Source organism: Chiloscyllium punctatum, chromosome 7, assembly GCF_047496795.1.
Source record: "Chiloscyllium punctatum isolate Juve2018m chromosome 7, sChiPun1.3, whole genome shotgun sequence".
Taxonomy (NCBI): domain Eukaryota; kingdom Metazoa; phylum Chordata; class Chondrichthyes; order Orectolobiformes; family Hemiscylliidae; genus Chiloscyllium; species Chiloscyllium punctatum.
Window position 1 is genome coordinate 86,329,865 of NC_092745.1, and position 288,358 is coordinate 86,618,222.

At 40.4% G+C, this 288,358-nt stretch overlaps 2 long non-coding RNA genes across 4 annotated transcripts; one reads left to right on the plus strand and one right to left on the minus strand.

Annotated features, from left to right (window-relative positions):
- The first annotated feature begins 55,249 nt into the window (after window positions 1–55,249).
- Window positions 55,250–92,047, plus strand: LOC140479470 (uncharacterized). Of its 2 annotated transcripts, none has more exons than XR_011961051.1 (3): window positions 55,250–55,333; window positions 82,402–82,498; window positions 91,984–92,047. It is a non-coding gene; the product is annotated as an uncharacterized lncRNA (long non-coding RNA). The 2 variants fall into 2 exon arrangements; XR_011961050.1 differs by lacking the exon at window positions 55,250–55,333 and adding an exon at window positions 57,448–57,622.
- Window positions 92,048–101,409: 9,362 nt separating this feature from the next.
- On the minus strand, window positions 101,410–209,605 carry LOC140479894 (uncharacterized). 2 transcript variants are annotated; one of them, XR_011961154.1, is made up of 5 exons: window positions 209,246–209,605; window positions 181,942–182,030; window positions 126,440–126,675; window positions 108,065–108,253; window positions 101,410–106,083 (listed from the first exon to the last, which is right to left on the minus strand). It is a non-coding gene; the product is annotated as an uncharacterized lncRNA (long non-coding RNA). The 2 variants fall into 2 exon arrangements; XR_011961155.1 differs by lacking the exon at window positions 181,942–182,030.
- Between the last annotated feature and the right edge of the window lie 78,753 nt (window positions 209,606–288,358).

Consider the following 288,358-nt stretch of genomic DNA (forward strand, 5'->3'; position numbering starts at 1 on the left):
CTCCTTTGTCAGGTAGCTAGTGGAGCAGGATCGTAGGTCCCAGGATTTATAATAAAAGATCCAAGTATCATACAATTGATGCGATGAATAAAACTAGATTGCTGTAAAGTCTTTAATCACTTAGAATGGGTTGCAAGCTCTAACCTCACACCTTTAATGCATCATTTGAGCTGACATGTCACTTTATTTTATGAAAACTTAAGTTATCTCGGGACTTGAAATGTCTTGAAAGGACAATGTGATTTGAAAGAAGTTCTGGGATTTACATATTAATGAATCAAAACTTGCACCCCCATTCTAAGTGATTGAAGACTTAACAGCAATCTCAGTTTGTTCAATACATTGCATCAGTTGTATGAATTCTATGTCCAATGGTCCTGCCCCCGCTAGCTACCTGATGAAGGGGCAGCGTTCCAAATGCTTACTTGGAAATTAAACCTGCTGGACTATAACCTGGTGTTGTCTGATTTTTACATTTTGAAATGTAAAGGTCCAGAGTCACAGACAGCCACTTTGACAGCTCCTATTAAGTATGCAAGGTAAGAATGAGGCTAGACTGCTGGGAGGGTAGGGTGTCACAAGTGCAAGAGGCACCATGCAGAACAGGGTGCCAGAGAAAGGGTCGGAGTAAGGTGGCCAGGTAACCTATGCAATGTTTAGATCAGGGAAGGTGGGAAACATTAAGCCAAATGTGGAGTAGGAGAGGGTGGGTTTCAGATTTTGGGGTTGGGGTAGAGGGATGGGGCTCTGAAGATATTCTCACTAGGGAGTGGCCTATCAGCATGCATTAGCATCTCATTCTTATCTAATCTCACCTCATTAATATGCAGTTTCCCATTCTCCCACCTGCTAATTAGAAACTGGACAGTCACAATTGCTGATATACAGGTAAACATCAAAGTGGTTGTCCTATGATCCAGCTCTCCACTTGCTGCTCTGGAATTCCATCCTGAACACCAACATCTCAGGACACTGTCAATGGCAGTGACCACACCCACTCCTCCATCCACAGACCATGGCATTGGACACCAGCCTCACCCACCCTCATGGCATATCTTTGATCCACTTGCAACATGATTCTGTACTTCTATGCTGCACTTTGGAGAACAACAGTACGTTCAATTAGAATGCTGCTGTCATAACACTTTATATGCAGGGACAGGCAACCAATTCAGATTTAATTAGGGAATGCAGGGATCCTCGCTTCATCTCTCTTAGTGCCCATTCACTTTCCACCTGTTTTGGATTTACACATCATCAGTGCTGTGACATTTGCACTTCACCCCCTTAGCTAGAGCTTACATGCTCATATTTCTTCTGGCTTGCCTTGCTGTTTAGCACAGACACAAAATCAAGCAGCTTGACAGCGATGATGATCAGTCAAGGAGGTGGACATGTTGCTCTATGGCACTATGCTGTATCAATCTCACACCTACACCATGTGCCATTCATGTATGCGGTAAACATATGCATCAACCAAATGGCCATGTCCCCAAGTCTAAAGGGAATAGTCCTCAGTCAAGTCAAGGGACACAATCTTTAGTCAAGGACCCCTAGTACAGCAAGTCAAGGACAGTGTCCAATATCAGCTGAAGGGCCTTTGCCCGAAACGTTAATTCACTTGCACCTCAGATGCTGCCTGACCTGCTGTGCTTTTCCAGCACCACACTCTCAAGTCTCTGATATCAGTCCAGGAACTTGAGCACAATCAATCTGAAATTTTATTGCTGGAGACAAGATTGTAGTGTTATTACCTATTTCTTGGGAAGCATTAAAAGGAATGTTCAATGCGCATTATAAAATCAACAAAAAAAAACTCAATGATGTGAATTTTTCTAATGAGTACTCAAGACAGAATAAAGTGTAAAATGATAACATGTTGAAAAGATATTATAAAAAGGATGAGACTCAGGTGAAAAGTGTACTTCTAGCAGTGAAAGAAGGAGGGAGTGAAATAGAAGTATCAGAATAATTGGAGAATGAATAGAAAATGAAAATTCAAATGTTAGCCTTACAATAGTAATATTGAATATAATTGATTAGTCTGAAAGATTAAATAGCATCATCTTCTATCTCCTAGAAAGCTATTGAGGTGACTCACAGTAGCTATTACAGAATCATAACAAACAAATAGGCCAGGAAAAATGGTTTTGACTGTTGCTGATTGTAACATGGGCAATATGTTACTTATAAAACAATATCCTTACAGACTCAATCCAGAGAGATTAGCTGATGTGAGGGACGATGTTAAATAGGTCCACACCCCCCACCAACCTAACCTCCACTCCCGGCACCTTCCTCTGCAACCGCAAGAAATGCAAAACTTGCGCCCACACCTCCCCTCTTACTTCCCTCCAAGGGCCCAAGGGATCCTTCCATATCCACCACAAATTCACCTGCACCCCAACACACATCATTTACTGCATCCGCTGCACCCGATGTGGCCTCCTCTATTTTGGGGAGACAGGCTGCCTACTTGCGGAACGTTTCAGAGAACACCTCTGGGACACCCGGACCAACCAACCCAACCACCCCGTGGCTCAACACTTCAACTCCCCCTCCCACTCCACCAAAGACATGCAGGTCCTTGGACGACTCCATCACCAGACCATAGCAACACAACGGCTGGAAGAAGAGCACCTCATCTTCCGCCTAAGAACCCTCCAACCACAAAGGATGAACTCAGATTTCTCCAGTTTCCTCATTTCCCCTCCCCCACCTTGTCTCAGTCCCAACCCTCAAACTCAGCACCACCTTCCTAACCTGCAATTTTCTTCCTGACCTCTCCGCCCCCACCCCCACTCTGGCCTATCACCCTCACCTTAACCTCCTTCCACCTATCGCATTTCCAATGCCCCTCCCCCAAGTCCCTCCTCCCTACCTTTTATCTTAGCCTGCTTGGCACACTTTCCTCATTCCTGAAGCAGGGCTCATGCCCGAAACGTCGATTCTCCTGCTCCTTGGATGCTGCCTGACCTGCTGCGCTTTTGCAGCAACACATTTTCAGCTCTGATCGTCAGCATTCTGCAGTCCTCACTTTCTCCTAGTGACATTATTGAATCAAGTCATAGTAACTGGAGTTTTATTTACTGTGGTGGTGCCAAAAGTGAATGCATCACAAAGATTCTATATCACCTATGAGAAAGTCAATGTGGTAACAAAAACAGGATCATATCTTATTCTAAGACAGGACAACTACATTTGATGAATTATCATATACAATTTGTCAGGGAGGAGTCGAGAGTGTGTTGCTGGAAAAGCACAGCAGGTCAGGCAGCATGCGAGGAGCAGGAGAATCGAAGTTTCGGGCAAGAGCCCTTCATCAGGAATATACAATTTGTCACGCAAATTGACTTCCTAAAAGGATATTGGCAAGTTCCGTTGACTGACTGCGGCAAAGAAATATTTGCTTTTCTATCACTGGATGGACTTTATCAATATAAAGTCATGCTGTTTGGAGTGAGAAATCCTCCAGCAATATTTTAATGGTTAACCAATAAAGTAATTGAAGGATCATGGCATGTGTTGCTCACATCAATGATTTAGTTGCATTTTGGCCAAACCTAGGAAGGACACTTACACCAATTAATTGAGCTGTTTGATTGCTACAAAAAAATAACAATTTGGTTATAAATCTGGCTAACAGTAAATTTGCAAAGGCAAAGATGATTTAATTTGGACACGCTGTGGGGCAAGGTTAAGTATCACCTTTGAGATGTGAATGTATGGCTATTTTGGATCTTACCATGCTTATTTCAGAAAGTGAAATATTGTGTTAAATTGGCATGGATAGATTTTATTGCAAGTTTGTTCTGAAATTCAGCATTGTTAATGCACCTTGAGCAAAATTGTTGAAAAAAGGCAGAAAACCTGATTGAATGCAAGAGTATTGGAGTGTTTCTGATAACTTGGAAGCTACACTGACAACTGCCCCAGTTTTGCCTGTGCCTAATTATTAGAGGTCATTCAAACTGACTGTAGATGCCAGTGACATCAGTGTGCAGGCTGTTTTATTGCACCATGGCAAGACAGGCATTCAACAGTCTGTCAGTTATTTTTCTAAAAAGCCAAACACATGTTAGCAAAAATATTCTATGGTGGAAAAGAAAACATTGAATTTTGTAATGGCTCTACATCATTTTAAGTTTTACATCACCAATATCTTGGAAGAAAATGTAACTTCTATGGGTCACAATTCTTTGATTTTCTTAGAGAAAGTTTGGGCATGAATTTACAATAGTTTTAATAGAGCTTAATTCTCCAACTGTATAATTTGAAAGTAATTTGTATGCCTGGAAAATAAAATGCTATTACATACCCTTTATCACAAACATATTATAGGGGAATTAAGTGATGTGGCAGCCATGAATTAATGTAAAATCAAGTTGCTGTGGAACTCACTATGCATTTGATGTAAACATGCTACTATGGTTAATGTGACATGGAAATAATTAATTTTTGATGAGCCATAAATGTCTGTTAAAGATATATATTGATTATTCTTCGGGGTTTGTTATACAGTTTGTGACTTATATAGTTTTTCATCCATTTATTTTGAATTTTTTGAAATTTTAACATATTGGATGTGATTTTTCTCTGATGGTTCAATTATTAACTTGTAGGCATTACTGTAGGTAAGGTGATTTCTTAAAAACAGTCTGAATGAGCGATTTCAGGGAAGATAATTGAAATTTGTTGGCCTGGCAGAGTTTATGAGTAAACAAATTCAACTGCATCAAGCATTCGATTTTCACATAGAAGATTCTGTATTTTTTGAGGAGGCTTAGGGGGAAAACCCACAGCTTGAAAAAAATGCTTTTTAGTGGCATTTTTTGCAGATATCTTGATTGATGCTTGATGTGTAAACAATTGGTCCTGAGAAATGGAGATAGTTTAGAACTGTCCAGAAAGAGATAAGCTCAGAGCTATGATTTAGCTTAAATGTTCCAGAATATAAATGTTTGGTTAAAATCTTGAAGAGGTTATTTGAAGCAGAGAACATCTAAGCTCAGTGGTTTGAAGACACCTGGAAGAAACCATCAGTTTTGTAAGATAGGGCATTGAAGTCAGAGTTAAATTAAACTTTATAGATGTGTAACAGAAGGGAATGTTCTTTAGATTAATAACTAGGCATCTTGGGATTAATGAGTTTGCATCTTACCATGTATTTCAAAATATTTAAATTTGTGTTATCTGCAAATAGTTTATTTACTTTGACTTCAATTCTTTTGCATAACAAACGCATATCTTATTGTTAAACCATGCAGCATTGTGTGTTTGCTTTCAGTGAAAGAGAGTGTTAAAACCACAACGAAGAACAATATTGTCTTTCTGGCCAAGTTACAGTCTAAGATCTGACTTGCTCAGTGACAGCCTCTGCTGGGATCATAATATTACAGACTGATTATGTCAGCCCCGTAGACCCATTGTAACCAGTCCAGGAAATCATAGGAAGTCAGTCAGGCAGCTGGTTAGGACAGTGTGTCCAAGTCAGTCAAGGGCCTGGGCCATGGTCAGTTCTGACAATCATCCACGAAAAGCCAATGAAGGTAGCACTGCTAAGGGGAGCAAGCTGGGGGGTGCAGTTCAGGGCACTGAAGGCAACATGCAGGGATACAAGGGGATAATAAATGTGAAGGGATGGCAACTCAATATGTAAGAGGTGAAGACAGTACAGTATGGATGGAAAGGGCAAATGCAGGAGTGGGATGGGTACAATCGATAGTTCATAACACACTGGCTTCAATGGGAGACTCACTGTATGAAGCATGACCATTGTTGCATGGTGCAAGAACAGATGCTCAGTTCATATCTCACACCACCAAACAGTGTGTAGCTCTCAAGATGGCTATGCTGTGTATCTTCATTTTTGCAGTTGCAGCTAGACATACATGTGCTCATATAATTGATGCTGAAAAGTGAACACTTATTTATACATGTCCCTGTGCATGCAAAGCATGCAAAAGGCTGTTTTTTTTACGTCTAAAGGATTTGGCTCTTTTAAAGGCCACCATGGATTGTGGAGACTGGCATGAAAAGGATGTTCAGAGAATATAGCCAGTTGGTCAGAGGCAGTTGAAGTAGAAGGTTGCTCCTATCAGGCTGCTGGCCACTCAGGTGCTTAGAAGGACATGGAAGGGTCTAGTGCCAGCAGAGGTGCTTTGTTAGCAGCCTCCAAATAATCAGGGTTCAGAAGAAGACCTGAAGAACTGAGAATGTGGCAAAGATTATTGGTTCTGTGTTAGAGGGGGGTAGGGCTCAGAAGAGGTGCAGGTGAAGGATGGGGTTTGGCTGAGAGGATGATCACAAACAGAATTTGTTCCGGTGCAGTTGAGAAGGAGTTAAGATGTGGATAAACCCAGTGGCTGTGCCAGCTTGGTAAAGCTACCTATCTGCAGAAAACATGGAATCATTCCTGTGTGTAGCATGGGTTTGCAGCCTTGGGAATTTTGGGAAATTCATCTCAGAAAAAGGAACTGAACTACCAAGGCAAAGTCAGTCATTGAGGCAGTGTGTCACTGAGCAGCTTTGAAAGAGCTTCAAAGCTAAATAGTCAAAACCAAAAAATTGGTTTTCCCTTATAACAAACAAGGTTTTCATGAAGTTTGGTGACCCACATTGTTATCACCTTCTGGATGAGTTGCTGAGAAATCCACTGTATCTATCTTGACTGCATCTATCATTTAATGTGCCCTGTGGAATAATTGATTACAGTTTGTCTATTAGCTTAATGTGTCTCTCATTATTTCTGCATGTTCAAACATAGTTGTACATGTTCCTACTGTAATTTGTTTTCCTTTTCTAATCTTATAAAGAATAAAGAACATTTTGTTTGTATAAATGATGGAATCTTAAGGCTTTATTCTCTTTGTGAGTAATTGGGATCTCAAACTTTGCCTTCCTTTAAACAGATAAAAATCTTATTGTCCCTTACCAGATCATAACACATTTCGACAGTGTCATCTAGGATCAGAACAGTGGGAATTAGGCACAGGAGTGCCCACTGACAGGCAGACCTGTGCCCTTGCTTTCAGCTACACACCCCATCTCCCCCATCTTCCAGCACAAAGCACTTAACAAAACACTTAACTTACAACTTGGACTTTGCAATCTTTGTCCAGACTGTAAGCTGCTTGATTGGAAGAAGAAACAATAAGCCTTCCTTGGAAGTGTCAGTCTTGTCACTATTTAAGTAAGTGAATGAGACAAAAGTGGAAGATGTATGTTAAGCTAAGGAATTTTGGATAAATTTACTTGTAAAAAGTGTAAAGTCTGTTTGGATTACATTGAGATTGTTGAGTCTGCATTTAATAAAGATAGCAACAGATAAGCTGAGGCAAGGGCAGACATGGGTGATCATGCAGAGGTAATAATCTCAAAAGTTTGCAGATGGTACTAAGCTGGAGAAAATAGTGAATTGACTTCTGAGCTACTTTAGAGGGACATTGATAAGTTGGCCAACTGGGCAAACTCTGGCAGATGAACTGCAATGGAGAGATATGTGAGGTAATGCATTTTGGTGGAAGAAAAATAGAAAGACAATATTGGCTCGTTGGTACAACTTTTTGGGAGTACAGGAGCAGAGAACTTTGTGGTTCACATGCATGCTTCACTGTAGATGGCCAGACAAGTTGAAATAGCTGTTAAGGAGGCTTATAGGATCCTTAGGTTTATAAATAGGGGCAAAGATTATTGAAAGTTTATGGGTTCTGAATCTTTGCCCTGTGTAAGTTCAGGCTGTTGCATACTGTTTGTTTAAGCCTGAAACAATAGTCAGGGTTGAGTGACAAAAGACCATAGTTTGGTTGGGGGTTTGAAAGCAATAGTTTAGGTATTCCCAACATTTAAGTTTAGAAAATTGTAGCTTGTCTAGGAACAAAGGTTGGACAAACAGCCTGACAACACAAACAGAGGTAGAAAGTTGAGACAGAACTGGATGTTATTAACATTCATTAACAACCTGTAGTCTTCAGATAATGTCAATATGGCTGCAGGTAGATAAGAAATCTGAGGTAATGAAATAATAGAGAACAAGTACCAACCCAAATCTGTCATTTTATTTTTTTAAAAATTCATGAGGTATGGACAACACTGGCCATGTAAGCATTTATTACCAATCTCTAATTGCTTAGAGGGTATTTAAGAGTTAATTAAATTTCTTAGGTCAGACCAGGTAAGAATGGCAAATTTCCTTCCCTAAAGAGTATCGGTGAAACAGATTGGTTTTCATAACAATCAACAGTGGTCACTATTAGGTTAGATTTTCCTTTTTTCAGATTTTTATTAAATTCAAACTTCACCATCTGTGATGGTGAGATTTAAACCCTTGTCTCCAAAACGTTGGGATTTTAGATTGCTAGTCCAGTGACTTGCTGCTATGCAACTGCCTATGTGTATTTGAATGTGGATAGCTCATGGTAGCGTTCATAATAGGTGTTTGTCTGTCAATATTAAATTTACATTGCTCATTTTTTTACAATATCCTCCTTGCAGATTTTTGTCAGGTCTCATGATTGTCTTGCCTCAAATCCACAACTGATACCACTAAGGAGCAACTTGTGGTCAATTACCAATGATGCAAAGTTGTTTGTACATTTGAGATCTTGACATTCAAATTATAGATATTTAATGGAGATGCCAACCTATTTGTTTTAAATTGGTCAATGCAGCAATAGTGCAAAACTTTTAAAGGACAGACAGGCTAGTGGAATGGGTGAACAAGCTATAAGATTAAATTTAATGCGGATAAGTGTGAAGTGATTCATTTTGTTTGGAAGAGTACAGAGAGACAATACAAAATAAAGGGGACAATTCTGAAGGGGGTGCAGGTAAAAAGGGAGTGATTACAAACATGCATAAATGATTGAAAGTGGCAGAACAAGTTAGAGCATTACAATATCTTTGACTTTATCAAAGAAGCATAGAGTACAAAGGCAAGTAAGTTATGTTAACTTGTATAAATGAGTGGTTTGGCCTCAACTGTAGTACCCAGTTTGGGCATCATACTATAGAATGGATGTGAAAGCATTAGGAAAAGGGCAGGTGGAGGAGTCGAAACTATATATTTTGAATAGAGTTTGGATTGTTCTCCTTTGAGATAATTAGGTTGAGAGATTTGATAGAGGTTTTCAAAATCATGATGGGTCTGGATATAGTAGATAGAGAAATATAGCTCCCACTGTTGGCAAGGTCAAGAATTAGAGGGCACAGATTTAAGATATTGGCAACAGGAATAATGGAAACATGAGCGAGTGGTTAAGATTGGGAATGTGCAGTTTGAGAGTGTGATCAAGGAAGGGTTAATCAAGGCTTTTAAAGATGAAATTTGACTATTACCTGGAAAGAAAAATCATTAAGGGTTATGGAGAGAGGATGGATGAGCGGTACTAGATGAATGGCTCCTTCGGAGAGACAGCACAGACACAATGGGCCAAGTGACCCCATTGTGCCATAACGTGGTTCTTAGTGCTTCGATTAAATTGTTGCATTGAGCTAAACCCAGAAAATGGTAGAAGTCGCTCAAAGAACTATAGTGAGAAATATTCTATTTCTCTCCTCATAGATACTGCCTCTTCTGTTGAGTATTTTCAGCATTTTCGATTTTTGCTTTAGATTTCTAATATCCACAGTATATTGTTTTTGTGGTCAGATGAAGTAATACATGTTTTTTTGATAATATATTGTACTTGTGAACATGCACCCAAAAAGCAGTATGTGTGCAGTCACTTAGCATCCTGTACAAAGGGGAAACTTGGTATCTTAGTGAAACCACATGTCAGGCTCCACATACTTCTATCTGGATAGAGGCAAGTGAAAATATTCCCCCTTTTTTGCATACAGCACATTAGTTGTTTCCTTTCGACAACCCCAGACTGCAAACAGCAAGATATTGGGAATGGTACCTAGGAGCCATTGTGAATATGTTCATGGCCACAGTTATCTTCTCAGCCACCAACAGCAGCATCTGCCCCCTGCTCTGAGGTTGCAATCTGCCTAAAACAGGTTTGTAGATTTCAGGGACAACACTTTTTAGTGAAATGGAGCATCTAATCCACAGTTCATTGCTGAGTTTAGGGAAGACAACTGCTCCTTAAAAACTGAGTGGATATGGCCTTCTGTTCAGAGCCCATTTCACCCTCTTCAGGCATCTTTTCCTCTGTGTCCCCTTTACTCACTCTCTCTGTAATGCCTGTGCTATAAACAAGTGGTCTGAACAGAATTCTTGAATTTAGAAACAGGATTTTTTTTTACCAAATACTACATTACTAACTTTAGCCTTCACCAATTTTAAAAGAGAGGACAAGTCACCAAACACTTTTGCAAACTCAGCTGAAACCAATAGAAATCAGTCAGTAACCATCCTGAAAGTAGTTTCTGATCTTGTTAAATAGAACTGGTGGTGGGTGGGACTGCTGAACACATTTCCAGCTGTATGAGATTAAGAGAGGTGATTAGCTGGAGCACTGAGGTTGCAAATAGTACCACAAGAGTCAAATAACGCACTTTGACTGACATAATGATTTGCCTACTTGGCATACTTCCAACACATACTCCTAATGCTGTAACAACTGACTAGGCAAAATGGCATTAGATGCAGCATGCACCAGAGATATGTGTGTGGTACTGCAGATTTCCCTTTGGATGTAGAGCACTGAACATATGGGAGCTAGGGAGGCAGCTTTTGTGGCCTTTACATGTTAACCCTTTTTTGTGGTATATATGCATTATTTCTTTTCAAATGAAATTATGCTCTTTGCTACTTTAATGAAGGTTTTAACTTTTTGAATAAATGGGGTGGTAAGATATTAGCAATCATACAACAGTTACAATCTTTCATCCATATTTGTGTGACATGGCTTCCACTGTTTACATCAGAATAAGGTCCACTATGTCAGAGGTCCATGTACATCTATGTTGGAGTCCTCCATTTCACATTGTATTAAGGACAATACTCATATCTCACTGATGCTAATGCTGACTGCTATTCTGTTTCATGTATCCCCCATACAGATTCATTGAAACTGTGACCATTGGACAAGCCACAACAGAGGGCATTCATAGCTATGGCTGTGATGCAAAGAAGGAGCAGAGAAATTGAGAAAGAACAGATGAACCACGTGATAATGTTGCAGCTGGAAATCCCCTCATGTTGCAGAGGAGATTCAGGAGGCCCAGAATCCATCATCCTCAATTCCATTTCTTCAAGATGACTGAGGTGTAGTGCCACCAAAGACTCTGGATATCCCAGGACATCTTCAGCATGATACAGTAAAGCAGCATCAAGCGAAACGAACAAGATACCCAATTCTAATAGATGTGAGCAAAGTGTACAATCCCTGTACACCCACGACTGCAAAGCCAAATCCAAACGAATACTATTTACAAGCTTGCTGATGACGCCACTGTGATAGGGCGATATCAAACAACTAGGAGAAAGTGAGGACTGCAGATGCTGGAGACCAGAGTTGAAAAGTGTGGTGTGGTGCTGGAAAAGTGCAGCAGGTCAGTCAGCATCTGAGGAGCAGGAAAATCGAAGTTTCGGGCATAAGCTCTTCTTCGGGGCTTATGCCCAAAACTTCGATTTTCCTGCTCCTCGGATGCTGACTGACCTGCTGTGCTTTTCCAGCACCACACTTTTCAACTACGATATCAAACAACGATGAGTCAAAATACAGACAGGAGATAGAGGGCTTGGTGTCGTGGTATAACGATAACAACCTCTCTCCCAAATTTAGCAAAACAGAAGAACTGTTCATTGACTTCAGAAAGAAGGTTGGACAATACTACATCAACAGAGCTGATATTGAAAGTGTTGAGAGCATCAAGTTCCTAGGAGTGATGATAAGTGACAACCTGTCCTGGATTTCCCACATAGATACAACATCAAGAAGGCACAACAATACCTCTTCTTCCTCAGGCAGCTTAGGAAATCTGGCAAGTCCATGGGACCTCTCACCAACTTTCACAGATGCTCCATTGAAAGCATACTGTCTAAGGGCATAACAGCCTGATATTAACTGATCTGCCCGGGATCAGAAGAAACTACAGAAGGTGCACAGCCCAGACCAAAATCAAAAACCAACCTTCCATCCATGGACTCCAATTTCATGACTTGTTGCTGTGGAAAGACTGCCAACATCATCAAAGACCCATCACACCATTAATGTTCTCCTACAACCTCTTCCATCAGGGAGAGGATACAGAAGTTTGAACACATGCCCCAAAAGGTTCAAAATCACTTCTCTGCCATTATTAGACTGATGAATGGACTCCTTAACTTCAAATAATGTTGATCTCATTAATGTTGATGTTGCTTCATGCACCTCCTGTGCAGTGTAACCTGTATGCCTCACTCTGTCCAAGCACCCTATGATCTGTACATCCTTGTTTATTATGATTGGCCGGTATTGCTTGCAAACAAAGCTTTTCACTATATTTAGATACACATGATAATGAAACAAATCAAATCAAATCAAGTGCAGTAATCTTTCTTTGATTGTATATCTGTTATTCCTCTAAAGGCAAGCCTGTATGTTCCAAAAGAAATGCGGTTTTGTTTTGTTTTTTTCTTCACTTTTTCTGTTGAATAAAAGAGAATATTTTCAATCATTTGAAAGCTTTCCATTATCTCATGCTCCCACATTGAACAGTAAAAGATGTGATGCTGTCATGGGCATTAGCAAATGGACACCACTTTGATAAGACAGGGCACTAAGCTGGGATGATGCCAAGGCTGGGTAAGCTACGCAGTTTGATTCTTGTAGCTGCAGTTGATCAGACAGTGAGATATAAAGTAGCAGTACTTTTATGAATGTGAGTTTGTATTTGCAATGAGGTGTCTCCTGCATCACCTGTGTGCCCTCAGGAGCTTTTCTTTTCCATTCCCCTCCCACTTTGCGTCTGTGAAAGGCAGCTCCTTATTGGCAATGCATGACCTGGTGCACGCTAGGTTTTAAATATGGCACTGGTGCTAGGAATCCTTGGAGGGTCCACCACTGGTGAGCTCACAGAAGCACATGTGGGGCACTATAGAGGCGTTGTGCAGAGAGAACTGGCTGAGCTGTGGAGAATTACGTGAGATAACTTGCTAGAGCTCACAGAGAGAAACCCTCCATGAAACTCCCATGAAATAGACATCTAACAGATTTTTGGTAAAACAGCCCATGATTTTGAGACCAAGTATTAAACATTTCGGCAATACTATTAAATAGTAAATAATAAATGACATTCAATAGATTACACATGATTTGAGGTTGTTTACAAATTTGAAGTGATTGCCTCGCAATGTTAGACAGTGTACAAAGCAACATAAGCTTGAATGTGAGCATGTTGTGTGATTTTTTAAAAAATTCTTTGCTTTTATGCTCTCAGGAATTGTATTTTCAAGCCATTATGTAATCTAATCACAGACTGAGCTAACTGCATTCTTTGCAGCCTCAAGAGATGAACATGTATTTCTGGCAGCTGTTTTTACTGGAAATTCAGCTTTCAAAACCACTTGGTTGGATGTTGGAAGCATGTTCAATCAGACATCGGGCAACTGATGTTCTTGGCAGTTTGGAACTTATCGTCCTTTGACTGCCAACAGAAACCTGTGGCAATCTCACGCATAAAATTTGTTTTCCTTTAATTCCTGCAGGGACGTTATAATTGCTTTGATCCTAAAATATTTAAAGGACAATTCTCAAATTCTCAAATGTTCCTCCCCAGACGAATCATTAAATGATATCCTGAAGCTCTAATGGGCAATGGCAGTGGAATATTGAGCTATAGGACAAAACTACATCTAATTTGTCTCTCTAATTTAGCCAGAAGTATGGCAGGGAACCCAGGTATACATGTAATGAAGGTTTCCATTACAAATATCTGGTAGTGGAATAGGAGAAGCTCTAAGGGAAGACCACTTGACAGAATGACCCCAGGCTTGAAAACCAATGTTTGTTCACTCACTTGAGCATAGTCACATAGGTTTTAGGAGCAGGACTAGGCCATTCACCACACAGTAATATCATAACTGATATGGGTGTGGTCTCAACTCCACTTTCCTGTTTCCACACTCCCACTTCTGCCAACTTCATTACACATGACCACTTGTCCATCAAAAACTTAGTTAGCCTTTGGTAAATTCAATGAGCCAGTCCCCACTACTTTTTGTGGAAGAGCTTTAAAGGGCTTCTTTGGAGAGTTCCAAAGGATTATCCATTGGAATTTTTAACATCCTAGACAATCTCCTTGGAAACAATTGCATCAAGGTTTCCATATGGTCCTGATGCACAACTCCAGTTTATGCCAGAAAAACAACTGCCTGGGCATCAGAATATCTGGGCCTACATATTTCTCATACAAGCATTCCAAGTTCTGCAATCTCTCTCTATTTAAATAATGCAGGATATCCCTGGTTTACAATGTCTGATATATGAACACTTATACTTTTGAATGTGATCCCGTACAAGGATGTACTAGTAATAATTTCAAAGATCCGACATACAAATGTTTCCTTGTACTACAAATGGCTATTTCATATTATCCTCCATTGTGACTGAAGAACCGAACCCAGCCACAACCTAGGGACTATCTATATGCTACATTTCTCTTTTTCCACTGAAATGAACAAATTCACATTTTCCAACATTGTATTCTATCTGTCAAATGTTAAATATGATTATTCTTCGCAAAGTCATGTTAACTGCCGAATCGCATTGTGATGTTCTCTGTGTGCGCTATAAGCTCTTTAATAGTGAATTCTAGCAATTCCTTTATGGTACTGTGAAGGATAACCAGCCTATTGATTCCTGCTTCCTGTCTCCCTCCTTTCTTAAATGAAGCTATTACATTGGTTATTTTCCATTCAACTGGGAGCAGTTCACAATCTAAAGAATTTTAGCTGAATATAACAATGCTTCTCTTATATCTGCAGCCTATTCTTTTACGATCCTGGGATACATATTAACTGGTCCTGGCAATTTGTCAGACTTTAGGCCTTTTTTTTTCCTGAACTGGTGATTTATAAAATCACAGAATTATAGAATTCCTACAGTGTAGAAGCAGGCTATTCTGACCACCGACCATCTGAAGAGCACTCCACCCAGATCCACCTCCCAACCTACCTCCCATAACCCTGCATTTCCCATGGCTAACCCACCTAGCCTGCACATCCCTGGACACTATGAGTAAAGTAGCATGGCCAATCCACCTAACTTGCACATCTTTGGACTGTAGGATGAAATCAGCTAAAGGAAACCCACACAGACACGGAGAGCATTAGCAAACTCCACACAGACAGTGACCCGAGGGTGGAAGTGAACCTCGGTACTTGGCGCTGTAAGGCTGGAGTGCCAACCACTGAACCACTGTGCCACTCAAAGGGGGACACAACGTGCATATCATCCACATCCTCCTCTTAGCATTATGGCCTGAATTTAGGGGATGTGCAGCAGCTATCATATCTGGAGCCTACTAGGTTTTAGGAGTTACTGGAAGGCACTTGCTTGAATAGTTACATGTTAAGCGTTTAAGTACAGTTGTTTAATCTACAACTTCTGGCTAGTTAACTGGGAAGAAGATCTCTACATCCAGTACACAGCCTCTGCTGGACCAAGAATTCCAGTAGGTAAAAACAAGGACTGTAGATGCTGGAAACCAGAGTCTAGATTAGAGTGGTGCTGGAAAAGCACAGCAGGTCAGGCAACATCCGAGGAGCAGGAAAATTGTCATTTCGGGAAAAAGCCCTTCATCAGGAATAGAGATTCCTGATGAAGGACTTTTGCCCGAAATGTCGATTTTCCTGCTCGTCGGATGCTGCCTGATCTGCTGTGTTTTTCCAGCATCACTCTAATCTAGCCACAAGAATTCCTGTAATTCTACCTTGCAATTACACTAGCAAGTAGGCATCCTAGGGCCCTACCCTGAACTGCGAGGCATCTCAAGCCATCTTAGTCACCTGAGATGTGATACGTGGGTCCATTGCCAGGTAGACATACCCTGACATCAAATAATATCTACTACCTTGTGGGTCAAACTCAGGAAAATCAAAGGCAGTAGGGTTGAGTCCTGCAGTCAACTTAGATCGTCTCTTCTTTTTTAATTATTCATTTAAAGCAACATGACATATTGATTTAATTTGAATTACCAGTGTTATGACTTCCTTATATTTCAAAGTGGCAACAATCTATGCCAAATCTATTAGATCATATTTTATATTTGGTGTATAGGTTGAGACACATTTCTGGAAGGACAATTTGAAGATTCAAAGCTCAATTTAATCACCAGTGTCTATAATATATGCCAGTGCTCTCACTGCAGTTCAGTACAACCCATTTGGCAAGTGCCACTGCTTTTCAAACTTGTGAATGGGGATAAAGATTCTATTGTAGCACTGGTAGATTTTGTACCTGAATGAAATCTTTATCTCTGTTTAATCATGTAAAACTCTCCAGCACAAAGGATGGATGACAAAATATCTACATGTTATTTCGGACCAAGTTGGAATGCACTGCAGTTACAACAGTTACATCTTAAAGACATACTTCTGTGTGCTTTTTCCTAGCAATTTCCATTATTGGATCTGTTCCTTTCTTCAATCACCTTTGACCTGGAAGCTGTAGCCTCCCTTCTAAATCTGCTTTTATATTCACTGAAACTTAAGGTTTTCATAAAAAATTATTTTGCCCCATAATCAAAATTCGACAAGTCTCATGAGCAGAAAAGGTGGCCTTAGATTAAAATAAAGGAATGAACAGGAAGTCTTGCTTACCCTCCTAATCATTGTTTCCTCGTGATTATTTACTGGTAATGGGCAAGAGCATCACGTTCCGAGGAGTGATGATCATCAATAGTCTAACCTGGTCCACTCATGTCATGCAATGGTCAAGAGAGCATAATAATGCCTCCACTTCCTCAGGAGGCTAAGGAAATTCAGCAAGTCTGGAAGAGCTATTGCCAATTTTTATTGATATACAATAGAAAGTATCCCTATCTGGATGTGTCAGAGTGTGGTTTTGGCAACTACTCTTCCCAAGACCACAAGAAATTACAGAGTCGTGAACACAGCCTAGTACATCACCAAAACCAGCCCAGTCCATCCACTGACTCCATCTATACTTCCTGCCACCTCAAGAAAAGCAACCAACATAATTAAAGTCCTCTCCCACCCCACTTACACTATCTTTCACCCTCTTCCATCAGGTAGAAGACATAAATGTTTGAAGACATGTACAAATTCAAGATTCAATAACAACTTCTTCCCAACTGTTATCAGCATTTTGAATCAACCTCTCAAATGTTAATTCTAATCTCTCTCTCTCTCTGCACTATAACACTGTATTCTGCATTCTGTTCTACTACTCTTTTGCACTTTGTATGGTACATCCTGCTTGTATAGCACGCAAGACAACATTTTTCACTGTATTTCAGTACATGTGACAACAATAATCAATCAATCTCATGTCTGTGTCTGTGTTTGTGCGTTGGTGTGTGTATTGGTGTGTGTAGGAAGGGGTTTGGGGGCAATAGCCTATACTTGCATTGGATTGATGGTTTCTTTCAAAATTACGTTTCCCTATGATATGATTATTGGTAAAGTACATAGCTTCCCATAAATTATCATGTGACCTGATTGATTGGGAGAAAAGAATACAGTAATAAAAAGGTCAACAGAAATTAATATACAGTTTTCTGTGTTCAAACAGTTTAGGATTTAAGTTTAAGAACAAGCTGGCTTCATAAGAGAACACATCACTGTTAAACAGAGTCCAGTTTAATATTTTATGTTGGCTAAGAGAGTTTAGGATCTTGTAACTAAAGGACTCTTAATCATGAGCTAAACTTCTTGGATCAACAATGAGAGAAAGAAAAAAGAGAAACAGCAAGAAAAGGAGAGAAGTTAAAAGAAGAGGGAGGAAAAGAGAAAGGGGAAAAGGAAAGAAAAGAAAGATAGAGAAAGAAAAGAGGGTAGAAAATGGTCACAATACTTGAGACACTTATGGTGAATGAGGATTTTGCAACCAGAGGACATTTGAAGTAGATTTGAAAGGAAATCTTGCTAGAAGTCCACGAAAGGCATAAGAAATCTCAATCCTCCAAACTATTAATCTTTTCAAGTAACTTACTTCAGTTTATTGAGCGTGCAAGTCCAATGGGTCTAGAAGGTAATGTAAGTGAAGGTGTTTGGATTTGTTTATAAGTGACTGAGTTAATTATACTTCCATTATCCTGAATATAACTGACTATTTAAGTTTTTATTCTTTGATTTTTGTCGAGTAAAACAATTTTAATTAAACTGAAAACCATTTGGTTTCACTCTTTTAGAAAATACTTGCATTCTCAGACCCTAAAGAAAAGGTGAAAAAATTACTGGCCTCAACAGAGATAATTACATTTGTATCTTCCTGGCGATCATAATGATGTAAATGTTGAGGGTGATGATTTGGATGATGAGGGAAATAGTATTGAACACTGTACAATCAGTGAGTTCCGAAAAATTAATGATAACCTCTGTTCATCTCACAGGGGGCCTTTATTTTATTAGTTGCATGGTTCTTTTTCACTGCTGGCTTCATCTCAGATAGTCACCTGGGAGGAATTCAGAAATGTTGCAAAACGTGAGGCAAAGGATTCACACAGTTCAAGGAAATTGAAGGAATGAATGAAAATGTGTCACCTTTCCAGTGTAGACCAAGAACAAGGCTGCCAATAACTGGAATTATGTGACCCGGCACTCATGGACACCTACCTGCAAAGTAACATATTAAGGGAATGTCATATCATTGGCTTCAAGAGGGGCTTGAGTGTTCAATATATTTAAATTCTAAGATTTTCTTTGGTTTATCTTTGTAATGTTGTCCAGGCGTGGATCATTTTGAATAGCAGGACAAAGTAACAATCATCCTGCAGTCACCTTACAGAAAAATGTATTAAAAAGGAGAAAGACTTCAGCACTTTGAACCTGTTCCATCTCCTAATAAATCAGGGTCAATTCTGACCCCAAACTTCACCTTCCTAAACTATCTCCACTGCCTTAATTTTGAAAAAAAAATAGCTATCTCTGTTTTGAATATATTTACAACTGAATGTCTACCGCTCTCTAAGGCAGATATCCCAAAAAAAACTCTTTAAGTGAAGAAACTTCTCTCAATTTTTGGTCGAAGAAAGTTTACCCTAGTACTAGATTTCATTATACAGTTAAGGGAAATATCTTCCAAACACCTACTGTTTCAAAGCCCTTAAGAATTTTACGTATTATTCACTTTGCCTCTCACTCTTTTAAGTTCTCAGAAATATCAACTTAGTTTACTTAATATCACTTTGTAGGACACCCCCATTCCAGAAATCAGTCCAATGAATCTACCCTGTCCAAGATATATAAATCTTTCCTGAGGTAGGGAATTCAAACTTTTAAGTAGCACTGGCAAAGGCTCCTCATTTTGTTCCTACACCATTACCTCAGATGTTCTGTATGGATCAATGCTTGCCCCCTCCTTTCTGATCTTCATGCTGCTTTTTAGTAACATCATCTGACGGGAGAGCTCTAGTTTTCACATGTAGGTTGGCAACACTTAGCTTGATCACGCTATCACTGCTTCTCAACTCCTCCACTGTTATGAATTTATCAGGTTGGTTATCTGACATCTAGTACTGGATAAATAGAAAGTTCCTCCAATTAAATGTTAGAAAGATTGAAACCATTGCCTTTGGTCCTTGCTGCTAGCTCCATGTCCTATCCACTGAACTTATCTCCCTTGACAATTGTTTCCGATTAAGCCATTCTGTTTGTAACGTTGATGTCACCTTTAATCCTGAGATAAACTTCTGAACTCATTTTCATGCCATGGCAAATACCACCCACTTCCATCTCTGTAAGATTTCTCAACTTTTCCCCTATCTCAGCTACATTGCCGAAATAATACACACTCCTGGCTATATTTTGCCCTCCATAAGTCTGGGGTCACCCAAACCTGTACTACCTGCATCTTAATTTGCACCAAGACATACTTCCTTATTTCCCAGTGCTTGCTGAGCTTCATTGGCTCCAGGCATGCAATGTCATGATTTGAAAATTCTCATCCTCATCTTCAAATCCCTCCAGAGTCTTGTCTCTCCCTATTTCTATGATCTCCTGCAATCCCACAGTTCTGATATATCTATACTCCTCTAATTCTGACCTCTTATGCATTCTCTATCAGAATCAGTCTATCATTAATGACTGGACCTTCAGTCGCCTAGGTCTCAAGCTCTGGAATTCCTTCGCCATGCCTCTTTGCCACTTTAGTTTGCTTTCCACTTTTAACACACTTCATAAAATCTAACATTTTAGCCAAGCTTTTGGTTATTTGACCTAATATCATTTTGTGTCATACGTTGTATGCTCCTGAGAAATGCCTTAGGAGTCTCCATAAAGGTACTATATAAATATAAGTTGTTGTAGTTGGAGTTTTTATTGCTTAAAGAAATGTAGATTTGTTCAAAATTATAAAACTTTTTAAAAAATTGGTCCTCTACTTTCATTCATTTAAAAGAGTATCCTTTCCACTGACTGCTTTACTATTTACTTTTATATAAATTCAATAATCTCACTCTCAAATGCAATGTGAGCTTCATATCTTGATCATTCTTTCCCAAAGGATTATTTTCTGTAATATTCCCTGATCTTTGATTGTAATGTTTGAGGAAACTGTCTCAAATGTGTTCCATGAACTCAACCTCCAAATTCCAATTTAGTTTGCACAATCTGCATAAAGATCGATATGAATCTGTATGAAGAGATTACCATGATTATAATGTAGGAGTAAGTTATTGCAGATGCTGAAAGAGGAGTCATCTAGGATCGAAAAATTAGCTTGCTCTCTCTCTCTGCAGATGCTGCCTGACCTGCTGTGATTTACAGCACTTTTGTTTTCACTCTGATTATTACATTGAACATAGAACATAGAACATAGAACATTACAGCGCAGTACAGGCCCTTCAGCCCTCGATGTTGGGCCGACCTGTCATACCAATCTGAAGCCCATCTAACCTACACTATTCCATTGATTTTATAACTCATGTTGTTTCTTAATTAATGCTCTGTTCAATGGCATATCTATAGTTAAGGGACCAATAAACTACTTAATAGTGTTTCCTGACACTTGTTCTTAACTCCATCCATACTGATTCTATTTCCTGCTGTTCCAGGTCAAGGTTCTTCTTCATTACTGTCCTCACATATTCTTTGTTATTAGGATACTATCCCTTTTTTTCCATTTATCTATATTTGTGAAACGTCAAGATTATTCTCATACATTTAGTTCCCAATTTTATGCAAACACCTCTATAGATCAAACACAATTGTTTGTACGTGTAACATGAATTGCAACACCTCTGTCTCTGCACTCAATTCCCAGCTGAAACAAACTTGAGTCTTTAGTGCATTTTTGCAATTTACTCTATTTGAGATGACACTTTAGATCAACAAGCATGGTTTACTTTTATGCACTTTCAGGATCCACATCCAAGTTGCAATTACTAACACAGCTTCCTGCTCAAAGGTATTAATTTCTCACAGATGATGGATTAACTGTGACTGATAAGCAGTATCTGTTAAGTTTGGCAAATTAGCAGTGTCTTTTACAATTTTCAATTATCTAAATTGAATTTGAAAATATAAACTAAATCTCAATTAAACGTAGCTTTCCACAACAGCTTACCAAAGATACAAAAACAGAAATTGCTGGAAAAGCTCAGCAGGTCTGGCAGCATTTGTGGAGAGAAAGCAGAGATAACATTTTGGGTCCAGTGATTCTTTTGCAGAAGTCTCCACAGATGCTGCCAGACTGAGTTTTTCTAGCAATTTCCATTTTGTTTCTGATTTCCAGCTTCCATAGTTCTCTTTTATTTTATCTTAACAAAGATCCTTCCGCACCACATTGTCAACTTGAGCATTATTTCCAAAGCTCTCTGTTATTGACCACATTGTGCTGACTACCAGTGAGCCAAATATTTTTCAATTTATATTCTGCTGCAACTTTCAGCCAGATATGACATTTTAAAGCATGCTGTCTAATTTGCAAGAACTGCTGGCACAATTCCCCTGCTCTACATGGGACTTATGCTATCGTAAAATCACTGGAAATATAAGTGAGCTGACTGCACAAGTTCTGATTTGTCCAGTTCTGCAATGGAAAAAGTTCTAAATTCACTGGTGCAAATCCACTGCAATTAGCTGCTTGAAACTTTGGAGTCCTTATCTCAGGAACAAAATTGGAGAAATTGATTTCATCTTCAAAAATGAAGGAATGTTGCCAGTACAAGTAAACATTGCTCAGTTAGTTAAAAAAAAGAAGCAACTCTATTTCAAATATAAATTATTGGAACCTCTTCACTCTTTGAAAGGTTTTGGGACCTTTCCAATTTTAAAAGCATTGAACCCTTCAGAATGTTGTAAAAAAGTCTACTGATTCACTGAAAAACCAGAGGTATTTTGTTGTTTTGGAAAATGGAGATCCTCCAAGGTATTTATTCATCATCCCCTTCTTGCAATAAGGTATTTTAGCACTCAATCCTTCACAGATGAACTTAACTTTTCCAAAACCTCCTCCCAAATCAGATGCTCACCACAAAGCCTGTCCCACTGGGGTACCTTTTAAAGCCTGTCCCACTCAGATACATTCACCAAAAACAGCTGAGTGAGCTATTTTCAACAACGATTCCTCCACTGTGATACTAACCCCATTATCCCTGCCTCCACAATAATGATAATCCTATATTCTTCTACACTGAGATACTAACCCAATACCCTCCTTCACTGCAACATTAACTCCTTATCCTCCTCCACTGCAATACTTAATCAATACCCTTGTCCATTCATATATTTACTTCAACCTCCTGTCTACTCCAGTTCTGAGTCATTTATGGCTGGCTGAATCTTCCCAAATCTTTCTGCTGAGGGATGTTTCCAATTCACTAGTTGATCCAGCTTCTTCACTTTTATTTGCATTCTACTCCTCTCTTAAATCCTAAATCTCTCCTCCTCTTACATATCATTTTTCTTGTCCGATCATGCTCTTTCTCCAATTGTTCCCTGCTCTTGCCCTTTCCAGTTTCTCTGCTGGCTAATTCAACGTCAGCTGAGGGCATCTTATCTTGACTGTCCATGTTCAATTCTGTGGGATATTATTTGGCATTCATTTAAAAATAAAAGTTTCATTCAGTTTTCTTTATCATCACCTGGAGATGCTAAACTATGATAGATGAGTTGGTGAACCTTTAAATATCTCACATGAAGAGCATAATTCAATTCCCTTCCCAACACTTGGCAGGGAGCAATAGACTCAAGTGTGACATTAATGGGTATTAATGACTGCCATTTTTTTCCTAATTAAATCAGAGTGGGGAAAGTCAACCTCTCTATCCATACTTAAGGGTGTCCGCCCATAACCACTGGTATTCTGGTGAAGGGGCATACACCATTCGGGAAGATTTCCCAGGAAAGGCAAGTGCTAAACTGAGTTAAGTGATCCCACAACCAATGGATCAGATCAAAGCTCTGCAGTCCTGCCATATCCAATTCTGAATGGTGGTGGACAACGAAACAACCCACTGGAGGAGAAGGCTACACAAATAGTCCCATCTTCACTGATGGGAGAGCCCAGCACATCAGTGCAAAGATAAGGCTGAAGCATAGATTCATAGAGTCAGAGAGATATACAGCATGGAAACAGACCCTTCAGTCCAACTCGTCCATGCTGACCAGATATTTAAAATAAATAAATAAATCCAGTCCCATTTCTAGTATTTAGCCCATATCCCTCTAAACTATTCCTAATAATATACCTGTCCAAATACCTTTTAAATGTTGTAATTGTACTGGCCTCCGCCACTTCCTCTGGCAGCTAATTCCATAGATGTATCACCTTCTGCTTGAAAGGTTGTCCCTGAGGTCCCTTTTAACTCTTTCCCCTCTCACCTTAAATATGTCTTCTAGTTTTGGACACCCCCACCCCGTGGAAACGACCTTGTTTATTTACCATATTCATACCCCTCATGATTTTATAAACCCCTATAAGGTCACCCCTCAGCCTCCGACATTCCAGGGAAAACAGACCCAGTCTATTCAGCCTCTCCCTACAGCTCAAACCCTCCAACCATGGCAACATCTTTGTAAATCTTTTCTGAACCTTTTCAAGTTTCACAATATCCTTCCTATAGGAGGTAGACTAGAATTGCATGCAGTATTCCAACAGTGGCCTAACCAATGTCTTGAACAGCCACAACATGACTCCCCAACTCTTATCCGCAGCAATCGTCAGACAGAGGTACCAAGTGGATGATCCATCTTGGCCTCCTCCAATGGTCCCCAGCATCACAGATACCAGTCTTTAGCCAATTCAATTCACTCTATGTCATATCAAGAAATTGTTGGAGATACTGGATACAGCAAAGGCTATGGGCCCTGACAACATTCTGGCAATATTATTGAAGACTTGTGCTCCAGAACTTGCTATTCCTCTAGCCAAGCTGTTCCAGTACAGTTATAACACTGGTGGAAAATTGCCCATGGTTGTCCTATACATAAAACTCAGTATAAATCCAACCCAGCTAATTACCGCCCCATCAGTCTACTCTCGATCATGAGTAAAGTAATCAACAGTGTTATCAAGCAGCATCTGCTCAGCAATAACCGACTTGGTGACACACAGTTTGGGTTCCACCAGAGCCAATTAGCTCCTGACCTCATTACAGCCTTGGTTCAAACATGGACACAAGAGCTGAATTCTAGAGGTGAGGTGCAAGTGACAGCTCTTCACATCAAGACTGCATTCAACTGAGTATGGCATCAAGGAGCCCTAGCAAAACTGGAATCAAAGGTAACAGGGGGAAAACTGTCTGGTGGTTAGAATCAGACCTGACACATAGGAAGATGGTCGTGGTTGTTGGAGGTAGGTCATCTCAGCTCCAGGACATCTCCACAGGAGTTATTCAGGGTAGTGCCGTAGGCTCAATCATCTTCAGCTGCTTCAATAATGACCTTCCATCCATGATAAGGTCAGAATTAGGATGTTTGCTGATGATTGCACAATGGTCAGCACCATTCACGACTCCTCAGACACTGATGCAGATCATGTCCAACTGCAACAGGGTCTGGACAATATCGAGTCCAGACATTCATGCCACACAAATGCTAGGCTATGCCCAGTATCAATGAGAGACAATAGAAGCATGGCCTCTTGACATTCAGTTACCATCACTGAATCCCCCACTATCAATATCATGGGAGTTATCATTAATCAGAAATTCAACTGGACTCACCACATAAACACAGTGGATACAAGAGCAGGTCAGAGGCTAGGAATACTGTGGCCAGTAACTCACCTTCTGACTCCCTAGAATCTGTCCACCATTCACAAGGTACAAGTCAGGAATGTGATGTAGTTGTCACCACTTGCCCCATCAGCACTCAAGAAGCTTGACACAATGCAGGACAAAGCAGCCCATTTGGTTGGCATTACATCCATATGCATCCACTCCCTCCACCACCGACGCTCAGTGGCAGCAATGTGTACTAGCTACATAATGCACTGCAGAAATTCACCAAAGATACTAAGATAGCACCTTCCAAATCCATGACCACTTCCACCTAGAAGGACAAGGGCAGCAGATATATGGGGACACTACCACATTCAAGTACCCCTCCAAGCCACTGACCAACCTGAATTGGAAATATATTGCCGTTCCTTCAGTGTTGCTGAGTCAAAATTCTGGAATTCCCTCCCTAAGGGCATTGTGAGTCAACACACAGCAGGTGAACTGTAGCAGCTCAAGAAGACAGCTCACATGACTTTCTCAAGGACAACTAGGGATGGGCAATAAATGCCCAGCCAGCGAAGGCCACATACCACAAGATGAATAAATTTTAAAAAGCCTCCCGACAAATTTGGGTCGCCAATCTGTGGCATCCTGTGGTAAATAACTACTTTAAATGGGTGGCATGGTGGCTCAGTGGTTAGCATTGCTGCCTCACAGCACCAGGGACCTGGGTTCGATTCCATCCTTGGGTGACTGTGTGAAATTTGCACATTCTCCTGGTGCCTGCATGGGTGTGCTCCGGTTTCCTCCCAAAATCCAAAGATGTGCATGTTAGGTGAATTGGCCATGCTAAATTGCCCATAGTGTTCAGGGATATGTAGGTTAGGTACATTAGTCAGGTGTAAATGTTGGGGGGAATGGGTCTGGGTGGATTACTCTTCGGAGGGTCGGTGTGGACTTGTTGGGTTGAATGGCCTGTTTCTACACTGTAGGGGTTCTATGTTCTAAATCTTGTGCTTACCCAATATCTTTAGCTGCACCTTTGCAGCATGTCTCGGCATCCACAAAGCAAACCTCTGCAATCTCTCATGACTTTATTCCACTTTTCATTTTATTCTTGTGCCAGCAGATTTATTTATATAGATACATAGAGGTATATTATTATCTGCAAGTCCAAAGAGGGGCATGTAGTTGATGCCAAAGAAAGTCTGCAGACAATACATCTTACTCATTCACCAGGATATTTCACATTTGGTTAATGTTTTAGCACCTATTGATTTTCATGGGTACTATAATTAATTCATTGTACATAATCATCTAGTGTGAACAGGCTGATTAATGATGTAATTTATACATGGTTTAAAGGAAAACATTTAGTGGAAGAGTTTCTTGTTGAAAACCATAGGTTTCAGGAATGAAAACAATCTTGTATATTTTGCAACTGATTTTATAGGAACTTGAGCCACAATTAACATATGCAAATCTCAGTGGTAGCCCTAGTTAAAACCTAAACAAACGAAAAAAGGTAACATTTGGAAAATAATGTAACATTCAGTAAAATGGAACATTCTGAAATCTGATTTAGCAGCTGGTCTAACTCTCTCTGTGGTGATTCAATAGGAAATAATTTTCCACAGTGTTGTCTAAATTATAACTTGAGTTTTGACAGTTAACACATAAGCTGGGCAAAAGATTTGGAAGCTGTCACAGATTGACTTAAAATGGAACAATTTTAATTCTAACCAGTAAAATTCTTTTCTCTAGCTCTTTCAGTCGTGCCAGTATAACACTTCATACACACTGAGAACACATTACAGCCAACAATGTGAAGTAATAAAGAAATGAGGCTGATTGAGTGAAATTCTAATGAAATATGGATGTTTATATTATCTTAAGTTGTTAGCAGTGGCCTGCTCAACATTTAGCTCTTTTTTGTGTGTAGTTTTTTTGCTCTGTTTTGATTTGAATGCTCTATATGCTACAATGAAAATGAAAACAAATCTCACTCTTATACTGGAACCTTTACTTTCCCGTTGATGCCCAGGAGGGAGCAGGAGGCAATAGGTCTGACTCATTTCTCTTCTTTTCTGGAGAACTGATACAATTTCTAATTAACATTTTCTCTTCTGGTAAAAGCCTACAAAATTATTTTGTAGCTTTACGCTGTACTACAGTTGGTGTGAAAGCCAAGAGGAGTGATACTCCATCCTGGAGGGAGTCTTATAAGTATATGCTCCTTGTTTTAATGCACTTTGGTAACTTTGCGATCAAATTATGGTTTATACTAATGCAAAACTGAGACTTCTTCACATCAGAATGACTTACAGTTTAACTGAATTGTTGAAGAGTTATCAAATTGGAGAAATCATTAATCCTCTAGACCATGAAACATATTGGTTACTGAATTTCTCAAAACTGATCAAGTATTTATTTATCAATATCAACATATTTATTTCCAATCCAGAAATAACACTTTTTAGGGTGTATGTAATGATGGACACAATTTTTCATTTCCTCGAGCGATGTGGGCAATAATGAGGATGTTGAGCACCTATGGCAAAAATGAAAAAAATCAGGACCTATACGTAAAGAAAAAGATCTCCAATATTCCCATTCAGTTATAAATAGTGACATCAGAATCTCATTAGTTTTCCTCACACTGGGTCAAATTTCCTGAAATTCCCTCTGAAAGGTATTGTGAGTCCACCTATGGTGGACTGCAGTGGTTCAAGAAAATAGTTCACCACAACTTTCTCAAGGGCAACTCAGGATGGCAATAAATTCTGAACAGCCAGGGATGCCCACATCCCATGAATGAATGTTTAAAAACTCCTTCCAGAGGTGAGAGGAGTTGGATCTACATGGGAACATGTTCTGGGACTATCACTAAAAGGCTAAGTCTTGCAGGCTTACATACAGCTTCTCGAAATGAGGGGAAAGGGGGCATAATGGGAGTATGTTCCAGCACTGTGAATATCAACAGACCAATGCTTGGGACCTGTCACTTAACCTTTGGAGGTTAAGAGGGAGTTAGAGGTTTGTGGGAACCCTGTCCGGAGCTTGAAAACTGAGTTTGAAAACAGAGTGAGAGTAGCCTCATTAGGAAGTTGTGAGTTGATTGTTTGTTGAGCAGCTGCTATGACTATTGTGTTTCAAGGCCAGATATTTAGAATAATATATGTTCCTAAACTAAAATCAGAGAAACAAAAAAAATTATAGGCACAGGAGAAGGGGCTGTAAGAAATGGCAAAGAATTTCTACTTTCTACTAATCTACAAGAAATGTAAATATTTTTTCTACTTGGCTTAAATGTTGTTGAAGAATAATTTAACTTAGGTGTGACTGGGGAGCTCAGTATCATGCGTTGCATATCTTTCAGGTTGTGGAAAGCATGGACGCTCCTGGCAATCTGAATGACCATTTCACAGGAAAGACCATTGGCTTGATAAGCTTAGGTGTCGGGCTTTGGTGCTTGAGTGCTGTTTGGAGATGGTGCAATGCATTCGTAAAACCGAGAACTACATCGACAATGCGTTTTTAGATGCAGCTTAAGGAATTGCAGTCAGGGAAGGAATGGAGTGACCACACTTCAGAAAAAAGGGAGATAGATAGGTAGTCAGGGAAGTCCCAGAGTCTATTTCACTCAAGAACAATTTTACTGTATTGTAAGATTATAAGAGTGATGGATCAGCCTGGAAGTGTAGCTGCACGAGGTGGGAAAAGAAAGAGGAAAAGCAACAGCGGTAAGGGACTCAATAGAGAGCAGTAGACATAGGCATTTCTGCAGCCATGGACGCAACTCCAAGGTTGCATGTTGCCACACTGGGACCAGGGTCAAGGATATCACTGGATGGATACAGGGTATTCTGAAGAGGGAGGGCAAACAGTCAGAGATTGTGGTTCATATGGCTACCAACAGCAGAGGTAGAAAGACGGGTGAGATACTGGAGCAAGAATTTAGAGAATTAGGTTAATGGAATACAGGGAGAACTAGCCTTTTGGATACAGAACTGGCTCGAAGGTAGAGGACAGATGGTTTTGGTGGAGGGTTGCCTTTCAGACTGGAGGTGTGTGACCAGTGTTATACCTCAAGGATAGGTTCTGGGTCCAATGTTTTTCATTACTTATACAAATGATTTGGATGTGCTTATAGGAGGTATGTTAATAAGTTTGCAGACAACACCAAAATTGGAGGTGTAGTGGACAGCAAAGAAGGTTACCTCAAGTACAAAGGGTCCTTGATCAGATGGACCAATCTGCTCAGGAGTGGCAGAAGAGTTTAATTTTGATAATTGTGAGGTGCTGCATTTTAGAAAGGCAAATCAGGGCAGGCCTTATACACTTAATGGTAAGGTCCTGGGGAATGTTGCTGAACAAAGACACCTTGGAGTGCACGTTCATAGGTCCTTGAAAATTGAGTCACAGGTAAATAGGGTAGTGAAGAAGGCTTTTGGTATGCTTTCCTTTATTGGTTAGTGCATCGAGTATAGCGGTTGGGAGGTCATGTTGCAGTTGTACAGACATTGGTTAGGCCACGTTTGGAATATTGTGTGCAGTTCTGGTCTCCCTCCTAGAGGAAGGATATTTTGAAACTTGAAAGGGTTCAGAAAAGATTTCTAAAGGATGTTGCCAGGGTTGGAGGATTTGAGTTATAGGGAGGGGCTGACTAGGCTGGGACTGTTTTCCCTGAAGCTTTGGAGTCTGAGGGGTGACCTTATAGAGGTTTATGTAATCATGAGGGGCATGGATAGTGCAAATAGACAAGATATTTTCCCTGGGATGAGGGAGTCCAGAACTAGAGGGCATATGTTTAGGGTGAGAGGGGAAAAATTTAGAAGGGACTTTAGGGACAACTTTTCATGCAGAGGGTGGTGCAAGTATGGAATAAACTGTTAGAGGAAGCGGTGGAGAGTGGTACAATTACAACATTTAAAGGTATCTGGATGGGTATATGAATAGGAAGGGTTTAGTGGGATATGGGCCAAGTGCTGGCAAATGGGACTAGATTAGGTTAGGATATCTGGTCGGCATGGATGAGTCAGACCAAAGGGTTTGTTTCTGTGCTGTACAACTGTATGATTGTATGACCCTATCAAAAAACAAGACCTCAAAGTTTACGATCTCTGGATCACTCCCAGTGCCATGCAATAGAGTGTTCAAGAATAGGCAGATACAGCAGATAAATGTGTGACTGAAGGGTTGTTGCAGGAGTTAGGGCTGAGCTTCCTGAATCACTGGGTCCATTTCTGCAGAAGGTGAGATCTGTACAAGTCCAAGGGGTAGCATTTGAACCACAATAAGATGAACATCATTGTGGAGGGTTTTGCTACTGCTGTTTTTGAGAGTTTAAACTAATTTGGCAGGGGTAGTCGATACAGAATGGAGGTACATTATAGTGTGAAGCACAGGCAAATACAGAAAATAAATCAAATCAGAGGAATATATAGTCAGGTTAAGGCACAGAGGAGAACAACAAGGCTGGTTGGCATTTATTTTAATACGAGGAGATTTGTGAGTATGGCAGAATGCTAATTAACACATTGACAATACATGTGATATCACTGAGTCATAGTTGACAAAGGTCAGGATTGGCAATTTAGTATTCTGGAATATAGAATTTTCAGGCAAGACTGGGAGGGAGTATAAAAAAGGAGATAGTGTCACAATACCAACCAAGGAGTCAACTACTGCAATAATGAGTTATGATATCTTAGACAGTTCCTCATTTGTGGTCGTATGGGTAGAAATTAAAAACAAAAAGGAGCCAATAATATTGTTGAGAATGTATTATAGACCCCTAAATAGTAAGAGAGAGATAAAGGGGCAGATATGTAGACAAGTTTCAGAGAATTATAAAAATGATAGGGTATTAATAGTGATAGATTTCAGCTTTCCTAATATTTACTGGGATAGTCAAAGTGTGAAAGGCTTATGTCTGCTGAATCTGTGCTTATTTGGAGTGTGCCATACTCTATGGCTTCGTGCATAGGGACTGGCAGGCAGCTTGACACATTGGGGAGGACTGAACAGTCAAGAGAGAGTGGTTATATCACCGGACAGCACCAAGCTACTTCATTGTCACACTTGCAGCATATGCCAGTTGCTGATTCAACAAGCACAGCATGTCCTTTAAGCAAATGGCCAAGTCTGTAAGTCAATCAGGAGCAGTCTTTTGTGGAGTCTACAGGGTCTGTGGTCAGTCAGGGATATTGTTACAGTTAATCAAGGGACTCGTCCGATTTCAATTCGGGGTTTGGCCATAGTCATTCAGCTGCTAGACTCTGCCAGAGTCTGGGGATCTATGTCCGTGTAGTCTAGGAATTAGGCCACAGACAGTCCTGCAGGTCAACTAGGGATATAGGTAGATCAGTCAGTGTTCTGGAGAGACATTGAAACTGGGGCTGGGTCATGGTTAGTCAAGGTTGTCTTGCTATATCAGTCCAAGCATGAGCCACAGTTAGTTCTGGGGATTTGCTCAATAATGGTCAGTGGCTTATTAGGTAGCATCCCATGAGTTTTGGGAAAAGTTGGCATCTCATGTCTGGCGTGAGTTTGTTACACTGGATCATTGAGGGAATGATCAAAATGAAAGGGCCACTCTAAATAAAAGGCTGAGATGTGGACCTGTTGGACCAAATGACCTGTTTCCACACTGTAGGGATTGTATGATCTATTCTATGATCCCTTAGGCCATAGAAGCAGACATGGAGATTTGGGAGGGTGGGTTTGTACAGTTCAAGGTTACTCTAATCTCGTTACTGGGAGCATGAAGGGTGAAAAAGATCATTGCAATACGTGGGCTCTGGCGGCGGTGGGGGCAGAGGAGAATGGGAATATTTATCGCAACAAAAAAGTAGACATGAAAGATGCGGGGGATCATCCTGTGAAATTTAATTCTGCAATAACTGCATATATAAAGTAGGTTGAGTAAGTTCATGTTTTCTGCTTCCGGGGTGAAGTAAAACAATTGGAATTTCAGGCCTTGCGAGGAGTAATTTCAATAAATGTGAAAAAGGTGATTCAGTAATGTCATCCATCTGGCTTCGATTTGCACTTTATCAGGAGGTCAATCATTGTCCAAGAATACATATTGAGTATTTTGTTTTCAAATAATCATGACTGTTACATTATGCATACAAAATGGCTTTTTGTCATGTTAGCTAAGTGAATGTAAACAGACAGTTAAAGATGTTAGGTAAAAACAATGACTGCAGATGCTGGAAATCAGATTCTGGATTAGTGGTGCTGGAAGAGCACAGCAGTTCAGGCAGCATCCAAGGAGCAGCGAAATCGACATTTCAGGGCTTTTGCCCGAAACATCGATTTTGCTACTCCTTGGATGCTGCCTGAACTGTTGTGCTCTTCCAGCACCATTAATCCAGAATTTAAAGATTATATCTGAGCTTTTCATCTCAGAAATACATGCCATAGCTAACAGTGGAACACAGTTTCATAGCTGTCACATTAGCACACTGAATTGTAAGTGTGCAAGGACATGATCTATGATGCCCAACAATGCCTTTCTTTGTTAGTGATGGGGATCAGGCTTGCATGTGGCTTACCAACAGAATTCAACTCCTTTAATGCTGCACGGAAGCTTTGTTTGTACAACGTACATTTAAATAGGGAACATAGCTCTTTATGGAGGAATGGCAGTAAGCCCTTGTGAAGCCTCCATGTTATATTGTGTGAGGGCATGTGATGACATGTCACTGTGATGGATGTAAGGGCTCAGGAGTTCCTTCAATGCAACGGCATTACTTTTCTAAATTTCCTCATACATTACGTTTTAACACAGCTGTCATGGATGTTACCATGCCTGGAGTCTTTGTGGCCTTTCTTCAAATACAAAACCAACACCAAAGAAGAAAGCAATTGCAACATCATCAGCAAGAACAAACTCCAAAGGCTGCTGCATAGCCTCCAGAGAAAATGAAAATTGAATTCCCCCAAGAAGGCAAAGGACAATGATGGGACCCCAGTATTAAGAGTCTGTTGATTTCTTCAAAAGTGTGAAAAATAGTGTAGGTCCTAAGCCATCAACGCCAAAGTGTGCCATCTGCAGGATAGGGTGACCATCACACACGAATGGTTGCCATGGTTACAGCTGTCCTGAATTTTTATTCCAATGGCTTGTTTCAAGGTAGAACTGTAACCTATATGGCACCTCAGTGTCTAGATTAGAGTGGTGCTGGAAAAGCACAGAAGGTCAGGCAGCATCTGAGAGGCATGAAAATCAACCTTTCAGGCAAAAGCCCTTCATCAGAAATCAATTCGACAAGGTTCCCCATGGGAGGCTACTTAGCAAGGTTAGATCTCATGGAATACAAAGAGAACTCACCATTTGGATACAGAACTGGCTCAACGGTAGAAGACAGAGGGTGGTGGTGGAGAGTTGCTTTTCAGACTGGAGGCCTGTGACCAGTGGAGTGCCACATGGATCGGTGATGGGTCCACTACATTTTGTCATTTATATAAATGATTTGAATGTGAGTATAAGAGGTATAGTTAGTAGGTTTGCTGATGACACCAAAATTGGAGGTGTAGCAGATGGCAAAGAAGGTTACCTCAGATTACAACAGGATCTTTATCAGATGGGCCAATGGGCTGAGAAATGGCAGATGGAGTTTAATATAGATAAATGTGAGGTGCTGCATTTTGGAGAAAACAAATCTTAGCAGGACTTATACACTTAGTGGTAAGGTCCTTGGGAATATTGCTGAACAAAGAGACCTTGGAGTGCAGATTCATAGCTCCTTCAAAGTAGAATTGCAGATAGATAAGATAGTGAAGAAGGCGTTTGGTCAAAGTATTGAGTACAGGAGTTGGGAGGTCATGTTGTGGCTGTAGAGGACATTGGTGAGGCCACCGTTGGAATATTGCATGCAATTCTGGTCTCCTTCCTATCGGAAAGATGTTGTGAACCTTTAAAGGGTTCAGAAAAGAGTTACAAGGATGTTGCCTGGATTGGAGGAGTTGAGCTATAGGGAAAGGCTGAACAGGCTGGGGCTGTTATCCCTGGAGCGGCAGAGGCGGAGGGGTGTCCTTATAGAGGTTTATAAAGTCATGAGGGAAATGGATAGGATAAATAGACAAAGTATTTTCCCTGGAGTTGGGGGGATCCAGAACTGGAGGGCATAGGTTTAGGATGAGAGGGGAAAGATATAAAAGAGACCTGCGGGGCAACTTTTTCACTCAGAGGGTGGTACGTGTACGGAATGAGCTGCCAGAGGAAGTGGTGGAGGCTAGTACAATTGCAACATATGAAAGGCATTTGGATGGGTATATGAATAGGAAGGGTTTGGAGGGATATGGGCCTGGTGCCGGCAGGTTGGACTAGATTGGGTTGGGATATCTGGTCGGCATGGACAAGTTGGACCGAAGAGTCTGTTTCTGTGCTGTACATCTCTATGACTCTATGACTCTGTGACAAATGCATCTAGGATGTCACTGATGCCATTTTCTCCCTGTTTATATTATTCTCCCATGCTGACCACAGTCAAGCAGCTTGGGCAGTGGAATTCTCCAACAGTGTTAATTCCTGCCAGGTGTAGGATACTATTAACTGCTTTCATATTGCTTGGAGAGTGCCCTATCAAATACTATTTCACCATCAATGCAAATTTGTAGGTCTGCACAGAAATTGTGGGAGCTACCATGTATCTGCTATACTGGAGATCTCCCAGGTACTGTATATGTGCAATGTTCTTGGGCCAAATAGTAACGGTTGCAGGAAGACATGGGATGCGCCCTGCGAATATGAGTCATGACATCTTTACTAAACATGGAAACATAGAAATTGCGAACACAAGAATGGTCTGTTTCCATGCTGTACATCTCTATGACTTTATGAGTTGGTCATTTGGACCTTCAAGCCTAATCTGCCATTCAATATGATCATGGCTAACCTTTCAGCTCACTACCCCATTACCACTTTCACCCCATAACATTTGATCCATTTAGCATTAAAATCTATATCTAATTACTTCTTGAAAACATTCAATGTTTTGGTCTCAACTGCTTTTGGTGACAGATAATTCCACAGGCTCAGTATTTTCTGGGTGAAAAAACTTCTCCTCAACTCATTCCTAAATGGCCTACCTTGTTACCTTAGATTATGACCCCTGGTCTGGACTCCTCAATTATTGGGAACATCTTTCCTGCATTTACCTTGTCTGGTCCTGTCAGAATTTTATAAGCTGTTATGAGATCTCCTTTCATCGTTCTAAACTCCAGTGACTATCATCCTAACTAATCCAGTCTCCTTTCATTTGCCTTCATTCTGCCATCATAGATAAATCTGTGTGCACTTCTTCCACAGCCAGGTGAGGAACAAAATCTGTACACCATCCTCCAGGTGTAGTCCACCAAGACCCTGTGCAATTGCAGCAAGATGTCCCCCCACTCCTGTGCTTGAATTTTCTCATTTTGAAGGTCAACATACCATTTGCATTCTTCACTGCCCATTGCACCTGCATGTTTACTTTCAGCAACTGGTGTAGAAGGACAATCAGGTCTCATTGCTCATCCCCCTTTCCCAATCTATCATTTGCTATTCAGGTAATAATCTGACTTCCTGATTTTGCTACCAAAGTGGAAAACCTTATATTTATTTCTCTTGTATTCACCCACTCAATTTGTCCAAATAACACTGAAGCATCTCTGCGTCCTCCTCACAGTTCACCCTCCAGTCCAGCTTTGTCATTTAGTTCCCTCATTTAAATCATTAATACTTGTGAACTCCCTGGCTGCTAACTAAACTGCTTATGCTTCCATCTGGTCAATAGTAGAATAGACTATAAGTCTCCTTAAGATGAAATTTTGATGCCTAAACTGCTGTGGTGTAAATAACATTTCCGCAGACATTTTAAGGATGTAAGTGCAGATATATTAACAGGAGTGCAAGGCTACTTACAATTATGTGCAATCATTGGCAAACATACCATTTCTGATCTTATATTGAAGGGAAGGTCATTGATGAAGCAACTAAAGGTAGCTGGGCCTTGGGCACTATCCTTCAGAGATGGCCTGGACCTGAGATGACTGACCTCTAACAACCACAAACATCTTCCTTTGTGCCAGATATGACTCCAGTCAGCAGAGAGTTTGCCCCTGATACCCATTGATTCCAGTTTTTCTGGAACTCCTTGATACCACATTCACTCCAATGCAGCCTTGATGTCAGAGGCTATCACTCTCAAGTTACTTCTAGAATGAGGACTGTAATGAGATCAGGAGCTGAGTGAACCTCATGGAACCCAAACTGGGCATCACTGAGGAGGTTATTGCTGAGGAGGTGCTACTTGATAGCACTGTTGATGACACTTTTCATCACTTTACTGATGATTGAGAGCAGAATCATGTGGCAGTAATTGGCCAGCTTGTATTTGTCCTGTTTTTTGTATACAGGACATACCTGGGCAATTTTCCACATTGCCGGGTAGATGTCAGTGTTGTAACTGTACTGTAATAGCTTGGCTAGGAGAGCAGCAAGTTCTGAAGCACAAATCTTCAGTATTATTGCTGGAATGTTGTCAGGGCCATGGCATTTGAAGCATCCAATGATGCCAACCATTTCATGATAACATATGGAGTGAATTGAATTGGGTGAAGACTGGTATCTGTGATGCTGGGGACCTCTGAAGGAGGCCAAGATGGATCATCCACATGGCACTTCTAGCTAAAGATTGCTCTGAATGTTTCAGCCTTACTTTGCGGGGCTTTTGCATCATTGAAGTTGAAGATTTTGTGGACTCTCCTCCTCCACATGACTTGTTTAATTCATAACTTGCTAGATCTGTTCACAATCTGTCAAATTTAGCATAGTAATAGTGCTACACAACAATGTGAAGGTGAAACTTTGTCTTCACAAGGATAAGTAGCATTCACACCACACAAATGTCAGGCAACGACCATCACCAATAAGAGACAATCTAACCAATGCTCCTTGACACTCAATGGTGTTACCATCACTGAATCCCCCACTAGCAACATCCTGGGGATTACCATTGATCAGAAACTTGACTGAACCTGCCACATAAACATGCTGACTACAACAGCAGATCAGAGGCTAGGAATACAATGGCAAGTAATTTACCTCCCGACTCCCCAAAGCCTGTCCGCCTTCCAAGAGGCCTAGTGTCAAGAGGTTGATAGAATACTTCCCACTTGCTTGGATGGGTACAGTTCCAACAATATTCAAGAAACTTGACACCATTCAGGAGAAAGCAGCTTACTTGATTGGCATTACATCCATAAAAGTGGATCCATTCTCTCCACGATTGATGCACAGTAACAGCAGTGTGTACTTTTTACAAGATGCACTTCAGAAATTCACCAAAGATCCTTAGACAACACCTTTCAAACCTATGACCATTTCCATCTAGAAGGATAAGGGCAGCAGATACATGGGAACATCACCACCTGCAAGTTTCCCTCTCGGCCACTCACCAACCTGACTTGGAAATATATCACCATTCCTTCACTGTCAAAGTGTCAAAGTCCTGGAATTCTCTCCCATTGTGTGTCTACCCACAGCATGTGGACTGCCATGGTTCAAGAACGCAGCTTACCACAACCTTCTCAGGGACAATTAAGGATGAGCTATAAATGCTGACCATCCAGTGACGGCCACATCTCACAAGTGATTAGAAAAAATGTGTTTCTCATATGCTGCCTTTGCACCCTCCATACGCTTTGTTCTTTCTTGCCCACTTACTATATCTAAGTGTGGTCCAAACCTCTGGGGTGGCTAGGGTGGACAGAACTTAATCTGGCCTGGAAGTATTGGAGAGTTGGTCTCAGAGACAGTGAACCTACAGGGTGCAGACCTGCTGATGGTACCCTGTCTAGATGTAGACTCACCCTCCTTGGTCTGGACTTCTGAAGGCTTTAGAAATACAGCTCAGGGAAAGGAAGAGGGACCAGAATGCAGTGTTCTGAGAAGAGGCTTCTGAAGGTGCTAAGTGCCACTCTTCCTCCTTTTGGGTGCCTGCTCACAATATCCTATCACCCTGAGAGGAAGGGGCAGGTGGAGTGAGCTCAAAGTCCATCATCTACCTCATGTCTGGTTATTATGTTGAACAGCTATGGCTACAGTAATGGAGCTTCACGGACTGGCCCTACCTCACCATGGCTTCACCAGCCTCTCCATGGATACAGCCAAACAATTGCATGCTGGTGCCAGCATGGCACAGCTAACATTAGTGGACTCCTCCAATCTGCAATACAGCTTACTGAGTCCCTCTGACAAACCTGTCTGCTGTTCCTCAGCCTATTTTCATGTATTGACAATGCCGTTAAAAGCTGAGTCTGTGAGACAGTGTTCTGCCTGGGCAAAACAATTACCATCATGCTGGCAATTGCAAGACCTGGGAGGAAATATCTCACAAAGGGAGAGGCTTTCTGTGCAGTCCTCAAATCATACAGGCACTGAGTTCTGGAGCATTGTCCAGGTACAGACACTGCATAAGAAATAAACAAAAATTGCTGGAGAAATTCAGCAGGCCTGGCACCATCTGTGAAGAGAAAACAGGGTTCATGCTTTGAGTTCAGTGACCTTTGTTCAGAACAGGATCACTGGACTCGAAACATTAACTCTGTTTGCTCTCCACAAATGCTGCCAGACCTGTTATGTTTCTCCAGTGATTTCTGTTTTTTTTTGTTTTAGATCTACAGTTTGCACCATTCTTTATTTTACTTTCTAAAAACCTAGTCCTAATTTGTATGTTTTAGTACCAGTGTACTAAAGCATAGTAGTTTAGCACAGATGTGTGAGTGACAAGCATATCTATATAGTGTTGTTGTGAGACACACATCAGATGCGGTGCAGACATCCGACCTCAGTGCCCTGTAATTAAGAACACTAGTACCCTTTATACAGTTGCAGAACTACCACTGAAAATCACAATATTTGTTCACATTCAACAGAGTTTCTAATTGTAAATCACTTGTTAGTAATTAGAAATTCATCTGTCCCTACTAAAATTAACTAGCTTAGCAGAGATCATTCCTAGAATCTTTATGAAATCAAAGTCCCACCACTGGTGTACTTACTCACACAGCCAGAAGACCTCATTCACTGGATACAGTAGTTAGTTCAGTTTTAATTGTTAAATTTGGCATACATCAAATGTCCCTTTTTTACTAATATAAGGATAGAATTCTGAATGCTGAAAGCCTGAACAGAGATTATCTGACTGAAGCACTTCTATTTCTTGCATTAAAAAGAGTTTTTTCAACAAATTCCAACATAATAATTTGAAATATCCATTATTAACAAATCAGTATTTTGAAAATTATTGCTCTGCAGTGAAGCATGTTCGATATGAATTCTTGTTAAATATCTATTTCAGAGAAGTAATTAAACATTCTGAAAGATAGGTTGTAGACAACTTTTTAAAAAAATAATAATTGAAAACTTTTGACCTGCATCTCATATTGACAGTGTATAACCACCTATTGTTTTTAAATAAACAAACACAGCTGCAAGTGGATAACACAAAGTTGAGCCTGGTCTCTAACAAGTCTAAAATGTTAGTAATATTCAGAGTATTGCTTAATGGCATCCAAATGCTAGTGATATTTTTAAAGTCAGAAAAACAATTGACTATCTTGTCAATATTTTTTTTCCATAATAAATCCGCTGATGTTAAATATTAAGGCAATTTCTGGAATGTCTGAAAAGATTCAGATTGCATATTTGCAGTAATTGGTATTACAATAAAACCGTGTGAGAAGTCTACATTCAGGTTGTGTCTTTTTGCTTATGATGTCGTTATTATCTTATGATTTAAAAAAATACTGATTTAGAGATTGCTCCAAGCTAGTTGCCCCATATATCTTCATGATTGACATCAAGATCAGAATTACAAGATCAGATTGTTTATTTAAAATGGCACTATTACATAATTAATTATGTATAGAATGGTAACTTCATCTACTTCCTCATCTACATTGTCTATCCATATCAAGACAATTGGTCTGCTTATGGTTATTCTTTTGGAATCATCTGGTCCTACAATATATGGCACCATATGCCAGAGTTCCACCACCTGGTCCAAACTTGTACAAATGAGGATTTATTAATCATTCCAGCTCTCCCAATTGGAACAGGGAAGAGTCAAGCTGTGGCAGCTGTAAACCTATCCCACTTAAATAATGTTTTGGTCTACCTTGGCGTTCAAAAGAAAATCTTATTTAAACCTCTGCAACCACCGTGAAAATGGCAAACCTGTGCTTTAAGTGCAATGCTATGATTTAACTCTAACATAAACACACTTAGATACCGTAGAAGAAATGGCACTTTGATGAACCAGTTGTACAGTATCCTGCATGGCAATATTTTAACTTTTAATGGATATAAAATGAACAGCATGACTTATGAGAAATCTTCAAATTGATGGCTCTTTATGTAGTAAGATGAGGCCTACACTCAGGCGAGTGAACTTTGACAAGCTTTATCGAGCATAGCTTTATACAGACCCAGGGTCCAGTTTCACGTGGTCTGATATCATGTCCTCAGTAGCTACTCTGAAAGTGGAGGTATCCTTAATCCTTTGGCAGACCAGTTATATTGCACTTTATACACTGATACATCAACCTCGCATGGATATAAAGTATACAGCCTGACTCGTGACAAGTTATCAATTCTTGGCACTTTCTATGTTAGCAAAGGATTAGATCCTAAATTGAGTGGGTTTAAACTTGTACCAGCTGCAGTGTGGCTATAACAGATGCAAAACAGCTCAAAATATTTACCAACTGGTGCAGACTGTTAAACTTTATTTTCACTTCTGATATTAGCGAATAACTGTGCCTTTAGCTGATTTCCGGTATTAAAAATTCGATTGGTTTATGTAGAGCTCTGCTTTTCCTATTGACTGATCAAATAGAACCAATTGCCAGTGTAACTGGTATATTCAAACAGTACCACTTTAAGTAGCACCTTTAAACACGTTGGAGTGGGTCAATTCACAATGTGCCCCTTTAGTCAGACTTTTTCAAACACTCTTAAGGTCAAAAATGTGTGTGCTGTAATTTGTTGGGAATGTGAGCTGATAATGGAGAAGGCAACAAAGCATCTGGAATCTTCATGAATGATGGGATGAACAATCTGTTACCGTGATTAATGGGATTCATAGATTGAGAAAGAAACAACGAATGACAGAGAAAGAGGGCAAATTGAAGGCAGTTCAAGTACAAAAAGAGAAATTAAGAGAGGGAAAGACAGAGCTGATTCAGAAAGCGACAAATAAATTTGGAGAGCCTGACATTTTTAAAGTTGTAAAATGAATTTGCTACATGCAGATTGAGACCTCAACAGTTTAAACTGTTCCTCTTCTGGGTTGGAGGTACTTATTGGCATTGCATTAATAATGATCACATCATTAAAAGAGTACCCACGCTGCTAAGTGCCAATCCTAATTCCAGTAACAAATTTAATGCCAATTAGTATGCAAATCCAGTCAGAAGGTGAGGTACTATTTGGATGTGTTAATTGGCCATAAAATGTGAGATCTGCAACTTATAACACATCACTTCTTCATTTCAACCTGCATCTATTTTGCATCATTAATAATGACATGCATTGTGAACTCTTCATTATTTTTTTCCTGTAAGATTCGGTGCAGTGATAGCCAATAAAAATAAGTTTTAAAATTAGAGAAGTTTACATTTTTAGGGTTAGAAGATGCCTTACAAAATTATATTCAAGCATAAATGATTTATTCTCGCATTTGAATGTGGGGATGTTTATTGAACTAGTGACTTTGTTGTTAGTGACTTTGCAAATTATGGCTTTAAACAAGTTTTGTGTGAATTAGAGAAAAATATGCAAACACATATGCCAATTTCAGACATTGCTGAACTTGGAGATTTGACAAATGACATCTTGGTAGTTTGAACTACTTCAGAGAAAAAAACCCCAGCAGAAATGTATATAAATGGACATGTTTTGAAAGCTATCCAAAAGTAACAAGCAAATATCTTTCTGGATGTAGCACAAGGGGTTTACCCAACATCCTTGTAGGGTTTTCAACGAGGGTGGCTGAATATGCTATAAGTCTATCGGAAATTTTGTTGCAAATGCACAAATATTAATCTACAGCCATTTCCTCTGGCTTTAAATATGAATGGTTATTTTTGTTTCTCTCTCCATAAATTGCCTGTGGTCACAGGGGCATGCACTGTGTCAAAATTTCAAGCGTCTGGATCAAACAAAAAGGCCTTGTGAGCTCAAAGTGGAGACAAATAAATGGCTATTACCTCAGATTTTGCCTGAAGTCAAAACCATTTCTGTCAACAACGTTAACTTTGTTCAATGTGAAGGAAGCAGAGGGACTCTTAGATGATTCAAAGAAAAACCATTTTGAATGTAAGAATGAGAAAAGGCAGAGGTTACAGGAAATAGTGGACATTTTTTGTTGAATTAAGCCATTTAGGGTGACAAGAGCAAGGCAAGCAAATGCCAGAAAAAAGTAGGAAACAGTTGGACACATTTAGGTCAGCAGTAGAGGCAAGCAGAGGAACTGAAACCAATTAACATCGATGCATGGTTCATTTTTTTTCATGACCACCATACAAGTTCCCACAATTCTTTCTGTCATACCACAGGACCAGATGACAACGGAACCTTGTTGATCTACCTCACCTCCACCCCCAAATTATTACCCTGCATGATGATTTATCGTGAACTAACAAATTTTGAATAGTGCTTCAGTCTTCAGCACCATGCATGTCACCTCTCCCAGGAGTTTGCTTCTGTTTCACTGCACTTTTATCTCAAGTCCTGTAGGAGAAATTACGCTGTAACATGACAGTGGGCCAAAGCCATAAGAAAGTGACTACTTTTCTAAAGATCAAGTTTCCGAATGGAAGTAAAGACAAGAAAATCAAACAGCACGGTTTCTTTTTTATTTAAGCAACCCAACGTAGCTGCCAAGACTCTCCACTAAAAACACAAACAGTCTTCCACATATGTGATGGCTGCTTTGAGGCAAAGCTGATGCCTGGAAAGAAAAAAAAACACACTCACCCAAAAAAAACACGTTAGATGTATAATCAAGTGGATACTGGTTGAGTTGCCTTTGATGTTCTACATGTTGCAAAACGATTAAAGTAAGACTTTCTGCAATATTCCCTCTAATACCGATTGACCTTTTTCCTTAAAAAATATAATTTTCATGATGTCATAATACTTTTGGGGAGAACTCAAAACATTATGGCAACAAACATAGGCAATCCTTTCCTTTGCTGTTATTCCTTTTCAAAACAAAACAAAACCATTTACGACACCATTATTAGTACAAGAAAGAAAAGTTTGCTTCAGTAGAAGAGTATTCCATTCTTGTTCTGATTGTTAAAATCCACATCCACTAATTTCAAAAGAGTTGTGGAAGGTACACAAAAAACCTCCAATTTTTTTAAAAGAGGTGAAGACTAGGTCTTTGCAAGCAGAGATAAATGATGGCTTTATTCATGATGAATTTCATGAAGATTTTCTGCACTAACAAATGAGGGCTAGCAGCAGGGTTGGCTAGGAGTGTAACCAAAAACCCACACAGCTGTTTTCATTTTTCTCCCTGAAATGCAGTGTCTGTGTGGTACTTCAGAGAGAATTATGAGGCTGCTGTGCAGCTCAGGCGAGTAATGCCTTTGCTGCCGCATTGACAAAGGCTGCAGCAGATAGTTGTCAGCAAAGGAAAAAAAATACCTGGAAAGCAAAGTACATCGTGTAGGGAATAATTTGCAGCTGCCACCACTTTTGATCAGCAAAAAAATAATAAGATGCTGGGAGAGTTCATTACATGCACCCTGGTTTTCTTTTCAATTTTTACCTCTGAAAGGAACTAACTCTTTGAAGTCAGCTTTGGCTTTGGGCCAGCCCAATGGCCAACATGCATTCTCCAAATCGGAAACTACTACCCCCACAAACCACCAGCAGCAGCCCCCCTCCCACCCTACCCCCTCATCCTCACCCCTGGCTTTTTGATGCACCATTACCTTTACTGTTGCTGGCTAAGCTGGAAGTGAGTCTGTTTTGATGCCCCATTTGTTACATCAATGGGTTGGAATTTGAAACTACTATATCTAAATGTACGTTTAATCTTAAACTTCATTTTTGTTTTGAAAAACAGAGACAAAACAAAGTAGACCCAACTGTTTGAAAGTGGTGAGAAGAATAACAGTAGGAGGCCATACAGAATCATAAAGCCATACAGCATAGAAACAGACCCTTTGGTCCAACTCATTAGTGCCAATGAGACACTCCAATCTGACCCAGTCTAATTTGCCATCAGTTGGCCCATATCTCTCTAAAAGATTCCTATTCATATACCCATCCAGATGCCTTTTAAATATTGTAATTATACCCACCTCCACCATTTCCTATGTTAGCTTGTTCCATACACGCACCACCCTCTGTGTGAAGAAGTTACCCCTCACTTCTTTTTTTAGATCTTTCCTCTCGTACCTTAAACCTATGCCCTCTAGTTTGGACTCCCCCAACCCTAGGAAAATGACTATTGACCTTATCCATGCCCCTCATGATTTAATAAACCTCTAATAAGATCACCCCTGAGCCATATCTATTCTGATTTGCCAGTAGCAATTCTCCTACTTCAAGCTGAATTAAGAATAGAAGACAATGTATGGAACACCTTTAGTGAAATCTGTCACCTCCTGTGCTGGATTGCAGACTTAGAGTAGAGCCGTGATAGATCATCTGACTGCAGTACCAATGAAGAGAACTACAGTCCCAGATGTTACTCCCTTTCTGTTTCTGACCACAAAGAGTCCTCTAGTCTACATTGCTGAAATAAAAGTAATCATAAAATATTCACTCTAAACCAATTTTATCAATTAAACCATCCAATATTCCATAAAGAATTCAACCAATCACCCTTTTGCATTTCCTTAATGCCTGTTTCCTCCATCCATTTACCTGTCCTAGGCTCTTACAAAGTGTTAGACTCTTACAAGGACTGCAGATGCTGGAAACCAGAGTCTAGATTAGAGTGTGCTGGAAAAGCACAACAGGTCAGGCAGCATCCGAGGAACAGGAAAATCAACGATTTGGGTAAAAGCCCTTTATCAGGAATAGAGGCTATTCCTGATAAGACCATAAGACCATAAGACATAGGAGTGGAAGTAAGGCCATTCGGCCCATCGAGTCCACTCCGCCATTCAATCATGGCTGATGCGCATTTCAGCTCCACTTGCCAGCGTTCTCCCCGTAGCCCTTAATTCCTCTAGACAACAAGAACCTATCAATCTCGGCCTTGAAGACATTTAGCGTCCCGGCTTCCACTGCACTCCGTGGCAATGAATTCCACAGGCCCACCACTCTCTGGCTGAAGAAATGTCTCCGCATTTCCGTTCTGAAATGACCCCCTCTAATTCTAAGGCTGTGTCCACGGGTCCTAGTCTCCTCGCCTAACAGAAACAATTTTCTAGCATCCACCTTTTCAAAGCCATGTATTATTTTGTACGTCTCTATTAGGTCTCCCCTTAATCTTCTAAACTCCAACGAATACAATCCCAGTATCCTCAGCCGTTCCTCATATGCTAGACCTGTCATTCCAGGGATCATCCGTGTGAATCTCCGCTGGACACGTTCCAGTGCCAGTATGTCCTTCCTGAGGTGTGGGGACCAAAACTGGACACAGTACTCCAAATGGGGCCTAACCAGAGCTTTATAAAGTCTTAGTAGTACATCTCTGCTTTTATATTCCAACCCTCTTGAGATAAGAGACAACATTGCATTCGCTTTCTTAATCACAGACTCAACCTGCATGTTTACCTTTAGAGAATCCTCGACTAGCACTCCCAGATCCCTTTGTGCTTTGGCTTTATTAAGTTTCTCACCATTTAGAAAGTAGTCCATTCCTATATTCTTTTTGCCAAAGTGCAAGACCTCGCACTTGCTCACGTTAAATTCCATCAGCCATTTCCTGGACCACTCTCCCAACCTGTCTAGATCCTTCTGTAGCCTCCCCACTTCCTCAGTACTACCTGCCTGTCTACCTAACTTTGTATCATCGGCAAACTTCGCTAGAATGCCCCCGGTTCCCTCATCCAAATCATTAATATATAATGCGAACAGCTGTGGCCCCAGCACCGAACCCTGCGGGACACCGCTCGTCACCGGCTGCCATTCTGAAAAAGAACCTTTTATCCCAACTCTCTGCCTTCTGTTAGATAGCCAATCCTCAATCCATCCCAGCAGCTCACCTCGAACACCATGGGCCCTCACCTTGCTCAGCAGTCTCCCGTGTGGCACCTTATCAAAGGCCTTTTGAAAGTCCAGATAGACCACATCCACTGGGTTCCCCTGGTCTAACCTACTTGTTACCTCTTCAAAAAATTCCAACAGGTTTGTCAGGCATGACCTCCCTTTACTAAATCCATGTTGACTTGTTCTAATCAGACTCTGCTCTTCCAAGAATTTAGAAACCTCATCCTTAATGATGGATTCTAGAATTTTACCAACAACCGAGGTTAAGCTGATTGGCCTATAATTTTCCATCTTTTGCCTTGATCCTTTCTTGAACAAGGGGGTTACTACAGCCATCTTCCAATCGTCCGGGACCTTTCCTGACTCCAGTGACTCTTGAAAGATCTCAACCAATGCCTCTGCTATTTCCTCAGCAACCTCTCTCAGAACTCTAGGGTGTATCCCATCGGGGCCAGGAGATTTATCAATTTTAAGACTTTTTAACTTTTCTAGCACTATCTCTTTCGTAATGGCAACCATACTCAACTCAGCCCCGTGACACCCTTTAATTTTTGGGATATTACTCCTGTCTTCCACTGTGAAAACTGACGCAAAGTACTTGTTAAGTTCTCCTGCTATTTCCTTATCTCCCATCACTAGGCTCCCTGCATCAGTTTGAAGTGGCCCAATGTCTACTTTTGCCTGTCATTTGTTTCTTATGTACTGAAAGAAACTTTTACTATTATTTCTAATATTACTGGCTAGCCTACCTTCATATTTGATCCTCTCATTTCTTATTACACTCTTTGTTATCCTCTGTTTGCTTTTGTATCCTTCCCAATCTTCTGATTTCCCACTGTTCTTAGCCACTTTATAGGATCTCTCTTTTTCTTTAATACATTTCCTGACTTCCTTTGTCAGCCAAGGTTGTCTAATCCCTCCCCGGTTAATCTTTCTTTTCTTGGGAATGAAGGGCTTTTGCCCGAAACATCAATTTTCCTGTTCCTCAGATGCTGCCTGACCTGCTGTGCTCTTACAAGGTGTTACTGCAGTGATTCCAGCATGGCTAGTGGAAGGCTGGTCACATCCAGTAGGGAAGATTGCAGATAAACCTACCAAATGGCCATGAGCAGCTCTGACTACAACTACAGATAAGTCTGCAGTCCAGCCACAAGCAGACATTAAGTTACTTTTATTTGTGTTGCAGTCGAAGTTAAGACATCAACCAGCAGATGCTGCAGTATGGTTTGATCCACAAGACTGGCAAAGTGATTTGCCACAATTCCAAGCTGCAACATCTAGGCTTTGACTCCGTGCAAGCTGTTGTGAGATATTACTGCCTGACTTCTCCATGCTGCTGGATAATGACTATTGGCTTTCTGATGGTATGAACTTTGCACAAAGTATTTTCTGTGCTTACCCATCAGCCGTTTTCTTCCATTGCCCATTATAGTCACATCTGAGTCCATTGAGGCATAACTTAGAGCATACAATCTTTCCCTCTGCCCAAACTGATTCCTATACTTTGCTTTTGTAATGCTCTAATTGCTGGCCAATTATGTCTCATATCTGACTACAGGTAGAACTTATCTCCAAGCAACTTTTAAAAAAATATGTGCAATGTGAATATCTCAGCTGTTGTCTGAGTGTAAAATCAAGTGACAGTTTTTCCTCATAATCAGTCTCTTTGACTTCTTCCACATCTTGTCCCTGCACCACTCCTTTGACAGGTGCTGGTCCTTGAATATTTAAAATGATTGGGAGACAATGAGAGGGTAAATAGAAAGCACTATGTGCACATCTCAAATTTCTGCAACTTTTAAGTGAGAGGTGATTGCAGTATGAGGGGAAGTGGCATATGACTTGGAAAATTAGGTCTGAGCAAACACCACCTTTGATAAATTTCACTCCTGTTTTTAGCCACAATTTTATTACGACCAGTCCAAAGATGTTGAGCACAACTCGTTCATTAGCATGAGGATATAAAATTGTGGCTATTGTACTAATATTCTGAATGCCACACAAAAGAGATACATGGATTCAGTTCACTTTAAGGTCTCTGATAAGGTTTTCATAGCTAACCTAAAAACACAATAGAGTAATCTTCAAACACAGCCTGTGCTTCAAATACTACTGTGCAGAGAGTCTGTGGTCATATGATAACTTGATTCACTTGCATGTTGGGCTCTTAAAAAGACATCATTCCAAAGCTGATAAGACAACCACAAGTCTCCTGTTAAGAGCCATACCTCCACGTCTTGCAAGAGAGAGCAATGTGTATCAACAAATATGGTACAATGTATTTGGCTGATGCTAACTGATTAAATGGTCAGCAAACTATGCAAGCTGTGAGATGTGAGCAACGTCCAAATTCGGCAAGGGTGAAGTTTTGATTGAGATATATAATCTGTGATTAATAGACAGTGTAGTTAGATGAGTGAAGGAGGTGTGGATTAAACGTCTGAAGGAAGATTCTAAACTATGTGTGTAAGATCATTGACTGTCTTGTGGCACTGAATTTATGTTGATATGGCTAGTCTGCCAGTATTGACTGCAATGGCTATCTGCTCCTATTACTTTTGCTGAGTCTGCTAACCTTCCTTGTTCTCTTCATTCTTGTCTACCTCCTGCTTTGCAAACTTGGAGCATGCTTTCTGTCCATTGTTCCTACTTTTCTGGTCTCCATCAACACCACTGCAGCCACATTTTACATTTAAAAGGCTAGCTTTCATTAATATTATTGTTTTACTAACTTTAGCCTCTGCTGAAATATGCAGCCATATTTAGACCTGACTGCCTGCTGTAAATATAAAAATGAGTAGACAGAACAACGCTTATGTGTTGCATGTATTGTCTAGAACAGACAGTGGGAAATGTGTAACTGTAATCTCTGAACGTGTTTTTGGAGCTGAGGGGGCTGCGATCCAATTTTACTCATAACAGGTTTAGGTTTGCGAGGAAGCAATTAAATTTGGAAATTCAAGCAATGTAATTAACAGGGACTCCTTCATCACTTCCAATAATAGAGTAAATAGGAAGTGGCTAATTACACTGACAGGATGATTAATAAACAATTGGTCATAATTGGCAAAGAAATCCAGGGGAAACAAATCTCCAAACTGTCATAATTTTAAATGAATTGCCGAGCTGTACAGAACATTGATTAGGACACTCTTGGAATACCGCATTCAATTCTAGTCTCTCTGCTATAGAAAGGATGTGAAACTTGCAAGGGTTCAGAGAAGATTTACAAGGATGTTGTCACTGTTGGAGGGCTTGAGCTATAGGGAGAGGCTGAATAGGCTGGGGCTACTGTCCCTGGAGCATCAGAGACTTAGGGGTGATCTTAACAGAGGGTTATAAAATCATGAGTGGCATGGATAGGGTGAATAGACAAGATGTTTTCCCAGAGGTGGGGGGAGTCCAGAACTAGAGGGTATAGGCTTCAGGTGAGATGGAGAAGATTTAAAAGAGACTACATAAAGGATGGTAGGTGATGAGCTGCCAGAGGAAGTGGTGCAGGCTGATACAATGAAAACACTTAAAAGGCATCTGGATGGGTATATGAATAGGTAGAGGTAAAAACAATGGCTGCAGATGCTGGAAACCAGATTCTGGATTAGTGGTGCTGGAAGAGCACAGCAGTTCAGGCAGCATCCAAGTAGCTTCGAAATCGACGTTTCGGGCAAAAGCCCTTCATCAGGAACTCTTTTGCCCGAAACGTCGATTTCAAAGCTACTTGGTTGCTGCCTGAACTGCTGTGCTCTTCCAGCACCACTAATCCAGAATATGAATAGGAAGGTTTTGTAGGGATATGGGCCAAAGGCTGACAAATCCCCCTAGATTAATTTAGGATATCTAGTTGACGTGGACAAATTGGACCAAAGGGTCTGTTTCTGTGCTGTACATCTCTCTGACTCTAAATGTAGGTGAAATCTAAAAGAGCCCAGGAGAAATTTACAGGGCAATCATCAATGACTGGGGAGAGGGCTATTAGACAGTTCTTTCAAAAGGGCTGCAACAGAAATGATAGACTGAATGGCCTCCAAGTATGATTCTATGATCTCAGTCACATGCAAAAGAAAAATAGCAGGGAATGTATGCTGAAACATTGGAAGGAAAAGAATATCAGTGGCATTGCCAATCACCTAGGTTGCTAGCTATAAAAAAGCACTTATAGAGTCATAGAGTCATACAGCATGGAAACGGACCCTTTGATCCAACTAGTCCATGCCAACTATGTTCCAAAACTAAATGTCCTACTTGCCTGAACTTGGCCCATATCCCTCCAAACCTTTCCTATTCGTGTACTTATCTAAATGTCTTTCAGATGTTGTAACTGTACCTGCATCCATCACTTCTTCTGGCAGATCATACCACACATGAACCACTCTCTGTGTATAAAGGTTGCCTCTCATATCCTTTTTAAAACTTTCTTCTCTCACCTTAAAAATATGTCCCCAAGTTTTGAACTCCCCCACTCTAGGGGAAAGACCTCTGCTATTCACTTTATCTATGCCCCTCACGATTTGTATAAGGTCACCACTGCTATCCTCCAACAAGAGTCGTCCCAGCCTATCCGGCCTATTTGTATAACTCAAACCCTTCATTCCCAGTAGCATCCTGATAAATCTTTTCTGAACTTTCTCCAATTTGGTAATCCTTCCTATAGCAAGGTGACCAGGATTGCACACAGTATTCCAGAAGAGGTTTCACCAATGTCCTGTACAACCTCAACATAACAACCCAACTCCTGTGCTCAAAGGTCTAATCAATGAAGGCTAGCATGCTAAACGCCTTCTTAAGCACCCCTGTCTATCTGTGACACAAACTTCAAAGAATTATATACCTAAACCCGTGGGTCTCTCTGTTCTACAACACTATCTAGGGCCGACCATTAATCGTGTAAGTCCTACTCTTGTTGGTTTTACCAAAATGCAATACAAACTAATGAACACTGCCTTTCCTCAGCCCATTGACCCAATTGATCAAGATCTCTTTGTAATCTTAGATAAGTTTCTTATCTGTCCACTATACTACCAATTTAGGTGTCATCCATAAACTTATCTACCATGCCTCCTATAGTCTCATCTGAATCGTTTCTATAAATGGCAAACAAAAGTGAGCCAAAAATCTATCCCTTTGAAACACCATTGGTTACAGGTCTCTAGTCCAAAAAACAACCCTTCTCCACCACCCTCTGTCTCCTACTGTCAAATCAATTTTGTATCCAAGTGGCAAAGTTACCCTGAATCCCATGTGATCTAACTTTATGAATTAAACTAGCATGTGGAATCATGTTAAAGGCTTTATTAAAGTCCATATAAACAACATTAGGGCTCTGCCCTCATCAATCTTTTTGGTTTCTTCCTCAAAAACCTCAATCAAGTTTGTGAGATAAGACTTCTCTCGCACAAATCCATGCTGACTATCCCTAATTAGTCCTTGGCTTTCCAAATGCATGTGAATCCTATCTTTCAGAATCACCTCCAACAAATTACCCACCATTGATGTCAAGCTAACAGGTCTGTAGCTCCCAGGCATCACCTTACAACCTTTCTTAAATAAAGGTACAACATTAGCCACCCTCAACATTAGGTACAACATTAGCCTTATGGCACCTGAATGATGGTTATAAATGAAACAAATATTTCTGCAAGGGACCTGTGATTTCTTCACTTACTTCCCACAATGTCCTGGGCTACACTTGATCAGGTCCTGGTGATGTATACACATTTATATTTTCTAGGACTTCCAATACTTTCTCTTCTGTACTGTGAACTGTTTTCAAATAATCAATATTTATTTCCCAGCACCTTCTAGCCTCCATTTCTTTCTCCACAGGAAAAACTGACATGAAATATTAATTTAGTATCTCTCCCATTTCCTGAGGTTCAACACATCGATGACCTTGTTGATCTTTAAGGGGACTTATTCTCTCTCAAATTGCTCTTTTGCTCTTAGTGTATGTCTTTGGATTATCCTTAAGATTATCTGCCAAGGCTATCCCATATCCCTTCTTTGCCTTCCTGATTTCCCTCTTAAGAATGCACTTTCACTCTTTATACTCTTCAAGAGATTCATTTGATCCCAGTTGTCCGTATCTATGATTCTTTCTTATTCTTGAGTAGAACTTTAATGCCTTTCTTCACCCATTGAACCCTATTCTTACCTTTCACTCAAACAGGAAAATAATGCCTCTGAGCTCTCCACGCCAGTCCAACCCTGACACCTCCACATTACACTATAAAGATTATGATTGGTAGTGCTTCGTCATCAGATGATGATTTGTTAAATAAGTAAGTCTGATACATATTACAACCAACACTTACAGTAGTATCTTTAAGGGTCCTCTTGTGGTGTAGGAGTAGTGTCCCTACCTTCTGGACCACAGGCATGAGTGCAAGTCCCACCTGTTCCAGAGGTGTGCAATAACATCCTTGAACAGGTTCTTTAGTAAAATAGGTTAATTTTTTTTAGTATACAGGTTGTTCTGCTATGGCACATGTTTCGTTAACGCAAATTTGCTATTACATGATTGTTGACTTAGGGATAGTGTTTCTAAAGAGCGAACTTTAGAAACACTGTAACGCAATTACATCACCATTACTGTTTCTAATGTGCAATTTTTGTACAACACGTTATTGCACAAGAATGCAATCATTGTGTCATCCAGGAATTACCTGTAGTAGTGTCTCTAAATGTGCAATTAAAGCCTCAAGATACATTTCATAGTTGTAAAGATAAACTGGATGCTCAATCATAGGAGAAGATATAAGTGAGGTAGCCAAAATCTTGCTGGAAAAGCTAAGCTTTAAGAAGAGTTTTATTGGAATAAAGGGAAGTGCAGAGGCAGACAGATTTAGGAAGGCAAATGAAATCTAGACCACTGAAAGCTCAGGCATTCAACGTAGATCAAAGTGAAGGGACAATGCTAAAGAGGCCAGAGTCAATAGGTACTTTTAGGTGTTATATAAGAGTGTTAAAATATGGCAGATGCACAGGAATGTATGTTGGTACAGGGTATATGAACAACCAAGGTGGTGTCCAGGGGCACAGGTTAGCACAGGCATATGAAGGGTGATGGAGGATAGATACAGTGGCATATGTTCACATGGAGTATGTGGAGGCATGTGACAGGTGCAGGGTTATTTCTCCTACCTCTGAGTACCTGGCCCGGGAATGAAAAGTGGGGTCCAACTGAGTGGGACAATAACTTAAGTGTTGACAAGTTGACTGTGATTTATCTTTTAAGTGAATTTTATTCATATTGATGTACTAGTGATATCATGATCTAAGATGATTAGTGTAAATCATATAAATCTGCAGCTTGGAACAGATTCATTGCACTGGGAATGAAGCTAGGTATCTAATGTATTTAATCTGTAGAATAATCTATTTCAATGTTCACTAATCTGAAGTATCAGACAGAGTTCCTTCTCCCAATTACATTCCAGTGACCGCTGGCAAGGCTCTGTGTGCTTAGTGAGAATAGGATTAGGTTGAACAATGATGTTTGCACAGTTGGATAACCTGCAAACACTAATTGCAAAAGTGCATACACAAACTACAGTCACTGGATCAGGGACTATGACTGCTGGCAATTGCTTGCTCAGTGTTATGCCCAGGATAGATTGCTGCCTTCAGGAGAAATGGGAGAACATTTTTGTGGACAAAAGCAAATCTCGTAAGTAATGATTTACATAAACAAGTCAAGAAACATTTACATTGGGAATTTATATACCACCATTGAAAATTGAACACTATGGTACAAATAGCTACATTTCAAAATGTGGAAGAAGGTTTAGTCAAGTAATGTTCAAACCCTTTAGCTGAAGGAATACTTCTGCCCTTATGTGTTACAGTAGGTTTATTTTTAACATACAAAGAGGCATGTGTTTCAATCAGTGTTGTACAGTGACTCTGAATTAATGAAGGATCCTGCACATTAAAAATGATAGTGTTTACACAGTGTATAGTGAAGACAACTGGGCAAAGTGCCAAAGAGCATTGTGCTCCATGATGAAAATGTTGCACTTCAGAATTCAGTCTGCATAAATCATTCCAATGTCATGGAGAATGGGAACATATCTTTTTCAACAAAAAAAAACATTTGATGTTTCTTTTTCAGCAGGAATAGGAAAAATAAGTGAAAAGAGAAGAACGAAGGCGGCAAAGCCATCAATGATGAATCTGTTTTGACTGTGTAGTCTGTTCATATGGAACCTCAGCGCTGGTTAGAGAAATACTAACATCAGTTATAGCAGAATGATTACTAGAATTATTTACAGCTGGGCATGATTCTAGTTCTGTAAAATAACCACCACACTTTAATTGAGAGTAGTATGGTAAGCCTTGAAATAACTTTTGTGGCTGGACAACTGCTTCAAGGCTTCACAATTTTAAACATTCCATCCTACATTTATATCTTTTACAGCACTTCCTGGGATTCAATTTATGTATAATATATGTTAATAGCTTTATTATATTAATTACTTCCTGATCAACAAAATACTTCGCTTTTAATTTTAAATGTTTTGTAGACTGACATATCCATTACACAGGTCAAAAAACTCTGAATTTGTTTTTTTTGAACAACAGCATAACACTAGATACAAATTAGATTAGAAGGAAATTTTATCATAATACTGTGATCGTCGCAGACATTGCAAGCTTCCCCTGTGGTTCATTGGATAAATATATTAGGGCTAATTTTATCTCAGTGCGGCGGTCAGCTGCTCTCTTATTTCAAACACAGGATCCTGGTGGCATTTTAATGCATTTCTGAACAGGGAGCTGGTGGGGGCAAGAATGGGGAGCCTCTCATGGTCACCATACCAGGTAAAGTGTTTTAGTCTTTGGTGTAGGCAATACATGCAAGCTATGCCAGCAATGCTCACATCCCAAGAACAAACTTTAAAAAGGAGTTATGAGCGTGGCATTCTGAGATTAGTACAAAACCTTTCTTTAATGTGGCCTGAAAGGTATGTCAATGAGTTTTTAAGAAGATTGGTAGCTCAGGTTGAGAGTCTGGATGTAGGTTTGCTCACTGAGCTGAAAGGTACATTTTCAGATGTTTCATCGCCATACTAGGGAACATCTTCAGTGAGCATCCGGATGAAGCACTGGTGGTGTAGCCTTTTTTCTATTTATATGTTTGGGTTTCCTTGGGTTAGTGATGTCATTTCCAGTGATGACATCATTTCCTATGGTGATGTCATTTCCTGTTCTTTTTCTCAGGGGATGGTAAATGGGATCCAAGTCAATGGTGCTTGTTGATAGAGTTCTGGTTGGAATGCCATACTTCCAGGAATTCTCGTGCGTGTCTTTGTTTGGCTTGTCCTAGGATGGATGTGCTAGGACATCCTAGCATATCCATCCTAGGACAAGCCAAACAGAGACATGCACGAGAATTCCTAGAAGCATGGCATTCCAAACAGAACTCTAACAACAAGCACCATTGACTTGGATACCATTTACTACCCCCAAGAAAAAGAACAGGAAATGACATCATCACTGGAAATGACATCACCAACCCAATGAAACTCAAACATATAAATAGGAAGTGGCTACACCACCAGTGTTTCATCCGGAGGCTCACTGAAAATGTTACCTAGAATGGTAACGAAACATTTGAAAACAAACCTTCCAACTCAATGAGCAAATCGACATCTAGAGGTGTGTCAATGTTTCTCTGTGTCCCACAAGCAAAGTCCAGGCCTCTGCTATCTTGATTTCTCCCCTTTTTCCCAATTATGAGATGTCACACCAACTCTCAGATTAAATGACCACTGCCAGCCTTCCCTTATTACTGATAGATGACCTCTTGATCTTCATCCCCATCTCAGGGAAAGGCAAAAACTGACTTGTTGCATTCTAATGAGGCTCAGCTGTTAATATTTTCTGACATTCAGTTATAAAGATCCTGTGTAAAATTGTCATCCATTCTTACTGATTTTCTGTAGGAATTTTAAATCTCCTCTTCTTTTCCTGGCATACCCTCTTGGGTGAAGTGCACACCAGGTGGTGTGAAATTATATTCTACTGGATAATTCATGTTTCAGGAACGAAGGATGGGAGAAACCAATAGGTATTGCAAATTATGGACTTATATTGGAATTTATTTTAATTCCAGGCCAATGTTTGAAATGTGTACAGTAGTCAGGCTTTAGAATTGACCCAGAAAAGCAGCACAGGGTATTTGAACTGCTGAGCAACACTTAGATCCTGTTGGGATGCAGAGGTAGATTGTGTGGCCTAGAGTTCATCCACCGAAGTCTAATATAGCTTCTAGCCAATTCTTAGTGAGTCTCTACAGGGGACATGTCAGCTTTCACCTTGGGTCTGAGAGCAACTCTCATATTGATTCTTATTTCACAAAGGAAGTCAGTAAAATAATTTCAAAAAAAATCCTCTGAGCCTCTTCATTGTTTTAGCTTAGCTGGAAACTCCATCGCCAGACCATGGCAACATGACGCCTGGAGGAAGAGCAACTCATCTTCCACCTAGGTACGCTCCAACCACAAGGGATGAATACAGATTTCTCCAGCTTCCTCATTTCCCCTCCCCCCCCCCACATTTTCTCAGTCCCAACCCTCAGAATCAGCACCGCCTTCTTGGCCTGCAATCTTCTTCCTGACCTCTCCGCCCCCACCCCCTCTCCAGCCTATCACCCTCATCTTAACCTCCTTCCACCTATCGCATTCCCAACGCCCCTCCCCCAAGTCCCTCCTCCCTACCTTTTATCTTAGCCTGCTTGGCACACCCTCCTCATTCCTGAAGAAGGGCTTGTGCCCAAAACGTCAATTCTCCTTCTCCTTTGACGCTGCCTGACCTGCTGTGATTTTCCAGCAACACATTTTTAAACTCAGTGCAGTTTCCTGGTGTTTACTTTGGAGTTAATATTGCTGCTGTTTTGTCTTTTTATTTACTCACAGGACATGGGCATCACTGGCTGACCAGCATTTATTGTCTGTCTCTAGTTGCCCTTGATAAAATGGTGGTTAGCTGCCTTCTTGAACTTCTGCAGTCCATGTACTGTAGTTTGACCGACAATGCCCTCAGGAAGGAAATTCCAGGATTTTGACCCAGCGACAGTGACGGAATTGCATACATTTCCAAATCAGCATGGTGAGTGGCTTGGAGATATCCTTGCAGGTGGTGTTCCCATGTATATGCTACCCTTGTATTTCTAGATGGAAGTAGTCATGCATTTGGAAGATGATTTTTAATGATCTTTGGTGAGTTTCTCCAATGCATCTTGTAAATAGTACACACTGCTGCTGCTGCACATTTGTGGTGTAGGGAGTGGACGTTTGTGGATGTGATGCCAATCAAGTGGGCTGCTTTGTCCTGGCTGATGTCAAGCTTCTTATTGTTGTTGGAGCTGCACTCATCCAGACAAGTGCAGAGTGTTCTATTACACTCCTGGCACATGCCTTGTAGATATTGGACAGGCTTTGGGGGGTCAAGAGGTGAATTATTACTTCAGTATTCCTAGCCTCTGACCTACTCTTGTAGCCATTTGATTTTCTGGTCAATGGTAATCCCCAGGATGTTGATAGTGGGGGTTTCAGTGATAGTAACACCATTGGATATCAAAGGATGATGGTTAGATTGTCTCTTATTGAAATGTCATTGCCTGGCATTTTTTGTGGCGCAAATGGTGTCCCAATGACATAATCAGGACTTGATATGAAAATGATAAAACTGACATTGTTGTCTTTAGATAAATATCCTTAATAGTTGTTCGATTATGCAGATTAGTCAGCAGACAGCTACTCCAAAGTTGGACTGATAACCTGGTCAATTTTAGTGCCCATATGTCTGGTTGCCACCTGGTGAGTGTGATTAAAATGGCCTTGTTAGAAGCTAGAAGCGTTGAATGTCTCCTCAGGTTTCCCATTTGATTATTCTTCTCATTATTTGAATTATTATTATTGTTACTTATTTGAACTTAATGCTTGATTGTGTTGAGTTCAATGCTGAGACAATGACCCAGGTCTTCCAGTCTCCACATAGTTGGAGAAAGAATTGCCCAGGAAGTTTCAAAATTCAATAGACAACCATGCCAACTTGGACCCTCTGAAAAGGTTTCTGACTTTTGAGCTAATCTGGGACTTCCAACAGTTTCTCTTTACTTACCTGGATCTTTCCTATTTAACACTTTCTGGATATGTTCCAGTGTAACACTTAACATCCTTACTCACCCAACCTCTATAACTCTTGTTGAAAACGGTGGCACTGGAAAAGCACAGCAGATCAGGTAGCATCCGAGGAGCAGGGGAGTCGACGTTTCGGGTTGGGATTATTCATCCCACCCTGATGAAGGGCTAAAACCCAAAACATCGGCTCGCCTGCTCCTTGAATGCTGCCTGACCTTCTGTGCTTTTCCAGCACCACCTTTTTCAATTCTGATTCTCCAGAATCTGCAATCCCCACTTTCTCCAATCTGTAAAACCCTCCCAAATAACCCCTTCACCCACCCTACCAACATCACTACCTGTTACTCTACCCGCTTACCAACATCACCTTATCCCTTTACCCTTATCAATCCTGCCCATTTACACTCTTACATTTTCACCCATTCAAGCACAGACAATTACAATGTAAGAGATCTGTGACATTTAAATTGTTACCTGAATACAAGAGTTAGTGCCATAAAGATAAGGTGTGCTTTTGCCCAAATTCCCTTCACTGAGGTTTCCGACATTGAAGGAGTTTTGTAGGATCCATCAGAAGATTGGGTAGAAAAGTAGGAGGAAGGTAAATGGGTGGATTTTTGCCTATAGGAATTCCAACGCTGGTCTAATGTATTGGGCCATTAGTTTCTCAGCAGTATTGAGTTCAATTATTGTCCAAAGCAAAGCCCATCTCATGTTTTCTTAACTATTAAGCTTAAACAATCACTGCTAAAGATTTCTACATGCTCTCATGTTATTTTTATATTTTTAAATAGAAATGGTTAATAGTTTCATTCTAATGAAACTTATTTATTAACCATTTCCAACACATTAGGTGCAGAAACTCATTGTGCTATTTAGAATTTGGAACCACAAAATAATATTTATTCACTGTCCATTACATAACTTATTCATTTAAAGCTCACTTGAGTTATAGTTATATTCAAAAATAATGAGTGGAGCAAGCAATCTTTACTCAGATAGATTAATCACCATTAAAAATGGTACACTGATCTTTCAGAACATTTAGTGAAGACAGGTGGAAGTGGCTGAAGTGCCAAAACCTCAGATATCTGTTGCACAACAATAAATCTAAACTATTGAAAGGCTACACTGGCACTACCCCCTCACCTTTTCCTCCGCTACATCGATGATTGTACTGGCGCTACCTCGTGCTCCCACAAGGAGGTTGAACAGTTCATCCACTTTACTAACATCTTCCATCCCGACCTCAAATTTACCTGGACAATCTCAGACTCCTCCCTCCCCTTCCTAGACCTCTCCATTTCTATCTCGGGCGACCGACTCAACACAGACATTTACTACAAACCGACCGACTCCCACAGCTACCTAGATTACACCTCCTCCCATCCTGCCCCCTGTAAAACACCATCCCATATTCCCAATTCCTCCATCTCCGCTGCATCTGCTTCCAGGAGGACCAAATCCACTACTGAACAACCCAAATGGCCTCCTTATTCAAAGACCGCAATTTCCACTCCGACGTGGTCAACGACGCTCTCCACCACATCTCCTCCACTTCCCGCACCTTTGCCCTTGAACACCGACCCTCCAATCGCCACCAGGACAGAACCCCACTGGTCCTCACCTTCCACCCCACCAACCTCCGGATACATCGTATCATCTTCCGTCATTTCTGCCACCTCCAGACAGACCCCACCACCAGGGATATATTTCCCTTTCCACCCCTATCAGCATTCAGGAGAGACCATTCCCTCGGCGACTCCCTCGTCAGGTTCACATCATCCACCAACTCAACATCCACTCCCGGCACCTTCCCCTGCAACCGCATGAAGTGCAAAACCTGCGCCCACACCTCCCCCCTCATCTCCCTCCAAGGCCCCAATGGATCCGTCTATATCAGTCACAAATTCACCTGCACCTCCACACATATCCATTGCACCCGATGTGGTCTCCTCTACATTGGGGAGACAGGCTGCCTACTTGCAGAATGTTTCAGGGAACACCTCTGGGACACCCGCACCAACCAACCCAACCACCCCATGGCTGAACACTTTAACTCCCCCTCCACTCCACCAATGACATGCAGATCCTTGGCCTCCTCCATCACCAGACCCTGGCCATATCACGCCTGGAGGAAGAGCGCCTCATCTTCCGCCTAGGAACCCTCCAACCACACGGAATGAATGTAGATTTCTCCAGCTTCCTAATTTCCCCTCACCCCACCTTATCTCAGTCCCAACCCTCGGATTCAGCACTGCCCTCTTGACCTGCAATCTTCCTCCCGACCTCTCCGCCCCCATCCCCTCTTCGGCCTATCACCCTCACCCTCACCTCCTTCCACCTATTCTATTCCCAGCGCCCCTCCCCCAAATTCCCTCCCCCCTACCTTTTATCTCAGCCCGCTTGAACACCAGCCTCATTCCTGAAGAAGGGCTTATGCCCGAAACGTCGATTCTTCTGCTCCTCGGATGCTGCCTGGCCTGCTGTGTTTTTCCAGCACCACATTTTTCAACTCTGGTACTCCAGCATCTGCAGTCCTCACTTTCTCCTATTGACAGGCATAACATTCCAACTAGCAACATAACTGATAATAGAAAGATTATCCTGATGGGGGGAAGAGATTGAAGTAAACGATAACCCTGGGACCTAAAATTAATCACTTTTTGGACCTGAAGCCATCAATTTATTATATTACTGCTTTTTAAATTTGATTTATACATTCTTTTGCTCCTTTTCCTTTGTACTGACCTTTTTTGAGTTCCCTAAAACCAACATTCTCTGCCTGAGGTAACCAAGTTATGAACCATGTGTGAGAATGGGACGTGACTTCTTACAAGATTCCTTACTATCTTCTGTGTGCCTCTGCAGACAAACCATGAATTTGGAATATTCTGAGTAGAGAAGCATCAGTCTGAAATTCAATTCTCTGGTACACTGATAAGCAAAATTGTAGTGCCAATATACTGTTGATGCATTTGCATTTTGAGTTACATTAATCTTGATATCCTGGTCTGTGATGTGTATCCAGTGCACTTTAAGATGATAATCCGAGGACAGTGTTTACTTACACTGGATGAGGTAGGTGACAGTTCCTGAGATAGTATTGATGAGCAAGCTTCAAACTATTATAAAAATACCAAAAGGTGTTTAAGTCAGGCTGAGTAATACATTTATATTTAGTTAACAAAGCTTATGGCAAAATCAGGATACTTGATTCTCAGTTTTCCAGATATCTGAGCTATTCTCATTTTGACAAGACCCATTTTTTCTTATATCAGATTAATTAATCATGTGGTTGACGTGAAGAAATCTTTTCTTGGTATGGCTAGAGACAATGTAGTCAACTGCAAATGAAAATCACACTAACACATGTTCACAGGTGTCCTTTGTACTTCTATGCTGGCATTAGTAGCAATCTGCAGACCTCACTGTCTCCTCATTAGTAGTAATTAGACTTGTAAACAGCTCCGCACCCTCTCCCAGGATATAGAATCTGTATAAGCTAGGTAAGCAACTGTGTGCTCCCTTAACTAATCAGCTTGAAGGATCCTCACAGAAACACAGTGATGATGTGTAACCATCAAATGGATGGACTGGTTTGGGGTACAACAGATATAATCTTAAAGCCCTCTAATCTGATACCAATCTGCCTAATTCTAGGTTTACCTAAACTGGAAGGGGGCAGATAGCTATCAATTACAGATCAGTATCTTGTCTTTTTCAATAAGTTTGGCACCCTCTCAATTAACCAGCTTTACAGGCTTAATAGCCTAGCTAATCTGATTTGCCAGTCTTTACGAGCCTAATGGGGTTTGTCAGGTTAGATGTGGAGAGATTTTCTCCCCTTATGGGAGAGTTTAGGACATGAGGGCATAATCTGAGAATAATGGGCCATCCATTTAAAAAGAGAAATTTGGAGGAATATCTTCTCTCAGAGCATGGTGGCCATGAATTCTTTACCGCACAGAGCTGTTGAGACTTGTTGTTAAGTATATTCAAGCTTGAGATTGACAGATTTTTAATCACGGGTTTTGGGGAAAGGTGGGAAAGTAGAGTTGAGAATTATCAGATCAACCATAATCTTATTGAATGGCAGAGCAGACTTGATGCATCAAATGACCCACTACTGCTCCTATGTATTGTGGTCTTAAGGCCTGAGAATACTTGATAGGTGAAGAGAGGCATGGACAGCTTTGGGTAAAGGTTAAGTGTCTTTGGAAGGGGCTAGAATATTTCTTCTTGGACCCCAAACCATAACTCCATCTCCAAGCACATGCACTGTCCAAATACTCCTATGACCAGGCATCAGCTGTGTACTCCATTGGGGCCAGGGATCTGATTCCCACCAAAGTTGACAGTTGTATACCTCCAGGTCAGAAATCAGACAACTAGACTCTTCCCAGGAACAAATTGAACACTTCACATGTGGCCCTATCCAACAATGCTTTTGCTGGTAAATGCAGTTTTCCTGTCTGCTTTTATAGCCTGCTGCAAACTGTTGTCCAGCAACTGGAAATCAAGTCTGTCAATCAGGCTACATTTCAATTGGAACTCATGACAAGTCGAGAAGCCACTCATCCTGGAGTAGCCAGAGAGAGGATAATCAGCACTTCTGCATCACCCATTCACAACTTTGCACATGGGACTATTTAATCTGTCCTTGTCAAATTCAGAAATGCATGTTGATGATGTCCAATTTCTTCCTTTTAATAATGGAGAATACTGATAGCCTCACAGTTATTTCTACCACAAATAAAGGCAAATATTAATAGGTGTTCCTTGTAATATCACTTTTGTCAAGAAATTAGTGAGATTGGTTGCAATGCTAGTTTACGTTGCTCCATTCTTTTACCCTTCATTCAATTCAAACCCATAGGTTTCCGATTCCCTAACACCTCCATCAACTTGTGTTCAAATGGTAATTTACATTTATTATTCTTAATCCTATATTTTCAAAACCTTTATATTGCAATAAACAGGTTTTAGACATAGAGTTATAGAGTCATAGAGATGTACACCATGGAAACAGAGCCTTCGGTCCAACCCGTCCATGCTGACCAGATATGTTAAAAGTATTGCTCAAATTCATAGATGAGCCAGAAGCTTTGAATAATAATCACAAAGATTTTCTTATTTGACCATTGTACATGCAACCATCCCATAGATTTATTCATAGATTTATTCTGAAAATAAACACAAGCAGAATTCCTGATTGCAAATAACTTGCATTAAACTCCAATATTTTGTCCTGACGCTGTTAAGTTTCTGGTAACAACCAGCCTTCAGAATTATGACTGTTAAATTATCTCTGCCAAATTATCATGGCTAAATGCACAGTCAGAAAAAAAACCCCAACATGAATTGAACTTAACAAATCAATCCAATGGCAAACAATTTCAATTGGAATACCTAGAAAGTAGAAGTCAGTAACATGCAACTTGCACCAAGTAGTCCTTTCTGGCACTTACAGGCTACTCTGGCAAATTGTTCTAATCCTATTTACCAGTCCAATTTCCAAATACTTTCCTCTCATTTTCCTTTATATATATATACTTAGCTTAAATTTTAATGTTGACATAGATTCCTTAACTATTTAACCAGAAAATTCACAAACATTCAACTCCTTAATACTCAGAGTGACAGGAAGCATTAGTGGAGAAATAAATCAACTTTCTTCCTGCCCTTTCTTCAAAATCTTTTATGTTTGACTTTACATTCCCATGTAATAATGTACCTCTTATTTGTGACCCCTCAGTCTGTTGCTATGTTTCTTGATCCATTCTTTCAAATTTGAAATTTTTAAAATAACATTCCTCCAGTGTGGAAGCAGGCTATTCAGCCCCTCAAATCCACTTGAACCTACCCCCATCCTTTCCCAGTGCTTTCCATGGCTAATCCACCTAGCCTGCACATCCCTGGACATTATGGGCAACTTAGCATGGCCAATCTACCTAACCTACACATTTTAGATTGTGGAATTCAACCCATGCTCTGTGAGGCTGCAGTACTAACAACTTAGCCACCATCCTGCCCTGAATCCACTGCATTGCTATGTAACTTGCACTGTCTTAATTTCAGAATCCCCACCTTTCATGGTCTTTCAAGGTTTTTAATTTCTCATTAAAGTTTATATGGACTCATCATTACATCTAAACATTTATATTTTATACCTCTTGAGATGAAACTTAGAATTGCTCATGACCTCATCAACTTAGGTGCTGTCTGTTGGTCAATGAGCCAACCCCCTAGTCTCTGTTCTTCCACGTTACCAAATTTAGTACCATTCAAAATATAATTACTGTTATTTTAACTGAAAAATATCATCTCACAATTATTGGCATTTCATTGAATTCCATTTGTCACTTTTTAGGCCTTTCTTCCATCTTATTAATAGCCTTTTCCAGTTTTCTTTGATCTTACAGTGAATGAACTACATTTCCTATTTCGGTGTTATCTAAGAAACTGTCATCATTACTCGCTCCAATCCTATATTCAAATCATTGACAAACACAATGAGCAGAAGTGACCCTGGAATTGAACCCTGAGGGACACCACTGCTCACTTCTATTCAGTGCGGAAAAAATACTTTTTAACTCCTCTTCATCAACCAGTCGAAAATCCGCTTTGCTTCAATCCACTAACCCATATTCCTTAATTTTCTCTAATAATCTTATTTGTGGTACCTTGTCCAAGGCCTTTTATAAAGTTCATGTATACTATTACATTGATCTACTAATGTCAATTATCTCTCGAAAGAATTCCATTAGGTTTGTCAAGTACAATTGTCCCTTTTGAGATGCATGCTGGCTACTTCAAACTATTTTCCTTTCAGCTAGACATGGCAATTTCATCTTTAATTAAAGATGCTGAAAGTTTCCCTGCCACAGATGTTAAGCTAACTTGTCTGTAATTACCTGAAATAGCTCTCTTGCTTTCTAAAATGGATACTACATTGATCACTGCAGTTCTCCAGCATGCATCCACACTTGATTTTAATCATCAACATCACAATTTCTAAAACAGGCAAGACAGAATCTGACAACGAGTGAAAAACTTCACAATTGAGATTATAGGCAGAATCTTTTAATATTTTGTCTAAATGTTAGTATTGTTTAATTTCATAAAGGGTTAATCACCATGCAGCTCAGCAGGTTTTCTCACATGATCAACCTGAACTCACCTTGTTAAATATCTACCATGACCCCGTGGTGCCTGATTGTCTGATGCTAGCCCAATTTTCCTACTTGTTGTTGGTGGAACCAGTCATAACTGTTGGGATATCCCAGGGTTCTAGTACTAGTGCCATATTTAAAAGGACTATGTGGACCCAGTCAAGTATTGTCATTTGGAGCTGCCCAAAATTGTTTATGACATTTGCCCCAAACATAGCAGAAGAGGACTTAACTTCATCCCTTTAGGACCAAACTCAATAAATTAAGCTCAACACAATGCTGGCTGAAGCAGTTTATGATTTTCTATCTGTCGATCTGCATAATGTACACCACAGGTAGCCAGGTTCTTGTTGAGACTGATGTCTTGAACTCTATTACAACACAAACTATTTATACAGCTACAATATCATAGACAAAGATGCACATAGTTTGGGTTCATGGCATACTGATGTTACTATATTTTATTGATCCAAGCTGATGTTGTTACTGAACAAGTCAGATACTAGACTGAAGATCAGAGCACAGTTAGAGATCGCAGTTTGTTTTGTTTTGGTTTTAAAAAGGCTGTCTCTCACTGAAACATAAACACACAATATTGCAGGTTTTGATTTAACAATAAAACATAAGTTTATTAATCAAAAGAAATGAAGATAACTGAAAATATGCCAAACTCTTTATTTCTGACACAAGTTCAAGAAGTTTTAAACACATAGCATAATCCCAGTCATCTGAAAACACACGTTTTACAAATTTCAAACAAAAAACTTCCCTTGCACAGTATCCAAATGCACCATTTATATATTACTCACACTAGTGGGGAAAAAAAAACATTTTCTTAACACTTTGTTAGCTTAAGGAAACTGTGGCTTTCTGTCCTATACTGGATACTCTGATAGCTTCTTCCTGGAACTATCATACAATTGAGCTTAAACATTTTCAGTTTCGAGTAACCAGAGTTAATCTCCATTTTCTCCATTCTCCATTTTTCAAGAATACAGCTTCATAAAAACATGTCTATCCAAGAATTTCACAGAACTGCCCAAAACAAAGTAAAACTAAACAAAAAGTCTCAGGTTATTTACTCTTGCTTTAAAAACCCTAAGTCTTGAAATTACTAACAGACCTTAAACCATAATAGTTTACCTTGCTAACTTGTAAATCATCCAAAGGTAAACAAAAACCCATTTGAGCTGCCAAAGTAGCTCTCACAAACTGTATCAAAATAACTTACCATGACTACAAAGATACTTACTATTACTAATTTCAGACAAACAGACAACTTATGTCACAAACTCAAACTTAAGGTAAACATGTTAGAAATATATATAATTCACACAGTTTATATCACATTGCATATACATAGCTGACTGACTGACTGTACTGATTCCATGATCCAGTGCATTTATACCAAATGTCTCATGTTGAAATGTCATTTAACTGTCATAAATATACAGGCCTGTCTGATCTAGAATCTATGCCACAATACGAAGTCCCACCATATCCATTTAAAGATTGGCAACATTTTTCAATAACATGTGCAAGAATGCAGATCGATATATTGGGCTGAATCCCACTTTTTTTTTGCAAAGGTTCAGTTTTTTTGAGTTTCACTGAATGATGAGTGAATGTACTTATTGTGCCTTACAAAACTCACCTCATTAACTACCCACCCCACCACCTCATCTCATTCAATCCAATTCAACCATCACCTTTTTGTGGAAGCACTCACCATTGATCAGATATCACCCAAAAGACTAGCACTTTATGAGATCCTTAAGTGTTGGAAATCCACCAGTGGTCTTCACTGGCAACATAATGCAGAGCAACCACAAAACCATGCTGTCCATTGTATATAGTTGGCATGGCTGACATTCCCTCACACAAAAAATGCATTCTCTCAAACTTTTTTTGTATGTAGTTATGGGATGTTTTGCCAATCCCTAATTGCCCTTGAGCAGGTCCAACTTATGTAGGTAGATCCACAATGCCATTATGGAGGGAGCTCTAGGATCCTTAATCCAGCTACACTGAGGAACAACCATATATTTCCAAATGACATTAAGAAATGGATTGAGACACTGGATACAGCAAAGGCTATGGACCCTAACTTATTCTGGCAATAAGACAGAAGATCTGTGCTCGAGATCTTGCTGATCCCCTAGCCAAGCTCTTCTAGTACAGCGACAACACAGACATCTATCTGACTATGTGGAAAATTGCTCAGGTATGTTGTGTACACAAAAAGCAGGACAAATCAAATTTAGCCAATTTCTGCCCCAGTAGTCTATTCTCAATCATCAGTAAAGCTATGGAAGGCATCACCAATTGTGCTATTAAGCAGTACCTGCTTAGCAACATCTGCTCACTGACACTTAGTTTGGATTCTGTCAAAGTCACTCAGTTTCTGACCTCATTACAGCCTTGGTTCAAACACAGACAATAGCTGAATTCCAGAGGTAAGGTGAGAATGGCAGCCCTTAATATCAAGGCTGCATTTGACGAGTCAAGCAGCTCTAGCAAAACTGGAGTCAGTGGGAATCATGGAGCCAATTCTCCACTGGTTGGAGTCATAGCTGGCAGAAAGGAAGATGCTTATGGTTGTTGAAAGTCAGTCATCTCAGCTCCAGGACATCTCTGCAGGAGTAATGTCCTTGGCTCAATCATCTTCAACCACTGCATCAATGGCCTTCCGTCCATCATCCCTTGTTATTCAATGGCATCACCATTGCTGAATATTCCATGTCCAAAATCCCATGGGCCCAGAAACTGAACTGGACTAGCCATATAAATATTGTGGCTACGAGGTATGTCAAGGGTGAGGAATCCAGCTGCGAATAACCTTTAGACTCACATAGCCCATCCATCACCTACAAAGTGCAAGTCACGGGTGTAATCAGGAGTTCAAACATGAGAGTTACCAGTGAGGGTAAACCATCACCAAGACAAGTAGCACATTGATTTTATATATTAATGTAATATCCCAAAATATTAACAAATTGCTTTACATTTAATCGCAATATAATTTGCATAATGAGCAATGCTTTCTGTGAGACCATTCAACAAGGTGCTTTTCTCTATCTATGAATGGGATGTGAGCATCACTGGTGGGCCAGAATTTATTGCAACTCCCTAGTTATCCTTGAGAAGGTGGTGGTGAGTTGCCATTCTGAGAAAAAGAAGAAGAGTAATGTGGTGAATACTTTATTTCCTGTATATGTCTTGGAAGGGTGCAGTTGTGTAGTGTGGACTGCTATTGGACTTAATTTGTTGAAGGACACCAGACATACTGAATATGGAAGCCAACAAATCAACAACTGTATATTTGATTTGCCATTGAAGAAAAGGAATTGATGAAGTAGTTGCCACTAGAATGTAATTATCATTGGGACATGAAAAGTCTGAATTGCGATCTTGCACAGTGGCTCACAAAGAATCTGTTGTAGAAGGGAAGGTTCTCTCAGTTGTTGGGATTGATGGGATTGATGTTTCACATGATTTGATTAGTTGATTGATATCTTCTTTTGACACAATAATAGTCATAGAACATAGAGTTCATACAGCATGGAAACAGACCCATTGGTCTAACTCACCCACGCCAACCAGATATTTTAAACTGATCTAGTCCCTTTTGCCTGCATTTGGATCATATCCCTCTAAACCCTTCCTATTTATTTACCCATCCAGATGCCTTTTAGGTGTTGTAATTGTACCACCATCCACCACCTCCTCTGGCAGCTCATTCCATACATGCACTATTCTTTGCATGAAAAAGTTGTCTGTTAGGTCCCTTTAAAATCTTTCTCCTCTCAATTAAAACCATGGCCTTCAGTTTTGGACTCTCGTATCTTGGGAAAAAGGTCTTGGCTATTTACCCTATCCATGCCCTCATAATTTTATAAACCTCTGTAAGGTCACCCCTCAGCCTCTGTTGCTCCAGGGGAAAAAGCCCCAACCTGTTCAGCCTCTCCTTATAGCTCAAACCCTCCAATCTTCTGGGTCAGAAAGTTTGACTTCAAATTCTACCCCAGACATGTGTCATAATGTATTTGATCAGATTTAAAATATTTAAAGAAATCACTAACTGTAACACAGGTTGAAATGACTTTAACGCTGGTGAATATGTGAATTCAAGCATTAATATCTTTGTTTCCTTGGCACCATGAGACTGATATGTATGTGGCCTAGCATGCCTTGATGTCGAGCCTTTGCAATTAAGACTTGGTTGACTTTGAAGATCACATTCTTTGAGAATCCTAGTTCAACTCTGAACTACCATGATGGATGGTCCAGCTCAGAGATCTGTTGGATACATCCAGAGTACCCACTGATGATCAGCTTATTGATATATTGAGGCTGGCCATCATGTGATATAGCTTGGTGAATCTTTTGTGATTGGTTATAACCAAAATATATGAGACTTATGTTACAGTCTGGAATCTTTAATTTTGCAGCTGATGGATTTATCACCTCGCGATTCATGATCATATGTTGGTCTCTGTCTTCTAGCAGACCAGTGGTTCATCTGTATCAATGGCTTAAAAGGGTCAGGTGTTCATTTTGAGGATTTGTGTTGGGATGCCAGACACATTGTAAGCAGTTAGCGTATCATCTGTGGACTGCACCATTCTAAGCCAGTTTTATGAGTATTTGTGTGAGATGCATATGGGTCTGAAATTTGCATTGATAGCAGCATTGATTTGGCATACAGCACATGTTGTCTATTCTTTTTGTGCTATATCTCTTGGACAGATGATGCCGACACAGGACTTCTTCCTCCTCCTGAGATAAGTGGTGGAAGACATGACACTAGATCATGCCGGCCTGTTCCAAGGTTGTAACCAATGTTAAAGTAGTCTTAATCAGTGAAGAAAAGCTCAACACGATAGGAATATGGTCATTGTCCTACCCCATCCCTACAAGGGTAAATTCCATCATCTTCTCTCCGATACCTCACCCTCACTCTATCTCTGCTACAGGGCATAACTTCCACCAAGACAAATGCTCTACCACTGTCACTGTTGTCTGCAACATCCTCCCCACTCACTCTCACCCACCTCTAACTGTGATGACACTAACTCTGAATGCCCTCAGCACTGGCTTGGGACACATTCCACCCCTGCACTAACAGTAATAGCTGCACCAAACACTTTCATAATCCCTGTCTTTTTCTCTCAATCTGTGAGGAAAACAGCCTACAATAAGGCAGAGAGAGTCAAGACTGGTGGTGTGCTGCCTGTCATTCAGCTCCTTGGCCCTTATGAGGACAGGATCCTCACTCTGACTGCCCAGAGCAGGCCTTAGACTAGGCGTACTGTGCCAAGAACCCGTGAACGAAGGTAATCCCCCTTGATTTGAATGAAGCCTGCTAACAACTGTGACAAGTTTGCTGGCTTTGTATTCGGTGCAGCAAGACAACAATAACATGGGCCTTGGTAGCTCTAGCTGAGGGGACAAAACAGAAAAAGGCAAGGAAAGGCAAGATAATGCAAAGCTGCGATGCTGTGTGCATCCAGGTTGACTCAGACTGAGTCAGTGATATGATAGCGAGTGAAAAATTTGGAGATGCAGCCTTGTCCAGTTCTTAAGTTGGACATATGTCCCTGAGTGCACAATGTCCTTGCAGCAGTATTACAATGATTGTTGCCAATGCAACATTGAAATACAGAAGCGAACTGTTTGTGAATCAAAGGTGAGCCATGAGGATTCTTAGAGGCTGGCACATGGATATCAATGTCTGTGGACATGGGGTGCATGTTGCTAGTGCCAATGGAGTGTGCCTTGAGATGTTGAGGCCTGGTTTCCAACCTGGAGGTAATTTGGAACAAGCAGCAAGTGGATTCCATCAGGTACATGCTCTAGTTTCCATGTCAAGTTTTCTCAACATCTAGCTAGCTAGCTTGCTTGCTGAGTTTGGTAAGATAAGAAGGCTGAAAATTATTGAGGTGAGTTGTCAATCCCTGTCAATTAGCATCAATTAGCTGCTTGTGAAAAGAATGAAAAATACAGCAAGATGATCTCGATGTCAAAATAGGCCTTGCTGCACCTGCCATCTGATTCTTCCACACATAAACTGAAAGAGTCATAAAGTTAAAAATCACACAACACCAGCTTACAGTCCAACAGGTTTATTTGGAGGCACTAGCTATCGGAGCTCTGTTCCTTCATCAGGTGATTGTGATACTCCTCCAAATAAACCTATTGGTCTATAACCTGATGTTGTGTGATTTTTAACTTTGTCCACCCTAGTCCAACATTGGCCCCTCCAAATCAAAGAGTTATAGGTTCACAGCACAGCAAAAGACTCTCTGGCCCATCATGTCCACACCTAACTATTTTCTCACACTTGGCCTATTGTTTTGAATGCATTGGCATTGCAAGTGCACATGGAAATATTTCTGAAACGTTATGAGGGGTTCTGCTTCTACCACACTTCCAGGCAGTGAGTTTCAGATTATCACCACCCTCTGGGTGAAAAAAAGATCCCTCAATCTCAGCACTGCCCATATTCCTCAGACCCCTATTGGATTGCATTCATTGTTTGATGACTATTGGTGCTGGGAATTTGCACCGCATCAGATGCTTCATGAGCTTTGGACACATTAGACTGCTTTGTGCAGGTACCACATATCTAGGAGAGCGAATGGGTGCCTTTTACGGTCATTGTTTTATGCTGTTAGCAGCTGTTCTTGCTCCAACTGTCAACCGGTGGTGCATTCACATTCAATGCTGTGTGCTGAGAATTACATGGAAGAAATTAAAAATTATACCATCAATACTGTAAACTTGATTATAAACACTAATCACTCAAGTCAGAGATACTTCAATAGGTAATAACTATGTCTTAATCCCCTCTGATGCAGTAATCCTGTCTCCGAGCTAAATCTGTACTTTTTTTCCCCGAAAGCATAAAACTGTGGCTTCCAGAATCATTATGAATTTATATCAATCATCCACGGTGTATGGTAACCTTTCTATTATAGGTACATCAGTGTTCATGCATCAGGGTTAATGTGAAACAGCATGTGCTGTAGTTAGTTAATTCCTGACAAATAACCCTTCATCAACCATGATAAATAGACCACCAAACTTACACTTGAAAACAAATTGAACAAAGGCAACATCAAATTAGGTTCACAGCGAAAGTCAGCTTGCACTGGGTGGAGGCTTTGAAGTAAATGCCCATTGTGCATCGGAGCTTTTATTTGTTTATATGCCATTGGCTTATTCATTAATCATACTGAAATGGGTGGCTGTACAGTTAAACAACAGATCATCTGCCGTACAGTTTAATGCATTATCTCCAAGGACTGATGGCAAGAAAACTCATGATGCTCGGTTTCTAATAGCCAAGAGTCCCAGATCGTTCTCTAACTTGTTTGTACTCCACTTGACCTCTGCCGATGTACAAAATGCAGGTGAACCCTGCAGAACAGTCACGACTATTTAAATAAGAATGCGCCTTTAGGTTTGTGTTTCCTGTTATATAAGCAGTGATTTAAAGATGTACGCCAATGAACCGACAAAACTATTTTCCATGCTATAGAACTAAAATAACTTGTTTTTTTTAAGAAAAGTCTTCGGCCAACCTCACTCACCTCTCTGTATGCTGATGATTTATTTATTCATGCTGCTGATTTCAGTCTTAAAACTTCTGTGGAGTGACATACAAAAATTTAGTTAAATTGGGATTGAAAAGTACTGAAAACTTGCCAGTCAGCTGAGTTAATTACAGGATATGTTTGTGGGGGAGGGTTATGAAAACCAAGATATTTCTATATACAAGTTCTACAGTTCACTTTCTACCTGAAGAAGAACAGTTGGAATAGACCAGATTACTTACATTGTGGAAACAGGCTCTTTGGCCCAACTAGTCCACACCGACCCTCTGAAGAGCAACCTAGCCAGACCCATTCCCCTACACCAAACACTACAGGCAATTTAGCATGGCCAATTCACCTAACCTGCACATCTTTGGACTGTAGGAGGAAACTGGAGCAACCCCACGCAGACTCAGGGAGAATGTGCAAACTCCACACAGACAGTTGCCCAAGGCAGGAATTGAACCCAGGTCTCTGGTGCTGTGAGGTAGCAGTACTAACCACTGTGCCACCATGCCACCCCATAGATAAAGGTCATACTTAGCGAAGCTTTTATCATTCAAATCAGTACATGTTTGCTTTCAGGTGAGGTTGCTTTATTAATACTAAGCCCTCACACAGTGAAGGCAGGAAATATATTTAATGTTAACAGTAGCTTGAGCGTCTTGTTAAAGCAGAAGAATTTTGCATGCTATACTGTAAATTGAATGAATTCCATGCCTTTATTCAAAAAACAACTGAACCTGCACTTGCAAACCATGTAAGTTGTGTGGACTGTTTTCTCTTCCAGTTAGTGACATTTTCTGACCAACATGTTCTGAGATGTTGTAACACACCTTTGGAGCTGGTGGCATTTCAACCTAACCCTCTGGGTCAGAAATAGGTACAACAGGACTTTATGGCCTCTCTGGTGATAGGTAGGCCATCAAATTGAGTGGGATGGTGGCATTTTTAAACCCTGTCACCTCTATCATAATTAAGGTAGTGATGGGAAGGCCCATGACTGGCTGGTTTGACTTTTGCCTCCCCAACAATTGAGGCCCTTAAGTGGACAATTAATGACTACTCAAGAACTTCATCACTGCTGGGACTAACGTAGTGGTGCAAGGGCCTGTCACCATGCAGTGTACGTGAGAAAGGTAAAACTATGTGGCCTACACACAGTCACAGAAACCTAGATGAAAGGAGCAGGAGTTGGTCTTTTTGCCCTTCAAGCCTGTTTGCCATTCAATATGATCATGGCTGACCATCTTACTCAGTCTCATACTCCCAATTTTGCCCCATACCTTTTGATCTTGTTAGCCCTAAGAAATATATTTCTTTCTTTCGTGGAAGCATTCAATGTTTTGGCCTCAACCAATTACTGTGGGAGAGAATTCCATAGGCTCACCACTCTGTGTAAAGAAATTTCTCCGCACCTCAATCCTAAATGGCCTATCTCGTATGCTTAGATTGTAACCCCATTTTCTGGAGTCCCCAGACATTGGGAATACCCTTCCTGTATTTATGCTGTCCAGTTCTGTGAGAACTTTATAGGTTTCTGTGAGATCACCCCTAATTCTTCTAAACTCGGTGATAACTGATCCAGTCTCTTTCCACATGTCAGTCCTGCTATCCCAGGAATCTGTTTGGTAAACCTTGATTGTACTCCCTCTGTAGGCAAATCTCCTGCTTCAGATAAGAAGATCAAAACTACACACAATATTCCAGGGGTGTTCTCACAAAGGCACCATACAATTGCAACAAGACATTCCTGCTCCTGTACTCAAGTCCTGTTACTATGGAAGCCGACATACCATTTTCTTCATACTTCTTCACCACCTGCTGCATTGTCGTTAAGTTTCAGTGACTAGTTTACAAAATTATGGGGGGCATAATTAGGATAAATAGACAAAGTCTTTTCCCTGGGGTCGCGGAGTCCAGAACTAGAGGGCATAGGTTTAGGGTGAGAGGGGAAAGATATACAAGAGACCTAAGGGGCAATGTTTTCACGCAGTGGGTGGTACGTGTATGGAATGAGCTGCCAGAGGATGTGGTGGAGGCTGGTACAATTGCAACATTTAAGAGGCATTTGGATGGGTATATGAATAGGAAGGGTTTGGAGGGATATGGCCCGGGTGCTGGCAGGTGGGACTAGATTGGGTTGGGATATCTGGTCGGCATGGATGAGTTCGACCGAAGGGTCTGTTTCCATGCTATACATCTCTATGACTCTATGACACCCAGGTCTTGTTGCATCTCCCACTTTCCCAACCTATTGCTATTCAAATAATAATCTGCCTTCCTGTTTTTGCTACCAAAGTAGATAACTTCCCATTTACTCACATTATATTCATTTGCCATGCACTTGCTCACTCGCTCAACTTAACTAAATCACAATTCATCCTCCCACCTAGCTTCAGGTCATCTACAAGCTTGGATATAAATACATTTAGTTTCCTTATCTAAATCATACATATATTGTGAATAACTGGGGTTCAAGCACTGATCCCTGTGTTGCCTCACTGACATTCAGAAAATGACCTGTTTATTCCTGCTTTTTGACTTCTGTCTGCCAGTCAGTTCTCTATTCATGTCAGTACATTACCCCAATCCCGTGCACTTTAATTTACACGTTACTTTCTTGTGTGGAGTCTGAGTCTCCTGAGTTCGGGTTCCTTGTTGAATGGCACTTAGCGCCTGTTTGGTGAACCCAGTGTCAATGAGAGGGTGCATCTTCCGTTAAGAATTACTGAGTTCCCTTGCTGTTAACTCCCTATAGAACCTTCTCACCATCCTGCAAAACCATTTTTGTCATCACTTTATCTGTAGCCTTGGTAGTTCCTCAATCCCAGAAATCCAGCGGATGTTACTTGAGCAGCAACCACTGTCTCCCTCACTGTTAAAAGAGCTGCCAGCCTCTGACTGACTGGCCAGCAACTCTCAGGAGGTGGGATTTATACCCTCTTGGATCCTTCATCCAGCAAGTAGCCCATTGCTGGATTATTACTGCCACGGGCTATCTTAAAAGATGCAACATGGGTCTCTCACCAGCTGTCCAGCCACCAGGTGGACTTCCCCAGCACTTCATGAAACCTAGCCCAAGGGATCTGAATTTTCAATGAAAGCAACAACCAATTACATACATTTGTGTGGTCCTTGTCAAGTAATAAAACACAAAACAGTGCTTCATAATATGGTAAGTAAATTTGACACTGACATCAGGAGATGGTATGCCAGAAATTGGTCAAAATGTTGTACAAGCATGTTTTTAAGAAGTATCTTAAAGGAGGAAGGAGACTCGATGTAGGTTTGCTTGCTGAGCTGGAAGGTTTGTTTACAAATATTTCATCACCATACTAGGTAACATCATTAGTGAGCCTCCAGATGAAGCATCGGTGATATGGCCCACTTTCTATTAATGTGTTTAGGTTTCCTTGGGTTGGTGATGCCATTTCCTGTGGTAACACCATTTCCTGTGGTGATTTCACTTCTCGTTATTTTTCTCAGGGAGTGGTAAATGGGATCCAAGTCAATATGTTTGTTGATAGAGTTCTGGTTAGATTGCCATGCTTCTAGGAACTCTGGTGTGTGTCTCTGTTTGGCTTGTCCTAGGATGGATGTGTTGTCCCAGTCAAAGTGGTGTCTTTCCTAATCCTTACGTAAGGATAATAGTGATAGTGAGTTGTATCATTAGTGCCTAGTTGATGTTCATGTATCCTGGTGGCTAGTTTTCTGCCTGTTTGTCCAATGTAGTGTTTGTTACAGTCCTTGCATGGTATTTTGTAAATGACATTAGTTTTGCTTGTTGTCTGTATAGGGTCTTTCAAGTTCATTAGCTGCTGTTTTAGCATTTTGGTGGGTTTGTGGGCTACGATGATGCCAGGTGGTCTGAGTAGTCTGGCAGTCATTTCTGAGATGTATTGGACATAGGGGAAAGTGGCTGGGGTTTCTGGACATGTTTTGTCTGCTTGTTTGGGTTTGTTGCTCAGAAATCGGCGGACTGTGTTCATTGGGTACCCATTCTTTTTGAATGCACTGTATCTGTGATTTTCCTCTGCTCTGTGTAGTTCCTCTGTGCTGCAGCGTGTGGTGGCTCATTGAAATAACGTTCTAATGCAGCTTCATTTGTGGGTGCTGGGATGATTGCTTCTGTAGTTCAATATTTGGTCTGTATGTGTTGTTTTCATGTAGACACTGGTTTGAAGTTCCCCCATTGGCTGTTCACTCTACTGTGACATCTAGGAATGGCAGTTTGTTGTTTTCCTCCTCTTTTGTAAACTTTATGCCAGTAAGGGTATTATTGATAGTCTTGATGGTTTCCTCTAATTTGTTTCATTTAGTGATGACAAAGGTGTCATCCATGTAGCAGAACCAAAGTTTGGGTTGGATGGTTGGCAGAGCTGTTTATTTGAGTCTCTGCATTGCTGCTTCTGCTAAGAACCCTGATATCGGAGATCCCATGGATGTTCCATTGGTTTGCCTGTAAGTTTTGTTGTTGAAGGTGAAGTGGGTGTTAAGGCAAAGGTCCACTAGCTTGATGATGTTGTCCTTGCTGATGAAGTTAGTGGGGTTTGGTGTATGTGTCTTTGATTCTTCTAATAGTGTAGTCAGTGTTTCCTTGGCAAGGTTGATGCTGATGAATGTGAACAGGGCTGTTATGTCAAAGGAGATCATTATTTCATCCTCTTTAAACTTGGTGTCTTTGATGGTCTTCAGGAGTTCTTGGGTGGAATGGTGTGAGTCTTCTACGTGTTTTAGTCTTTGGTGTTGCTCCTTGGCCAATCTGTAAGTTGGTTTTCCAGGTCTGAGGGGGGGGGGGCACCTGGTTTGTGAATTTTGGGTAATCCATAAAAGCGTGTTGTGTTGGTTCCGTCCGGTTTCATTTTTTTGGAAGTCGGTCTTATTTATTTCTCCAGATTTCTTAAATTTTTTGAGTAGGGCTATGATTTGGTTCTCTAGTTGTGGGGTTGGTTTTATCGCCCCTTTTTGGTAAGTGTTGGTATCTACAAGTAGCACATTTGCTTTCTCAATATAATCTCTTTGATTTAAAATGACTGTTAAGCATCCTTTGTCTGCAGATAGGATAACAATTTCTTTTAGTCTTTCTAGTGCTTTCCTTTCTTGTGTATTCAGTGTGCTTCCTTCATTTTTCCTGCTTAATATTGGTGCGACCATCTATCTGATGGTTTGCTGGGTTTCTTCTGTGAGTTGGTTGTCTTTCAGTGTTGTTTCTAATGCTGTGAAGAAATCGTTCTTGTCCGCATCCTGGAAGTTGTAATTTAATCCTCTTACTATGTCGGCTTTTTAAGTGTGTCTGTCGAGGGTCAGTCAGATAAGTTTTTTTAACCATGCTTCTGTGTTGTCTGTGTTGTTATTTTGTGTAAGTTTGTCTAGTTTTTTTCTGCAGGTCTAGTTTTCTCATTTTCTGTGTGTGCCGCTGTCTAATGTCGATGGCTTTGTTGTACTGTGTCTGTCCACTTCAACTGGGATAACACATCCATCCGAGGACAAGCCAAACAGTGATACGCATGAGATTCCTAGAAGCATGGCATTCCAACCAGAATGCTATCAACAAACACATTGACTTGGATCACATTTACCAGCCCCCAAGGCAAAAAATAGGAAATGATGTCACCACAGGAAATTACATCACCAAACCAAAAAAACCTAAATACATAAATAGAAAGCGGGCCATTACACCAGTGCTTTATCCAGAGGCTCGCTGATGATGTTACCTAGTTTGGTGACGAAATGTCTGAAAACGAACCTTCCAGCTCAGCAAGCAAACCTACATCCAGAACCTCAACCTGAGCGACAAATCTTCTCAAAGTTCGCTTGGAGGAAAGAGAGTTAGAGAGGCATGGAAAGTTAAGGAGAGAATTCCAGAGACTAAGGTAAACGTAGGTGAAGGTGCCAGTTGTAAATGATCACAGTCAGAGACACTCAAGATACAAGCAATGGTCGAGAATGGATATCTCATGGAGTTGCAGGAATGGAGGAGATTATGGAGATAGAGAGGGGTGAGACCATAGAGAGACTTGAAAATGAGGATGAGAATTTAAAATCAAGGCATGGTTTAACTGGGAGCCAAAGCAGGTAATGATTGTACCATTCCATCGATTCCATCGGCCAAGTACCTTTAGACATAAGTAGTCCCTTCATGATGTTAGGAGAAAGTGAGGACTGCAGGTACTGGAGATCGGAGTAAAAAAAGGGTGGTGCTGGAAATACACAGCTGGTCATGCAGCATCCGAGGAGCAGGAGAGTCGATGTTACAAACATAAGCTCTTTATCAGGAATTCCTGTTGAAGAACGTATGCTCAATCTGTCGACTTTCCTGATCCTCAGATGCTGCCTGACCAGCTGTGCTTTTCCAGCACCACACTTTTTGACCCTTCATGATGCTGGTTGACATTTGTCTAAATCAGGGTGTAAATCATTTTGATGTTCACCTAATAGAACATCACCAATTTAAATGGGAAAATGATTACTATTATTTGTACAATGAGGTAATATTTTCCCAGTACACCATTTGCAATAAATTTGTTCTGGATGTGATGTTGGGAGTGATTAAGTGCGAGGGGGAGCAATCAGGCACTCAGTCGACAGTTTAACTGTGACTTGACGCTTTCTATACAATATTTCACGACAGTCGAAAGCTTTTGAACTGTACATTCTTTACTGCTCCATAAACATTCCATTGTTAATAGGATTTTACCAGCTTGTCATTTAGGAATTATGCTGATGCATATGTAGATGGAAGAAAGGTCATGTCCAAAGCCCATTTTTTCCATTTAATAAGTTTTTAAAATCTTATTAAGTTTTTAATTAAAAATTCTTGACTGTAATTAATGTTCCATAGGAATTACAGTGGGCTTCAACCAATTTCAGAAAACAGTAATATTTATGATATTGGATTATTCCCACGAGAATACCGATTTCAACAAACTAAGGCTACACATACAACATAACAGAAACCCTAGATAATGTGTCATTATTTATAGTACAACTGGAGAAGTTTACAATCCCAGCCCTAAATTACTTCAGATGCTGTTGATTGCAGAAACAAAGCCAATCATCATGTTCAGTTGTTTGGCACACATTTTAAGATTGTTCAACTAAAAATATACAGCATTCGTGCAACATTGGTTTAAAATTAACGGATAATTCTTTGTAATGGTAAACTGTATTTGTAGGGAAGGACATCAAGGAATCTGGACTGAGGCAGGCAAATTGAGAGGAGGGACAGATCAACACAAGCTAATTGAAAAGGAAAGTATGTTTGAAATTCCTATTCTTGTTCCTATATTCGTATTAACACTGAGAATCGCAGTTTGCTTGGAAGAGTTTGGTTTGGCTAATATTATTCCATGTTCTTATCAATAGTTGTTTAATAAGGACACAAAGTAACTAAGTTTCTTGACTAAATATATGCAATCTCTGAAGCTGCAGTTCACAGAATCAAAAATTTACACAGAGAACATTCAGACCATTGAGCCTGTGTCAGATTTTGTCAAAGCTATGCAATTAGTTATCTTGCTCATTACTATAAAAAAGATTGATGGCTGCAGATCATAAGCAAGCAAGAGTGAACTGATGGCCATAACACGTACCAAAAAAGAAACACAGAACAGGAAGAAATTTCAGATCGGAAGTAGGCCATTCTTCCTGTCATGCTTGTCTCAGCTTTTTTGCCAGAGCAATCCATAAATAATTCCACTGCCCTGTGCCCTCCTCATTGCCTTATATCATTCTCTCCAGCAAATGTTTCCTTAAAAAAAGGAACAAACTGTTTCAGCTTCTTCTAGAAGGATGCAGTACACCCTCCAACAAACCTCCAAGCGAAGAAATTTCCTTGAACACCTCCGCCCACTTTGTTGGTGATATCACTGAGGGGATGTTTGGTGGTGACTCCTCGAGTTCTCACTGATTCAAAAGTGGCAGAAAGCTGCAGCTTGCAAGCACAGAAAAAGTGATAGAATGTTACATTCTTAATGAAATTGATGAATAATGACTAGGTACTGCCTCAGTCTGTGAGTGAATACATTCAAAACATGATCTTGTAAATTAAAAATCATGCATTATATATAACAAGATTATTTATTTCTTCATATCTATTCCTGAGACTATTCATGTGACTGTCTCTTCAGTCGCACCACAACCTCTGTCACCCAATTTGATCCAATCCCACATGAGAGTCTAAATTCTCCCCTATCTTTCTACTGCATGTTAATTTCTTCGAAGAAGATACACACTTAATCTTCGCTGTACTTCCATTGAATTCCTGGTCACCAATTGACCACTTTTGACTTTCTTGCTAGCAGTATTGTTATTTTCACCGAGTCATAGAAACCCAAACATCCCACTTTCCAACCACCAATTAACTTCTTCTCATAAAACCCAATAAACTACAATTTATCTTCACCAACCATGATTCTGATGTTGAGATTGGTCTTCTCAGACTTCTTCTGTAATTCTGCTACACCTCATGTCAGAGTTCCTATCACTCAGACCTCTATGTGATTTAACCTTGTGTGTTTTGTATTATTACATAGATGTCAGAAAGCCACTCTACCTTTAAGATAGTAGATGACATCAAGATGTCCAGAAGCTAATCAATTCACCCCTGAAATTGTTACAAATTCCCTGTTGAAAATATTGCCCACACAGGGGTTCCTGAATAATGTCACTTCCAAAAATGGACCGCACTATGCCAATGTGTGTTTCCAATCCTTTTCAGTTCCATAGTGTTAAAAGTTTCAATAAATTATCCTCATGTCAATGGTTAAGTACCCAAGCAGCTGAGTGAAGGTTATGTACCATTAAAACCTCCTGCGATAGAATGAAGATTTTTCTTTCACTTTATAGTCAACTACCGCTCAATACCATTGTAGAACAGTTTTGCCCCAAGCTTGTTTTTGATCGGCCATAAGCAGCAAACCCAACATCTCTCCTTTTCCTAAAAACTCATGTTGTCTGTCACCCTGCAGGATCATGGCCGAACATGACTGAAGGAAGAACGTCACAGAGCAGCTTCAACCAGAGACAGAGGGCTTACAACCTGACCGCACTGGAAAGCAGTGGAAGGTACTGTGATTGCAAGGTTGCACAAACCAAGATCATACATGGCCCCAGTGAGAAATGGCATCATCTGAAGAAGCAAGAATGCCGTGATGTCACTGTCAAATCAGCTACATACCATAATCCTCAAGGTGTAACAATAACGTACTATCATTAGCAATACACATAAGGGATGAATACCCTCAATGTTTATAGAACACACAGCCCTACAAATCTTCAAAAAGAACTTCATACACATGGATATTAGGAGAAACCGTTCAGAAGATTCCCTTTGTAAAGAACAGAAACTTTGGAAAAACATGTAAGCAGATGTATAAACAGTGAATGGGGATAAAGACTTGAGGGAAGATGTGGACTAAAGAGTTATCTGCACCAATACTCAATTAATAGCTACTAAACTAATGCATCAGGAACTGTATCATGATGATGTCCAGTCAGATGGGATTGAGTCCTGGTGGAAAAAGGCACCAGTGGCCTTGCTATGCCGTACATATATATATTGTTATAGGCAATAGATGTTAACAGTTTGCAGTAGATTTTTATTCAACCCCTAAATGTATTGAGGTCCTAGAAACTGCTCTCAATTGCCCTAGAATAAGTTTCAGTGCGATCACCTATCCTTCTTAAATCCAGGGAATACAGACACATTGTATTGAATCTCCTCATAGGGTGATACTTTCATTCTAATAATGAATATATTTCCATTTCTTCAATATTATTGGTTTCTGCACCTACACCAGATCTACCAGTATTGAAAGGTTTGTTCAAACTTTTGCCATCCCTAGACTCAATTCAGCTAATGGTTTTCTTGTAGAGATGATCCCCATAAATTCTAATTTATTTGAAACTTAGCTACCCGTCCTGCACAAAATGTTACTCAACAACTCCTTCACTTGTTGATTTATGTTGCTTCCTTGTTTCACATGCAGGCAAGTTTGTATTATCATTTCTATCCTCAAACATTCTTACACTTTGCACTAGGATATTTCTGAAGCCTTATACTCCTCGAAAAAGTGCATTATCACAATCTTTATACCCCTGAATTTTGCTCATTCAGCTCTGTCTTTACTATTGATGGAAGTGTCTCTAGTAATCTTGACCTTTCTGGAAATATATCCCTGAACTCCATTACCTCTCTACTACTTTTACTTGCTCTTTAAACATATTCCTGCAATATTTAGAAATATTCTTAAAAATCCCTTCTTTCAATCAAGTCTTCATTATCTTTCTGTAGTTTAGTGTCCATTGCTTTATTTAATTTTATGCTTACTCTTCCACTTCCATACCACAGTAAAGTCATGAGGATGTTTTCATAATAAAGGGATGATATTAATGGAGACTCCGCTGCAGTGAGACATGTTTAGCAAGCTATATTCTAATGGGTTTTAAGAAGATTTGTAGGTCAGGTTGAGGTTCTGAATGTGGGTTTGCTCGCTGAGCTGGAAGGTCCATTTTCAGATGTTTTATCACCATACTAGGTAACATCTTCAGTGAGCCTCCGAATGAAGTGCAGCTGGTGTAGCCCACTTTCTATTTATATGTTTGAGTTTCCTTGTGTCGGTGATGTCATTTCCTGTGGTGATGTCATTTCCTGATCTTTTTCTCAGGGGTTGGTAAATGGGACCCAAGTCAATATGATTGTTGATAGAATTTCGGTTAGAATACCATGCTTCTAGGAATTCTCGTGCATGTCTCTGTTTGGCTTGTCCTAGGATGGATATGTTGTCCCAGTCAAAGTGGTGTCCTTCCTCATCTGTATGTAAGGATACTTAACAGCATTACAAACAACACTGAAAGACACCCAACTCACAGAAGAGACCCAGCAAACCATCAGGCAGCAGTCGTACCAACATCAAGCAAGAAAGAGGAAGGAAACACATTCAATACACAAGAAAGGAAACCACTAAAAGACTAAAAAAAGATTTTTAAAAATTGCTATTCTACCTGCAGACAAAGGATGCTTGACATTCATCTTAAATCAAAGAGACTACATTGGGAATGCAAATGCACTACTTGCAGATACCAACAATTTACAACAAATGGCGAAAGACCTGACCCACAACTAGAGAACCGAATCACAGCCCTACTCAAAACACTTAAGAAATCTGGAGGAATAAATAAGACCAATTTCCAAAAAATGAAACCAGACAGATCCAACACACCATACTTTAATGGATTACCCAAAATTCATAAATCAGTAGCCCCCTCAGACCCACAGTCTCGCTACCTGGAAAACCAACTTACAGATTGGCCAAGGAGCTACACCAAAGACTAAAACACTAAGTAGAAGACTCATGCCACTCCATCCACTCCACCCAAGAATTCCTGAAGACCATCGAAGAAAGGATGAAACAATGGTCTCCTTTGACTTAACAGCCCTGTTCACAGCCATCAACATCAACCTGGCCAAGGAAAAACTGACTACATTATTAGAAGAATGAGAGATATATACATCAAACACTACCAACTTTGTCAGCAAGGACAGTATCATCGAGCTAGTGGACCTCTGCCTTAACACCCACTTCACCTTCAACAACAAACCTACAGACAAACCAATGGTACACCTATGGGATCTCCAATATCAGGGTTCTAAGTAGAGGTGGTAATGCAGAGAATCAAACAAACAGCTCTACCAACCATCCAACCCAAACTTTGGGCCCGCTACATGGATGACTCCTTTGTTATTACTAAACAAAACAAATTAGAGGAAATCTTCAAGATCATCAATAATACCCTTACTGGCATAAAATTCACTAAAGAGGAGGAAAACAATGACAAACTGCCATTCCTAGATGTCACAATAGAGTGAACAGTTAATGGGGAACTTCAAACCAGTGTCTATAGGTAAACAACACATACAGACCAAATACTGAATTATAGAAGCAATCATCTCAACATCCACAAACAAAGCTGCATTAGAACATTATTTCAACAAGCCACCACACACTGCAGCACAGAGGAACTACACAGAGCAGAGGAAAATCACAGATACAGTGCATTCATAAAGAATAGGTATCCAATGAACATAGTCTGCTGATTTCTGAGCAACAAACCCCAATAAGCAGACAAAACATGTCTAGAAACCCTAGCCATTCTCCCCTATATCAAAGACATCTCGGAAATGACTGCCAGACTGCCAGACTACTCAGACCCCTTGGCATCATGGTAGCCCACAAATCCACCAACACACTAAAACAGCAGCTAATGAACTAGACCTATACAGACAACAAGCAACACTAATGTAATTTACAAAATACATTGCAAGAACTGTAACAAACACTGCATTGGACAAACAGACAGAAAACTAACCACCAGGATACATGAACATCAACTCACCACAAAACAACATGACCCTCTCTCACTGGTATCCTTACGTAAGGATGAGGAAGGACACCACTTCAACTGGAACAACACATTCATCCTAGGACAAGCCAAAAAGAAACATGCACGAGAATTCCTCGAAGCATGGCATTCCAACCAGAACTCTATCAACAAACACAGTGACTTGGATACCATTTACCATCCTCTGAGAAAAAGATCAGAAAATGACATCACCATAGGAAATGATGTCACCACAGGAAATTGATTCACCAACCCAAGGAAACTCAAACATATGAATAGAAAGCAGGCTAGACCACCAGTGCTTCATTCAGAGGTTCCCTAAAGAGGTTACCTAGTATGGTGATAAAACGTCTGAAAACGAACCTTCCAGTTCAGTGAGCAAACCTACATCCACAAAGCTATATTCTCTGCAGCCAGTTTATATTAAACATTCAGAGTTTTTCATGAAAATTAATGGAAAGAGCAAATATTCAGACAAAAAATGGCAAATTCAGTTATGGTTGGTATTAATTTTGAGGGCTAAACTCTCAGCATCCAATTCCAATTTTAAAGGTACATTTCAACTTGGCAAATGGAGTGTTAACACATCCGTTACTGCAAGAATGAAGAAAATAATTGACTATTCATCTTCATTCTTTCAGAGATCTGAGGTTTATTCTCCTGATTATTTGGTATGCCAAATGGGCCCAAAGAAGTGGAAAGTATGGTTAGAACATTTAATTCGATAATAGCTTACACATCGCAACTATCAATTTTTCTGGCCAACTGCATCATTTCATTCTTACAGGAGTGAAAGTGATGATATTTTTGCTCCTGAAGGTTGCAGATGTATCCCTAATTATGGGACAACTCACTTGTCATGTTGTTAATTATTTTCTTTGATGATAAAGAATGAAAATGTAAACTGGATGACACAATGTAAAGGAGAAAATGGAAAATTTTCTGAACATCTGCAAAACTCCAAGTTACATCTGTCATCCCCTGCTGAGTTTAACAAAACAATCTTACTATCTTGGTGAACAAGTTAGAGAGGCTCGCTACAGCTAGGGTTAGGGGGTACAGCATTGTCTTTGTTTCTTTCCTTTTTTTATGTACCCAGTTTGCTACTTTGCTCCCTTTTGCATCATCACCAAGCCCGATTTAACGCAGTGTTATATCGAAATACAGGACTAGTATGCAACTGTTTTCATAGAAAACATTGTGTCTTAGTGTAGCGGGTGTCCTTTGCTTTTCACGTCACAAGTTTGAGTAATTTTATTGATCAATATATTTTGAATCGGTTTTCTCTGGGAAATCAGACCAGTTGATTTCAATAAGCTCTTGTATTTCACTCAACATTCAGAATTGCAGAAGAGGCACCCACTTATGTTTGTCACCTTTTATGGTCGCAAAACTCAATGATTTGAAACACAGGGACATTTTGTTTTCCGCTGTAGATCTGGTGTAATTTTCCAATGAATAAGCTCTCATGCGATGAAGGGGGTCACTGGTTGGGTGGTTGCAATAAAAGCGTTGATTGCCTGATCCTCGACTTAAAAGAAAGAGCTTCAGCATTCAACGAGTTTGCCTGGTCTGAGACAGCTTATTTATTCGAATGTTTCTCAGGCCAATGGAAAGCATATGGCGTGAGGAGGCCACATAAAGGGAGGGGCTGTTCGTGAAATGATCACCCTTGCTCGAGGTCAAGGACTGATATTTACAAGTGCATGAGAACAAACCTGTTGATATTATGGATGTGCTTGAAAATGCACAAAACTCTAAATTTGATAGACCTTGGCAAAATATCAATTTAAAAATGCAGCATCTAGCAGGTAAACAAACAGGGTGTGGCGATTCAGGGACAGACTCACATGTGTCTGTAGAAGTGACTTCAATTAAGCCCCTCTCAGCTGGGTAAACTATGTCTACTCTGAGTCCGGACTAACAATTTGATCGTAACAAAGGTGTCCCCATTTTATCATTTGGAAATATCCAAGGGCTTGGCTGTATTAGTTGCTGTCTTAGCTGCTTGAAGCTTGTAAAGCGTGAGGCAGCAGTGGCTAACTCACCGGGTCACAATCAGGGCCAATATACCACGCTTCTGAAATTTATATGAAATCTGGAGACCTTCTTCCAAATTATGTGGTTGGAAAGCAGGAAACATTTAGAGACACTCGATGATCACATCTTGAATTATTCTCAAAACTTATGCCACACAAGGAAGCAGTTCACCCAATATTGTTTTACAAGAAGCAGCCGCATTTTTAATGGGATTATTCCAGATGTGACTTTCTCCCTTACCTCAGCTGCATTAAAGTACAGTTTTTACCTTGTGTGGAAAAATCTCGAGAAACTCTGAGAGGGATAGAGGCCTCGGCTGTCAACAAAAACACCCCCTTTAGCACAGCTTGTCCATTTTAATAAAGCAGAAATGTGGAGGAGCTGGTGTTGGATTAGGGAGGACAAAGTTAAAAATGACACAACACCAAAACATAATGCAACAGGTTTACTTAGAAGTAGTAGCTTTCGGAGCACAGCTCTTTTATCACTAGCTACCTGACGAAGGAGCAGCGCTCCAAAAGCTTGTACTTCTAAATAAACCTGTTAGACTGTAACCTGGTGTTGTGTCATTTTTAACTTAGTAAAGCAGGAAAAGGTGATGGCCAGGGATCTTGGCTTGTCAAACTCAGGAAAGGAGCTGAAGGTAGAAAGAGCTACAGGAGCACTATGCTTCTTAAATGCTGCTATTTCATCTGCTTCTACCGCCTCCTCTGGCAAAGCATACCAGGCACCTACAACCCTTCGTGTTAAACAAAACTTGCCTCTCATATCATCTTTAAACTTTCCTTCTTTTACCTTAAAACTATGCCTCCTATTAATTGACATTTCTATTGGGGACAAAAGACTCCAACTATCCAATCTATCAATACTCTCATAATTTTGTAAACTTCAATCAGATCACCTGTCTGACTCCAAGGTCCAAGTGAAAACAAATCAAGTTTAACCATAACTAATACCCTCCAGACCAGGTAACATCCTGGTGACATTTTTCTCTATCCTCTCCAAAACCTCACATCCTTATGGTGACCAGAACTCTACACAATATTCCAAATGTAATCTAACTAACGTGCTATAATGCTGCAAAATGATTTGCCAAATTTTATAATCTATGCCCTGACCGATGAAAGCAAGCATGACATTCGCCTTCTTGACCACTTGTGTTGCCACTTTGAGAGAAATGTGGACCTATATGCCTAAGTCATTCTGCAGCTTAATACTTTTAAAGGTTTTGTCATTCATTGTATACTTCTCTCCTGCATTAGACCTTCCAAAAATCCATCAGCTAGTACGTCTGGATTAAATTCCATCTGCCGTTTCTCCGTCCAAGTCTCCAGCCTATCTATATCCAACTCTATTATCTGAAAATCCTCCTCACTATCCTCAGCTCTATCAATCTTTGTGTGGTCCACAATCTTAGTAATTCCAGCATAGATTCCTGTGGAACGCCAGTGGTCACAGATCTGCAGTCAGAAAAACACTCTTTCACCACTACTCTCTGTCTTCTATGTCTAAGGCCATTCAGCATCCATCTTACCAGCTTATTGTAGATCCTATATGATTCCCCTTTTGTATCAGCGTGCCATGAGAGACCTTGTTAAATGTCTGCTCAAGTCCGATAGACAACACTTACCGCCCTGACCTCATCAAACAGATTTTTCACTTCCTTAAAAAACGGAATCCATTCTGAGATATGATGTCCCCTGTACAAAGTCACGTTGCCTATTGCTAATAGAGTCATTGAGTCATTGAGGTCTTCAGCATGGAAGCAGAACCTTTGGCCCAACTTGCCCATTCCCCTTAGTTTATAAGTGAGTTGCCTGCATTTGGTACATATCCTTCCATACCGATCCCATCCATGTACTGGCCTAAATGTTTCTTAATTAACAAAATTGTATTTGCTTCCAACCCTCATTTCACCCTAATCTAAAGTTCACCTGGAACATCTCGGACACTTCCCTCCCCTTCCTGGACCTCTCCATTTCCATCAACAGTGAGCGACTTAACATGGACATGTTCTATAAGCCCACTGACTCCCACAGCTACCTGGACTACACCTCCAGTAAAAATGCTATCCCTTATTCCCAATTCCTTCGCCATCCTGACATCTGCTCCTAGGAAGACCAGTTCTACCACAGAACACACCAGCTGGCCTCCTTCTTCATAGACAGCAATTGGTCGATGATGTGCATCTGCGCATCTCATCCATTTCCCACACCTCCGCTCTCGAACCTCACTCCTCCAACCGCAACAAGGACAGAACCCTCCTGGTCCTCACCTTCCACCTCACCAACTTCTGTATACAATGCACCTTACCTTCTGCCTTGGGACCTTTCAACCACACAGGATTAATGTGGATTTCACCAATTTCCTCATTTCTCCTCCCCACACCTTAACACAGATCCAACCTTCTAACTCGGCACCGCCTTAATGACCTGTCCTACTTGTCAATCTTCCTTCCCACCAATCCACTCCACCCTCCTCTCCGACCTATCACCTTTACCCTCACCTCCATCCACTCTCAGCTACCTTCCCCCAGCCCCGCCTCCCTCCCATTTATTTCTTCACTCCCTCAGCTCCCTGCTTCATTCCTGATGAAGGGCTTTTGCCCGAAACATCGATTCTCCTGCTCATCGGATGCTGCCTGACCTAAGTCCTGTTCCTAAGAATCAACAATTTTGCCCTACCCTTGACATTCCCTCACCAGCCTGTAATTTCCCAGATTATCTCTGTTGCCTTTCTTAAACAAAGGAACAATGATGGCTATTCTCTCGGACATCTTTTGTGATGAAGAAGGATACAAAGATTTCTTACAAGGCCATAGCATTTTCCTCCCTTGCCTCCTTCTGTATTCTAGGACAGATTTCATCAGGTCCTGGGAACTTGTCTACCTTAATGCTTTTCAAAACACAAAACAGCTTTTAATACTTTCACCTAAGGATTAATCTTACCCTTATTCACAAGTAACTTCAAAACTTATGGAATTATGGTCAATGTTCCTGAAATACTTTCCCACTGAAACTTTGATCACTTGGCAGGGCTCATTCCCCAATACCAGATCTGGTATGGATCCTTTCCTATTTGGACTATTTACATACATTTCAAAACACCCTTCTGGAAGCACATAAAGAAAGATTCTCCCCCATCCAAGGGAGTTCCAGTCAGTACATGAGAAGTGAAAATCATTCAGTGCAATAGATTGATTAGGAAACCTTTAGAAAGTACTTCTGAGGCACATGGTGGGGTTCGGCTTATGCCCAAAATGTCGATTCTCCTGATCCTTTGATGCTGCCTGACCTACTGTGCTTTTCCAGTACCACGCTCTTGACTCTGATCTCCAGCATCTGCAGTCCTCACTTTCTCCTCAGTATCCCTACCTCTGAACCAGGTGGTCTGGTTCAAGTATCACTGGCTCCAGAGCCATGTAATAACATTTCTGAACAGGCTGTTTGGAAAACATGCGCCCTATAGAACTCCAGCAATAGTGTCTTGTGGCTGAGGTGTTTAGAAACAATCACAAACATATTTTTATATGTTTAGCATGATGCCAATGAATAAAGAGTTGTCTTTCTGAATCCCATTGATTTTAATCTTATTCGAGATTCTTAGTCAAATGCTGACTTGAAGTCAAGAGCAGGTAGTTGTACCTCACTTGCGCAGTTCGTCAATTTAACAGTACAGAATTTTTTGCTTCTATCTTTCAGTAAATAGTGTTCTTTTGAGTATGTAGGAGTGGTAATCCAGTCGTAGTTTGATACAGCTGAAAATGGGTTTATCATTCCTCCACCTATTAAGTTCCCTGTGAATCACAGAAAATTTTCCCTGTGTTCAAGAGAATGAAATATCAGGTACTGTATCATGGACAGCTGTTCTGACTTAAAATCTTTGGTTTGTAGGAAGTGGAAGTACAACTAGTCTGAAGTCCACTCTTAACCAACAGCTATATATGACAATCCCAAAAAAAGGATACAGGCAAAAATAATATTGACTGTTTTATATTTGAGGTACTAAAAAGCCAGGATAAATGACACTGACTGCTGACTGTTTTCACAATTGAAGATGATAGTTGAAATGGATAACTAACCTCTGTCCTATTTGCCTTTTGTTTCTAGAGCCATTGCAAAGCAAGCCAATTATATGCTGAGGAGGAAAAAAATAAATGTTTGGATTGTTCTGTGTGTGGTAATAGAACTGATTGTGCTATGTTGCTATTGGCAGTAATTCAGAAATCATGGAATTTGCCATTACTCTGCATTCTGTTTGTAATATTTCATCAAATAATAGATAAATAAAATGCCAGCTGTGGCCATTACTTGAGATGTATTGTGTCTGAATAACTCTGACGCTGTTTTTCTTGTCCAGAGGGTGCAAAACATTTGAAGCAGATTTAATACCTCCCACTGTGTTAGAAAATATTTGTTCATAAATGTGTTGCATTTTTGCCAGATCTGAATATCCTGTATGTCAATCTATTGGGCATCATATCTGATGCATTTAGGTTTAATCAATGTATGATGTTGAAAAACAAAACCACCTTTTGATGCATGTTGTGCTTTATTAAATTAATTAGTACCAGGCAATCCATTTTCCACATCCATATATGTTAAGCAATTTTGTTCCACACAAAAAAAAACCCATGTGTCAGAACACTTAAACTGGATACAATGCTAATTCATGGCATTCTTGTCAAGCTATTATCATTGAGTTGCAAACTTGAAGTTGTCCATCAATTAATTGAGACGGTCTGTTCACACTATATCCTTTGCTAACATTACCATGCTTTTGTTAAGTTGAAAATTGAAAGTTTCAAGAATGTAGTTGTTTGAACCACTTCATATGTTTCCTGTGGTAGTTGGATGTTTGGTGTCTGGAACATTTTGATTTCATTTTCTCCTTCAAAAGCATTGTGTGCTCCACTGACCCTTTACCAAAGTAGTTGATTATTATTTGGAATGCAAACAAAACATCAATGCCTAGTTTCATGACTGTGTAATTATATATTTTGTGAAGAAATCCTATCTGATGGACAAAGAATCTTACATACTGGCTCCCTACCAGTCAAATGACTGTCATACTACTATAAGAATTAAAAGCAGAAGACGACCATCTGGTCATTCAAGCTACAAGGTGTGAGCATTTTCTTTTTGTGCAGAATCTCTAGAAAAAACTACAAGAGAAATCATCAAAGAGAGGGCTCTCTTTGAAAGAAACAGAAGGAAGATATTCAGTAGATCAAGCTAAACTGAAGAAACAGTTCAGACAATATGCATGTGCCATAACTACAGACCTAGTGAGGATCAAGAAAGCTCTGCCTACCTGTGTCTCTCCCACATTCTGAAACTGAGTCAACCCGCACAGTCAGAAACTGGCAAATTGGTAACAGAAGCCATCACAGCTACCAAAGTTGACATGAAGTTTCAACCAGTTCACTTCAGAAGGGGAAGCTTCCAGTAGTAATGTGTCAATAACAATCTTAGAGACATAACTTATTTTTGTCTTTACAGCTATATTTCATCCTTATCTAGTTTATCTGCTGCATATATATTTTTAGCTAATAACTTTAACACTGTTACTTAATGGTGGAATTTGAATTCAATACCAAACCTCTGGGATTAAGAGTCTAACAATGGCCATAAAACATTGTCAAATATAAAAACCCATCTGGTTCAATAATATCCTTTAGGGAAGGAAACCTATTTCCTTACCTCATTTGGGCTACATATGACTCTAGACCCTTAGCAACATGGTTGACTCTTAACCATCGTCTGGACAATTAGGGATGGGCAATAAAATTCTGGCCTTAGCTAGTGACGCCCACATCCCATGAATGAATAAACAGAAAAAAAAAACCACAGGAGTATTTTCACAATAAACCAACCTTTTGACTTATTTTCAGCATAAAGCTGTGTTGCTGATTACATTTAAATTGAAACACATACTAAAAAGGGGTCATAAACAAGTTAAGCAAATTTACAGTTTTAACAGGCCACTGAGGACATGCTGGGTGACATCATATTAACAAACTTAATATAAACATGTCTTTTTTTCTGGATGTCCCCTAATGTCTTAAAATTATTGAATTACGCAGTGAACATCACTGTTCCAAAAATCCATGGGGTGTTTATGAAAAGAAAAATAATGAACTTCACAAATATATGCAGAGATTTTAAAACCCAACAGTGTTAATGATGTGAAAATAAACAAATGGTGGTTACTACACAATAAATGGCATACACATAGAAAACTAATTTATTAGAACTGAGCAGTAGTGTTGATGTGGCTCCTTTCACCAAATGTAAATGATTGTTACAGTCCTATTTGGTTTTGTTGGTTCTGTTTATAATTGATTGGCTGGGTCTCTACTCTAGAACCTTTTTGATACATTTTTAATCTTATCTTCCATTATTTAATATAGCTTATGACTTGAACAGTAATAATGTTTTAGGCAAATGGTTTTTTGATATGTGCACATAAGCCTAATTTCTTGACTTTTTGGAATACTTTAATATACATACTATTTCATAATTTACAATTTAAAAATTAAGTTTGCAGTATTGTAAAATTATTATTTGTAAGTTGTATTTTAACATATGAACATAAACTGGAACAAATATTACATTTACTAAGGAAATGTGGAAGCACAATTCCATCCAAAGGATGCATTTAATATATTGTTACCTGATATGAGCAGAGGATTTGAAAGCTGCGAGTTGAATTGGAAGTTGAAGGAGACCATAACTCCACTTGAAAACGATGAATGGAGCCTTCGTAAAAAGTTGGCAATGAGGTACCGATTATGATATGTCCATAAAAACAGCAAATTTAATTATCCCCTTTAAATTGATCATGGAGAATTTTGTAAGTCTGGTTATGATTTAAAGGGAAGCAGTAGCAAAAATGTCATTGTACACATAATCCAAAGTCCCAGATTAATGTTCCAAGGGATATGGCAGATGGCAAAATTTGAATTCAATAAAGAACAATCTTCATTGAAAAAAGAAAGCTACTGCCAATCATGTGGCCATTGTTGATTGCCATTAAGAACCCATCTGTTTCACTGATGTCTTTTATTGATGTAAAATTGCTGTCCTTGGTTGGTCTGGCCACAGCAATGCATTGTTGACTCTTAACTGCACTCTGAAATGGCCTATCAAGCTATTTCATTCCTTCAAAGGTCTACAAATTTGAAAGAGTGAATTGTAACTGGATAGATCACCCTACATTTACCTGGGCGTTGTAAATTACCTTTACTTTTCTCCTTACTAATGTATGGGACTTATGCCAAAATTAGGAGAGCTTTCCCACAGACTAGTCAAACAACAGCCTGACATTGTCACATGCATGGAATCATACTTTACAGACAATGTCCCAAATATCACCAGCATGGTACTACTGGCAGGACCTTTCAGCTACATGTCCTCTGCCAACTAGAAGAACAAGAGCAATAAATGCAGTGGGAACACAACCAACTGCATGTTCCTCTCCAGGACACACACCATCCAGATTCAGAAATATATTATCAGTCCTTCACTGTCACTGGGTCAAAATCAAAAACTCACCTCTCAACTGCATTGAGGGCATACCTATATCTTAAGGGTTTCAGTGGTTCAATGGTATCGCCACACCACCTTCTCCAGGGAAATTGGGGATGGGCGATAAATAGAGTCATAGAGTCATAGAGATGTACAGCACGGAAACAGACCCTTTGGTCCAACCCATCCATGTCGATCAGATATCCCAACCTAATCTAGTCCCACCTGCCAGCACCCAGCCCATATCTCTCCAAACCCTTCCTATTCATATACCCATCTAGATGCTTTTTAAATGTTGTGATTCCATACACGTACCAACCTCTGTGTGAAAAAGTTGTCCCTTAGGTCTCTTTTATATCTTTCCCCTCTCACCCTAAACCTATGCCCTCTAGTTCTGGACTCCCCACCCCAGGGAAAAGACTTTGTCTACTTACCCTATCCATGCCTCTCATGATTTTATAAACCTTTATAAGGTCATCCCTCAGCTTCCGACGCTCCAGGGAAAACAGCCCCAGCCTGTTCAACCTCTCCCTATAGCTCAAATCCTCCAACCCTGGCAACATTCTTGTAAATCTTTTCTGAACCCTTTCAAGTTTCACAACATATTTCCAAAAGGAAGGAGACCAACAGTGGCCTAACCAATGTCCTGTACAACCGCAACATGACGTCCCAACTCCTGTGCTCAATACTCTGACCAATAAAGGAAAGCATACAAAACGCCCTCTTCACTATCCTATCTACCTGTGACTCCACTTCCAAGGAGCTATGAAGCTGCACTCCAAGGTTTCTTTGTTCAGCACACTCCCTAGGACGTTAACATTAAGTGTATAAGTCCTGCTAAGATTTGCTTTTCCAAAATGCAGCACCTCACATTTATCTAAATTATACTCCATCTGCCGCTTCTCAGCCCATTGGCCCAACTGATCAAGATTCTGTTGAAATCTGAGATAACCTTCTTCACTGTCCACTACACCTCCAATTTTGGTGTCATTTGCAAACTTACCAATGATATCTCTCATGCTCACATCCAAATCATTTATATAAATGATGAAAAGTAGTGGACACAGCACTGATCCTTGTGGCACTCCACTGGTCAGAGGCCTCCAGTCTGAAAAACAACCCTCCACCACCACCCTATGTCTTCTACCTTTGAGCCGGTTCTGTATCCAAATAACTAGTTTTCCCTGTATTCCATGAAATCTAACTTTGCTAACTAGTCTCCCAGTGGGAACCTTCTCGAACGCCTTACTGACGTCCATATAGATGACATCTACTACTCTGCCCTCCAACAATTTGCCCACCACTGATGTCAGGCTCACCGGCCTATAGTTCCCTGGCTTGTCCTTACCACCTTTCTTAAACAGTTTGCTGACCTAGTGAACAACATTGAAATCTCATGGATGAAATTTTTAAAAATTCAATCGCCATCATATTTAAACCATGGTTGTATATCAGGCCAAGCACTGTCAGTACAGAGCTAACAGGCACAATTCATTTGAATTGACCCAGACATGCCACACACAGAGAATTAGCAGCCCACTTTGATGACAGGAAGCTCGAGCTCCTGGTTGATGGGTGGTACAGTGGAGGGCTCTCCTCTTCCCCCAGGACTGGCAGTGGAGTCTGTGCTACAAGAGATTGTGACCCAAGTCAGTGTTGTTTCCCTGGTCCAGAGGAATGAACAGCAATGTAGGAAGAAAATCAATAACCTTCCCCACTCTGTGAAGGTATGTGGCATCATTTTCTCACTGCTGCTTCAAATTCTATCCATCTCTGCTACTCCCACCACGTGTCATGATCCACCTCTCTCATTATCGCAGATAATATCTTTCCTCACTCACTCTCATCCATAAACTCCTCCCCGAATTATTAATTCTATGGCCTCTGCAATGCCTTCTTACTCACGTGAGATATCTTTCTCTGAATTGCATCAATAACATCAGTTTGCCAGCCATTTTTATCTCACTCATTCCCTCCATTTAAATTTTTCCTGGAGAAATGGTCCACAATAGATCAGAGGGAACTAGGACAGGTAGTGGGATGCCCAACAATTGATACCTTATGCCCTACAAGGACAAGATCCTGGCCCTTGCCAGCAAACACCATGATTGCTCATGTGGTGCTGAGAAAACTTCCATGTCCTGGCAACTACGTAAGAATAATTTTCCATTGCTGCTCTCCCAATACTGCCACTGTGTATATATTCTTAACATATTCGAACATCTGCCCCCCTTTTTTTGTGATGCTTTCTGTCTTTTGACTCTTGCAGGTTGCAGTGGCATCTGTATGATTGCTGTGGTCAAGAAGGCAGCTCAATAGACAACTCATCACCCACCTCAAACACTGACACCTCAGCAAGTATGTTGTGTAGATTAGAGTCGGAAGCACATGCTAGAGAGCTTGTCTCTGCCATGTCTTTGCAGCCATTGGAGGCTGGCACTTGCATGACTCACAGAGACAAGGCACCTGCTCAGCGCCAGGCAGGAAAGATCCCCACAGTGTCAACCATTCAGAACTTAATAGAAATGTGCAAGCTGGCACAGGAGCAACAGGCAGAATTGTCAGTGGCACTGGGCAAACTGACTCTAAAATTCAGAGGACTCTACTAATACTGTTTATATCATGTCGCCTTTGGCACATGAGCATCTGGCTGACTTCATGGACAGGTTGATGTCTGCCATATGGAGCCAGGTTCAGCACACTCAGCATGTGCTGGATATACATATTGACATGTACTCCATCACTCTAACCAATGGTGCTCAGCATCTCCTGAAACATTCCAAGGAGTTTAATTAGGTTGCCCCAGGATTGTCTTATAAGGAGAGGTAGAGTAGGCTGGACCTGTACTCTTTGGACTTGAGAAGAATGGGAGGCAGTTCTTTGAAATATATAAAATTATCTATGGGGTTGTCAGGGTAGGTGTGGGGAGGTTGTCTCCCCTTGTGGGAGAGTCTGCGACAAGAGGGCATAACTTCAGAATAAGGAGTCAATCAGTTATGACAGAAATGAGGAGGAATTTCTTCTCTCAGAAGGTAGTGAATGTGTGGAATTCTGTCGAGACTGGTTTGTTAAGTGTATTCAAGGATGAGGTAGAATAAAATTGTAATCAATTAGTGAACCAAGGTGATAAGGCAGGAAAGTGAAGTTGAAGATTTTCAGATCAGCCATGATCTCATTAAATGACAAAGCCAATACATTGGATTGAATGACCTACTTCTGCTCCATGTCTTATGGCTTATGGATAAGATTTTTTTCGAGGAGAATATTGATGGGATCTAACGTTAGGGGATAGCTACATAACTGAAATGGAAAATGGAGAGTTCCACTTGAGACAGTGAAGACTGTCAGAAAATGGATTACTTTCCTCACCCATGACACGCAGCTTAATATTTAAAATGTCATTGATACAATATAAATTTGCTGTTCATTTTTGAATTCAGTAAACATAACATGACAGGTCATGTAACCATTTAAAATTAATTCAGCGTACAAATATCCCACACTATTTTTTTCTGTCTCTCACACAGTTATACATGTGCCTTAAAAGATCTAAAAGACACATGACTGTTTAAATTGAATTCAACTGGAGAGATAAAATACATCATTTATTATAGCTTGATGATTGTCATGGCCTGAAGAATCCAAACAGACTCCTGAGCAAACCGTGCTGCAAAACATTTTACTATACATATACACACACGTTGGAAATTTCTGAAATATATGACTTCGTAAAACTGATAAATTGATAGCACTGGGAAGGATATCAACACAAAGCCTCAACTTTTTCAGAGTTTGAAGTCTTCAAGTAAAGTTAATGAAATACAAATTTAGGCAAATATTTCATCTTTAGTAATTCATAACTTTTAAATAAATGCTTGAAGTACGCAACTAAACATTGTGAAAAGGAAACTAAAAGTTGACACTTTTCATCTTGCACTCATTAGAATCAGGGGGCAAGAGGCAGACTTGGGGGAAAAAAGGCAATTTTATACAGCATAAGAAGAGGGTGAAGATTGGTTGCACCATCATTGGTATGGAGATAGAATTAAAATTGCTCTATCACCTAACAAGTAGATTCTGATTCGTCAGAGTGTTACCATAAGGATGCAGCAGAGTTTGGCTATCTTCATGATCTTTTTTTTGGAAAAGGTGTAGTGTATGTACAAATTTCTTGTGCCTTTATAAACAGAGTTCTGAATATTTATGTACATAGATTCTAGCTTATGAAAATTCATTACTCAGCCGGTCTAGCCGTTAATCTTAGACTGGTTTCCAACGTAAATCTTGACACAGGTTGATCTTGCTGCACATGGGAGTGTAGGAATCCAACGCATTTATTGACCAGTGAAATAGACTTTTAGTAAATAGTAGTTAAGAACCCATTGTCAGAATTCTCAGCCAATACATTCTGTAAGGGAATGTATTTCAATGGCAAATTTGAGTTTAGTATTGTCTTTATTAAGTTGTGTAAAGAAATACTTTGCAGCTAATTTTTGAAATATTGCAATCATGTTTCTGCATAACAAAAATTTCCAAGGGGTAGGAGATGAGTAGTCTTTCTATTGAAGATGCCTTTCTCATAGTTACAAATAAGATGTTAACAAGGGGTGGACTTGAAAGGGGATTCTGTGGCAATGCCATATATATGGTTATACATTGTGTTATTGAAATTGAACTCAATTCACAAATATTAGTTATACTTCTAAATTTGAGCTAATGATGGAGAAAAGGATTTTAAAAATTTATTTGATTGTAATGATAATTGATTATCCCTTTTCTGTAAATGCTAAAATTTCCTATACTTGCTGAGTTTATCCATCATGTTGCATTCATATTTAATATAGATTTGTGCTTATATAAAGTGATCACGTGATATGGAGAGAAAGTGGGAGTGGGATACTGAAATTATGTGAACATATTGAATGGTGGTATGGACTCAAAGGAACGAATAGCCTACTCCTGCAGCTATTTTTGATGTTTCTATTTAATGGATAATTTGTACTGTCATGTTATACATGGTATAAAAAGTGTATCTTAACAGGAAATATCAGCTATTATACATGTTTTATAATACTATTAATTGACATTCCGTGCCCTTCTAATAATAGTTAAAGGGATACAATCATGTATTAATACATTGAATTAGGACAAACAGCTTTTAGTGAATGAATAATTCAGTCCTTTTTTTTGACATGATATTCCTTTTACCAACATTTTTTTGGAATTCAGTTATGTACTTTTGCTCCAGTTTCAACTTTGCCAAGCCTGAAGAACTGGCCAGTTAAAGTTTCCTGTGTAGCTTACCTGCCAATGTCCAGCTGTGTGTTGCAAGTCATGTTGGTTCAGAAACCCTGTGGTTTTTCAGACTGCTTCAGATTCAATTGGCTGTGCAAATCAGAGGCCTACCGCCTATGTCAGGTTCCATTTCAACAGTATTTGGCAGCTGATGTCAATTTTCTCAGGTGCACTGCAGCCAAACCAATATTTCTGGTTGCCAGGAGGCCTGAGTTCAAGTCCCACCTGCTCCAGATGTGCATCATAACATGTCTGAACAGACTGATATAGAAATATCTGCAGCCAGGCTAATGGTCTAAAGGAAGCCATTTGTGTGGAAACCACCAAAAAGATAAGGAAACTGTATTATTTACCCAAACGTTCCATCAACATTTAAAACAGAAAAAGCAGAATTGGTCCCTTTGGCTCCACATTAAAAAGACAACTTAAAGCCAATTCTGATCTACTTCTCAGCTATGCTTTTGCTGTGGTGTGGACATTCTCACTGGCCGATATTTGTGATTCTTTGTGATTCTTTGTGACCAGTGCACAGCCATTGCCACAACAAACGGTGGTTCAATTCTGCATGACCTATTTGCTCATTAGCTTAGCATGGTGAATATCATTTGATAGTGATAACATGGCTGAAATCAACTATGATCATCACTGACCAGTATTGCTGAAACTATGGGAAAATGTTAAGTCAAAGTGAAATAAAACTGGCATGAAAAGAAAAAGAAAGAAAAACTTGTATTTACACACAGAACTTTGATAACCACAGAATATCTCAAAGCACTTTATACAACTAATAACTTGTAGTCACTTGTAAAGTAGGAAACATGACAGCCAACTTGTGCACAGGAAACTCCCACACGCAGTGACATAAATAATAATAATAATAATAAGAAGAAGAATAATAATAATTAGCTTTCATAATGCTGGATAAAAAATATACAAAGGCCATTATTCCAGTGTAACTGAAAATGATGGAAATATTTAACAAGTGAGGCAAAATCTGTGAAGTGAAATGGAAATAACAAGATTAATAACATGTAATCAGAACAGTTCTGATGAAAGGTCATTAAGCTGAAGCATTAACCCTGGCCTCAATTTTTGTGGGGACAGAAAGAGCCCAAATATAACAACTTCCCTTTTCATCAGGTTGCATATCCATGGTCCACAGAGACCATTGCTCATGTAAATGTGTAACTCTAAGGCAAGAGTGATATCTACTGAGCCAGAACTGATACAGATACAACTGAAAAATTGATTTAGTCAATTTTTTAATAATGTGTTTCATAGAATTTTCTTGTTTCAATATAAATGTTCATTTTGTTTATTTTTTATTCCTGCCCTTTCTCAATTTTGACAATTTTTATATCATTTTGGAAATGCAATTATATGTTCTTCATGAATAACAAAACTGTAAGTCATAATCAAAATTTACATCATAGCATATTAATTATATCTAACAAAGTCTGAAAAAGTTAGAAATAACATTTTCAGACTTTTATTCAGAAATTCAATTGTATCATGAACGTCTGGATTTTAAACTTGACTGCAAAATAAATGGACCACAATGTTGATGTGTAATTGCTCATATGACTCCACAAAAGTGTTTTAGTTATATTTGGAGCCAATGAGAAGGGATTGTCATGATTTATATGGACAGTTACTAATCAGGAGGAACCAAAGCATTTCCAAATAAAATAGTCAATAAGGTCCATCTGAGAGATTCAAATTCACATGTGGTTGATTGATTCTTGGAAAGGCAAAATGAAATATTATCTGAGCAAGAATAAAATTTTTCCACTGAGGAAAAGTAAATATGTTGGCTTGGACCATCTGTGGAATCTTATGGTGATGGTGGAAGCTGTCAGTGTGCAAATAAAATATGCAATTAAAGCTCAGCAGGATCCTGTATCCAGCCATGCAACATGTTCATTTGAGTAATTGGAGGGAGTAATATGCCACTTTTAAAATACAGGTAGTTCTTCTATAGCACAATAGTTATAAAAGAATGCAACCTCGCATTGCAGAAACATCACACTTTAGAAACAGCGCTTAAAGTGTTGACAATGTAATCACGTTGCAGCCAGCATACGTTTTGAAACATCTTTAGAAACATTGTCCCCAACTCGTCAATTGTGTTACAGTGAATTCGCATTAACAAAATGCACGTTATAGCAGAACGATCTGTACAATAGAATTGCTCAAAGTTTGTGAGAAGATTTGTAGCTCAGGTGCTTGTTGTTGTGGTTCTGTTCGCCGAGCTGGGAATTTGTGTTGCAGACGTTTCGTCCCCTGTCTAGGTGACATCCTCAGTGCTTGGGAGCCTCCTGTGAAGTGCTTCTGTGTTGTTTCCCCCAGCATTTATAGTGTTTTGTCTCTGCCGCTTCCGGTTGTCCGTTCCAGCTGTCCGCTGCAGTGGCCTCACAACACACTTCACATTCAACAACCAAATATATGAACAAATCAACGGAACACCCATGGGCTCACCCATCTCTGGACTCATAGCAGAAGCTCTAATGCAAAGATTAGAACAAACAGTCTTCCCGCAAATTCAACCCAAACTCTGGGTCAGATATGTGGATGACACTTTTGTAATCATTAAAAACACAGAAATAGAAAACACACACCAGATCATCAACGCCACACTCACAGGAATCAGATTCACTGGAGAGGAAGAAAAGGACAACCAACTCCCATTCCTAGACGTGATGGTACAGAGAACACCGAACGGAGAATTCACCACAAAGGTATGCAGGAAAGCCACACACACAGACCAAGTCCTGAACTACGAAAGCAACCACCCCAACACACACAAAAGAAGTTGCATCAAGACACTGTTCAAAAGGGCCACAACACACTGCAGCAAAAAGAGGAAGAAGAACACCTCTACAATGTATTCGCTAAAAACGGATACCCCCGCAATTTCATCAACAGATGCCTAAGGGAAAGACAACGGAATGAGGACATGCCACAACCCAAAGGACTAGCCACATTATCATACATCAAGAACATTTCTGAACTGACAGCCAGACTACTACGACCACTAGGACTCATAACAGCTCACAAACCAACAGCCACTCTCAGACAACAACTCACCAGGACAAAGGACCCGATACCCAGCATGAGCAAAACCACGTAGTGTACAAAATCCCATTCAAGGACTGCACAAAACACTACACAGGACAAACAGGAAGACAGCTAACGATCCGTATCCATGAATACCAACTAGCCACGAAGCGAAACGACCAGCTATCCTTTGCTGCTGGAATCTTACTGTTACCTGTTTCTTGTTGAATGGCATGTTGGCTCAGTAGTCAGCACTGCTGCCTCACAACACCAGGGACCTGGGATCAATTTTAGTCTCAGGCAACTGCCTGCGTGGAGTTTGCACATTGTCTCTCTGTCTGTATGGGTTTCCCCATGGTGCTTTAGTTTCTGCCCCCAGTCCCAAGGTGTGGAAGGATTGGCCATGCTAAACTGTCAATAGTATGGAGGGATTGGATTAGCCATGGTAATATGTCAGATTATAGAGTGTGGGGTTAGAGGCTTTCTGGGGGATGGTATTGACTTGATGGGCCAAACGGCCTCTTTCCACATTGTAGGGATTCTATTTTTGATATGAGATGGGAGTACTTTATGCCCACAATGAATCAAAGGTTGTTTTTAGTTAATTTCTAGCAGAAAACTCAGAGAACAATTAAAAGATAATCAATCCTTCTGGGATTGGAAATTCTGTTTTGCTTCACTTTTGGCAGCATATAAAATGAGCTACATCTGAAATCTTTGAATTTCTGAACCCCAAAGGATATTGGATGCTTGATCATTGAATATTTTTAATGCTGGGATAGAAAGAATTTCTGGTCTTTCAAGGAATGAACTGATACGTGGTGCAGCAAGCAGGAAGTGGAATTAAAACAGAAGATCAATCATGATCATATTGAATAGTATTTCAGACTTCCAGGGCTATCAGGTCTCCTGCTGCATCCATTTCTTCCATTTGTATCCCAGGCTTGGTGCACTCTTCAACTATTTACAGCCTATGTTTATTGATGAACAAAATCTCACTTCTTTCAAAAATGTCATTCTTTATCCAGTGAATGCAGTGTTTAAGTTATGATTTTGAAAAGTCTGCTACCTAAATCCTGACCTCCATCACATCCAGTTTGCTCACCTCCACTGGCCTCCACAGAACCATTGCATTTTACAGCACAAAAGGAGACCAGTGCCTCAATTTGTCCATGCTGTCATCTGGTAGGCATCCAATCTAATCCTACTTCCAAGCTTTTGGTCTGAAGGCACTTCAAGTGCATTTTCAAATACTTCTGAAAGATTGAAATATTGAAATTCTGAAATGAAGGTTTGCATTTCAACCACACTTGCAATCAGTGAGTGTCAGATCGCCATCACACTCCAGCTGAAAGAAATCCCTTTAAATACCCTTTAGATCTCTGAGCTCTCATCTACCTAAAACTGCACCTTTGAATAGACCTCTCAATTTGGGGGAGCACAGATTCGTTGTTTGTACACTATCAAACTTCCTCAAAATATTAATCATTGCTATTGCGTCTCCCTTCAGTCTCCTCTGTTCCAAAGGAAATAGCTCTATCCAATCTTGCCTCCAAACTAAAATTCACTATTCCAAACAATAGCCTCAGTTATCTCCTCTGTCGCCTCACTGGCGAAATCACAACTTCAATAGATTCAGGCTCATAAAGCTTTACCACTAAAATCTTAATCTTTGTATTTAAATCCTTTTGTCATATCCCTCTCTGTGGGATATTCTCTGTGACTTTCATCCACCAGTCGGCCCATTTCTGAAACTGGTTTGATTTTGACTTTTTACATTCAAATCGCTACACGACAACAATGGCAAGAAGTCCCAGTGGAACTAGACACGAGCAGTGAGACCCTGAAGTGAAGTGCAGTGCCAGTAAACCACAAGGCCAACCCAGTGATACAATTCTAGAATGGAGAAAAATACTTGAAGTGGTGGTGGACATGGATTTTGAGGTGTTAAGCCATGGAACAGGATAGCCTGCATGGAAGTTGAAGAAAGACTGGGAGAAGGCCCATGGTTCTGCACAGTGAGAAACCAGTCATTCAGAGTAAGTAAAATATTACTGAAATAAAAGTACTTACAGAGATGGACAAGAAATGTACACTCAGAAAGGACACCAAGGGCAAAGGAGCATGGTGTGGTACATGCCATGAAGGAACTCCAAACCAGTCTATTTTGCAGGGAGTTGCAATAGGAAAGATTAAGCACAAACCATAACGATCGTAGGAGTCCCAGTCGTCGAGAACATAGGATAACAGGATGAACTTTTCTTGTAGAATGTGACGCGTCCACACCAAGATTCCACTTCCTTATTGGTAACGATATGCTGGATGAAGCTTGGTACATGAATATTAAGAAAAACAAAGAGAAACTAGTTTTAAATTGACACCAAAAGAAACATGTTGATCCTTTTGGATGCTATAACCATAGCTGAGGCCAAGAAAATTCAGACCATTCTCCAGTAAATTCTGGGACTCAAGAAGTATAAAAATTAAAGTGAGAGGGCAGATGCACGCTGCACTTCATTATAATGGAAAAGGAATTATAGCAATCTTACATGTTACTCCCAATCATTACAATTCTTTACTGAGGGAAACTCTTTATATCGGAGAGACATCTTTCCATTAGAAAACATCAAAGACCCTACAGTCCTAGCATTGCAAGAGGGCTGGGGCCGATTCTTCCTTTCCCACAATACAACCACTGGAAATATTGAAAATAGGTACTAAAGAAGGCAGTTGCTGGTAACCATTGCTGATTGCTTGGAGGCACTAAATAAAGAGATTCATGAAAATGCCTTCTAAAAGTTTACATTTAAAACTAGGAATTACCTTTAACAGCTCAGAATTGGCATAGTCTAATGACCTCAATGAGATGGCTGAACTATAAAATCTAACTATCAAAGACCATAAGACATAGGAGTGGAAGTAAGGCCATTCGACCAATTGAGTCCACTCTGCCATTCAATCATGGTGTGATCAAGCCTTGTTAGCTGAAATTGACAAAATGTGTTGCTCTCAAACAACTGACATTTACACCAAATGCCACAGCAGAAAAATATTTTGAATTCTTTTCCTCATTAAAGAAATGTTCAGAACTCGAATGTTGCAGTGAACAGCTTGCTGAATGAAGCTGTCTGCTACAGTTACTGGGTGATGACCAAGGTTTTCAAAACACACACTAGAGAAAGATCAATAATTTCTGGTCCCTTATTAATGACAGAGATTGTGGGTGGAAGAAAATTTTGCTTTCACATAGTTCTGCCAAGTATCTTGCAAAGGTCTTCCTAATGGTCTTATTGTGGCCATTTATTCTGTCGTTGGTGGTTGTACAGTTCTATTTTCTTATGAAGTCCCTGAGATGTTGTTGCCTGCACCTTAGCAGCCTCACATCACAGCAAGTTTTAGTGATATCACTCTGTATACAAAGAGAAAATTCCTGTCCTCGAACTTGTAAAGACTATGTCTTTTTAATTGTGTGTTTTTAAAAAAACCTAGGAACTGAGATGAAAAAGAACTGTTTTAAACTGATTGTTTGAAAGAGTGGCTAAAATTTTGAAAGGTAAATGACTTGGTACCCATGGGAGGAATTGTTAATAACTGTTTGAACAGCAGTAATTTAAATTCAGATTACAGATAATCTGGAGCCGAGGATGTACTGATGTAGCTGGATGGCTGAGCAATTTGCAGCCAAAAACAAGCTACAGAGACATAGAGGCAGAGAGAGGAAAAGGAGCATGAAGGTCTTCTCCCAACTCAGAAACTGCCTGTACTCTGCAGCCAAAAACTCAGCTTAACCCTGAAGAAAACTAGTTACCTTTCCTGCAGCAATTGCTATAAGCACCAACTTGAACAATAAATCAGAGATATTTTCCAAATGAATCAGCCTTTGTGCTTCTTACAAACCAATCATAACTTCCAGAGAAAGACAACTGAACTACAAGGGGTGTGCCAGGGAAATTGGGAAGCAAAAATGAATTTCCACTTGTTCTACATTCACTAATAATTTATCTTCCCTATTTTTTTTGCCTGCATGCTTGTGTATAGATGAGTTTAAAAGGGGATTAGAGTTTTAGTTAGTTGTGTTATATACCTGTTTATTTGTAGCTATCATTTTAATACTTTTAATAAATAATAATTTTTATTCAGTACAGAAACTTAAGTCTATGTTTTGTTAATCTGGAAGTCAAGTAACTTGAGATATTACGTGAACCTTAAAAAAAGTTAACGTTTTATGTGGCTCCAAATATAGCTCAAGTTGTGGTGTGCTACCCAAATGGGTTGTAACAAAGTATTTCAGATATGTTTAACTCCTTACTTTAATGTAACCTTCATAATGTTCCTTGATCTGTTTTTCATCCATTCCATTAGTCCCTAAATCAGAGAGCGAAGCAGATAGAAAAGGGAATGAGAATTTCACTTCCTGTCCTCCTTTTCAAGATGCTGTGGTCTTTTGAGTCTGAGATCCTTTTCCTGTGAATTAGCTTTTCCTTGATTTGTCATCCCTCTGCAAAAACAAGTCATTTACAGAAGGTGTTGTTCTACTCTACCAATATGTTAGTCCTCTAAGGAAATAAAAATGACAACATATACCACATGTCCTCTAAAACCACCAAGATTGATGATGGAGATTAACCTTAAGAGATTTATGAGAAGATGGGAACATGGAAAAGTGGAATAAAAGTGTTAAATGACCATGGTGAAAATAAATTCTATAAAAGAACTTATGTGGAGTGAAAGTAATTTTATTTGTAGTCTAAGTATAGCTTTTGACTACATCAGAAAGTGTTATGCAACAGACCATAAAGCCCCTTGCAAATATATCAAGGACATAGACCCTAACTTTTATCTAGTTGAAAAGCAAGTTCACGGTGCTGTGTTCCAGATGTAATTTGATTGGTTGCATGACTCAGCTATAAACAAAGCACACTGTGTTCTTGCACTACAATTAAAATACAAACAAAAGAACAAAATGGTATAATTTTAATTCTAGTGGAAAACTTAACAGAATAATAGATTATTTAACTACTAAATAGCAACTGCTCCAATATAGTAACATCCAATAAACACAGTCTTGGCAGAGGCAAAGTTAGTAAAACAGATTGTCTCACATGCGGTGTTTCTCTAGTCCAAGAGGAAAGAACACCAAGAAAAAAATTCTGGTAGAGAAACAGAAGCCAAACCTTTAGCTGTAACAGAGATGTAGCAGCTTCCACAACCAGCTTCAAAGACTCAACAAATACTGAAAGTGAAACTAAAACCCTAGTTCTGTGGGAGCTTGACTCCACCCATTCATGCTGCTTCTATAGTTTCAACCTTAACAGAACTTCAAGACCTCACAAGCTATTTACTTTATTGGCTTGGAACAAACCACTCATCACCTCTGTCTCAACTTTCTTCATGAAATGCAGGACACAATACTTAAAGACTTAGAATCATTACAAAAGGAGCAATGGTGATGGTAGAACATACAGAGCTTTAGCCTGGTTCTGTGGGGTTCCAAATCAGATATCCTTTCTTACCATGTTCTGTATCAATTCTAAATGATCACCCATTATCCCGAGTCTGCTCAAGATTCCCTAGTTGGGGTATCAACCAGGCAAAGCTCATCAATAGGACTGGAAACCCACGGGCACTCCATTCCATGTTTACAGGAGCAGGAGTTGGCAAAACTGGATGAAAACTTCAACCTAGATTTCTTGGTAACTAAGTTTGCTTATTTCCTTTTAAAGCTGTGTTTGTAACTCATGGAAAAGGAACCAATAACTTTATTGCCTTGTTTTCAGGTGGTTACATATTGTTGCTCATCTATACATTGAGCAGCCAACCAAGTGAATGGAGATACTTCTTGTTCATTTTTGTTTTGTATTTTTACTTGAATACTTAGCTGAATGTAATATCTCTCAATTTATTTTGGTTTACATTGTTCAATGTTCAGCTAAGTGTTGTACTTAAGAAATAGCAACATTGAAATTTAGCATGCCATGGGGATACACAAAATGCAATTTCTCATTATATAAATTTACAATGATATTTGGGCTAAATTGAATATCTCATGTGGGTAGGCACTAATGTGGTAATGCTACCTCTGATAGCAGGTCATATTAAAGAACATACTGATACTCATTGCGAAAACAATGAACTACCTTAACTTTTAGGATCTTTTCATTGCCCAATGATTATTTTGATGCATTGTACTAAACTTTTGTTTCCTGATATTTGATGTCAATGGGCTTGCAGCATTCCTATGTACTAACATTGTAAAATCTCTGCACTGAAATGAGGGGAACCCTCACTTACCAGTAGGTGCTCTATAAGCGTATGTTAAAATCTTATCAGGAAGTTTGCGTGAACAAAACTGCATGCTAGAATACTACACCTTCACCTTTAAAACTTGTGTTCAAGTTCAGTCCAGTCCAATGTGATCACAATCTTTTTTTCTTTATCTTCATATGAAATGGTTGCACACAAAGTATGGGACAGTTGCAAATCAGTGAATATTTTCTATAATACACAACATCTGTAACTATATATTTTGCCAAATCACTTTTGACTCCAAATTAACCTTATCTCTCTTCCTAGCAGAATTGTATAAGTTTATGTAGCATTTTTGGTTTGTTTAGTAATTTGTTTGGGGCCATATCTATGTAGTTGACCTTATTGCTTTTAGGTATGGTATGTGCTCAATATTCTATTCTTAAAAGTACTAAGAACTCTTAACATCTTATAAAAAAAAAGTCAAGTTATGGTTCTGGTCAGTATTCTTTCAAATGTTCTCCCACCAGCTGAAGAGTTACTGGTTACATTCTTGATCTGTGCAGCAGTTCCTAAAATGCAGCTGTCTGAGTAATGCTTCCCCTGGAAATGTCTGATTGCTGTTTGTAACCACACAATTAATGATCTACTGTTGACCCATTTCTCAGGTTACTCAGTTATGCATTGTTTCATGCATTTCTATGAATATTGAGTCTAAAAAAACGTCAGGGTTAGAAAATATGTAGCTTCTCTGGAAATAAATTGTGAATAGCAGTTCAAAAATTCTAAATAGGAGCAGACAAAATCTTGCCTGGAATAAAAAGAGCTTTTAATATTGATAAATGCTCAAAGAAAGGCACGCAGAAAATTCAGCTCAACAAATTGAACCATTAACTTCTACTTCTTATGGATTTTAGCATATATATCCATAATTTTAATTCCAGTTGCAATTGATATAACTGGTCTGCCTGAGTAGGAGTGAAACAGTTGAAGATATCTTGTAATTTTCCAATGTTGCATCAAAGTAGGGGAGTAAAACAGATATTAATGGATATGAAAAAGCGAGAAAAAGATTTTTGTTTACCCCTTAAAGCAATGAAATTACCAAGATTTACTTTAATCATTTAGCTACAGACAAGATTTACCATCTACCAATACTATATGGCAAACATGTGGAAAAACTTGCCAGAATGTCAGAGAATTAAAACCAGTTCTCTATCTGTAAATTTTTCATAATAAATTAATTGTACTAGTTCAATTTAAATACATTTGAGTTTGGATTAGTTACTAGAATAACGAACAGTATAGAACAGGAACAGCCTTTTGGCCGACCAAGCCTGCACTAACAAAGGATGCCTTTCTAAACTAAAAATCTTTTGCCTCAATGTGGCCTGTAGCCCTCTATTCCCTGCCTAGTCATCTATTTGTCAAATTGCTTCTTAAATGTTGTTGTTGTATCTGCCTTCACCACCTTCTCTGGCAGCACATTCCAGACACTTAACAGTTTCTGTGTAAAAAACCTGCCTCTCACATCTCCTTTAAACTTACCCCCTTTAACCTTAAAACTATGCCCTCTAGTATTTGATATTTCTAACCTGGGAAAAAGCCTCTGACTATCCATTCTATCTGTGCCTCTCATAGGTTTGTAAAGTTTTCTATAGAGATGCCCCTCGTCCTTCGACATTCAAGTGAAAACAAGTTTGCCCAATCTGTCCTCATAGCTAATACCCTCCTAGATAAGTAACATCTTGGTAAACCATTTCTGTACCCTCTCCATAGATTCCACATCTTTCTGGTAGTCTGGTGACTGGGACTGTACACAATATTCCAAATGTGGCCCAACTAAAGTTCTGTTTCAGCTGTGACATCACTTGCCAATTTTTATACTTTATCTGCTGACTGATTAAGGCTTGCATGTGTATGCCTTCTTGACCACCTTATCCATTTGTGTTGCAAATTTCAGGGAACTGTAGACCTGTACTCTTCGATCCCTCTATATTTTGATGTTACTAAGGGTTCTGTCATTTATTGCATGCTTTCCCTCCTGTATTAAGATCTCCCAAAATGCAGCACCTCACATTTGTGTGAATTAAACTCCATCCACTAAGTCTCCAGCCTACTTGTATTCTGCTGTATCCTCCAGCAATCCTCCTCAGCAATAAGTATACCATTTTGGATACTGCTGGTGAGGATGGCCTACCAGGGAAAGCCATAGCTGTCAGGTCTCTGGCACTGAGACTCAGAAGGGAAGGGGGGAGAATAGAAAAGCTCTAGTGATAGGGGACTTAATAGTTAGATGGATTGACAGGAGATTCTGTGGTCAGGAACGGGAGTCCCGGAAGGTATGTTGCCTTCCTGGTGGCAGGATCCGGGATGTCGCTGATCAGGTTTACAGGATTCTGAAGGGGGAGGGTGAGCAGCCAGAAATCGTGGTACATATTGACACCAATGATATAGCCAGGAAAGGGATTGAGGATCTGAAAAGTGACTACAGAGAGTTAGGTTGGAAGCTGAAGAGCAGGACGAGTAGTGTTCTCAGGTTTGCTAATGGTGCCATGAGATAGTGAGGTGAGGAACAGGCAGTAAGTGCAGCTTAACACGTGGCTGCACAGCTGGTGCAGGAGGGAGGGCTTCAGGTACCTAGACCACAGGGATGCCTTCTGGGTAAAGTGGGACCTGTACATGAAGAACGGGTTGCACCTGAACTGGAGGGGTACAAATATCCTGGGTGGGAGATTTGCTCATGTAGTTCGGGAGGGTTTAAACTAGTTTGGCAGTGCGGTGGGAACCAGAGCTACATAACTGGAAGAGGTGTAGTTAGATATGGGGAAGTGACAGGACATAGGGAATCTACCAGGAAGGTTATTCATGTGATGGAACAAAAACATTGGTTAAAGTGTGTCTGCTTTGACGCAAACAGTGTCAGAAATAAGAGTGATGAACTTAGATCAGTACTTGGGACTATGTTGTTGTAGCCATAATGGAGATGTGAATTTCACAGGGGTAGGAATGATTGCTAGATGTTCCAGGGTTTAGAACATTTAAAAAGAACAGGGAAGGTGGGAAAAGAGGAGGGGGTCTCCTTCGAATCCTCCCACTTCCTCCAGACCAAAGAGGTAGCCATGGGCACACGTATGGGCCCCAGCTATGCCTGTCTCTTTGTTGGCTACGTAGAACAGTTGATCTTCCATAATTACACCGGCACCACTCCCCACCTCTTCCTCCACTACATTGATGACTGCATTGGCGCCACCTCGTGCTCCCGCAAGGAGGTTGAGCAATTCATCAACTTCACCAATGCATTCCACCCTGACCTTAAATTTACCTGGACCATCTCTGACACCTCCCTCCCCTTCCTGGACCTCTCCATCTCCATTAATGATGACCAACTTGACACTGACATTTTTTACAAACCCACCGACTCCCACAGCTACCTGGATTACACCTCTTCCCACCCTACCTCCTGCAAAAATGCCATCCTGTATTCCTAATTCCTCCATCTCCGCCGTATCTGCTCCCAGGAGGTTCCACCACAGAACACACCAGATGGCCTCCTTCTTTAGAAACCGCTATTTCCCTTCCCACGTGGTTAAAGATGCCCTCCGATGCATCTCGTCCACATCCCGCACCTCCGCCATCAGACCACACCCCTCTAACCGTAACAAGGACAGAACGCCCCTGGTGCTCACCTTCCACCCTACCAACCTTCGCGTAAACCAAATCATCCGCCGACATTTCCGCCACCTCCAAAAAGACCCCACCACCAAGGATATATTTCCCTCCCCACCCCTTTCCGCCTTCCGCAAAGACCATTCCCTCCGTGACTACATGGTCAGGTCCACGCCCCCCTACAACCCACCCTCCCATCCTAGCATCTTTCCCCTGGAACTGTAAAACCTGTGCCCGCACCTCCTCCCTCACCTCTATCCAATGCCCTAAAGGAGCCTTCCACATCCATCAAAGTTTTACCTGCACATCCACTAATATCATTTATTGTATCCGTTGCTCCCGATGTGGTCTCCTCTACATTGGGGAGACTGGGCGCCTCCTAGCAGAGCACTTTAGGGAACATCTCCGGGACACCCGAACCAATCAACCACACCACCCCGTGGCCCAACATTTCAACTCCCCCTCCCACTCTGCTGAGGACATGGAGATCCTGGGCCTCCTTCACCGCCGCTCCCTCACCACCAGACACCTGGAGGAAGAACACCTCATCTTCTGCCTCGGAACACTTCAACCCCAGGGCATCAATGTGGACTTCAACAGTTTCCTCATTTCCCCTTCCCCCACCTCACCCTAGTTCCAAACTTCCAGCTCAGCACTGTCCCCATGACTTGTCTGGACTTGTCCTACCTGCCTATCTCCTTTTCCACCTATCCACTCCACCCTCTCCTCTCTGACCTATCACCTTCATCCCCTCCCCCACTCACCTATTGTACTCTATGCTACTTTCTCCCCACCCCCACCCTCCTCTAGCCTATCTCTCCACGCTTCAGGTTCTCTGCCTTTATTCCTGATGAAGGGCTTTTGCGCGAAATGTCGATTTCACTGCTCCTTGAATGCTGCCTGAACTGCTGTGCTCTTCCAGCACCACTAATCCAGAAGGGGGTATACCATTGCTAATGAGTGCATCAAAGCTACAGAAACAAAGGTCGTTGAGGAAGGTTTGTCTATTGAGTCAGTATGGGTGGAAATTAGGAACAGCAAGGGAATAGCCACCTCATTGGGGGTTTTATACAGACCCCTAATAGCAGTAGGGAGATTGAAGAACTCATAGGCCGGCAGATTTTGGAAAAATGCTGATGTAACAGGGTTATTATTATGGGTTATTGTTATTATTAAACTTTCCCAGTATTGATTGGAACCTCCTCAGTGCAGATGGTTTGGATGGAGCCATTTTTGTCAAGTGTGTTCAGGAGGGTTTCCAATCAATGGGACAATGGGAGAGGCCATTTTGGATTTGGTGCACAGCAATGAGCCAGGTGTCAGATCTTGCGGTGGTGATAGTGACCACAACTGCCTCACATTTACCATAGCCTTGGAGTGGGAAAGCAGCAGTTACCAAGGGAAGATATTTAATTAGGGAAAGGAAATTATGACGCTATTAGACAGGAGTTGGGAAGTACAGATTGGGAGCAATTGTTCCACAGAAAGGGCATAACAGACATGTGGAAACTGTTTAAGGAGCAGTTGCAGTGAGTGATGCAAAATTTGTTCCTCTGAGATAGGCAAGAAGGGGTAAGATTAAGGAGCCTTGGATGATGAGAACACCCTGGAGGAAGAGAGGTGACCAGATCAAGGTATACAAGGTCATGAGAGGCATGGATACAGTCACTAGACAGAGACTATTCCACAGGGCAGGATTGACTGGCACGAGGGGTCATAGTTTAAGATATTAGGAGGAAGATATAGAGGAGACGTCAGAGGTAGGTTCTTTACGCAGAAAGTTGTGAATGCATGGAATGTGTTGCCAGTTGTGGCGGTGGAAACAGAGTCAGTAGGGACATTTAAGTGACTGCTAGACATGCACATGGACAGCAGTGAATTGAGGGGTGCGTAGGTTATTTTAGATTGGGAATAATACTCGGCACAACATCATGGGCTAAAGGGTCTGTTCTGTGCTGTACTTTTCTATGTTCTATGTTCCTCACTATCCGCAACTCCCCTACTCTCTGTATGGTCCACAAACTTACAAATCAGACCACATTCTCCTCCAAATCATCGATACATATTATAAACAACAGGGGTCCCAGCACTGATCCCTGTGAAACAACACAGATGTCCAGTCAGAAAAACGTCATTCCACCACTACTCCCTGTCTTCTATGACTTAGCCATTTCTGAGTCTATCTTAACAACTCACTATGGATTCAATGTAACCTCTCTTTTTGTATCTGCCTGCCATGAAGCAACTTGTCAAAGGCCTTGATAAAATCCACATATAGAAGAACCTTGATTATCTGAAGGACACGGCAGGGAGTATTTCGTTTGGTTAATCGATTTCCAGATAACCAAATGCTGGATAACATAGTTTAGACAGGCATCGGGTCCTTGTGATCTTGCCAGATAATCCGATATTTGGATAATCGAATGCCGGATAATTTAGGTTCCTCTGTAAACATCATCTATGGTCTACCCTCTTCGGTCAGCTTTGTCACTTCCTCAAAACTTTCAATCACATTTGTGGGACACAATCTTCCCCACACAAAGTCATACTACCTATCAATAATAAGTCTATATTTTTCCAAATGTGAGCAAATCCTATCCCAAAGAATCTTTTCTAATAATTTTCCTACCACTGATGTAAGGCTCACCAATATGTAATTTATCAGATTATCTGTTGCCTTTCTTAAACAAAGGAACAGCATTGACTATTCTCCATTCCTCTGGGACCTCTCCTGTGACTAAAGAGGATACAAGGATTTCACACAAGGCTCCAGCAATTTCCCCACCTGCCTCCCTCAGCATTTTGGTATAGATCCCATCAGGTCCTGGGGTCTTGTCTACCTTAATGCTTTTCAAAACACTCAATACCTATTATATTATATTGACATGCCCAGAATATCATCATACCCATCCCAAAACTAAACATCTACCATGTGCTTCTCCTGTGTGAATACCGATGCAAAGAAGGGTGTAATTCTGATTGGAGTTCAATGAACGTTAGTGTTCGGCAGGGGTCAGTGCTAGGACCCTGGTTGTTTATATATAGATGATTTGGAGGACCTCACCCACTTTCTCCTGCTCGAGACATAATGTCCCTTTATCTTTATATGGAGCTGCCTTTTCCATAGAATACCCTCTTACTCCTTATATACATATAAAACACTTTGGGATTTTCCTTAACCCTCCTAACTCCTTGTCTGAGTTATTTTCCACAACCTCTGCATTTTTTGAGGACTTTGTCTGCCTACTGTTTCCTAGATCTTACATATATCTCCTTTATCTTTTTGACGAAGCTCTCAATTTCTCTTGTCATCTAAGGTTCCCAAATCTTGCCACCATATACTTTCTTTTCACAGGAATATGCCAGATGTACAAAGTTGAAAATCACACAACACCAGGTTATAGTCCAACAGGTTTAATTGGAAACACTAGCACAACCACCTGATGAAGGAGCAGCGCTCCGAAAGCTAGTGCTTCCAATTAAACCTGTTGGACTATAACCTGGTGTTGTGTGATTTTCAACTTTGTATACCCCAGTCCAACAATCATGCCAGATGTAGGTTTACTCTCAAACAGCTGGCCCCCAATCAACATTCCTCAGTTCCTGCCTAAAATTGTGGTTGTTAGCCTTCCGCCACGTTAGTACTTTCACCCAAGAACTACTCTCATCCATAAATAAGTTCAAACTTACAGAATTATGGTCACTGTTTCTGTAACTTTGATCATCTGGCCAAGCTCATAACCCAATACCAGTCTAGCATGGGCCCTTCCCTATTTGTACTATTTACATATTGTTTAAAAATACTGTTTTGGACACATCTAACAAATTGCCCACCCATCCAAGCCCATGGCCCTAAGTGAGTCCAGTCAATATGAGAGAAGTTAAAATCACTCACCCTGTTGTTTTTCCATTTTTCCATTATCTGTCCACATATCTGGTCCTCTATCCCCTGCTAGGTGTCGGGAGGACTGTACTACAATCCTATCAAAGTGATCGCTTCCTTCCTATTCTTGAACTATATCCACATGGCCTCACTGGATGAGCTCTCCAAGGTGTCCTCCCTCAGTATAGCCATGATATTCTCCCTAATCAGTGGTGCAACTCACCCCAACCTTTTATATCCCTCTCTATCTTATCTGATACATCTAAATCCTGGAACATTAAGCTGTCAGTCTTGATTCTCTTTCAACCAATTCTCTGTAATAGCTATAACATCACAGTTATATGTATTAATCCAAGCTCTAAGTTTATCTCTTTACCTGTCATACTCCTTGCATTAAAACAAATACACTTCAGGCTGCCAGTCCTGCTGGTCCTGCCATGTTCAGTAACCTCTCCCTCTCAGTTCTTCCTCCTAGTGGCCTTAGTCTCTGACTCCTCCTCAGTCATTTAACTTGCTGACCTATTGCTCTGGTTCCCACCCCCTGCCACATTAGTTTGAACCCGCCCAAGTGGCACTAGCAAAATCCCTGCCAGGATGTTGGTACCTCTTCAGTTTAGGTTCAACCCATCCTTCTTGTACAGGTCCCATTTTCCCTGGAAGACATCCCAATGATCCACATGCCTGAAGCCCTCCCTTCTACAACAGTTCTTTTGCCACATGTTTAACTGTACTATCTTCCTATTTCAAACCTCACTAGCAATTAACATAATAAGTAATCTCAAGATTACAATCCTCGAGGTCCAGCTTTTCAACTTCCCACCTAACTCCCTGAAATCCCTTTGTAAGACCTCATCTCTTTTGCTGCCTATGTCTTTGGTACCAATACAGACTACAACCTCCGGCTGCTCCCATCCTCCTTCAGAATATGGCTCTTAAAACAAGATGGCTCTTTATAATCATTAAAATAGAGAAAATAACTTTAATCTATTTAAATTTAGCAAGTCCTGGTCACTCGCCACTTCTCTGAGCACTGTTCCACCTCCCATCTAGAACTGCCTTGATTTTAACTCTCTCATCCATGTTTACAAATCTGTCCATGGCCCCTCCCCTATATATCTGTGAATCATTCTTTGCACTACAATCCTTCATTTTTGGGCCTCTGTGTATCACAGTTCTCTTTGTCCCACTTTTGGCAGACATGCCTTCAATTGTCAAAGACTGCAGATCTGGACACTCCACTCAAGCTCTGCCTCTCGTCTCCCTCATCTCATTTAAAGACCTTGAAAAAATAGTCTTCTGACCAGCAGTTGATCGACCGTCCTAATGACTCTTAATGTGACTGAGTGTCAAATTATATTTAATACCCGCTGCTGTGAAATGACTTGAGGCATTTTTTAACATGAAGAATGCCAAATAAAAGCAAAGCTTTGATATTGTTAAGATAAACTGTTTATATAAAATCAAGGATAACTTTGCAACAATTTTGGATTGGTTTCAGATTGTTTCCAATTCCAAAAGTAAACTGATCTCATATCAGTCCAAACTACAAGTTTCTGGATACAGTGGTAGTTGCAATATTATTTTAATACATGTGTCCCTTCTTTTCAAAGCGGCGCCTGGAAGAAGGAGTCAAAAAGATGCTAATTACTAAGATCCGTGCCAATAGGGACCCAGGTCCAAAACCATAGCCCCTTTCTCAAGTGGCTTCAATTATCTTGCAAAGAAGCACATAGAGGGCTCTCAATTCAGGATCACAGTTCTAGCCATTAAATCCTACTGTCTTGGAGTGAGAGCCTGTGACCATATAGTTGTTGACAGCAATAGTGTACTCTGGGTGATGTAGTCTTCTGCATACTGTAATCTGCTTGCTCATGTATTCTATGCCTCTATTAATAAAGCCAATGTTACTGGGTGCTTTATTAAATGCTCTCCCCACCTGTATTGCCATCTTCAATGGTCTATGCATATTTATATCAGGGTGCCTCTGCTCCTGCACTCCCTTAAATATTGTACATCCTGAGTTATATGGGGACAGTCTGAAATTTGGATTGGTGTTCTCTGAATTACAGAGCTCACTTGTGTAGAGAGAAATGGCACATCATTGAAGTTGAACTCCGAGTGCTAATTTACTGGAATGCTAAGTCATTTTGATTCTGCTGTCGAGATATTGCACAGAACCAGGTTGAAAGAAGTAAAGCTGTTACATAACATGAATGTGATTGTCTACTAAGCCAAGGCTGTGAAGTGTATCATATTGAAATATGAACTTTTAAGGGGATTTAATAAGCACATGAAGGATGGGAAGGTGGGAGTGTGGTTAAGAGGCCCAAAGAATATAAGAAACATTAGGGTCCATGATTTCAGTCTTTGGTGTTGGTGATGGCTTGCTTTGCAAACCTATTCAAATTTCAGACAGGTCATTGGAAGGAATTCTAATACAATATATGTATTGTTAGAAGTGAATTTGAGCATTTTGTAACTGTCTATGCCTTCGATACAACCCTGTTTAAATAAAGAAAGCATGATTAGTTCAGAAAATAAGCTAGCAACTGCAATGATTTATGCAAAATATATTAATGCTTGAGACTTTGGGCTTAAGATCACATTGTCGTGCCAAAGATGCAGTAGTAGGAGATGGTATAGCTTTGTATAGCAGTGTGCAAGTGGGATAAGATCCTTGAGATCTGCAGTATTGTTTTCGGTGTACACCTGGATATTGGTAATGGGATAGAAACTCATGAGAGATCAACAAGGATATCTGCTGCACTGTTGGCTGACCTCAAAGTGTGATTGGGAAGTACTATGAAGTTGGAGAAGAATATTGCAGGTTGCTGCAGGGCATTTGGGGAACTTCAGGGGGCTAGGGGGTTACTGCTTGAGGTAATGGGTGAGAAATTGTTCAAATTTTCAGATTAGCTCATTCTAGGAAAAATAGTAGACTCAGAAGAAGCAGGTCAAAATTATAGAATCAATTTGACTAAGTATACAACTAGACAAAACAATTCCAGATGCAATTGAATACAGATGATTGCAAACTACTACACAAAGAAAGGTAAAATAAATAACGTATTATGCAGTTTTATTATTTATTCATTTACAGGATACAAGCATCACTGGTATGTATGCCCTTGAGTCCCAAATTGGCTTTGAAAAGATGGTAGCGAGCTGCCTTCAGAAACCACTGTAATTTAAGTGATGTGTTACATTCCTCAGTGCAGTTAGAAAGGAAATTTCAGGATTTTGACCCAGTGACAATGAAGGAATGCTGATTGAGTTCCAAGTCAGGACTGTGTGTGCCTTTGAGGGGAACTTGTAGGTGTAGTGATCACGCATTTGAAACACACACCTCAGGAGCCTTAGTGAGCCGTTGAAATACCTCTTGTAGATGGGCACACTATTGCGACCATGGACATGTGGAAGGAGTGAAGGTTTAGAGTGGTGGATGGGGTGCCAGTCAAGTGGTTTGCTTTGTCTTGGTAACTGAAGATGTGATTAAAATAAAGAAAAGAATTGTTAGGAATGTGAGGTGTCTTGGAAGGCTTGACATTCACCATATTCAGGCGGGCAGACGTGGGTACTGCAGATGCGAGAGATTAGAGTCAAGATTAGAGTAGTGCTGGAAAAAGCGCAGCAGGTCAGGCAGCATCCGGGGAGCAGGAAAATCGACATTTTGTTCCTCAGTTGCTGCCTGACCTGCTGCGCTTTTTCCAGTACCACTCTAATCTTGATTCACCATATTCACTCAATGCAGTGCAGCAATTAACAAAGTCAACAGAATATTGAACTATTGATCTAAACAGTAACACACACGTCATAGGAAGTTCTAAGTTCTAGAATGGCTTAGCAGCTATACAGTGTCAAACTGTACAATGGTGTGGCCACGCCTAGAATATTGTACATACTAAAGGTTGCTTTAGTTAAGAAAGGCATTCAAACATTGTGAGCTGTGAAAGTAAGCATCTACTAGAAACCTGTGGTATAAGCAAATATTGGAGACACTGGGTTTACATGTTATAGCTTGAATTACTTGGCAAAGGCCAATTTAGGACTGATATCATGAAGTTCTTCTCCACATGAAGAATATTCAATGTTGTAGAATGACCACCCTGATAAAATGGTGTTGAAAAGCATTTAGAATCATTTAAGAATTATTATGGCTGGGTGACCTAAGATGGTCTTCCTCATTTATATTATCTTAAGGTATTGTAATGGACACTAGCACAAGCTAACTACTAGGTAGTGTATCTTGTGTTGGAATTTTTATATGTATTAAGAAATCAGTAACTGAGGTATTTCATTTAACTTAGTTAAATGGCCCAGTGCCCTTTATTTCTAACCAAGCATGATATTATACATAAATCTAGTTCAATACAACTGAATATAGAGCCGGCAAGCTGAACAACTACTTGCTATTGGCTCCTGTCAGTATATAAAACAACAATAATCCCGTACAGGAATCTCTGTTTAATAATCACATTCCTACGAAAACTGTTGCTCGCCAGTTGACAATTATTCAATTGCTCTTTGTCACACTTCATTTTGTGCTTGTTTGCTCTTTGATCTGTCTGTCAGAATGATATGAAAGATTTTTAAAATGTAAATCAAAGGTGAATAATTTTGTTCCTTGTATTATAAATGTTTTTGTTATTCTGTCCAATATCAGATGGAGTGTTGTCTAGACATGCATGTTACCTTTCTTACTTGCAAAGTTAACTGCAACAATATTTATATCTCTTAGACAGCTAAAAATCTTGGTATAATGACAATGAAACTAGGAGCTATTGTTTCATTATTATGCAATTGGTTGCATTTTCTGAGGCATGATCTGCTATCAAATTCCATAGTCTGCTTTTAGCTAAAACCATGCCTTTAGCTTTATCTTTATTCACCAAATGTGCAAGCAATTCATTGTCTAAATGCAGGAAGAAACAAAAAAGAAATCAAAAGCTGCAACAATTAAATCAAACCTACATATAATACATTCAGTGTGAAGCAGGCTCCCTCAGTCACTGGGAGTTCTGGAATTTAGTCTGTATTCTACAGCTTAAACTCTTCAGTGTTCCCTCTTAGAATGATTTCCAGATGTTTGTTACTAAAATTAAACACAAACATCAGAATGATATTACTTTCTCAATCAGAATGACAGCAAAAATGTGGGGAGACTGATGGGTCTTCTTCCAGCTTGATCCTTTATGGGTTATCTGATTCCTTTACAGTTTATTTTACATCTTGCCCTGCAGATGTTGCTGCGGGTGACTGAATTTAATGGTTTTGAAAAGATTATATCAGCTTTCCGCTGTATTGTGTTACTGTATTTGTTAGATTCTCTGTTATACTGCTTTAAAGGATCATTTTTTATCAGACATTACTGGTGGAATGCATAAAAGAAGGAAAGAGTAAGCTTGGCTTATAGAATTAGACACAGATTCTTCATAATCTTAAAGAAAACAAGAGCAGCTACCAAAATATATTTTTGATGGCTGTTCAGAAATTGTTCAGATCAGGACAGTTTTATTAGAACTTAAGGTCCTTTCAACATATGTGCAACATATGTATAGTAATGAATTATTGGAAAGTGCATGAAGATGTACAGTAGCATCTTACAATTGCCACCTTGACAGATGGTGTTTTGAAGTTTATAATGTTTTAACTATTGTTTTTTTTTGTTTGAGGTGGGATGCAAATTTAATAAGTGTGAAAATAACCCCATTATTTCTTTAATGGAATGGAATTAAAATGATTAGGGCCAACAAAAAATGGCCATTAGATATTACCTGGACTACGCCAGTTTTCATGATTAGAACTTAGTTGAATTCCATTGGTAGTGCTGGAAAACCTTAATTCTCCTCTGTGAACACACATTGGGAATGGGAGACAATCCTGGGAGGGGTATGAGAATCAGATGGGTCAGATTGATTTTTGTGCAAATATAGATTTATATTTTATAATATATAGCTTCCCCTTCTTTCAAGCATTATTGTAATTTTTCTTCTTTCAAATGCTTTCGAAGCAGCCCACAACAGTTCCATCAAAAGTTTCTGGCACCTCAGTCAAGAACCACCAGATGGATATTTCAAAGTCAAAAAACGTAGCAGTGGCCCAAATGTCCAGGGAACTGAAATGGTAAGGCGTAATATGTTGAAAATGTGAATTCACATTTTCAGCACACTACCATCCCAATCCCATTGGAAAACATGAATAAAGGTCAGTATCATAAAGATTGAGAGATGCCGGTGTTGGACTGGGGTGTACAAAGTTAAAAATCACACAACACCAGGTTATAGTGCAACTAAATAAACCTTTTGGACTATAACCTGGTGTTGTGTGATTTTTAACTTCGTCTTGTAAAACCACCTTGATGTCATATTCAGGTCAATATAAATGAGTGCAAGGTGTAACTCTCAAATCCACAAATTATGAAATGATATTAAACATGTGATCTAACACCAGGTGCGGATTATAACATTCCAGCAAGAACGAAGAAAGAACCTGCATTCATATAGCACCTTGCAGGCTTCAGTTTCTCCCAAAGAGGCTCACACTCAGTGAAGAAGGCAGCCTTGTTGTGCTTGAATAGCTGATTCTAAGTGCTCTCTAAGTGTAGTTACCCTGTTGTAGAAAAATTTGGCAGCCAACTTTATGCAAAAAACAATTAGATAAATAAATAGATCTTCTGTTTTTGGTATCATAGATTGAAACATGGAGAAAGCACTACGTGTATTTTAAGGGATTATTTTATATATACCTTAAATTAAATTTTCATCTGAGACACAGCAGTTCCAACAATGCAGCCATTCCCTCAGAATTAAATGCCAACCAAGAATTTATAAAGTGGAGTTTGAACCCATGACTTTCTGGCACAGAAGTGTGCGTAGTACAACTTATCCAGTGTGGATATCCATACTTTCAAAAGCTTGCTGAGGTAGTTTATTGGCTAGCTTGGGTGCTTCGCATATTTAGTATAAAATCTTGCTAATCTAATGACAGATGTGAAGAGCCTATCTACACTCCGATAACATTACAAATTTGGTTCCCAGACACAGAGCTCTGCACATGCATTGAAGCTTGTGTGTGGAGAGCTTCTTGGTCATGAACCTCAGTGTCAGCAGCAGGGAAGGGCAGCTGTCAGTGTTATGAGGATCTAGCAGATCCAAATCACATTAAACTGATACTAACCTGTGATTCAATATTCGAATATTCAAAACCAACTCTTGGAAGGCTGAATGGCATACTGGAATAAACATAACTCTGGAATCCAAGAGTCCAAACAGCTGCCAGGGTGAAACTGAGCTGTCTTGACTTATTCCGAGAGAGTAAGCCCAGCCCCACTCTGACTCCCACTACTCTGCCCCTCCCAAATCCCCCAACTCCCCCATGACCAGCACAAAATTCCCTTGGATTTGTTCTATTAAACTGGAAATTTTACTGAAGGTCACGGGTTGGGTCATAAAGGGAGTAGGAAAAAATGTCACAATGGTGCAGTTGGGAAAATTGCTCCATGAAATAACAACCACCCACGAATAAAATGAATCCTTCTGAATGTGACAGCCAAATTATTTTTTCCATAGCCCCCAATTTCAAGAGGTCACCATTTTATTTATGCTTTACCAATATTTTGTATGGGAATAAAGTACAATCTTTTTGGAAATAAAACATTAATAAGCGAGCCAAACAAAATACCTCAGTACTTAAACCAATTGGTGAATTTTCTGCAAAGCTGAGATCCCACTGCAAGGAATAGAAACAGGAGTTATTGTTTCTTGGGTGGGGGTGGGATATATACTGCAGTCAATGATTCCTCTCATATATTAGAGTTGATCTTTCTCTGTACCTTCTCTATAGCTGTAATACTATATTCAGCACTCTGTTCTCCTACCCTGATGTACTTACGTAAGTATGATTTGTCTGGCTAGCACACAAAACAATACTTTTCACTGTATCTTGGTACATGTGACAATAATAAATCAAATCAAATAAAGCGTTATAGTGGAGAATTTCACACAAATCAAACTGCTGGATGTACTCGCACCATAATTAAAGCACTACTTATAAAGGCAGAACATACGTATGGAGTCAGCTATTACAAGGGGGCATAGCTTTAAATTAAGGGGGGGTAGATATAGGACTGATGTTAGGGGTAGGTTCTTCACTCAGCGAGTCGTAAGTTCATGGAATGCCCTGCCAGTAGCAGTAGTGGACTCTCCCTCTTTATGGGTATTTAAGCGGGCATTGGATAGGTATATGGAGGATAGTGGGTTAGTGTAGGTTAGGTGGGCTTTGATCGGCGCAACATCGAGGGCTGAAGGGCCTGTACTGCGCTGTATTCTTCTATGTTCTATGTTCTATGTTCTATACTGAAGTTCTAAAAAAAAGTAATATGAAGATTGTCGAACAACAATGCAGGCTGGCCTGGCCATTCAGTAATGCCTTGCTTCATGTTCTCTTGCAAGCTGTTCAGGTAGGGTCCATTTTCCCTGGGAGAGGAGCAGGAGACCAGTCTGACAAGTGAAACAAGCTGGACAGAGATTATTGAGGAGCTCAGCAGTTCTGGGGCATCATCAGCACCAACATGAAAATGGTGTCCTGTACCTGGGGGATGCCAGCTCGATTGGCAAAACAATGTAATCAGTCACAAATTGCAACGCTAACAAGGCTTGTTAGATTTTTTGGTTTGAGAATTGAGAGACCTCACACAGGTTCCCAGTGGAATCATGGAAGCAGTATGTTGCATAAAAATGGAGTGCAGCTGTCAGCTTGATAGGTGTCTCCCTGGAGTAGGATGGCCACTCAACCTTTCAAATTGAATGTACCACTCTAGCAAATGGCATATTTCTGTGACAGTGTCCTGGACCCCCTCAGTCTGCAGCAGCAATGTGCCTCACTCACCTGGAAAAAATGGCATCAAGTCGTTAAACTGCAGGCCTCCTGAACCTCATCCACATCCTGAGGGGACCTTCAGCTATGACTTCATCATGTTCACTGGCTGATAAAGGTTGGTGCTGACTTGCTGGTGCGCCCCTTCAATTTGTTCCTCTTCAGTATCTCTGCTCCTTCATTGCACTTGAGCACCGCGATGACAATCCCTGTTGTAGCTGGATCCATTGGTCATGGTTCTAATGAGCCTTTGGTGGGAATATCAAAAACAGAACAGATCCTGAGCAATATTAGCAGTCAGTATTCATATCACACATAGTCTACATAGACCTCCATAATGTGAGACATGGAGGAATCTAACAAGGTGTGCAATAGATTGCCTCTACATGGACCTCTGAAGCTGTGGGCCTTGTTTTGACCTAAGCAGCACAAGCCATGTGACTCAAATACAGTGGAAAATTGCAAATGCAGTAAGCTTATTGAAACCTTTGGCATCTCAGCATGCTGCCTCCAATCCTTACACTGATTCCCAAGCTTCCCTACCACAGCAGTGGGCTCTGATAACACACCATGAAATTTAATGAGCAGATCTCCAGCACTGACAATGGCTAAGCCTCATGACTGACTTGGAAATATAGTCCCAACTGATGTGTGACTGGACACCTGACAGATCTCTGTGCAGTTACCTGACTAACTTACTATAATTTCTCATTCTGGATTTGCAAGCTTGACTGTGGACATTCCCTAGACTGTATTAATGTAGAACGCTTGATTCTGACTGTCCCAAGCAGCCGACTGACCACATCCATGGCCCTGGATTAAGATCATATGTTGCTGTTGACTGAATTTGTTAACAATCCTGACCGACGAAAGTCATCCTTAAATTAACTGAGCCCAACCCCCCTTAGGCTTTGAGACATGGCTATTTAGTTGGATCATGTGCAATGTGTTTGCCATATAAATTGCTGGCACATGCAGGAGGTGTGACATTGATGTAGCATGCTGCTGTATAAGAACATGTCCACCCCTTTGACTGATCACTGCTGACAAGCATGACAAGCTGTCTGGCTTTGTGTCTGTACTAAATGGCAAGGCTTATCCAAGTACATTTTAGAGATTTTCCACTTCAACTACCCTCTCAGCCAGTGCATTTCACACTCCCTCCACTCTCTGGATGAAAATGTTTTTTCTTCAATCCCCTCTAAACCTCTTGCCTTTCACCTGAAAATTATGTCCCTCTATTATTGATCCTTCAACTCGGAAGAACAGCTGCTTTCTCTTCACTCTGTTGATGCCCTTCATAATTTTATACATAATCTTAACAGTCAGGTCACCTTCTAGCTTTCTCTCTAAAGAAAACAACCTGAGTTTATCCAGCCTGTCTTCATAGCTAAACTGCTCAATTCCAGGCAACATCCTGGTGAAACTCCTCTGCACTACTGCCAGTGCAATCAAATCCTTCCTATTGTGCAGTGACCAGTTGTGGTCTATCTAAATCCTGCATAGCTCTAACATAGTAGAAAATGAGCACTGCAGATGCTGGAGATCAGAGTCGAGAGTGTAGTGCTGGAAAAGCACAACAGGTCAGGCAGTATCCGAGAAGCATGGCAATTCCTGATGAAGGGCTTATGCCCGAAACGCAGAAGACTCGACTCCTTGGATGCTGCCTGACCTGCTGTGCTTTTCCAGCAGCACATTCTTGACTCAAAGCTCCAACATGATCTTCCGGCTCTTATAATCTATGCCACAACTGATCAAGGTAAGTATCTCATACACTTTCTTAACCACCCTATTAAACATTCCTGCCACCTTTGGGGATCTGTGGTCAAGCACCCATGATCTCCCTATTCCTCTGAGCTTCCTAGTGTCCTGCCATTCACGGAGTACTCCCTTGACTGTTTATTGCTTACAAAGTACATCACTGATCTGCCAAGCTGACCAATTCATCTACATCCTCTTGTAACCTAAGATCTTCCTTCTCAGTGTCAACCACTTGGCCAATCTTTGCATTATCCACAGACATAATTATTATCCTGCCCACATTTTCATCTGTTATTATCATATATTATATATATATATATATTATATATATGGGACCTAGCACCGATCCCTCTGATACACTACTGGACACTGACTCCAGTCATGTAAACAGTCTTCTACCACCACCCTCTGTCTCCTACCACTAAGTTAGCTTTGGATCAACTTGCTATGTTACCCTGCTTCCCATGTGCTTTTACCTTAAACTTCAGTATCTCATGTGGGGCCTTGACAAAGGCTCTGCTGAAATCCATATAAACTATCTCAATTGCACTACCCCCATCTACACACCCAGTCACCTCCTTGAAAAATTCAATCAAATTTATTCGGCATAGAATCATAGAGTCATAGAGATGTACAGCATGGAAACAGACCCTTCAATCCAACCCGTCCATGCCTAGATATCCTAACCCAATCTAGTCCCACCTGCCAGCACTCGGTCCATATCCCTCCAAACCTTTCCTATTCGTATACCCACCCAATGGCATGACCTACTTCTGATAAAGCCGTGCTGACTATCACTGATGTACCTTTGCCTCTCCAAGTGAAGATTAGTTATCCCCTTCAGAATTTTCTTCAATAGTTTCCTGATAACAGATGCAAGACTAACTGGTCTTCTTTCCCCGGCCTATCTTTACTGCCTTTCTTGAAAGTGTAATTGCATTGGCTGTCCTCAAATCATTGCCCTGTGGTCAGAAAGGAATTAAAAATTTGGGTTAGAACACCTACAATTTCTCCATCACCTCACACAGCAATCTGGGACACAACTCATCCCGGCCAGGGGATTTCTCCTCTTTTAAGCCCACCAAAACCACCATTAGTTCTTCACTCTCTATGTCTAACTTTTCAAGAACTTTGCTGTCTGTCCTGAATTTTGTATATCCTTCTTCTCCCAAGTGAAGGTAAAAGTGTCTCAATTAGCATTCAAACAATGGCTCCTTGCATAGATTGCCCCTTTAGTCCCTAATGAGCCCTACTCTTAGAACATAAGAATAGGAGCAGGTCCCAGCTCCACTTACCTGTGTTTTCACCATGTCCCTTAATTCCTTTATTTTTTTTTAAAAAGTATCTACCTTAGCTTTAAAAGCGATTACTGAAGTAGTGCCAACTACTTCCCTCGGCAAGGAATTCCATAGATTAGCAACCCTCCTTTGGGTTGAAGTTCCTTCTTGGTTCAGTTCTAAACCTGCTTCCTCGAATCTTCAGGCCATGCCCTCTTGTCCTAGTCTCACCTACCAGTGGAAACATCCTATCCTTTCTATTTTATCGATTCATTTCATAATTTTATATGTTTCTATAAGATCTCCCCTCATTCTTCTGAATTCCAAAGAATACAATCCCAATCTACTCAGCCTCTCCTCATAAGTCAACCCCTCAACTCCAGAATCAACCGAGTGAACCTCCTCTGCACCCCTCCAGTGCCAGTACGGAGGGGTGTAAGGAGACCAAATCTGCACACAGTTCTCTAGGTGTGGCCTCACCAGCACCTTGTACAGCTGTAACATTATCTCTCTGCTTTTAAACTCAACCCGTTTAGCAACGAAGGACAAAGTTTCATTTGTCTTCCTAATTACTTGTTGTACCTGCAGACCAACCTTCTGTGATTCATACACAAGGGTACCCAGATCCCTCTGCAAATCAGCATGCTGAAACTTTTTACCATTCAGGTAATAATCTATTTTACTGTTACTCCTATCAAAATGTATAACTTCACATTTACTAACATTGTATTCCATCTGCCAGACCTTTGCCCATTCACTCAATGTATCTATGTTCCTCTGCAAAGTTTCACAGTCCTCTGCACACTTGGCTCTGCCACTCATCTTAGTGTCATCAGCAAATTTTGACAACGTACACATGGCCTCCAACTCCAAATCATCTATATAAATTGTAAATAATTGTGGTCTCAACACTGATTCCTGAGGCACACCACTAGTCACTGATTGCCAGCCAGAATAGTACTCATTTATCCCCACACTTTGCTTCCTATCAGTCAACCAATCCCCTATCCATGCTATTACTCTATCCCTAACACCATGCATCTTTTTCTTCTGCAGCAGCTTCATGTGTGGCACCTTGTCAAAGGCCTTTTGGAAATCTTGGTACACTACATCCACTGGGTCCCCATTGTCCACCTTGCTTGAAATGTCTTCATAGTATTCCAAAAGATTTGTGAAGCATGACCTGCCCTTCATGAACCCAAGCAACGTCTGTAAAATGGGACAATTTCTTTTGAGATGCCCTGCTATTTCTTCCTTGATAATAGACTCAAGCATCTTCCCCACTACAGGGGGTAAGCTCACTGGTCTATAATTCCTCATCCTTTTTCTACTTCACATTTTAAACAGTGGTGTCACATTTGCTATTTTCTAATCTGCTGGGACTCCCCAGACTCCAATGAATTTTGGAGAATTACCGCCAGTCCACCTGCTATTTCTCCCACCATCTCTTTTAGTATAATGGGATGCATTCTATCAAGGCCAGCAAAATTATCTATCCTTAGCTCCATTAGCTTACCCAACACTAACTCTTCCATAATAATAATTATTTCCAGGTCCTCACCTACCTTTGTCTCTTTGTCACTGACTGGCATGTTATTAGTATCCTCCACTGGGAAGACCAATGCAAAGTACTTGTTCAATTCCTCAGCCATTTCATCATATCCCATAACTAACTGCACCTAGTTATTCTTTCTCTAATTATCCTTATACCTTTGGAATATCTTGGAATTCTCACTAATTTTACCACCAGTATTTTTCATGCCCTCTGTTTGCTGTCCTAAATGCTTTCTTAAGTTTACCTGGACTTTCTCTACCACTAAAGCCTCCATTGATTTGTTGCCTCTCTATCTGTTAAAAGCCTCTCTTTTCCTTCTTATCCATTCCTGGGGTTTCTGCACTTATTACTCCTACACTGCAAAAAGATGCTGTGTTACTGTCCCCAATTCCTTGTTTGAACACCCTTCCCCCACCATCCCTACCACTTTGCCATAGATTTGCCTAGAAGTGGCTGTCCCTAGCCTGCTTTGGCTAGATCCTGCCTTATTTTAATAAAATCTGCCTTTCCCCAAACCAAAGCCCTTTTTGTAAACTATGATTTTCCCTTTCCAAAACATATTTAAAACATACCATGTTTTGATCGCCATCACTAAAATGCTCACCTACTGCCACCTTAAACACCTGTCTAGCTTCATTCCGCAGAATTAGGTCCAGCACAGCACCGTCCCTTGTTGGATTTTCTATATGCTTAAACTAAAATCTCTCCTGAATATATTTCAAGACATTTGTCCCCTGTAATCCCTTTACGTTATAAGTACCGAATTGATGTTAGGAAAGTTGACATCCTTAATATACTTTCATTGCTTATGCACACTTCAGTGAATTGTTGACGGATTTGCTCCACTATTGTCTGTTTACTGTTAGGGGGTCTAAAATGCATTTCCAGCAATGACGGTCCTCTTGTGATTCCTAAACTCCGCCCACAAGGACTAATTTGAAGTCCTTTCTAAGAACTGTCTGACTCTATATTGTCCCTCCTTCCAGCAGTAACTGACTCCTTAAACAATATTTTTACTTATTTATTCACGGGATGAGGACATCACTGGCTAGGTCAGTATCTATTGCCCATTGCCTGCTTGCCAAGAGGCAGCTGAGGGTTAATCACATTGCTGTGGATCTGGAGTCACATGGCAGTTTAGTTCCTTAAAGGGCATTAACAAAGCAGATGTGCTTGTTCCCAATAATCAACAATAGTTGCAGGTCATCATGAAACACTTAATTCCAAATTTTTATTGAATTTAAATTCCACCATCTGCCATGGTAGGATTCGAACCTGGGTCGCTAGATTAACAGTCCAGCGATAGTACCACTAGGCCTTTGTCTCTCCAATAATGCAATGCCACCTCCTCTCTTATATGCTCTCCTGTCCTGCTTGAAGATCTTATACCCCAGAATGTTGAGTTCCAAATCCTTCCCCTTTCTCAACCACATCTCTGTGATGGCATCAATATTGTAATTCCAGGTGTAAAACCATGACGTTAACTCATCTGTCTTACCGATAAAACATCTAGCATTAATGCAAAGACCATCAAGTCTCACCTCACTCCCATGAAACTCAATATGGCTGAATTCCCTCTCACTTGCTTCCTTTAATAAATCATGCTGTGTCCCTATTTGACTAATATTCTATCATCCTCTCCCCCTGCTGAATTAGTTTAAATTCCTCTAAACAGTACCAGAAACCCCATCTGCAAGGATCTTAGATCCATTCTGGTTCAGGTGCAGGACCTCCCATTTGTATAGATTCCACCTCCCCCAGAGATGGTCCCAGTCATCCAAGAATCAAACACCTTCCCTCCTGCACCAAGTTTTGAGCCATGTACTCATCCTATTCTCCTATTTCTATATTCGCTAGCATGTGGCACCAGGAATAATCCAAAGATTACAATCTTTGAGGTTTTGCTGTTTAGTCCATAGCTTAACTCCCTGAATTCTTGATACTCAGTAGTGGTGGCACAACAGTACCTAGTTGTGTTTTTTTTGTACTTGAATTGAAAAACATGTTCACAAAAACAGACCAAGTCTCACTTCTCACTTCTTGTAATGTACAGCAGTTGAGAAATTGGAGTAAATAGTTTGGCAATTGCAAGCAACTAAATACTGCACAGAGCTAAGATGTTGTCAGTTAAGACTTAGTTGTGAAGGAATAATTTGTACTGGTTGTGATTGTGTTGAGAAGAGATCTGGATCCAAACCAAAGTGATTTGTCGGCATCCTGGAGTGGAACTTGAAGAGGTCAGTACCACAAGTCCATGTTATCATTTCTAACGCTCATGACCTAAAATTATAAAATAGTTATGCTATTATCAGCAGTAAAATAGAAAAATACTCCATTATCCATTATTGTTAACCTTTATCCTAATGAGAATCAAACTAAAATAAATGGACAACAGATTGATTTCATTAAGAAATACTTGGCATTCTCCTGTACTTCCTTGCCCTGCATTTTTGGCAGACACCAACAGTGGGAAGCTATGTTTACAAGTAATAATTGGATAACACATGGAGAATTGTATTACTTCAGGCAGTATTGTTATAAGGGTCTTGTAAAAGAGAAAATGAGATGACATCTTTTAGGAGGACACTTTTATTAGGGAGAACATAAACTGCAAAGAATACAGTTTCAGTATTTAGACTGTCTTTAATGATCAGTACCATTAGGCTTTTCATCTCACTGACCCTGAACATATTGCAACTCTGTCACTGGCAACAGGGAATCTCTATTGACCAAGAATTAAAGAGACCACATTCCTTTAGGTTTTACAAACTGCATTGCCTGGACGGAGCTATTAAAATAACCTATGCTACTGTGCTTAGAATAGAGGAGCATCTATATAATATTAAAAGAAAAAAAGAACAATTAATCCATCCATTTTCACCTTGTGGCTGGTATCCATTTGTGCAAATTATTTTCTCAGATTTTGTTAGGCCTAGTGGGAGAATTACCTGTTCCCTGGCCCCTGCTTACATTGCTTCCAAGACTGGCTGAATGGAGCAACTGGCCATCTGTTTTTATTTTACTGATCTTTTCTTGTTTAATTCCTATGGGGAGCTTTCATAGAAAGACTTTTGGGGAAACCTCATGTCCCACAATTTTATATTATCACATCAATTCACCAGCCATTGAGATAACTGAGAAGAGTCTTTCTTTATAAATTTAAATAAAAATAACATAGTACTAAATGACAAATTTGGAACATGTTAAAAGTTTATATTTAATTCATTATATGAGATGTACTGAATAGTTTAGTTTTAATTTGCAATTTTGATTTCATTATTCAACAAAAGGAAAAGTTGTATTTATTGACTGAGGAATATTAGAGATGGTCTCAGGATGATCACCCTTTAATGCCTGTATGCTGTATCTTGAAACGTATTAAATGTTTCTATAGTATTCAGGGTTATATTGCAGCTCTCTACAATATTACATGGTTTTAGGTGCTCCTTTAAAGAAAAGAAATTGGAACCGCAGGGTAAATGGTGTAAGTTCATCAGATAACAAAAATGACAATTTCATCCAATCAATGTCTTCTATCTCTCTCTGTACATGGACAATTATACTCTCATTCTGTCCTCTCCTTCCTCAATTAAATTTATCTTTCAAAAGCAAAATTCTACAGAATGTATTAGACTTTTACTAAGCTGGATTCACAAGCCATTGGACTTTGCAAATGCTTTCAGACAAATTCCTGTCTAGATTTCAGCATGACAAGTAAGTAATCTACAATAATCTAGGTGAATGCCTCACTGTATGTGTTCCAATAGAATTTCAAGGAATTCTGATAAGAGTTATTGGGTATGTATGAGGACGTCTTTTTTCCAAACAACTATTCATTTGCAAGTTTCTGGTCTATAAAGTGTGCCATGCTCTCAATCACTCCAAGACGGTATCTCTGTAAATTCCTCTCAAGTAAAATGCATTCTCTCAGTCCTAGGCTGTAACTTGAAATGAAAGTGGAACCAATAGCAAGGATTTCACTGTAAGCCTTCAGCAAAACCCCTCCACTATTGCATTGCTCCAAACCACGGTCAGGATGCCACCTCTGGGCAGTTAAACTGATCCCCAACGCCTGTGGGAAAATAGAGGCACATTGGAAAATCCCAGTCACTCTGTTGACAAGTCTTAACAGGCCCTTAATGATATGGATTTGCTGCCTAGTATCTAGTGGCATGAAGCTCTGCTACAACTCCAACCCACCCCAATTTTACCTCCACTGAAGGGGTCCAGGGGTGTGATGGAGCCAGGAATCTGATACAGAGGCTCATAGCACTATTTTTAGTTCCTGCTTATCTCTGATTCTCAACCTAGTAGTGACTAAAAATTAAATCCCTGGTGTCTACATGATTGATTGGCTGCTAATTATTCACTGAGCATGGAATCCATCGATTCTGGACCAGCAGACCGTCCATCTGACATAATAAGGGGCAGCACAATCTAAAATTACAGCAACGTCAAAGACTGAAGACTCTCTTCCTGTGCTAGTTTGTTTCCTGCTGTTTGAAACTCAGGACTTGCTAACAAAGATATTGTCTTGTCATGTTACAAAGTGAACAGTGTATGCCTTGAGTGGTCTGTTTCCACCACACTATTTCATCCACTACCTAGTTAAGCATTAGTGGAGGATGACAATGTGGATAGAACTGGTGATTTCACTGCCACAAGAAACTATATACCTCTGCCTCGAAAACATTCAGGGACTCTGCTCCATTACCTTTTCAGAAAGAGTGTTCCAAAGACTCACAATCCTTTGAGAGAAAAAAAAATTAGCCACATCTCTGTCTCAAATGATTTTTAAACCAAAGCCCCTAATTACTTCCTGTATAAGCAATAGCATCCTCATCACATCTACTTTGCCAGGCCCCTCAAGATTCTATATGTTTCAATCAAGTCACCTTTTACACTTACAAACTCCAGTAGATACTCACCTAGCCTGTTCAACCTTTTCTCACAAAGCAACTCATCATTCCAGGTATTAGTTTAGCAAACTCTCTCTGACTCATAAGAACATAGGAACAGGAGTAAGCCATTCAGCCCCTCAAGCCTGCTCTGCCATTCAATAAGACCATGGCTGACCTGTGGTCTAACTCCATATCCCTGCCTTGGGTCCATATCCCTTGATACTCTTGCTTCATAAAAATGTATCTATTTCAGATCTAAATTTAACATTTGAATTAGCATCAGTTGCTGTTTGAGGAAGAGAGTTTCAAATCTCCACAACTCTTTAACATGTAGAAGTGCTTTCTAACATCTCTCCTGAATTGCCTTGCCCTAATTTTTAGACTATACTCCCTGGTTCTAGAATCTTCAACCAGTGGAAATAGTATATCTTTATTTACCCTGTCTATCCCTGTTAATATACTGAAGATCTCAATTAGATCACCCATTAATCTAGAGAAAAATTAGGTCACCCCTTAACCTGCCAAAATTCTAGAGAATAAAGGCCTAATTTGTCTAATGTCTCCTCATAACTTAACTCCTGAAGTCCAGATATCATCCTTTAAACCTGTGTGGAACTCCCTCCAAGGCCAAAACATCCTTCTTAAGATGTAGTGCCCACACCTGCTCACTATACTCTAAGTGGGATCCAACTAGTGTTTGTATAACTGCAGTGTAAGTCTGCATCCCTATACTCCAGCTCTTTCAATATGAAGGCCATCATTCCCATCATCCTTCTTGACTGTTTTCTGCACTTGTTCATGGTATTTTAAAGAGCTAAGCACCTGAACCCCAAATTTCATTGGACAACCACTACATTTAAATTTGTGTCTTCTAAAAAGTATCCAATTGATCCTTTTTTCAGTCCAAAATTGAAAACCTCATCCTTGCCTGTATTAAAATCCATTTGCCACATCTTTGCCCATTCATCTAAGTCTATCAATATTCTGTTGTAATCTTATGCTGTTGTCGACACTGATTACAATGTTGCCCAAATTTGAGTCAGAAGCAAATTTGTATAGTTAACGTTTTATACCAATATCCAAGACATTAATGAATATTGTGAATAATTGAGGCCCAATCAATTTCCTATCGATCTCAGTAATTTTCCCCCAATTCTGTTGACTTCCATCTTGGTTAATAATCTCTTATGGAGGATTTCATCAAAAGCCTTCTGGAAGTCCATATCAACAACATCTATTGACTTATGTCTGTTCACCACCTTTGTCACCTCTTCACAAACCTCTATGAAATTTGTAAGGCATGACCTACCCTTCATGAATCCATGCTGACTAGCTCTGCTTCTCCACATTTTGCAAACTATCACTCTACAGGTAATAGGGTTTTTTTTATTCTTCCTGCCAAAATGGACAATTTAACATTTTCTACATTATACTCCATTTGCTGCATTGACCACAGGCCTTTGGTTCTGATCTGGTTGAGGTTCTTTTTCAACATACAGATCCTAGCATGCATTCCTGCTCAAAGGTGATAACTGCTGGTGTCTGATGATGTACACATTTCCATATAGAATGGATCTCTGTATTTCAAGAAAACCCTCAGCATTCTTTCACTTTGAGTGGTATTCTGCTTGCACCAGGCAGTGCTCTGTCAGAATAGTTTCATGTCTTCAACTAAAGAATGTTTTTGCATGAAATAGTAACTCTTACCCTGGTGTCAATTTTAAAGTTATTTGGATGACTGCTAATCTGTATAATATCTGTTATCATTGGTTTAGATGAAGCACTCCTTAGAAACATTGATTCATGTTGAGTAAAAGTCATATATCATCATATAAAGAAATATGTCCTAATGAAGTTAGGTCTTGGTGGTACGGATTTTCTTTCAAAGATGCTTGCTTTAAGGAATCAACCCCTTTAGCCAATAACCATTATTATTTCTGTGATTCAAAGATTATTTGTGAGTCTTACATTCTCTGAAAATGTTTCATTTTCTGACAAAATTTGCAATGATGTGATGGAGTTGAACTTTTATTTTCTTTTTGTGTGTTATACCACTTCAAGAGTAGTAACATCAAGCATCAAAGAATTTATAGACATTTGTGTTCAGATATTTGTATTTGTCAATTGTGTGGCATAGTGGTGATTTTGGACCTTAGAAACTTGATGAAGTCTGATCAGCTTCTTAAGCTTCTGTTGGCTTTCAGTTCCCACCATTCTGTCAAGATTCACTGGATTATAGGCAGAAAATTAAGCCTTACTATTCCCAGGGTCATCATAATGTGAAAAGATTTAATTAAACTATCCAAAGTCCCCACTGTATCTGATTAAACCAAGATTTAAAGAAAACACTCATCTGTACTTAACAAGAGAACAGCTTTTTATTGCAAACAGATTGTTTTTAATCAATGGCAGAAAATAAACACAAATTACTAACTGAAATCTCTACCATGTAAACTTTACCACTTCTTAAAAATTCCCATAAGTATACAAGCAGACATTACAAAAAGACAAAGTAAGGCAAGGATAATGCAAGTGGAGAAGTAACAAAAAAGATCATTGAAGCCCCGTTCTAGCACCAGTCCAGATTATAGGTATTGATGAGATGTTTTACTTCAATTCCTTTCTGATTCATTTCAACTTTTGATGAGGACATGTTATTGGGAATAAGCCAATTTTCAAACTTCTGTTTACTAGTCAACGATTAACCCTCTCAGTGTGTCTGAAAGTGTTTTTTCTTGATTTCTTTCAAGAAGGAAATTTGCAGAGCTTATCTTGGGATATTCTTTTACTTCTCTACTCACAGAAGGGAGTAAGAGAGAGAGAGAGAGAGATGCATTTTCCTGTACAGGTTGGTTGTTTCTGCTGTATAAACACAAAGTTGTAGTTAAGGGTACAACGAGGAAGTGGCTATGATGCTGAATACTCCTGAACAGATATAACATGTTCTTGTTGAAAACTTAATCAAAAGATTGTCACTGAATAAAATGCTCTTAACACATACTCATGGAAATGAATTCCCTGTTCCCTCACCTCCACTGCTTCAAAAAGGACATACTTGGATGCTGCCTGAACTGCTGTGCTCTTCCAGCACCACTCATCCAGAATTTGGTTTCCAGCATCTGCAGTCATTGTTTTTACCTAGTTGATTTTAACCCTACTGCGAATCCTCTTGCAAGGATGCCTGCCTTGAAGAAGTTTTCCTCCTCTCTCTACAAGAATCTCAGGGAGTTCCTCTCCAACTGCAACTCCCAGGTCATTTCCTCTGCCCTAAAGCTCTTCAACCATATCTTAAAACAAACTCGCTACCACAGCCACATTCGCTTCTTCAGTGCCTGCCTCCGTAACCAGCTCATCCCACACGGACTCTGGACCACCTTTAAACCAGCAGAGTTCGGACCCGAACAGGACAAACAGTACAGACTACAGATTCAAAAACACCAGCAACAGTTCTCCTTCAAGATCCTCCGCTCCACGCTTGCAGCAATGCGCCGGCACCTAACCTCTCTCCAGTCAGCCCTACCTCATCTGAGGGCCACACTCTCTCAGAATTGCAAAGGACCCACTCTGTACTACATCCTCAGGAGAATTCATACTCTCAACAAACAGGATTTCAATTCCACCCCCGCTGATTGATGATGTCACTTCCACCCCCATCATGGCCACTCCCACAACCACTTCCACCCCTCACAATTCCTCATGCATCACACCTGACATCACTTCTGCCCTTCACATCATCGCTGATGCCACATACTCAGTGACTTCCGCCACCCCTACTGCCGTGGTCACCACCACTTCCGCCCCCACCAGCGCCACTCACCTGCATTCTGCTGACATGCCCCCCACAGACCCCACTGTCACTATCCCCATCCCCCAGAACCCCAAGGGGAACACTACCCCTGCCCATGACTCCACCCCCATTCCCCCCACCATCACACCCACTCCAGTTACATGTTCCACCCCCACTCCCAGCTCTACACCCACACCAGATCCTAGCTCCCAGCCCTGCCGAGTTTTCACCATTCCCCAGACCTCCCCCTCACTGAGGACGAACGATCAGTCCTCAGCAAAGGACTCACCTTCATCCCCCTCCGTCCACGCATCAATGAACTTAATACACGCCGTGACGTTGAACAGTTCTTCCGTCGCCTCCGCCTCCGAGCTTACTTTCACAATCAGGACTCCCGCCCACCTTCTGAGGACCCCTTCGCGCACCTCCAACACACTGCATCCACCTGGACACCCCGCGCTGGCCTATTACCTGCCCTCGACCTCTTCATTTCCAACTGCCTCTGGGACATTAACCGCCTCAACCTGTCTACCTCCCTCCCCCACTCCAACCTCTCACCCTCACAACGCGCAGCTCTCCAATCCCTCTGCTCCAATCCCAACCTCACCATCAAGCCAGCGGATAAAGGGGGCACAGTGGTAGTCTGGCGCACTGACCTCTACACCGCTGAAGCCAAATGTCAACTCGAGGACACCTCTTCCTACTGCCCCCTCGACCATGACCCCAACCCCCATCACCAAACCATCATCTCCCAGACCATACAGAACCTCATCACCTCAGGAGATCTCCCACCCACAGCTTCCAACCTCATAGTCCGGGAACCCCGCACTGCCCGGTTCTACCTCCTTCCCAAGATCCACAAGCCTGACCACCCTGGCTGACCCAATGTCTCAGCATGCTCCTGCCCCACTGAACTCATCTCTACCTACCTCGACACTGTCCTATCCGCCCTAGTCCAGGAACTCCCCACATACGTTCGAGACACCACCCATGCCCTCCACCTCCTCCAAGACTTCCGTTTCCCCGGCCCCCAATGCCTCATCTTCACCATGGATATCCAATCCCTCTACACCTCCATCCGCCATGACCAGGGCCTCTCCAGACGTCCCCAACAGTACCCTTCCACCGACACTCTCATTCGTTTGGCCAAACTGGTCCTCACCCTTAACAATTTCTCCTTTGAATCCTCCCACTTCCTCCAGACCAAAGGGGTAGCCATGGGCACACGTATGGGCCCCAGCTATGCCTGTCTCTTTGTTGGCTACGTAGAGCAGTTGATCTTCTGTAATTACACCGGCACCACTCCCCACCTCTTCCTCCGCTACATTGATGACTGCATTGGCGCCACCTTGTGCTCCCGCGAGGAGGTTGAGCAATTCATCAACTTCACCAATACATTCCACCCTGACCTTAAATTTACCTGGACCATCTCTGACATCTACCTCCCCTTCCTGGACCTCTCCATCTCCATTAATGACAACCGACTTGACACTGATATTTTTTACAAACCCACCGACTCCCACAGCTACCTGGATTACACCTCTTCCCACCCTACCTCTTGCAAAAATGCCATCCCGTTTTCCCAATTCCTCCACCTCTGCTGTATCTGCTCCCAGTAGGACCAGTTCCACCACAGAACACACCACATGGCCTCCTTCTTTAGAGACCGCAATTTCCCTTCCCACATGGTTAAAGATGCCCTCCAACGCATCTCGTCTACATCCCGCACCTCCGCCCTCAGACCCCACCCCTCCAACAGTAACAATGCCCCTGGTGCTCACCTTCCACCCTACCAACCTTCGCATAAACCAAATCATCCGCCGACATTTCCGCCACCTCCAATCAGACCCCACTACCAGGGATATATTTCCCTCCCCACCCCTTTCCGCCTTCCGCAAAGACCGTTCCCTCCGCGACTACCTGGTCAGGTCCAAGCCCCCAAACAACCCACCCTCCAATCCTGGCACTTTCCCCTGCCACCGCAGGAACTGTAAAACCTGCGCCCACACCTCCTCCCTCACCTTTATCCAAGGCCCTAAAGGCGCCTTCCACATCCATCAAAGTTTTACTTGCACATCTACTAATATCATGTATTGTATCCGTTGCTCCCGATGCGGTCTCCTCTACATTGGGGAGACTGGGCGCTTCCTAGCAGAACGCTTTAGGGAACATCTCTGGGACACCCGCACCAATCAACCACACCGACCCGTGGCCCAACATTTCAACTCCCCCTCCCACTCTGCCAAGGACACGGAGGTCCTGGGCCTCCTTCACTGCCGCTCCCTCACCACCAGATGCCTGGAGGAAGAATGCCTCATCTTCCGCCTCGGAACACTTCAACCCCAGGGCATCAGTGTGGACTTCAACAGTTTCCTCATTTCCCCTTCCCCCACCTCACCCTAGTTCTAAACTTCCAGCTCAGTAACCGTCCCCATGACTTGTCTGGACTTGTCCTACCTGCCTATCTCCTTTTCCACCTATCCACTCCGCCCTCTCCTCCTTGACCTATCACCTTCAGCCCCTCCCTCACTCACCCATTGTTCTCTATGCTACTTTCTCCCCACCCCCACCCTCCTCTAGCTTGTCTCTCCACGCTTCAGGCTCACTGCCATTATTCCTGATGAAGGGCTTTTGCCTGAAACGTCGATTTCGAAGCTACTTGGATGCTGCCTGAACTGCTGTGCTCTTCCAGCACCACTAATCCAGAATCTGGTTTCCAGCATCTACAGTCATTGTTTTTACCTCATACTTTAGATATAACACACAATGAGTTCTGGTGAACTGTAACATTTCTTCCATGATTCCTTGGTTTAAAGCACTATCACTCTTCCATTTATACATTCTCAATCGAAAAAAAAGTAGTCTTTATATGACCCCACCCTTGCAAAAGATAATGCCTCATTTCAAAATCGTATTTTATGACAAGATATGCAAGCATGGTGGCACAGTGGTTAGCACTGCTACCTTACAGCACCAGGGCCTTGGGTTTGATTCCACCCTCAGGCAACTGTCTGTGTGGAGCTTGCACATTCTCCCCATGTCTGCGTAGGTTTCCTCCCCATGCTCCAAAGATGTGCAGGTTAGGTGAATTGGTCATGCTGAATTGCCCATAGTGTTAGTTATATTAGTCAGAGTGAAATGGGTCTGGGTGGGTTACTCTTCAGAGGGTTGGTGTGGACTTATTGGGCCAAATGTAGGGAATCTAATCTAATCGAAACATGGACAACAATTGATGAGACTTACGTCCATTCATCCTTTATATAAATCACATACAACCTTTATTATATTTCTCTTAAATCCTTAACTTATTTCATCATTTTGCATTCTGGACAATGTGTCTGTAAGCTCATCTTCACAAACAATATGAACAAGTTTTACATTGAATGGTTACAGCAGTAAACTCTACCTGAACATTCTCACATATTGGGCTTTAAATTTTTCACTTAATGAATTATTGTCTGTATAGATCAATGTTTCATTACAAATCTGATGGACATTAACTTCAAAATGTTGGAGAGCCAGTAGTAATTCCAAAGTCTCATTCTCTACTGAATAAGACTTCCTCTGATATTGATTTAACTTCTTAGAAAAGTACCTCACTCATCATCTAGAACCTTTTCACAGATCACTGATATTATGAATGGGAAAGTTAGGAGTGGCGAGCACTGCTTCATTACTTCACACTGCCTTCAGCTAAGTGGCATCCTGCTGACCTTAATTAAATTTGCCTATTCTGTACCAAATGTATTAAAGGTGCAGCTATTGTATTCACACCAGGCACAACCTACACATTCCTAAAAAACTCATGATTTCTTATTTAGTTTCAGGAATGGGGAATTTGATCAGTGCCTTCATTTTTGCCAATCTTGCCATTCTTTACCATTTTTGCCTGATCCAATAAACACTTGTACGGATCATTCAGCTGTTACAGCACAGAAGGAAGCCATTCAGCTATGATGTTCATGCTGGCCCTCTGAAGGAGGACTTCATCTAGTGACACTACCCTGGTTTTTCTTTTAGTAGTCCTTCAATTGTTTCCAAGAAAAGTCATAATGTGGAGGAGCAGGTACTGGACTGGGGTAGACAAAGTCAAAAATCACACACCAGGTTATTGTCCAACAGTTTTATTTGTAAGTACTAGCTTTCAGAGCACTGCTTCTTCATTAGGTAGTTGTGGAGCAGGACCATAGGATAGAGAATTTGTAGCAAAAGATTATAATGTCATGCAACTGAAATTATATATTGAACAAACCTAGATTGCTGTTAAATCTTTTAGAATGGGTTGCAGCTTTAGGTTCATTGATATGTAAATTCCAGAACTTCTTTTAAGCCATATTCTCAAGATAACTTAAGTTTTTTATCAAAATAAAGGTGACATCTCAGCTCAGACAATGCATTAAAGAGGGAAGGTTAGAGTCTGTATGAATATGAATACTAATCTTGAGTCAGACTGGTTCTATTTCCAAACTGGAATTTATAAAATTTTACAGGGATTGACTGCCTGAAGACTGTGAGCTTTTTGAGCAAAATAGAATGTATCTGCAAATATAATTCTGCAAATGCAAATTCACCTCATAGAGTGTAAGTTTGCTCACTGAGCTGTAGGTTTGATATCCAGACATTTCATTACCTGGCTAGGTAACATCATCAGTGGCGACCTCCAAGTAAAGCGAAGCTGCTGTCTCCTGCTTTCTATTTATATGTTTGTCCTAGATGGGGTTCCTGGGGTTTATGGTGATGTCATTTCCTGTTCACTTTCTGAGGGGTTGATAGATGGTATCTAGGTCTATGTGTTTGTTTTATGGCATTGTGGTTGGAGTGCCAGGCCTCTAGGAATTCTCTGGCATGTCTTTGCTTAGCCTGTCCCAGGATAGATGTGTTGTCCCAGTCAAATTGGTGTTTTTTTTCATCCGTGTGTAGGGCTACGAAGGAGAGAAGGTCGTGTCTTTTGGTGGCTAGCTGGTGTTCCTGTATCCTGGTGGCTAACTTTCTTCCTGTTTGTCCTACGTAGTGTTTGTGGCAGTCCTTGCTGGAATTATATGCGTGTGTGCATGCATGAGCAAGAAAGAGAGAGTGTGTGTGAGTGTGAGTGCACTTGAGAGAGTGTGTGTTTGCATGTGTGCATGCTTGGTAAAGTGTGTTTGTGAGTATGATGGTGTATAAGCCTGTGAGAGTGTATATGCCTGGGCGTGAGTGTGGTGGGTGTATGTGTGTGTGTCTGAGAGCGAGCAGTGAAACATGAACTCAAGGTCCCGGTTGATGCCATCCTTATGGGTACTAAACTTGGCTATCATCCTCTGCTCGGCCACTCTGCACTGTTCATATGCCGAAGTCCACCTTGGAGGATGGTCACCCGAAGATCCAAGGCTGAATGTCCTTGACCGCTGAAGTGTTTCCTGACTGGGAGGGAATACCCCAATCTGGTAATTGTTGTGTAGTCTCATCTGCTTGGTCTCGCCAATATACTATGACTCGGGGCACCCATGCCTGCAGCAGATGAAATAGACAACGTTGGTCGAGTCACACGAGTACCTGCCACATACACGGTGGGTGGTGTCTCTATGTGTAATGGTGGTATCCATGTCCACTCTCTGATACGTCTTGCAGTGTTTGCCATACCAAGGTTGTACAGTGTGGTGGTCGATGTTGTCCTGAAGGATGGGCAGCAAACTGTGTACCCACCGTGTGTCATTTCAGTTGCATGATCGTGTAACCTTTTGCTGTAAATTCTGTGTCTTATGATCCTGCTCCACAACTACCTGATGAAGGAGCAATGTTCAGAAAGCTACTGCTTGCAACCTGGTATTGCGTGATTTTTAACTTCCTAGAAAAGTGTCAGAGTGTCAGAGTTAGGGGAACAGACAAACATTTCTACAATTTCAAATATGACTCGTCAGTATGTTGCACTTTTAGTGCCAGGGCCATGGATGCCACAGAAAGTTAAAGGGTGTTGCTTGGGGCAAGGTGAACAACCAGAGGCCATGGTTCATGAAAGTAGGAAGGGGAAGCAGAGCAATAAAATCCTAAAGGCAAATTTCAGGGAATAAGGAACATGACTGAAAATCAGATCTCTAAAACAGTCATCTCAGGATTACTCGAAATCCATGTGGTGGTAAGCATGAAAATAAGAAAATTGGGTAAACACATGGCTGGAAAATAGTATAGGAGGGAGGACATCAAAATTCTGAGGCTTTGAGATTAGTTCTGGGACTGTCAGACCTGTACAAGATGAAGGGGTTGCATCTTATCAGGACTAGAACGAACATCATTGCAGGAGATTTGTTCATTTATTTAGGGAGGGTTTAATCTAAATTGGCAGGGAATGGAAACCTAAAAGAGAGTTCAGATTCAAAGTTTACTCATGCAACTGGTTAAAAAAGAAGCAGTAACAAAAGCAAAAATAGAAGACAGACAAAGCAATGGCAAAAATCAAATAGGATCAAAATGCAGAATAATGTTAAACAACTGAATTAAGGCATTTTATATGAATTAGTGCAACACTCACTAAAATCTTAATGAATTAAAAGCACAAATTGAGGTAAATGTTTATGCTTTCATTGCACTATAGAAATGTGACTACAAGTTGACTGAGAATGGGAACTGAATATCCAAGCAAAGACAAATGCAAGGACAAGGATGTTAGATAGCATTCTTAATAATGGACAACAAAGTTCATTAGTCAGAGAGGATCTTTTATCAATGACTTGAGATGTAGAATCAGTTTGGATTGCGCTAAGAAACAAAAGGGAGTTTCTGCTGTATTACCCAAACACAATGGTGTAACCAGGCAGCGAGGGTAAACTGAAGAAGTTGCTACTGTGCTGAATACTCCTGAATAGATACATCAGGTTCTTGTTGAAAATTCATCAAAAAATCTGTCATTGGGCAAAATGCCATGAACACACACTCATAGAAATGAAGGGCTTAGCATTTCTGATCCCTTCACCTCCACTGCTTCAATAAGACCATACTTTAGGTACAACACACAATGAGTTCTGGTAACTTTTGTTTTAAGTTGCAACACTTTCTTCCACAGTTCCTTGGTTTAAAGCAGTATCATTCTTCCATTTTACAATGTTAAATTTGATTTCTCTCCATAGATCCTGTCAGACCTGCAGAGGTTTACCTGCAATTGCTGTTTTGGTTTCTGATTTGCAGTATCTGATGTTCTTTTGGTTTTTAACTAAGGATTGGGTTAGTTTGAATTTGTTCCTGTGTGAGAAAGGGCTAATTAATAGATTTACTGTTAAAGAGCTTCAGGGAAATAGTGATCATAATATAATATGATGTGACACAGTTAATTCTGAAAGTAGCTTGAATGTATTAAGAATGCTATCTAACATTCTTGTCCTTGCATTTGTCTTTGCTTAGATATTCAGTTCCCATTCTCAGTCAACTTGTAGTCACATTTCTATAGTGCAATGAAAGCATAATATTCTTAATAATGAATAATTATTAGACATTCGTCTAATGGGTGTTTTATCAATGACTTGAGATGTCGAATCAGTTTGGATCAAGCTAAGAAACGCGGGAGTAAATATTGGTAGGAACTGTTTATCAAACACCAAACAATAGGACAAATATTAGGGATGATATGAATCAGGAAATAAGAGGTGCCTGCAATGTAGTTAGCAGACTAATAATGGATGACTTTAATTAACATATAGACACATTTAATTAAGTCAGTATTAATGTTGTGGAAGATGAATTCCTGAAGTATGTTTGGAATGGGTTTCTGGATCAGTATATTGAACAGTCAACTAAGGATTGGAAACAGAAACTGAAATTGCTGAAAACTCTCAAGGGATCTGGTAGCATAGAGTCATACAGTCAGAGTCGGTATCTGTGAAGAGAAGTCAGAGTTAACATTTGGAGTCCAGTGACCCTTCTTCAGAACTGCTTCAGAATCCAGGTCTAAAAAAGGGTCACTGGACTCAATGTTAAATTTGATTTCTCTCCATAGATCCTGTCAGACCTGCAGAGGTTTACCTGCAATTGCTGTTTTGGTTTCTGATTTGCAGTATCTGATGTTCTTTTGGTTTTTAACTAAGGATTGGGTTAGTTTGAATTTGTTCCTGTGTGAGAAAGGGCTAATTAATAGATTTACTGTTAAAGAGCTTCAGGGAAATAGTGATCATAATATAATATGATGTGACACAGTTAATTCTGAAAGTAGCTTGAATCTAAGTAATGAGGGTATGAGAGTCAAGTTGGCTAGGCTGGTTTGGGAAAATATGCTAAAATATTAGCACTGACTAATATTTAAAGAAATACTTCAAGGGAATACAAAAAAATAAGTATTCCAGTAATGAACAAGTAATGGAGCGCAATGTAATTAATTAATGAAGTGGCACTGAGGAAATTAGGTTTATGTTCTGAAGAGTTTCAAAGTATTAGAAGTGATCTCATTGAAACTTACAAAATTCTTATAGGGCATTTCAGGACAGATATAGATAGGATATTTCCCCTGCTTGGGGACTCTAGAATCAGGACATAGTCTCAGGATAATTGGTAGATTTAAGATCATGATGGGAAGGAATTTCTTCACTCCGAGAGTGGTGAGTCTTTGGAATTCTTTATCCCAGAGAGCTGTGGAAGCTCAATCACTGAGCAGGTTCAAAACAGAAATTTATAGGTTTTTGGAGACAACTGCTAATAAGGGATATGGAGGTATTGCAGGAGAGTGGCATTGAGGAAATGCTCAAACAGGACTTAAAATGGGGCTGGCTTAATGGGCTGAATGGCCTACATCTGTATTCCTGTGTGAAGATTTCTGCTGTCGACAGTGTATAAGAAATAATTGACATGAACTGGAGGTGTGCCTTCAGTTGAGCCATTCTTTTCATGATAGCATTCCACCCCTCCTATCCAACACCAGCCAGCTCTCCCCCCACCCCCATTCCCACCCTTATGCACTCAATTATTCTATTCACTGGCATGTCTCAAGGAAACAACAGAACAGCAACATAACAGGCAAAATTATGTGGAAGCTGGAAATCTGAAGTATAAACGGAAAATACTGGAAACGGTCAGGCAGCATTTATGTAGAGGGAAACAGATGTTTCAGGTCTGTGACCCTTTGTCAGAACTGGAAAACGTTACAGATGTAACAGGTTTTAAATAAGTATGGGGCAGAAGGAGGGGGCAGGGAGGAGACAAGAACAAAAGAGAGGTCTGTGTTGGGTGGATTTGTATTTACATAATGCTGTTATGGTGGAAGAACATATCAAGATGCTCCACAGAGGCGTGGGAAAAACATCAAATCAGGGTTTGTATGCACTATATATGCACTGTACCAGTGCAAGAATGTTATTGGCTGGCTAAGACATTGCACTTGCATCTGATAAGGTCTGGAATCGATGAAGGCACCCTTACACTTATGTGCCAAAGTGAATAGCACTGACAACTAACCAGCTCAGTAATTTAACACATAGCATGAAACACAGCAGAGGTTTTGGTAGGTTCTGTGTTCTGAGTTTTCTGTTTTCCCTGATCCCAAAGGAATTTTTCAGTTCTATATTCCAAACTGATAGATGATCAGAATAATTTGTATCACATTCTGTACAGGCTATTTACAGCAAAACGCTACTTTTCCCAATTTCCACTCCTCTTTCAAGTACGACTGGTTGTATGGCACTGAAATGGAAGCAATTTGCAAGGCATTAATCAGTTAGATTTAAGCTCAGCATATTGCAATTTGTAGACTCTGGAATGTCAAACTACAGTTCTGATTATTTTCTCCATCCTCTTCTGTTGTGTTGTGGTTTTACGATTGGTAGTAATCGCCTTGTACTGCACATAAATGACTATTTTCACAGTGAAACTAGACTGGTAGGCTGTTTATTATGAAAGGCATCACTCAAACAAGCTCCTACACTTGTCCAGGGTCTGCAGTTGCACATTTATAAACGAGGGACATGGAGTAACAAACACAAATGGGGAGTATGAGATGATTTTATCAGTCTTTAGTCTGAGGAAACTGAGGCCAAATATGGGCCCTTTATTGCCATCTCAGTTAGGTGATCTATGTAACTTAGTTCTTTAGTATAAGAATGAACCTACTAACTAGATTATTAATTTAAACTTAAATAACCAAAGGTTTATGCTGTCTCCTGGGTAAAGTGCTGCATATTGTCAGAGTTTTCACTTTTATATAAGAAAGAGGCTGAAAACATTCAGTAGGTCTGGTAGCAACTGGAGAGGGAGAAACAGGGTTAATACTTCAGATCTGTGATCTTTAATCTGAACTAAGGAAATCTAGAAATGTAATAGGTCTGGTGCAAGTGAATGGAGGTTAGGGGGGGAAGAAGAAAAGGAAAGGGCCTTGAAAGAGAGGAGGCAGAACAAATCAAAGGACATCAATTTTTATGCGAAACCAAACAGAGTGCAAATGAGACAAATTACGAAGCAAATGTTGCGTGTAAAGGCAGGATAGCAGCCTTCCAAAGGTAAAGTAAGGGTATTAAGAAAAAAAAAAGACATTGAATGAAACCAACAAATATAGGATATTGTTGAAATGAACTCCTGAGTTTTGACTGACCTGAGGTCAATCAGTTTGTGCGTTCAAAAGAGAGAAAGCAACAATCTGTCTCTCCTTTCCTGTATTAATACAATGGCAGAATCTTTTGCTGCTGGAGGTGGTAAGGGCCCTTAATTAGGTGGAATAGGGTGATATCCAAAACCTGCTGACTTCCTCCTTGCATTGGAATGAAGTTCTGGGCTGGAAAATCTATGGTTCACTTTCTTAGGTGGGCTAGTTGTCTTGCAGCATGCACAATAGCTGCACGTGGAGAGGGGCTGGCGGAAGTGCTGGGACACTGATTGACATGCCTTGATCAAAGGCAATCAGTGCCTGATTCAAAGACTGCAAGTCAGGTGGAGGAATCCATTTGGAAACCTGCTCATGCTTTTAAGCCCACTACCACCTTCTTTCCATGACCCCAACTGAGAAAGGCTTTGTCCACAATCCTGGGTGCCTGGGGATGCTCTTCCACCAGCAGTCATTGCCTCCTCTGGACTCTACTGGATGCATCAGCTATTAGCCTCTGATTGACCAGTAGTTCTCATTAGGTGGGGCATCTGCCCCTGTGCTCCTTATTCTTAAAGACTGCCTACTGTTGGCTTCACCAATAAACAAGGGACACCCACACCCCCTCATTAAGTTTCCACCCAGTAATTCTTATTGATTTTAGAATGTCCACTAGAAGTATGGTCCCACACCAAATTCAAACAAACAATATTAGTTTTCCATATTCTCCTTTCAGTTAAGGTAGATCACCCTCTGAGCATCAAACATTTGTTATTTAGAATAACAGAACATCTAAATTTACAATAAAAATGTACAGCAAGGTTGCTTTAATGAATGATGGTGATTTAAACATCTAAAGTTGGATTTTCCTTGTGGATAATTCAAAGTAAATGAAGGGTAGCTAATGTGAGCAGATGTATAATGCAAATGACACTTAATCATGTTTGTATTAATTGCATGTACAGATGATTTTTTTGAATTACTGTGGCAATGTCTAGCAAAAAAATCTGTTTTTAATAAATGTGGAACATTATAGTCCTAGCTTGTGATTAGTGAAACATCCTGTATTGTGATCATATTCTTTTTGTTACTGATGAACTTCAAAGTTTATAGAAACATCTTGTGATCAGTTATATGTGCCTTTAAAGCTTTGAAACTCCAACAAATGCTAACCTCCATGTGGGTGAGCGTGTGCAGCCTTGGGCACTTTTTTTTTAACGGACATCCTTTGCCTTCCAGAAGATCTGATACTTTGATTTCTACCACATGTGTGGTATGATAAACTGTGGGAGGGATTTTTGTTATACTGCACAGATGCATGATAACATGCAAGTGGTAACATAATGACCACATTTTTTAAATCTTTTTTTTCACCTCTTCTTGTGAGCTTCACTGCTGGCTATGATGTTACTTGAATAAATGTGTGCTTGGCTGTGAATATAAGTTATATCATAAGATGAAGTTGTATCATAAAGTGGTTGATTTCTAAGGAAGAAGACTCAAGCAGAGAAAAGTCTGTGGATAGAATTGTGTGCAGTAGAAAATAGTACCTTGCGACCTGTTTAACGGCTCTGTGTGTTTTGGGAAAACATGATCTGTAAGTGGAACTGAATATGATTAGTTTATTGTACAAGATGGTGTAACTGTAATATTCAATTATTAATCTATTTGATAGTGAGCTTGCTTCTGATTGTTCAATATTGTGTATGATAGGGGTTGCTGGGGTGATTCATTGAATCATAATGATACAGCACAAAAGAAGGCTATTCGGCCCATTGTGCCTGTGCTAACTCTTTGAAAGAGGTATCCAATTAATCTCAAACTCAGGCATTTTCTCCATAATATTGCAATTATTTCCTTTCAAATATTAATCCAATTCCCTCTGAAAGTTTCCAGTGAATCTGCTTCCATACCATCTTCCAGATTCCAGGTCATTACAACTCACTGTGTAAAATAATAGCTCTTCATCTCATTTCTGGTTCTATTGCCAATTACTCAGGAATTACTATTAAAGCTCACACACGATGAATAGCCAGAACTGTATCCCAACAAAAAAATTAAATTATCAGGAGTAAAGCAAAATTTTCAGGGTGTACAGATTAAACTATTCAACTGATGGATACATTAATGACTTTTTATTTTGTTTATCCAGGGAATGCTGATGCTAACCTCACAAAAATCTTTGTACTTCAATCACCAAGTGAAGGTGCCAACAAACAACCAGCTCACCATAATAGAATCTAATGTGCTATTGTTTTAGAAGGTCTACATTTATAGACTGTAGTGTTTGACGTGGTACACGTTTGATTTTTTAAGATTTAAACAAAATAAATCAATCTTACTTCAGAGCATTCAAAAACCCACAATACAGCACCCTCCCGTTTTCACTAATGTCTGGGTCTCACCCACTTGGTAGCATCCTTGAAACAGGTGGCCAACATTCCCAGTGAATCCTGGTAGATGCTTCATTGTCTTATACCATTCTCAGTTCAATGATGTGAACAGGACAGTGTGGTAGTTGATAGATTCGAATGAATAATCTGGATGTGATGTAATCTCCACCCATTGGTACTCAGCGTTGAGTTGTCTAACCAGAAGGCTTCTGTGAAATCGCTGAAGCTAAGTTCAAGTAATGTACTATATGTTTATCTAACTCTGACTTTATCACTTCCTTTAGTGGTGCTTTTGCCCGAAACGTCGATTTCACTGCTCCTTGGATGCTGCCTAAACTGCTATGCTCTTCCAGCACCACTAATCCAGAATCTGGTTTCCAGCATCTGCAGATTGTTTTTACCTACCTTTATCACTTCCTCCCGTGTCCAAAGGGTTGTTAGCTTGTAGTAAGGAAGAGCAAAAGATTAATCAGCTATAGGCACTGTTGTGAACAATCCAGGAGACAATTTCATATTGAAGCCTTTTTTCGGTTATAAAAGTACTAAAAGTGGGTAAATATGACTTGGAGGAGCCAGTGTTGGATTGGGTGGACAAAGTTAAAATCACACAACACCAGGCTATAGTCCAACAGGTTTATTTGGAAGCACAAGCTTTCGGAGCGCCGCTCCATCAAGTGGTTGATGATGGACCGGTGCTCCAAAGGCTAGTGCTTCCAACTAAACCTGTTGGACTATAACCTGGTGTTGTGTGAATTTTAGCTTTTTAACTAGGCAGTGAGATTAAACTGAAAGATCTGATAACACTGCTTGGAATTTGTCCATCCAGAATTCACAGCTCCACTCCATTCCTGATGGTTGTAACTTCTGCCATTCCTACTTTCTGCAGACTCCTCACTGAAACCTCAGAATCTCTACTCGGCTAGTCTCTTTTAAGGCCTTTGACAAAACTTTCATCATCCTCCTTCTTATCTTTGATTTTTGATTTTTGTCTCTGTGAATACCTTTGGCACCAAATTTCTTTTATATTAAAGGCATTCTGTAAGCTGTTAATTTGTGAGGGGCCTAGAAGAATATGAATACCCACAAAGTACTTCAAAGAGCATCTTGATTGATGCCGGTCTCTCTACATCCACCATCCCCCACAACCTGCACCTCCATTCCTGTGATCAACTGTAACCCTTGCCTCTTTACTAAACGCTTCTTCATGAAGGATCCACCAGATTCCTCACCTCCATGAGAGATGGGTTGTTCAATCACACTCCAAAAGCACAGGCATCATGCAAATAAGGAAAATGCTCCAGGTTTCTCGCTGGTGACATCTGCTGGGCAGTGGGCAACAGAAACCTAAAGCCAGCTGCTATATCGTAACTACACAAAAAACAAATCACAGGAGAACTGGGCTGTAACTTAGTGCTGTTGCAACATACACTGCATTGGCAAAAAAAAATCTGTTTTGTGTAATCAAATGCCAGAAACAACAGACTGAAATGATCACAACCACAGTACTGTTATAGTACAGCAGAGCAATGAAAATAACAGGCATGAAAAGCATGTAATGAAGTAAATGTCTAAAGCAGATTTACTGCCAGGCAAATAGAGTCTTAGAGTCATCGAGATGTACAGCATGGAAACACACCCTTCGGTCCAACCCATCCATGCCGACCAGATATCTCAACCCAATCTAGTCCCACCTGCCAGCATCCGGCCCATATCCCTCCAAACCCTTCCTATTCATATACACATCCAAATGCCTCTTAAATGTTGCAATTGTACCAGCCTCCACCACATCCTCTGGCGGCTCATTCCATACATGTACCACTCTCTGCGTGAAAAAGTTGCCCCTTAGGTTCCTTTTATATCTTTCCCTCTCACCCTAAACTTATGCCCTCTAGTTCTGGACTCCCCCACCCCAGGAAAAGACTTTGCCTATTTACCCTATCATAATTTTGTAAACGTCTATAAGGTCTCCCCTCAGTTTCCGATGCTCCAGGGAAAACAGCCCCAGCCTGTTCAGCCTCTCCCTATAGCTCAAATCCTCCAACCCTGGCAACATCCTTGTAAATCTTTACTGAACCCTTTCAAGTTTCACAACATCTTTCCGATAGGAAGGAGACCAGAATTGCACGCAATATTCCAACAGGAGCCTAACCAATGTCCTGTATAGCCGCAACATGACCTCCCAACTCCTGTACTCAATACTCTGACTAATAAAGGAAAGCACACAAAACACCTTCTTCACTATCTAATTCACCTGAGACTCCACTTTCAAGGAGCTAAGAACCTGCACTCCAGGGTCTTTTTGTTCAGCAACACCCTCCAGGTCCATACCATTAAGTATCTAAGTCCTGCTAAGATTTGCTTTTCCAAAATGCAGCACCTCGCATTTATCTGAATTAAACTCAATCTGTCACTTCTCAGCCCATTGGCCCATCTGATCAAGATCCTGGTGTAATCTGAGGTAACCTTCTTTGTTGTCCACTACACCTCCAATTTTGGTGTCATCTGCAAACTTACTAACTATACTCTTATGCTCGCAACCAAATCATTTATACAAATGACAAAAAGTAGAGGACCCAGCACCGATCCTTGTGGCACTCCACTGGTCACAGGCCTCCAGTCTGAAAAACAACCTTCACCACCACCCTCTGTCTTCTACCTTTGAGCCAGTTCTGTATCCAAATGGCTAATTCTCCCTGTATTCCGTGAGATCTAACCTTGCTAATCAGTTCCCCCATGGGAACCTTGTTGAATGCCTTACTGAAGTCCATATAGATCACATCTACCACTCTGCCCTCATCAATCCTCTTTGTAACTTCTTCAAAAAAACTCACTCAAGTTTGTGAGACATGATTTCCCAGACACAAAGCCATGTTAACTATCTCTAATCAATCCTTGCCTTTCCAAATACATGTGCATCCTGTCCCTCAGGTTTCCCTCCAACAACTTGCCCACAACCGACGTCAGGCACATTGGTCTATACTTCCCTGGCTGGTCCTTACTACCCTTCTTAAAGGGTGGCACCACGTTAGCTAACTTCCAGTCCTCTGGCACCTCACCTGTGACTATCGATAATACAAATATCTCAGCAAGAGGCCCAGCAATCACTTTCCTAGCTTCCCACAGAATTCTAGGGTACACCTGATCAGATCCTGGGAATGTATCCACCTTTATGTGTTTCAAAACATCCAGCAATTCCTCCTCTGTAATATGGACATTTTGCAAGTGTCACCATCTATTTTCCTACTTTCTATATCTTCCATATCCTTTTCCACATTAAATACTGATGCAAAATACTTGTTTAGTATCTCCCCCATTTTCTGTGGCTTCACACAAAGGCTGCCTTGCTGATATTTGAGGAGCCCTATTCTCTCCCTAGTTACCCTTTTGTCCTTAATGTAGAAATAATCATGTTTTTTAATTCCTGTTTGGACACCAAAATTCTGAGGTTTTTGCTTTCTTCCAGTTCAAAAGTAGTTTTATTATAGGGAGGAAGATTAGAATTTATTGTGTAACTTAGACACACAAGACATACTTATTCCAAATACATGCTAAATTCCATCAGAATTGGCTGTTTACAGAAAATGTACCAAAAGTGGTGCATGTTTGCAAATGATGGGACAATGAGGGCTGAAGCTACTGTCCCTGAAATTCTGCAGTTATACCAGAATTGCATCTGTAGAAAACTTGTCGGTCAATTTGGTGATTAACTCCCATAACTTGGCAAACAAGTAGATGATTATCACACCAGCTTTAAGAGTAGAAATTTAAGTTATGAGGTATTTTGCTCATCCACAATTTCCAAAGTCAAATTCTGCAGATTGGCATTTCCTGCTGAAGTGCACCCAATTGATTTATTACTGTGGGCAATTGATGGAAACCATTGGCAGCTGCCTCAGTCAAATAAAAACAGAATTTAAATGTTAATAAGAATTCTCCACCTAAATCAGGATACTTTTGCAAAATTAATGTCCATGCATCTGAAGTGGCATTTTGTTCCTTATCCTGAGAAGACTTGCAGAATAGTGATAAAATCGCTTAGCATGGAAACCAAGTGGGTTCAAGTTCCAGGCTGGTAAGTGGTGAGATTTCAATTCAAGTGATCAATCTGGCATTCAATGCTAGTATCAATATGCTGGGCCATGAAATTATTCTTGATTTTTGTAAAACTCCATCTGGTTTACTAATGTTCTTTAGGGAAGGAAATCTGCCATCTCTCTTTGGTCTGGTGTGCATGTGACTCCAGACGCATATAGCAAAGTTGTTGACTCTTAACTGCACTATGCAATGGCTTAGCAAACAACTCAGTTAAAATGACAGGCAAAACATGCTTGCATCACCAACAATAGTTACATCCTATCAAGGGATTTGAAAAAAGGTCCTTCACAATGATTGGAGGAGAGGGACAGCTGAGTCTGCAAATTCCGTCATGTCTTAGAATGGCGAATATAATACTGGGCAATAACATGAATATTCAATAAAGAATGATCAAGAAGACACATACTGTTTCTCCCACAATACAGAATATGACCTAACTTCTCTGTGACCATTGATCTTAACAACCATTGCATGTGCCAGTATATTTGGCTCTCTAATTAAGGTGGTTGCAACAACTAATGATGATACACATAAAAATAAAGTGAAGCCATTGTAATGCCAAATATTTGCAAGTGAAATTTAATTTTGAAAATGCCTGTACCACTTTCGTGCTTTTAAGTCATATGTTAATGACAATGCAGTTGGACAGGGCAGTTGTGGCTGTTATACAGAGCCTCCTTGTTTGACCAAGAGGCTCTTTAAAAGGTTGCCCATAGATGCAGCACTGTCAGCAGTAGGTTTCACTACTGAAAAGCTTCCCCTGCTGGTAAACTGAATGTGTTTAACATGCACGGCACTGGCACTTTTAATTTTAATTAAAATCTTGTGGGAATGGCAAAAAGAGCGAAAGCAGAAGTGGCTCACAGTTCTGGTTACAACGTGAAGAATGAAACACTATTGACAAAAGATCAGCTAATATTTTAATGGAAAAAAAGATGGCAACTAAAATTCAATTAATCGTAAACTCAATAGTCTCCAAAATCTGTTTGTAAAGATAGTGGCCATTCACTAATGAGCTGGGGTGGAAACACCTCAACTGTACATTCAGCTAGTGATAACCTTTGTGGCTGTGGTACAAATCAGTGCCATGATTGTGTGCAGTTAATGGCACCCTGTCCCTTAGGTAAGTCTACTATTCTGACCGAGCTACATGTATTCCTACCTGCTTTCCTTTGTTCAGAGAAAGTATGATGAACTTCCATCTTCTTGCATAAAGAGCGTCTGTCACCTTTTTGATGGAGCAGTTGACAGTAACATAGTACCTGAACGTCCTCCAGCCTGGAAAAATCCCAATGCCAAGAAGTTCACAGCTAGAATTGCCAACTGGCAGTGCCATCCTTGCCTTGCTCTGAGGTTGCAAGGTTGGTTCTAAGAGGAGCTAGAGTTCTGTGAACACTTCGTTCATAAAATACAAATGGTAGACATGCTGCTCCTGGATTGGGTGCATGCAACAGTCAGCCTCCCTGAAGGCCCTGTATGGTTTTAGTCATCTGCTGTGAACCCCTCACTCCATCCTCGTCCTCCTCGCTCTCTGAGCAGATTGTCGTTTTTGCTCCAAATCCCTCTGGTGTTGCAGTACAATAGGAACTGCAACAAACGTAGAATCCATTGTTGGGAAAAACTTTGTCCACATGCAAGACCTTTTCCAATGCAGTGCCATGACCTGCAGATTTCACAGACATTATCCAGCTCCTCAAAATACCAACACTTGCATTTACATAAATGAAGTCAACAGAAGTCAATGAACAACTCATCTATATCTGGTTACTGATTAAATATGGAGACTTTTCCTGCTGTCAAGCACAAGTTCAACACTCTGAGGTTGAGAAAGGGTATTTGCTAGGATGGAGAGGTTGAAAATGACGATGCTGGCAGCAAAGCAGCACTATACTCCCAATGACATAGTGCCAATCCACATTACTACTGCCTTAACCAAAATAATATTCAGAGTGCACATACTCGAAGTTAATTTTACTAAAGTATTTGACAAGGTCCCTCATGGTAGGCTAGTCCAGAAGATTAAGTTATATTTTATCCATGTTGAGTTGATAAGTTGGACACAAAATTAGGTTAATCATAGAAGACAAAGGGTAGTTGTGGAAGGGTGTTTTTTCTGATTGGAGGTCTGTGACCAGTGGTGTTCCACAAGGGTCAGTGCCTGCATCTCTGTTGTTTGTGATATGTATATACATATATACATGATTCAGATGAAAATGTAGATGGTCTGATTAGTAAGTTTGCAGATGACACAAAAATTGATGGAGTTGAAGATAGAGAGGAAGGTTGACAAAGGATACAGCAGGATATAGACCAGTTGGAAAATTGGGCAGAGAAATACCAGATGGTGGTTAATTTGGACAAGTGTGAAGTAATGCATTTTGGGAGACCAAATGCAAGAAGAAAGTATACAGTAATTGGCAGAGCTCAATGGAGCATTAACATTCAGAGGGATCTTCGGGTACAAGTCCATTACTGCCTGATGGTGGCAAGGTAAGTGAATAAGGTTGTGACGAAAGCATATGGCATGCTTGCTTCAATGGTCAAGGATAAAAATTGGCAAGTCATGCTTCAGCTTTATAAAACTTCAGTTAGGCAACATCTACAGAATTTTGTGCAGTTCAGGTCCCAACACTATACAAAGGATGTAGAGAACGTGCAAAAGAGGTTTACCAGGATGCTGCTGGGACTGGAATGTATTAGCTATAAGAAGAGGTCAAATTTGAATTGTTTTTGCGAGAGGGTCGAAGGCTAAGGCATGCCCTGATGGAAGTATAGAAAATTATAAGAGGCATGAATAGGTTGGATGGTTAGAGTGTTGTTCCCAGAGTGAAAATATTAAATACTCAGAGCATAGGTTTAAAGTGAGAGGGGGAATGTTTAAAGGAAATGTATGAAGCATGTTTATTACACAGAGGCTGGTAGATGCCTGAAAAGCACTGCCAGGGATGTGGTAGAAGCAACATTTAATAGGCTTATAGACTGCTATATATATAGGCAGGGAATAGACAGATATGGACCATGTGTAGGCAGGTAGTGTTAATTTAGAATGGCATCATGGTAAGCTCAGACATGGTGGCCGAAGGGCCTGTTACTGTGTTGTACTGTTCTAAGTTTTATGTTCTGTGTTTAAGTGTGTATGCATAGAACAGGTTACATTTTAATTCTAAGACTGCTGAGACCAGATTTTCAGTAAATGATTTTAATATCTTCCATTCTTTGCTTTATGATAGCTGCAATCAGCTCAGTGATTAGTATATAAGGTATTCAGACAGGGTTAACTGCATGGCTAAGGAAGGTGATGTAATGAATAACACACATAATATGTTTAACCACTTTAAATGCAAGTTTGTTTTCTAATTCTCACTCACAGTGAGGGCAGAGTCAATGCAAAGGATTTTAATGCCCTACAAGGTAAAAAAAAATTACAGTCAATTCAAAAAAAAACTTCATTACTATCATACATAATTCCCATAAGATTCACAATCAGTACCGTGAAGTGGAAGCCAAAGAAAACAGAGTATTTAGTTGCATTACTTGGATAAGTGAATATAAACCAAAAAGCATCTTATTGTTTTTGCATAAGAACTTGATTTGACCTCACTTAGAATGTTGTGTTAAACTTCTGCTCCCCTCATAGTGTAGGTTATATTGAGGGTTTAGATAAAAAATATCAGAGTAAGACCGCAACATTAATACCAAGTTTAAGATGTCACAGTAACTCTATAAGCCCAAAAGGCTGGGGCTGCTTAATTCACAGAAGCATAATCATTGCAACTTGTTTCAGGCACTTAAAGCAATGAAAGGCAATAATTTTTATGACTTATTTTAATTAGATAATTTCAGGAAAACATGTTACCATGCAAAACTAGAAGGTAGTAGGACAATAGAATAATTTGTCAGCATGTGCAGTGAATGTAGATACCCTGCATATCTTCGAGATAGCACTAACAGATCCAAATTAGGATAAAAATTATAAGACACAGAAGGTAGATAAAGTATCAGGCTGTATAAGACAATATGAGACAGGGGGTACAAGAGCAGAGGGACCTGGGTGTATATATGTACAGACCATTGACAGACCATTGAAGGAAGCAGGACAAACAGAAAGAGCAGTTAATAAATCATAAAAGTGTTCCCCACTTTATTAATAGGGATACAAAAGTACAAAAGCAAGAAGGTGATGTTGAACTTGTACAAAATACTTGACAGACTGCAGCTGGTGTATTACCTACTGTTGTGGATGCCACATTACAGGAGATATATGAATCCATTGGAGAGTGTGCAAAAGTAATTTACAAGGATGGTTCCAGAAATAATAAATTTCAGTTACGAGGATATATTAAAGAAGTTGGGACTGTTTTCTTTGGAGAGAAGAAGGCCAAGAGAAGATTTGATAGAGGGTTTCAAATCCATGAGCCAGCTGGATACAGTCATTGGAGAAGCTGTTCCCAGTTGTGAAAAGGAACAAGAATGAGAGGACAGAGACTTCAAGTGATGTGTAAATGAAGAAAAGAGCAATGTAAGAAAAAATAATCATTCAGTGACTGGCTAGGGTGTGGAACACAATGTCTGAGAATGTAGTTGAGGCAGGTTCAATTGAGACATTTAAGAGGTCATTACATGGTTATTTGAACAGAAATAGAGTGCAAAAAGGCAGACAATTGGCACTCGTTTACAATGCTCATTTTAAGAGCAGGTTTCGACACAATGGGCTGAGTGGCCTCCTTCTACAATTAATAATTTTGTAATTCTGTGAGTCTGTGATATTAACCATGCTCAATTTGGTTTTGTGGACAAGTTGGATTACACATAGTTCTGAAATAAATTTTCCATTTTCATTTTCCAGATTGTGTCACCCTAAATTAATTGACTTTTTTTGTTTCCCTCTCCCTGGAGGTGGCAATGCTGCCTGAAATGAAATCATTAATCTGTGAGACAGGTTTGATGGGCCTGCTGATTGCTTCCTGTTCAACATTTCCACATCTTCACATGTCATTTCACCGATGGTGCTCTGTAGAGCTTTCAGGTATGATGTAGGAAGTGGATTCCAAATTTAGAACTGAGTGTGTATAGAAGAGAAGATCTCATACAAAATTAACAGGTACATAAATCTCTGTTTCTGTTGATTATATTTAAAATTGAGACTAGCTGAAAAATTGTTAATGGCCATTATACTAATGAAGAGTTAAAGCCAAAGTCTGAAAAAAAAATTACATTCTCGAAACATCAAGTTGTCAAACACTTCTGAAGACTTCATAAATTAGAACAAATTATCATTGAATAAATGGACCAATGGATTATACTCAATATTCACTGACTAAGTCAGCCAGCAGAGTGGTCACTTGTTTATCTTCCATATTTTGTTCATTGTTTCTTTATTAAAGTTGGTTTTCTGTACTTATGTTGCAACTTTAAAGATGGAGCAAATCACAAATTAAACAGTCTCCATAATTTCTCTCCCTCAATTTCAGTAAAATCCTCTTTGCCACAATGGAACATTTGTATTCTTTACATCAATAAGCACTGCTCCAATATGCTTTATCAAAGGAATTTGCTGTTGATTCATTGCCGTCAACAATTGGTTAAAATTGCTCATGCTCATTTATCTTAGAATCTTTCCAAGGAGTGGAGAGGAGAGAATTCCTTTGTATCAACCTGGATTAGTTTCAAAGCATCTTTATCAGGTTATTGGTATTGCAAAACATAGGATTGATACATGCAATAGTTTGTGCCTGTACTCCATTTGCCATCTAAGCAGTTTTCTTTACATTTCCTTGAACGGTAGGTCAACATAATGCTCAAGACAAATGATTTGGATGATGATGTAAATGAAAAACTTCTGGGATGTTCAAAATTTTCATTTTCAAGGGTTGAAATCATGGTGGACTATTACTACCTTATTCCTGTTGACATATGGCCAAATGTGATTCTGAAGTGAGCCAGACAACAGAAGCTGAGTTTTTGAAATATGCTGCATGCCTTTGCAAGTAGTAACACAAGGTGATAAGGTAATCATAAAGAATTGACACAAAGCACTGAGATTTATTTCTCGGCTAAGAGTATAGTACACAGTTCTGGTTCCTGTTGTACAAAAACGATATTGAAATATCTGCATAAAGATTTGCAAAAATGTTCCTAGGATTCAGAGGATGGATATTAGGAGTGATTGAGCAGTATAGGTCTCTCAGGAGAAATTTAGTAGGATTTTATTTTTACATGGAAAGTATTGAGAATGTGGAACCCTATGCTACCTTGAGCAATTGAAGCAGCATTGATGCATTGAACAGAAGGTTTTGGTGCATACATATGTGAGAAGGGAAGTTTGTGTGAGGTATAAATACTGGCATAGACCATTTGGGGTGAATAACCTCATTATATGCACTAGATTCTATATAATTAAACGAAGAACAGGTAGGTTTACAACATGTCCCTGGAGTCTTACATCATGTCATTCTGAGTTAAACCCTGACTTATGATGTTGATTTCCATCTATGTTAAACTTGTAGCTTAAACGCACTTTTAAAAAAATCAAATGATTTAATTTATTTTCAGGTATAGTTAATAGCATTAAATGATACATGTAGGTTAGCAAATCTGAGCCAATATACATACAAAGAGTTCAGTCAGAAATGTTCATGTTTAGTTAATAACTTGAGATTAATGATAGCTGTTGCTCTTGCTTACACAAATGAGGTCATATTTATCAATTGCAATTGAAAGCCTTGGGACTATTTAAATTGTAATTGTGTTAGTGTTACAAATTTAGATCTGCTGTAGGTACCTTTTTCAGGTTCACTGACATCAGTCATTTCCAACAGTATTCTGAGTGTTTTACTTTAATGGAAGTTGATTCATACATACTGCCTTCTTTCTGCACAAATAATTGCATGATCCAGGGACAAAAGAATAACAACCTTACAGGATGTGGATCAGGTACTCTGTCTTTCACATAAATGCTTCTTCAGTCTGTCTCAAGGTGAACTTGGAAAACAGTGGTGGTTTGAGGCCTTATTCAAAATGTAAGCTTCTTTATACTGCAATAATGTGTGCACACTGAATAACTATTATGATCAGACATTGTTCATTCAATTTTTTTTTGTTCATTCATCTCTAGTTGCCTTTGAGAAGGTGGTGGTGAGCTACCTTCTTGAACCACTGCAGTCCATGTGCCCTGAGTACACCTACAATGCCATTAGGGATGGAATTCCGGGATTTTGACATTTGAAGAATGGCACCATATTTCCAAGGTGATGGCATGCCCATGAACCTGCTGCGCTTGTCCTTCTAAATATAACTGTTTGTTGGTTTAGAAAATGCTGCCTAAGGATCTTTGGAGAATTTCTGCAATGCATCTTGAAATAGCTTCAGTGGTGGAATAGCTGAGTGTTTGAAAATGTAGTGCCAGTTAAGCAGGCTGCTTTGTCCTGGATAGTCTCAAGCTTCTGAAGTATTGGTAGAGCTGCACCTATCCAGGCAAGTGAGGAATATTCCATCACACTCCCGACATGTCTCTTGTAGATGGTGGCAGGCTTTGAGTGGTCAAGGGTTGAGTTACTCGCTACAGTTATCCTAGCCTCTGACCTGCTCTCATAGCCACTGTATTGATATAGGAACATAAGAACAGGGGTAGGCCACTCAGCCTCTCCAGCCTGTTCAGCCATTCAATAGGATCATGGCTAATCTGTGTCCTCACTCCGTAGACCTGCCTTTGGCCCATTTCCTCAGTACCCTTTAAAAAATCCATCTCAGGTTTAAAATGAACAACTAACCCAACATCCGCTGCCATTTGTGAAAAAGATATCCAAACAGCTACCATCTTTTGTGTGTAGAAATGCATCTTGACATCTCTCCTGAATGGCCTGGTAATAATTCTCAAACTATACCCTCTCGTTCTAGAATCCCTGACCAGTAGAAATAGTTTATCTTTATCTATCTTGTCATTTTACTGATAATCTTGAAGATTTCAATCAGATCATTCCTTAACCTTCTAAATTTTAGTAAAAGCAAAAATATGGCAAGTCCAGTTCAGTTTATGGTCAATGGTAACCCCCAGACTATAGATAGTAGGGATTCAGTGATGGCAATGTTATGAAATGTCAAGAGACGACAGTTAGATTGTCTCTTTTTTGCCTGGCTTTTGTGTGGCATGAATGATACTTGCCATTTTTCAGCCTTCACGTGGATATTGTCCAGGTCTTACTGTATTTGAACATGCTTCAGGATCTGTGGAGTTGTGAATGGTGCTGAATATTGTGCAATAATTGGCCAACACCAAAACGTCTGACCTAATGACAAAGGGAAGGTCGTTGATGAAGCTGTTGAAGATTGTTGAGCCTGGGACACTACCCTGAGGAGCTCCTGCAGAGATGCCCTGCGATGACTGACCTCCAACAACCACAACCATCTTCTCATCTTGCTATATACTACAATATATGCATTCATCAAATGAGACAGAAGAAAGAAAAAGAACATGACATTCTTCTGCAATGTAGTGAGATATCTCAATTGAGGATCAAAGAACTTCCAACTTATTAAGAGTAAAATGCCTTTAATTACCCACACAAAAAGATAAATTCCCAACTTTTTAGTTATTGGGAAAACATCTTGCATCTTCATTGAGATGCATTTTTAATGGACCGCAAGAGAACACATTTTGCTTAAATTAAAAGCAATTTGTATTTCCAAATGCTTTCTTCAGAGAAATGCTCAAAATATTGAGACAATGGTAGTTGCAATTAGTGTGGTGTTCTAAAGATGGGTTGCATCTTCACAATCTTCTAAACACCAGAATACCTCCAAGAAATATTTATTGCATTGTTGATAAATAAGGTAGTTAAAAAGGATTCTAAAATGAGAGTTTGCCAGTTTTTAAATGATACTGAATGAAACAGAATGTCTCATTCCGTGGACAAATTGTAATACAATAATCTCTTGGATGGTTTCAATTCAGCCTTGTAAACTAAAGCAGCAAAATTCTCATGTTATCATAAATGATCACTTGAAGCCCTCGACCAATAATCTACCCCTAATGTTATGTTAAATTTATGCAGCCACTACTTTCATTTGTTTCCTATTTATCACACCCACCATCTCACTTGCTTCAGTTTACAGGGTCAACATTGCATCAAGTTCTAACAGATTTCAGTTACTTTGCCCAAATGTCTCTACTGGTCAATATACATTGGCTTCTGGTATGCCAACATCTCAATTTTAAAACTGTCAGCCTTGTTTTTAAATTCATTCAAGACCCCATCCTTCCCAGTCTCCATAAACTCTTCTAACCCCAAACCATCAAAAATCCCTGAGCACCTCCATTTCTAGCCTCTTTGGATCCCTATTTTTAACTGCTGTCCCACATCGTTGATTCTTGCTAATCCAACATTGGTAATTGAACAATTAGATTCTAACAGTGAAGAGAAATGTGCCATTGTATAAGTGATACAAACCACACCTCCTTAAAATTTTCGGTATTTTGGAATAAACACAACTAAACAACAAACAACTTCCACTTTATGTAGTAAAATGTTTCAAAGAGCTTATGGTGAAAAGGAATGCTAATTCCAGTTAGTGTGGTGTTTTAAAGATCGGTTGTATCTTCACAATCTTTCAAACACCAGAACATCGCCAAGAAATATTTATTGCATGGCTGGCAACGTGGCTCAGTGGTTAGCATTGCGATCTCACAGCACCAGGGATCCAAGCACTGAGGTAGAATCAAATGATAGAGAATTAAAAAAAAGATCATGGCATGCTTCTACCCTCAGATGACTGTGCGAAGTTTGCACATTCTTCCCATATCTGCATGGGTTTCCTCTGGTTGCTCCTGGTTTCCCTGCACAGTCCAAAGATGTGCAGGTTAGATGGAATGGCCATGTTAAATTGCTCACAGTGTCCAGGGATGTGTAGGATAAGTGGATTAGCCATGGGAAATGTAGACATTTGGTTTTAGGTAGAGGGCTGGGAAGCTCTTTGGATGATCAGTCTAGACTCGATATGCCAAATGGCCTGCTTCCAAACTGTAGGAAATCTATGAATACTGTCTTAGTTCTTGCCAAAATATCATTCAAATATTACTGTGAAGCACTGCAACTAGAACAACATATTAAAAATATTACCTTTAATATAGAAATGTGTTGGAGAGGTATAATGAGACCCAAAAAGCCACCAAGCAACAGCAGTGATTATTAGGAGGAGAACAAACGTTTGGTCAAGACATGATTTTTAAGGAGGCCTTACAGGATCAGGGCTGAGTGGAGATGCAGTGGGATGTGGGAAGAATATTTCAGAGTATGGGACTTAGGTATCTGAAGATATAGCCACCAAAGGAAGTGTTCAAAAACCCAGAGTCGGAGGAGCATTCAAGTTAAAAAGGCATCTGGTGCTTTTTTTTCTGTCTTTTGATGGCAAGTAATCAGACATAACAACTTTTTTTTTCCTTTTGGAGAAATGAACCTCTAATTCAAACACATGATTCTTCTTAGTACTCCTCAGTTGTTTTCCCTTTGTAGGCCATACATTCAGAAATTTATGTATTCTGCCTTACTGTGGCATCCAAGCTACAACTTATTAGTAAATCAAACAAAAATAATTTAGTTTATGGTCAACACCTTCACCATTATGGACTCTGTTTCAGTGCCAAAATAAGAATCATACCATGGTGGGCTTCAGCCTGGTGATACTGATTTTGCTTTCATCTATAATAACAGGAAAAAGATGCCATGTTAACCTAAACAGCTGAGAACAGATGATGGTAATTTCATAGAGGAAGTGAGGAAGGTTATAACAGCTTAGTGCCACTTTTGAAAACTGAGCACTGGTCACACATTCTGCATTTCTCATCTGATCTGTGTGGGTTAGAGAAAGTGGTTTAAAATTAAAGTAATTAAAATGTCATGCAAATAATTGTAAAAATATTTATCTTTAAATTAGTAGTAGCAATTTTGGCAGCCAATGGTTAATAGGATGCTTTTATTATAAAGCTGATTGTAGAAATATTTGGTTTTATATTTAGGATCAAAAATGAAACTGTAGTATATGAATGGATTCCAATTACCTAGTATAAAGGCCAAAGTTTAAACTTATGATTACTTCAATTGTGATGGGTGCTGGTGATCTGGTGACCACCAGAGTGGTCCAGAAACTGTTTGAAAAATTTGAAAATCGAGATGCTGAGTCATTGCTAAGTGAAGGGAAGGGTTTGAAAGTGGTGTCAACAGTCAACTTAGTAATGACTCGGCATCTCGATTCTCAACTTTTTCGGAGAGTTTCTGGACCACTCTGGTGGTCACCAGATCACCAGCACCCATCACAATTGAAGTAATCATAAGTTTAAACTTTGGCCTCTAAACCAGGTAATTGGAATCCATTCATATACTACAGTTCGGATTGTTCTCCTTGGAGAAGAGCAGCTTCAGAGGAGACTTGAGAGAGGTATTCAAACTCATGTGGGATCAGGACAGAGTATATAAGGAGAAACTGTTCTTACTGTTGGAGAATCAAGAATAAAAGAGACAGATCCAAGGTAATTGACAAAAGAGCAATAGATACACGAGTACAATCATTTTCATGCAATGAATGGTCAAGATCTGGAATGCAGAAAAGGAAGATAGTGCATGGTTATGGGGGAAAGGCAGGAGAGACCATAGGTGAACTCTTCCTTCAGAGAGTCTGCACAGATTGAATGGGCCAAATGTCCTCCTCCTGTTCTGTGAAAAAGTCTATGAATATGGTCATCACTAAGGTCCAGAACTTCTTTCCTAATTCTTTCTGGCTCTCTGGCTCTCTCAGTTCTGTATAGCCTCCTGCTTCCACCAAATATTTGGTCACCTGCCCTGATATCCCCTAGGCAGCTTGGTGTCAAATGTTCTCACTGTAAAGGATTTTGGGATGTTTTACAATGTTGGAGATGGTACATAAATGAGAGGTGAATGATCTAGATCGCTGCTTTCCCTGAGCAAATTCCATATTGCTTGCAACCAAGCCACAGTCCAGGGTATAATCAATGGTCATCCTTCATCCACAGACATTGATTTGAAGCATCTGGCAATCCCTCACCACCATAATGACACCTCTCAATGCATTGGCAGTGTGCTCTGGAAACATAGATTTGTTCACAGGGCACACCAGCAATTAGCACTGAAAGACTGTAAATGGGGACTGTTTGTACACAGGAACAGGGACCCAGCTCATAGACTGGACTAGGCTGCACCTCAGGGCTCCTCATTTGCTCTCTTAGCATTCAGTCACTTTGCACCTATCTGCATGCTTACAGCATCTGTGCCTAGTGTTGACAATGAACATAATCACACAAAGAGGCAGCTTGCCTTGCTGCTCAGCAGTCCTTAGTCTAGGAGGCACACATTTTGCTGTACAGCAGAATGCTATGTCAATCTCACACCGGCACCATGTGCCAGCAGCTTACACGGCAGACTCACTGGGTAGATGGGAAAGGTAGGCAGGTGGGAGGCATGTAGGTAGGTTGGTTAGGGACCTGTGAGGTTAATGGGATGGTCTACATGAAAGAGGATGTGGATATTTAGGGGCTCACTGACAAATTCAGGTTGAGGTTGGAAGTTAATGGCAGCCACTGTTGCTTTTCATTCTGCTGGAAATCGTAAGCGGACAATTGGGAAGGAAATGCCTGTGCCCACACTGGGAGTGCCTAAACAGAAAGACAAACAACCACATGTAAGGTTAAAGGGAAAATATTTGAACATAATGTGATATTCACGTACAAACCATTGTGACCAATGTCACCAAAATGCACTCATTAAGTTTTCTTTCTCCTCTCCCTCTCCCTATGTCTCAGTACTCCATAGTTCTCCAGCTGGGTTGAAGGGAACCTGCTCAGCTGCGGTGCCCATTGGCCCTGAAGGTTTGGTGGGGAAACCCAGATACTTGTGTCTGATTGGCCCACACATCTGAGGGCCTTCCAGCAGAGGCAATATCAAATTCTTTGTATTGAACTTCCAAGGGTCCAAACATCAGGCCAGGTGGAAATGGAGGGCTGGTTTATCTGTAAAGAGGTCGGAGTGTAATTCTGTCTCCTGATAGGTGCCTTTTGGTACTGCCCTGTCTCTTTGTGAGGAAGGGCCACATGGAGTGGGGATCAAGGTTCCCTGTTCCCCTGACTTCAAGCCTTCAGTCCAGGGTAGGGGCAAGGTGTGCACACCTACAGCAGCTTCTCAGGGAGATGGGTGTGACTCTCTGTCACAGTTGCCAGCCTGTCCATGGAGGCAGCCACACAGTCACATGATTCACTGCACGTTAGGAGTGAGGGCCTCTGCTAGTCCTCCCTGTGCTTGCAGATTAAGTCCCTGAATGCAGTCCCTGCCTGGGTCTGAGTAGGTGCCTGGTCTCTACCTGTCCCCACTAGCCTGGGGTGGCATTCCCTCTGCCTGCTGCAGAGGATCACTAGCACATGCTCCCATATTCTCTCTACTTAATGTACCCAGTAAGGTGTTAGTATCTGGGCTGATGGGAAGGTACATGAGGCAGCTTTGTCGATGCTTCCTCTGTGGCCTTGTTATTTTCGTCCTCACAGCTCCTGAAGGACACTTCCAGGGGAGCTGGGCTTTTCACCACAGAGCCCATGGGGCAGCCGCTTGTAACTGGAGGACACAAATGAGAGATGACATTGCAGCAAGTGAAAGAGACTGACAGTGCTGTTAGTGGGAGAGTGGAAGAAGCTTGTAGAATAGTGTTTAAACAGAATTGCTGGAAAATGTCAGCAGGTCTGGCAGCATCTGTGGAAAGAAAGCAGTGTTAATGTGTCAGGTCCAGTGACCCTTCTTCAGAACTGACTGTAGCTATGAAAAAGTTGGGATATGTGCTGAAGATGGGGTGGGGATAGGGGGAAGGAGTAAATAATAGGTGGAGATGGAGCACAGAGAAAGAGAACAACAGTTGAACAGACAAAGGAATAGGCAATGGTCTGCTCAGGAGAATGAATATTCACTAGTAGGGATGATTATGAGCTGACAATGGGTTGTGTGTGGGAGTACCCCATGTGATGACAAGATCCGGTGTGTGGGAGTTGGGGTAAGGACATGAAAGAAGGTGCTCACGTCCTTAAATTATTGAACTGGATATTGAGTCCAGAAGGCTGAAGGGAAATGAAGTGCTGTTCTTCCAGCTTGCGCTGAGCTTCGCTGGAGCACTGAGACAGAGATGTTGGTCAAGGAACATGGTGCTATGTTGATGTGGCAGACAACCAGAAGCTCAGGGTCATTTTTGTGGACAGAAAGTAGGTATTTTACAACGCGGTCACCCATTCTGTGTTTCATCTCCCTCATGTAGAGCAGACCACATTGTGAGTGAGTACAATAGACTAGATTGAATGAAGTGGAGGTAAATTGTTGCTTCACTTGGAAGCTGTATCTTGGGCCTTGGATAGTGATGAGGGAAGAAGTCAACATGCAGGTGTTGCACCTTTTGCAATTGCAGGGGAAGATGCCATGGAAGTGTAAGGGGGGGGGAAATATTAGGAGTGGAGGAGGAGTGGACCAAGCTGTCCCACAGAGAATGGTCCCTCGTAGAGACCGATGAGAGAACTCTGTCTGCTGGTGACATTGTGCTGGAAGTGGCTGCTAATGATCCTCTACATGTAGATGCTGATCAGGTGGTAAGTGAGGACCAGAGGACCCGACTGCTATTGTGGGAAGAAAGAGAAGAGGTGAGGGCAGGAGTGTAGGACATGGACATGCAATCCCTTGACACCATGAGTTGCCACTTCACAGCAGGTTGCATGGTTTCTTTATTCATTTGTGGGACATGGGCATCGCTGGCTAGGCCAGCGTTTATTGCCTGTCCCTAGTTGCCCTTGAGAAGGTGGTGGTGAGCTACCTTCTTGAACCACTGCAGTTCACATGCTGTAGGTTGACTCACAATGCCCTTTGGGAGGGAATTCCAAAATTTTGGCCCAATGACACTGAAGAAATGGCAAAATATTTCCAAGTCAGGATGGTGAATGGCTTGGAGAAGAACTTGCAGGTGGTGCTGTTCCCATGTTTCTGCTGCCTTTGTCCTTCTAGATAGTAGTGGTCATGGATACCTTGTAGTTTTACCCAATCAAATAGGGTAATTGTAACTGCTGTGTGATAAGAAGTGATGTTGGCAAGGGAGGAGACCTAGAATTATGGGAAGGGATGAATATATTGAATTGAATTAGCTAAATAAATGTGTATTTACATAGAAATTTGCTTCAGACAATTATTTTGTATCTTAGAGTCCACAATAATCTCCATTGCACACAAAAAAGAGGACTATTTTAAACAAGTGAATACAAAGAAAAACCTGGGAACTACAGACCAGTAAGCCTAACATCTGTGATAGATAAGTTACTTGAGAAACTTCTGAGAGATAAGATATACATGCATTGGAAAGACTGGGTTTGATTACGAATAGTCAGCATGACTTCGTGCTTGGAAGATTGTTCCTCACAAATTTACTAGAGTTCTTTGATGTAGTGACCAGGAAGGCTGATGAGAGCAGGGTGGTGGATGTGTTTATATGGATTTCAGTAAGGTTGGTAAGGTTCCACATGGTAGGCTGCTCTGGAAGTTTAGATCGCATGGAATGCAAGGCAAGCTGGCAAACTGGATACACAATTGGGTGTAGGAAGCAGAGGGTAATAGAATAGAAACAGAAATAGAAAAAATACAGCGCAGTACAGGCCCTTTGGCCCTCGATGTTGCGCCGATCCAAGCCCACCTAACCTACACAAGCCCACTATCCTCCATATGCCTATCCAATGCCCGTTTAAATGCCCATAAAGAGGGAGAGTCCACCACTGCTACTGGCAGGGCATTCCATGAACTCACGACTCGCTGAGTAAAGAATCTACCCCTAACATCTGTCCTATACCTACCACCCCTTAATTTAAAGCTATGCCCCCTCGTAATAGCTGACTCCATACGTGGAAAAAGGTTCTCACGGTCAACCCTATCTAAACCCCTAATCATCTTGTACACCTCTATCAAGTCACCCCTAAACCTTCTTTTCTCCAATGAAAACAGCCCCAAGTGCCTCAGCCTTTCCTCATATGATCTTCCTCCCATACTAGGCAACATCCTGGTAAACCTCCTCTGCACCCTTTCCAGTGCCTCCACATCCTTCCTATAGTATGGCGACCAAAACTACACACAATACTCCAGATGCGGCCACACCAGAGTTTTATACAACTGCAACATGACCTCAGGACTCCAGAACTCAATTCCTCTACCAATAAAGCCCAGTACGCCATATGCCTTCTTCACTGCACTATTTACCTGGGTGGCAACTTTCACAGATCTGTGTACATGGACACAAAGATCCCTCTGCTCATCCACACTACCAAGTATCTGACCATTAGCCCAGTACCCCATCTTCTTGTTACTCTTACCAAAGTGAATCACTTCACACTTACCTACATTGAACTCCATTTGCCACCTTTCTGCCCAGCTCTACAGCTTATCTATATCCCGCTGTAACCTGCCACATCCTTCCTCACTGTCAACAACTCCATCGACTTTCGTATGATCCGCAAACTTGCTTACCCAACCTTCTAGCCCCTCCTTCGGGTCATTTATAAAAATGACAATCAGCAATGGTCCCAAAACAGATCCTTGTGGAACACCGCTAGTAACTGACTCCAAGTTGAACCTTTACCATCAACTACTACCCTCTGTCTTCTTCCAGCCAACCAATTCCTAATCCAAACCTCCAACTCACCCTCAATGCCATATCTCCGTACTTTTTGCAGTAGCCTACCATGGGGAACCTTATCAAACGCCTTACTAAAATCCATATACACCACATCTACCGCTTTACCCTCGTCCACCTCCTTAGTCACCTTCTCAAAGAATTCAATAAGGTTTGTGAGGCACGACCTGCCCTTCACAAAACCATGCTGACTATCCTTGATCACATTATTCCTATCCAGATGTTCATAAATCCTATCCCTTACAATTCTCTCTAAGACTTTACCCACAACAGAAGTGAGACTCACCGGCCTATAGTTACAAGGGTTATCCCTACTCCCCTTCTTGAACAAGGGAACCACATTTGCTATCCTCCAGTCTTCTGGCACTATTCCTGTAGACAACAGGACATAAAAATCAAGGCCAATGGCTCTGTAATCTCCTCCCTTGCTTCCCAGAGAATCCTAGGATAAATGCCATCAGGACCAGGGGACTTATCTATTTTCACCCTTTCAGAATTTCCAACACCTCTTCCCTACATACCTCAAAGCCATCCATTCTAATTAATTGTGACTCAATATTCACATCGACAACAATGTCCTGTTCCTGAGTGAATACTGACGAAAAGTATTCATTCAGTGTCTCCCCAATCTCTTCAGCCTCCACACGCAACTTCCCACTACTATTCTTGACTGGACCTATTCCTATCCTAGTCATTCTTTTATTCCTGACATACCTATAGAAAGCCTTTGGGTTTTCCCTAATCCTACCAACCAAGGATTTTTTATGTCCCCTCCTTGCTGCTCTTAGCTCTCTCTTTAGATCCTTCCTGGCTACCTTATAACTCTCAATTGCCCCAATTGAACCTTCACGCCTCATCTTTACATAGGCTGCCCTCTTCCCTTTAACAAGGGACTCCAATTCCTTATTAAACCACGGCTCCCTCACATGACCCTTTCCTCCCTGCCTGACAGGTACATACTTATCAAGGACACTCAATAGTTGCTCCTTGAACAAGCTCCACATATCGATTGCGCCCTTCCCTTGAAGCCTACTTTTCCAAGCCACGCATCCTAAGTCATGCCTCACCGCATCATAATTTCCCTGCCCCCTGCTATTACTCTTGCCCTGCAGTACACACTTATCCCTCTCCATCACTAGAGTAAAAGTCACCGAATTGTGGTCACTGTCCTCAAAGTGCTCACCTACCTCCAATTCTAACACCTGGCCTGGTTCGTTACCCAGAATCAAAACCAGTATGGCCTCACCTCTTGTTGGCCTGTCTCCATATTGTGTCAGGAAACCATCCTGCACACATTGGACAAACACCGACCCATTTAATGTACTCGAGCTATAGCTTTCCCAGTCAATATCTGGAAAGTTAAAGTCCCCCATAACAACCACCCTATTACTTTCACTCTTCTCCTGAATCATCCTCGCAATCCTTTCTTCTACGTCTCTAAGACTATTAGGAGGCCTGTAGAAAACTCCTAACAGGGTGACCTCACCTTTCCTATTTCTAACCTCAGCCCAAACTACCTCAGATGGTGAGTCTTCATCCATCGTCCTTTCCACCGCTGTAATACTATCTTTGACCAGCAATGCCACACCTCCCCCTCTTTTACCCCCACCTCTGACCCTACTAAAACATTTAAAGCCTGGAACCTGCAACAGCCAATCCTGTCCCTGTTCTACCCATGTCTCCGTAATAGCCACATCATCGAAATCCCAGGTACCAACCCACGCTGCAAGTTCACCTACCTTATTTCGTATACTTCTTGCATTGAAGTATACACACTTCAAGCCACCTTCCTGTTTACAGGCACCCTCCTTCGAGATTGATGCCATGTTCCTAACCTCCCTACACTCCAGGTCCTGCACCCTAAAGCTACAGTCTAGGTTCCCATGCCCCTGCAGAGTTAGTTTAAACTCCCCCAAAGAGCACTAGCAAACCTCCCCCCAAGGATTCTGGTGTCCCTCAGGTTCAGGTGGAGACCATCCTGTTTATAGAGGTCCCACCTTCCCCAGAAAGAACGCCAGTTATCCAGATACCGGAATCCCTCCCTCCTGCACCATCCCTGTAGCCATGCATTTAACTGCTCTCTCCCTATTCCTCGACTCTCTATCACGTGGCACAGGTAACAAACCAGAGACAACAACTCTGTTTGTCCTAACTCTGAGCTTCCAACCTAGCACCCTGAAAGCCTGCCTAACATCCTCATCCTTCTTCCTACCTATGTCATTGGTGCCAATGTGGACCATGACTTCGGGCTGCTCCCCCTCCCCCTTAAGGACCCGGAAAACACGATCAGAGACATCACGTACCCTTGCACCTGGGAGGCAACATACCAAACGTGAGTCTCTCTCGCCCCCACAAAACCGCCTATCTGTGCCCCGAACTATCGAGTCCCCAATAACTATTGCTCTGCTCTTCTCCACCCTTCCCTTCTGAGCAACGGAGACAGACTCTGTGCCAGAGGCCTGAACCCCATTGCTTACCCCCGGTAAGTCATCCCACCCCACAAGTATCCAAAACGGTATATTTGTTCTTGAGGGGAGGTCCCTGCACTGGCTGCTTCCTCCCAGTCCCCCTCACTGTCACCCATCTGTCTGCAATCTCTGCCTCCTCTCCTGCGCACCTTGTATAGGAAAACATTTACCCAGGTAAGCTTGCGCTACACCAGCTTCCGGGTCCGCTCCGCACTTCTTTTTTAAAAATAACTTTCAAATTTAAACCGTTAAACAAACGTCACCGAGCCTTCAAGCAGCCACTGCCAAACAGCCCTTACCTGCTCCACTGAGAGAGTGAGCTAGTGGAGGGATGCTTTTCAGACTGGACAACTGTGACCAGTGGAGTGCCTCAGGGGTCGGTGCTGGGTCCATTGCTGTTTGTTATCGATATCAATGATTTGGATGAGAATGTACAAGGCATGATTAATAATTTTGAAGATGACACTAAAATAGCTGGTATCATGGACAGTGAGGAAGGTTATCAGAAATTGTGGCAGGACCCTGATCAGTTGGGAAAGTGGGCTATGAAATGTCAAATAGAGTTTAATATAGATAAGTGTGAGGTGTTGCATTTTGGAAAATCAAATCAAGATGGGAGTTTCATAGTGAATGGTAGAGCTCTAAGGAGTGTAGTGGAACAGAGGAACCTTGAAGTTCAGGTGCATCATTCTCTGAAAGTGGAGTCACAGGTAGACAGGGCAGTGAAGAAGGCTTTGGCACACTGGCCTTCATCAGTCAGGGCATTGAGTATAGAAGTTGGGAAGTTATGTTGCAGTTGTACAGGACGTTTGTGAGTCCACATTTAGAGTATTGTGTTTAGTTTTAGTCACCTTGCTATAGGAAGGATGTTATTAAACTGGAAAAAGTGCAGAGGAAATTTACGAGGATGTTACCAGGACTCAACGGTCTGAGTTATAGGGAGAGGTTGGACAGGCTGGGACTTTTTTCTTTACAGTGCAGGAGACTGAGGGGGAATCTTATAGAGGCATATAAGATCATGAAAGACATGGAAAGGGTGAATGCACTCAGTCTTTTTTTCCCAAGATTAGGGAATCAAAGATTATAGGGCATTAGTTTGAGTTTAGGGGGAAAAGAATAAAAGGGAACCTGAGGGGCAACTTCTTTTCTCAGAGGGTGGTATGCATATGGAATGAGCTGCCAGCAGACGTGGTTGAGGTGGGTACATTAATAACATTTAAAAGGCACTTGGACAAGTACATGGATAGGAAAGGCTTCGAAGGATATTAGAAGGCCAAGTGCAGGGAAATGGAGTTAATGTGGATGGACATTTGGTCAGCATGGACCAGTTTGGGCCAAAGGGCCTGTCTCCATGCTGTCGGACTCTGACCCTATGAATCTAAACTGGCATTTCTTTTTCTATGCTTATCTTTCATACTGTTATTTACAGTGTGAACTTAAATGATGCGTAAAATGTACTGAACCTAAGATTCTGTAATTGATTTTAGTTCTGTCTTAACTAAGTTTTTTTTTGCTGAGGTGTTCTTTCATTTGTACTGAGCAAGAGAAAAATACAAATGTTGCAGAGCATAATATTTTTAATACTGTTTAGCAGCCACTCAACAGAAAGTACTTCAAGAAAGTGCAACACAGATGAAAGCCTTAAAACCCCTATCTGATCTTGGTGGAGCTTTCTGTTTGCCAATCCATTTCTATAACATGAAAGCATTGTCTATTTTGTGTTGATTTATGATAAACTTTCATGCTCTTGACCTGTCTGCACCATAAACTCTGTCCAAACTGCCAAAAGGTCCTTTTTGTTTATATCTAAAAGTGTTATCCCACACAAGTGAGCACTTTCCCACCACCAAAGTCACCATGACTTCTCAATGCTCTTTTCTTTATCTAGCACCACCATCAGTGAAAAACACCTCTGTGTTTTCAATTGAGTATTTACAAGCAAAGCCCATTATGGGCTAAATATTTTTAATCAACCTTTTCACACACAGTTCTACACTAGGTGAGACGTGAACTTGGGTGCTCTGGCTCAGAAGGTGGGATATTACCACTCTGCCAGAAGAGCTCCCAAAAGGTCCTTTTGACCCTGAATAATAATGTAAAACAGGTAATATTGTACTATCAGCATGCTAGATATACATCTCTCCTCATTTTAACTTCTCAAGTGGATTCAAACATGATCGCAGGCATTCAAAAATGATGATCTAATTCAGTGTTATCTAGTTCATATTTAAATATATATTTATATAACATATTTTTATATATATACAATTAAACATTTATTTTTGTTTCCGCTTGTTGTTGTTTCCCATTATTAACATCAAAGAATAATGTGTTAGAAATGAGGATGATAAGGAATTAAGTGAAATTGGGTGGCTAAGAATTAATACAAAATTATACTCTACAGCAGAATGCCTTCTGCAAAATGCAACCAATTAGGACTGAATATTCTGGATTGTTGTGTCAGATTGATTTTGTAGATTTTTAGTTAGATTTCACAATAAGTAATTTTAATTTTGTCCTTGGGGACAACTAGATCCACATGGCCTTTTCTTATTCCATACTTTTTATAGCTTTAATTGAAATCATACATCCCAAATTGGAATGTCTCAAAGCTCACAGTGAGTTAATCAGTATCAAATAGTCGGAGTTATCCCCTTGCTTTAATTCCCTGCTGTGCAATATTGCCATTGTCTGTTTGTAAAGGGGATGCAAGGAAAGAAAGACATCGGTAACATGTTAAGTACATGTAAGCCATGTTAACAAAGCATCTAAAGGTGCATATTGTAACCTAGGGTGTTTAAATCAAAGCATAACGTTTAATATATATACTATGAAGTTATTTAAAACTATACAAAACATTAGTTTGACACCGACTGGATGACTGTGTTTAATTATGGACAGCATCATTTTGGAAGGAAGTGATAGCTTTAAAGAGGTTTAAAGAGAATTACTAGAATGGCTTCCAAACATAAGAAATTATAGTTATTTAGAGATAATTTATCCGAAGCTTAGTTGTTCTCCCGAAAGAAGAGTAGAGGCTAAGACCAGATTTGACAGGAGTATTGAAAATTAGGAAGGGATTGGAGACAGTAAATATAGAGAAAACTGTATTCAATGGAAATTGTATGACTAACCATAGGGCACAAACTAATTGTAATTAGTAAAAGAATCAGAAACAAGACAAGTAATAACTTTATTGTGCAATATGTGGGGTTGTGATTCCAGAACAGATTTAATCAAAACCTTCAAATGGGAATTGGGTAAAACCTTCAAGGATAGAAAATAGTCATGGAAATATTGGTAAGAGACGTAAGAGTGGGAATAAGTAAACTCTTTTTTAACAGAGCTGGCACAGATCTTATGTCCTTCCCTCTTAAGGCCAGTGTCCGTGCAGGAATCAGGGTTTATTGCCAGCTCTTTGGGAGGTGTATCATTCAAAGTCCCTCAATGCCTGACCAGGGGACCCAATAACAGGAAGACAGACATTGTAGTGACCCAAACCCCTGCCCTTTATTCAGACCCAAAGCGCACCTCGTTCCCACTAATGCAAGTGACCCTTCTTGTAATAGAAAGCCACCAGTCGCTGGTGTGTATATTGTTGGCAGCTCTCAGGGATATTACTTTGTTGTCCAGGGTCCTTAATCTCAGGGAAGAACAAAAGGTGGCCTTTTGCCTGCTAAATGCCGGTTAAATAGCTAATACCCCAGGCCTTCTTCACCCTTAATTTGCTTCACCTGTTGGGCAAAGATGACTTATACTGCCCTGAACCTACCACCTTTGTATCAATGTGCAACAGGAACTGCTTTACATTATGAAAAGTAGTAGGTTAACGCAGGAACCACTCTCAATCTGACTCGTTTGAGCTCAAAAGATGTCAGCTGGATGACAACTTCTACAGATGTATATAATTTCAGCGTGGTGTGAAAGATTTAAAAATGTCTATGCTTGCTGGAATCAGTCGGAATTTTATAAATTTATTGACTTTTTTAACATTGGGCAAAGATAGATGTTGCTGCCTGCTTCTGCACAGCAATAAACAAATAAGCTGCCTGTGATGAAAGCTCAGTCTTCATTCAAAGCATAAATTAACAGACTCTTTTCATTTAAACTCTGACTTTAAGGTGCCCTGAAAAGAGGTGCAACTGATAGCATGATTCGGGTGACATCACATTACACCAAATAAATAACAGTTTCAGACTGGCATCAATAGAATTCCTGCAGTTCCAAATGATCTCTTTACAACTTCCTGAAAGTAACCACTAAATGACTGCCTGAGATCATCCACTGTGATTTCTCAGCCGATGATGATGTCAACAGCTTGCTCGCTGCTAACAATTACAAGGGAAACATATGTCATTGTATTCAAGCATTTTATGAAACTATTTTATACAAAATGCATTTGTTGCAGTTACTAATCAAAAGAGTTGCTCTTTGGGTGAGATGGAAAACACATCAAAAGTTTGGACCTCCTTGTTGCCAGCCAACAACTAACCCCTGACATCATCATCTCATCTGATGTCAAAAAGCTGTCAACAATCTCTCAAAAACAGATAATGGCTTTATTTCACAACTTTGATCTGCAGCCAACTGATCACTGGGGCAGCCGAACACTGAAGATTGCCATGGTGAATCTGTACTTAGCAAAACACAGAAGAATCCACTTTTACAATAGATCAAGTATGTATAAACCTCTTGCATCTGGGATTTATCCATCACATTTCAGACTATCAGTCTTGTAAATGTAACAAATTCTATGGTCTCAAAAAAATTAAAAAATAGAAAAAGATAGTCTGTCATTACTCATAGAGAAGGGTTTGTCCAAGGTAACATTTTTTACTCAACACATCCCTTCAAAAATAGATTAACGAGTCATTAGTCTCAACCGCAGTTTGTCATTTCTTGTCACAAATTTATTTGACAATAGACAATAGACAATAGGTGCAGGAGTAGGCCATTCTGCCCTTCGAGCCTGCACCACCATTCATTATGATCATGGCTGATCATCCTCAATCAATATCCTGTTCCTGCCTTATCTCCATAACCCTTAATTCCACTATCCTTGAGAGCTCTATCCAACTCTTTCTTAAACGAATCCAGAGACTGGGCCTCCACTGCCTTCTGGGGCAGAGCACTCCACACAGCCACCACTCTCTGGGTGAAGAAGTTTCTCCTCATCTCTGTCCTAAATGACCTACCCCTTATTTTTAAGCTGGTTCGGGGCTCACCCATCAGCAGAAACATGTTTCCTGCCTCCAGAGTGTCCAATCCTTTAATAATCTTATACGTCTCAATCAGATCCCCTCTCAGTCTCCTAAACTCAAGGGTATACAAGCCCAGTCACTCCAATCTTTCAACATAGGATAGTCCCACCATTCCAGGAATTGACCTTGTGAACCTACGCTGCACTCCCTCAATAGCCAGAATGTCTGTCCTCAAATTTGGAGACAAGAATTGCACACAATATTCCAGATGCAGTCTCACCAGGGCCCTGTATAGCTGCAGAAGAACCTCTTTGCTTCTATACTCAATCCCTCTTGTTATGAAGGCCAGCATGCTATTAGCTTTCTTCACTACCTGCTGTACCTGCATGCTTAGTGTACAAGAACACCCAGATCTCTTTGTACTGCCCCTTTACCTAACTTGACTCCATTTAGGTAGTAATCTGCTTTCCTGTTTTTGCCACCAAAGTGGATAACCATGCATTTATCCACATTAAACTGCATCTGCCATGCATCTGACCACTCACCTAACCTGTCCAGGTCACCCTGTAATCTCCTAACATCATCCTCACATTTCACCCTGCCACCCAGCTTTGTATCATCAGCAAATTTGCTAATGTTACTATTAATACCATCTTCTATATCATTAATATATATTGTAAAAAGCTGCGGTCTCAGCACTGATCCCTGCGGCACACCACTGGTCACCGCCTGCCATTCCGAAAGGGAGCCGTTTATCACTACTCTTTGTTTCCTGTCAGCCAACCAGCTTTCAATCCAAGTCAGTACTTTGCCCCCAATACCATGCGGCCTAATTTTGTTCACTAACCTCTTATGTGGGACTTTATCAAAGGCTTTCTGAAAGTCCAGGTACACTGCATCCACTGGATCTCCCTTGTCCATCTTCAGAGTTACATCCTTAAAAAATTCCAGAAGATTAGTCAGGCATGATTTCCCCTTCGTAAATCCATGCTGACTCTGACCTATCCTGTTACTGCTATCCAGATGTGTCATCATTTCATCCTTTATAATAGACTCCAGCATCTTCCCCACCACTGAGGTCAGACTAACTGGTCTATAATTTCCTGCTTTCTCTCTCCCACCTTTCTTAAAAAGTGGTACAACGACATTAGTCACCGTCCAATCCGCAGGAACTGATCCTGAATCTATTGAACTCTGGAAAATAATCACCAACGCATCCACGATTTCTAGAGCCACCTCCTTCAATACCCTGGGATGTAGACCATCAGGCCCTGGGGACTTATCAACCTTCAGACCTAACAGTCTCTCCAACACCAATCCCTAGCAAATATAAATTCCCTTCAGTTCACGTCTTTCAGCCACTGTTACCTCAGGGAGATTGCTTGTGTCTTCCCCACTGAACACAGATCTGAAGTACCAATTCAACTCTTCTGCCATTTCTTTGTTCCCCGTAATATATTCCCCTGTTTCTGTCTTCAAGGGCCCAATTTTAGTCTTAACCATTTTTTTGCCTTTCACATACCTAAAAAAGCTTTTACTTTCCTCCTTTATATTTTTGGCCAGTTTACCTTCGTACCTCATTTTTTCTCTATGTATTTCCTTCTTAGTAATCCTCTGTTGTTCTTTAAAAGATTCCCAGTCCTCCGTTTTCCCACTCATCTTTGCTATGTTATACTTTTTCTCTTTTGACTTTATATGTTTCTTAACTTCCCTCATCAGACATGGCCACCCCTGCCGCCTTATAGGATCTTTCTTCCTTTTTGGAATGAACTGATCCTGCATCTTCTGCATTATACACAGAAATATCTGCCATTGTTGTTCCACTGCCATCCCTGCTAAGGCATTGCACCATTGAACTTTGGCCAGCTCCTACGTCATAGTTCCATAGTTCCCTTTATTCAACTGAAATATTGTCATTACCGATTGTACTCTCTCCCTTTCAAATTGCAGATTGAAGCTTATTGCATTATGGTCACTACCTCCTAATGGGTCCTTCACTTCGAGGTCCCTGACCAATTCTGGTTCGTTGCGCAATACCAGATCCAGAATTGCCTTCTCCCTGGTAGGCTCCAACACCAGTTGCTCTAAGAATCCATCTCGGAGGCACTCCACAAAGTCTCTTTCTTGAGGTCCAATACCATCCTGATTCTCCCAGTCTACCTGCATGTTAAAATCCCCCATAACAACTGTAGTAACATCTTTGTGACAGGCCAATTTCAGCTCCTTATTCAACTTATACCCTACATCCATACTACTGTTTGGGGGCCTGTGGATAACTCCCAAGAGGGTCTTTCTACCCTTAGAATTTCTCAGCTCTATCCATATTGACTCTACATCCCCTGATTCTCGGTCCCCCCGCGCAAGGGACTGAATATCATCCCTTACCAACAGGGCCACCCCACCCCCTCTGCCCGTCAGTCTGTCCTTACAATCGCACGTATAGCCTTGAATATTCATTTCCCAGGCCCTGTCCACTTGAACCATGTCTCAGTTATCCCCACAATATCGTAGCTGCCAATTTGCAAAAGAGCCTCAAGCTCATCCATCTTATGTCTAATGCTTCGTGCATTCATGTATAGTACTTTAAATTTGTTACTGCCCTCACCCTTCCTATCAATCCCTATTTCACTCAACTTTATGGCATGATCTCTTTTTGAGTTTTCTGTTTCATTGATACCGTTGTCTTTCTTGACTTCCCTTGTTCTAACTTTCCCTTCAATTTCCTTCTTAAACTTCCAGTTTGTCCCTCCCCCCCCCCCCGCTATTTAGTTTAAACACAGCTGTGTTGCAGTAGCAAACCTGCCTGCCAGAATGCTGGTCCCCAACCTATTAAGGTGCAAACGGTCTCTTTTGTATAATTTATGCTTACCACGAAACATACCCCAGTGATCCAAGAATTTAAATCCTTGCTTTCTGCACCAGTTCCCCAAACACCCTTGTGGAATAAAAGCAGTGTTTAATGATTTGGAAGGTACTATGACTGCAATAAGATGCTACAACAATTAAAGTATTACCGTGAGCAATGTCACTAAAGAATGATAATGAATATTTGCGAGCTATCATGTGAATTGAAGGGTTCAATCTACTGCATAACTATGACATTGAAGCTCAAATAGTCAAGTTTGAAGTTTGAAGAAAAGCCATAACAACATAAACTTTGCTTTTCTCTAAAACTAGAGGTGCTATAGTGACTTGTAGCTCAGTAGTTAGTACTGCTGCCTCACAGCACCAGGGACCTGGGTTCGATTCCAGCCTTGGACTACATTCTGTGTGGAGTTTTCATGTTCTCCCTGTGTCTGTGTGGGTTTCCTCTCACAATCCAAAGATGTACAGGTTAGGTGAATTGGCCAGGCTATATTGGACATAGTGTTCTGGGATGTGTAGGTTAGGTGCATTAGTCAGGGTAAATGCAGAGTAATGGGTTTGGGTGGGATACTCTTCAGAGGGTTGGTGTGGACTTGTCAGGCTGAAGGGCCTGTTTCCACACTGTAGGGATTCTAATTCTAAACAAATCCTCTCTAATTCTATAGCCCTTAATTCACTGGCACTTCTGTTTCTTTTTCCACAGATGCTGCCAGACCTTCTGAATTTCTGCAGCCTGATTTTGCTTGTTTCCATTTTCCAGCATCTGCAGCATTTGCTTTTGTTCAAATAGTTATTTCCATCACAGGCCTTCAGATTATATTTCAAGCCTTGTAGTTATGCTCTAGTACCTGTACATATATGTTGCAATAATTATATTTTTAAGTCTGAGATCAATTTCTACATTACCAATAATTGCCAAGAATTGTGGTGGTTCATAGTACACACCATGGTCCTGGGTATAAAAGTGTGATTACATTGTCTGTTTGCCTTTGAGATATTATTACTGTAAACTGTGAATGGGAAATACATAATTAATAGCCATACATAGTTGTGACTTGTAAAATGTATGTCCAACATGATGAATATTTCTTCATACAAAAAGCAAATGCAATCAAGAAAGTGTGGGCTAGTTCCAAAGCGTTCTGCAATCAGACTTCATATGGAATTATAAATTGAAGTCAGATGGAAATTATTTTAAAAGTGCAAATTTACCCTGAAAAGCTTAAATTATCTGAAAAATATTGTTATGCTGCATATCAAATCTGCAATTTGATATTCTTAAGTGTTCCAGTTCTTTGTATCATTTTTATGTGAATTGCTGAAATAACCAAATGTGATCTTTTGATGGAATACAAGCCGACCACATTTATGCTACAGCTTTTATTGCCACTTTAGGGAGATATAAATATGTAAAACTCATATCAGAAACTTCTACAGTGCGTTAAAGGGGACAGTATTGTTAGATAAGTGTGGTTTGAGTTGGTCTAATAGACCTGAGTTATACTGCTCACTCTATGGGTTAAATATTTCCAATCCATGAATGAGGTGGACAATTGAGAGTCAATTGGGAAATATATCAAGAATAGAAAAATGAGATTCTTGATGTCCAGAAAAAGAAGTCCCATTTTCCATCCAAGGTTTGAATGGCAAGTCAGAAATCTCTCTAGTAAGAGGCAAGAGGCCAATTTGCATGCATTTACATCTTATTTTAACCTATTCTCACCTCATTTATATGCAGCTTACTCTTCTCTCATCCAACAAAGAAATTACATAGCAACAATTGCTGACATGAGCAGGTATATAGAACATAGAACTTTACAGCACAGTAGAGGGCCTTTGGCCCTTGATGTTGCGCTGACCTGTGAAAACAATCTGAAGCCCTTCTATCCCACACTATTCCATTTTTGGCCATATGTCTATCCAATGATCATTTAAATGCCCTTAAAGTTAGCGCGTCTACTACTGTTGCAGGCAGGGCATTCCACGCCCCTACTACTCTCTGAGTAAAGAAACCACCTCGAACATCTGTCCTATATTTATCACTCCTCAATTTAAAGCTATGCTTCCTTGTGTTAGCCTTCACCATTCTCACCAGTGAGGAAAAAGAGTCTCACTGTTCACCCTATCTAACCCTCAGATTATCTTATATGCCTCAATTAAGTCACCTCTCAACCTTCTTCTCTCCAATGAAAACAGCCTCAAGTCCCTCAGCCTTTCTTCATAAAACCTTCTCTCCATACCAGGCAACATCCTAGTAAATCTCCTCTGAACCCTCTCCAAAGCTTCCACATCCTTCCTATAATGCAATGACCAGAACTGTACATAATACTCCAAGTGCGGCTGCACTAGAGTTTTGTACAGCTGCAGCATGACCTCATGGTTCCAAAAGTCAATCCCTTAACCAATAAAAGCTAACACACCATATGCCTTCCTAACAACCCTATCAGCCTTGGTGGCAACTTTCAGGGATTTATGTACATGGATACAGAGATCTCTCTGCTCATCTACACTACTAAGAATCTTACCATTAGCCCAGTACTCTACATTACTCTGCCCCTTCCAAAGTGTATTACCTGACACATTTCCACATTAAGCTCCATTTGCCACCTCCCAGCCCAGCTCTGCAGCTTATCTATGTCCCTCTGTAACCTACAATAACCTACAATAGAGTCATCCGCAACTTTACTAACCCATCCTTCTGCACCCTCATCCAGGTCATTTATAACATTGACAAACAGCAGCTGAAACTTGCTACTTGCCTTTCTGGACCTTCATGTTGGCCAGCAATCCACAACATCTCCATGGCCTGCACACATCATCCACAGAGGTTGACAACGGACATGCACCAGTCTCACCGCATCATCACAGCACTATTCCAACTCACTTAGAATACAATTATCTACTTCAATAGGACACTTTTCTTAGTATTTCTGCATTGCATGCAGGGAGAAGCATCTAACTATTGCATTGGAATAGCATATATGTCGGAGCTCTTCACTTGCTCTTTTAGCACTCGCTCTCTTCGTTCCTACTTGGGTGGTCACAGTATCTCGGCCCTTCCTTGACTTTCTGCAATTTGCTGCCTCATGCAGAATTTATTAGCTCACAGGAGTTCCATTTTGCCTTGCCTTTTACTATGGACACAAAGCCAGGCAGCTGTCACAGTTGTCTGCAGATATCAGTCAAGGGAGTGGACATGTTGCTTTATGTTAATATGCTAAATCGAAGTCAGACCTAGAGAAAGCACCAGCAGCTTATCTGGCAAAGACACCACATCCGCTGAAAGACCACATCTTAAAATCTAAGAGGAATTATCTACTGTACAGTTGAAGGTGACTGTTGTCAGTCAGGGGTCCTGCCATAGCCAGTCAAGGGTAGTGTCCAGTCTCAGTTCAGGGACATGGACAGGTTCGACTGCGACCTAGAATGGCTAGGGCAGGGGAGTGAGCCATGGTCAGTCCTGCAGGTCCAGCGCAACAAGTCTGGGGATTAGCAATACATCAGCCGGGGTGTTGCACGGACATTGGACTGGGGCCCGGTCACTTATCACCTGGGGCTGGCCTTTGAAGTCAGTGAGTCCTGGGAATCCATTCTCTGAAATTCAGGGCAGTTTATAGAAGGCCACTGCTCTGGTAAGAATTTTGGGGAAGTTAATTGTGGCAACTGGAAGGAGCATTCTTAGCTGCCAAACAGACATTAAATGTGATGAGGAATATAAGGTTGTGAGACAATAGTGATTTGGAAGATGCTGGAGGTGGCATGACATCAACAGTTACCCACACCTTGGCTTTGATGGGGAAACATTGCAGCATGATGGTTGGCATACCAAAGCTGTCGGGCCAGGACTCAGGGATAACACTGGGAGATGAAGATTTAAATGGAAGAGTTGGGTGAAATGGGAGAAGTTAAGACAGAGAGGGTTCAGAATGTTCTCACAGGGGAGAAGGGCCAGCAAGAGGTCATTGTTCACACTGAAACCAACAACATAGGAAGGGAAAAGGTTTGAGATTCTGAAGGGAGATTACAGAGAGTTAGGCAGAAATTTAAAAAGGAGATCCTCAAGAGTAATAATATCTGGATTACTCCTGGTGCTACGAGCTAGTGAGGGCAGGAATAGGAGGATAGAGCAGATGAATACATGGCTGAGGAGCTGGTGTATGATAGAAGGATTCACATTTTTGGATCATTGGAATCTCTTTTTAGGTAGAAGTGACCTGTACAGGAGGGACAGATTGCACCTAAATTGGAAGGGGACTAATATACTGGCAGGGAGATTTGCTAGAGCTGCTCGGGAGGATTTAAATGAGTAAGGTGCGGGGCTGGGACCCAGGGAGATAGTGAGGAAAGAGATCAATCTGAGACTGGTACAGTTGAGAACAGAAGCGAGTCAAACAGTCAGGGCAGGCAGGGACAAGGTAGTACTTATAAATTAAACTGCATTTATTTCAATGCAAGGGGCCTAACAGGGAAGGCAGAAGAACTCAGGGCATGGTTAGGAACATGGGACTGGGATATCAAAGCAATTACAGAAACATGGCTCAAAGATGGGAAGGACTGGCAGCTTAATGTTCCAGGATACAAATGCTACAGGAAGGATAGAAAGGGAGGCAAGAGAGGAGGGGGAGTGGTGTTTTTGATAAGGGATAGCATTACAGCTGTGCTGAGGGAGGATATTCCTGGAAATACATCCAGGAAAGTTACCTGGGTGGAACTGAGAAATAAGAAAGGGATGATCACCTTATTAGAATTGTATTATAGACCCCCTAATAGTCAGAGGTAAATTGAGAAACAAACTTGTAAGGAGATCTCAGCTATCTGCAAGAATAATAGGATGATTATGGTAGAGAATTTTAACTTTCCAAACACAGACTGGGACTGCCATAGTGTTGAGGGTTTAGATGGAGAAGCATTTGTTAAGTGTGTACAATAAAATTTTCTGATTCAGGATGTACCTACTAGAGAAGGTACAAAACTTGACCTACTCTTGGGGAATAAGGCTGGGCAGCTGACTGAGGTGTCAGTGGGGGAGCACTTTGGGACCAGCGACCATAATTCTATTAGATTTAAAATAATGATGTAAAAGGATAGATCAGAGTTAAAACTTGAAGTTCTAAATTAGTGAAAGGCCAATTTTGACGGTATTAGTCAAGAACTTTCGAAAGCTGATTGGGGGCAGATGTTTGCAAGTAAAGGGACTGCTGGAATATGGGAAGCCTTCAGAAATGAGATAACGAGAATCCAGAGAAAGTATGTTCCTGTCAGGGTGAAAGGAAAGGCTGCTAGGTATAGGGAATGCTGGATGACTAAAGTAATTGAGGGTTTGGTTAAGAAAAAGAAGGAAGCATATGTCAGGTACAGACAGCATAGATCGAGTGACCCTCAGAAGAGTATAAAGGAAGTAGGAGTATACTTAAAAAGGAAATCAGGAGGGCAAAAAGGGACATGAGATAACATTGGCAAATAGAATTAAGGAGAATCCAAAGAGTTTTTACAAATACACTAAGGACAAAAGGGTAATTGGGAGAGAATAGGGCCCCTCAAAGATCAGCAAGTACATGTATTTGGAATAGGGCCCCTCAAAGATCAGCAAATACATGTATTTGGAAAGGCAAGGACTGATTAGGGATTTTTGTGTGGAGCTGCTGAAAATGGGGATGGTACTAAATGAGCTGATAATGTGTTAGTGGAAAAGCACAGCAGGTCAGGCAGCATCCAAGGAGCAGGAGAATCGATGTTTCGGGCATGAGCCCTTCCCAAAAGGTCGATTCTCCTGCTCCTTGGATGCTGCCTGACCTGCTGTGTTTTCCAGCAACACGTTATCAGCTCTGATCTACAGCATCTGCAGTCCTCACTTTCTCCACGGTACTGAATGAGTTTTTTGCATCAGTATTCACTGTGGAAAAGGATATGGAAGATATAGACTGTAGGGAAATAGATGGTGACATCTTGCAAAATATCCAGATTACAGAGGAGGAAGTGCTGGATGTCTTGAAATGGGTAAAGGTGGATAAATCCCCAGGACCTGATCAGGTGTACCCGAGAACTCTGTGGGAAGCTAGAGAAGTGATTGCTGGGCCTCTTGCTGAGATATTTTTATCATCGATAGTCACAGGTGAGGTGCCAGAAGACTGAAGGTTGGCTAACGTGGTGTCACTGTTTAAGAAGGGTGATAAGGACAAACCAGGGAACTATAGACCAGTGAGCCTGACGTTGGTGATGGGCAAGTTGTTGGAGGGAATCCTGAGGGACAGGATGTACATGTATTTGGAAAGGCAATGACTGGTTAGGGATAGTCAACATGGCTTTGTGCGTGGGAAATCATGTCTCACAAACTTGATTGAGTTTTTTGAAGAAGTAACAAAGAGGATTGATGAGGGCAGAGCGGTAGGTGTGATCTATATAGACTTCAGTAAGGCATTCAACAAGGTTCCCCATGGGAGACTGATTAGTAAGTTAGATCTCAAGGAACACAGGGAGAACTAGCCATTTCGATACAGAACTGGCTCAAAGGTAGAAGGTGATGGTGGAGAGTTGTTTTTCAGACTGGAGGCCTGTGACCAGTGGAGTGCCACAAAGATCAGCGCTGGATCCTCTAATTTTTGTCATTTGTACAAATGATTTAGATGTGAGCATAAGAGGTACAGTTAGTAAGTTTGCTGATGGCATCAAAATTGCAGGTGTAATGGACAGCGAAGAGGGTTACCTCAGATTACAACAGGATCTTGACCAGATGAGCCAATGGGCTGAGAAGCAGCAGATGGAGTTTAATTCAGATAAATGCAAGGTGCTGCATTTTGGGAAAGCAAATCTTAGCAGGACATATACACTTAATGGTAAAGTCCTAGGGAATGTTGCTGAACAAAGAGACCTTGGAGTGCAGGTTCATAGCTCCTTGAAAGTGGAGTCGCAGGTAGATAGGATAGTGAACAAGGCGTTTTGTATGCTTTCCTTTCTTGGTCAGAGTATTGAGTACAGGAGTTGGGAGGTCATGTTGCGACTGTACAGGGCATTGGTTAGGCTGTTGGAATATTGTATGCAATTCTGATCTTCTTCCTATCGGAAAGATGTTGTGAAAGCTGAACCGGTTCAGAAAGGATTTGCAAGGATGTTACCAGGGTTGGAGAATCTGAGCTACAGAGAGAGGCTGAACTGGCTGGGGCTGTTTTCCCTGCAGCGTTGGAGGCTGAGGGGTGACCTTATAGACATTTACAAAATTATGAGGGGCATGGATAGGATAAATAGGCAAAGTCTTTTCCTTGGGGTCGAGGAATCCAGAACTAGAGGACATAGGTTTAGGATGAGAGGGGAAAGATATAAAAGAGACCTAAGGGGCAACTTTTTCACGCAGAGGGTGGTACATGTATGGAATGAGCTGTCAGAGGATGTGGTGGAGGCTGGTACAATTGCAACATTTAAGAGGCATTTGGATGGGTATATGAATAGGAAGGGTTTGGAGGGATATGGGCCGGGTGCTGGCAGGTGGGAATAGATTGGGTTGGGATATCTGGCCGGCATGGACGGGTTGGACTGAAGGTCTGTATATCTCTATGACTCTATGATTTGAGAACGCTCAGGTTCCTGTTTCATTTCAAGGACCAGATGCCTAACAAGGATGGTTACTGGGAGACAATGGTTACCCTCTGCTACTATGGCTCATGACTCCATTACACAACCCCCTAATCGAGACTCAGCAGAGACACAGTGCAGACCATTCTTCCACCAGGGCCATCATGGAGCAGAAAATAGGCTTCCTGAAAATGAGGTTCTAATGCTGATTCAGGGCATTCCAGGCAAAGTGTGCCACATAATCTTTTCATGCTGTGCACTACACATTGGGCCAGACAAAGTGAGGATATTAGATTAGATTAGATTACTTACAGTGTGGAAACAGGCCCTTCGGCCCAACAAGTCCACACGGCCCCGCCGAAGCACAACCCACCCATACCCCTACATTTACCCCTTACCTAACACTACGGGCAATTTAGCATGGCCAATTCACCTGACCTGCACATCTTTGGACTGTGGGAGGAAACCGGAGAACCCGGAGGAAACCCACGCAGACACGGGGAGAATGTGCAAACTCCACACAGTCAGTCGCCTGAGGCGGGAATTGAACCCGGGTCTCTGGCGCTGTCAGGCAGCAGTGCTAACCACTGTGCCACCATGCCACCATGATGGCCACTGAAATACTGAGATGGAAGCAGCTGTCTTCTGAGGAGGAAGATGAAAACAGTGAGGTTCATCACCTTCACTCTGACAGTATTGGACACCACGAGTCATTATCTTTATTATTTTCTTCCATTCTCTTCCTAAAATTAAGTCTAGCCGCAGCACCACGATGTCAACCACAGGCAGGGCAAGGAGACAGGTCCCAAATCCACTCCAGCCAGAAGAGGTATTGAATGCTGTGCTGTTAACATCAGTCTAGTCTACAGCAGCCACCCAGCCAACTGAGTTAACTGGCAAAGGTGTAACACCCAAGTTGTAAACTGAAAGTGTAGTTGAACTTTCCTATTCAGGTGCCAGAGGAAGTGGTGGAGGCTGGTACAATTTAACATTTAAAAGGCATCTCAATGGATATATGAATCAGAAGATATGGATATTAGAGGAATATGGACCAAGTGGTGATAAATTGGACTAGATTAATTTGGAATATCTGATCGGCATGGGCTAGTTGGACCAAAGGGTCCAGTTCCGTGCCGTACATCTCTATGACTCTTTGACTATGAGACTACAATGGGTTTACCATCAGGCTTCACTTTCCAACATGTGCCTGAATGTTCTTTTAAATATTATTTAAAATAAAGCCAATCTTTTGATCAGCTATTAATGATACTATTTCAACATGTACATGTCTAAACATTTGGTGAAAATACTCACATTGGAAAATACGTACAATGTGCATATTTTAAAGCATGTCACATGTGTAAAAATTCGCCTTATATTTGTCCCTTTTTTTTATTACTTGTGGGAGACATTGCTATGGACTGGACCCCCACACCCACCCCAAAATTATTGTAAGGAGATAGCTGAGACCCTAACTTTTGCATTTATTTAAAGGCAAGGGTAAGGTTCTGGGTTCCAGATGTGATTCGATTGGTCCACCACTACACTTTAATCAAAATACACTTTATTCTTACAATGCAGTTAAAATATTTTTTAAAAAGACATAACTTTAGCTCTATTGAAATATTTCAGAAGATAATATATTACTTCATCCCTATATATCAACTGTCTTAATAAAGGCAGCATCCCATAAACATATCCTTGGCAAGGCAATTTACCAAAACAGTTAAGATTCTCATGTGCTGTCTCTCTTCAGTTCAGCAGAATAAAATACTGAAAGAAATAGTCAATCTCTTTTTACTTCTAAGAGGATGTCCCTCATCTAAGACTTTAGCAGCACAGAACTCAACCTGTTAGCTCAGCAGCCAGCAGGAATGTCTCACTAACTGAAAGCAAAACCAAAAGCTTTCCTTGGTCTGTGTGAACCCTGACCCTGCCCACTCACATTTTTTTTTTGTTTTTTAAAAAAATACCGAAAGCTGTTTACTCTGCTTTCCAAGGAGCAGACACCTCTGCTCCAGGGTGACAACAGCCCTCTGCAAGAGAAGCAGCACAGAACACACCTCTCTTAAAGGCACAGTACCATCACATCGTAAAATGCATTTCTCGAGGTTGCTCTCTAACATTTTACTTCATTGGTGGTATAGAGGACAGTGAAGAAGGTTATCTAAGATTACAAAGAGATCTTGATCAATTGGGTGAGTGAGCTGAGGAGTGGCAGTTGAAGTTTAATTTGAATAAAAATGAAGTATTGCATTTTGGCAAAGCAAACACTAGCACGACTTATACTATTAATGGTAGGGCCCTGGGCTGTGTTGTAGAACAGAGGGACCTGGGCATTCAGAATCATAATTCTTGGAGTTAGTATCACAGGTAGATAGCATGGTTTGTCTTCATTGCTCAGACCTTTCAGTATAGGAGTTGGAACGTCATGGTGTGGCTGTATAGGGCATGGGTGAGGCCTCTTCTGGAGTATTGTGTACAGTTCTGGTCACCCTGCTACAGGAGTCATACTATTAAATTGGAGAGGGTTCAGAAAAAAGTCAGGATGTTGCCAAGAATGGAAGGTTTGCATTATAAGGAGAGGCTGGATAGGCTGGAACCTTTTTCACTCCTGGATAGGAGATTGAGAGGTGACCTTCTAGAAATTTATAAAATCATAAGGGGCATAGATAAGGTGAATAGCAGTGATCTTTTCACCTAGGGTGGGGGAGTTCAAAACTAGAGGGTATATTTTTAAGGTGAGAGGAGAAAGTTTTAAAAAGAATATGCTGAGCTACTTTTTTTCCACAGAGAATGTGTAGAATAAACTGCAAGAGGAAGTGATAGATACAGGTGCAGTTACAACACTTAAAAGACATTTGGACAGGTACGTGAATAGGAAAAGTTTAGAGGGATATGGCCAAATGCAGGTATGGGGGACTAGTTTAGCTTGGGAACATGGTCAGCATGAACTACTTAGATGAAAGGGTCTGTTTCCATGCTCTATGACTCTATAACTCCACCATGCTAATATTATGAAAATGAAAATGTGGGTGATGTTTTAAAATTGGGTACATCATGACTAAACAAACTTTCTTTTCATAATAGTAGTGTGTTAGTGCCAGGCCTCAGTGAAAATAAATTTGAATTCAAACCTAGTCTAATGGCAATTATGGTCATAAAAACCCATCTGGTTCGCCAGTGCCCTTTTAAGAAAGGAAATCTGCTATCCTTACTTGGTCTGGCCTACATGTGACAGCAATATGATTGACTCTTGACTGCCCACTGAAGAAGCTTAGCATGCCTATCAATCCTTGGGCAATAAGAAATGGTCAATATGTTCTGGCCCAACCAGTGGCAACCAAATCCGATGAATGAACATTTTTTTAAAAAATTCTCGTGTATCCTCCTGTGGGGTAGTTCCATATCTCAGGGCCCTGGGAAGCAGAAGGCTGCTCAATAAAAACATGTGGTGAAATATCTCATAGTTTTATAGGCCTCAGTTCAAAAAATGGTGTCCTCCCTTTGCTCATGCTTCAAGCGAGAAGCCTTGTTTTTCTGTAAAATAAAATAAAGAACTGTGAATGCTACAGATCTAAAACAAAAAAGAGAATAAATTGCTGGAGAAACATAGCAGGTCTGGCAGTGGAGGGACATCAGAGTTAATCTTTCGACCCAGTGACCCTTCTTGTTTTTCATTTTCATTACATGGTTTCCTATTTGCCTACCAATGATTTTTTTTTTAATATTCATCCACAATAATGCCTCTAGAATTTACAGAATGCTCCTTTTCACCATTTCCTACTCACCGTCATCTTGCTGCTGTTACTCCTAGCCCTTTGATCGTTATGCTCACCCCAACCCAATTTTTTTCCCTATTTGCGTACCAAACCCTCCACAACTACCTCCCCTTCATATGACCTTACATTGCTTCATTATATCATTGCACTGCTTCACTTATTCCATTGATACCTTCATTTCACTAGCCTCCATTCTCCAGTCTCTACCATTCCTCAAATCACAGTTCTCCAAACTCAATATCTGATTTGTTTTTAGTCAGAATTTGTACTACTGTGATGTCAATTATATTTGCCACTAATTACTAACCACGTATATCTTACTAGAGATTCAGCTGTGGCTAAATGAATTTCTGTTTGCTAAATATAATTTGTTTGGCCCGGGATATCTGGGATTATGTCCCACCTGCTCCAGAAATGTGGAATGACATCTATGAACAGGTCGTTTCAAAAGCAGGCTAATCATAATTTGTGTAACTTGTTCTTTGTAAAAAAAACAAATATAATTCATTGATAAATAAGTAACAGACACCATCAACCACCAAGTGTTCTCAATGTTCATGTAGCATTAGATTGTTTGCTTTAACCATTATGTGTGTTCATTGGTCAAATGATAAGATGAAAAGCACACTGTGTGAATGTTAGTTGATTGTATGAATTCTTTGCTAACTTTGCCATTGAATGTGTTAGAAGGTTCTTAAGAGGTCTGTTAACATATTTAACAGTATTGTGCTAATGTATATAAGGCCTGTTCCATTAAAATTAATGTATGCATTTTTAAAAGATGTTGTATTGCTCTGCAAATGGCTTGCTGGTAATGATTTTAGACAACAACAGGACATTGCAAAATATTTTACAGCTAATTAAATGCTTTTGAAGTGTAGGCACTGTTGTTATATTGGAAACATGATGGTTAATTTGGGCACTCAAGCTTCCCAACCAGAAAATCTGCTTATTGTAATATTGATTCAGGGATAAATATGGGCGTGGGCACCAGGGACAACCCTCCTGGACTTCTTCAAATGCTGAGCACATGATTGATTGATAGATTTCTAATACCAAGAACACAAAGTGAAAAGTAAACTATACATAAGTAATTGAATGTCCAAATGCTCAAGGTGAAAGGAGAAGGATTCTAAAAATTGTCATCTTCAATAGTTAGTGTCAAATACCAGAGCACACTATCTTTAGATTCAAGAATCACAAGAGAATGTGAGGAAAAATGTGAATGGGTATAAACTGAAATTCACTGTCTGGGTATTTGGTACTGTAGATTTAATCAGGGCTTTCAAGAGTGAACTGAATAATTAACAAAGAAAAAAGATTTACAAGGCTGTGAGCAAATGATAGAAGGATTGGGACTTTCTAAGTTTCTCTCTTAGAGAGACAGCACACACTAATGGCTTTCTTCTATGATATAATCATACTGTGATTCTAACCTGATCTCCTAAATGTATAACATAAAAGAACAAATACTGCAGTAAAATATTGTTTCAATATTACTCCAGTAAGCAAGCTATCAAAGAAGTGAAAATAATAAAACATGCAACAAGCTTGAAACTGAACACAAGAATAAAACAGCAAATTGTCTGAATTAATATTTCCTCTGTGTACTCATGAGGAACACATGAGTATCATGTCCTCTTCAAACAGATGTATCTCAAGGAAAATCAATGACTTGGTTAGAAATGAGATTGAAGTCAGGGATTGGGTAATTAAGCTCAAAATGAATAAACCTCAAGGAGAAGACAGTATTTATACCAGACTGCTGAAAGACACTAGGGAAGAGATTTACGAAGCACTGACGGTCATTATGAGGTAGTATTGGACGCTTGGGAGATTTGAAACAGGATAATGTGGCACCTATATTCAAAAGGACAGCAAAACAGACACAGGCCATTTTCGACCTCTTATTGCTATATCTATTAATGTAAAATAATGGAATCTATTATTGATTAATCATGAGGCTCAACTATGCAACAATAATCACAGCTATCTGTAGTCAGTGTGAACTCAGCAGAAGAGGATGTTGCCTAACTTCTTTCTGGAAATCACACCCTAAAAGGAATATGAAGAGCCTTATGTCCCTATGTATTGTGCCTTTGTTTTTATTTATTCATTTGTGGGTGTCTCTGGTCGAACCAGCATGTATTACCCACCTCTACCAAAATGTTTGTGACACAAAGAACTAGTAATGAAATTTAAAACTTTATTTCAGGACAAATTCTAGTAATGGATAAGAAAGCGATTGAAAAGTAGGAATGATGAAAACTTGTTACAGGCAATATGCCAACTTGAGGAGATTTACTGAGGGACATTCCTCAAAGTTCATTGCTGGGACCTTTACCGTGACTAATTTACCAATCGGAATTGGATTCAGAAATTCAGTGCAAAATATTTTCCAATGTTACAGAAATAAATTGGCAATGAAATCAGAACAGGCAACCTCAAAATAAAAGATCAAGTTGAACAAAATAGGCAACTAATCAGAACAATGTTAGAGACAAAACAAACTGCAGATGCTGGAATCCAAGGAAGACAAGCAGGAGGCTGGAAGCTGGAGGCTGGCAAACCAGGCACCATCAGAAGGTGGAGTAGTCAAAGTTTTGGAAGAATGGTTACACCCGAAACATTGACTTGTCCACCTCCTGATGTTGTCTGGCTTGCCGAATTCTTCTACCCTCCTGCTTGTCTAACGAATTAGAACAATGGCAGATAAAATTTAATGCAGACCAATGTAAAATGCTGGACACTGGAAGAAAAATAAACTCCATAAATGTCATTGAAATATGTATGGCGAAAGTGAAAGGTACCCAGGAGTCCCCCTTGTAAAACATCATGCTAAACATGTCCAGCCAATGCAGAGTAGCAATCAGGAAAGTAATAGGATGTTGAATTACATATTCATAAAAGTACGAAATAAAAAAGGGAAGACACATTGTGATCTCTCTGGATGAAATAAATATCTTGTGATTTTGTAACACACAATTTCAAAAGTAGAAAAATGTTGAGTTCCTTTCCATCTTTAATACAGAACAACCTCGAATATCCAAACATCAATTATTCAAATTTCGGATTATCTGAAGAAGACCTCAAGATCCCGTGAAAATACTATCCATTATCTGAACAATCCATTATCCGAACACTCGGTTATTCAACAAAATACTCCCCGCCGTCTCATTCGAATAATCGAGGTTGTTCTGTATTTCTGCTGCATCAAATCACTAAATCAATGGTCATAAGTGATAATTAGCATCAGTGTCATACACCCCTTAGTGTTCATGGGAACAGGTTTAATTCTGTTTGTGACTTCTAATAATGAAGCGTGAAAATATAGATGTCTACAGTACCATGGTTTTTAAAATTGCTCTCCTTCACAGCTCTTCTGTGCATCAATGGAAAATTTCAAAGTGCTTTGGTTAAGCTTAGCAAGCTGTTAGAAAAAAAATTCAGATAACATAAAAAGTGTTCATAAAGATAAACTAAAACTAAAACAACAAAACAATACTGAAACCAGGAATGAATACAATGTAAGCAGAGGTAAAGTGTTAAATGTTTTTATTTTTAGTTAAAACTGCTAAATGTTGGTATGCAGACTTATAACAATAAAGTTGCTCCTGACCTTTAATCATATTTTTTTAAGTTTGTTACACTATCGAGATGGATGGGATAGATTTTTTTTTAAAAGGCTGCCTGCAGAAACAGATGGATGTTTGATGACTGGTGCAAATAGAATGGGCTGAAGGGCCTCTTTTTGTGCAGTAGAACTCTATGACTGTGACATGCAATTTCCTATTAAAGTCAATTTGAATATACTATATTTTCTTTTTAACAGTCTGGACATCATTTATTGTCTTGCAAACTAACTTTCACATGATATTATATGTTAACAGTTAATGAAAGCAAACATATAAATATATTCAGCATGTGACAATATTTTAGTGCTTTATAAATTCATGTTTTCTTATATTCACCTCTAATATATGCAATCTCAGCAGAATGGTCAATGATAAACAAAGGAAATTTGCATTGTAGACATGATGAGTTGAATGGTCTCTTTCAGTCTCATTTTCTATATTTCTAAACTTGGAAATGCATATGCTCCTGTGAGAGCATCTCTCATAGAGTCAATAGCACTTCACCCAGTGGAAAAGTATATTTCTCTGGTAGATTCAAGTTCACTCAGAAGTAACATTGGAAGAGACCGGAGAGGATATCCCATGTTGACCCTTATTAGCAGAATATAAAACATATGGAGAGGAAGTAAAAGAGGCAGAAAATAGCTTTGAAAAAATAAATATTGATTTGCAAGTAAAGAGACTGTGTTCAACTTACATACTCAATTAGATAATGTTATCAATTATATTAACAGAATAAAATTAATTCATTTGAGTATGTATTTGATATAAGTTCAAGTTACCTTCTGTTAATTTGATTAGGATCAACATATTAGTCATGCTATAGAGCTATATACAATTCTTATGAATAAAGTGAAGGTAACAGAACCGTGAACTAATACACAGTGAGTTTCCAGTTGAGGTATTCATAGTGATAATATTACATTAATTATTGGGAAGCAAAATTTAAGTAAGTAATCAATATGTTGTAAAGGATTTTGTAAAAGAATGTAAAAGCAATTTGATTTTTCCAATGGTTTATTTACAATTCAGGCACTTGCTGCACAAGTTTGCAAATAAAATGTTAAAGATTACAATTTGAAATGTAGTTAAATAGCATACTAGCAATTTGGCCAGGTTAAATTGAAATGGACAGTGAATCTTCTGTATCTGAGTCAGAGTCAGACATGACACGAGGGTCAATTCTGACAAAAAAACTGGATTTAAAAATACTTCAATTAGGTCTAGACTAAGATCTGCATATCTGCCCACAGAATGAAACACTTGCCAATTTAAAGATTGATGCTAACACAACCAAATAAAAAGATTGTTCTTTAATTTCTTACAGAGAAACACACCCGATAGTCCATGTAAAGTTATTTCATTTGATTGTAGATTATTGAGTAATAATTAAAGACAACAAAATCCTTATTTAAAAATAGTACTATATTGATTAGATCTTCATACCAAAGCGCATCAGAAAAGAGGGGTTTGAAAGGAGCACGGGAACTACAGCCACTTTTCGTGATCTCCACTTCACTAAATCTCCAAATCTCAACTTCTCCACATTTCCACATCTCTGCATCTCCTCTTCCCCACTTCTCTATCTCTGCACTTGACATCATCACATCTCCTGTTCTCCACATATCCATTTCTCCACATCCCCACTCCTCTGCATCTCCAGTTCTACATATCTTCACCTCTACTTCTCCACATCCCTACGTCTCCACCTCTCCACATATCCTACAACAAAGCACCCAACAGGAAAGTGAACTCAAGGTGTGACTGCAGATGAGAGAGCTTTGGTGTGAAGATCTAACCAATATAGTACTATTTTTAAGTAAGAATGGTGTTGTCTTTAATTATTACTCAATAATCTACAATCAAATGGATTAACTTTATATGGATTTATGGTTGTGTTCCTCTCTCTAAGAAATTAAAGAACATTCTTTTTATTTGGTTGTGTTTGCATCAATCTTTAAATTGGCTAGCGAATTTTATTTCAGTTGATTATTAAAATATGATTAATTATAATAATTAACAAGTGAAAGGCTGGAGAGTACAATCTTATTTTTTAAATTTTAAGTCAGATTTATGACTAACAGTAACGTGTGCCAAACACTGAAGCGTTAGTATTTAGAAAAATATAAATGTTTTACAACTCTTAAGTATCTAGCTACTGAATGGGATTTTGAATACAATAATTTAGGTTTACTTTATTCTTATAGATTAAGGTAGCAGAGGAGCTTTTGGTAGATTTAATAAAATTATATTTTAAATGTTGATACATAATTGAATAATATAATTATGTCATTAACTAAAGCACGGGATAGCAGGACAGGTGATGTGTCATGCCTGCTGCATATGGGAGATTTTGAATGCTAATAAGATTCAGGGTTAATTAAATGTTTGCAGCTCTGGCATCTTCAAATGATAGTTTATGAGCTGGAGAGTGAATTGCAGGCACTGCAAATGTGACACATCAAACAGAGAAAATTGCCTGAACAGTTTACTCCAGGAGGTCATCACAGCCCTCAGAATAGGGTCTTCTGATTTGGTCACTGGTCAAGAAAGGAGAATGTCACTGTAAGTGAGGTAGTTGAGAGAACCCAGAGGCCAGGAAGGTAGGTGCCTCAGCCTTTTCAATTGTCCCAAGGTTTGAGGTTCTTTCAGTTTGTTTGGTTGAAAGCAGGGACTGCAAAATGGACGAACAAACTGACCATGTAACCGTGGTACAGGAAGACAACCGTGGTACAGTAGTAATAAGGGACAGTACAGCAAAGGGCATAGGCATTTCCTGAGGGCGAGACCAGAACTCGTCATGAGAGGCAGAGGATCCAATCTCCATGGTCCAATGAGATAACAATGATTTAGGCAGTACAAGGGAAAAGGGTCTGCACTGTTACTGCAAGCAATTGGGCACCAAAAAAAGAAGCTGAACTTCAAAGATAATAATCTTTGTATTCTTTACCTGCAAATGTGGAAAATAACATAGGGCAAAGAAGATTAGAAAATGTATGTGTGAATCAAAAACTGGTAAAGGCAAAATGGATTTGTGGAACACTGGCATCAGGAGTAGGGCAAATGGGCACTGTACATTGGGACTGATCACACCTGTGCCCCGCTGGATCCAATGTTTTAGTGAGCCACATAGCTAGAGAAGTGGAAATGATTTATAAGTAAATACTAGGGGCAAGGGATCACATTTGAGAAAATATGGTAAATCAAGAATAGAAATAAGGCAAGAGGGAATAAGTATTAACATGGGAAACAGGTCATGACAGGAAGGGATAGAAAGTGTAAATCTAAGATTAATTCAGCAAATAAGGCGAGAGGTTGCAAATTAATAATAAAGGGCAAAGCTAAACGCTTTGTAGCTGAATGTGCTTTGCATTTGAAACAAAACAGATGAGATGATGGCATACATTGAAAAAAATAAGTGTGATCCAGTAGCTATTTTGGAGACATAGTTGAAGAATGAAAGGTATTTCAGAAGAACAGGAGACTTGGAAAGGACAAAAGAGTGACTCTGTTCATTACTGATGATAATGGTACAATAATGCGTGATGACCTAAGTACAAGAAACCAGTTTGTAGCAGCAATTTACACAGCATGAGAAATGATAAAGGAAAGCCATCTATTGGATTGCCCTGCTCATCAACAGTAACTTGTTGAAGACAGTATAAACGAAAAAATAATGGGAGCTTGTCAGACAGAAATAAAAACAAATCAGCTGAGCAAAGTTAGGCGAGATGAAGAATTCGTAGAAAATTTGGGGATAGTTTATTTTTCATAATGACATATTCTGGAGTCAACCAGAGTGTACACTCAACTAAACCTAGTATTGTGCAATAAGATTAATTTGTACCTCGTGGTGAAGGAGCTCTTGATGGCAATGCTCATCATAAGACCAGAAGATGTAGGACATTCAGCCCATTGAGTTTGATCTGCCAATAATGTGATCATGGATGATCTGATAATCCTCAAATCTACTTGCCTGTCTTATCCCCATCATCCTTCTTTCCCTCACTTATTAAAATCTCTCTATCTCAGCCTTAAATATATTTAATAACCCAGTCTCCACAGCCTTTTGCGGTAAAGAATTCCAGTGATTGGCTATCCACTAAGAGAAAGAATCCTCCTCAGTTCCGTCTTAAATGGGCAACCCCTTATTCTGAGATTAAACCTCCTGGTGCTATTGTGCCCTGCAAGGGGAAACAACCTCTCTGCGTTTACCCAATTAAGCTGACTAAGAATCTTACCTTTCAAATAAGGTGCTGTCTCATTCTTCTAAATTTTAATGGGTACATGTCCAAGCTCCACAATCTCTCCTCATGAGAAAATCCCTCTATATCCAGGATCAACTTAGTGAGCCTTCTCTTGACTGCTTCCAATGTCAGTATATCTTTCCTTGAATAAGGGATTCAAGACTGTTCACAGTGTTCCAGCAATGGGTCTGCCTTGTATAGTTTTAGCAATATCTCCCTATTATATTTTATTATGTTTCTATAGCTATTTTAAAAGTGAAAAGAGTTAACAAGTATGAGTGTTGTGCCTATCAAAGGTGAGTCGAGGGAATTAGTAATAAAAAAGATGATTGATGATTTGACCAAATATTTTGCAAAGGCCTTCACAATAAAGCATACAAGAAGCATCATAGAAATGACTATAAGTTAGGTAATTGAAGGGAGGAAGTAAATCAAGAAAATTGCCATCATCAGGAAAGAGGGACAGAATATGTTTCCAGAGCTGTGGCCTGAGACATCCCCAGGACCTAATGGGCTTCAGCCTAGTATAAGGATTCATTACGGACCAGGCTCAACCCCCTCAAAGTATTTCAAGGAAGTGGTCCAGACCTTAACTTTGCTAGCTGTTTAAAGTAGACGTAATGCGGATATTCCAGGAGTGATATGGTTGGTTAACCCACTTAGTTTCAAACAAAACAGAATTTATTTACAAGATTACCGAACAAAACACCAACAAAAGAAAACAATATCGAATAACTTAAGCTATTTGAAAACCAAATAGATTATCCCAACTTAATGATGCTGTTCCAAATACTTGAAACAATTCCCATAAACCTCTCTTGGCACAAAAGGTAAAATCAAGCACAGTGTCTTACAGGAGAGATGTCAGAGAGAGAGAGAGAGAGAGAGAGAGAGAGAGAGTAGGATCAGCCTGGACCTGCTTCTTTGGGTCTAGCAACTTTTTCAATTCTACTATGCTGAGAACCAGAGAAAAACTGAGCTGGGACTACTGGTCACTCCCTTTTCATTATACAAGTATTTGTTTTAAAACTGAAAAGCCTTTTGCCTGAGGCAGTATCTGTTAGTTATAATCAAATTGGCCTTAAAACCCTTCAACTTAGACTTTCAGAGTCTGTGTCTTTTACCACCTCTCTGAGAAAAAAACAAGGACAACATAACCTTGTTAAAGGAGCAGCTGCATCATAGACTGTTTTGTTTTGGAAACATAAAAGATGAAAATTTGTAACAAATTAAGAACTAGTTCTTTATTTTATAACTCAAAGGAAAAAATCTAGCCACATGATGTTCAGTTATTGGTTACGCAAGTGCATGTTATTTTTGGAAAGGCTGTTTATCATACTTTTATGAGACTAGACTAGCTTGCATCAGATACATTTAGGTTTGGAAAGGGACTATCAGGCTTTTGGATTTGTTTTTAGCAGTTTGTGACAAAACTGAGAACAGTTGGACACAAACTTCCAAAGACCTGCAATTCAAAATACATCTCTCTCTTTCTCTCACCCTCTTTGATTGGAAGAAAAAGGAAGCTTGGACTTGAGGCTGTTTTCATTAGAGAGAAGGTTGAGAGGTGACTTAATTGAGACATACAAAATAATCAGAGGGTTAGATAGGGTGGACAGTGAGAGCCTTTTTCCTTGGATGGTGAAGGCTATCACGAGAGGACACAGCTTTAAATTGAGGGGTGGTAGATATAGGACTGATGTCAGAGGTAGTTTCTTTACGCAGAGAGTAGTAGGGGCATGGAACGCACTACCTACAACAGCAGTAGGCTCCCCCAACTTTAAGGGCATTTAAATGGTCATTAGATAGACATATGGTTGAAAATGGAATAATGTAGGTTAGATGGGCTTCAGATTGTTGCATCGACCTGGGGAACTGTACTGCGCTATAATGTTCTAGGTTCTAAAAAAGAAATGCATAATGGACTCTGTAAAGAGATACATCTAATTCAAGGAAAAATTAAGGATTGTTGTGGTAGACAGCAATGTGATATCATTGCCAAACAACAAAAGAACGGTGATAAAATCACTTCATTGCATCCTTATGGTTTGGACTCTTGATCCATAGAAGTTGCCTATATTTCTGCCTCTACTTTCTAAACATGATATTTTTGCAGAACTGACTGTATTGTCTAGGTAAAAACAATGACTGCAGATGTTGGAAACCAGATTTTGGATTAGTGGTGCTGGAAGAGCACAGCAGTTCAGGCAGCATCCGAGGAGCAGCAAAATCAACGTTTCAGGTCCTGATGAAGGTCTTTTGCCCGAAACGTCGATTTTGCTGCTCCTCGGATGCTGCCTGACTATATTGTCTGTCTTCTCCATCCCATGGATTGAATGAATATGGGTGCATTTATGTGTGTGTATGAGTGTGTTTAGATGTAAAGAAGGTATCAGTTAAATTATAAGTATTAAGTTTTATATTTCACTTGGGGTGGAACCTTACCAGAACTCAGCTAGGTGTCACTTTCATTGTGTTTCATGGAGGATTTCTCTACATGAAGCCTCACACTATTTCCCACACTCACTTACTAAGTACCACATCCCTGTAGAATGTCACTAATCTAATGCTAGCCTGACTCCCTCGATCACCATTGTAACTGTCACTGCCAGAATATCATGGAATAGCTGCAGCAGCACCAGATTTCAAAGTCCATTCTTATGCCTCAGACATCAAAGACAAGGGAGCCTGAAGTATGCAGCCTACAAACAGAACACTTGTGGCAGAATAACAAACTGGCAGTGTAACCCTTCCTTTCTTCTTCATAATCCTATGGGAATGTTTTCTCATGGCATTGCAAATATAGTGGGAAGATTTCCTTCAATTCCTGTATATGGTATCTTTTAATGCATTAATTCAGATGTAAGACCATAAAACGTAGGTGACCTAGGCCATTCAGCCCATCGAGTCTGCTCTGCTATTCAATGGCTAACCCGATAATCCTCAACTTCACTTTCCTGCCTTTCCTCCAAAAGCCTTGATTAAAAGTCTGTCTGTCTCAGCCTTCAGCATATTTAACAACCCAGCCTGGACAGCCCTCCGTGGTAAGGCATTTCCCAGATTCACTACCCTCTGAGAGAAGAAATTCCTCCTTAGCTCTGTCTTAAAGGTGCAGTCCCTTATTCTGAGATCATGCCCTCTGGTCCTAGGCTCTTCCAAAAGAGGAAACGACCTTTCCTCATCCACCTTGTCAATTCCCAAAAGAACTTTGTATATTTCTATAAGGTTGCCTGTCATTCTTCTATATTCAAATATTACAACAATCTATACAGACATTCCTCATAAGTCAGTCTCCCACACCTAGGTATCAGAGCTGTGAACCTTTTCTGGACTGCCTCTAGTGCCAGTATATACTTCCTTAGACAAGGGGCCTGAAGCTGTTCACAATATTCTAGCTACGGCAGGACCAGTGCTTTGTATAGTTTTAGTAAAACCTCCCTACCTTTAAATACCATTCCTTTTGAAATAAAGGTCAGCATTCCATTTGCCTTCTCTACTAATAACTGAACATGTTGTTAGCTCTTTCTGTGGTTCATGTACCGGGAGTCAATTGTTCTGTGGCGTTGTGTGCAATATTTCGTCATTTAAATAATATTCAGTTCCAGATATAGCAAACATTTCAGATTTCCGAATGGTTGGAACATTGCTAACTTCGAGTGGCAGAACTTCGATCGTTCGAACGACGTTTAAAGACTGCGGGTTCAATACTGCTGTGGTTAAAAACAGAAAGCGACAGCTCACAGGGCCAACCCCCACGACCAACAGTCCCGCAATGCCACCCCTATGATGCTAATTCGGTTATTGCTCCTTTTAACGTGAAAAATGATCCTCAACATTGTTCCTCTTTGCCACGAGGCTGATATGTACCTAGAGGTTAAAGCGCCACCTGGGGTCATTGGCATTTTGAATAAATGAATATTTCAAACTCCGCCCGTTCAAATGTGTCCGTTTTCGCCTTTCGCTGGAACCTGGCTGCTGCATTGCGATCACATTAAGTAATTCAGTGGAATCGATCGTATTATCCCCTAGATGCAGATCCAATCAATCCTCAATATGAGCTACACAGCAAGAATGCCAATCAATGCGCTGTCACAATTCACAGCTCGAACCAGACTCAGGCAACCCACCCAATACTGTGTAACAGAAACCAGCGGGAACATTGCTCCGAAAGCGTTGGGGCCAAAACGCACGTAAAAGTGTTGCAAGTTTACTTGGAACTAGTAGCACCTATAAATTAAAGGCAGCATCTCGTCAATATCACGTTTCCACACCGCCCCCCAAAAGGGGCAGGAACATAAGGTTCATTCGCAATTCTTTCCTGTGTTTTCGAAAAAGAAGAAACTGCCTCGCCTTCGTTCTAAACTGTTGCAGGTTTCTAGCTTTATTTAGTTTATCCGAACCGCGTTTGTGAAGCACACCGGGTTTCTCTTTGCAGACTCCGAGCCCTGGTTAATCATTGGTTCTTGTTACAGCCTATCGACAAGTCGCTGGGCGCCTCCACACTGTACTGGACTGACATTTATCAGATTGAAGGCATATTTGTTCTCTTGCTGCGTGTTCTGCTTCAACTTTGCAAATACGTCCCTTAAACAAATCATTGCTACCTTCCGAGTTGGAGATCATTTCGAAATAAATCGTTCGTTGGAAATGTCATGGGGCCGGCTGCGTCAGGGTTTAAACAGGGCAGCCGTATCCCACTACTGTCTGTCTGGGCTCTCGTGCACTGGATAAGAAAACACATCCACGTTCTGGATTAGTGGTGCTGGAAGAGCACAGCAGTTCAGGCAGCATCCAAGTAGCTTCGAAATCAGGATTCCTGATGAAGGGCTTTTGCCCGAAACGTCGATTTTACTGCTCTTTGTATGCTGCCTGAACTGCTGTGCTCTTCCAGCACCACGAATCCAGAATCTGGTTTCCAGCATCTGCAGTCATTGTTTTTACCTTTTAAACACATCCACGTTACAAGTGGAAACGCCACTCACACCAAGCTTGCCGTGTATTGAGTCTCTAAACTCCATAACATTTATTTTAAGCAGTTTCGATCCCATTTCACCGCTAAGTGGAACACATCTAAATAGTTTCCTTTTTTTTGTATCGATCAACGTTCACTGCAAACGGAACACACGCTAACGTCTTTAAATTGTAGCAAAGGTCCTGACCAGAGAAAAATCTTACCCTAGTTATTCACGGTGTGGCTGTACCGAGCGATTAATGAAACGCTGCATATTCTAGCCGCGCCTTGACAGTGTGTGCGTTCTTGTATTAACGTAGTAAATATGTTTTAACATCCATAGAGAATTATAAGCTGTTTGCTGGCGCAAATGCATTATGGTTGTATTTTAGACGTATAAAAAGGCACATAAATATCTTACAGTATTGGCTAAAAGTTGCGGATCTGTTTGAACACAAAGACTGTAAACACGAGATGAACAATACGTCTTTGGATTGAACTCTTGAAGCATTCTCTGCATGTGAACTGCTGGCGTTTCCTTGTCAGCGAATCCCGCTTGCCAATAGTTCCTGCTGTGCACTTGTTAAATGGAAACAGGACCTTCTCTCAAGTTTTTTTAAGAGTTTATTTTGGCTTGTTTTGTACATTTGTAAGATTCCTAAGCAGCCAGGGATTTAAGACAGAGCGTGCAAAATCGACGCAAGAACTTCACCCCCCCCACCCCCACCTTTCCCGCCAAGGCTGGGAATTACCGCTAACGTGAACCTTGGGCCTCGGAATTCCTCAGAGAGGTCGGAGAAAGGGAGGGGAAATAACGTTTGCGTTCGCGTATCGCTTTTGTAAAAACAAGTTGGCCAGGCGATAAGCAGCTCGCTTAGCCCTGTCAGTCATCCTTTGAGACTCTCCCGTCTTCTCAGTATAGCGGGCAAGCAGTTGAATACCTCGTAAACACACATCTGAAACAGATTAGGTCTCTGTTATATTCACCAAGAACTGGCTGATAAATAGGTGTCTGTATTTACAGCAAAACTAATTGCCTGCATACACAGACGTATCACCGCATGCTATTATACACAACCTGATATCAATAGCAACTCTTACTTACTCTTAAAAGACGCAGGATCTTCTGTTTTGGCAGCACTCTCCCACAAATAGACGTCCATTCAGCTGGATTTCAGTACAACTACGAGAAATAAGCGGGAGCCCTGGGGACATTAGTTTAACTCAATATCCACGTTCGCCCTATAGGGAAACAACAGGCTCTTCACTAAAGGGGCAAACATCATACACATCTTCACCTGTTTCTTGTTACTTCCGACCTAGTTTCTCCAATCTTTCTAAGGTCATTGACAGTTCTCTGGTGCTTTGACCAAGTAACTCCTCTTCACGGTTAAGTCCCAATGGTTGAATAAACATTACAAGTCTATCTCAATGCAAAATGATCATACTGACATATGCTCCCAGTGTAAATCCAACATCAGGTGCAATGAACTGACGGGTGGAATGTGATTCTGTGGAGGCTGGAGCTGGCTGTCAGCATGTGCCGTGTTTTCTTTAAAAAAAACAAGAATTATTATTGATGTGAAGGTAAAAGATTTAGGCTTAACATTTGGATGACCCTAACTTGAAGATAGACCCACACAGATGGTAAAAAAATATCAATACATGTTTCATCCCAGAGTAAACTCGAGAATCAGAGCAATGGCAAGCTTAGCTGGACTTTCTGGGCCATGGAAAGGTACTCTCATTTAAATAATACTGTCCAGTGACTAGACCTCCAGTTCATTGTTCAGTTCCAAAATCTGCAGACACAAAGCTAAATTCTGCGGTTATATTATACTACAGAATTACGCAGTAGCCATATATGCCTCCTTTCTCAAAGACAACTACTTCTCTAGCACTTTTTTAACCCCACCTCTGCTTCATTTTGTTTGCTACTGAAACACTCATCCCTGATTTTGAGGCCTCCAGACTTTGTTATTCCATTGGTGCCTTTCACCCTCAATAAACTTTCAGCCTATCCAAAATTCTGTTGCCCATATCCTAACCCAACAAAATCCTATTCATCCACATCCCTGCTGTGCTAGCTGACTTGTATTGAAACCAATTCACTCAACACCACCAATTTAAAAGAAGTACCTTTGAACTTCAAGTTCTTCAAACTTTGGCTCCTGCGTATGAATTCTGTCAAGATGGCGGTGGAGTAGGATGCTCCAGCCGGAGCTCCCCCACTCCTTCTGTTTCCCTCTTTTTTATCCCCCTTTTTTTCCTCTTTCTTTCCTTCTTTGATCTCTTGGTGAGTTCCAGCCTCATCTCTCAGTGGCTCATAGTGGGTGCTGGCCTGGTCTCTCAGCAGCCCTCAGCCTGGTCTCCTGGTAGCTCGTGGTGGGTCTCAGCCTGTTCTTTCAGTGGCTCATGGTAGTGTCTTAGCTAAGTGTGCGAGTGGATCCTTCCCTGGCATGTTCGGAGAGACGGCAGTTTCACAGCAGCGATGGGATTGTGGCGGTGGTGTTGAGAACAGAGAGGTATGTGGAGGGCTCATCAAAGACTATTGAACTTTTAACTTATTCCTTTATTTTCCTAGTTTCAATTACAAAAGACTTTAATGTTAACTACTACGTTCTTTATTTTTCTGCTATTCCATGAAGTAAAACGTAACTGTTTAACTCTCGTGTCTCTTACTACCTTGTACCTAAGCTTTTTTTCTACCTAGCTACCTTGGTACCTAAGATGGTGCCATGGATGGTGAGACTAAACACTTTTCACTGTGCTCCTGTACTTCAATACTTGAGTATACATGACAATAAAATCTAAAATCTAAATCTAAAATTGTTATCTCCCTACCAGTCTCCAACTCTGCAATATTTATTGAGAATTATTTATATAAATGATTTTGATGTGAGCATGAGGCATAGTTAGTAAGTTTGCAGATGACACCAAAATTGGAGGTGTAGTGGAAAGCAAAGAAGGTTATCTCAAATTACAACAGGATCTTGATCAGATGGGCCAACGGTTTGAGGAGTAGCAGATGGAATTTAATGTAGCAAAATTGTGAGGTGCTGCATTTTGGGAAAGCAAATCTTACCAAAACTTATACACTTAATGGTAAGATCCAAGAGAGTGTTGCTGAACAAAGAGACCTTGGAGTGCAGGTTCATAGCTCCTTGAAAGTAGAGTTGCAGGTAGATAGGATAGTGAAGAAGGCATTTGGTATGCTTTCCTTTATTGGTCAGAGTATTGAGTATAGCAGCTGGGACGTCGTGTACAGGACATTGGTTAGGTCACTGTTGGAATATTGGGTGCAAATGTGGTCTTCTTCCTATTGGAAGGATGTTGTGAAACTTGAAAGGGTTCAGAAAAGACTTACAAGGATGTTGCCAGGGTTGGAGGATTTGAGCTATAGGGAGAGGTTGAATGGGCTGGGCTGTTTTCTCTGGAGCGTTGGAGGCTGAGGGGTGACCTGATAGAGGTTTATAAAATTATGAGGGGCATGGATAGGGTAAATAGACAACGTCATTTCCCTGTGGTTGGGGGGGGGGCATTCTGGAACTAAGGGCTTAGGTTTAGGGTGAGAGGGAAAAGATATAAAAGAGACCTAAGGGGCAACCTTTTCACACAGAGGGTGGTGCGTGAGTGGAATGGGCTGCCAGAGGAAGTGGTGGAGGCTGGTACAATTGCAACATAAAAAGGGCATCTGGTTAGGTACATGAACAGGAAGGGTTTGGAGGGATATGGGCCGGGTGCTGGCAGGTGGGACTAGATTGAGTTGGGATATCTGTTCAGCATGGATGTATTGGACTGAAGGGTCTGTTTCTGTGCTGTACATCTCTAAGACTCTATGAACTGCTTACCTCTGACATTAAACCCTTATGTATCCTCCTTTCTTTTTACCATTATTGATAGATGTACCTGTATTGATAGCTGTCTAGACCTTATATAATGTAAACCTAATCATAAATCCTCCTGCTTCATCCTTTCCATCTTGTTAAGACACTCCTTTAAATCTATTTCTTTCATAACACTTCTGGTCAGCCCTCCTCATATGTAATTATTTAGATCAGTGTCCATTCCTATCTGTTAACTTTTCTGTCATGTATAGAGTAATAATTTTGTATATTAAAGGAACTGTATAAATGATCACTGTTAGTTGTCTTGCATGAAACATACCAACAGCTGTTATCCAACCAGACTTGGGAAATGTAAACTCCTGGCTTAGGAGTCCCCTCTGTCTTACTACATTCTCTCTAATATGGATCACATTGGTTTTTCATTCATTCACGAGTTGAGGGTGTTGCTGACTAGATCAGCATTCATTGTCAATTTCTAATTCTCGAGAGGGCAGTTAAGAGTCAAACACATTGCTGTGAGTCTGGAGTCAAATGTGGGCCAGACTAGGTAAAGTTGGCAATTTCCTCCTTTAGAGGACATTAATGAACCAGATGGGACTAGACTGGGTTGCGCTATCTGGTCGGCATGGACGGGTTGGACCAAAGGGTCTGTTCCATGCTGTACATCTCTATGGCTCTATAAGACCACACCAACTCTTCAAACAGCATCCTACCCAGACCCATTCCCTACTCTATCCCTGTAAACTGCATTTCCCATGGGTAATGCACCTAATCTACACATCTCTTAATACTATGGGGAATTTAGGATGGCCAATCCACCTAACTTGCACATCTTTGGACTGTGGGAGGAAACCAGAGCACCTGGTGGAAACCCACACAGGCATGGGGAGAATGTACAAACTCCATATATATTATATTGCAAAACATCTGTTTTAACCCAGCCCTTTTAAGCAACAATCAGCTTCACGTATGATGAGGAAGATGATGTGTGGACATATTCTGCTTTTCCATATAATTGTCTTGATTGTACAATTTTGAATCTAAAAAGTAATTTGTTCACCCACATTCTCTGAAAAAATGTCAATTTTCGTATTTGGGGAAACATGTTGTGGCATGTAGTAAGGCAAGAATAATTGATCTTGTTGGAGTAAAACAGCTTTTAACACAAGGATTATCATGGTCAATCAGGCTGATATTATTCTAAATCTCTAGTGGTCTATTATTAAAGTAAGAAATTTATGCACCAATTGTTTGTTCTGAAGTAGAGTGTGATCATGCATTTCACCTCATTGCAAGTTGGTTTGTTTAATAATCAGCTCTGGTAAAACTTCCTATAATGATAAAGTAGGAAAAATAGGAATAAAACACAACAGCAAGTAACCACCTTTAAAAGCTGTGAACTTTAGATCATTTATATGTTGAGACTGACAAACAACCTTGATGTATTGAATAGCAGAGTAAACTTAAGGATTCATATCATCTAAAACTGCTCCTATTTTTTATGTCCTTATTTGGTTTTGCACTTCATGTTATAGTGACCTTAAGATATTTCTTCATTATTTTTTAAGTGGTACCTTGAAGTATTCTAGCTACTGAAGTTAAAATGAAAACAAGAGAAAAGACATAATCTATTTACCTGAATGACAATCTTACTCAAGAGTGAAGTATCATATTATTCATTCCTAATTATTTGGTTTACTACTTGCATATTAACAAAAATACATTTATGCTTTGTACTAATGACCTTAGTGATGATTAATAGAGGGAGCTATTTAAACTGTACATAAGATAAATACAGCAACCAGACTTTCACTCCATGATAGACACATCAACTGAGATTGCTTGCCAGATTTGATGTGAACATAAAAATAAACAAGATCTGAAAAGGGTGTCTTTATGCCAAATGGAAATGACTGAATCTGTGTGTGACAGAACTCCACTTGAGGTTCAGAACCAACAACAATGGATTGATAATTAGATTCATGGATAGCATCCCATGGGAACCCCCATCAACAATGACTTGAACTGCTGCACTTCAAAATCTAATGTTATCATCAGTGCATTGCTGATTGCCAAATTGGTGATGTATTTCTGATAATGTCAATAAATACAGTATATGCTACCTCCAAAACTAGATACAGGTGCTGCTTTAATAACTTGCTACACATTGCGCCATGACAGATGATAATATTTGTAGAGGCATATATGTGGTCCACTGTGTTTCATTGATGGTTTCTTGAGGTTAGCAGTTAGTTGACAGATAGACATCTGGTAGGGAGCACCACAGTAAAGTTCCTGACAGCATATAAGTAAAAACTTTACCAAAGAGTAACTTTGGGGCCATCAAGATAATAGTGAATTGGGTAAACAGATGTCCTGTGAAATAGCATATGGCTAAAAGCAAGCAGTGGCATCATAAACTCACTGCTGAAACTTGTGGATAACAGAAAGTTAAAAGGAAAAGCAATTAAGTATTTTGTAATTTATGTTTGGAAGCAGAGAGCAAAAGAATAAAGAACTTGGGGGTATATTTGTACAAAAAAATGTATAGGCAACAGGTAGAATGCAATGTGTCATTCTGGGTATCTCATTACAGAAAGAATTGTAAAGGTATTAAGAACAGATCGTGAAAGCATTTGATCATTTTTCCTAACATTTCTTCTTTTTCTGAAGCACCACTTTCACCTTTAGTATTTGTGAGGCACCTTGTCTACTGTTCTACATTAAATATGCTATATAAATCTAGTGTTCTTAGATTAAAGGTGTAAATTGTTCAAGGCTCAGAATTTTAGTAACTAGTGTCATCAATTTTAAATTGTTACTAAGTGTGTGAAATAAGATGGTAGGAAAGTTTTGCTTTACAGAGAGACTTGTTATAACATACCATATCTCTGTTACATTTTGGAAAACATTCACAGAGATAGAGAAGTTTATTCAAAACAAAATTCATGTGACAAAGCACCCACTCTGGAAAAGGAGTGATTGCAACTTAAGAGGTTGTCACCAGAAGAATAACCAGCTTGTGTTGACTGCAACATACCTGGAATGTTAAGGCGACCAATGGTCCATCAAAATGTGTACTTCTTTTTATTTATGGTCTACATTAACACTTGACAAAGTTAATAACAATATTACCTACTTATTTTTGATAATTCAAGGTATACTTCTGGTTACTTTGGTATAGTTTGGGCAGCACAGTGGCACAGTGGTTAGTACTGCTACCTCACAGCACCAGAGACCTGGGTTCAATTCCCACCTCAGGCAACTGTCTGTGTGGAGTTTGCACATTCTCCCTGTGTTTGTGTGGATTTCCTCTAGGTGCTCTGGTTTCCTCCCACAGGCCACAAATGTGCAGGTTAGGTGAGTTTGCCATGCAAAATTGCCCGTAGTGTTAGGTGAAGGGGTAAATGTAGGGGAATGGGTCTGGGTGCACTTTGGTGGGTCGGTATGGACTTGTTGGGCCGAAGGGCCTGTTTCCACACTGTAAGTAATCTAATTTCTTAATATAGTTTTGCACATGATCAAGGACAAACTGAATCAGAAAATAATCACAGCTTTGCAAGATTTCAGTCTGTTACTACCAACCTCAGAAGCGAGAAAAGAGGAATTTCTTCATCTCTCCAAATAAAATATGATGTTGCTAAGAACGGGCTGCTCTCAAAGTTCAACTCAATTGCTGTTTTCGTGAACTTGTTGTGCACAGATTGACTGTCACAGTTCCTATGTTACAATGACTAAACTTGAAAAATCATTCAAGTCTTTGTCTGTGCTCTCACTTTATTTGATTTCCTGTCTTCGTCTGTTCCAATGTGAATTCTTAATAAGTGGATTCTTACATCTTCTATTAATAAAACAGAAAATAAATAAATAAATATGTTGAGAATGGGTAATTTCATCTGACAGATTCATTTCTAGCCTCAGAAACACATAAAGGAAAAACTGTTGGGAACCTTGGGCATTGTTTGCTTGGCCTTCAATTGAACATATTACATTCCCTGTTCAGGTATTCAAATCTGGCTTCTACTCAACCTGCTCAGAGATGGTATAACTCATCCCTGGAGCAGATGGGACTTGAAGTCGGGCTTGTATGCTGCTGTCTGCCTTAGCCCAACCATAGCTCCCTTACTTCTAATTTACAATGTCATTGGTTCAAGTCCTATACCAGAGACATCAGCAAACAATCCAGGCTGAAACTTCTATAAAGACAGTGCTGGACTGTCAGACATACAACCTCGTGACTGAAACATTAAACTGAGCTACCATCTTTCATTCTATTTGGAAAATAGAAAAAAAATCTATTGCCATGACTAAAAACTAACAGTAGAACTCTTCTGATGGGTTGGACAACATTTATTCCTTGAGTAACATTTTCAAAAATACTGAACGGTCATTTGGCTCTTTGTTGTTTGTCAGAATTTGCTGTGCACAAATTGACCACTGCATTTCCTTTGTTGCAACAGGGACCTCACCTTAAGAAGCGTTTCTCAGTTGCAAAGCACTTTACAATGTCCTGAGGTCATAAAAATCTCAATATAAATTCAAGTATTTCATTTCACTATTTTGGCTGCAGACCCCATTGCAACTTTTTTAGTGAAATTGGTTTGTTGTGTGAAGTATGTCCTGGTGCTAGCATGTCTGACTGCTGTCCCCTACAATCAGTGGTACTTAAAGGAACTGCTCAAGGCCAATGGGAAGATGTATGATTTTTCATTTTTAAGAAGAAATGTGAGGAAAGGAAGGATATTTCTGCTCTTCCTGATCTATCAGAATTCCATTCTTTACCCTATCCCAACCTATCCACCTCAACACCATTTCTTCTCAAGTCCAAGCCAGGCCCAATCTCCATGCAGAACCCAGTTGCCTTGCTGCCACACTGAGCCAGTAAACTGCAGTGGAAGTCCACTTGGTCCCCACAGTGTATTGTCAAAATGTTTGAAAGGCCAGGCTAGACCTAATAACAGATTTGTCCTTTAAACTGTGACCATGAGTGGACATTGTGGGCATATTTTAGATATTATTTCTCTTGTATGCAGGACTGGAAGACCTTTACATAATGTTTCTCAGCTCAATGCACTCCTGAAGATTATGGAACTCAAAAAAAAACAATGAGACATATCTAATGACTACAGTCTGTTGTTTATATCTTCTGGGCACATGCACAAAGTCTCTCACTGCTTATTGAAAGTCTGCAAAATATAAGCAATATGTGAATAAAGTTTTTTGTAATTTGTCCCTTACATTTTGTTCATTATTCATTAGGATTGAGCAAAAGAAAAATATACCAACAGTTTATTTTGCAAAATTATGCTTTGAACAGTACACACCTACACTGTTTAATCCATCTTCAAAGAAAACAATCACATTTCTGGTCAAAAATATCAAATTTAATTCCAACCATTGGAACAAAATTGATCTTTTCAGTAAATATTTAGATTGAATTAAGATAGCAAGGAATTAAGATAGCAAAAGACAATTAAATCAATGCCCTTATCATGTTACTGTGAGGTATATAATCTTTAATGTTTTGTTTCATATAAAGCCATATTTTAGACCTTGAAAATATCACTTACACTGAAGAAAATAACATAATTTCAAGTAATCTGTGTGAAGACTTTACCCCATCATTTTACAAGTTAGTGTTTTTTTAATTGTGAATTCGGAGTAGAGTATTCCAAGTTATAACAGACAGCACATGGTGAATATAAAATTTTCAGTTACATTTGTAGAATTAGTTAATTGTTAAGCTTTGTACTTTTGGTATTCTCCATTAAAATGAACATTCTTCTCTTTCTTCCTTTAAAAAGTACCTTAAAACCCATCTCTTTGGACAAGCTTTTTGTCACTTGTGCTAATATCTCCTTATGTCATTCCCTGACAGTTACCCCTGCAAAATGTTTTGATACATTTACTCAGATAAAGACACTATATAAATGCAAGTTGTTGTTCTATGATGTCATCTTGTTTTTGCACCAAGATCTGTTACATTGTATTTGACTTTTACATTCTATCACTGTATTTGCCTGTGTGTGAAGCTGGTCACTTTGGTAGGATTTTTTTAAAAATGTATTACGTAAGTGGAGAATGACTGCAGGACTCTGAGGTGCAGGAGGATCTGGTTGTTCAAGTTGCATGAGTCGCATGAGTCAAAGTATGTTTATGGGCAGATCTTAAACATTATCAAGAAATGTAATGGGATTACAATCCTTCATTACGAGATGAATTGAACATTAGATAAAGGATGTTATACTTCTGTTATGTAGGGCATTAGTGAGACTACATCTTGAACACTTTGGATTCAAGGAAGAATGTAAATGTACTAGAGGTTATTTAGAGATAATTAAAAGGAGCATTATTAAAATTGGAAATCTGGAATGAGTGTGTTGATTTATGAGAATAAGTTGGACAGACCTGAACTAGTTTCCACTGGAGTTTAGGACTGCTGAAAGTGACCTGTTGGAAGTGTGTAAGATGCAGAAGGTCTTGACAAGATGGACATGAAAAGGATGTAACCTGACTTGGGTGAGTCCAGACTGGAGGATTGTTAGGGATCATCCTTTTGGGAGAAAGATGAAGAAAAATCGTTTTCTCTCTGAGTTACATGACTTTACAACTCTGCTTCAGAAGGTGGGTTATTGAATGTTTTTAAGGCGGTGTTAGATGCTTATTAGGCAAAGGAATCAAAGATTATCAGGAACAATTAGAATTCAAAACACAGACAGTTCACCTATTGTCTTATTGAATAGTGGAGCAAACTCAAACAGCTGAAAGGTTTAACCTTCTGCCTATTTTGTTTGTTCATTTCACTGAAGGCCATCATCACCATCTTGGCAGAAAATGGATGCCGTATGCAACCTGTTGATTGTAAATTTACCTACATGTACTTTATTTAGCTATAATGGATTATACTTTATTGAAATACTTCCTGTATTCAGGTGGCTGCAATTCTATGTTTCGGACATTGGATAGCTTGTTGCTTATATATTGGTTATTATCAATGTCTAAAAGCAGTGTCATCTGCAGATCAATGTGTATTATTAATACTGCTAACCATCTGTCTGCAAAGTGGCTTGAGCTGTGCTGCAAGCTGATGGGAGTTAAAATTGTCATGGGGCCTATATTAGCTGGCATTGAAAAGGATCAGATGGGATCTGATTGAAACTTACAGAATACTGGGAGGCCTGAACAGAGTGGGAGTGGAGAATAATAGGGGAGACTAGGACCTGAGGGCAGAGCCTCAGAGTGAAGGGAGAACCCTTTGCATCTGAGATGATATAGAATTTCTTCAGCCAGTGGGCGGTTAGTCTGTGGAACTCATTGCTGCATAGGGCTGTGGAGGCCACGTTATTGGGTGTATTTATGACTGAGATAGATGGGTTCTTGATTAGGGGATCAAGGGTTATGAGGAGAAGCCAGAAGGATGGGGTTGAGGAACATATCAGCCATGATGGAATGGCGAGCAGAATCAATGGGCCGAATGTTCTAATTCTGCCCCTGTATCTTATGGTCTTACGGCTTGAGATAGAACAGGACAGAGTTCATGATGGAAAAAAAATCATGGAAACGGGTCTAATTATTTGAGTACTAGGGGGACAAAGTGGATGAGCTGAAAATTCCTCATTCATTGCTAACGGCCACGCAGAGCACATTTGGAAGGGATGGAGAAAAACACCTGAAACACATTAAATGTTATGTGATCTGTTGATAAACACCCGCCAAAAATAAGCAAACAACAGCTACAGACAGATGTATTGTAGGCCGGGTCGTTAAACTATCAATACCGACCATTTATTGAAGTACATTTATTACAAGGACATAACCGCCTAATAATCTTGCGAATAACAAGTGCAGGCTAGGAACTATTTCTTTATTTCTCAATTGAATTTTACTTCTATTATACCCTTGTTTTTACAGCAGCCAGCAGGCACATAATATTCTTCCAAGCCGAAGTAATATCTAAAGCTGTTCCGAGCAGATGGGAGTCTTTGCGTGTGGGCTTAGCTATGTGGGCTAAATGAAAATTGATATATTTTTAAACACGTGCTAAATATTACCATATTTACATCTTTCCTGTTTTCAGTTTGAGCTCCAAAGGTCACAGGTTAAATTAGACACCATTTGAAACCCAAAACCGTTTCATGCTTATTTATTTTATTATACTGTTGGGCTAAATGTTTACACTGAAAGTGGCACATCTGGATTAGATAATTTGTTGTGAATTAAGAAGAGTTCGATGGTTATCATATTTTGCGTGATTAAATCTGTTTAAATTTATGATTTTCTTAGGGAAAATAGCAGCCCGTGAGAATAAAGAAAACTCCACGACTAATACTTTGATGTATAGATTATTATGGGGGCGTTTGTTAACGGCCAGAGTGTATTCTATATTGAATCAGAATCCTTTCTTTAAGGAATGTAATACAACCTCCGTCTCCCAGTTTTGGGGGCAGCTATGTATAGTTTGATTAAAGTGTTCGCGAGCGAACTCTTTCTATTTTAAGTAGCGGACACGTGACTCTGATGTTTATCATCACTTAATGATAATATTTCTCAAAGTACATATGCGATTACAGAAAGATCTCCCAACATTAAAACAATACACATAACATGTCAATGAAACGTGCTTACTCTTTCCAAAAGCCCATTTCGAAATTCAAAGTCATTGAACTGTAGGCTTAAATTCAAATGACATTGAAATTCTTTTTATTCGCAGATTCATGAAGATAACTAATTCGTGAAAATCTCAAACTCGATAACTAATTTCAATATCAACGTGTGTAATAATTAGAACAAAGCTGGCCATTCAGTCCCATTGGCCTCTTCTACCCAATGAGATCAGAACAATCTGCATGCTTACTCCATCCAATTACTGATTTCTTTGGCTCCATAATCCCAAATATTCGGGGTGAACAAAAATCCTTCCACCTCAGATGTAAAATTTTAAATTGACTTAGCATCTCCTGATTTTCTCAGCCCTTTGGTGAAGAATTAATTCCTAACTTCTCTCCTGAATTTAAGAGCTATGGTCCATTTTAAAATAGGCCTACTTACCTCACATAATCCAAGTTTCAAACTAGTCAACAGATGAATCAGAAGCTTTGTATTATTTTCAAACTACTGTGATTTTCTTTGATTTCAGAGTAATATTATTCCTTTGATTTTATTAAACACCTTGTCCAATATATAAGACTGGATATGCAGATCATGTCAAGTAGGTTAATAACTTGATTTTACGGAGAAAATAAATGAAAGCGGTTTGTTTAATGTAGTAGATTGCAAACTTGCAGAAAAGTCATGCCTGATCCAAAAATGACCAATCAGCATTAGCCAGTCTTATGTCCAATCTTTCTCTTTAACTAATATCCATTATTTTAGTACTAGATAAAAGAAATGGCTGCTTGATACTTTTATTCATTGTGTTTTCATTTAAGCACAGTGCTTTCAAATGTATACATGGTAATAGAAGTTTTTAGGACACTGTGTTCAATTTTGGTTTCTTCAAAAAGCAAGTAATGCAAAGGTTAAGGAGAAGGTTCAGAGTAGAGCTATGAAATTAATATCCTTTTTTAAGCTTGCTGCTCAACAAATTGGGAATCTGTATTTATTCACTTTAAAGATAGATTGACTTCTGGGAGATTTGGCAAGGGGAAATAAAATGTTTGTACTGAAAGATGGGTATTAGTTTGAGGAAAACCAAGAGTCATGCATTTCAGTTTTGCAAACCTATGGCATGATAGGCAATTATTCCTTTCACAGTGCATGCTAGATATTTAGAACTAAATTGGAATTCTACTACTACAGTAGTTGACATGTCCAAAAATTTAAAGAAAATAAATAAAGAATTGGATTTATGTGGTGCCTTACAACATGCACTGCACTTCACAAATCAAGCTGCAGTTAATGAAGTTCTGTTAATGATCTCACTGTTGTAATGTAGAAAATGTACCACACAATTTGATTACAGAAAGTTCCCACAAACATTAATGTCACAATTAGCACATGATCTGCACTTCGGTAATATTTATTGAGAGATAATTATTCACTAGGATACTGGCTATAACACTTCTTTAAAACATGCCATGAGACCCTTCACATTTGCCCAATTATTCAGACCTTGCCTCAGTTTACTGTATTATCCAAACAATAGCATTTCTGACAGTGGAGCACTCCCTCAGTGCTATACTGGGCATGAGTTTTAATTTTCATGCTTCAGTGTGGTACGTACTATATGATTTGGAGGCAACCACTCTCCCCATTGCGACACAGCAGCCTATTCAATTTGATACTTGAAATCTTTTTTTTAAATTGACCATTTTCTGATTGGTGTGAAGTTCATATCTTGAATGTGATGCTGAAATGCTAGACAATATAATAGTGTGGTCTCTTGGACTGGATTCCTACCCTGATAGCAAGTGGAAAAAGGAATTTTCTAGATTTTCTTATTTATTTAATTTTGATTTTTATTGCCTGTTTTCTTACCTCTTACTGAAGGACATGTGACTACTGGTGCACAGGGGTATCTAATCACTTCTGCCATCACTGATGTGTTGGGCAGACTTGATGAATTGGATCAGTTTGTCCTGCCAGCCACACATTGTTACTAAAATGCCACCTACTACTCTTAATGAGGTACACATAGCAATGAATGCATCATTGATATGACAAGTTGAATTTCGACATGATTATGATTTGGAAACCAAAAGGAGGGACATACCATATTTCAAAAGGCGCAGCCCCAATCATCAGTGCCAGTGAGTGTTCGGGTACATGTACACTTTTGATGAAGATGCAAAGCTGGAAAGGCATGACATTAGCTGGAACAGGGAAGTTTGAAATGTAATAAAAACTAATGTTTGACACTTGATATCAGCATGAATTAACTTAATGAGCAGTGCAAAAAACATGTCAAACCCAGGCACCCCAATAATGATGTATCAACTCGGGAATCTACAAAGCAATACCTTAACCAATGGATCAGATCAAATTTCTACAGTCTTTTTTCATCCAGTTATGAGTGGTAGTGTGCAATTATGCAACTAATCTGACTAAGAACTGGAAGGTGCTGTCCAAGGAGTCTCGGTGAGTTGTTGTGCATCTTCTAGATGGTACTCATCTTTGCCAGTGTCTTTGTGGTGTATAGGTGAGCATTAAAAGCAGTGGATGCTGTGCCAATCAGGTGGGCAGCTTTGTCATGAATAATGTCAAGCTTTTTATGTGTTATTGTTAATAGTCTTAGACTTGTGGAGATTAGGAGATTGCCACAGTAGGGAATGGTAAAAGTACAGAATTTGTAATGCAGACCAATGAGGAAGACCTAGGCCTTTTCAAAGTTAGGCTTGAGGAAATCATGAACAAAGAACAAAGAAAATTTACAGCCCAGGAACAGGCCCTTCGGCCCTCCAAGCCTGAGCCGATCCAAATGTACTGTCTAAACCTGTCGGTCAATTCCTAAGCATCTGTATCCCTCTACTCCCCACTTACTCATGCATTTATCCTGACACATCTTAAATGAATCTACCGTGCCTGCCCCTATCACCTCTGCTGGCAACACGTTCCAACTGCCCACCACCCTCATTGTGAAGTACTTGCTGCGTATATCCCCCTTAAACTTTTCATCTCTAACCTTGAAAGCGTGACCTCTTGTTATTGAATCCTTCACCCTGGGAAAAAGCTGGTCTCTATCCACCCTGTCTATACCCTTCATGATTTTATAAACCTCAATCAGGTCCCCCCTCAATCTCCTTTTTTCTAATGAAAATAAACCTAACCTACTCAACCTTTCTTCATAGCTAGCACCTTCCATACCAGGCAACATCCTCGGAAACCTTCTCTGCACTCTCTCCAAAACATCCACATGCTTTTGTTAACGTGGCGACCAGAACTATACACAGTATTCTAAATGCGGCTGAACCAATGTCTTGTACAATGTTAACATGACTTGCCAACTCTTATACTCAATACCCTGTCCAATGAAGACAAGCATACTATATGCCTTCTTGACCACTCTATCCACCTGTGCAGCAATCTTCAGGGTACAATGGACCTGCACTCCCAAGGCTCTTCTGTTCAGTGTATAATTTGTTCTAGAATTAGTCTTGCCTAAGTGCATCACCTCACATTTGGATTGAACTCCATCTGCCACTTTTCCACCCAACTCTGCAGTCTATCTATATCCTCCTGTATTCTCTGACAGTTCCTTATGCTTTCTGCTACTCCACCAATCTTCGTGTCATCTGCAAACTTGCTGATCATACCAACAGTGCCCTCTTCCAGATCATTTATGTACATTACAAACAACAGTGGCCCCAACACTGACTCCTGTGGAACACCACTGGTCACCTTTCTCCATTTTGAGAAACTCCCTTCAACTATTATTCTCTGTCTCCTGTTGCTCAACCAGTTCTCTATCCACCTAGCTAGAACACCCTGCACACTATATAACTTCACTTTCTCCATTAATCTACCATGCGGAACCTTACCAAATGCCTTACTAAAGTCCATGCATATAACATCAACAACCCTTCTTTCATCTATCAACTTGGTCACTTCCTCGAAGAACTCTATTAAGTTGGTAAGGCACGATCTCCCCCACACAAAACCATGTTGCCTATCACTGATAAGCCCATTCTTTTCTAAATATAAATAGATCCTATCTGTCAGTACCTTCTCCAGCAACTTTCCCACCACTGACGTCAGGCTCACTGGTCTGTAGTTAACCAGAATATCCCTACTACCCTTCCTGTACAAAGGGACAACATAAGCAACCCTCCAGTCCTCTAGCACTTCACTGTATTTAAGTATGCCACAAAGATATCTGTCAGGGCCCCAGCTATTTCCTCTCTCGCCTCCCTCAGCAACCTGGGATAGATCCATCCAGTCCTGGGGATTTGTCCAGCTTAATAACCTCTAGCCTACCCAACACATTTTCCCAACTTATGTCAATGTGGTCCAGACTAATCAAACTTCTACCTCTAAACTCCCATCCTCAATAAGGGGGGGCAGGCAGGCGCAGTGGAATAGACAAGGCTAAAATATTTGTGGCCACCTTCGTCCAGTGCCAATGGACTCCTCCTGATGTGTGTAGTTGTCAGTCTACAGCTAATTTGACTTCTCTCCATGTGGCATCACAAAATAGCTGTAGGCTCTGGATACTATGAAAGCTTTAGGTCCTAACAACATGGTGAAAACATCTGCTGCAAAATTAGCTATGCCTCTAACAAACCTCTTCTAGTATAGCTATAATTCTGGCATCCGCCTGCCAATGTGAAGAATTGCTTATGAATGGCCTATCCACAAATAAAGAGACAGATCCAGTTTGGCCAAATACTAGTCCATTCGCCTACTTTCAATCAGCAAAGTGACAGACCGATATTTCCACAAATTTTTCCCAGCATGACACCATTTTGAGACTTGAAAGTTATTGCAGTTCCTCTGTGTGAATTGTAAGAGCAGTGTGCAGAAAGTTCAGAAGGTTGGGTGCAGGAAAGTTGAAGATGGAGGTGAGAGCAGGAGTCTATTGGAGCAGGAGTACAGCATTGTAACTTGATCAGAGTTCCAAGACAGTCTTTGTTGCCTTGATACTCATGATCCAAAAATTTTAATTCATGACCCCACTTGTGTCCTGACCCCACTTTGAGTAACCACTGTGATAGACATTGTGAATAACAGTCTTATCAAGCATCATTTACTCCTAAATAATCTGCTTAATGATGCTCAAATTGGGTTTGACCACAGAGCCTCAACTTCTGACCTCATTTTATCATTGGTCCAAACAAGGACAAAAGATCTTAATTCCAGAGTTGAGTTAAGAGTAACTGCCCTCAACATTAAGATATATTTGACCTAGTGTTGCATCAATGTGTCTTAGCAAAATTGAAGGCAATAGAAATTAGAAGTAAAATATTCAATTCATTTGAGTCATGCCTAGCACAAAAGCAAATATTACCATCATACCAGAACATCTTCAGGTTAATCTCCTAGACCACATAATATTTAGTTTCCGCATCATTAAGACAAATGAGAGGATAATTACTGATGATTGCACTAATGTTCACAATCATTCACACATCCTCAAATACTGAAGCAGTCCACATCCATATGGAACAGGGGGCCAAGTTTCAAGCTTGGACAGATAAATGGCTAGTGACACACCACACTAGAACCCAGCAATGACCATCACCAACAAGAGAGAATGTAACAATCTCTTTGGATATCCAATGGCATTGCTATTATTGAATCACCCACAATCAACATTCTGGGGGTGACATTGGCCAATAATTGATCTGGGCCATAATAAAAACCAAAAGAACTGTGGAGGTTTTAAATCAGAAACAAAAATAGTGGTTGCTGGAAAAGCTCAGTGGGTCTGGCCACATTTGTAGAGAAATTAATTAAAGTTAGTTAGACCCGACCACATTAATACTGTGACTACAGGAGGAAGTCAGAGGCTGGGTATTCTGCATTGGGTAACTCAGTCCTGATTCCCCTTGCTTGTTCACAAAGCATAAGCCAGGAAAAAGATATTCTCCACCCATCTGGTAGTTGAGAGTGTGGTGCTGGAAAAGCACAGCAGGTCATGCAGCATCCAAGGAGCAGGAGAATCAACATTTTGGGCATTATCGCTTCATCAAAAATAGCTTATGCCCAAAACATCATCTCTCCTGCTCCTCGGATGCTGCCTGACCTGCTGTGCTTTTCCAGCACCACATTCTTGACTCTGATCTCTAGCATCTGCAGTCCTCACTTTCTCCCAGATCCAATAATACTCAAGAAAGTCAGTACTATTTCTGGAGAAAGCAGCCCACATGTCTGTCCCCCATCCATTAGCAACAAAATTCAATCCCTCCATTAATAGACAGTGGCACCAGTGTGTATCATCTATAAGATAAACTGCAGCAGTCTCAATTGAATGGCACCTCCCAACCCCATAACTTCCATCACCTAAAAGATCAGGCAAAGAAACATATGGTAACATCACCATCTATAATTTAATTTGCAAACCATACACCATCCTGAATTGGAACCATTTTGCTGTGCCTTCCCTGACTCTGGGCAAAAACCTAACCTCACTTCTTAATAACACTGTGTATATATCTACACAACATGGACTGCAACAGTTCAAGAGGACAATGGGCAATAAATGCTGGTCTAGCCAGTGAGGCTAAGAGTTCATGACTGATTTTTTTTTTAAAATGTCTTATCAACAAACCACAGCACGTCAAGGTCCATTGTGTACAGTTTTATTCCTGTCAATACAATTTATGAATATAATTTGTTTTCATGCTAAGTTAGTAATTAGTTGTCAATGAATTCTACTTTTCAATCAATTGCTATTATAATGGCCACCAGTCAAGACCTTTGAAACCCTACATCTCCATAAGAGCTGAGGGTGAAAAATTCCTTTATTAATAACAATAAATATCCTTTTCAAATGAGGCAAAGGTAACTTTTTAAGATGTCAGAATTGATTAAGTGAAGTAAAACTAGCTTATTGTGGTTCTTTATCCTTTAAAATCTTGCATAAACTTTAAACCATTCAGATAACTACGTAGCATAAGGTCAAAATAGACTCCGTTCACTTATATTTAAATAGGCACAGACCTTAACAGTTTGATTGAACATTTTGAACAGTTTTTTTTCTGCAGGCAACATGGCCTAATTAATCCTTTTAAATAGGTTTGGTTGTCCTTTCCCCCTCCCTGCACACATTTTTTTAAAAACTACCCCTGTGGGTGTGTATGTGTGTGGTCTTAAGGACTACATCAGAAACCGCATTTTGTATAGGAGGAGTTGATTTTTGGCTACCTTCTGTAGTGTGTAATTGTGTACCAGTTCAATTAGAACTTCAGGCTTGGGACCGCACACATTTCAACTCAAGCTGCCATTGTTAGCTGGCAATTGTGCGCCTCCCTCCAGAAAGAGTGCACTGACCCCATGGCAAAGAGGTCATGCCACACTGCACACACAGACCTCTCCAGCAAACACCAGAACACGAGTTCGCAACTAAAACCTGCAAATCGATTCTCCTTACAACCAGAAAGATGTCCCAACAAGTATATGCCTCAGTGAATAATAGTACAATAAATCAATTAAAAACACACCAAGGTCACTGAAAACTACATTTTACGCCCGTCTATTTCATAGGTAATGAGCAAACGTTCAGTTAGACCTTCGATACAATTTCTATTGGAATATATTTCGCGTGTATGAATAATAAAAGGACGAAGTGAATGTACACCGACGTAGAGGCTACAATGGTTTGCAGTTTGGTCATTATGTTGTGCATCTTTACATTGAGCAAATTTTACTCAATTCCGTTTGATGTACCTTGACAGATCTTGTACTATCAATGCTTTGAGAAAAACCCAACAAAAACACTTCTTTTCAGTGAAAGTGGAATCAATTGTTCAGCAATGCGGGCGACGTCTTCATAGTATGTGGAACTGTGAAACTGAAGGGTGTCTTCTGAGTTTGTGTCTCTCGTTTACTATAATATTTCAGACATGTCCTGTGTATCATCGCATTGCATCACTTTTTTTCTCCTTGTATCGATGCACTATCCATTAATCCTAATTCCAATGTTTTTTTTTTAAGGCCGAGTGTGGTGCGACTCTCTTCCCACACACAGACCCACACACACTTGAAATCAGGACAACTGTGGCTCTTTACATCTGAAAATAATTTTACGCCCCTTAGACCTCCTGCCCGCCATTAAGTATTCGGTCTCAATGGCGTTCCCTCCATCTGCACTTTGTCTATATACATGTCTTTGGCTCTCTTTTTAAAATACAACTGTCTAGAAAGCGCCACAAGCACTAAGGACCATATTGTGCATTAACATTTCTTAAGAATTTTGTTTGTGGAACAAAAACTAAAACGACACAGGGACGCTTTAATGCCACAAGAAGCGTGTTCACTCCACTGCGTTTCAGTACCTCTCGTTCAGCTTTTCATAAAACTCTCCAAGTTGGGCAAACTGAAAAGAAAAACAATAATTAGAGATAATTGTTTGTGTCCAAACATAAGCATCAAAGCATTTTGGATTCATTTGTAATGTGCTATGGTGTGTCGTCCAAAAGGATGACCCCTATTTTGCTGACTGAGTGGGAGCACATACTGAGTGACAGATGGAGTGGACCCAATGCACTCGTCATGGGCTCAGCCGGGGCACCGATTGTGTAGGAGACAGTCGGAGAATAAAGAGATGGAGAAGGTACAAAACGAGGGTCAAAAGAGGGTGCATAATTATCAGGGGTGGCTGAAGGTAGAAAAACAAAGAACACCACAGTCGATTTTAACAAAGCGTGCATGCACAAGATTTATCCCGCACCCGCTGCACAGTATACGTACAACGTTCGTGTAATAGACACAGCCATATATAGTGTAGCTGGATATTTATTGTAGGGCGGGGTCATTAGTATCTGTGTGTTTTGCTGTTGGCAAGAAAAAGATCGGTGTTTTTACTTAATTTTAAAATTATTTTACTTTTCAGTTAAATTCAATTTTCACTTCATTTTGCATTTTTGTTGTTGTATTTGAGACTTGAATTTGTCATGTTTCTGTGTAATATGTGCCATCTCCCAGTCATATTAAAAAATACAACGGAACTTTAGAGAAGGTCAATCTCACGAAAAGCACACCATCAAATTATGATTCGGGGAGATGAGGCTTACCAAGATTTCTCTTACAGATGCTGAAGTTAGTTAGGGATGTAATTCCCATTGAATAGCCGAAAGCTGAATGAATGCAAGTGGGTAAGAGAACAGCAGACTCGGACATGCCACCCAGTATCTTCATCAGAAGAGATATTTGACTAGTTGAAGTGATTTAGCGGTGAATGGACAGACCACGACAAAGGCTCGAACAACAGGGCTTCTCGTTCAAGTATTTGGAAAGCAGTGGTTCGTGTGATAAGATAAAGTGCAGTTTTTTGGACCAACAGTCCATTACTCAGTAATGGGTTTTGAACGACCTAAACGATTTGTTGCCTGGGACAATAAATCTATTGTGCCCAATTGCATTTTAACAGAATTGAATGCAAGCTTTTGCACAAAAGAGCGTGTATTCTGACAAAGCTACAAAGATTGTTTTATCGTTCTGTGATGTAGAGTAGAACTTTCAAAGGAGCATAGAGCCAGGTGAATAAGTTTCAAGGTTCCATTGATGTCGAACAGTTGTCATTTCCGAAAAGTTCTACGTTCAGTAGAGGGATAATTCCAGATTACTGAAAACATTAAATGCACGAAGAATGGTTAATTGGATGTTTGCTGGCTGTGAATCTGTAATAACATATTTCAGTCAAAACATATTTTTCGACATTTCTCCCTATCCCTCCAGCACATACAGCTTAGTAATGTGAAACGAGCCGAGTTCCAGTCTTTATACCTATATAGATCAACACCAATGATGGGATGCCACCGAAATACCTGCCAAGATCTGGCGGATTTGTCAGGCGAATGTGTGAACGGTTTATATAATAACAACTGGATCGTATTTAACATTGCTTGTTAAATAACTCCCTCCTTCGCTATGCCAGGTCACGTTAATTTTTTTCGGATGTTCAACCACTTGAGATCCGATCTCACTGCTCCTCCAACACGCTAAAGCCGGCATTGCATGTTAAAAATGCAAAAGAAAAAGACACAAGGAATGTGATAATGTTTTGCCTCGGAAGAATAATTTCACTGTACTAATTTCACTAATACTTTTCACTGTATCTGCCTGGATATATGTGACAATAAATCATTCATTCATTCAAATTGTCAGGATTTTCTGGTTGTTTTTAATATAAAATAAATTAAATTGTAATGTTTCCGTTATCATCTACCAAAGTACAATTTATGTATTTGATGAGATGTTGCAAGATTACGTAATCTCTAGATTCGCCGGAATTATCAAAACGGACTTTACAAATCATGTAGTGCAATTGTTCCTTTTCATCTTCATGTTTTGAGCCAATGTCTTGTCGCTTGAAGAAATTACCTATTATTTCCAACAATCTACAGCAGTTTTATTCACAACGTCAAGACGTGCAATCTCTTGAATTTTTGGTGCGAACAATTACAAATAAATGTCAAATGTCAATCTAAAAGCTCTGTTAATGTGAAAGTAACACATTTTCTGTGGAGGCACTCTGGTGAGTTCCAATGTTTTAATCTGTTCAAATGCAAGTTTGAAAATAATGACAACGGGCAGAGGTTCTGCAAATTTTTTGCTTCATGGAGTCACTGGTATTCTGACTTTTTTGTGTCCTGAGAGACAGAATACACACCAATAACAACAGTGTGTGCTTACAACCCATTCCATTCCCAGAGGGGCTAAAGCTCGGGGACTGATGGATAGTCAGTGTTGGGATTAGGTGCGGTATAAGTCAAAATCACGCTTTAAAAGTGCTCCTTATTTTCGAAACATATTTCAAAAGTTTTCACAATAAGCCTTGCTTTGAGTTAGTCAAAGAGGAGAGTTCTGTGAATGTGTACAGATATCCCACACACAGTTTCTCTGTGACTGACTTCCGTGCAAATCAAGAAGGGTCCGTCGTGTGACTGCATTAACTTGCATCACGCTCCATCTAAGACCAGTATAGACCTTTCATTGAAAATTATTCTAATTTGAATATTCTTCCCTTCCAAAAGTAAGCTGCATGCTATTTGTAACCAAAAAAATCCGTCGGGGACTGGTTGGAAGGCATTGAATACTTTAAAAACATGCCATAAAGAAAATGGTGTCCAGAATCCATCAATTCAGCGGTAGTTACACTAAAGACAGGCAAGATGCCAAAGGCTCGGCGTTGTTTTCAACCTGTTGTTTTAATCTAATTATTTACATTTAGCACTGACAGACAGGAATACAACATTTGATTGAGCATTTCGTGAACACTTGATTATCTCAAAAGTATCATTAGACATGGAAATAAACTAATAGTGACATGTTTGATTCGGCATTTAATGCAGATATCAAGAGTTTGTGGCAATATTAAGAACGAATTAGGTTTTTGCACTATCCCACAAAAGATAAAATCTACTGAGAGGATTTATCAATGAACGCGCCACTCGTGGGGAAATTTGTAAAACTTCAAAACTCTTCATTCTTACACGAAATAAAACAGACGAGGTTTGTGTCTAATTTTATCCCGAATTACGCTATTGATTGCTCAACATTTTTAGAAAAAGTAGTTAATATTTATTTTCAAGACTTGCTGGGAAAATACTAGCATGTACAATCAGGATTTCTGTTAGATAATGTTTCCAATGAGGCGTTGTATAAATTATATGAAGCTATAACAGGAATTCCGCATGCCTTTTTCTTAACTGCTTTGCAACTGATTGACAACAAAGTGAACTACAGCCTGATTGTCAAATCTACTTGACGTGTTCTTGGTGATATTCTCACACGGCCTTCCGTTTCCAATCCCGTTAGTCAATCTTGCTCCAACTCTAATATTGTTATAACACAGGTGTTCAAGGAAATTATAGGGAAAAAGCCCCCTTATGATTGTTCTCGAGTATTTCTGTGCAGAGGTTCCATTTTTAATTCCTGGAGATTCTCTGTAATGCAAAAATATTGGCAGCCTTTTTTTTACATAGAGTCATAGAGATGTAAAATTTTATCTCAATTTGTGTTTTATGTCAAAATCCTTTGCTGTTTTAGGAGTTAATATATATTAAATGTTTGCATTCATATAAATATAGTGCAAAGAATGATGAGTGCAAATATGAATTCAAAATAAAAAAAAGTAATTTCCTTATCATGTAAATTGATATAAACATATAACTAAAGCTGATATTTTTGGCTTTGTAATGGCTAAACACTGTAAAAATGAAGCTATCATGCCTGTAACTATGGCAACAGACACTGCTTTTCAACTCATGGTTGTCTGCCAGGGCAGTTTATGAAGGTTTCCTAATGAATTATTTTGCAGTGAGGGGTGTGCTAACTAAAAAATTGTTCTGCGCCCATATTCTTCCTATTTCATGATGTATGTACAACATTGTACAGCACTGAATTTATGCAAAATAAATACTACACATTGGGAATTACAATTCTGAACAAAAGTGTGCTGTTGTGCCTCTGGATTATTTCAATGTAGGAGCTATATAGAAGTTTTTTGTATGAGAAATATTGCTGATGATTTCAAATATAGACTGTTACCTATATCAGAAATAGACTTTCTTCAAGAAATATGAACTTGATTAGCAATTGTATTAAAAATGTTGAAACCATAGTGCACAAATTACATGTAATCTTTGGGCACTTTTTGTGTGAAATACTTCTAAGCCTTTTTTTTGCTACATTTATTGTAAAATAATACATCATTACAGATTTGAATTTCAAACCTATCCACCAATTATTTCATGTAATCAGTTAATTGTGTTCAGTTTGAATTTTGGTTGTTTAGTTGAAATTGATATTTCCTTTGCAAGGAGAGACTCAGCCGTGTGATAAGATAATTCATACTGAACTTCAATCTGTATGCACAGTCACTACAGAGCAACACAAAAATCAGTTAAAACATCAGTAGATAGTGGAGATCTGAAATAAAAATAGAAAATGCTGAAGAAATTCAACAGGTCTGGCAATATCTGTGGAGAGAGAAATTGAGTTAATGTTTCAAGACCAATGACTCACTGGGGTGGGAGAGTGAGGTTTTATGCTGTTGACAAAGGGGAAGTGGGAGCAGCTGGAACAGATGGTGGAGGCATCCAAAACACAAAGGAAGTGTTAGTAGATGTAAAGGAGTGATCTTAACCAAAGTAGGTTTAAGTGCTGGGTGTGAATAGCCAAGCCATGAAGATGCTGGGGTGTTGGGAAGGAGGGTGTGGAATCAAAAATAAAGGACTGTGTCCATGTTCTGAAGTTGCTAACCTGTTTCATTCCTGTAAAGTACCCAGATGGAAACGTAGGTGCTATTGAGTTGCTGTGTTGGTTTTCATTGGAACTTTGCAGCAGGCCACAGTTGGAAATAGTAGAGCAAGAGCAGGATGATGTATGGAAATGGATGGCAGCTACAAGGTTGGGATATTCTTACTGAGAGTGCAGAGCATTCAGCAAAGTGCTCACCCAGTTTGTGTTTGATCTCACCAGTGCAGAAGAGAATGCAGCATGACTAATTAATGCAATAGACTGGATTGAAAGAAGATCAAATAAATCATTACATCACCTCAAGCTTATGCCTTTGGACAATCTGGAGGGAAGAGGTAAAAGGACCATCTGTGATTCAATGAGATGGTGAGGATGTGTTAAGAGTGACAGAGAAGTGGACCAGGGTGACACTGAGGTAATTGTCCCTGCAGATTGCTGATGGTGGAGAGGAGGGGAAAATGAGGGGTGATAGCAACTAATGGATATGGTGGAGGACAAATATTTGAATGCGGACTGGAAAGGGAGGACATGGAGAACACTATTGTTGTTCTGGGAGGGAGTTGTTTGTCTTTTTGTGGGATATGTATGACATATCTTGTTCCAGACCTAGTCGGTCCCCTCCCACAATTTAATTTGGTGAATCGACAATATTATAAGTGTTGCTTCCTGTTATTCCAGAATTGGAAATTATAATCACTTTTGCTTCCAATTTCCCTCTTTCTCTCAGTTTAACCTGGACTATCTTCCCCTTCTTGGCTTTCTATTTCCATTTCTGGGGATAGGCTATCCATCTGTATCCATTACAAACCCACTGACTTGTTACAATTACCTTGACTGCATTTCCTCTCACACTTGTTTGTTGTAAGGACTCCATTGTGTTCTCCCAGTTTCTGCATTTCTGCCACATTACACAGAAGTGCCTCCAACATGTCCTCTGTTCTCCTTTTTCCACAACTGAGAATTCCCTCTGCCCCACTACCCTCCCTTCCTCATCCCCACATCTCACGTCTCAATTCCTCACCTTGGTTGACAGTGCTCTCAACTATGTCCAATTTCCCTCCCACACTTCTGCTTTCACCCCTTCTCCTCTCCAAGAGAAATGATAAGGTTTCACTTGTCCTCACTTTCTAGCCCACTCGTCTCTATATAAGGCCATCCTCAGCTCTCCCTTCCCTTGTCAGCGTTCTTAAGAAATCATCCCCTCCAAGTCACCCTGGTCCACTAATCTGTCACTACTAATGCTTTCTTAATCACTGTCTTACCTTGGCGCCTACCTGTTGAATTGCAGATAATGCAATACTTGCCCTTTTATCTCTTCATTCTCTCTGCTCAAGGCCCCAAACACACATTGCAGATGAAGCCACAATGTAGTCTACTATATTAACTGCTGTCGATGCAGTGTCCTCGACATTGTTGAGATGATATACGTGACCACTTTGCAGAACACCACCACTCTGTCCAGAAGAATTATGATGTGGAGGTGCAGGTGTTGGACTGTTGTGGACAAAGTCAGAAGTCACATGACCAGGTTATGGTCCAACAGGTTTATTTGAAATCACAAGTTTTTGGAACGTAGGCTGGGGCTGTTTTCCTTGGAGTGTTGGAGGCTGAAGAGTGACCTTATAGAGGTTTAAAAAGTCATCAGGGGCATGAATAAGGTAAATAGACAGGATTTTTTTTCTCTGACATGGGGAGTCCAGTACTAGAGGGCATAGGTTGAGGATGAGATGGGAAAGATTTTAAAAATACCCAAGAGGGAACATTTTCACACAAGGAGTAGTACGTGGGTGGCACAGTGGCTCAGTGGTTAGCACTGCTGCCTCACAGCACCAGAGTTCAATTCCAGCCTCTGGCTACTGCCTGTGTAGAGGTTGCACATTCTCCCCGTGTCTGCATGAGTTTCCTCTGGGTGCTCTGATTTTCTCCCACAGTGCAAAGATATGCAGGTGCTAAATTGCCCATAGTGTTCAGGGATACCTAGATTAGGTGAATTAGTCAGGAGAAAATATAGGGTACGGGGAATAGATGGGTTAATCTTTGGAGGATTGGTGTGGACTTGTTGGGCTGAAGGACTTGTCCCCACACTGTAGGGACTCTATGTGTAGAATAAGCTGTCAGAGGAAATGGTGGAGGCTGGCATAATTACAACATTTAGAAGGCATCTGGATGGATATATGAATAGGAAGGGTTTAGAGAGATATGGGCAAAGTGCTGGCAAATGGGACTAAATTTATTTTGGATATCTGGTGGGCATGGATGGTCTGAAGAGTCTGTTTCCGTGCTGTACAACTCTATGACTCCATGACTGTAACCTAATGTCCTGTGTCTTCTGACATAGGATTTACCTCAACCTTCCACTGCCTCCCAGTTCAAATACCACCCAGTTTTCATGAAAACATTTCCATTCAGAGTTTGTCACAGTGTTCCAGCAGTTTTCATTGGAGAAAAGAAGGTTTAGGGGTGACTTGATAGAGGTGTACAAGATGATTAGGGGTTTAGATAGGGTTGACCGTGAGAACCTTTTTCCACGTATGGAGTCAGCTATTACGAGGGGGCATAGCTTTAAATTAAGGGGTGGTAGGTATAGGATAGATGTTAGGGGTAGATTCTTTACTCAGCGAGTCGTCAGTTCATGGAATGCCCTGCCAGTAGCAGTGGTGGACTCTTCCTCTTTATGGGCATTTAAACGGGCATTGGATAGGCATATGGAGGATAGTGGGCTAGTGTAGGTTAGGTGGGCTTGGATCGGCGCAACATCGAGGGCCAAAGGGCCTGTACTGCGCTGTATTTTTCTATGTTCTATGTTCTATGTTCTAAAGCTCAACACAAGCTGAGGCCCAGCATCTCTTTTTTCCATTTAGGTACTTTATAGCCATTAGAACTGAACATTCACTTCAACAACTGCAGATGATAAACATTGTCCAATTTTTGTGTTTACACCCTCCCCAACTCCTTGATGACACTACCACCTCCCCACGCCGCCGTCCGCCCCCCCCCCCCTCGCCCGCCGCATGACATAATTGACCTTTTTCAACTATTCACACCCATCGTTTATTTTTCATAGAGATCATTCCTTTACTCCATTAGCATTCTCTTTGTCTCTTACTCTGCATCCTCGCCATTCTGTTCCACTTGCTCCTCCTCCAGCTTTGTCAACAACATGGATGCTATCATTTTCCAACAGCCGCTTTGAGTTCTGAAGACGTTATATCGAACTATAGAGTTAACTTTGTCTCTCCTCAGACCTGCTGAGTTCCTTCAGTATTTTCAGATTTTATTATACAGCAAAACAAGATCTCTACATGTCTTTCTTCAGATACACTTATTAATGTGATACACATGTTGAACTATAGAAACTTTGTTTTATTGTTTAGTGGTTAGGATCTATTAATAACAAGAAACTGAAAACTATTACGATGGTGAAGTGTGGTTAGATTAACAATACATACCGACAGCCCACAAGGCCAAGAAAAATTTCCCGCTAAAATAAAACTTTTAAAAAGTTGCGAATACTGGAAATCTGAAACAAAACCAGAAAATGCTCGAGAATCTCAGCAGTTCGGGCAGCAATTGTGGAGAGAAAGCAGAGCCAACGTTTCATTTTCAGTGATTCTTTTTCAGAACTGATCGTAGACTGGAAAAGAAGGTACAGATGTTGAATCCAGGAAGTGGTGGGAGGTGTGGTAGTAATTGAGTAAGCGATAGTTTGTCCACCTAACAGCGTAAAAACCACCTTTCCCTAGCTACTACTAAGTCTGAAGAAGTGTCACCGAGCTGAAAGTTAAATCTGCTTTCTCTGCACAGATGCTGCCAGACTTGTTGAGCTTCTCCAGTAATTTATGCTTTTGTAGCACTTTGCTCACTCCTGGTCTGTGTTGTAGTCCCGTCGCATTGTCCATGGAATGTACTCCTTAAAATCCATCAACATCAGTGCGACATGATGTATATAGTAAACACCTCTGAAGATGTGTGGTCTGTTTCCACACTGGAGGGATTCTATGATTCTCTGTGTGAGGCCTTTATTTGAAGCATTTCCTGGAATCTCTGCGCACTCCACTCTAATGATGGCAAATAATCAACAAGTTTCTATGAGCAAACAACCTCGAACATTAAAATGGGAACAAGCTCCGTCCAGCAAACGCCTACCATTATTTATGCTGATCGTTAACACAACCGAGCTGAATTATTGTATGACATGTCATGCATTTTTCCAGGAAATGGAGAGGGAATCGAGATATAGCACCTGGATGTCAGATTCAGTATCGTAGTTTTCAGCAGTCAGGTGCAATGGAAAAATTCGCATCGTAAGAACGGGCTTTATTATCCTCTCAGTTAATTGTTTTGACTGTGGCATTTTAACAGCCACATAACCTTGACGTTACCTGGTAACAGTTAAGTTCAGGTGATAAGACCGAAGGGCTAATGGGTTGTGTATGCCAGTTAGGGCCATTTAAAAGGATTACACCGCGGAATTGTAAATGGACGACCGAGGAGAGAAGTAACAATTTCTCATTCATTCTGGAGATGAGGGGATATTTCAGATGAACTTTGAGTGTTGGATGATATTTAAATAGTATTATTTCAAAGACACAATGTCCTCTTCCTCGAGCTAGTTAGACTACAAATAACAATGTCAAGTGCATTACTACATTCGACAAAAAGGCAAGAGAAGTTTATGAGTTATAAAACGTTTGCTATAAGTTAATAGAAATATTAAACTGGACCTGGCGGCACAGTGCAGATAGTTCCTTTAGCTATTAATGTTTCATTCCGTCTCCTCTAGATCACCAGGAGAAGATGAGCTGCCAGCCCATGCCCAATGCCCCACTTGAGCTCCTGGCTTTGGCTCTTGGCATCCACCGCCAAGAATCTCGACATCCAAATCGGTTTACTAAGGTCAAAGAACTTCACCTCTATCATGTGTATTACACTTTGTCAAACGACGCAGTGAGCTGCTCGTTAGCGCAACTCCATCTCACAGAACAGAACCTGTCATTTCAGACATCCTCGCTTGCTTCTTAAAAATAACTTGCGAGCATCATATTGCTGTCAGCTATCCCTCTCCACTAAATCGTGCTGGAGTACATTGCCATAGTTGTTCCCTACCCTGTTTGGTCCAATGACCGCTCTTTGTGTCTCAGCCAGGCCGATGGATAGCGGCAGTATTTTTTTTCACTGGAGCAACATCTCACATGGTGCCTCTCTAAGGTGTCACGATCAACCACGTGCAATCCATGTCCCAACCTTAAGTGTAAGCTAAGTACCGTATTTCATTACGTTGCAATAAGAGCTACTTTACTGAATATAGTGACTACACACTGGTATCCTCGGAGTGCAATACCCACCTGCATCAACACAACAGATGGTGTTAACTTTCTGCTAATATTACAGAACTGAAGAGTGTATCTATTTAAACGCAGTTTCAGTGGCTGTAATTGTTCCGCCTTAATATTTCTCAAACTGCTTTTGCATCAACGCGAAATCATAACAGTGCCTTCTCAGGTTCTGTATTACTTGGTGGAAGTGGGTACTGCAGCTGCTGGAGATTAGAGTCAAGATTAGAGTGTTGCTGGAAAAGCACAGCAGGTCAGATTTATCTCTCCACCCCCGAGGCTCCCAGCCTTATTCCTGATGAAGGGCTTTTGCCCGAAATATCGATTTTCCTGCTCCTCGGATGCTGCCTGACCCACTGTGTTTTTCCAGCACCACTCTAATCTGTATTACTTGGTACCGAGACAATAAAGGCTATTATCCTTAATGAAATTTACCGAAGCTTTTCAGTGAGTAAAGTACACTGGCGAGAAACTTCCCAATATTTGGAGGAATAGTAATTTTCGAGGGGGCGGTACGAAAGGACCTGCAGGTGCCATCAATATCCGGAAACGAGGAAGAACAGGATGACCCCGGGTACTGTATCTTGTCGCTGTCCAGTGACCATTACTGAAAATGCATGCGTGTGAATGTTGGGGTTCGTTTCTGCTGTCCCTACAGTATGCAAATAAAACAAAACCCTGCTTTCATCGTCGAGGCTGAGATTCAAAGTGTTCATTGGACAATATAGATAGCCAACATTTATACACCAGCAAGAAGGAAATGATTTAGTAAAGAGAGATAACTGTAAGAGAAAGAAAATGAATTAACAAGGCGGTTTTCAGAGATACGAATAAGAATGACCATAATGTGACACTACTATTTTAAAAGGATATTTAAATATGCCATTTCTGTAATGTGAAATCCAAAGGTTGGAGTTGCGCTAAATGGAATGTTACTTTTTGATAAACTGAAGCATTGAAGACCCTGATGTGATTGTTGGAGGGGCTGAGTTTTACTTCTCGACTGACTTTGATTTCTCAGCTGAGGCGTTGAACCTAATTTCCCTCTTCTTACCCCGCGACATGTGAACTTTTCACGTTCCTTTTTAGATAGTGAAGGTCGATTAAAGGGAAATTGTCCATTCAAACGTGAGATAGTAAGAAGGCATTGGGTGTCATTTGTCTGTTCAAATCCCCTTCATTCAGAGTAGACTTCCGAGAATTGCGCACAGCCCAGCATTACGGGAGACGTTTCACGGGTAAGTTTGGAAAACAAAGGTAGAATAAATAGTCCCAGTCTCCCTTTTCGTCAAAAGGAATACGAGTGCAGTGTGAGAAATACTAGTACTGACCATCTAATTTCACCTGAATTGACTGGGCGTTGGCTAGATAGGACACTTGGGCCTTTTTGCATGTGTGCGTTGATGGATATAACTTCCCACCTCGCAAATGCCAATGTTTAACAATTCCAGGGACGTTCCATTCCTTCGCATCTTAACTCCAAGCGAGTTGCGAGCGCGCCATTTCACCTGCTGAGCAAGCCATGTGCTCAGCCAAGTTCAAAGGAGGTTTCTTTCTTTAAGAAAGCTCATCGTTTAAACCAGAGCTCGTCTTTCCTGCAGCACAATAAACGCTTTCCCGAAATACGGGGAGGGACAAATTTCACACTCATGCATCTTTTGAATAGAAAATGCAATGAATACACGGCAAAGTGTACAAAATATTTAACTATCTGCCAACAACTCGGTAAACCAGATGTCGGCTTCATTATTCTCTGGATGTTGACGGCTCTGGCAATGACTGCCGTCAGAAGCTGGTGCTGATGTCAGCGTCCAGACTGCACAAATGGACAACGGATCCATCTACGGTCGTAAACTCGGCTTAATGACGCGCCTTCAAATGAACATTCAAATTTCCTTAAAAATATTATCATCTCTCCCACAGGAACCTTTAAAGTTGCCTCGTTAGAAACCGGTCCTGAGTATTTCTCTAAGGCCATGTTCATTGTTTGAAGTGAAACACATTCGCTAATCAAATACCTTATCACTAATAATCGCTGACCTATGTTGTTGACATCAATGCTTTTATATTCAAAAATAAAAAGTAATATTATACAGATGATAGCGTTACCAAGAGATTCTTCTCTAACATGTTTACCAAGTGGTAACTTTCCGCTAACAGTAAGCCCTTATTGTCTTGATGTAAGAGTAATGATCCAATAATCCACCTGATGAACCGAATTTGACTTCCTGGTTTGGTTGGAAATGAAGACATGGAAAGAAACGTCATTATCCATTGCTTGGCGCTCGATCAACTACACTCAAAAGATCAACACAACTCTCAACATTTTGGAAATGTACTGATTGATAGATTCACTATAGGACTGTTGTTGAAATATCTTTTGTCAGTGGAATTAAGTGTGCATTGTATCAGTTTAAGAAAACAATTTAAGAACGCAGAAACTTCTAACGTTATGTTGAAAAGTGGAAATCTGTGCACTGTTCAGTGAGGCGCGAAGAATGATAGAGTATTCATTTTTGGATCATTCTCAAATGGCAAGTAAGAAGCCTGAGTGTAGGACTACAAATTTCAATAACCCCCTGACCACTGCAATGCTGCCACTGCATCTCCCCTCAATTAGCGTTTCACTGGGACTGAGCTGCACAAGCTCCGCCTCTCCGGATCATGTAAACATGGCCCGAGCTATATTTTGGTGTTCCAGTCTCCTAATTAAAAAAAACAAAAAAAAAATTCTCACTTTTAAAAGGTCGAGTCAGAGCTAAGTTCAAAGTTAAGAACAACAAATTATATTGGCCTACATGCATTAGGAACCTGGATATCTCAACTACGATCCGAAAGATACAGTGAAACAGATTCGAAATTCTTACTTTGCTCCTGCAAGTTTCTTTTTATTTTCCAATATCGACGGAAATATGTAAGTGGGACTAGGACATCTGCCAGAAAATGAAGCACAGGGTGCGCTATGGAGAATTAGGTTAGGTGTACCGTATGTTCTTCATTAGATTAAATGGAAATGCATATTTGTAAATATATTTTTGAACCATGGAAATATCACTTTGCTCCATGTTTCACTGCTTGCGAACAAAAAAAACCCCAAAAAGGTAATTTATTAGCTGTAAGACTGGTAAAACTTCAAGAAGATCAGGCTTTGAGAAATTCCAAAATAACGGACTGGCAAACAGTGCTGAGGACCTGATTCACCTGTTGATTAATACCCAGCGCCCTGAAACAAGCTGATGGTACCGTTTGCGGGAAGAATCAGCACCTCAAATTCACAGAAATCAAATTTCAATGAGGACGCAGCAAAGCAGGCAGGACGAAATATTTCATAATATACTCTATTATTTATGGAGTTGAGATAACGAGAAATGACTCACGCATTTATTCCGATTAATGTAAATTCGACACAAAGATGTACTTAGAACAAAAACAATGAAGAAATTATCGACCTTTGCTACTGAAAAGACAGACCTTTTGCCTCTTTCTTCCTTTGTTTATTATTTGCCTTCATTAATTTTCCTTGGTCTTTGCACTTGCACTGTAGCGAATGCTTATCCTAACATATGCAGCATGTTCCCATTAATAAGAACCTCAGGTGCAGTACGTTGTGTTTAAATCGTCATTATTATGTGCATCAATCCACTGCACAAAATGCGAAAACATAATATTATAACTTTATTGAAAAAATGCATTTATTGTGTATTAATCTTCCTTATAACCGTGAGAGTTCTCTTGATGTCATGAATAAATGTACTCAGAAACAATGTTCGGTATGTGATATACGAACTGTTCTTAGCATAGTGCTCGCATGAATGCATTGCGACCCAAATTGTTTCTGCTGAAGTGAAGGGTGATAAAAATAAACTAAAAACAAACTTTTAAAAACCTCATAAGCAGACTTCAAACCCAAGTTAGGCCTTGCCAGTAGTTACCGTTAGAGACAAAATTCAAGTCTGATCATAAAACAAAGTTTTGTCCCGGCAATCAACTGAGTACAACAGGATGGCAATACTTAATGCACATGCAGGTAAATCGCCTGCACTAAAAAGTCGTTCAGATACATGTACGCATTTCAAATATACTTTTTAAATGTTATTCAAATTTGTGGCGGCCTGATCTGCAATGTGTATAATATCTGATAATTTTTGTTTAAAATGCATACTTTTGTCATCATTAACCTCTATTCTAATCATGACAGGTATCCCATGTTATGTATGCATGTTTTGCGCATCAATATATTTCAGTCAGGAATTAGACCACCTTTGTACTGTTTGTTCGATTTTCAAAGACATATCCTCTTAGGAGTATTGCTCTGGTCATCAAGGCTCGGTCTAATTCCTGAATACACTGTTGTTCTCATCCTGCAGTGTCCCTCAATCGGTCCGAACAATCACCGACCTAGTGTCAGGAGATTTGTCTGTCTTTGCACTATGTCACACGCCAAAAATTATTCAGCATAATATTGGCACTTAATGTGCAAACCTCGCTATCAAATCAATTGTTTCTTTATCTACTTTTCATGAAATCCAAGTAGCTTTTGACCCGACTAAATACAACTCCAAGCAGTTGTTCAGTTGAGTTCACTAAAAAAGGCATAAAATGGCGCATATTACTTATTTATCGCACGTTAAAAAACAGACAGCACTGAATTTACGCCGCTCTTGACTAGCGTATGTTTTATCGCCGGAAGATCTTCGATCCAATTTCATTTATTGCATTTTAGTTTTTAATGTATGTGATGTTGCATTCCCGATTTGTGAAGCATTACTGATTTTGAGATGTAAAATATGGTGCTCTATGTTTGATGCAGATGGGTTATTGAAACAATTAAAACGTGATGCCATCTTAAAAATTGACTCTGATGGGTTTCGCATGAGAACGCTTCATTAGATTTATCTGGTCTTGCATTGCGTTTCCTTTTAAACCACGACCGGCCTTTCGCTTTGCTACAGAAAAAAAGCTTACGAATTGCTTTGTTTTTCAATAATTCTGAAGCAAAGGGAGGTGGATGATTTCCGATGCAGTGTAGCATAGAAATTATGGATAAAGTGAGAGAAAACACCTGTACGTTTCTACCCCTCGGCCTGTAAAGATGCTGACTAAACATCTTTCCAGTCTTGTCCTTCTCGTCTACAGCAGTGAGTTGTGAATTGGGGTTAATTCAGAATCTCGCCGCAGCAATCAACAGATCCCAAAACGCCAACCCATATAACCATTTACCGCATAATCGAAAATCCTATTCTAGAATACCACTAAATGGGAATTGACCATCCGCAGCACAAATCAATATTGGGACTAAGGATATGAACAATGGAACAAATGCCGCGTTCTTTGGAATGTTTACTATATCGTTCATTGTAAACAAGCAGCACAGCGATGCTGTAAAGGCCCTTATTAATATTATTTTAACCATTTCTGTTGACCCATACTCTGGAGAATTTGTTCACTCTTATTGCTGTGACAGGCACATGTACTAGTTCTGAACCCCATTTTGTTTTGAATGATTCCCCTGATCCTCTCACTTTTTTTCTCGCTCTGGAGGGCGGCGCTGCTCTTTTTCATTAACGTCCTCGTCTTTTCCACACGAAATAAAAGTATAGCATTGCATGGCAGGTCAATGGTAAACATACAAGGACATTAGTTCAATCTGCCCTTTGTTGTTACTTCAATAAAATAAGCCGCGTCCACAATTACCAGGTAAAACTGAAGGCGATTATTTGAAAAGCTTGACTAATCATTTCATTTCGATTTTCTGGTCACATAAAACCGATTTCTTTTATGTGTCGATATCATAATAGCACGCTCAAGATAGTTGATTTATGTTAGGAGTAATTTTAAAAAGAAAATATGTAATCAATCCTTAAATATTTTAAAGTATTTTGATATGCATCCACTAATTGCTTTCTGGAAGTAATAAGCGCTAATCGAGGATATTTTCAGGGCGTTTAAATCCGGCCAAGTGCAGCTAAACGGAAGATCCTTGTTAGATCTCCCGCACTCGGCAATGTTTGCCTGTCAGTAAACTCTTAAATGCTCTTTCGAAACCGCAGCAGACGTCTCACAGCAGCGGGACATGGACAAGTTAGTACAGAAATTGTACATGAATCCTGGAATCACATCAACATGGGCAGCTATAGGGGCTGAGGCCACAAAAGCAAAGGTTATACAGTTTCTGCATCTTCCAACGTAATAAGAAATATTGAAAATATCACGACGCAGCATGACCAGTATCATTCACCCAGGGCGACAATTAACAAAGTGGGCGTTTGGTTTTAAGAGACAATTCCGAAGAATGATGTCTGCTAAATCAAAGTCACAAGGACAGACAACTAGTGACAAGGACGGATATTGTGATTTAAAATATTTAGCAATCAAACGGCTTGATAATTCGTTTAACATTTTGCTTTGTTTTTGCAATATTTCGAATTGGTGAAAAATGTAAACATGAAACTACGCAGTAAAGTCGTCATTGTCCTACCGTGACCCTCAAGTTAAACCACCAGCAGTCGTCTGTCTCTAATGAGAGAGCAGCCCAATAGTTTGGTAGGACTGTGGAGACTTCACCTATACAGTACATACAGTACCTGCCAGGAATTCGATGCAAAATTACAGCAATAAGACAGCGTTTTCTCGGGCAAGATTAAAGTCAGCAAATAGTAATTTCTTTTTTAAAAACGTACAATTGTAGCATGATTTCTTTTTTAAAAAATGGTACAATTTTCAACATCTCGAATATGGTCATAATCTCAGTGTGAACATTCTCTGAATTGCTTTTCACTTACTAAATTCATTGGACCTTTGGTGTATTCTACATTGAACAAATAGGAATCGAATTAATCGTTGGACTTCAAATGTCTCCGTAGATTTGGGAAGCAAAATAGTGCTGTTTTAATATCAACAAATTACTTTGGCAAATCGCTGATATTTGCGAAAAGGCATCTTCACAAACAAGTTCACCAATAATATCTCCCGACTTGATAATATAAAGGCATTATGATTAAAGATGATTTACAAAAATAGTTGCAGTAGTAGTTTTATATTTGGGGGATTTTGGAATAAAGTGAAATAGATATGGAGCAAAAGGGTGTCAATAAACTGTTCTGAACGCTCGGCCCTCCTATTTGTTGGAATAGAGAGCAGTTATCTTAACTGTTCAAGAGAGATTTCTTGAGTTTTGAACTGTAGTGGCCCAAGCACAGTTAGCCTCGACTTTCCTGCTCCTTTATTATAAACTAACTCTGACTCAAGAGCCACTATTTAACCTTAGTTTCGTTAAATCAACATTGCTTTTGAAGTCCGCTTAAAGCAAGAGCACCCAGAGGCCAGGCGATTTTATGCCTTAACATGTATGGCAAATCCAGCGCGGTTAAGTAAACTTAACCTTCATTTATGAAACTTAGGAAACAAAGGACAAATGTGACTTGTGCGGTAATTACAGCAGAGCCGGAGAGGGGGGTCACTTAAACGAGCCCCCCATGCCACGCGATCCTAATGAGTTTACCAGAAATTGATTCTCTATAATCTTTCTATTTATATGCAGCTTCCTGCCCCTCCCCCATTAGTCTCCAGCTACCGAGGATCAGAATGAACAACTAATTGATGCCCTTTAATGCTTCAAAATTAAAATACCCTCTTTTTGTCATACTCTTTTTGCAATTCTGGCCAAAGTGGCTGCAGTGTATCTGCGTACCTAACAGAAAAATTTAGAAATGAAATGAGATTTCTTTCGGGTGGTCTATGTGTAAGTGAATGAGAGAGACTGGTCTGGCTTGTTATTTAGACCTGTCGCTTTCTCCGGGACTTTGTTTCCCTGTTATTGCTGTCAGGATTTGTTCCTCATGGCCTCAAGCCCGGTTGCATAGAATTGACGGGCTTGCTGTTTGAATTTTGTCGAATTTTTAAAATGGTCAATTAACTCTCGGTCGATCATGTACCGACAAGTACGTACTCAGCTTTTCTTCTTGTAATGAGTATTTGACACATGCAGGTATATAGCCTCTGTGAAACGGTTCGCCAGAGGATAGAACAACACAACAAAGAGAGACAGAGTGGGGCAAGTTCCTCCTTTTATTGTCTTGTTGGCTGCAGTTTGTGAACATCACATAACCGCAACATTCAAAGTCACCTGGGTCAAACGTGGCTGAGGAAATCAACATTTTGGAACATGCTGCGGTGCAAAAGACTTTAAGGGCGAGGTGAATGATGATTGTATGTTAGGAATGATATTTGTTTTAAAGTTTGCTCTTTAACCTGAGAGCTAGTTCTGGTTTCTATGGCGTCTCCTAGCAACCGATCTGGTTACAGCAACGAAAACATCCGAACAAGTTCAAGCTTCCTTTAAAGAACATAATTATCTTCTCGTTGTCTTTATTTGTCAACTAAAGTGCAACAGTACATGGTTTCAACACGCCTCCTGCTTCTACTACTCGGTCGTGTTACACAGCTGCAACGCTGCCGGTCTCCACTCGTAGCAACACAGAGACAATGTGAAATATTGTAATTCTTTTTTCAAATGTTTGCCAAATATGTTGCCCCACACTTCGATTAATATCGTAATTTTTTTTTAAAAATTGATTTCACAATGTAAGCCTTGGGGACAAATTCATTTGAAGTTATTAATACATTGTGATGCCTGTCGGCGAAGTTCAATATCTCGGCATTGCTATCATCTTTATTGTTTCCCAGAAATGTGAAGAATACTTCGCAGCAGTGCTATCACTGTCAGCCTTATGCTCAATCTACTTAGACCAAATGAGCCGTATATTGTATGAGTAACACTCAACATAATATTACTATGACCTCTCACATCAAGAGAATTGATTATGATTCTCTCTCTCACTCATGGAGAAATGATATAAAGTGTTCTATTAATAAAGAATATGTAGTTCAGAAGAACAGCCTTCCATTGAAGGTCTATACACCTGCCTTTTCTATTGAGCTTCACTCAACTTGCTATCATTCCAGTTGTCTTGCTTTCAGTATTCATGGATGATCCTTCAGAACCTTTTGAACCAACATCTTTGATCTTTATCAACCACAGTGTAAATAAAAATGGCAAGTTATTCATATTGAAATATAATGACATACAGATAGAGCCACTGCAATTCTGTTCAGTCAATGGGGGCTACAACAACAATTAAGGTTTCAATGAGTGGTGTCTGAAAGAACAATATTCAGCAACCAATATCCATAGTCTCGTTTCAAACATATTCAGTAGGATCCTCAACATGGCTGTTGCATTTAACATGGTAGCCTGCACTGTCTCCTCTAAACAGCCCTCCTACATTATCCAACTGACTGCAAATCCAATGTCTTGGTTGCACTCTTGTTTTTCAGCTGTGCCTGCAAATAAGTGTTCCTTTACCTGCACCTGAGTAGTTACATCTGGAGGGTCCCTCTCCCCAACATATACATACACAAGAATCTATTCTTGACTACTTTCTATTTTTCATCCACAATGAAGTTATCAGAAAATACATTAGGTTCCATTATATGCTGGCAGTCTGCCATATCTTTCAATTCCTTCATTTCCTCCATATTTTTAGACAGCTGATCTGACATCCAGTTCTGGATCGGTCAGCATTTACTCCAATGAAATAATGAAGAATGATGCTATTGCTTTTGGTCACATATTCCTTTCAATCACCAGAGCACAATCAAAAACTGAAGTATACTGTTTGTAATGTTGCTACCCAATTTGACTCCAAACCATTCTTTGATCCCCTATCATCTCCACTGTAAAGACCATTTCCACCTCTGTAACATTGCCCATTTTCACCCATGCATCACTCCATTCGCTGCCATTTTGGCATTCAACACTTCACCTCATGTCTTACCTTAACCTTTCAAAGGTGAACATGAGTATGCACAGTAGCAAGAAGACCTTCTATAACATCATCACTCCCCAGTCCCCTTTCCCGCACATTACTTTAGATTTTCAACTACTGTCAGGTTGGTGATTGATTGTTGCTGAATTACTAAGTTTCTGGATCTTAATGCTGGAGTGATGTGACAATTATGGAAGGCCTTTGTCTGATTCTAAGTAAGTCAAGATAAAAGGGAAAACACGTCCTCATGAGCATTTATATGGTACAGAAAGCACCTTGGAACACACCCTTTGCCCTGTGCATCACTAATCAGTGTTCGCTCTGTTCAGAATGTCCTCTCTAACTGTTTACAGAACCTATTCCACAGCCAGAATGTAAAGACGCACTGGCCCATGTGAATACTGACCCGCACCCTCCCCCCCCAACCCTGCTTAGATTTGCAGTTGTTCAACAGGCCATTTAGTGTAGCACTGCCAGCTATGATCAGTTAAATTATATGGATTAATCTCATATTAAACCCATTGCTCTAATTTTTGTGGGCTATCAAATATTGCCCTTATAATGTGCTGCTGCTGGGTCTCAAAATGAGGAGAGGATGGCTAGCAATGAGGATCAATAAATTCTGGTTTTCCTGCTCTGGGCAAGATGTTGTGAAGCTTGAAATGGTTCAGGAAAGATTTACAAGGACATGGTCAGGATTGGAGAGTTTGAGTTGTAAAGAGAGGCTGAATAAGCCAGAGCTTTTTTTTCTTGGAGTGTCGGAGGCTGAAGTATTATCTTAAAGAGATTATAAAATCATGGCATGAATAGGATGAATAGCCATGGCCTTTTTCCCAGGGTAGGAGAGACCAAAACTAAAGGGCGTAGGTTTAAGGTGAGAGGAGAAAGATTTAAAAGGGACTTAAGGGGTAGCTTTTTCACACAGATGGTGGTGTGTGTATGAACGAGCTGCCAGAGAAAGTGGTGGAGGCTAGTATAATTACAACATTTAAAAGGTATCTGGATAGGTACATGAATAAGAAAGGTTTAGAGGGATATTGCGATGATGCTGTCACTTTAAGAGGATATTTTGTCCTGGTTTCTTTTGAAGAAAGGTTTCAAGGCAGAGGTGGAGAGCTATCACGAAGAAAGTAAATAATTTGTGGGGTCATTGTTTTTTTTAAAATTTGGAATAATAGAAGCTGCCCAAGTGTGGCCAGCTCTCACAGTCTAGGCTTTCTAGTTTTAGGTTTAGTTATAAGAAGAAGCCTTTGGGATCTCAAAAGAATTGGAAGCTCCAGTGAAAGACTCCCAGTTACTATTTTCTCTTGATGTTTTATCCTCCTGGATTGGAGAACAGCATTTGAGAATCAGTGTCTGAATTTGCCTTTTCTCACCAAGGGATGTGTTTATGGGATGATGCTTCATTGGAACATTTAAATATTAATAGGTACTGTATCCAATACTTGGTTAGGTTTTCCACTAGTTAAGTTATTTCAAATTCCTCTACCTTTTGTTTGTATTTTAACTATGATGTTCAAATACATTGCATTTTACTTAACATCGAGTAGTTGGACTGGTCGTATTGCATCTAGAACATGGCACATCACATCTATTGTTTAAGTAAGAAAAAGGTAGGGCTGAGACTATCTTCTTAAAATATATTGTTGTCTACAGGAATAGCACCAGAAGACTGGAGGATAGCAAATGTGGTTCCCTTGTTCAAGAAGGGGAGTAGGGATAACCCTAGTAACTATAGGCCGGTGAGCCTCACTTCTGTTGTGGGCAAAGTCTTGGAGAGAATTGTAAGGGATAGGATTTATGAACATCTGGATAGGAATAATGTGATCAAGGATAGTCAGCATGGTTTTGTGAAGGGCAGGTCGTGCCTCACAAACCTTATTGAATTCTTTGAGAAGGTGACTAAGGAGGTGGACGAGGGTAAAGCGGTAGATGTGGTGTATATGGATTTTAGTAAGGCATTTGATAAGGTTTCCCATGGTAGGCTACTGCAAAAAATACGGAGATATGGCATTGAGAGTGAGTTGGAGGTTTGGATTAGGAATTGGCTGGCTGGAAGAAGACAGAGGGTAGTAGTTGATGGTAAAGGTTCATCTTGGAGTGCAATTACTAGCGGTGTTCCGCAAGGATCTGTTTTGGGGCCATTGCTGTTTGTCATTTTTATAAATGACCTGGAGGAGGGACTAGAAGGCTGGGTGAGCAAGTCTGCGGATGATACAAAAGTCAGTGGAGTTGTTGACAGTGAGGAAGGATGTGTCAGGTTACAGCGGGATATAGATAAGCTGCAGAGCTGGGCAGAAAGGTGGCAAATGGAGTTCAATGTGGGTAAGTGTGAGGTGATTCACTTTGGTATGAGTAACAAAAAGATGGGGTACTGGGCTAATGGTCGGATACTTGGTAGTGTGGATGAGCAGAGGGATCTTGGTGTCCATGTACACAGATCTCTGAAAGTTGCCACCCAGGTAAATAGTGCAGTGAAGAAGGCATATGGCGTACTGGCTTTTATTGGTAGAGGAATGGAGTTCCAGAGTCCTGAGGTCATGTTGCAGTTGTTTAAAACTCTGGTGCGGCCGCATCTGGAATATTATGTGCAGTTTTGGTCGCCATACTATAGGAAGGATGTGGAGGCACTGGAAAGGGTGCAGAGGAGGTTTACCAAGATGTTGCCTGGTATGGGAGGAAGATCGTATGAGGAAAGGCTGAGGCACTTGGGGCTGTTTTCATTGGAGAAAAGAAGGTTTAGGGGTGACTTGATAGAGGTGTACAAGACGATTAGGGGTTTAGATAGGGTTGACTATGAGAACCTTTTTCCACGTATGGAGTCAGCTATTACGAGGGGGCATAGCTTTAAATTAAGGGGTGGTAGGTATAGGACAGATGTTAGGGGTAGATTCTTTACTCAGCGAGTCGTGAGTTCATGGAATGCCCTGCCAGTAGCAGTGGTGGACTCTTCCTCTTTATGGGCATTTAAACGGGCATTGGATAGGCATATGGAGGATAGTGGGCTAGTGTAGGTTAGGTGGGCTTGGATCGGCGCAACATCGAGGGCCAAAGGGCCTGTACTGCGCTGTATTTTTCTATGTTCTATGTTCTATGTTCTATGATAGTCTGGTCTATAACAATGTGGGCCAAATGCTGGCAAATTAGACTCGGTTAGTTTAGGGTATCTGGTCGACATGGATAAGTTGGACCAAAAGGTCTGTTTCTGTGATGTATAACTCTATAACCCTATGATTCCGTGAATCTATGACAAGTGAGAGGTGGGTGAAAAGATCCAGATTGTTGCTGAGCTAAGTTCAATTACTGCTGTTGTATTCACGCTAAAATACACCAACCACTTTAGCATCAGCAGTACCAAAACTATATCTGTTTCTTGTTCTTCATTAATGTTTTCTTCTGAATTAATTAATCATCAGCAATCTCTCTAACATTCTGTAGAACTTACAACATCAGTTATTTCTTGATTGCAAAGTTGCAAGGCACAAAATTGATTCCATAATTCAAGAATGGGCACATATGGCAAGGTATCTCTGAAGTATACAGACAGCTTTCTTTCAGGTTCTGACTGTATACATCATTCCAATACTTGTCCTCATGCATGCTTCATTGCAGTCTTCACCTTCAGCCCTGGTGGAACTTTGACAATGCACCATTGCTCGTGTGAAGAGTGAGCATCTCGGTTATGCCAGGCACGATCATGCTCCTACCTCAATTGGATTGACAGAGCTGAAACATTGGATTGACAGAGCAGTAAAACACATTAACTCTTCAAATTCTGTGAATTCATGGTCTCGAAGTTGTACCAATGTCTACCAATTTAAGGAATGAAACAATTATGATCCCCTTAACCATGGAAGTTTACATTTGGAACAAAAAAATGTAGGTACAATCAAGAGCAGCTGTGTGAAATCTAATAATTGTGAATAAAAAATCCTGCTCAGTAACCTATTTGGTTCTACTATTAAAATGCATAGACTGAGCTACTTTGGCAAAAAGGGTATTGCTTTATTACTCCTTCAATGGAAGTGCCCCAAATACCTGGGAAGCTTACTTTTCCTGCCAATTAATGTTGTGGATCTTGATTGCATGTGTGTCTGTTGTAATTAGCAATGTTGCTGCAAACCTTCTTGATTGAACTGCAGTCCTATGAGAAGGGCTTGGAAAGTGTGCCTGGATGGATAATATCATTGAGAAATACATTGTCATGTCATCAGACACAAGCTCAGTAATCTTCTTGAAAGTTATTGCTTTCCAGAGATTTTGCAAAATGGAGAGGAAAGCTTCATGAGAAAGATGGAAATTATTTTCCAGTTCCTGAAGTGAGTCCCAAGTTATAGTCAAAACAGTCCACAAATAATGATAGCTCAGGAGCATCCCTTTCACTGAGTACTTCCATCTTGATGAACAGGCTGTGGCAAACTGGGCCTTTAACTATACGGGTGTATCCTCAATGTCAGGAACTAAGACAGAAGTCACAAAATTCAAAATAAGTGACATCATCCCACTCACTTGAGGAAAGATACAATTGCATTGGTGGCCCTTCAGTGAAATTTCACTAGACCAATTCCAGAGGAGAAAGGCTTGTATCGTGAGGGGAGACACAGCAGTTTAGGCCTATAGTCACTAAAGTTTAGAAGAATGAAAGGAGGGCTAATTGAGATATGTAAGATGATAAAAGGGATTCACACAGTAGATGTAAAAAAGGATATTTTCTTATGTTGGGCAATTTAAAATGAGAGGTCATAGCTTTAGTCTAAGTGGTGGCAGATCTTAAACGGGGATGAGGAGGAACTACTCTCAAAGAGTCATGAGTTTGTGGAATTCACTACCTCAGAGTATGGTGGATGCTGAGATACTGAATAGCTTAAGGCAGCAATAGACATATTTTTAACTAGTCAACACGTTAAAACGTTCTGGAAAGCAGGCAGGAAAGTAAAGTTGAGACCCAGGTGAGGTCAGCCATGATTGTATTAAATGGCTCTGGGACTTGAATTGCCTACTCCTGCTCCCAGGTTCTGATGTTTTTATGTTCACTTACACATTACTGTTACTGTGAGATGGGGATTTTCTTTCGTGCATTCTGAAACCAGTGGAATTTATGCAAGGCAATTTTTCCAAAAAAATTCTAAGATATATCAGCCCCATCAGCAGTTTTTCATCCAGCAGTGCCATCATTCCTGATTTAGTTTTCCTGACATCAAGGACATTTGGAGCCTAAACATTGTAAAGATCAAGTACCTTTCCAGTTTTGTTCTTTTTTTCAATGAAAAAGATTGTCCATGTACATAGGTGAAACATCCCAGTGGAAAAGATTGACACATAGAGATCCTTAAGTGTGCAAGAAGAGGCTCTTTATCTCTTCCAGAAGCACACAATAGACGCAAAGCTCGACTGTTCAGGACAGAATAAGTCACCAAAAAAAAGATGGAATTGGCAAATAATCACAAACAGCTTAATTAATATAATTTTCAGACATTGATTATTGTAATTATCCCTATCTTAGCCAAATAAACTTTCAAAGATATGTGTGAGAATTTATCCCAATGAAGGTCATCCCTTTTTAACCATTTTGGATGAACTCAGTTACAAATTGTCAAGCAGCCTGGTAATGTCAGCTCAGCAACTCTATATCAGCCTTTCCAAACTTCTCACAGCACCTTATGATAAACAACACAACCAGTCCAAAGATACCCATCTCAGGGAAGTTCTTAGTCAGCCAGAGGAAATCTCATAGGCTGATACACAGAAAAACAATGAACAAGGGGATCTGGGAGTAACTGTGGAGGAGTCAGTCATGCCTCAGTGAGGGTAAATGTAGCACGTATCCTTGCATAGGTTAACATGATGATAAATAATAGAAGTAGGGAGTGTTAAACTTTTCTGCCAAGTGCAGTCAATGTCTATCTGCCTATAGGTCAAAATATGCTTTTTTAAAATTGAAGTATGCTTGTAATATGCTGTTTGGACACCTATCTGAAAACAATTAAATTCTGAATATTGGGGAAAACTGTTCGCTATTGATAGTAACGGGGCATCATGAATGGAGGTCATTCAGTCTATCAGACCTGTGTCAGTATTTGAAAGGTCGAACCAATTAGTCTCATTCCCTTATCTTTGCCCCATAGCACTGAAAAGAAAACACATTCAATAATTCATCCAATTTCCCTTCAAAACTTATTATTCAATTTACTTCTACATGCTTTCAGGCAATATATTCCAGATCATAACAACTTGCTATGTAAATATCTTTGACCTCCTGTCCTCCCTTGTTCTCTTTCCAATTATGTTAAGTCTTGCCTTCTGGTTGCTGACAATTCTGTCACTGGAAGTACTTTCTCATATCAATTTTAAAAAAGCTTCTTCATGATCTAAAACACTTCTCTAAAATCTATCCTTAAAACAGTCTGCCCTAAACACTACATCTCAGCTTCTCTCGTCTTTTTATACAATTTAAGTCTTTCCCAGTCCCTAGTACTATTCTAGCAAACGGCATCTGCACCCGCTCCAGAGTTTGACATACTTCCTATTGTGTGGTGCCTGGTAATGAAAAATGTGAGTGTAACTGCCTTCTTTTTGTTAAGTATGTAACTGTTTACAAAGCTAAGGACCACTTTGGCATTTTAACAGTATGCTCAGCTTGTCATGACACCTGCAAAGGTATGTGTACATACATCCTCTGGTTGTTTCATTTCTGCAACCTCTATAGAATGTGCTTAGATATATTCATTGGGATGATTTTAAAAACAAGCCTTGTTTTATGCACATTTTCTGGTTTCCTTTAAGGGATAGTGGAAAATGGTTGTGGGATTCTTGAGCTGTTGAAATGGATTATGAATATTTCTTCTGTGATTAACGAGTCCTTGTAGAGACTTCAATCTGGAATATCTGGCTCAGAAGTAAGATGCTACCCCCACACTTCAGGACCTTCTATTCACTGGGATGTCTTTATTGAAAATGTTGTTGGTAATTGGCTGGCAGCTTTCATTGCAGATGATGGGAATTCCTGAATTTACTCCACCTCCCACTTGGGAGATATCTGTCAAATCCAATGATGGAGGATTTATTCCTTCTACATTGTCATCTCCTGACAGATCTAATGGTTTGTGCCTGTCATTATTGTGCAAAATGCAGTGAGCCATCATTATTCTTGACACACTTGTTGGCAATATAGCTAAGTTAGAAAAGCACCTGAATCAAGTTACTTATAATCTATTCAGTATCAATTCTGCTTGTTCTAAGAGCCTCTTCCTGCAAATTGTCCCTTGATGAGATGGTATGTTATGTTGCCTTTGGAGCACTATGTTGCCCTTTCTAATTCAATATCTGCAGTTATAGAGTCACAGAATTATAGAGTCATAAAGCATGAAAACAGATCCTTCAGTCTAACCAGTCCACACCAATCATGTTCCCAAACTAAATTAGTCCCACCTGCCTGCGCTTGGTCTATGTTCCTCCAATCTGTTCCTATTCATGAACTTATCGAAATATCTTTTAAACATTGTTCCTGTATCTGCATTCATCACTTTCTTTGGCTGGTCATTCCACACTTGACCCACTCTATCTGTAAAACATTGCCTCTCAGGTTTTTTAAAATCTTTCTCTTCTCACATTAAAATATGCCCCCTAGTTGTGAACTCTCCTACCTTATGAAAAAGACCCTTACTATTCAACTTATCTGTGCCCTTCATGATTTTATGAATCTCAGTAAGGTCACCTCTCAACCCCCTGTGATCCAGTAAAATGAGGTCCCAGGCTTTCCAGTGTATTTTTATATCTCAAATGTTCCATTCCTGGCAACATCCACGTAAATCTTTTCTAACCCTCTCTAGTTTAATAATATCTTTCCTATAATAGATGCTGTTTCTAAAGAGCAGTAGACAACAAATTATACAGAAACCCAAATATTTCAAGTGCATCAATGCGATTAAGTTCATTATTAACAATCAAATATTGAAATTATTTAGTTTTTGCAAGGTTTCGCCCCTATTTTTAGAATATGTATCAATGTTTGAACAAATAAACATAATGGATAAAACAGAAATTAATTCTCCACGTTTGTCAATGCACCACTCTTCCCTCATGTAATGTTTTGCAAATATTAACAGGATGTGAGACATATTGTTCCAGAAGCATTAAGAAATAATATTTTTCTTTTATGCTTTATCCCATTTTTCAGAAGTAATCTTTATTTGGAAGTTCAAGGATGTCAAAGACAGCAAATGTAACAGTAAAACTAATGCCCTAAAATATTTTCACTCAATTTCTCTTACAGTTTTTGTTTTAAGTAATACTTTACAATTGGGTCTTCCTGTAATTTTTGGCAATTTTAGTTATAATCAGTGAGTTTGTGACTAATTTGTCAGCAGGTTCACTGTTTGTGTTAATTGATTACACAATGATTCAATAAGGTTTTCTATCCATTCTTGTGGGTTCTATCTGCTAATATGATTATTTTGATTTTTTTGTCACCTCAGAGGCAATTGTCAGGAGCATATCAGAATAGAGATTTCTGAATGGGAAGCAAAATTTTCTTGCCCTATTTGCATATAAAAAATGATGCTACAGCTTTTAACAACACATAGGTACTTCAGTTCATCAACCTGCATGTTGATGGCTGTGTATCTGAGATTCTTGTCTGCCCTTACGCAGTAGCTGTCTTCAGGTATTCCTTCAACAAATTTTAATTTTAAGCTAGTTAGGTGGACAGTAATTCCATGTCAAAATGTTGGTCACTGGCTGGCAAATGTTAACTCTTTGTCTTCAATTGACCCCCTTCCATCTGTTCCTCAGTTTTTTTCTGACAGAAAGTGGCAGTGGGTTGACAATAGCCTCTTTTGCCCGAAACGTTGATTTCGCTGCTCGTTGGATGCTGCCTGAACTGCTGTGCTCTTCCAGCACCACTAATCCAGTAATAGCCTCTGCAATGTCTGCTGCTGTCAGCAGGTTAGTATGGTGGCTCAGTGGTTAGCACTGCTACCTCACAGTGCTAGGGAACCTGGGTTCAATTCCAACCTCCCCCAATATTAAACATGTGCAGGTGCGAAATTGTCAATTGTGTCACAGAGATGTGTAAGTTAGGTGCATTAGTCGAGGGCAAATATAAGGTAGGGGAATGGGTCTGGGTGGGTTACTCTTTGGAAGGCTAGTGTGGAAATGTTGGGCTGGAGGGTCTATTTTCACACTGTAGGGATTCTATCATTCAATGAAAATGACTGTCCAAAAGGTAATCAGAGAGGGTGTATGTTGCAAAAGTCTCTTTGTTGGGTATAAGTTGAAAGGAGGAGCAGTGAACCCACACATTTCTTCATGGGACTCAGAGAATCAGGCCAGTTTAAAATGCTCTTCAATCAGCTTAAATGGTCTTTTGTTGAAAATAGTCATTCTTGGAATGTTGGCATTGCTGGCAATTTATTCTCTTTCAATGGTTGTTAGGAGAAGTTGGTGGAGGGGGGAACAGTGTAATTTTTATCTTTGTAACAGGTCAAAATAACTGAGTGCTTTGATAGTTCAGTTCAGAGGGAAGTTATTATGCAATTGTGTTGGCATAGAACTGAATTAACAAAAAGTCTAGGTCAGGTAAAGGCAGATTTTATTCACCAAAGAATAACTCAGAAGTAGTTGGATATTTAAAGAATGCAACAGTTTTATGGTTGCATTTATTGATGTTACCTTTTAATTTAAAAAGAGTGTGAATTCAAATCCTGAAGCAGCCTAGATGGAAATTGAATTTAGTATCATGGCGTTGCTAATGAAAGGCTCTACATTGCTCATTCAGTCACACAGAAATCAATGTCTAATATCCAGAACATTGGACTAGACAATGCTTGTGTTTACATCTGGCTGGCTGCAAACAATTCTCAAAATACAAACAGAGTAATGGACTGAGAATAGGGAAACATGTTGACAGAGAACAAAGAGAATTAGGAAAGAGATAGTATTGTTTCACTGAATTATAAGAGGATAAAAATAACAAACTAATGTTAAAGTGGTCTCAATGCTAAGACAGCACAAAACTGGTGGGAAAATATGTCTGCTATAAACCACACAATAGAGACTCCTCCATTCATTCTAGGTGCTTTTCAATGCAGTCACAGAGGTGGAATGATAATGTTCTGACCCATTGTATTCCCAAATGTTTATATCAGGTCCCTTTAACAATGCTCCGCTTTTAAGAAGCTTGCAATTTTATAATGTTTCATTAAATGATTTCAGAGTTCTTGGCTATGGATATAAAAAGCTTTTAGCACCTTTGTGTGGAAAACATTGTAGGCACCTGACTAATTTTTCTGTCGCCATTGGTTTACGCCTGAACCACTTTGTTCATTTCATGTTAAATGAAGCACTTTTCTCATGAAATAGTCTCACCAATAATGCAAAAAGTTACTATGTCTGAAATTTTCTTGCAGAACAATTCCTTTCCAAAGAAACCTAATTTTTAATGCTCACATGTTAATCGAGAAATTCTTTTAAATACATGGGCCCAAAACCCGAGTTTGGCATGTGGCAGGTTGTCGGATGAGCGAAGCAAGTTGGAATCCAATTTTACTGTGATATCACTTGGTTATGCTGCCATAAAATATTCCTCTGAGGAGGACTGTGCTTGTGCCCCGTCCCCCCATGCCAAGAGGATATGCTTGCCTGAAGTACCAGAATTAACTTAGGAATTCTGTTCAGTACACCAAATTTAGACCTCAGCACAATTCTCAGGGCTGAATATTCTGTTGTTGTATTTGTGTTCCCAGTAACTTCCTGGCCATTTTGGTCAGTTAGCCCACATGCAGCATATTAATGAGGACTAGCCATTAAAATAAACTGGGTCTATTGTTGGACTGGGGTGTACAAAGTTAAAAATCACACAACACCAGGTTATAGTCCAACAGGGTTAATTGGAAGCTTGGAAGATGGTTGTCCAGCTGATGAAGGAGCGGCGCTCCAAAAGCTAGCGTGCTTCCAATTAATCCTGTGGGTCTATTGTTGCCCACTTGCAGAATGGCAGTCAATGCTAATATACTGCATGTGACATTCTATCATTATTTGAAATGTTACCATAAGCAGAAGAATGTTTCTTCATTTTTTCTCTCTCTCTTTGTAAAGCTTACATGTTTCTAGGATGGCATTTTGTCAAAACTGATCCCTTAGCTGCTCTTCAGTATTGAGTTTGACGGTGTGTGGTAAAAGACAATTGGATATGGAAATATTTCATACCCATGTCCAATCCCATGACTGCAGGATTTAAACACACAAAACTAGTCAGGAACTCTCGATGTTTTATTATGTTCTCCCAAGTGAGTCCACTTGAAGGTCTGCAGTTAAAATAATCAAAGTCAGTGCAAACCATGAATTGAGCCGAAGAGCTTCTGATCTGCAGAAATTAATATTCCACTGGATGATTGCCAACATCTTTCCTGACAAATCTAGCAGGGCAGCAAGACACACACAATGATAGAATGATCCTAAAGTAAACTCACTGGAATTGCAGTGGGAAAACAGACTTACACCAGATTGAAATCACCATCTGGTGGCAACAAGATAAATAGCAGCTGTAAACAACTGCTGAACTTGGTATTGGATACTTAGAAGTTACATTCCCAGCAGTACTAATCACTAAATAAAATAATAATTCTTTAACAGTGATCATATAATGTGCATACACAAATGATAGGAGACCCCCATCCACTTTCTAAACTAATGTTGCTGCTCAGTGACATGATCAGAAAATACAGCATTAGTTTCCATGTGTATTTTGATGACTCCCAGTGCACAACTTCTCCACTGTGTCTAAATTATCACACTGCTTGCCAGCACTCAAAGCTCCTCTCCTCCTCCATCCCTGACAACCTCACGTTAACTTTTCATGAAATCACAGAGGTGTAGAGAACATTGGATGACAAGAGAAATTGAGGGTTTGGTTAAGAAAAAGAAGAAAGCATCTGTTGGGTATAGACAGCAGAGATCGAGTGAATCCCTAAAAATGTATAAAGATAGTAGGAGTATTCTTGAGGGAAATCAGGAGGACAATGAGATAGCTTTGGCAAATAGAGTTAAGGCGAATCCAAAGGGATTTTATAAAAACATTTAGGACAAAAAGCTAACTAAGGAGAGAAAAAGAGTCCCTCAAAGATCAGCAAGGTAGCCTATGTGTGGAACTGCAGGAGATGGGGGAGATATTAAATGAGTCTTTTGCATCAGTGTTTACTGTGAAGAAGGACATGGAAGATATAGAATATAGGGAAATAAATGGTGACATCTTGAAAAATTTCCATATTACAGAGGAGAAGGTGCTGCTTGTCTTGAAATGCATAAAGGTGGATAAATCCCCAGGACTTGATCAGGTGTCCCTAGAACTCTATGGGAAGCTAGGGAAGTGAGTGCTGGGCCCTTTGCTGACAGATTTGTATCATTGATAGTCACAGGTGAGGTGCCGGAAGACTGGAGGTTGGGTAATATGGTGCCATTATTTGAGCAAGGTGATAAGAAAAAGCCAGGGAACTATAGAGCGGTGAGCCTGACATAGGTGGTGACAAATTGTAGGAGGGAATCCAGAGGGACAGGATGTTCATGTACTGGGAACAGCAAGGACTGATTAGGGATAGTCAACATGGCTTTATGTTTGGGAAACCATGTCTCATGAACTTGATTGAGTTTTTTGAAGAAGTAACAAAGAGGATTGCTGAGGGAAGAGCAGTGGACATGATCTACATGGACTTCAGTAAGGTGCTCGACAAAGTTCCTCATGGTAGACTGGTTAGCAACATTAGATCACATGGAATGCAGGGAGAACTAGCCATTTGGATACAGAACTGGCTTGAAGATTGAAGACAGAAATGGGTGGTGGATGGTTGCTTTTCAGACTGGAGGCCTGTAAACAGTGGTGTGCCACAAGGATCAGTGCTGGGTCCACTATTTTTTGTCATTTATATAAATAATTTGGATGTGAAATAGGAGGTATGGTTAGTCAGTTTGCAGATGACACCAAAATTGGAGGAGTAATGGATAGAAAAGAAGGTTACCTCAGAGTGCAATGGGATCATGATGAGGTGGGCCAATGAGCCAAGGAGTGGCAGATGGAGTTTAATTTAAATACATGTGAGGTGCTGCATTTTGGAAAAGCAAATCAGAACAGGACATATACTTAATGGTACGGTTCTGGGGAGTGTTGCTTAACAAAGAGACCTTGGAGTGCAAGTTCATAGTTTTTTGAAAGTGAAGTCACAGGTAGGTAGGATAGTGAAGAAGGCATTTGGTATGCTTTCCTTTATTGGTCAGATTATTGAGTACAGGAGTTAGGAGGTCATGTTGAGGTTGTATGGGATATTGGTCAGGCCACTTATAGAATATTGTGTTCAATTCAGGTCTCCTGGTTATCGGAAGGATGTTTTGAAACTTGAAAGGGGTTCGAGGATTTGAGCTATAGGAAGAGGCTGAATAGGATGGGATTATTTTCCCTGGAGTGTCAGAGGCTGAGTGGTGACCTTATAGAGGTTTACAAAATTATGAGGGGTATGGATAGGGTAAATACGCAAAGTCTTTTCTCTGGGGTCAGGGAGTCCAGAACTAGAGGGCATAGGTTTAGGGTAAGAGGGGAAAGATATGAAAGAGACCTAAGGGGTAACTTTTTCATGTAGAGGGTGGTACGTGTAGGGAATGAGCTGCCAGAGGAAGTGGTGGAGGTTGGTACAATTGCAACATTTAAGAGGCATTTGGATGGGTATATGAATAGGAAGGGTTTGGAGGGATATGGGTCGGGTGCTGGCAGGTGGGACTAGACTGGGTTGGGATATCTGGTCAGCATGGACGGGTTGGACTGAAAGGTCTGTTTCCATGCTGTCCATCTCTATGACTCTATGACTCTATTTTCCCTGGAGTGGGAGAGTCCAGAACTAAAGAGCATAGGTTTAGAGTGAGAGAAGAAAGATTTAAAAAGGATGTAAGTGGCAACATTTTCACACAGAGGCTGATGCGTGTGTATGGAATGAGCTGCCAGAGGAAGTGGTGGAGTCCGGTACAATTGCAAAATTTAAAAGGCATCTGGATGTATATGAATAGGAAAGGTTTAGAGAGAGTTAGGCCAAGTTCTGGCAAATGGGACTAGATTAATTTAGAACATCTGGTCGGTATGGATGAATTGGACCAAAGGGTCTGTTTCTGTGCTGTTCATCTCCATGAATCTATAAGATGCAACACTTGCTCATTTATGTCCTCCCTCGTCACTGTCCAAGGCTCCAGACACACTTTCCAGTGGAGCCATGATTTCCCTGCACTTCATTCAATCTAATCTACTCTATTCACTGCTCACAATGTAGTCTCCCATATATTGAGGAAATGAGATGCAGATTGGGCAACCACTTTGCAGAACACTTAGGTTCTGTCCACAAAAATAACCTCAAACTTCCAGTTGCCTGTCATTTCAACATGCCACGATGTTCCCTGGCAACATCTTTGTCTCGGGCCTCCAGCAAAGTTCAGGGCAAGCTTTTCTGCTTGGGTAACCTGTAGCCTTCAGGACTCAATATCAAGTCCAATAATTTTAGAACCTGCTCTTTACCCACTCCAACGCCCCAGGCCATGTCATGACATAGGCTGCTTTCAGCACAGTCGACCCATTTTCACTTACCTATGGTCCTCATTATCAGCTTTTCTCTTCTCCTGGCTTACAATCGTCCATTCCTTTTTCTGTCAAACTACCTTTTTCTCTCTCTGGGCTCTGGCTGTATACATCCACTTACTCATTTTGCCTGATCCCCTGTCTTCAGCATGTATACTAACTTTTCCCTAGCTACTACTAGTTCTGAAGAAGTGTCATTGAACTTGAAATGTTAACTCTGCCTTCTTGCCACAATTGGTGCCAGACTGTCTGAGTTTCTCCAGCAATTTCTGTTTTTGTCTCATCCCCAACTATTGGAAATGCATATATGCATGGATTCGGAGAACTGGACAATGCACATTTGGATGTTCCTAATTTGATTATGTGCTAGCTTTTAACTAGAAAGTCAAATGTTTAAAAGAGACAATGATCTATTTGTTTTTTTCAAAGGAAGAAGTAACCTTGGATAGCAAAGTCCAGCAAAATTTTAGTAAAGAGTTAAGGTGGGGTTTTTTTGCATTAAATTTGAAGCAAACAGACCTGGATCTATCCTGCCAACACATAGCAACAGTCTCGGGACTGAATTAATGACTATTCAGTGCACACCTCGAAGCTAGCCCAGTTGCTGGAGGAGTTTGCAAGGCTACAATATTGTCTCTTAGCCTGTAGGGTTCAGAGCTTGGAGCTGAGATCAGCACTCACTATGTCCCTCAGGGAAATAGTTGAAAAACCATGATAAAGTTTTCAAATATCAGGACTCCTACCTTTTTCTCATATGAATCTGAAAATCAAGTTCAAAGGTTGTGACCATTCTGTGACTGACAGCAATATGAGTATTTTAATAAGAAATCAAGGGAACTGTGAAATAGTTACCTCATTCTACCTTTTTGAGTTTGGAATCATGATCCACAGAGTTTTCTATTTTGTTCCACTCATAATTGTTCTGTAAAACTCTGTCATATATGCCTTTGTGTGTGGATATACGTGTGTGGATGTCTATGTATTTTGGATTAAGCAGAATATAGTTTAATACACATAGTAACTTGGGGGGTTGTTAATCAATTTTCTACTTGTTGGAAGAATAACTTTACTTTCAATAAATGTGCTTTGTAAACTCACTCATGGGTAGTGGACATCACTAGCTGGCCAGCATTTATTCCCGTCCCTAGTTCCCCTTGAGAAAGTGGTGGTAAGCTGTCTTCTTGAACTGCTGTGGTACGTGTGCTGTGGGTAGACTCACAACACCCTTAGGGAGGGAATTCCAGGTTTTTAACCCAGTGACACGAAAGGAAAGTGTTATTTTCCAAGTCAGAATGGTGACTGTCTTGGAGGGGAGTTCACAGATTGTGGTGTTCCCATATACAGAGGAACCTCGATTATCTGGCATTCGATTATCCAAACAAGATTGCAAGAACCCGATGCTTGGTTAAACTATGTTATCCGGCAATCGATTATCCCAAAATTCAATTATCCAAACAAAATACTCTCCTCCCAAGTCATTTGGATAATTAAGGTTCCTCTGTATTTGCTATCCTTGTCCTTCTAAATAGAAGCTAGTTAGTGCCAGTAGTGCAGTGACTGAATGTTTTTGGATGTGCTGCCTATGAAGTGGGCTGCTTTGTTCTGGATGGTGAACAGACTTTGAGACTCAGGACGTGAGTTACTTGTTACTGTATTCCCAGCCTCTAGCCACAGTGTTTATATGGTGTGTCCAGTTCAATTGCTGGTCAATGGTAACACCCAGAATGTTGATAGCGAATATGCTGCATGAACCGTGTTGCCATTCTTTGGCGCCATCTTGCCTCCCCCAACTTTGTCACCACCATGAATCTGCATTGGGCCTATCTTGGCAATGCAGCCACCACTGAAGCAGGCGGGTCTCGAATTGGGCTCAAACCAGTGCTGGGCCCATCACGCCGAAGCAGCCAGTGCCTCATTCTGGCTTACGTTGCTGCTGCTCCCACTGCTGCCTCCTGGGAATACCATTTCAGCAAAGGAGTCCACTGTTGCCGACTCTCCAGAAAGGACCTGCTCAAAACCATGGAGGGTACTCTCAATGTGAAGGTGAGACGTTGTCTACACCAGGACTGTATGATGGTCACTCTTACCAAAACTGTCACGTTCAGATGTACCTGCAGCTGGCAGACTGGGGAGGATGAGGTGAAATATGTGTTTCTGTCTTGTTGGCTCCCTTACCACCTGCTGTGGACCCAGTCTCTGTCCTTTATGACCCAGTCAGCTGGATCAGTTAAGCTGCTGCTAAGCCACTCTTGGGTGGTGGACACTGAAGATCCCACTCAAAGTACATACCCTGCATCCTTGCCACACTCAGTACTTTCTCTGAGTGTTGTTCAACATGAAGAAACACAGAGTCATTAGCTGGGGAAGAATGTGTTATTTTTCAGTCAATTGAAAAGCTTGGTGAAAATTTCTTTTGTTCTTTAGTTATTACTAACAAAGAGAAATGCGGTAACGAATTTTAGTATTATATATTCACACGTGATATGGCTTGTCAAGTAGTTGGGCTTAATTTTCAGGATAACCCTCTAGCCAGATTCATCACACAAATCATATCCTTGGAGATCATTGCCTGACTCTATTGCGTCATGTGTAGTCTGTTTTGCCACAGTGGGTGTGGTTTGAATCACATGAATTGTGACTATGCTGAGAAGTGTGCATGCTGGTAGCTTGCCACTGCTGGACAGTGGTGTTTGTAAGTTTTAAGATGTCGTGAAGACAAGATGGACTTGCATAATGCCTCTGCAGTGTGATTCATGGAATCAGTCCTCCATTTTCCACTGTAAGCTAGTTTTCCATAGGTTGTACCAGAGTGTGCCCCTTGCTGATGTATGTCTTTCAGGGTGTCCAGTGGTAATATGGTGGCACTGGCTCCAATGTTGATTTTAGCTTTTAGAATGTGTCACCCTGCCTTTTCAGGACATAAGATATTAATGATTGTAAATTCTTTCAGTTGCCTAATACTATCAATATGATGTGTGAGGCTAACAATATGAAAAGCTTGGTCACCTTCAGAAATTTGCCTTTTGCAATGGTTGGCTCTCCTAGCGCTTCTCTTGCAGCCAGTGTTGTACCATCTTGTTGATCATCTGTATTTTGTTCTGGGGTCTAGCTTGGCCTTTAGAACCAGATTTCCTGCACAAGCATGCATAATATCCTAACCTGCCATAACCCTGACAGACATCAAGAAAGTTAGATCGTTATTGTGTAGGTGTGATGGACCACATCTATTTCAGATTTTATTGGTTTGTTTATTGATTTTATTACTGCCATTGGTTGTTGCAGCAATGTTTGTCACACCTAATGCGTTCAGCTTTCTCCAGAAGTGCATCAATACATACCAATAAGATCTTTCCTAAAGGTTATAATTGATGAGGAGGCAATGATTAATTCATGAGCTTGTCTGACAATTCTACTTTGGAAAGTTATATACATGCCCTTTGGTGTGGTATTTTCTAACAAACTTGCCAACATATTCTTGGGGTTGCTCTCTGTAATGATAGGAGTTCAAGGATGTTCGTCCTCAAGTCAATTCTTAACTTGTGCTGATCTTTGAGAACTTTCCCAATCTTCTCTGTATCTTTCCGATCATCCATGCAAACAGCAGATATGTTAATTCTGCAAACCCCTTCCTTGCCAATGACAAGCAACATTTTAAATAGTGCTTTTCTGACTCGGCAAGATGGCGGCGATTCTGTAGAACTGCTGTGGATAGCTCTGCCTAACAGCCAAGGCATACTGGTGTTTTTTGCCATCCCTGGCCAAATTATGTGGTGGAATTATTAGTTTAAAACCATACAGAACACATATTTGTTAATATTTGGGAGTGGAAAGGATGCCAAAGGGAAAAGGAACAAGCAAACAGCAGCAGGGGGGACACTCCCCTGCAGCACCCACCACACCAGAGACTGCAGCAGCGGCCTTTCCTGAACTCTCCCCGGGAACCTGACAGACTCACAGGAATTGGCTGCAGCGATGGAGAGACTTACCTTGAAAGTTGGGGCTGCAATTGAGGAGATCCGTGGGGAGATTCGTGCCCAGGTCCAACCTATCGCATCCATGCTGCAGAAGAATGAGCAGGAGATCCATGGCCTCGGGGAGAGGCTGGAGGAGGTGGAGGGTCGAACTAAGGCCTCAGAAGCTGCGATGGAATCCTCATCCAGTCGGATCCAGGTGCTGGAGCAAGAGGTGCGGGCCTTGCGAGACCATATCGACGAGCTCGGAAATTGGGGTCAGAGGATAAATCTTCGAATTGTCGGACTCCCTGAAGGTGAGGAAGGTGAGCAGCCAGTGAGCTTCTTTGAAAAGTTTTTGGGCCTTCACATAGAGTCCAGCAGGCTGCAGATTGAAAAGGCTTTATCGAGTTACAGCGCACAGGTCAGGGCTAGTGCAGTGCCCCCACCCGGTCCTAGTGCACATCTACTCATAAAGGACAAGCAAAAAGTCATAGAAACTTCCAGATCCCTGGGAAAAGATCTGCAGGCATTGCTGTACAAGGGGTCAAAAATCATGTTTATCAGGATTTCTCTGCAGCTGTAATTCAAAAGAGGAAGTCCTTTGATGAAGTTAAAAAGAGGCTGAGGAACCTGGGCATCCAGTACTCCATGAGATACCCACAGTGCTCCACTTCAGCCATGAGGACTCAGTTTATACATTTGACTCATCGGATAAGGCTAAAAACTTTGTGGACACTTTAAAATAGATGGATTGGCCTGAAGAATACAGTTAATGTTAGTTCTCTTTTCTATCTTTCCCCATGTTTCCCTTCCTTTTTTTTAAATTCCTTTCTTTCTCCCTAATAATTTCATTTTTTGGAAAGGGGGGGAAGACCTTGGAATAAGTTGCTCCTTTTTTTTAATAACTGGATTTTCTGATGGGAAATTTCGTGGATGTTCTTTGTTGTCTCTTCCTTTTTTTTTGTTCCTTCTGTTTCTCCTTTAGTCACAAGTAGGGGTGACATGAAGCCAGGATTGGGTGGAGAGCTCATCCTGACTTGATTTTTTTTCTGTTGATTTAAGGATTATCTCCTTGTTTTTTTTCTGGCCTAAGGCTGGGCACAGTCCGGGTTTGAAGGAGATGTGAAGGAGGGGATGGGTAGGGTGAGTGCCCCCTATGGGCGGGGGGAAGAATCTTCCATTCAAGGTTTTATAGTTGGATTTTTTTGTAGTTTTTTGGTAGTAATAGTTGTTTATAGTTATGATAGAGTAGTTTTTGTATATATGGTTCTTCGACTCTATGAGTCTTTATTCACTTATGCTCGGTGCTTTGTAAGCATGGTTCTCCCTCCCAGAGGTTCAAGGGTCTCTGAAAGGGGATGTGGCGGTGTCTTATTAAATGGTGCACCTGGAACATAAAGGGAAGTCATTCACCTGTTCAAAGGAAAAAAGTGCTTTCTCGCCTTAAGAGGGAAAGGGTTGATATCGCTTTGTTGCAAGAAACCCATCTTGATGATGGGGAACACCTGAAATTACAACAGGGGGGTTATGACCGAGTATTCTTTTCATCCTTTACTATTAAAAGTAGGGGAGTGGCGGTACTTATCTAGAAAAATCTTCTGTTCACATTATTAGAGCAGGTGAAAGGTAAGCAGCGTGCAGTTTGTGATACTGATACTTAAAGGCCAGATACATGGGGAGGAATATGGCAATTTAAATGTCTACTGTCCTCCGGTGCATCCCCTCAAATTTTTAATTAGTGCTTTCTCTAAGTTGATTTCTTTCGGCACATTATTATAGGGGGGGATTTTAATTATCTTTTGGATCCGACAGTGGACAGAATGCCTTGTGGGCCCCCAACTATTTCTTTGCAGGCCAAGCAGGTGGTTGACTTATGTGAGGAGTTAGGGCTGGTAGATATTTGAAGATGTCTTCACCCAACCGGCAGGGACTTCACCCTTTTTTCAAACCCGCATAAATGTCACATGAGAATTGATCTCTTTCTGGCTCCCTTGGCCCTTCTGGGTTCGATTATGGGTTGTAAAATTGGGAATATAGCTATCTCTAATCATGCAGCAGTGTATTTTGAGGTTAAGGCCAAGAGCGAGGGGCTAGGTTTGCGGCACTGGCCTTTGGACCCTTTTCTCCTTAAGCATTCCAAATTTATGGAATACATTTTGAAGGAGCTTCAGGAATTCTTGACTATCCACTCAGGCATGGCTAGTAGTCCATCTATGCTATGGGAGACTGCTAAGGCCTTTGCTAGGAGATTCGCTATTTCCTATTCGGCAAGCCAGAAACGACAGAAGGAGGAACAGCAACGTCTACTTGAGATGCGGTTGAAAGCCACCAAGGCGGCACATTTTGCGCGGCCTTTGGTGACTAAGCCACAGCGGATCACAGCCCTCTAGGCTGCCTTGAAATCAATACTGACACAAAACGCAAAGAAAGAACTTGCTTTTGCTAGACAAAGGCTGTTTGAATATGGGGATGGACCAGGGAAGTATTTAGCATACCTGACTAGGAAAAAGCATGTTCCCCAATCCACTACTGCAATCAGAGACAGGGCCAGGGTCCTTACATATGATGCTAAAAAGATTAATGAAGCTTTTCAGAGCTTTTACTCTGAATTGTATCGGTCTGAATGTTGCGAGGACAGGAGGGCTAAAATGGAGACCTTTTTTAAGAACCTGGACCTCCCAGGGATAACCTTGAAACAGTGCTCTCTCCTTAATGCCCCCTTGACAGTTCAGGAAATACAGGAAGCAGCTAGGCAACTTCAGAGTGGGAAAGCGTCTGGCCCTGATGGTCTTCTGGGTGAGTTTTATAAGGAGTTTATAGGGATTCTGTCAGAGCTGATGTTGGAGGTGTACAATCACTCTTGTATGCATGAATGCCTACCACCATCTTTGAGAGAAACTAATGTTTCCCTAATTCTTAAGAAGGGGAAGGTTCCTGAGGATTGTGCCTCATGCAGTCCCAACTCTATTAAATTCAGATTTCATGATTCTGTGCAAGATCCTGGCGCTGAGATTGGAAAGAGTGTTGCCCCACGTTGTTAAAGAGGACCAGACAGGCTTTATAAGGAGCCATAGGTCCTCTAGTAATATTAGAAGGTTGCTGAATATGGTCCAAGCTTGTCAGCAATGATCAATTTAGGGGTTGGTAATTTCTTTAGATGCAGAGAAAGCATTTGACTGGGTGAAATGGCCATATCTTTTTTACGTCTTTGAACAGTTTGGGTTGGGTGGAGTCTTTGCTAGGTGGGTGGAGGTTTTATATTGCCGCCCTCTGGCTGCGGCCATCACCAACAGGGTGAAGTCTGGGATTTTTAGGATTGATAGGGGTAGTCAGCAAGGCTGTCCCCTCTCACCGCTCTTGTTTACGTTGGTTCAAAGGTAGGAGACAGAGGGTGGTGGTGGAGGGTTGTTTTTCAGACTGACGGCCTATTTTTTGTCATTTACATAAATTATTTGGATATGAGCATAAGAGGTACGGTTAGTAAGTTTGCAGATGACACCAAAATTAGAGGTGTAGTGGACAGTGAAGAGGGTTACCTCAGATTACAACAGGATCTGGACCAGATGGACCAATGGGCTGAGAAGTGGCAGATGGAGTTTAATTCAGATAAATGCGAGGTGCTGCATTTTGGGAAAGCAAATCTTAGCAGGACTTATACACTTAATGGTAAGGTCCAAGGGAGTGTTGCTGAACAAAGAGACCTTGGAGTGCAGGTTCATAGCTCCTTGAAAGTGGAGTCACAGGTAGATAGGATAGTGAAGAAGGCGTTTGGTATACTTTCCTTTATTGGTCAGAGTATTGAGTACAGGAGTTGGGAGGTCATGTTGCAGTTGTACAGGACATTGGTTAGGCCACTGTTGGAATATTGCATGCAATTCTGGTCTCCTTCCTATCAGAAAGATGTTGTGAAACTTGAAAGGGTTCAGAAAAGATTTACAAGGATGGTGCCAGGGTTGGAGGATTTGAGCTATAGGGAGAGGCTGAAAAGGCTGGGGCTGTTTCCCTGGAGTGTCTGAGGCTGAGGGGTTTACAAAATTATGAGGGACATGGATAGGATAAATAGACAAAGTCTTTTCCCTAGGGTCGGGGAGTCCAGAACTAGAGGGCATAGGTTTAGGGTGAGAGGGGAAATTCATGAAAGAGACCTAAGGGGCAACTTTTTCATGCAGAGGGTGGGACGTGTATGGAATGAGCTGCCAGAGGATGTGGTTGAGGTTGGTACAATTGCAACATTTAAGAGACATTTGGATGGGTAAATGAATAGGAAGGGTTTGGAGGGATATGGGCCGGGTGCTGGCAGGTGTGACTAGATTGGGTTGGGATATCTGGTCAGCATGGACGGGTTGGACCAAAAGGTCTGTTTCCATGCTGTATATCTCTATGACTCTATGGTGATAGAGCTGCTGGCAGAGGCCATTAGTCAGAATGTCCACATAACCGCTCCAAAAGTGGAATTGAGGGCGCACAAGATTACACTCTACACGAATTATGTCCTTCTGTTTTTATCGAACCCGATGACCTCTGTACCCCATTTGATATAATGAATCAATTCATTTGGGGCTATTTCAGGATATAAGATTAACTTTGCAAAATCGGAGGCTATGCCTTTGGGGAATCTTAAGGATTTGCCAGAAGTTGAAGGTGGCCCTAAGTTCCCTTTTAAGTTATCACGGGCATGGTTCTGATACCTAGGCATTTTTATTACCTCCAAGTTTGATCTGTTATTTTGGACCAACTTTGCTCTCTTGCTCACCAATATTAGGCGAGACCTCCAGAGATGGGGGGCTCTTCCAATTTCATGGCTCGGCCGAATATCTCTCATTAAGATGAATATTCTTCCTCATTTGCTTTATCCCATGCATATGTTCCCTATAATGTTTCAACGTTGCAGAAGCTTATGGGATAGTTTGGTTCCTTTGTCTGGCATCGTGGGCGGCTCCTCATCAAACTTACTAAATTGCAGTTGCCACATGGAGGGGGAGGAGTTGATTTCCCAGACATCAGGAGGTATCAATTGAGTTCCCTGCTGTCCTTTGTCTGTGATTGGGTAGGTAACAATCCAAACTCAATATGGCTGGATATCGAGACCTGTGACCTGAAGAAGGGCTTATGCCCAAAACGTCGATTCTCCTATTCCTTGGATGCTGCCTGACCTGCTGCACTTTTCCAGCAACACATTTTCAGCTCTGGATATCGAGACCTCCCAGGCAAAGTGCCCTCTTATTAACCTGTTGTTCAGATGAAGACAGTTATGGACCATTGCCGGAACCCCATTGTCATTAGTACAGTCAAGGCATGGAGGGCGATGCATCAGAGTGAGGGTTGTTTATCCAAGACTTCGCCACTTACGCCTATAGTTGGCATGCCAGGGTTCCAACCAGGAATGATGGACGCAGGGTTCAAACTATGGACAACAAGAGGAGTTTCGAGCTTGGGACACTTGTTTGAGGGGGTGGTTATGATGTCTTTTGAGCAACTGAGCCGCAAATATGGTTGCCCAGCAGAGATCTTTTCCATTTTTGTCAGGTTAGGGATTTCATCCAGAAGAAGACTACACTTCTCACTAAGCCCTATAAGCCCGATACAGAGAGGATGTTGCTACATTCCACAAGCACCCTTTCGGTTCGTGCCCTCTATCGCCTGCTGGGTGGCAGGGCCTGGCAGGATATTAACCAGTTATGTGAGGTCTGGGAGTAAGAGCTAGGAGCGGTGATCTCTTCTGAAACATGGGAGAACATATGGGAGAATACTCAAAACATCTCAATCTGTAATAGGACATGCGCTACGCAGTTAAAAGTCCTGCACAGGGCTCATCTGGCACCAGACTGTCTGGTGAAGTTTAAAAAAGTGTGCCCCAAATGTAAAATAAGCATAGGTACTCTTACCCATTGCTTCTGGACATGCCACAGACTCCGTGTTTATTGGAGCGCTGTGGCAGGAGAGGTAGGGAGGGTATTGAGGACTGAAGTCAAAGTAGACCCGATATCTCTCCTTTTAGGTCTACCGAGTTTACCATCTTAGACAGGCATGGGAAGAAACTATTTAATATTCTTGCATATTGTGCACGGAAGAATATTCTGAAGAATTGGGTGTCTGAGAACCCGCCAGACTTGCTGGGATGGCAGAAATTAATTATGGGGCACATTCCCTTGGACTTTTTTTACAAACATGGTGCACCACACAACAGACAATTTTTATAACACATAGCAGCCCTACTTGAGTTATTTGGATATAGTTTTGTCAGTTATCTTAACTAGGGCGTTTATTTAACCAGGATGATTAGATTTCTCAAGTCCTGGGCCCTGGAGGGGGTCTCCCGAGTTAATACGGGTATATATACAATGCTTCCGTTCCTTTGTTTGGGAGCTTTGCACCGAGCATAGCTGTTCTGTATTTTGTGGGTTTTTTTTGCTTTTCTTTCTTTTTTTTGGTGTTGCTTTGCACAGTGTTATGGTTTGCTTTGTATTAAAGGGTAGGTTAGTAGATAATAGTTGTATTGTAATTTTTGTTTTCTTTCTTTTTATTATACTGATATTTGTTATTGATTTTTAAAAATAATTTTATACTTTGATAAAGTTTAAAAAATTTGCTAATAAATATATTTACAAAAAAAGTGTTTTTCACAGGACCATCAATCACTTGATCTGTAAAATAAAATTGCAAACATTGTTTGTATAGTTATAACTCTTAAAGGAGGTGGTTGTGTAGTGATGATGTCATTAGCCTAATAAGGCTGAGGTAATTGGCTTGGGTACATAGGTTTGAAGCCCATTATGGAAGCAGGGCGGAATTTGAATTTTATAAAAATCTGGAAATAAGAAAAAGCTATGTACAGTCATTCTTCTGTATGTTGTCGGGGTTCCATTTCTGAGGACCCCAGCGAATGATGAAATTGTGAGTGTAGAGCCCTTTAAAAATAAAAATTAAAAATCACGGATGCCTGCGTTTGCCCCCAGTTGCTGAATTTTGTTGCTACTTATCTTTTGGTGCAGACAGACAAATCCACAAGATGTGAACTTGTGGATACAAAGTATTTACTGCAATGATTGCTGTTAAAAAAAAACCTACTGAATAACTAATGTCCTTTAGGGAAGAAATACGACTGGTCTCCATGTGCTTCCAGACCCACAGCAATGTAGTTGATTCTTAACTGTTCTTCGGGTAATTAGGGATATATCATAAATGCTGGCTGAGCCAGCAATTCTCACATCAATTTAGTGAACTAAAAAAATTATCAGTAAACATTTAAGTAGATGCTGTATTCATTGTTGTGTGTGCCTCTCTCTTTGCATTTTTAAAGAAATACATTGCAGTCCTGGTATAATTCATTTACTGGTTTTGCTTTTCTCTCCTTTTACTGTTCCCCTTTTTGGCTTTGTTTTCTTTTCCTTTCCCTTGCTGCTGCCGGTTTAATAAATTACAAGTTTTTCATTTAAGAATTGCAGGCTTTTTGCCTGTAGATGGCATCTCCCCAAGAAAGGAGTAATGAAATCACATGGGCTCTTTGATTTTTGTGCTGGTCTGGAGAAAGAAAATGGCAGAACTGAGTGGTATCTGATACAAATAGGCTTTAGTAGAGAAGACTGATTTCATAAAATGGATTTTTATAGCTGTATTTTTTTCAAGGAGCACTTTGGAGGTGCTTTTAGAAACTTTTAACTGCTTTTTAAAAATTGAATTAGCAATCTCTCAGTTTTTTTTTAAAATATGAGAAATAGAGATAAATTACTCACTGTGCTTCAGTCTGTTTCTCTCACCTTTACTTTTGACTGAATTTGTGACTTCATATTTTTATGTTTAAATAAGGATGTCTTTGAAATTGCTTGTATCTTGGAAGAACATATTCTCATCAGAAAGAAGTTAGCTCTCTTTCTACTGTGTCCTATCTATAGCTCTGTACAGCTGTCTGTATTCTGAGAAACTTCCTGCTGCAGAGTAAGAAACTATTCCAATTGTACCAGCCTCCACCACTTCCTCTGGCAGCTCATTCCATACATGTACCACCCTCTGCGTGAAAAAGTTGCCCCGTAGGTCTCTTTTATATCTTTCCCTTCTCACCCTAAACCTATGCCCCCTAGTTCTGGACTCCCTGACCCCAGCGAAAACACTTTGCCTATTTATCCTATCCATGCCCCTCATAATTTTGTAAAGTCTGTAAGGTCACCCCTCAGCCTCTGACGCTCCAGGGAAACCAGCCCCAGCCTGTTCAGCCTCTCCCTAAAGCTCAAAACCTCCAACCATGGCAATTTCCTTGTAAATCTTTTCTGAACCCTTTCAAGTTTCACAACATCTTTCTGATAGGAAGGAGACCAGAATTGCACGCAATATCCCAACAGTGGCCTAACCAATGTCCTGTACAGCCGCACCATGACCTCCCAACTCCTGCACTCAACGCTCTGACCAATAAAGGAAAGCATACCAAACGCCTTCTTCACTATCCTATCTACCTGCGATTCCACTTTCAATGAGCGATGAACCAGCACTCCAAGGTCTCTTTGCTCAGCAACTCTCCCTAGGAACTTAAGTGAATAAGACCTGCTAAGATTTGCTTTCCCAAAATGCAGCACCTCGCATTTATCTGAATTAAACTCCATCTGCCACTCCTCGGCCCTTTGGCACATCTGGTCCAGATCCTGTTATAATCTGAGGTAACTCTCTTCGCTGTCCACTTTACCTCCAACTTTGGTGTCATCTGCAAACTTAATAACTGTACCTGTTATGCTCCCACCCAAATCATTTATGTAAATGCCAAAAAGTAGTGGACGCAGCATCGATCCTTTTGGCACTCCACTGGTCACAGGCCTCCAGTCTGAAAAACAATCCTCCACCACCACACTCTGTCTTCTACCTTTGAGCCAGTTCTGTATCCAAATGGCTAGTTCTCCCTGTATTCAGTGAGATCTAATCTTGCTAACCAGTCTCCCATGGGGAACCTTGTCGAAGGCCTTACTGAAGTCCATATAGATCACATCAACTTCTCTGCCCTCATCAATTCTCTTTGTTACTTCCTCAAAAACTTAATCAAGTTTGTGAGACATGATTTCCCATGCACAAAGCCATGTTGACTATCCTGAATCAGTCCTTGCCTTTCCAAATACATGTACATCCTGTCCCTCAGGATTCCCTCCACTGACGTCAGGCTCACTGGCCTATAGTTCCCTGGCTTGTCCTTACCACCTTTCTTAAACAGTGGCACCCTGTTAGCCAACCTCCAGTCTTCCGGCACCTCACCTGTGACTATCGATGATACAAATATCTCAGCAAGAGGCCCAGCAATCACTTCTCTAGCTTCCCACAGAGTTCTAGGGTACACCTGATCAGGTCCTGGGGATTTATCCACCTTACCCGTTTCAAGACATCCAGCACTTCCTCCTCTGTAATCTGGACATTTTTCAAGATGTCACCATCTATTTCCCTACAGTCTATATCTTTCATATCCTTTTCCACAGTAAATACGAATGCAAAATACTCATTTAGCATCTCAAGTGATTTGAGATAACTTGGAATAAAAGACCTTTATTCCTGGAGGTCACATGCTGTGATACAGTGATGATATCATGAACGCATCTCCAAAATGATTACTGACCATAAGTCATAGCATAAACTGTGGTTCGATTACCTGCTACTGCATGCCCTTATGAATGCTGGTTCCATGACTCTGAGAGGACAATCATGCGTTATTTTATAATGTATTATCAGAGCTTTCTGTGTTCGTGAAAAATTGGTGTCGGAGTCTTAAATGAGTAAGAACATCCTCACCCACACACCCTTTCTTATGAGTTGCTGTGAGATCCACTCTGCCTACCCCTGGAGTGCTTCAGTTGACTGTGTAGACTGAGGTTGAAACAGAATCAGGTTGAAATAAATGCTAGCCCAGCTAGCAATGCCCACCTCTCATTAATGATTAAAGCAAATAGCTGCCTGTGGGCCACTAGCTGAGTGTTACGCCAGAGGAGGTGGTGGTGTTGTGGCAATGTCATAGCACCGGCAATTCAGAACCCCAGGCTAGCTTCTGGGGACATGGGTTTCTGGGGACCTTGGAAGATGCTAAAATTTGATTTCCATAAAATGTGGAATTCAGGGATGGCATAATTTCAACCATGTCACCATTGTCGATATTCTTCAAAACCCACTTACATAACTAATGCCCTTCAGGGAAGGAAATCTGCCATCCTCACCTGGTCTGATCTACATGTGACTCCAGGACCATAGCAATGTGGTTGACTCTTAACTGGCCTCTGGGCAATTAGGGAAGGGCAGTAAGTGCTCGCCTAGCCAGTGAGGCCTACATCACGTGAATGAATAAACAAAAATACTTTGCATTTCTTTACCAAGGAAGAAGTTGCCATCGTGGTGAAAGAGGAGATAGTTGATAGATTACAAGGGTCTAAAGTTGACATGGAAAAAGTATTAGATGATCTCTCTGTATTTAGAGGAGTGGAGAATTGCAAATGTTATAGCCTTATTCAAAAAACTGTGTAAAGAGAAGCGCAACAACTACCAACCAATAAGCTTAAGTGCTAGGAAAACTTTTAGAAACAGTAATTTCAGACAAAATTAATGTCTACATGATCAAAAACTGATTAATTAAGAAAGCTAATAAATGCTTTTTAAAGGAATATCATATTTAATTAACATGAGTCTTTTGATCAGGCCACAGAAAAAGTAGATGAAGGTAATGCTGTCAATGTGGTGTACATGGACTTTCCAAAAGGAATTTTAAAAAGTGTTGCAGACTTGTGTGCAAAGTTTTAGGTCATAGAATAAAAGGGACAGTAGCGACATGGATTCATTAGTGGCTGAGTGATAGGAAACAGAATAGTGGTTAGTCAACATTTGGCGAGTTGGAGGAAGATTTGATATGAAGTTACCCAGAGGTCAGGGGTGGGACCTTTGCTTTTCCAAGTGATCTTGATCTTCGTTTACAGGGCACAATTGCAAATTTGTGGAGGTTACAAAATTCGGAAACAATGGGAACTCTTGAGGAGGATAACATAGAACTTCAAAAGAATCTAGACAAGTTGGCGGAATGGGGAATCAAGTGGCAGATGAAGTTCAATACAGAAAAATGTTAATTTTGTGGGAAGAATATGGAGAGATAATATCAAATAAAGGGTATAATTCTGAAGGAGATGCAGGAGTAGAGGTAATTGAATGTATGTGTGCTTAGATCATTGAAGCTGTCAGGACAATTTGAGTGAGTAGCTAATAAAGTATACATTATCCTGGCCTTTATTTATGGGATTGAGTCCAAAAGAAAGGAGGATCTGAAGGAGGAATTTCTCTGCACACATGCTGACAGACCTAGTGAGATTTTCCAGCAATTTCTGTTTTTGGTTAGAAAGGAAGTTATGTTGAACTTGTGCAAGACACCAATTTTACTCGTTCATGAGATGTGAGTGTTGCAGTTCAGCAGATCAGCTACGATCATATTGAATGGCAGAGTAGCTTGAAAGGCTGAATAGTTTACACCTGCTTGTAGGTCTATTTCCCATCCCGACTTTCCTGGTGTGGTCTCAGTTTGAATTTGTACACAGTTCTGGGTGTCGCACTTCAGGAAGGGTGTGAAGGCATTGGAGAATGCGAAGCTTCACTGCAGTAGAGTGATTCCAATGATGAGGAACTTCAGTTCTGAAGATTGATTGGACAGGTTAGCCTGTTTCTCTTTCAGAAGAGAAGGTTGAACAGAATAGATAGAAACTATTGCCACTTATGAAAGGATTGGAATTAATCAGGCATAGATTTTAAATCATTGAGAAAGAAGCAAATGCAACATGCGAAAAAATGGTTTCATGTCGTGAGTGATGGAATGCATTGATGGATTGATGGAATGATGGAATGCATTGCCTGAGAATGTGGTGGAAGTAGATACTATCAAGATATTAAAAATGGAAATAGAATGCTGTCTTTAAAACACGATTGTGCAGAATTACATGGATAAGGCATGAGAATAGTACTAAAGGATTTGCTCACTTGGAAATCCAGTGCAGGCTTGATGGGCTGAATGCCCTTCTGCCCAAGAACAATTCAGTGATTCTGTTTCTTCTTGCTTTGAGTAAAAGAAAATGAGTAATGATCTTGGAGTTTCATCTATCTAAGGGGGCAGTAATAATAAAATTGTTCCTTTAAGAATATGTATGATAATAAGAAAATTATCTGCACAGTTTATACATCTAGCAGCTGATTCATTAAGTATGGGATATGAAGGGGACAGTGATGTGAGGTGACGTAGCAAGTGCATTGCACTTTGATATTTTCTGGATGTCGTGTGAAGTATGAACAATGTCTGTAAAAGTGGTTAACATCTTACAGATTGAACAGCCATTAAAGGGCACTTTTAAAATGCTGTTTGATAAAGAAGCCTGTTTGGAAGCCTGTTTAGTCTTTTTTCATAAGGGTAGTCACAGTTCAGTTGGTTTAACAACCATAATTATGTCTCCATTTAATAGACATTTTTGGCAATCAAAGAAATGAAACCTTATCTGCTCATTATGCAGTCTTAAAATGTCACAAAAAATAATAAACCTTTGAAACCAGAGTTACCTTTAATGTTATCAAATTGTTTTATTTCATAAAATCAAATTACATTCAATTAAATGCTCCATTGTTCACAACTGAAGATGGCAGGTCTGTAGAGCCTAGGTGTAATGTATCAGTTGTGGGATTTCTGATTCCTGCCTACTGCATGCTGTTTGGCATGCAAATAATGCTGTGTTGTTGCTCCACCAAATTAAAACCTCATTTTTAGGTGTGCCTGGTGCCTGCACCTGGCTTGCCCACTTGCCCTCTTCATTAAATCAGGAAAGGTGTTCTGGCTGGATGATAATAGGAGAGTGGGAGTTGTAATGAGTCATCAGGTTACACATTGTATAATTCTGCTGTCACTGATTGCCCTTGCTGCCTCATCGCTGTACAGCTTTGCATCACTTGACCTATTCAATATGTTCCACTCAGAACCAACACTGTAGTACCTTACACCATGATGGAGGGTATCATCATTGTGAAGACAGGACTTTGGCCCCACAAGGACTATGCAGGGGTCATTCCTACCAGTAAAGTATTGGATGCATGGATGCAATCTGCAACAGATTGATTGGTTTGAATGGGTTTGAGTAGATTTTTATCTTCTTGTTGGTTCCATCACCACCTGCTACTGTTCCAGTCTAGCAGCTATAGCCTTTAGGACCTGGCCAGCTCAGTAGTGGTGCTGTTGAATCGATCTTTGTAATGGACATTGATGTACACCATCCAGAGTCCAGTCTTTATCTTTGCTACCCACAGTGTTTCCTTTAATTCATGCTCAATATGGAAGAGTACCGATTTATCAACCACTTAGGCAGGTAGTACATGGTAATCAGCAGGAAGGATCCCTGCTCATTTTTGACCTGACACCATAAGATTTCATGGACCCCAACGTCAATTTTCAGAGTGACCCCTTCCCAACTGTGACCACCTTCCTGATGAAGGGCTTATGCCTGAAATGTCGATTTTACTGCTCCTCAGATGCTGCCTGAACTGCTGTGCTCTTCCAGCACCACTAATCCAGAATGGAGTGGGACAATGTCTGCAGAGGGAGAGACAGTGTGTCCATAGGGAGGATGATGGTGATGTCTGAGACATTATAAGGCATGATTCCATGAACATGACAATGCCAGGCTTTTGCTTGAGTTGTCTGTGGGATAGCTTTCTCAAATTTGGCGCAAGTTACACTATGTTGATTAGGAGAACTTTACAATGTTGATAGGGCTGATCTTTGCCATTGTTGTTTTGGGGACCTCATTTGATGCCAGATGATCTATTTGGTTTCAATCCTTTGTATTTTGGTGTTGGCTCAATACAATAGAATGATTTACTGGATGATTTCAGAGGGTCATTATGAGTCAGCCATCTTACTATGGTTTGGAGTCATATACAGTCAAGATGGAGTGGGGTTACCAGATTTCGATCCCTGAAGGGCATTAGTGAAGCATACGGTTTCTTGTGACAATTGGCAATGGATGCATAACCACCATTAGACTGACATCTAATTCTTGATTTTATTGAATTTAAATTTCCCCACCTGCCATAGTGGGATTCAAACCCATGTCTCAAAACATTAGCTTGCTGTTCTGGATTACTTTTCCAGTGAGTTTGCTGCTATGTTACTACGTTCCACCCAATCAAATGTCTCCCTAATACAAAATTCTCCAGGGGGAGTGTGTTAAATGTTGCACGATGACTAAGTTCACAGGTAAAGGATGGTTATTTGAAAACAGTACCTGAGAGCAACTTAACACCTCTGGATTGCATATGAGATGGGAAGCAATTGAGTAGAAATCAAGAAAACAGATTAAAATAAATAACACCAATGATGTAATTGACTTCTAACCAAAATAGTAGATTGCCTATTTATCTCGGGTAATTAAACGCTTTGAAATGTGCAATTTCTGAAAATCCGATTATTATCAAGTTAATAGTTATAGAGAGAAACATGATTCCTCCTTTTATTTAAAGAACAATCATTTGTCTATCAGAATGATGCTGACTACACGTTTTTGTTGTGACTTTTTGTGTGTGAGAATAAGGTCAGGTTCAGGAACTGTGCAATGTTAAACTCTGACAAAATACCAAACCTATGCCCCGATTACTTTCAGGCTCACTGTTAAAAGTCATATAATTATAAATAATTACACTCAAGACAAGTGGTATCTGTAAGAAATTCTCTCATGTCCACACTAATACTGAATCACATGTTATATTGAGTAGGTATCACAGCTTTGAATAAGAAGTCTCAGAATCTGTGAAAATATTGATTGATGGGTAACGAGAAATCATTCCCAGCACGTTACTTAACCCAGAAATGTGTTGTTTTTATTTTTAAAAAGCTTCTTGTTCAGAACAATTCACTGAATTGTAGAATGCCTACATTGCATGTCAAGGCCATTTAGCCTGTCAAGTCTATACTAGCTGTTTCTCAAAATATGTAACCTAATCTCACTCCCCAACTTCTCCCAAAACTTCTGAAATGTATTTTCTCCCCCTTTGAATGCCATTATTGAATTTATCCTTCACACTCTCACGGAGTGCATTGAGATCTAAGTGACTCACTGCTTAACCTACTTTTTTCTCGTGTTCTGTTGCTTCTTTGCCACTCAAATTGGTGTCCTCCAGTTCTTCTTCATTTCAACAGGACCAGCTTCGCTATATCTACTCTATCACACCACCTCGTGATTTTGAACATCTCTATTTACTTTCTTAATGCTCTGCTCTCTAAGGTGAACAGATCCACCTTTTCCAAACTATCCATGGAACTAATGGTACCCTTCCGTTGAATTGCAGAATTGCTACAGCACAGGAGAACATTATTTATCTATTGTCCCTGCACCAGTTCTGGGTAAGAGCACTTTTATCAGCTTTTGTTGTCCTGCCTGCTCAATATAGCCCTGGAGAATTCTTCCTTTTCAGATAAAAATTCAGTTTACTCTTATGTGCCTTGATTGAGTTTGTCTCCTCGACACCATTGGGCAGAGTAATCAAAATCCTAACCATTTGCTGCATGAAAAGGATTTTGTTATGTTGCCCTTGGTTGTTTTGCTGGATGCCTTAAATCTGTGTTCATCTATTCTCAGACCTTCCACTAATGAGAACATTTTCTTCTATTCTAATCTGTCCAGACCCCTCATGACTTTGAATACCTCATTCAAGACCTTGCTCAATCTTCGCAACTCCATGACAGAGCCACGTTTTCCAATCTTCCCAAGTAACTGAAGTTTGCCTTCCCCAAATAATTCTTTCCGCACTCTCTCTAACACCTTCCTAAGCTTTCGTAATGCATGGTGCTTAGACTGGACACATGCTTTAGCTCAGGCTGATCTGGTCTTTTGCACAAGTTTAACAAAACCAGCTTGTTTTCTGTATTCTCTGCCCCTATTCTTGAAGCCCAGGACACTATACACTTTAACTGCTTTATCAAGTTGTCCTACCATCTTCAAAGTCTCATACACGTATGTACTTTCTTCATCTACTCCAACAGCCCATTGGGGAAGTGATGGCCTAGTGGTATTATTGCTGGATTGTTAATCCAGAGTTCTAGATAACATTCTGGGGACCTGGGTTCAAATCCTGCCATGGCAAATAGTGGAATTTGAATTCAATAAATATCTGGAATTCGAATCTAGTGATGATCTTAAATCCATTGTTGATTGTAGGAAAAACCCATCTGGTTCACTAATGTCCTTCAGGGGAGGAAACTGCCATCCTTACTTGGAGCTAGCCTTAATGTGACTTCAGACTCACAGCAATGTGGTTGACACATAACTGGGGATGGGCAATAAATGCTGCCAAGCCAGTGATGTCCTTATCCCATGAATGAAAAAAGAATTTAGGTTTCTGCTCTTTTTTCATCATATCTAACCGCATTCTTCCTATCTAACTGCATCATTTCATATTTTTCTGTATTTCTCATACATGCTGTTTGTCTGACTGTTTCACCAACCTGTCTAAGTTGAAGTTCTACGTTATTCTTACGATTTGCAATGCTTCCATCTTTGCTGTCATTTGCAAACTTTGAAATAGTGCCCTTTACATGATGACCTATGTCATTGCTCTGACCAGGTGAAGAATAGTGACAGGTTTCTTGTTTTTTTAAAACACCACCTTGATTGGTCAAAACAAATTTTTTTTTAGCATGTAGCAATTATAGTTTAATAAAAAAATGCAGGGGAGCCTCGATTATCCAAACGTGATGGGCGGGCACTATTTCGTTCAGATAATCTATTATTCGGTTAATAGATTAAATGCCTTTCCTCTGGGGCTTGGAGTTTTTAAAGTCTGCTCCTCATTCAGGAGACTGCAGCAGCACACTGCACGTGAGCCCCGCCACCAACACTACCCCCTGCTCCTGACCCCGTCCAACACCGCCCCCAACCCCGTCACCCCCAACCCCCTCTCCGGGGCAGCCGGACTGGACACCAAAAACAACACTGCTACTGCTGCTGCCTTTGTGGGGTAAATCTCCAAACCGCGCGTGTGTGCGTGCGCGCACACACACGCGTAGCCACAGTCTCACACACAACTTTTACTGCAACCTTTTTGACAGGTTCCACCTTTGCCCTGTACAGGACATTGTTGGAGAGATTATGTGGGGAAGGGGGGGATGCGGTTTAGGGTACACCCCTGTGTAGAACTCCATGAAAAGTGTAGGGGGAGAGAGAGGGCGGGAGGTCAGTCTTTTGGAGACAGTACCTGTTTAATCACTGTAAACAAAAAATGCGATTACTGTTCGAAACACGTCTCCGATGTAATGTTTCCATTGGGACCTTGAGATCTCCTTCAGATAATCCAGTTATCGGATAATCGAGGTTCCTCTGTATTTAACCAAATCAAAAATGAAGAAGAGCCAGTTTCAGTGACCATTTTATTGCCTAATAAACCTGAGAAAAAGAAGTAAATTTGACATGTAACACCTGCATATAACACCGGTTACAAGCTTTAAATGTAGGGAGAAGGATGTCAATACAAAGAGAAAGGCACAGGCAGCTGCAGCTTAAAATGTTTAATAGTCCTTGAGTTGTGAGAATGCGATCTGGGTCCTAACAATTTAGCAAGTGTCCTGTTTCCTTAAGAATGGCAAACCTTGCAGCAAATGTTGATTTCTTCATGAATTTTGTTTTTCCAAGTTGCTTTTTCATTTGCATTAGCTTCTGAAATTGAGAGGAAGAGTTTTCAAATTTCTTGCTGTTATTAGTCCATTTTACCTTCTTTTTTTGTTCAAAACAAACTACTGTAATTTCTTTTCCCCTACATTTCTGCATACTTGTGTGTGATATCCCTTAGTGCTACATGCTTTGTAGCTGAATCATGAAAAGCTGGACAGCTTCTGAGTCAGTTTGGCAAATGTATCTGTTCCAGACTTTTTTGATTTGGTGAACTTTTCTGACTTTAGCATTAAGATTTGACAACTTGTTTGTCATTCTGCTAAGCATCATTGAACAATTATCATGCTTTGAGTATTCTTTCTCATTCCCTCCCTGCGTTACATTGATGTGAGCTAGATTCACCACAATGTTGCACCACAAGCAGTAATGACATCACATGATCTAGACTGATTGTATACTTTAGAAACATTTGCAGGTATGCAAGTATTTTTATAAGCATTTTTAACTCTCGCCACACCTAGTGCACAGTGGTGTTCGTGCTGTATCTGCTCACTTGTGATGTATCTCATTCACTCTCCATTGTCTTTGAAAAAGGATATTCTGGGTGTCTCATGGTTGATGCATGGGCCATATCATTTGCACGTACATAAGTTGGATGGAGATAGCAGGTCCCTTCTCCATTGATGTTGCAAACAAATTCAGAAATAAAATAGTCTGGTTCTTTTGCTTCACACTTAATAACAATTGATTTGTTAATACATATCACATTACAGAATCCTAACAGTGTGGAAACAGGCCATTTCACCCATCAAGTCCACACCGATCCTCCAAAGAGCATCCCACCCAGACGACCCCCCTGAAGACCCATCCCCCATCCTGTCCCTGTAACCCTACATTCACATGGCTAATTCACCTAACCTGTAAATCCCTGAGCACTATGGGAAATTTAGCATGGCCAATTCACCTAACCTACACATCTTTGAATTGTGGGGGGGAAACCGGAGCACCCAGAGGAAACCCATGCAGACACAGGGAGAACATGCAAACTCCACACAGACAGTCACCTGAGGCTGGAATCGAACTGGAGTCCTTGGCACTGTGAGGCAGCAGTGCTAACCACTGAGCCACTGTGCCACCCTAACATCAATCTGTACCTGAATGTATAGAATACACAGATTCATAGAGTTCCTACAGTGTGGGAAGAGGCTGTTCAGCCTATCAAGTCTGCAATCACTCTCTGAAGAGCATCCCACCTTGACCCAGCTCCCCACTCTAACCCCATAACTCTGCATCAACCATGACTAATCCATTTAGTCTGCACATCCCTGTACACTACAGGCCAATTTAGCATGGCCAATCACCTTAACCTGCACATCCTTGGAGCAGAAACCCACACAGAAACAGGGAAAATGTGGAAACGCCACACAGGTGGTCATCCAAGGTGGGATTCAAACCTGGGTTGAACCTCAGTGCTAACCACTCAGTCGACATGTTGCCCCAAAACAATTCTAAACCACATGAGTATGGATTTTGGTGTAACAATGAGTTTGGGTCACTCCCATTTCCAAATTTCTTGAAATGGTTTGCCAATAAACTGCAGTCTGTTGTTAGACTTCTGGTTCCGGCATACTGACTGAAATGAAACCAATATACTTGCTTGTTGTATTGCTAAATTGTTGAACATTAGGTAATTTGAAGAAGTAATCATCACAAGAGTGGAACCCTTCCTGTTCACTGCTAATAGATCTGTCAGTGTGTGGTTGGAACATTACATGGATGTGGAGGGTCCTCTACTGCTGGGGTTAATGGTTTGGTATGCCTCATGTTAATTCACCAGTCATAAAATATCTTAATTCCATCCTTGGACAGTACACAGACTCACAAGTTAGCCATTTTGTGCATTAAATATCCTTGTGCCCCTTATAATGTTTTGGGTATGTGAATTGTTTTGTAAAATATATGTATGAGATGTGAGAGAAATTGAGGACTGCCAATGCTGGAGATCAGAGTTGAAAAATGTGGCACTGGAAAAGTAGAACAGGTCAGGCAGCATTCAAGGAGGAGGAGAGTCAACATTTCAGGCATAGGCCCTTCATCAGGAATGTGAGATATACTATGTTGTCTCTGGCCAAACTGAACAACTTTTCTCTTGTACTTCTTTAACACTGTCAGGCCATCCCTGGACAATGGTTTTTTTTACAATTCTTGTAGTTGCTGTTCTTCGACAGTTATTGATTATAACAATTCACATTAAATCTGTTCCACTTTAGAATCAGGTTTGAGAATGTCTTCAACTTTATAAGTAAGAGGATCAAATATATAGATCAAGAGGAATAGTCTGGTGTTTGTGTGGGTTGGGTAATCTACTCAGCGTGTCAGACGTAATCACCCTGGTATTTGGCTTCTATCTCATTTCAACATTATATCCATGCACCTTGACAAGTAGATGCTACAAACCTAGCACTGCAATCATTATTGATTTACTGTAGTCAGTTCCAGTGGCCATTGATCCATTTTAGCAGTGAATTTTCTGCCAAGTAAGTAGGTGCAAAGCTGCATGAGGTCAAATACCAGAGCTAATGTCTCATGCTCTATCCTGTATCGTTAACTTGTGCATATGGCAGGGTTTTAAATCTGAAACAATAGATTTTTAATCTTCCAAAAGACATGCTCCAGGGCTTTTCAGCCATGCATCCACTTCAAGAATTGTCTCTTTCCTGGGTTTATACTATTGCAGTACTTAAGTGTTTTCTGATAGAATCTACTTGAGAAAATTAGTGGTTATGTTGCCACACATGGAAGGGATGTCCTTGAAGATATCTGTCAGTGGAAATGCTGGCATCATGTACTTCAGAATACATGATGAGTGGAAGTTAAAAAATCAGAGGCAATATCAGGGGCGGTACAGTGGCTCAGTGGTTAGCATTGCTGCCTCACTGCCAGGGGCCTGGGTTCGATTCCCACCTCGGGCGACCGTCTGTGTGAAATTTGCACATTCTCCCGTGTCGGTGTGGGCTTCCTCTGGATGCTCCCACAATCCAAAGATGTGCAGGTCAGGTGAGTTGGCCATGTTAAATTGCCCATAGTGTTAGGTGCATTAGTCAGAGGGAAATGGGTGTGGGTGGGTTACTCTTCGAAGGATCGGTGCGGGCTTGTTG